Here is a 272,195-nt window from a genome sequence, read left to right on the forward strand (position 1 = left end):
TGCATGAAACAGTCTTTGCACATGCAAGACAGATCTCATAGGCAAAATCCACACTCACCAAAGTTGGCAGTTGATATGCATGCCCCTGTTCCACACATGCTCCACACATATAATTCAGAACTGAGGAGAAGTCTACAGAAATATGGATACGCATTTTAACTACAGTATCTGCCTGTGCTTTTTACCACACACAACGTCAGGAATGTGGGTCCAGGATTGAATCTGAAAGTGAGACAGAATGATAAATAGACTTGTTTCATGTTGTTCAACAACTGGTGATTCCAGGATGAAAATACTCTCTGAATTATTTCTTGGCATTCCTGAAAAAAAAGGAACTAAAAAACAAGACCTATCGTTGTACGATAACCCTATATGCTGTAAAATTATCCATTACTGTGGATCAGTTTTTTTCACAGGATCAGCTATGCATGACAGTGTGCACAGAAGCGTAATGTAACCCAGGCTATACGTGCAGAAGGTGGCAGTTATCTGTGGTCACAGCTACAAGCAAAAGTGAATCCTCTATCACAGAAATGGCTTCTAATTCCTTGCATGTACAACCCAGCCTGTCTGCACATAGTCACGTATCCACATACACAATCATCTGGACAAATTTAGCATTGTGTACTAGCCTTAATGTGGCTATTTTTAAAAGCTAGGCTTGCTTCAGTTTTATTGTGATGACAACCCCAGAAAAAAATTAAGAAAACTGGCTTTCTCAAATACATAAAGGAGTCTGAAATGTTTAGATTTATGCATAGCACTTCAGAAACACTTAACCAAAAGGAGGTGCAGCATATTATTAAAAAAAGAGGCCTTTCCCCTTATTTGCCTCAAGAACATTTCTGTGTCAATCAAGAAATAGTCCCTGAAGAATATTTTTTCTTCCTGAGGTACTTACTTCAAAATATAGTGTATTTTTATGTGAGAATAATATGAAAGCAACTGTTACCTTTAAAAGGAAACATTAAGGAGCTTTTGAGGTTGCAAAAGTTAAAAAGTGTGTAGAATCATTTTGGCAAAACTGGATTGTTGTTGTATTTTTTCCGTCAAGCATGTTAGACCAATAAAAATCTTTTAAAGCTACTAATTGTGTCATGTATGCCTTGATGGGAAGCAGAACATTTCATATTCAAATTACTGCAATTGTCCTCATTTTATATAAATATCTGATTTTCTGTGCATTATAAAAAGAACAGTTAATACTGTTCTCCCACACTAGAGGCCTTCAAGAGGCAGCTGGACAGCCATCTGCCAGGGATGCTTTAGGGTGGATTCCTGCATTGAGCAGGGGGTTGGACTCGATGGCCTTGTAGGCCCCTTCCAACTCTGCTATTCTATGATTCTATGATTCTACTCCTGGAAGAAACTGAAGGGTGGTCCAGATTCAAGTGGACAAGCACATCTCGCCCACGAGGTCCAGATCAGCATCATGGAAATCATCCAGTCACTACTGGAATGAGGCATATCCTGGGCCACAAGAAGTTAGATGTGACTGGAGCTGAGCTGAGGCCTGATCTTATAAGGCCTGATTTATAATCATGCCATCATGACTGCCACTGACAAACGGCTTCTGTTCTGCTGGGTTTACATACTCCGCTGGGTTTAGACAGCTCCATGTTGCCGAGAGCCCATGGCAGCTTTATTGCCCCTCTCTGTCAGTGAGGCTGCCTTCTCACCACCAGCGGCTTTTGCTCCTCATCCTTTCCCCTCACCATTGCTGCCACTTGCTTGATGAATAGGCAAAGAGCCAGTGAGCAAGTAGGCACTGTCATCTCCTCCTCCTCCTCCTCCTCCTCCTCCTCAGCACTGCCATTGTCTGGGCCAGAGTGAGGCGCAGGTGAACAAACAAGTTACAGTCATAGAATCATAGAATAGTAGAGCTGGAAGGGGCCTTCAAGGCCATCGAGTCCAACCCCCTGCTCAATGCAGGGATCCACCCTAAAGCATCCCTGACAGATGGTTGTCCAGCTGCCTCTTGAAGGCCTCTAGTGTGGGAGAGGCCACAACCTCCCTAGGTAACTGGTTCCATTGTTGTACTACTCTAACAGTCAGGAAGTTTTTCCTGATGTCCAGCCGGAATCTGACTTCCTGTAACTTGTGCCCATTATTCCAGGTCCTGCACTCTGCGATGATGGAGAAGAGATCCTGGCCCTCCTCTGTGTGACAACCTTTTAAGTATTTGAAGAGTGCTAGCACGTCTCCCCTCAATCTTCTCTTCTCCAGGCTAAACATGCCCAGTTCTTTCAGTCTCTCTTCAAGAGAGGAGAGGATGGAGAGGAGGAGGAAAGACAGGGGGCTCTTGTCAGTAGACCCCGCTGGAGCGTGGGCCCTCAGTTGTTGAACCACTATGCCTATTCTATGCCCTGGCCTGGTCCTATGACAATTAAGGGACCCACACTCTGGCCTCTGCCATTAGAAAAGGCCACTGGAAGGTTGCACACACAAACACCCGCACCTCCATGGAACAACATCAGAGTAAGGGGGAGGAGAGCCTGGCCCCCATGCTTCTGCCAAAGAAGCAACAGCTACACAAGGACCTTGCTTTCCTGTAACATCACAGTGGCTCCAAATGATTTCAGCTTAAAAGGAAATCAATAAAAGTAAATTAATCTGAGTACAGAGCAGCGGGAACCAACCCAGTTTGTATCGGTTTTATAGTTTGTATCAGTTTTATAGTTAAGTATTTTAACTATAGTTAACTATTTTAAAATAGTTAACTATATTAACTATTTTAAAGTCTTTATGGCTTTCTTAAATTCTTCCGGAATTTAAGAAAGCCACAAAGACTGATCTCTTCTGGCAGGCCTACCCAATTGAATTTTAAGATGCCTTTTAATAATGTGCTGCTTTTAATAATGTATTAGTTTTATATGTTTTAATCAATTATATGGATGTTATGGTGTTTGCATTTGTGTTGTACCCTGCCTCGATCCAGAGGGAGAGGGGGCTAACAAATAAATAGAGGAGGAGGAGGAGGAGGATTTAGATGAATGACCTAACAGATTTTCTTTTTTGGTATGATATATTCCAAGCTATAGTTTGAAGACTGCAAATTTGAGTAAGTAATCCAGAATGTTCATCAATTCATTGGGTTGAAGCCAACTCACCCACTCAATGGTGGGATGCCACTGGCTTCCAAGTCTGCCTAGGCTTACTCTGGCCATACATCACCTCCATACATTTGATGCACTAAATGGTGTGTAGAGTCCTGTGCATGTACCCAGTACACACAACACTATACCTCTGGTTTTGAGGGGTAAGTGTGAAGTACAGGTGTGGATGTTCCACTTCCCTTTCAAGAGTGGTGCAATCTTAAACATTCGGCAGGCTAAAACTTGTTTGTTCCAGCAGGCCTTTGGAGAATAATCTGGCCCTCCATCTATGTTAATGACTTATAATTTTGTTGTGTATTTTAAATGTTTATGTTTTAATATTGGGTGGTGGTTTTTTGTTTTGGGGTGGGTTTTTTTGTGTACATTTCTTTTCCTAGGTTTTACAATGTATGTTTTAAACTTTGTAAGGCCGCCTTGAGGCCTAGTATTGGGCAAAAGGCGGTATACAAATAAATATAAAAATAATAGTGAACCACCCAGAGAGCTTCAGCTATTGGGTGGTATAAAATGTAATAAATAAATAAATTAATAATAATAATAATTAAACAAAATTTCCTTATATCATAGTAGCTAAAATAACTAATATGAATATTATTATGTCTTGAATTCCAAAAGGTCCGAAACCATTTCCATCTCATTTCAAGCATATAAACATTTATCACACCAACTTTGCACATATATAGCTCATTTAATTGTACATAAATTGAAAAGTTTCATTAAACACAGACATATCACAGGAACTTTCCTCTATTTCCAGTATTAAACTAATATCATGGCCACTGTCACATGAAATAGATGTACTTTATTGTTACTTTTTTAAAAAAATGTTAGCAAACAATTTGGTATCAAGGGTTCTATTAATATATGGGATACTGTTAATTTTAAGCATTACTTTTGTTGAAAATACTTCATCTTTCGTTCAATAGTAACACATTTGTGTTACAATTTCCAGAAGGTAGCTGTGTTAGTCTATTGCAAAAAAAGAAAGAAAAAAAACCAGAAACAAAAACAAAAACTAACAATTCTGGTATAAGCTTTCCACTTCATCAGTATTTGTGATTATTCTCTTCGTATGTTGAATATATTTTGCATGGAGTTAGGTACCACTGAGTTAATATTTTATAACATTTTTTTCTAAGTGCTGAACATAGAGCTAAAAAATATTTCCAAATAAATACATCAGAAATGCACTGTTAGGATTTCCTCCACCCCCCCTCCATTTTAATATACAAGTCAGTTTTTGTTCTTCTTCGTGGTCTCTGTGCATCACACATATGGGCTCTGCGCCTGCGCGAAGCCCCGCTTCGGGAATCTTCTATAGCTAAGAGGCATTTTGGGCGGGAGCCCCTCCCCCTCCACTGCGCATATGCAGAGGGGTTCCCGCCCAGATTCCCTCAGTTCTTCTTCGCCCATCACCGCCACAGCCTCGTCGAGAACGCTTCCGTTAAAACAAACAAAAAATAGCTAAGACTTACCTTCGTTTTTTCTTCTCTGCTTCTCTTTCTTCATCGTTTCTTCGTTTATTCTACGTTCCTATAAAAAAAAAATTGTTATTTTCCAACTTTACCTCAGAGTCCAATCCTCTCATTAAGGGACTCCGCATGGGCCCCAAGGCCCCGTTTAAAAAGTGTGCCCGTTGCGGCACGAAACTCCCTCCTTCTGATGGACACAATTTTTGTGTAATCTGTTTGGGAGAAGGCCACAAAGTAGACGCTTGTCCTCATTGCCAAGCGTTCTCTAAATTCACCAGACGCCACAGAGCAGATAAACTAAGGGCTGAGCTGTGGGAAAAGGCACTCAGAGCAGTGGATAAACCTGCTATGGCACAGGAAGAGCCGTTTGTGCCTCCAGCTCCCGTCCAGCCGACAACAAGTCGAGCTGACTGGCCCCGACTGGATACCCCTGCCACGCCAGGGCGATCCTTAGCTACCTCGGTAGCCAAGAAACTATCGAAAAAGGCAAGAACGCCTAAAACTGCTGACAACAGAAAACATAAGAAAAAGTCTAAGACATCCCATAAACACGCTGAGAAAACAGCTTCGACGTTGATATCCGTACCGGGATCGGTACCACCACCGATAATTCCTCAAGGGTCGATATCGAGGCCTCAAGCCACTTCAATGATCGACCCAAGAACGACACCATCCTTGTCAGAGGGAGAAATAAGGGATGCGTCCTCTACCCGTAGCAGGGAGCAGTTACGGGCACCGACCGCCCAAGTATCTGCTTCACCACCAACCAATTTACCTGTCCAGGACCAACAAAGGATAGATTATAGACGTCCAATATCGACTCACCATCGATCTCCAGAGTCCCTGTGGTCATACGACAGTCGATATCATGAATCTGAATTATATTACTATCGCAGGCAGCATCGATCTAGGTCCCCTGCAAGAGATTGGGAAAGGGAGTCACAATGGTCACTTCCCCCAAGACATACTTATCAGTATGCAGACTGGCGAGAGCTAGACGATCGAAGATCACTTCCTCGACGTCGCTTGTATGATACCACATCAGCACTTGAGCCTAGACTAGAGGGTCGATATCGAAGATAGCCCGCTACATGTCCTCCATCTGAAATCTTGTTGGCTTTGGAGCACCAACCAGAGGATCGATATCAAACATCGCCCTCTCGACATCGCCCATCTGAAACAATATTGGCACCACAGCCAATTGTAAATACTCAAGCGCACTAAATAGCCAGACCGGCAGAAATAAGTCCCCATCAGTTACAACAGATGGAAATCCAAACCATACAAGTTCCTTCCTCACCACAATCGGTAGAAGACTACTGCTCTGACTCAATATCGATTACCTCAGCAGCAGCATTGCAACCGTCGCCCGACTCGATAGTCGAGGCACAAGGTGTTGTATCTCCATCAGAAGGATTGGGACATTTTGCAGACCTTATTCAAAGAATGGCGCAGTCCCTAGGAATTGAGACGAAGCAAACACTAGAAAGGTTGGCAGACCCCGTGTTTGAAGCCATTTATACAGATGCCACAACTCCAGTGGCGATTCCGTTTCTCCCAACTTTATCAAAGAATGTTAAGGAGCACTGGAAAGATCCTGCAACATTCCAACCTTCCTCTAAACGCCTCGATAACATGTACAGAGTATTTGAAAAAGACGCTGAATTTTTATTTACACACCCTCAACCCAACTCCATAATAGTTGAGTCAGCACAAGGTCGATCTCAGAGGGTGCATACTGCACCGGTTGACAAAGAAGGAAGGCAATTAGACTTAATGGGACGTAGAATCTATTCTACAGCATCCCTCAGTTTAAAGATAGCTAATTACCAAGCGATGATGTCGAGGTACCAGCTCTTTTTATGGGAAAAGATGATGTCGTTATGCGAAAATCTGGGAGACGACCAAAGGGAGCTGGCTAGAGTCTTTCATGCTGAAGCTACACGTATGGCGAGGCAACAAATAGCAACGGCCAAACACCAATCAGATTGTGGAGCTAAATCCATGGTAGCGTCAGTCGCACTCCGCAGACACGCCTGGCTGAGATCAGCAGGCCTTTCACAAGAAGCCAGATCACGTATAGAGAGTCTCCCTTTCGATGGGACGAGTCTATTCAACTCAACAACGGATGAAGCGATGGATATGGTCCAAAAGGCGAGAATAACAGCCAGAAAGATGGGAATTGGAGTGGTGCAGCAACAATACTTCAAACCCAGAAAATGGCATGGAACAGGGGCAAGTGTGCCACGCTATCAACCCGATAAACAACGTCTTAGACAGCTACCCCAACAACAGGGACGGAGGCAGTTCCCACCTTCGAAATCAAAGTTCCAATGCCGAAGACCGGATTTTCAACAAAACCGGCGTCTTTGACTTCACCAAACCTCACAACACCAATCCCCCCCTTTAGCAACCGCCTCGCTCCATCAATCGAGGCCTGGTCTCAAATAACATTGGACAAATGGGTGCTATCCATAATCGAGGGGGGTTACAAAATAGAGTTCGATACCCTACCCGCTATGGGGAATTTAAAAATAACAACACCAACCACACCCTTAAAGGAGGAAGTCTATTCCCTCTTAGAGAAGGGAGCAATACGTCCAGTATCAAAACAACAACTAGACCAAGGGTTTTACTCTCGATACTTCGCCGTCCCAAAGTCCGATGGAGGGATACGTCCCATTTTGGACCTAAGGGAGGTGAACATCTACATAACACCAAGAAAATTTCAGATGGTCTCCCTTCCCGCTATACTGCCATTGCTCACAAAACACTCTTGGTTCGCCTCCATCGATCTAAAAGATGCTTATTTTCACATAGCCACTCACCGAGACAGTCAACGTTACCTACGTTTTATAATCGGCAATCAAGCCTTCCAGTATCGAGTGTTGCCTTTCGGTCTCTCAACCGCACCCAGAGTCTTCACGAAGTGTGTGGCGGTAGTCTGTGCCCATCTCAGGAATCATGGCATACAGATAAATCCTTATTTAGATTACTGGCTATTGGTAGCAGACTTGGAACAAACCTTGCAACACGATATACACTTTGTCCAAGACCTCATGTGTCATTTAGGTCTCCTAATAAACACAGAGAAGTCAATCCTCTCTCCGACCAAAACGATAAAATACATAGGAGCAATCCTAAATTCGAACACTACCTGGGCATACTTGCCAGAGGACAGATCATCTGTCATAAGAACCCTGTCAGTCCAGGTAATAAGACAACGCACCATAACGGCCTATACAGTACAGAGACTGTTAGGACTAATGGCATCAACCACCATGGTGGTACCTTTAGTAAGACTAAAGATGAGAGTCTTACAGATGTGGTTCAACAAACTATTCAACCCTCTGCAGAATGCCAGGCGTACCATTCTAACTCTGACACCGGTAGTCACGAAATCATTAAGGTGGTGGACGAGCCGCCACAATCTAACAAGAGGAGTACCATTCCAACCCTCTGTACCTACAAAATCAGTCACAACAGACACGTCGCTCACCGGATGGGGAGCCCACCTCAGCTCCTTAAAGGTGCAAGGACTCTGGTCAACAAAAGAAAAGAGAAAACACATCAATTACCTCGAGCTATTAGCGGTCCAGAAAGCCCTCAAGGCGTTCGAAACAGAAATATCCAACCAACATATCCAAATCACTTCAGACAACACAACAGTTGTCTTCTACCTCAACAAACAGGGGGGAACAAAATCCCCACCATTGATAAAACTTACCATTCACATATGGGAGTGGTGCACTCGACGCCGAATATTCTTGACAGCAGTTCATATAGCAGGTCTAGACAACCGACTGGCAGACTCGCTCAGCAGGCACAAGTCGGTAGTCCACGAATGGAGCATACATCCCTTGATCATCGAGGAAATATTCAAAGCCTGGGGGAGACCACAAATAGATCTCTTCACAACAGAAGACAACACAGTATGCAACCTATTCTGCAGCAGGGCAGGACTGGGAAAAGGATCACTAGGAGATGCTTTTCTCTACAACTGGAAACACTCCTTCCTGTACATTTTCCCTCCATTTCCTCTAATAACGAGGATACTATCCAAGATTATCCAAGACAATGTAGATTGCATAATCTTGACACCCTGGTAGCCCAGGCAGAATTGGTTCGCGACACTGTTAAACAGGTCGAGGGGCTTCTACAGGAAGCTGCCAATGAGAAAGGACCTTCTCTACCAGCACCAAGGCCACATATACCATCCAGACCTAGACACACTCCACATGACCGCGTGGATGCTGATCCCTCAATAGTGGATGATAATGTGACAGCCAAAATTCAAGAAGTTTTATATGCAGCATTAAAACCTTCCACAAGGATAAACTATAATAGGAAGTGGTCTGCATTTAATTCTTTTGCATCTGAGAAAGGGTTTCCTCCCAAAACTTGTTCTGTTCATCAGATCCTGTCCTTTTTGTTGTTCTTAATTGACAAGGGCCTGAAAGTTTCTTCTTTAAAAGTATACTTAGCAGCAATCTTTTTTCCATGATTGCATTGATGGGTTTAAGGTATTTTCACACCCGACAGTTAAGCGTTTTTTAAAGGGCCTATTTAACTTAAACCCACCAGTAAGAATTTTTTCTCCTTCCTGGAGTTTGTCTGTAGTGTTACATGCACTGTCAAGGCCACCGTTTGAGCCTTTGGCAACCACTAATTTACGTCTTCTCACGTTAAAGATTGTTTTCTTAGTAGCCATCACACCTGCAAGGCGAGCAAGTGAACTATGCGCATTAAGAATAGATGAGCCATACCTTGTGTTTCACTATGACAAGGTCATACTCCGTCCTGACATTCAATTCTTACCAAAGGTGGTTTCTGCTTTTCATGTCAATCAGGACATTATATTACCAGCCTTTTTTCCCTCTCCATCAACAACCTTAGAGAGGACCTTACATTCACTTGACGTAAGAAGGGCCTTGGCTTTTTATAAAGAGCGCACTGCTCTTTTCCGCCAATCACAACGCCTATTCGTCTGTCATGGGGGAAATAGGAAAGACCATCCTGTATCATCTCAGAGACTCTCCTCATGGCTGGTTCAGTGTATTACTCTAGCCTACCAGCTGCAGAAATTGGAACCACCAACATCAGTTAAGGGTCATTCCACCAGAGCTGTTTCTACATCATCTGCCTTTCATCGTGGCATTACTGTTCCAGAGATATGCAAGGCAGCAACATGGGCTCGACCAATGACGTTCGTGTCACATTACAAACTGGACGTCAGGTCTAGATCTGACTGCTCCTTTGGCAGAGCAGTACTGTCATCTGTATTCACCTAAGGACACCATCCCTCCTCCAGGTGGGTAAAGGCTTGCTAATCGCCCATATGTGTGATGCACAGAGACCACGAAGAAGGACAGGTTGCTTAGCTGTAACTGTGGTTCTTTGAGTGGTCATCTGTGCAGTCACACAACCCACCCACCTTACTCCCCTCTTGGTGTCCATTAAGTATTACTAATGCTTATCAATTAGTTTTTTCAGATACACCTAAAAGTATCCAAATTCCTCAGACGAGGCCTACTGGTCTCAGAAGAACTGAGGGAATCTGGGTGGGAACCCCTCTGCATATGCTCAGTAGAGGGGGAGGGGCTCCCGCCCAAAATGCCTCTTAGCTATAGAAGATTCCCGAAGCGGGGCTTCGCGCAGGTGCAGAGCCCATATGTGTGACTGCACAGATGACCACTCGAAGAACCACAGTTACAGGTAAGCAACCTGTCCTTATCCATTTGCAATAACATTCCACATATCTGTGACAAACATTGGTACTGGGTGCACAATGTTGTCAGCTCCCCTCTTGGCATTGATGACACAGTCAGGACCCTGGAGAAGACATGTTTCAGTTCCCCCAAACACCATGGCCGACCAAGATGGGGAAATCCCCGGTACATCATCTCTGCCCACTGATCCAGCCGTTTGGTATGGATGTGAGTGAACTGGTCAGAGCAATAAGAAGGATCAATGTGGATATTATTAATGTATACTACAGTATTAAGAAAAAAGTAAGGCAGTTGGAAAGAAAACTTCTAAATTTCTGCAAGTGAAAGGGGAGGAGGGTGAGCCTAGAACAAAATAGCTTATGGGTAAAACTACAACCCTTGGGCTGGGCATCTCTTGACATAAAACCATCAATTTTGTATTACCATGTAAATATGTATTAGGGTCTTTTAAAACAACATTCTGAATTGGAGGATTTTAGGATTCATGTCTGCGAGCATTCCCTGAATTAACCGCTTTTTTGCTCCTGTTTATGAATGGCATTTTTTTCATCTTACATCTTTGCCTTTGAAAGCTGTGTTTCACAAGGAGAACAAGAGCTGCTCACGTTTGTTCAAGAACTTTGTTGTATAATTCACCATGCACGGAGACAGACAGACCATGATTAATAGATAACATCTGAAAAAAAGAATTCCAATACGACTTTGAAACTGGATGTGTTTATACACACTGGCCCTGATCCGTGCAATTAGTCATGCACAACAACATCTGCCACTGGATCCAGGGGATCATCTCAGTCTTCATCAAAAGTTGCATCCCACACATCCAGTGGGGCCCAGCACTGCATCCACCACAGCAGGGCACACAGAAGCCAACCCTCTTGCTAGATTGATGTAATGGCGCTTGCTGGACTGAGGTGATGGAGTTAGGGCAAAATAATGTAACATGGGAAATCTCCTGATATCTTTTTCTAAAGCTTAGAAACAGTCATAGAGAGGCACGGGGGCAGGCTCAGGACAGAGAAACTGGACATAGGGGGTGTTTAACCCTGTCTTCAGGCACAGTTTTCATGCTCTAGGTCAGCCCCTGCCCTGATGGTTGCCTCCTCCCCACCCAGCACCTTCATGGGCATAATAGCAGCTGGGGGGGGGGGGAGCAGTTTTGATGGGAGAAGCAGCATGGGGGAAATGGTTGAACACCCCCTCCTGAAATTGCCCCAGCTGCCTTTAAATTTTAGAGAAGAATTCAGGAGATCTGCTCATGGATCTCCCACATCACATATAGTTTGGTCTTCCGTGATGCACATGGGTAGGATATCACTTTATAAGGAACAGGACAGATACTCTCAAACAATTAAACACCACAAAGGCCCAACTGGGCTGAATATTACAATACATTTCAGTGCTAGAAGTTCACCTCGCAACATATTCTAAACTCACTGCCTATTTGCAAAGATCACCGACAAATGGCTTTGGATTCTCGCACTCCGCCTTACAAATTGAACCGAACACTGTTGTTTTTTGCAGCCCCAGATGCAGGAAGAATGGAATGGCATCTGCCTGATAGCAGTGCACCTTTCTAAAGACAGTTAAAACATGCATCAAGTTTGCTATAAAAAATATTCACAATATCTGTTGATATTCATGGCCCACCCACGCCACTACTTTATTTAAAATTCATACGCAAAGGATAAACTCTGCTAAAACTCGGTTAAAAATCAGAGATGCTCCAGAAACAGAGATGTGGTTGTCTTTTTTAAACAGTAATTTGAACAGCATGTTGTATCTGCTTATTTGAAGATGGCGATGTTTTGTATTGTTACAGAAAATTCATGCCAAGCTTACTTTGGAGGGAGATATAGTAAAGACATCAAATTAGCATATTTTAAGTATTAAAATAATATAACATTCTTTTTATGTCTTCTTGAGATAATAATATACCCTCCATGGGATGACAGCTTTTTTTGTGTAGAAAAGAATCATGAATGATGAGAGCTGCACATTATCTCCATCTTTTTCTATATCTAGATATCTAGTTATAATGAATGACACCATGTTCCGTATCCCTTTCAACTTGTGACCATCTGGCTATGACTCAGGAGGGAAAGCACGAATAATTTACATCTCCGTGTATCCTAAACAGATCCTTCGCAAGAGAGCTAAGGTGGTTCTCTGGTAAGAGTGTCGGATTTGGGCTGTGGAGATCTGAGTTTGCAGCTCTGCTCCGGTATGACCTCGGGCCAATCACCATCTCTCAGCCTAAGCTACCTCTTATGATCATTATTTTGATCATAAAGTGGCAGAACCAATGTCTGTGTCTACCATCCTGAATTCATTGGAGGAAGGGCGGCATGGAATAGCAAAGCATTCAGAAGGTAAATTGGTGAAGGTGATTTTTTTCACAATATGCAGAATGAAGTAATCGAATTCTGGACTGTGCTACTTCTGAATGCAGAGAGGGAGGCCATGTTTAAGTGCTTCCCTGTGTAGAACACTGGCACATCAAGGAAAGGACCATTTCTTCCTTATGTGTGCTAGTTTACTACATGAATATGACCCCCCACCTGCAATCTTAAGTAGTATAGACTAGAATTCTTCCACTTCATTCTGTGAAATGTGTAGAATAGTTCTAAGATACTGGGTTCACCAAACTTACCCACCCTTTACCTTTTCCCCAGTTTTCGCTCTTCCATTACTACTTTTCATTCCCACAGACTTCTTTTGGTTGTCAACTAGACAGTATTTTATTGGTCAGACTAGGAAAATCCATGTTCTGCCAAGTAACTAGCACTGAGGTCTGAAAGCCCAACGAACTCCTCCCCCATCCCCGGGTCCATGTGTAGCACTTTGCCTCCACCCCTGCAACACCCAATTCTGTCATGGGTCCAGCTCTTGCTAGCCAACCCTCCGTCTCGATCCACCAGGTTGTGAAATGGTTACGGCTGCTGCATGCCCCTGCTTAGAGTCTTTTTTTTTTTTTTTAACACTGGCAACCTTTCAGACATATTAGGCAGCAGATTTAACAGATGGAACCTGCAGTGTGTGGAAACCCTGTCAAAACCAACTGGAAAATCGTAGCATTGTAATGAAGGATCTGCAGGGCATTTCGGCCCAATTTTGTATTAACTGAAAAAAAAAAAGTACTTGCCATAATTCGGAAATAGGTCATCTTCATTCTATTGAGTTCAGTGTTCATATATTGAACTTGCCAAAAGCAGAAAGAAAGCATCAACTTCTTAAGCACAATCGCTATTGTTTTATGAAACATACGTCTGTAAACAGTAGGTGTTTTCTACATTATCCAGGATATTTCAAAATGTTACTTGACATTCAGTGAGATTCCCCCCCTCCAAGGCTGGATAAAAAACAGTTTGGCAATTGCCATCCGGCGCCATTAAAGAAGGGATTCATCGTCTTCTTTAAAAATAAAAAAAAACACAACTGCATGATTTGATTTGTTTTTACAGCAAAAAGATTGTTCTTTAATCCCTTTGGAGATGTTGAGTCAAGTCCGCCTGCCAGCAGCACTAATGAAAAATACGCTGGCACGATGTGTCAAGAAATCCTGAGATACCTGCCTTTCTTCCCCCACAGCGTTGTTTCTTCTTACGACAGCAGCTATCCTGAAGACAATTGGAAGAAAGGAACCGGCACTGCTGTCCTGACAACTGTGTATGAATTACAGTCGCTGCAAGACATGGCATAAATGGAGTGCAGAAACTGGGGAAGAGTGTGTGGGGACGTCTTGTTATCTTCCATCTGATCTAATTATTGCATCCCCCCTGGAAGAGTTGGTGGGTGCGGAATGACTATGTTATATTTCCCCTTATTAGTAAGGAGAAAAAGGGTTTTCATTTTCAACACAATGGCTATAAATATGGCATAGTAGTGGTTAAAAATGGATCCACCCTTGATTGCAAAGAATAATTGAGATTCGTATATTAATTATTTTATCACTGTTGTTTAATCCCAGAACACAGAACAAGTACGCTGCACTTAAAGGGCATTTCTCTGAGACCAAAGAATATTAGAAATGCTATTAAAAAAAGGGGGGGAACTTGAGAGCTGTTTTCAAATGAGGATTAAACATAAAAGGTTACAAGGATTTTAAAAGCTTTTATTAATGTTCAGAATTCTAATTCTAATCAGAAATCCTTGGTGGTTTTTCAGCACCTGATGAAAACCCATCTGTTTACTCAGGCATGTGATGATTTTCATACCTACCTTACTAGATTTTGTTTGTTTGTTTGTATCTCTGTATTTCATTTTAATTGTGGTTTTAATGAGTTTTGCATAGAGCCCTGTGATCTGATAATGATGAGCCATATATAAATATTTTAAATAAATACATACTAACACAATGTTACTTTATCTGATCTGTGGATCCTTGCAGACTTCTTCTCTGTTTCTAAAGAGGACGAGGCCTTTTTTTCTCCAGTGCTTTAGACTTTGTGCATTTCCAGATGGTGAGCTCCTAGCGCGACAACATCATTGCTTTTCCACTGAGAGTTACAAGTGGAATCGCAGTGGACTTTCCACACTTCTGAGGATTTAGTATTTCAGGTGTACATCCCGCTATGTTCCGTATACAGTAGTGGACATGGTGATAGGGTGCAACCTGGGGTCCTCTAGATGTTTTGGACTACAAGTCCCAGAATTCCTGACTGTAGGCACTGCTGACTGGGGCTGTTGGGAGTTGAAGTCCAAAATATCTGGAGGGTACCACATTGGGGGGAAACTGGCTTCGTCCCTGCTCGCATAGAAAACAAGTTCCTTTCAGAAGTTGGATGATCAGTGCTAAGGGCATCCACGCGTCTGGGGATCGTGCTGCTCTTTTACCCTTTTCAAAAGATGGGGCCTTTCTTGGGGGCTTCCAGATGAGGCTTTCATGGCAGCATCACCCTGTCCCCTGCCTCATTCACTGAAGCTTACAGGGGCCCAGATGCTGCCACCTTCTACCCGTGACCCTCCAGTGGCTTCCCTCTGTGTCTTCCACAATGCCTTCTCACCACTCGTGCCAGGAGCCCGCCATCCGGAGGCACCCTTGCAGCCTGATACAAAGGTGGTAGAATCACGGGGAATCCACAAGACAGCAATGACCTGAACACTATTGTCGCATGGATGATGCCCTGCAAAAGGTGCGTGAACAAAGCAGGACAATTCCACACACGAGTCACCTGGTGCGGAGGCAGTCCTAGGACAACGTATTACATTTGGCTGACCTGAATGTGACAGTTTAAGATAAAAAGAGCTCTCTGATTTTAAGAGACTTGCAAAGTTATTTTCAAAAAGAGTGATCAAGCAGTATATCGCATGAGATTAACAAAATGCCAAAGTCGGGCTCTTCAACCTACAAATAAAGAGTTCAGCATCCCTGAGAATTTGCTTCTCCCTCCCCCCCCCCCACCAAAGTCTTAGGCAGCCTTTCTGTCTTTCTGGAAGATGCTCAAACTAGACTGAATCTGTAATTGGACAGAATTTGAAAATAGCCATATACCCACAATGCAAAAATCCGTACGGACTGGGACAAAGATTAAAATATCCACAGCAACTCTGGCCAAAGCAAATTCTCTAGAGCAAAATGACCCCATATTATAGTGGTGAGCGTCACTTACCACACGTAGCATTTACTACCATTCCTTTGGCTGTGTTTGGACCTTCCTTCCCAGCTTCATCAACCATGGTTTATGAAACTGGGAATGAGCGTCCAGGTCACATGTTCCTTCTTTCCCCTGCTCTCGGTCCCTTGCATGCCAACTAAAGTGCTTCATTCCTGGCTTGCATCGAGCACAAGAGTTCTGAATTATGTCTAAACTCTTTTCGCATTAGAACTGGCACCCTGAGATTTCAGCTGGCTTAAGCACACCTAACTCTGTTGGATTGCAGCCATTAAATTCTGAGGTACCAATTTCTGAATAATAAGGACTAATGTATTAGATACAATCCATTTGGGAAATTTCAGCAAATAAAATGGAACAGCGTGCCTCTTTAAATGTAAATTAAAAGTTCCTTTTCTTAATAATACTTTAATTGAAAAAAATAAAGTTATTGCATTTTAAGATGCCAATTAAAAGCCTCAAAACCGTCACTGTAACCACTTTAATTATTTTCAGTTTTCCCAGCTAAATGGATTATGAGAAAATTAATAGCCCCAACTATTGAAGATTTACTTCACCAGACACCAGCACTATTTGCACTGTGTCAGCATTATAAGATTCCTGATGAACTGTTCACCAATAGGTTGAATTTATATAGTTTTATTAGTTCAAATGAGGAAATATATTTCAGTAATCACATCTCTCTTGCCTAATGATTCTTCAAGATTGGAGGTAGCTTTCATTTTTTTTCTACTGCAGGAATGCTCTGAGGAATTCATTGTAGGAGATTTTGGAAGTTAATGTTTTGTCATAATATTCCAAGATGTGAAAGAACTCCTCTTCAGACAGGTTGATGCCGTACTTTCGAAGCACCTGCAGAACACACAGAAAACTGTCACCTCGCTTATCTTTAATTAGGAACCATCCAGGAAAAGTTAGCAGCAGGCAACCAACATGGCACTGAAACTTTCACACAATTCATTTAAGCAAAACTGCCTCCTTCAGCCCGCAAAACTTCAGAATCTCTGAAGATATTTTCTCCACAATGTTCCCATGGCAACATGGCACACGGTTGCTGCGCCTGCATCCTTCCCATCAAGGACTTGGGGCTAATTTGTGAATTAGAGCTGCACAATACAAGAAGTTGAGCCGGCATATTGACTTATGGCACGTCTGCATTGCAGGCTCAAACAGGTCCAGCTGTTCTTTGAACTATAGTTCAGTCAGGAGGGTAGGGCTGGGGGTGTATAAGAGAGAATTTGTAGCACCACATACTGAGCCTTGTTCTAGAAGATAGCTGGTCAATTGAGGTCTGCCAAGTCAATAAAACCCAGACTCCACTCAGTTCCGCCCAGCTCCTGCCACCACTCAGTAGATGGTGCCCTGATTCTACCCGCAACCTGCAGCTAGATTCCTCTGGACTCTAATGAAGCCTGCCAGGTTATGCAGTTGCTAGGCCTGCCCGGCTGTGACCCCCTAGTTCCCTTGAGGAGGCCAGAATTTCTTAAATTAAAAGTTGGGACGCCTCCTCAGGAGTTACTGAAACTTTGATTTTGAAGATAAAGGACACAGAATTAGAGGCCTAGCTGGCTCACTTTTTTTGTCTTTAGGAGATGAGTTAAAAAGGTCTTTACTGATGCATGTTCTGGGTGAGTTCCATTGCTTCCCTTTTTATTGATTTTCAATATTTAAACAATTTTACAAACAATTTTAACACAACTTCATGGGTAAATATACCAAGCCATACTCTGGAGGGTGTTCAGAGGAGGGCAACCAGAATGATCAGGGGTCTGGAAACAAAGCCCTATGAAGAGAGACTGAAAGAACTGGGCGTGTTTAGCCTGGAGAAGAGAAGATTGAGGGGAGACATGATAGCACTCTTCAAATACTTGAAAGGTTGTCACACAGAGGAGGGCCAGGATCTCTTCTCGATCCTCCCAGAGTGCAGGACACGGAGTAACGGGCTCAAGTTACAGGAAGCCAGATTCCGTCTGGACATCAAGAAAAACTTCCTGACTGTTAGAGCAGTGCGACGGTGGAATCAGCTACCTAGGGAGGTTGTGGGCTCTCCCACACTAGAGGCCTTCAAGAGGCAGCTGGACAACCATCTGTCAGGGATGCTTTAGGGTGGTTTCTTGCATTGAGCAGGGGGTTGGACTTGATGGCCTTATAGGCCCCTTCCAACTCTGCTATTCTATGATTCTATGAATATGGCCCTTGATAGAAAAAGGTTGCTCACCCCTGAATTCAACAAATAAACCAAACAGAGCAAACATATCAAGCTAACAAACTGAAATCAGCTATGCCAAAGAAGGGGTTATGGAGTAAAAATATGTTTACATGCCTCCTAAAAAGCCAGAAATGAGGTAGCTTATTTGGCTTTCCTTGAAGAGACCACCACTGAAAAGGCCATGCTTTTTCTAGCCACTTCCTGGGACCCAGCAGTCTAAACCAGGGCTTCATCTGATTACCAAGGGTGTATGGGGAGGTTCATACATGAACAGGAGTTCTCTTACTTTCCCTAAACCCAATCTGCTTAGAGTTAAACTACGAATGCAGCTAAAGTTATTATTACCTGTCTGAAATCCTGAACGCTTAGGAGTCCGGTCCCACGTTCATCATAGCACTTAAATGTTCGTCTCATTGGCCTCCAGCAGTGCAGGATCTGGGGCTGAATCCTCATCATGGCATTGAAAAAGGTTGGCGATTGTGGCCCAGGTAGATGCTGTCAGGTATGAGGGAAAGATATTGCTCTTGATTAATATGCAATGAAGGCTGATTCAGGTGTTCTATGTGCGGTGCAGCGAGACTGATGCTGGCCTCAGCCCATCGTCATGGGTGTGCTGCTCAGCCTCGTGGACGTCTGCATGTTGGCTCACATGTAGCCTTTCCCAATGCAGGTATCTGTGCCAATGCCAAGGGGTGGCGCTAGTTCATTCATGACCTTAGGAAGGAAGTCCCACTGCCCCCTTCTCCATGAGTAGGAGCAATGGGTGGCGAGAAGCAGAATGCTGCTTCACAGAGGTAGCAGCTACCTGAAGCCCACCCTGCTCCTGGAGACAAAAGAGAAATCAATGGAAGCATAGCAAGTAGTAGACTTAGCCAAGATGACATGGATGGGAAAAGATATAACAGTTGTGCAAAATACATTTTCTGAGAACTGGTAAAAATGTGGCACATTAGAACAAAGGTTACGGATGGTAACTTCTGCTGATATTTTTAATATCTTATCCTTAGGACTGGTAGACATTTGTTTTTGTTACAACATGTTTACTTTATGTAATTGTGGAGAAACTTGCATAAGCATTTTTTTTTTAAAAAAAAATCTGGGGGCAAATACCACATTTCCCCATATATAAAATATGGGGAACATGATTTCCCCACAAAAGAGGTACAGCTGTAGGTGTTGTGAGAATTACACACCACAAATGAGGGGAAACGGCCAGTTATTGCACAATAAACTGGCACATATTAACACCACCTGTGGCCCATGGAATAGTCGATGAGAAGAAGGTGCAGGGCCATCTCAACTAGCAGGGTGAGCATCGCCCTGGACCCACACCTGCCCACCTTCCAAACAGCCTCCAGCTACAGACCCCTTGGGCACCTGCACCTCCCTCCTTCCCCCCCCCCCCAGGGTCCATCTACCTGCACTCGAGGATTTTGGATTACAACCCTCTGCAGAGGAGACACTTCCTGATGCTTAAACCGCAGCACACAGCTTTGAAGGAAGTTGCAGTATGCAAATTTGCCAACGCTCTTAAAATCATATTTTGTTACGAGTTGCTTAATTTCTTCTCTGGTCAAGTCCAAGTGAAATTTCTCTATTATAGCTGAAATAAACACAGGCGAACCGTGTAAAACACATGACAAATGAGCACACGCTTCGAAAGTGCATGTCAAAGTGACAATTAATTTTGGACAAGGTGGGAGGCCAGCGCTTCTGCTGAGTGACACGGCGGTCGCATCACTGTGGTTCACTACCCAAGTTTATCCTGTATATACCTGTCTACACAAACTTGAGATGTTAGTTATGCAACCAGATATAACTTGGGAGATTACTCGGTATTATATACTTTTTACTAAGAGTGAGTATGTTGTGGGAGTGTTGTTTCAATCTTTGCAAAAACTAAATAGGTGTTTTTATCCACCAGCCTCTTGAAGACAGGAGGGAATGCCTAGTCCCCCGTCTTTTTTGTCACATTCTTGAAGATCTATAGGAGCCAACTTTGCGTAAATAATTATTATTAGAGTAAACTCTTGGGCTCAAAAAAAAAAAAAAAAAAAGTGGGGGAAGAGCACCAATAGACATTTGGCAATCATTATTTCTTTTTTCTGCTTTTCAGGTCCTATAGGAACTTCCTATATCTGGGGCACAAAAAGTTGTTCTAAACATTTGTATATAATAAGTTTTAAAAATCCACATATCGTTTTCCCCCCACTGATGAAGACCTTTTATGGTTGAAACGTGTTTGAGATTTTTGTATGATGTTTGTTTTATGTGGACCCTTCTGTTTAAATTTTAAATTTATTGTAATAAGCATAGTTATACCTAAATTTGATATATTGTTTTTATCAGTTTCCTTAAACTTATTTTGTTTTCAGGGAAGTACTGATGGTGACATCACACTCTTTGCGAGACGGAGGCAAGGAATAAAGAGACGACACAAACTTTGGATTTAAACCGGGCCACATTTTATTCAAGATCTGCAGAGGGGGTGACCTATCGGGCATCCAGTCCGGCCTGCTTACAGACCTTTCTATGTAAGGAAGGGCAAGCCTTCTCAGCCAGTGGGTGGCGCTGTGACTTTCGCCCCCTCCTGGCCGTCCCCTTATGGGTTAGGGAGACCTTCCCTTGTCACCCCCAACCCATGCCCCCAGGCTCAAGGTGGGTGAGAGAGGTCGGCTTCAGAGGTGATCCTAATCCCTCAGCCCAGCCATAAGGCTCAACGCTAGGAGCCCTCGGGAATCACCTATCACTGGAACAGTGCCTATGAATGGTCACCATTCAAATCCCTCTGGATGCCCGTTCCTACCTGCCATGGGGGCGTCAGGCCACTTGCTTAGTCACTCCCCCCTAAGCCCAAAGATATTGCTGCTCCAGCGAAGCCCTGCTCACCGCCGACGCTGACCTGTCCTCCACGGAGCCGCGAAAGCAAGAGGGTCTGAGAGGGGTAAGTGGCCTGCTTTTGGCCAGACTGAAACCCCTCCCAGCCCAGTGGCGCGAAATCCTGCCCAATCTGCGATGGGAACATCTCATCCTTACCCCGCCTGCAAATCCCTCCCCACGCCCAGGCTATGCCGGGCGTGGCAGAATAGGCATTATAGTGTTAAAAACATGCTTGTTTCCATCAGTACTTTCTGCCCTGTTTACAATTCCCACCCACCCCACTCACACAAACTCTATACAAAATTTGAAACTCTCCATAATACTCAATGCATCTGATGTAATGGACAATGTCAACAGAAGCTTCTATCTTGTTGCATCTTAAAGTCGTTGATCTTTAAGGTGCCACAAGACCCTTTGGTTTTTTTTGCTGCAGCACCCCTCTGGAAAAACATCACTTGATTATTCTGCACAGCCGAAAGTCTGAACTGACTCCACTGAAAGTTTGAGGTAATAGGAGGAGACGCCAAGTGGTGCTTGATTTGCACCGGCTAAGTCACATCTGTGAGCCTCCCCCTGACACTGCAGTTACGTGGATGTAAATATATGTGTGAACCAGCATTAAGAAAACGACGTGCCATTTATTTGCTAGGCGAGGCCAAGAGGGATGCGAGCTAGTGTTTGCACCTCTCATGCTTATGTGCTTTCTATGTGGCATCCAGATTTGGCCTCAGTGAGGTTTGGGTTACGGAGGGTCAAGCCAGATGTAATGGTACACTTAAGAGCATGTCACACAAATCTTTTGAAAAGAGGAAGTAACCAAGGAAGGAAAACACGGGCGGAGAAGCAATGGTAGGGAGCATGTTAACCTCCAGTGTGATGAGGGCCGGTGCTACCATAGAGGCCACTCAGGCGGCCGCCTAGAGCGCCAAGCTAAGAGGGGCGCCGGGCGCAGTGCAACACTCATGCGCGTTGGCTGTGAGCCGGCCCGGCCCGAAGATTCAGCTGGGCCTGGGTGGGCGAGATGGCGCCCCGCACCCGCCCAGCTGAAGCGAAGCCAGGGACACTGGGGTGGGGGTGGGGCGGCTCCACGTTCGGACTTCCAGAATGCACCCAGAAGCCAAAACGTGGAGCTGCCGCCCCCACCCCTGCATCCCTGGCTTCACTTTGGCTGGGCGGGCGTGTGTTAGGCATGAGGACGACGCGAGGGCTCAGTTCGCTCGCTGTCGCAAGCAGCTGGGCCTCCAGCACCCCTCCTCAGCGCTGAAGAAGAGGGGGAAGAAGAAGAAGCAAGAAGAAGCAAGCAGCAAGCACCAGGAGGTGGAGAAGAAGAAAGAGAAGAAGCAAGTAAGGGAAGACTGATGTGTGTGTGTGTATGAGAGAGAGAATGTATGGGTGAATGGGGGTGCATGGGGTCTTTGAGTGAATGCATGTGTTCATGCGTGTGTTTGTTTGGAGTGAGTGATGCGGAGTGTGTGTGTGTGCGCGCGCGTGTGTGAGTTGGGGGGGATGATTTGGAGGTGATATTTCTATTAAATAATGCATTTTAGACCCATAGACGTTCCTTTCCAATTTGTTTGCTATAATTGACATGACGTATTTCTTGCACTTTAAAATAAATTCAGCAGTTTCAAGTTTTGTGCTTCTTATTTTTTCCAGGAAACATATGTTCTTCAAAATCAAAGTTGGCGTGTGTGTGTGTGTGTGTGTGTGTGTGTGTGTGTGTGTGTGTAAGCCCACCTTGCCTAGGGCGCAAAATAGTCTGGCACCGGCCCTGGGTGTGATGGAGCTTTGTAACATTTGTAGGACTAAAGTACTACCCTGTTTCCCCGAAAGTAAGACATCCCCCGAAAATAAGACCTACTTCCAGTTTTGCCTCTCGCTGTAATATAAGGCATCCCCCCGAAAATAAGACCTTTTTTTTTGTTCAACAATAAATGTGTATCGTATTCTTCTTCATGGAAAAATAAGACATCCCCTGAAAATAAGACCTAGCGCATCTTTGGGAGCAAAAATTAATATAAGACACTGTCTTATTTTCGGGGAAACACGGTAGCACCCCATGACAGCTGAGAATGTGCAATTTTACACAAGGGGCCCCAGACTCCCACAGACTCCCTGCTAAATCCTTGATGTGAGCCAGTCCTGATTGGCCCTTAGTAGGCATTTCTCTCTTGGCCATAGATCTATAAACAGGTTCACGTTTCTGCTTGTACATCCACGCAGGACTTTAATGTCTTATCTGGCAATGCACAAAATTTGGAATGGAACTAGTGGTGAAGGTCTGAAGAAGACAACAAGGGCACTAAAGGAAAAAAATACTACAGTAGGAAAGCTTCGTGACATGGCATGTCACAAACTTAAGCCCTTTTCCAACCTTTGTAACTGCCATAACACCCAATCAAGGAACCCTGGAGTCTGCAGTTCTGTGAAACTGCTAGGGTCTCTTCTATCTACGATGAGGACTTAAATAAGCAACCAACCGAACATATCTTCTACTGAGACTTCTCCCAGGCGGTCGACATCCTTCGCTCTGCATTCCTTCAAAATGTCTTTCCAACAGTGTTGAACGCTCTTTCGGATTTTACTTTCAATGGGCTTACAGTTCAGAAGAGGCGGGGTAGGAACCGCTGCGGTATTCGGCCTGCTGGCAGCTGGGGCCTAAAAACAAGGGACAGCAGTTTAACCAGTTTGTAAGCCAAATCAAAAGGGATGTTAATTTAGGGCACAATCTCACACCCGAGGGGTCCCCAATGCGGTGCCCACCAAGCACCCCACTCCCTCCTCTCTTCAAACCTGTACTGTTAATTAAAAATCATGAAAAACATTAGGGTACCGGGTTCTCCTTCCTGCTCCTGAACCTGCCGCGGTTCAGTTGTTCAGCGCACAAGAAGAGAAAGAAGTTGTTTCCTTGCCCTATCCAATCTTGTTCTGTTTGCACAAATCTCACCCACCCTTGTTCTCTCTCTAACTCCACTCCCAGCCTCTAGTCTTGCTATTTCTCTTCTTCTTACTCCTGTCTGCACTATTTTTCTGCCTCCCCTCTAGCCTTTTTCTTTCTCTCCCTTCCTTGTCCCTAGCCTTTTTGTTTATCTTTCCCTCCCATCCTAGCCTTGCTCTTTCTCTCCCATTCACCCCTTTATCTTACCCTTGCTCTCCCTCCTAGACTCTAGCCTCATAATTTCTCTCCCCCTCACCCCTCTTTAGACTAGCCATTATATGACTAGCCACATCCTCGAAGGGAGCCATTTTGTGATGGCATCTACAGCAGTTTCGCTCATTCCCCAATGTGTGCTCAGGTCCACTTTGGGGACACCTGCCTAAACATGTTAAGATAGAAAATAAGTCCTACAAATTCCTAGATTCTCCAGCCAACATGGCTTCCTGGGGAAAGCGTAAAACTGTACATTTTTTAATGTCTAAACATGCGTACGATTGCACCCTGAATCGCTTTCTAGATTTGTGGTGGCGCATACTTGATGAAGGATTCTCGTTTGACGATTCCTTTTGTTTTAAAATCAAAATACTAAATACTTTTACTCGTTGTTCGAAATTTAGAAGGATAATGAGCATGACCCCAACTGTATTAAACCCAACTCAGAGAAGAACCTTTGGCACCATAATACTCCTCTCATATCTGAGGTGAACTTTATAAGCAATATTATCAATTATAATTGAATGTTAGGATTAGACCTTGGCAGGATCTACACTACTGCTTTAAAGTGCTTTATAACAGTTTTGACAACTGTTGGGGCCCAGGACACACTCCATATATAGTTTTTCAAAATGTTTTCAAAGTGCTTTAAAGCAGTAGTGTAGATTATTATTATTATTTATTTATTTATTTATTTATTTATTTATATAGCACCATCAATGTACATGGTGCTGTACAGAGTAAAACAGTAAATAGCAAGACCCTGCCGCATAGGCTTACATTCTAATAAAACCATAATAAAACAATAAGGAGGGGAAGAGAATGCAAACAGGCAGAGGGTAGGGTAAACAGGCACTGGGTAGGGTAAAACTAACAGTACAACAGTATAACAATAGATCACCCCTTAACAGATGTAACACATCAGACAGCACTTTCTTATAGCCTCAGACATAATTATTTTCAGTGGAGTCAGTTCACACATTCATATGTCATCTACTGTAGAGAAATCAAGTGATGCAAATGTGTGTCTGAACCCATCCTTGGACCAATTTAATAACGGCTCTTTTCATGTCCTTAAAACAATGATGAATGCAGATGAAATATTCTGTGGTCCCTTCCATTGCTGCTCATGTTTCTGATCTCGATCAATGTATAGAATGCAGTTATAAATGAAACAGAGCAGGTTTTCCATGATTATCAAACAATAGCTATTTGTTTCCCTCCCTATCAAATATTGTCAACTGTTTTAATAGTTTTCTAGTCCACAAACTGTGTTAAATAATTTGTCCCTTTTATTCATGGGCTTCTATAAACACAGAGCTCAGGCAGCCTAGCACATACCCATATAAATGCTGCACTTGGTTGGGAAAATCAACATGTGGAATGCCTGCATTGCTTTACTACACTGTGTATTTTAATCTTAGGATCAATACATTGTAGTGGATAAAGCAGGCCTGCACAACTTGCATCACCTGCTAAGCCAAAGAAGCCAGCCAGCCACATAAAGTTGCTTCCCAGGCAGGCAACAAGAACAGGGAACTTTGTCAAGGCCTCTGGTGGGCTTCAAGTGGCTTGGTGAGTCATATGTTATGCAGGCCTGGGATAACGTGCTGGACTTTAAACAGGGAGACCAGGGTTCAAATCCCTCGCCAGCCACGAATTTCCCAGAGGAACCTTGGGCTAGTCGCTGTCTCTCACCTTAACCGACCTTGCAGGTTGCCAGGGCCGTCCCTTCCATTAGGCAGAGTGAGGCAGCTGCCTCGGTGGCAAATACTGTGGTATGGAAGGGTAATGGTAGCAGCTCCTCAGGCCATTCCCCTCTATGCTCCCTAAGCTAGCCTGCTGCCCTCAGGTGTGCTGGAGGGCAGCATCCCATCACCAGTGAACTGCCAATTTGGTTGGCGTCTACATGTGGAGGAGGGGTGCACCACCTTCGCATCAGGCAGCTAAATGTCTTGGCCCTGAGGTTTGTTGTGAAAACAAAATGGGAAGACTTTAAGTCCATCCCCCTGAGCACCTTGGAGGAAGGGTGAGATACAAATCCCATAAGTAAAACAAAGGAACTGCAGTTGGATTTCCCATACCACACCATGGTAGATGAAGGGCTTTGGCTACAAAGCACTTACTTTCTTTGGAGATGCTGGAGATGCTGTTTTAGGCCTTGAAGCTAGCCGTGATCCAGGCTCAGCAGGTGTAGCTGGTTTGCAGGGACCATCTGGGTAGTTCGCGCAAGGTGTATCTGGCATTTCTCCTCCTTCAGAGCTGAAATTCCTCAAAAACCCAGGGTATTTCAATTTCCCGTTTGGATCAAGAGGTACTGTGTTCCAGAGATTCTCAAACTATTCAAGCAAAGTTAGATAGTACTGATCCATTATCATAAAAAAAAATTATGTGTCTATCTAAATGGAGGACCACTTTTAGCATTTGTGAAATGAAGCAAAATACATTATTCATGAGCCAGTGCTTAATTTCTAGGAAAAGTACTCAAGCCGAGGCTGAAGCCTGTCTGTCTGGAAACATAACTCTATGATCTGGAAGCCTGGCCCCAAACCCCTGATGTGTGAGGACTCTCTGCCACTGAAAGAAATGTACTCTGAACCTATTCATGGACATGAAAAGCAGGACGATGGTGTTGCACTCAAGTCCGCCGACATGTGGGCTTCCCATGGGCAGCTGGTTGGCCCCTGTATGAAGGGAATACTGGACTAGATGGACCCCTGATTCAGCATGGCTCTTCTTATGTTCTTATGTCATATTCACCTAGTCTTACATCAGATATTCTAAAGTGAAGCCCTGGCACTGCACCTTTAGATTACCATAGATCAGGGGTACAGAACCTCAGGCACAAGGGCCAAATCCAGCCCTCCAAAGTCCCCCCCCGGGGGGTGTCATTCCCCTTTCCTTGGACCCTTTGTCTTTTTCCCAAGCACTGATTCCTAGCATTTGTGTAGTTCTCAAAGTTGAAATGCCTCTCTTAAGGCGTAGTTACTAGCAGTAAAAGCTTTTCTTTTTTTACATTTGATCTTTTGGGTTTGTTAGTCCTGCCCCCTTTTGCCCCACCCATCCATGGAACGTGGCCCCAGAAAACTGCTCCAAAACTGAATTTGGCCTTCGTGATGAAAGAGGTTCTGTACCATATAGACCAAGAATGGCAGGCATGATAGGGTCCTCCAAAACACTTTTCATGCTGTTAGAAGAATGGGAGGAAGGTGACTGCAGGGTATTTCCAAATGCAGCTAAACCCAGCGTGAGCCATTTTACGGCTTAAGACTTGCAAATAGCCATAGTGAATGCATGCATTGTGTTAGAATATATACTATAAATGTCCATTGCTATAAAAACAAAGGTAGGCTACGCCTATATTTTGTCCAGGTATGATTCAGGAGAAGTTCCTACAATAATCGTGAAGTTGCCTAAGGCATCTCAAAAGCCCAGGTAGATTTCCCAGGCAGAAAATTTGGATCAGTAATTTATTTCACTCATCAAGGCCAAAATAAGCCGTGAAGTACTTGACGCACGTTCCCATTGATTCTAATGGGATCGCAAGTGGGGCCAAGGAAACACCTTGTCACAAAATGGCTGCCACATCCAGGCCACTGTAAATTACCTGAGGTGGTGACTTTCTCTTTCTAGCAAGCTGAGCAAATCTGCATAATTTCTGATTTTGCATAATTTATGCTGATTTAACTATTTTGCATGATATATTCTATTTTTTTTCTAAACATGAGGAAGGGAAAGAAGCTATGCAAGGATTAAAACACCCTCCCCCACCCAACCCTGAAAACCTGAATAAGCCTTCTTTGTAGCTTCTGAGAGCGCAATGCGCACTTCCTATACACTTTCAATAGTTTGTATTCATAACGGCTAGAAGCTTGCTCTGAAATGAGAAGTAACACTCTAAGGGAGCTGAAGTTTGCACCTAGCAACACATTCTGTGCTTTGTCTGTGCTTCCATGTAATCACGGCATTCACCCAGCCCTGCCATAGAAGGAGCTGTGATTATCCATGAGGTAAAAGCACCTATGTAGGATTAAATGCCAAGTCTGCTGCTACTGCTTCATTTTACATAGAAAATTACCATTTTCCTAAACAATATTCTGGATGCATGACAGTTAGGATCTAGTTCTGGGGGCATTTAAGTCCCTCACATGATGGGGCTCTTATTTTTGTCCACAAATACACAGTATTTGAGAGCCAGTGTGGTGTAGTGGCTCAAGCGTTGGACTGGGAGCCGGGAGATCCGGGTTCTAGTCCCCACTCGGCCGTGGAAACCCACTGGGTGACTTTGGGCCAGTCACAGACTCTCAGCCCAACCTACCTCACAGGGTTGTTGCTGTGAGGATAACATGGGGAGGAGGATTATGGATGCCACCTTGGGTTCCTTGGAGGAAAAAAGGTGGGATATGAATGTAATAAATAATAATAATAATAATAATAATAATAATAATAAATAATACCACTATGCCATATATAGAGGTGATGTAGGGGAAAAGAAGCTGCTGCTGTATCAGCAGTAGAGCACAAGGTCATCTTGGCCTTTTGTGTTGACTCTGGGATCTTGCCATCTGAACACATGAGGTGCTGCATTAATACAAGTGCTCCCAAGACCAGAGTCGTAGGGTGTCCTAATTACTGGTATGAATTCATGGAAACGAAATGCCACTAGTAATGAGTCTTATTTATCATTGGGTTACTTGGGGACAGGCTATCTGAAGGAACGCCTCCTCCTGTATGTACCTGCCCGGACCCTAAGGTCATCCTCAGGGGTCCTTCTCCGTGAGCCCCTGCCAAAGGAACTGAGGCAGGTGGCTACCAGGAGGAGGGCCTTCTCTGCTGTGGCACCCCAGCTGTGGAATGAGCTCCCTAGAGAGGTTCACCAGGCACTTACATTATACTGGCTATTAGGCTGTATAGAAGTGTAATAAATAAATACATAAATAAATACTCTTTTAGACACCAGGTAAGGTTTCAATATTTTCTCAGTATTTTAATAATCTATAAATTAATTTTAACTTTGATTTTTTAAATTTGTATTTAAAATTTGTATTTCTGCACTGCTGCTGATTTTATCCTGGTTGTGCTTTTATATTGTATTTTATACCATTGTTCTGTACTTTTAATGGTTTTAATTTTTGTGAACCGCCCAGAGACCTTCGACTATTGGGCAGTATAAAAATGCATTCAATCAATCAATCAATCAAATTGCTCCAGATTTCAAATAGACAACCTGTAAACTTCCTTTTAGAAAAAAAACCTTCCCTGACAAAACGTAAAATTAGACCTTGAAGAAAGCTCAACACCTCTAAGGCTTTGATTTGCATGTGGCAAGTTGCAGTTAAACATCAAAGGACAGAACTACGTTTTGAATTTCCTTTCAACTTTCCCCCATTGGCCAAGCTGCTACCATATTATAAATTATACAAAACAAAACGCACTTTGCACTACATCAGAGGATCTCAAAATGTTTTACAAGCATCAATTAAATATTATAAGAGCTGTGTGCATTAGGTTAGCAGAGATTATTTTTAGCTACCAATTGAAGGCTGTCAGCTTGGGAAATGTGTATAATATCAACAGTTTAGTAGGGAAAGGTGAAGTGGAAAACTGTACCATGATCCAGCCCAAGGTAGCTGCAACTAAATCCTGCTGAAAGCAATGAATTAGACCCAGTTGTAATTAACAAGTTTTATTGAATCCTTGATGGCATGTAAGGCTTCAATACAGGCTGTACTCAAAAATAGCATCTTTAAGGTCTAGATGCAACATGTGATCTGTTTCTATTCGGCACAGTAATAATTTCCGAACTGTGAACGAGGGTTCTTTCGTTTGCCACAAGAGAACCACTAGTGTGCCACAGGGAACAAATGAATTAAATAACCCTGTACCCAAGCAGAGGGGGCTTCCTGCAGTCACTCTGCATGAGTTACTGCTCTGGCTTTATTATCTTCCAGTTAGCTTCCACAGCGGTGGGGTGGAGTTGTATTTGTACCACAACTCTGCAACAGGTGTCTGTGTCATTCATTCATCCCTGAGGCAGAGATGCACCATTATTATTATTACATTTATTTATATCCTGCCTTCTCCCCAGTACTGGGGCTCAAGGCGGTTTACAAGTGCAATTGCCTGCACTCAGAGAAGGAGGCTGTGCCTTGCATCTCAGCATCATTCCCGTCAGGAGGTAACAAGCCCACAGAGTGGCGGATGCAGACACACATCGGGTGGGTCCCTCTCAGGGCCAGCCCTACTTACACGTTTGGAAAACAAATATTTCTTGATATAAGGGTGAAGTGTATCTCCAGCTTTAATTAAGAGGGGGAAATGGGCCTCTACTATCAAAGTTTGGGAAACCATTCTTGAACATTTAAAAATAATATATACACCTCTGCTCTAACCCCCATTTGTTAGAGAACCCTACTCCTGCTTCTTGTGGGATAATATCCAGTCCGGCTTACTACAGCAAGCCCAGGAGAAAGAAGGTAAACAGGATGACCAGAGCAAGATCCATGAAAATATCGCCGTGGCATGGTTTCCTCCTGCAGTGTTAACCTTTAACATCAGGCTGCAACCTGACAACCTTATTGACATCCCTCCCATTGATGTTTTATCTTTCTATTATTATTATTTTTTAAATGCACCATTACAGCTTGGGAAACAAATCCCCCCCCCACACACACTTTGCTTTTCTTACCTGCTCATCAGTCAGAAGTAAAAAACGTCGGTTGCAGATATCTCTGAAGGCCTCTTTTGATACAACGTGTGCTTTTGTGCAGTCCGCGGTTTTGAACTCTTGTTCAATGGCTTGAAAGCGAGCATTCACTACTTCTTGTATACGAGCAAAGACTTCTTGATTGGACAGATCCCGACAAGCGAATTTACTGTGCTCTTTCTCAGTCTAGATGGAACATACACGCACACACAAAATCACAAAGGATTCCACTGATTATATATGGTGCCATTCAAGGAGTCATACCAAGAAGGTCTGTAGACAAGGACAGCTTTGATTTTCTACACCAGTGCAATCAATTTGAAGGATTATTAGCCAGTGCCAAAAGAAACGATAAGAAGCCAGATATGTCAGAAAAATAAAAGTCCTCTATTAAAATATGGTTGTAAACTTAAGGAAGAGATATTGTTTCACGGAGGACTTAAAGAAAATATTTCACCTAGTTCATAAAGGAGCAAGGTAAACACTGGAAAGTTTTTGTAAATAAAGTTTTGCAAATAAATTATTTTGGCCCTCTTCCCAGCTGGGTGATAATTAGATAGAAAAGACAAAATTGCCCCTGCCCACGTTGTTCCAGTAATACACACATGCCACAGTAAGTTGGGAACAAAAAATGGGGAAGCAGATCCCCTGTTGCTAGAGGTCTTTGTGAATGGGACCAGGGGCAGCATTCATCTCAACAACTTACAGAAATATGCATTATTTTAATACGGATCATTTTTATAATGCCATGAGTGTAACATGGGTGTTTTTAAAGTCACATCAGGTTCTTGCCCTAAATACCTTATAAACTTGATTTAGACTAGGACTGGAGATAAACAGCAAAAGGAGGTACCAAATGCAGGTATTTGTACTTAGGTTTTGTTTCAGTGCAGGATGCAGCCATCACTGAATCCCAGCAAAGTCCAAGAAGCAGTATTAAAGAAAAACTTGCTACTTGATCATACCAAAAGGCAGGCAGAGAATGAATAAATGTATCTGAATTCCTATGAGCCTATTCCCATATCTGATGTGTTTACCAGAATCTGGAAGTAAAGAACTTCCACTTTTGAGTTATTTTTCCTGGGAATTATACAGATTAAGCATGCAAGGCCCACTGGCCACAATAACCATGGACTATGTAATCCACATGATGGAAGTTACAATAATATCACATCCTAACACTGTTTCCAACAATACTGTCTTGGTGATTCAAATATGCACTGAAGTGCAAACCAAAAACATGGGAGAACTCTCTTTGTGGATGTTCCCTGATGAGCTGAGACTGCGGCCTTAGCTAGACCTAAGGTTTATCTCAGGATCGTTCCGGGGTCATCCCTGTTCATGTAAATGACACACAGGATATCCAGGGAGCAGGAAGGGATGACCCCGGGATAAACCTTAGGTCTAGCTAAGGCCTGGGATTCCTTACCAGTATTTTCTGTTATATACTCGCTTTGAAGTAGATGGCTTCAAAAAGGGTCCATGCAAATCTCCTTTCAGAAGACTCTTCTCCCAGCCAGCCACCCCACCCCTTTCCCTAAGGCCACACCCAGTGATCTCTCTTAATGTGGTAGGCGTGGCAGAGTCTGCAGTGTTGAGCACCCAATGGGACTTATTTTTGGGGGGTAGTCCTGTCTCTTCAAATCGGTCTTCTCTGAAACTGATCTTACCCACTGGCTAGACACTCTGACATTTACCAACCACCCAATTGTCTGGTTCAACTGCCCTGGAACCTTGAAGACTCAATATTCTGCCAGCAAGCTTTAAAGAGCTAGCAGCTTAAAATTAGTTTAGATTAGCCATGATATGCAGATCAAAGATTATGCAATTCAACTAAAATTGGTGGAACAAAGAGCCTATACAGATGACCCAACTGCCCTATGATGGAAGAGCTCACCCTCAGGTAACTTGAACATCTATATCAGATGGGATTTTTTTTTACCACTCATCAATTTGCTGTGGTAAATGGGTGGGAGAATGTGCAGTAAAATGGTGGTTTGTATGGACTTCATACGTTGACCTAAAACAGGGGGAGTGGAGCAGACTTCATGGCACCCTTCCAGGGAACACAGCCCTCTTGTCCCAGTTCCCCCCTTTGTGGCAGTAAGTGCACCATCCACAAGCAATACAAGGGTTTCCTTCCTGCAAGCCTGCCACTTTTATCGGAGGTTTACTGACTCTTTAAAAAATCATGAAATTTACTTATTTTTCAGTAAATGAAGTAATTAATTAGCAGGAGGTTCTGATTCTCACCTGAATGAATGGTATATTAGTATGGCACTGAAAGTGTTGACATTGATATGCAGGACCAGTGGCACTGTGGTTTTGGAGGGTAGATTTAGGGCAGTATAGTTAATACTCCAGTAGAATCATAGAATCATATAATAGCAGAGTTGGAAGGGGCCTACAAGGCCATCGAGTCCAACCCCCTGCTCAATGCAGGAATCCACCCTAAAGCATCCCTGACAGATGGTTGTCCAGCTGCCTCTTGAAGGCCTCTAGTGTGGGAAAGCCCACAAGGGTTTGAACATCGGGGCCTGCTCCTGCTGGACCCTTCCCCCCTCCCACAGGGCAAACTGCCATCTTGGCCCTGTGGGGAAGAAGAAGGACCGAGGGGACAGGAGCAGGCAGAAGTAACATCGGGGCCTGCTCCTGCTGGACTCTTCCCCCCCCCCCAGGGCAAACTGCCATCTTGGCCCTGTGGGGAAGAAGAAGGACCGAGGGGACAGGAGCAGGCAGAAGTAACATCGGGGCCTGCTCCTGCTGGACTCTTCCCCCCCCGCCACAGGGCAAACTGCCATCTTGGCCCTGTGGGGAAGAAGAAGGACCGAGGGGACAGGAGCAGGCAGAAGTAACATCGGGGCCTGCTCCTGCTGGACTCTTCCCCCCCCCCACAGGGCAAACTGCCATCTTGGCCCTGTGGGGAAGAAGAAGGACCGAGGGGACAGGAGCAGGCAGAAGTAACATCGGGGCCTGTTCCTGCTGGACTCTTCCCCCCCCCCCCACAGGGCAAACTGCCATCTTGGCCCTGTGGGGAAGAAGAAGGACCGAGGGGACAGGAGCAGGCAGATGTAACATCAGGGCCTGCTCCTGCTGGACTCTTCCCCCCCCCCCCCGCCACAGGGCAAACTGCCATCTTGGCCCTGTGGGGAAGAAGAAGGACCGAGGGGACAGGAGCAGGCAGAAGTAACATCGGGGCCTGCTCCTGCTGGACTCTTCCCCCCCCGCCACAGGGCAAACTGCCATCTTGGCCCTGTGGGGAAGAAGAAGGACTGAGGGGACAGGAGCAGGCAGAAGTAACATCGGGGCCTGCTCCTGCTGGACTCTTCCCCCCCCGCCACAGGGCAAACTGCCATCTTGGCCCTGTGGGGAAGAAGAAGGACCGAGGGGACAGGAGCAGGCAGAAGTAACATCGGGGCCTGCTCCTGCTGGACTCTTCCCCCCCCCCCACAGGGCAAACTGCCATCTTGGCCCTGTGGGGAAGAAGAAGGACCGAGGGGACAGGAGCAGGCAGAAGTAACATCGGGGCCTGTTCCTGCTGGACTCTTCCCCCCCCCCACAGGGCAAACTGCCATCTTGGCCCTGTGGGGAAGAAGAAGGACCGAGGGGACAGGAGCAGGCAGAAGTAACATCGGGGCCTGCTCCTGCTGGACTCTTCCCCCCCCCCCCGCCACAGGGCAAACTGCCATCTTGGCCCTGTGGGGAAGAAGAAGGACCGAGGGGACAGGAGCAGGCAGAAGTAACATCGGGGCCTGCTCCTGCTGGACTCTCTCTCTCTCTCTCTTTCTCTCTCCTCCCTCCCTCCCTCCTTGACTCCTTTTCCTTGTGTGTCATGTCTTTATTAGATTGTAAGCCTGAGGGCAGGGACTGTCTTTTTTGCTAAGTGTAAGCCGCTCCGAGAGCCTTTTTTGGCTGAGGAGCGGGGTATAAGTATGATAAATAAATAAATAAATAAATAAATAAATTGAATTAGGGGAGGGGGGATATCTAGTCTTTCAGATTACCATTACCAACTACTACCATTTTCCATAGGAAGTTGGAACAATGTTTTAGCAGTGAAATAATTGAAATATTGGTAAAACTAATCAAGTTCATTAAATATTGTTGTATTTTATTTACTAACTTGCTCATTTGTTTGCTTGTGATATTTATATGACGCTAAACATAAAAAACCCCAAGTGCTTTACATAAAAATATTAAAATCACATTTAAAATACAGCGTTAAAACAATTCCAATTATAATAAGAACAATACAATGAGCGGTAAGATGGAGCAGCATGATTAATTTAATTACCAGCCATTTGTAATTAAATTATTCATTTAATTAATTTAATTTAAATTAATTAAAAGCCTGGTTGAACAGGTGCGTTTTCAGGAGGCATTTGAAAGATGCCACAATTTCTGCCCCCCGAGCTGCACTGGGGAGTGATTTCCAGAAGGTGACCACCGCTACTGTATTGCTTGTGACATTGTGTTGAATTTCGGAATGACCCACAAGATTTCCTCTGACAACCTTAAAGGTTGGTTGGCTATATATACGGAAGACAATCTGCTAGGTATTTCCTTTAAATCACCAATGGCACCAAAACACAAATTAAACCAACAAATATTACATGTGCATCAATCAAGCCTGAGGGCAGGGACCGTCTTTTTTGCTAAGTGTAAGCCGCTCTGAGAGCCTTTTTTGGCTAAGGAGCGGGGTATAAGTATGATAAATAAATAAATAAATAAATCACACAGCAGGATGCTATTGGTGGGAAAGCTAATAAAACAGCCACAGTCTTGCATTCCCAACTTGGGTTTGTATGTCTATAAACTAACTTGCAACGTGACTTTCTGGGCTGGTTTATACATAGGTTCCTCATGCAATGGGGATACAAGAGTGCCCCCCCACCTCTTTTTGCAGTACAAGGAGCACACAACCGTATGTGCTCAGGCTTTGGTTAACGCTAAACATTCTACATCTTGTAGGGAAATGTGTGAGCGTGAAGCTCAGCAGTCCAGGGCCTGTCTGAGCATACAGGAGTGCTTGAGTGCTCACAGGGCCCAAAACAGAACAGGAGACTAAGGGATCATCTACCCCAAGCAGGCTATTGCACTATGAAAGCAGTATGAAAGTGGTATATAAAAGGCCGGAGCCACACCACTGCTTTCTAGCGGTATTGAAGAGCACTGACAACTATTGGGGCCCATTGACACATACCACATACCGCTTTCATAACACTTTCATAGCGTTATATCCTGCTTGGGGTAGATGTGTCATGGGCCCCAACAGTTGTCAGTGCACTTCAGTACCACTATAAAGCAGGAGTGTGGCTCCTGCCTTTTACATACCGCTTCCATAGTGGAATATCCTACTTGGTGTAGATGAGCCCCAAGACTATTGGAGAGAAAATGGAGAGATACGTTTATCCATTGGCAGGAGCTTTTGGAAGCACATGTTATGGAGCTGAATTTAGTGTGGGGTGTGTGCTAGCTGCTAAGCCAACCCCTTCCCACAAGTGGATACAACTAAACCTCCATATACAGGTTCGGTTGTATATGCAAACCTATACTTTTAAAATGTGGGCAAATCTTTAATTGAACAGCTAAGAAAACTATATGAAAATCAAAAATGTGTCTCTTATTTCTATCTAAGTCCTGGAGACTAGGACCTTAGCTAGACATACCTTATAGTCTGCGACGGAGGAGGGAAGATCTCGCGTTTTGATTAATACGAGATCCCTCCTCCGTTTAGATGTGAGGCGTGACAACCTCAGGAAGAGAGGTGTCGTGCCCGCCATTTATTTTATTTTTAAAGAAACAGGAGCGTACGAATGGTTGTGCACAAAGGTAGGTCCTTTTTTAAAAAACAAAAAAATTCCCTGCTCCCCCCACCCTCCCCCAGATGGGCGCAGCTCATGGCTCCGCACGAGGAATCGCGCAGAGACGGGTCAAGCCGCAGCAACGGGCCACACGTTCCGCAGTCTCGGGCTCAGCCCAGGACCACAGAAAAACCGGGCCCAAAGGGGAGGGTATGATCCCGGGGCAAGGGAGGGGTCTTCCCTCCCAGATCCCGGGATCCCCTATGCATCATGTGGACGCACAGGGACGATCCCAGATTTCACCCCGGGATTTTGCCCGGGCTAGCCAAAGCCTAAATCACAGCTCAGACAGAACACTGACAAAATCACCCAGAAGCCAATTTGGAAGATTCCAGGGAAATATGCGGTGCTTGAGCAAATGGGCCTCAGGTCACAGCTTGGGAAGCAGGGCCGGTGCTACCATAGAGGCCACTCAGGCAGCCGCCTAGAGCGCCAAGCTAAGAGGGGCGCCGGGCGCAGCACTCACACGTGTTGGCTGTGAGCCGGGCCGGCCTGAGATTTCAGCTGGGCCTGGGTGGGCGAGATGGTGCCCCACACACGCCCAGCCGAAGCTAAGCCAGGGACGCTGGGGTGGGGGTGGGGCAGCTCCACGTTCGGACTTCAGAACGTGCCCAGAAGAGAAAGAGAGAGAATGTATGGGTGAATGGGGTGCATGGGGTTTTGGAGTGAATGCATGTGTTCATGCGTGTGTTTGTTTGGAGTGAGTGATGCTGAGTGTGTGTGTGCGCGAGCGTGTGAGTTGGGGGGATGATTTGGAGGTGATATTCCTATTAAATAATGCATTTTAGACCCATAGACATTCCTTTCCAATTTGTTTGCTATAATTGACATGACGTATTTCTTGCACTTTAAAATAAATTTAGCAGTTTCAAGTTTTGTGCTTCTTATTTTTTCCAGGAAACATATGTTCTTAAAAATCAAAGTTGGCATTTTTTTCGGGGGGTGGGTGGGTGAAAGTAGCTCACCTTGCCTAGGGTGCAAAATAGTCTGGCACCAGCCCTGTTGGGAAGGTTCCTGTGCTCTGGAGTATAAAACACCCTAGAGAGAATGTAAAAAGGGGACCCTGCCTTAACCTTTCACAAAATTTGGGCAGAGAGCGCCCCTGAATTTAGTCAGTCGGAACAAAGTTCAACCCCTGCACGGTTTCCTGGGGCCTTAAAAAGCAGCCTTTGCAGGCTTGGACACACTCCCTCCTAGTGTGTCCAGGACTTGGATGAAAAAATAGGCAACATTTCAAGGTGGGGAAGAAGAAGGACCGAGGGGACAGGAGCAGGCAGAAGTAACATCGGGGCCTGCTCCTGCTGGACTCTCTCTCTCTCTCTCTCTCTCTCTCTTTCTTTCTCTCTCCTCCCTCCCTCCCTCCTTGACTCCTTTTCCTTGTGTGTCATGTCTTTATTAGATTGTAAGCCTGAGGGCAGGGACTGTCTGTTTTGCTAAGTGTAAGCCGCTCCGAGAGCCTTTTTTGGCTGAGGAGCGGGGTATAAGTATAATAAATAAAATAAATAAATAAATAAACATTAAGAGTAACAACAGTAACAAATGCAATTCTGAAATGAAAAAGACGGTTTCAGCACAGCTCAAATTTAGAGCCAGTCCCATCTTGAAGGCTTTGCACTGGTGGCATGAACAAAGCCGAGAAAATATACTACGTTGATTTGACTTTTTCACGCCGGCCTCCACCAACTTAATCCTCATTCAAATAGACGAAGAATTTTCAAACACTTAAAAAGGAAAAAAAATCCTACAGTTTTATTAATAATAGTAAGTGAACCTTAGAATTAAATGCTTTACACTAGAGCAGCCATGCGCCTTGATAAAGAACAACAAAAACGTGTGATCCAGCTGACAATTTGCTCATCTTATTTAGGTGAGAATTATTCAGAAGATCTCATTAGGATACTTCAGCATCTTCAAAAGTCCCCAGTGATGTAGAGGAGAACAGAAAACTTTTCCATTTTCTCAGTTTCAGTGAATTCAACTATTTCTAAGCATAAAATGGATTCTAAACTTACATGGTTCTAGGGTATGCTAATTACTCACCTTTTGCTGTTGAGAGTTGTAGTTTTATTTATGAGGTGCCATTTATTACCCATCTCCTCACAGGCTTCAACTTTACTAGTTCAGTAAATTTTCCATACTTCAATGACCAGAGCTGCATACTTTGCTACATATTTCCACATATACCTCAGCAATTGGACTTTGTTTAATGTATGATAATAAGGTTTTCATAAGGTGCTTGAATGAGCAGCATACTTCATTAATTTGGCAGTATATGTTAAATCTAAAAGTAGCTGAATATTTAGATGAAGTGAACACTTTGATCGTCAGCATTCTTTTGCTAACCGTATTCCAAGGGTAAATGTCAAGATCCAAATTTGGGTGAAGAAGGGAAAGAATTTCCTATAAGGCTATGTACATACAGTACATACAAGAATGAAGTGGCAAGCTAGACGTGAAAGCACATTCATCATTCTTGCGTCACTCATATCTTTATTTGAATCCAGACAAAACAGAGGTGCTTCCTGTCAAGGGCTCTGACCTAGGTTTGGAGGTGTGTCAACCAGTTCTGGATGGGGCTACACTCCCCCTGAAAGACTGTGTTCGAAGTTTGGGGGTGCTTCTGGATCGGTCGCTCCAAATGACAGCCCAGATGGATGCGACGGCCAGGAGTGCCTACTATCAGCTTTGGCTGATACGCCAGCAGCGCCCCTTCCTAGAGACGGAAGACCTAAAGATGGTAGTGCACGCGCTGGTAAAGTCAAGGCTTGACTTCTGCAATGCACTCTACATAGGGCTACCATTGCACCTAGTTCGGAAACTTCAACTAGTTCAAAATATGGCAGCCAGGTTGGTCACCAGTACATCTAGGGGTGAGCATATTACCCCAACATTAAAATCACTCCACTGGCTGCCAATTAGTTTCCGGGTGAAGTTTAAAGTGTTGGTTATTACCTTTACATGGTTTGGGTCCAGGCTACCTGCGGGATCGCCTTCTCCCATGCAGTCCGCCCCGCACACTCAGGTCCTCTGGGGTGAACTTACTTCAGTCAGCTAAAACTAGGCTGACATCAGTTTCCCAGAGGACCTTTTCTTCTGTCACCCCCAGATTGTGGAATGACTTGCCAGAGGAGATTCGTAAAATTAACTCTCTGTGTGATTTTAAGGCAGCTTTAAAGACTAGCCTTTTCTGGCAGGCCTATCCAGATTAATGTTAAATCAAGAATTTTTAAGATGTATTGATTCCTGTTCTAATGTTGTTCCCCGCCTCGATCCAAACGGAGAGGTGGGTAATAAATAAATAAATATATTATTATTATTTATTTATTTTCAACGTTTATATCCTGCCTTTCTAAAACTTTTTTTTTTTACCTAAGTTGGCAAAAAGAAACAAAAATGTGGAGCTTTTCATTGTGCTTGGTGAGATTCAGACTGTTTTCTGCCATTTATGCTCTGGCTGTTGTCCTAGCAAGTTTCACCCACCTCCCACTTCTCAGAAAACTGTGGGGATGGTCTGGCTGTATGGGACAGAAGGTGCTATTGTGTTCATAACCTGGGCAGGCTCTGCATTCCAGAAATTGATCAAGGCATCAACTGGCATATCAGTAGGAAAATTCCCAAGAGACATCAGGAAACTTTCTTGGGCAATAGGCCTCTGAGGGTGGACCATTCTAACAGAACCCCCATTGATAGCCTGCTTCCAGGTTTGGTCTCAGGGGGGACCTTCTTTTTTTTACTGTTTGACAAGAAGCCAGTTTTGCACAGGGCTGATTGGCTGGGCCTTGCAACAGTGAGAGCCACCTCCATTCCCCATGAATTTCACTCCCAAGTAGCAGCCTGCTTGAACTGTGTGGGGAAGGGCATGTGGGGAGGGGCTACAATCAGCTTCCATCCCGCAGCCAGGTACATGTATCAACACAGCAGCAAAGGCAGGGAAAAGCAGTTTGCCATGCCACCAATCCCTCCTACACCTGTTCCCCTTTCTATAGACATCTGTACAGAATCTTATTTAACCATAGGCTCATACTGGTTAAATACGATGGCCGACGAGGCCACATCACGCCAGTCTTTTTCCAGCTTCATTGGCTGCCAGTCCAGGTCCGGGCCCGATTCAAAGTGCTGGTATTAACGTTTAAAGCCCTAAACGGCTTGGAGCCAGGCTATCTGAAGGAACGCCTCCTCCCGTATGTACCTGCCCGGACCCTAAGGTCATCCTCAGGGGTCCTTCTCCGCAAGCCCCTGCCAAAGGAAGTGAGGCAGGTGGCTACCAGGAGGAGGGCCTTCTCTGCTGTGGCACCCCGGCTGTGGAATGAGCTCCCTAAGGAGGTTCGCTTGGCACCTACATTATATGCTTTTAGACACCAGGTGGAAACCTTTTTATTCTCCCAGCATTTTAACAGTCTATAAATAAATGTTAACTTGGTGTTTTAAAGTTGTAATTTTGCATTGCTGCTGTTTTTATCTGGTTGAGCTTTTATATTGTATTTTATACTATGGTTTTATACTGTTGTTTTATACTTTGAATGTTTTTCATTTTTGTGAACCACCCAGAGAGCTCCAGCTATTGGACGGTATAGAAATGTAATAAATAAATAAATAAATAAATAAAAAACTGCACTAAAGAAAATCAGACTCAAAGCTAATCTACACAAACCACACTATTCCTGTGCTGTTGCACTTCAGAATGCAGGTGAGGAATCCGATGACTGAATGCTTTCTCGTATTATTAAAAACAAACTGCATTTCCCTGCAAAGAAACCTAACTTGCCCAGGAGAAGTATTCTAGCGTAGCCTTTCCTTGATGTACTAATTTTCTACATGCATGGATTTCCCCCCGCCCCTCAGAGGGTAGCATTCAAAGATGCAACTCCCTGCAGTCCAAACTGATATATTTCAGTAACAGTTTCTGCAGTTTAAAGAAGTTGCCCTGTACTAAAAGCTCTGCTGGTATACAAAATGTATATTTCACCATTCACACAATCCAAACATATGGGGTTTTCACGAAGGGATGACTGGAAAAATCACTTTGCGATCAAAGGAAAATGGCTGCCTGAATCTATCTACAAAACCTTATACAAAGTTTGGAAAGATCCTCCACATTTAAATACGTATTCCTCATTGATATCAATCATAGTAGAAAAAGGACATTCAGTTTGGATCTGGAAGGTGGTTGGATAGTACCAATCAGATTCTTTTAAAAGAAAATCTCAGAAATTTAGGGCACATTTACAGAACAGATGAAAACTCTGCAGCCCATGTCTACACAACCAATTCCATAATAACTGTAAAGTTTTGTAAATACTTGTTATCTCTCATGGCACTGTCAAATGAGAATTTCCAGAACTCTTTGGAAAGCCAGGGCAGTTAAAAGTGGCATAAAATGAATATAAGTTTCTAGTGCAGACGAATAGCCTTTATAGCAGCCTTCTTGAACCTTTGCTCTCTCCAGATATTTTGGCTTTCAGTTCCAATTAGCCTTAGCCAGCATGGCCAATGGTCAGCATAATGGGAGTCCCAAATATCTGGAGACACCTATGTTGGAGGAAGAGGTTTTACAGAGTTGACTCTGATGCAGCATATAAAAAATTGTGACAGAAAGCTCTAATGTTATTGCCTGAGATAGCATATTTAGCAGATGAAACAACAGTTGATTGCTAAAAGTATAAGAGGCAATAGAAGTCTTTATTTGTTTTGCTTTAACCAGTACAGAAAGTGTTCTTGAGACTCCTGGTCAAATTTAGAAGTGGTATCCAAAGTTGGGAACCTTAGATTTCCCTTAGGTGAAGAATTCGGAAGGGATGTCTGAGTTTTAGCCTGCAAATAGTTAATTTTCATGTAATTAGGAATAAAATTGTGCTCAGACCTGCAATCAAAAAGCACGGTGTTAAAGGAGATGTTATAAGCTGTCTAGGCTTAACAGTATGTACTCCACCTGTTGTAAGCACTTACATCTTATTAATTTAGAAGGTGAACTCTTGGAAAACTATGCTCTTCATATAAATCTAAGTGGACGTGGGCTGGATCACATACGCACATTCGCTACTGCAATATCCATAGGCAAAACTTTTGTATTGCTTCCTATCACCCCAAACGCAGCAGGTTCCAATCGTCAGTACGCACATTCAGCTACCACTCATCAAGTGATGTAACAAGCATGTGTGAATCAAGCCAAGGTATTTTGAATAACAGCCCACATTGGAAAGACTTTTGTCTGGATCCAGTAAGGGAGGTGCAATGGATAGATTATATTGCTGGATCCAGAACTGAATACACAGACGGGATGCAGTTCAGGCATCCAGCAAAACCTTATAGATGCATTCACACACCTCCCATCCACTCTCTCATTTCTGAATACACATTCTTACATGCAACATTTTCCGCATTGGGGACAATGTGAATGATATTCCTTCAATTGTCTGTCACCTTCGGCAAGGTGTCATCGCTGTATGCTAATATGCCTGTTGTAAAGGGGCTGTGCTGTAATACTCTCATTTTTCTACAGCAGTAGCACATTAGGTTTAATTGTGAGAGGTCGCAGTACACTGGTCACCAGAAGTTATCCTACGATACTATATGTTTAGACCCAAGTTGAACTGGTGCTGCAAATCCTAAACTGGCTGTAAGCTATTAAAAACAAGAAAGAATGTAGTGCTCTTTCCCCCCTAATAGTTTCTGAACACCGGTTACATTTTCCTGGTTATTTCTGCAACCCGAAATGCCAGAAGACAAACAACTGCTAGTGCAGCCTGGCATTCACCTGGTAGCCATGGCGACCGGGAATTTCATGCAGGCAAGTGATCAGGTTGGTTGAGGAGGAAAGGATGACTCCAAGCTTCCTCTCCTGGCCTGCCAAGTTTCTGTGCTAGTCTTCTTCCATGACTAGCTTGGGAATGTAGCAAGCTGGTGGAGACGGGAATCTGCCAGTCAAGTTAGTAGAAGGATTTTTATTTTTAACTATCCTGCTAAGAGGCACTAGTGGTACCCTGCATTTCTATGCCGTCTGTGGAGGAGGGAACTTCCCCTCTGCCACAGCTACCATGGAAATGCAAACTACTAGCCTCTTCGTTTCCTAGTAAATTGTTTTGCACTACCGCTGCTACTACTGCTACTGCAACTCACTACTAACTTTTGTGGATTTATTTACAAGGCAATGCCAATATAGTGAAGCTAAGGCTGAAAACACATGAAGACTTCCTTGGCAATAAGTCCCACTAGACTCAGGGCCTTGCTAGACCTACCTCAGAATCCGTGTGGGAGGAGCAGCCAGCCCGCGCTAGAAGTAGCGCGGGCTGTCGCTCCTTTCTACATGTCAGATGCGACAGGGAAAGGAAAGCCCCGTCGCGTCCTCCATTTAAAAAATAAAGTTAAAGGGGCCATGTGCGCAGCAGCGCACCAACGAAAAGGTAAGTTGGTTTTTTTAAAAAATAAAGGGTTCCCCACTCCCCCTGCCCCTGATTTCCCCCCCACAATATCTGATGCCCCCCTGTTTGCCCCCCACTCGCCCGTCCGTCCGTCTGCTCGCCACCCCCGCTTGCCATGTTCGATGCCCCCTCCACCACCACCCCTGGCTCTGCTCCCCCCATCTCTCCTGCTGGGTCCACTCTTCCTCCCCTGGCCCCCATCTCTCCCCTCCCGATTCCCTCGCCCCCGGCCCGATGGGCACAGTGCTCCTACGGAGTGCTGTACCCAGTGCGCGGCTTCTCCCGGCTACTCGCGAGTAAGCGAGCAGCCGGGAAAAGCCAGGGAACCAGCTAGACTTTCCGCATCCACAAGTGGATCCGGTTATCCCGGGTCAAAGGAGGGTTTAGCCCAGCCTGACCCCGGGATCCCCTGTGCGTCATCTGCATGCACAGCAGGGAGCCCGGGCCTCGTACCGGGCTAAACCCTCGTCTAGGAAGGCCCTCAGTGGGATATACTACAGAGAAAACAGAGAGAGGTTCCCAAGACAGGTCCATCATTAATACTAATCAAGGGAAAGCACCTTTCCCACAAGAAAAGTCTAAAATGTTTGAAGTTTTTTAGTTTAGGAAAAAAGAGGACTAATCAGGGTCAAATATACATGGTTTATAAAATGTATTATGAACATTTAATACATGGAGAGGGAGAGAGGGACATTTTTATCCCTCTCTCATAATTCTAGAAAGTAGATTCGCAGAAAGAAGCTGATGTTGACAGGATGGCCAAAACTCAGTAGCACAACATCTAGTCATGGCGGCTAGCTTAGAATCAATATACAGTGATGGCGGCTAGCTTAGGATCAAACTAATCCTGGTAACATAGGGTAGTATCCAATATTAGTCCTATGTACAGCAGAACCATTGAAATGAATAGGACAACTTAGCTCTGACTAACTTAAGTCTCATTCATTTCAATGGCTCTCCTCTATGTAGGACTAATATTGGATACTACCCATATAGTTAAAGCAGATGTGTGATGCAATGTCACTGCACTGAGGGTGCTTCCAGACAGAGGGATCCCAGCACTAAGGGTCAGAAGGCATTATGCAGCTATTCCATCTTTTCTTATTATCTACAGGTTCCCAATTGGTGGTCCGTGGACCCCACCCAGGGGGTCCGTGGCACCATTCACATATTCACCATTCATTTCTGGAGTCCACTGACGACGAAGTCCTATCAGAAGAAAAATATAACATGCACCTGCGTGATTTAGCGACTAGCTTCAGAGATTACTTCCCTGCACCTAATCCTGAAAACTCATGGAGAAGGAATCCTTTTGAATGTGGTGATGTACAAACTAACAACTCTATCTGCGGAAGAGCAAGATGCACTTGTTGACGTGACTTCTGATGGTTCATTGAAATCATTTTTCAAAGAATATAGACTGGACCAATTCTGGGCGAAGGTTTTTCCTGATTATAAGATGTTAGGTGAAAAAGCTTTGAAACATCTAGTTCCCTTTTGTTCCACATATCTTTGTGAACAAACATTTTTGACATTTTGTTATATGAAGAACAAGCATAGAAATCGGCTCGATGTTGATCCAGATTTGAGATTAAAAGTAGGAAATATTGAACCGGATGTGGAAGGGATTGTTCGGGACAAAAAGAGGCATGATTTCTTTCATCACATTTAGGCTTAGTAGCTGCTAGACATGTCATAATTTGTTCAATTGTAAACTAGACGTTAGTAAAATTAAATTTGTCTTTATATTCCTAACTAAATCATTGTCATTTTTCTGTGGTAATATCACAAATATCACAAATGTTATGGTCTGTTTTTTAGTATACCTAAAATCCTTTGCTTATTAGGGGCTACCCCTTATTTTCTCCAAAAAAATTGCTTCGCACAGGTAACTACCATAGAGATAACAAATTTTTCAAAAGTAGGGGGTCCATGGCTTGGCATTTGAAAAGCAAGGGGTCGCAGTACTTAGCTAATTGGGAACCACTGATCTACAGTAAGCGCCTTGCTAGACCTGTGTGATAATCCAGAGGAGAGGAGGGGAGATCTCGCGTTAGGAATAATGTGAGATCTCACCCTTATTCAGATGGGAGCCGCGACGAGCTCTGGAGGAGAGCCGTCACGGCCGCCATTTTTTTTTAAAGCAGCAGGAGCCACAAAAGGTAAGTAGGGTTTTTTTGGTTTTTAATTCTCCACTTTTGTTTTTTTTAATTCTCCGTTCGCCGCTTTTCCCAGCTATTCGGGAGTAAATCTGGTAGCCGGGAAAAGCGGTGGACCTGGCTACACCCCCGCGGTCCCGGCCTCAGCCTGACCTGAGGCTGGGACCACGGGAAGAACCGCGCTACTAGCGGTTCCCGTTAGCGCGGTGCCAGGGCGGCGTGACCCCTGCGTGAGGCCGGGATCCCCTGTGCATCGTTTGGATGCACAGGGACGAGCACGATCCTCGCACTGGGCTAATGCCTGGTCTAGCAAGGCCTTAAGAGAAAAGACTGAAGAAGTGGTGGAAGAACGCAAGAAAGATACAACCCAAAGACAACACGTGGACGGACACGCTCAGCCCCTGTAAAATTTCATGAATGAGGCAGAGCGATGGTGCCATAGAAACCTTGTCTGGAAGCACCCTGAGTATTTCTCTGAGCCTGCAAGTAGCAGCCAATGAAGGTGAGAGAAATCTGATATTGTGCCATGCATATGTTTTAGTACAAGATTACCAGGAGATGCTGATCAGTGGTGGCAACACATTCATAATAATATGTAACTTTGGACTTGGAGGGCCTTAAGGAAGGACTAGATACATTTGTGAAGCACAGCCCTATAGCAGCTATGAACAATGACAGATAAATGAAACAGCCATGTGCATGGGCAGATAACCTCTGGGTACCAGATGCTAGAGTGTGACTAGCATGATAAACCCAGATAGGGAATACTGTGCTAGGCATAGTAAAAAGACACAAAAACTGCTCTAAAAAGGGATAAAGAGAGCATTATGCAAAGTATATCTAGGGAGAAAAGAGAAGGAAACATGAAAGTATTTTCAGGGGTATAGAAGTGGATGGATTTATATTAAGCACTAAAAGCTCAAAATTGATGAAACTAACGGCATCTTAATATTAAATTGCAGTGTCTTGGAATAGTAGCTGCCTACTGCGTTTCTCTTAAATACAAGGTATATTTTCTTGAGACTCAGGCTTTTATTGGATGATTTAGGGCTAACGTGGATAAGACAACAGAGACAACTGTCTCCAGGAAAGGAAGTTTCACAAAAGTTGGCTGTTTTTTCCTTCTTCCAGGCTTAAATAAATGTATATTTGGACAAGACAGGGGGCAGTAAAAAAAACATGAATATGGCCTTATTTGCACAGTTAATTGACTGCAGTTCCCAACTGCATCATCCTAGAATGCAAAACAGAGCAGGCAACTGGGGTGTTGTTATCATGCGAGCTCTAGCTTTAAGGTGAGGAATGGCGTACTCTACAGAGAATCTTGTCGTAATCACATGAAAATGCTCATTTGGGCTTGCAAAGAATGTGTGACGTATTTTGTTTGCCTCTCAAAAAGCATTCTGATCTGTGAAGGGATCAGGTGATCAAACAGCAAAGCGACTGGGAAAGACAGAGGGCCTTGCTAGACCAGGGGTTAGCGTGGTGCGAGGCCCGTGCTCGCCCTTGTGCATCCAAATGACGCACAGGGGATCCCGGCCTCAGCCAGGGCTTGAGCCGCCCTGGAACTGCGCTAACCAGAACCACTTGTAGCGCGGTTCTTCCTGCGGTCCCGGCCTCAGGTCGGGCTAAGGCCGGGACCATGCGTGTTTGGACTGGTCTGCCACTTTTCCTGGCTACCGCACTTAGGCGTGAGTAGCCAGGAAAAGCAGCGGATGGGCTGCAGCGCTCCCGCCGCCACCGAGTCCCCATCCTCCGTTTCCCGCCCTCCCATGTCCCCGACCTGTGTTGGCCTCTGCCGCCAAGTCCCTGGCCTGTGATGCCCGGAGTTGCCATATCTCCCGGCTGGGCATCACAGGCCAGGGACTCGGCAGCGGAGGCCATCACAGGCCGGGGACTCGGCAGCGGAGGCCATCACAGGCCGGGGACATGGGGGGAGGCGGGAAACGGAGGATGGGGACTCGGTGGCGGCGGGAGCGCTGCAGCCCGTCCGCTGCTTTTCCTTAACCCCATGGGGGGGAATCAGACATCGCGGGTGGGAGGTGGGCAGGAGACGGAGAACGGGGCTGGGGGACATCAGGTGGGGGATCGGACATCGCAGGTGGGGGCGGGTGGGAGAAGGAGAACGGGGCTGGGGGACATTGGGGGGAATCAGACATCGCGGGTGGGGGCGGGCGGGAGAAGGAGAATGGGGCTGGGGGACATTGGGGGGGAATCAGACATCGCGGGTGGGAGGTGGGCAGGAGAAGGAGAACGGGGCTGGGGGACATCAGGTGGGGGATCAGACATCGCAGGTGGGGGCGGGTGGGAGAAGGAGAACGGGGCTGGGGGACATTGGGGGGAATCAGACATCATGGGTGGGGGGCAGGTGGGAGAAGGAGAACGGGGCTGGGGGACATTGGGGGGAATCAGACATCGTGGGTGGGGGGCGGGCGGTAGAAGGAGAACGGGGCTGGGGGACATTGGGGGGAATCAGACATCGTGGGTGGGGGGCGGGTGGGAGAAGGAGAACGGGGCTGGGGGACATTGGGGGGAATCAGACATCGTGGGTGGGGGGCGGGCGGTAGAAGGAGAACGGGGCTGGGGGACATTGGGGGGAATCAGACATCGTGGGTGGGGGGCGGGTGGGAGAAGGAGAATGGGGCTGGGGGACATTGGGGGGGAATCAGACATCGTGGGGGGCAGGTGGGAGAAGGAGAACGGGGTTGGGGGACATTGGGGGGGAATCAGACATCGTGGGTGGGGGGCAGGCGGGAGAAGGAGAATGGGGCTGGGGGACATTGGGGGGAATCAGACATCGTGGGGGGCGGGTGGGAGAAGGAGAACGGGGCTGGGGGACATTGGGGGGAATCAGACATCGCGGGTGGGAGGTGGGCAGGAGAAGGAGAACGGGGCTGGGGGACATCAGGTGGGGGATCAGACATCGTGGGTGGGGGGCAGGCGGGGGAAGGAGAATGGGGCTGGGGGACATTGGGGGGAATCAGACATCGTGGGGGGCGGGTGGGAGAAGGAGAACGGGGCTGGGGGACATTGGGGGGAATCAGACATCATGGGTGGGGGGCGGGTGGGAGAAGGAGAACGGGGCTGGGGGACATTGGGGGGAATCAGACATCGTGGGTGGGGGGCGGGCGGTAGAAGGAGAACGGGGCTGGGGGACATTGGGGGGAATCAGACATCGTGGGTGGGAGGCGGGTGGGAGAAGGAGAATGGGGCTGGGGGACATTGGGGGGGAATCAGACATCGTGGGGGGCAGGTGGGAGAAGGAGAACGGGGTTGGGGGACATTGGGGGGGAATCAGACATCGTGGGTGGGGGGCAGGCGGGGGAAGGAGAATGGGGCTGGGGGACATTGGGGGGAATCAGACATCGTGGGGGCGGGTGGGAGAAGGAGAACGGGGTTGGGGGACATTGGGGGGAATCAGACATCGTGGGTGGGGGCGGGTGGGAGAAGGAGAATGGGGCTGGGGGACATTGGGGGGGAATCAGACATCGTGGGTGGGGGCGGGTGGGAGAAGGAGAACGGGGTCGGGGGGGAGAGAAGGAGACTTAAAAAAAACTACTTACCTTTCCTGGCTCCTGCTGCCTCTTTAAAAATAAAAAAATGGCGGCAACAACAGCTCTCCTCCAGAGCTTGTTGCCGCTCCCGTCTGAATAAGGGTGAGATCTCGCGTTATTCCTAATGCGAGATCTCCCCTCCTCTCCTCCGGATTATCAGGTAGGTCTAGCAAGGCCCAGAGATGGAAAACGGGCGGTTTGAAGAGTTCAACTTGACTTCCAAAGGCTTCCTATCCACCCCCCTACGTAACTCTGAGTCCAAGCCCTCTTACTATGCAGCTTAGCAACTTTCTCCCATGCGATTTAAGACACAACCCCAGGACTGTCAACCCCTCTGTAAATACTATCTTAGGCCACAGCTAGAGCTAAGGTTTATCCTGGGATCATCCAGGGATCAACCCTGCCTGAGCACTAGATCCCCTGTGTGTCACCTAGATGAACAGGTTTCACCCCTGGATGATCCAGGGATAAACCTGAGGTCTAGCTATGGCCTTATTCTCCATTTTGTATGTCAGTAGATCCCTCTTGTTTCCTTATGCCTGGAAGTTAGTAGCTGAACTGTATGAGAAGGGCTGTGCTGATGCTTCTGATGCTATTCACAGTAGTGAGGGTGGGTTTAAAGAGCCCTGTGCTGAGGAGAGCCAATGTGGTGAGGTGGAACTAGCCTAACCTATTTCGCAGCAAATACAAACAAAAACAAAATTGTCATCAACTTGGCTCTTGTGTGGGGTCAATGGACCAACGTTGCTTGGCTTTCTAGCTTTTCCAACTCAAACTCTGCCCCCGTTAAAAACACAAACAAACAAGCAAACCTGTTTCAGATTGTAGGATAGGAGAAGCCCCCTACCTCAATTCCATTTGAGGGAGTCTTATTGCCATTCTTACCTCTGAGAAGAAGTTGAATTTTTGCAGAAAATATTTCCAGTCTATGGAGTGCTCGCCACGAAGTCGCTGCAGTTTGAGGAGATGGTTGAACTGCTTTTCTGAGAGTGTAAAACAGAAGAGGTGAAGCACCTGTCGGAAATCCAGGGTTGAAATTGCCCCCGTACGCTCCTTGTCAAATGCAGAAAAGGCCTGCAAATAGTGGGGGGAAAGAAATCTATCTCTAAATAGCTGGTATTTGAGAATGTGATTTCTCTCTAGCAAGGTTATTACTGAACGACAGAGATAAACGTATAGGCAATGCAATTCCTTTGCTGCCTCAAATATTCTACATATGAAATGGTGGCAAGAATTTCCCAGTGAATTCTTGTTCAAGCATTTTGTTAGCTGAACTGTTCCAAGAGCTGCTTCTCCTCTAGCAGGAGTGTCAGGTGGGAAGGCTGTTTACAATAGGCCTCCATAGCAACCAAAGGCAACCAGAGAGCCCTGGGCGGTTAACAATGGTTTGAGAGCCTAGCCAGGATGAGAGAAGATATCAGAAGCTGATTTCTATCAAGCAGTGGAACCGACCCTTTCTAAACAATATGGAATGGCAAATCAAGGTTGACAAGAAACTGCAGCCAATCCTGGATCTCTGATAAATATTTGCAAGCATGTGTTAGGCCGTAGCTAGACCTAAGGTTTATCCCAGGATTGTCCTGGGGTCAAACCTGTTCATCTAAGTGCCACACAGGGCATTCAGCACTCAGGCAGGGGCGAACCCTGGATGATCCCAGGATAAACCTTAGGTCTAGCTACAGCCTTAGTCTCATTCGCATCTCTGTCTCTGTCTGTCTGTCTGTCTCTCTCTCACACACACACTTGCAAACAAAAATATGTAGGTTAGGGAAAGTAGCACATATTAGGGAAAGTTGTATGTAAATTTTATTGAAAACAACAAACACGGACTGATGGAAGAAATTGACCAGAAAGGATTTATGATTGAATACTTGCAAAATTGACACAGGCTGATTCATCCCAGACTGTACACTTGATCCTTCAAAGGTAATGCCGTGCAACCCTATCCAATACAAGATGGATACTACCTCATCTGCCAATAGTACCACTGTTTTGTCTGGACTGAGCTTCGGTATTTTGGGGCCTTATCTAGTCCAGTACCACTCCTAGGGTGCAAGGCGAGTGAGCATCCAAAATGTACACAAGAAGGGAGGGAAGGTCTCAGGATGCTATAGAAAAGATTATTATGCAATAGCATCCTGAGACTTCTCTCCCTTTTTGTACGCAGTACCACTCTCAGACACCGATTTAGCATCTCCGCTAGCTCACCTGAGTCAAATGTAAAAGGGAAATGCAATTGGGTATCGCCCACAACCAAATTCTTAGATGACCTCACTTAGTGGTTTCATATAGAATTTTAAAAAGTTGGGGGGCAAGATGGAAACCTCTTTTGTTCCATTTCTTTGAAAACAGACACATTTCATTTTCTCTCCGCAGTGACAGCTGAAGACCAATTTAAGAATCACTGCTTTAGGGAAGCAAAAGTTTGTGTGGGGTGGGTGGGAGGAATCTATGGCTCCACTGGTCTTCTGAGAGCTTACCATGACAAGGCACAGAACTTCCTTTATTGTACTGATTGAGAGGAACGGTTCTGACCCATCAGCTTGCTTCTTTTGTCTCAACGCAAACATCAGTAGATGTACGAAGCATGCTCTTTCTCTGACAGCTGTTTGTGCTGCCCTTGGAAGTCCTACACAACCTGGGAATCCATTGCGTTGGATCTGCCTTCATCAGTGGATCTACATACAAGTCAGTTTCTGGGTTCCATCACACTCTTGACTCAATCATGACAAAGAAACAGAACCCTGAAGAAGACTAACGCATGACGCATAAGGGATCCCGGGATCAGGGAGGGATGATTCCTCCCTTGCTCTGGGATCTCACCCTCCCTTTTGGGCCTGCTTTTTCCACTGTCCTGGGCTGAGCCCGAGACAGCAGAATGTGTGGCCCGTTGCCACGGTTTGACCTGGTTCCACGCAATTCCTCGCCGGGAACTGCACACCATCGGGGGTAGGGTGGGGGGAGTGCGAAAAGTAATTAAAATTTAAAAAACCCTTACTTTTAGCACATGAGCATTCGTGCGCTCCTTCCTCTTTAAAAAAAATGGCGGGCACGACGCCTGTCCTCCTGAGGTCGTCACGCCTGACGTGTAAATGGAGGAGGGATCTCGCGTTAATCACAACGTGAGATCTTCCCTCCTCCGTCATGGACTATGAGGTAGGTCTGGCTAAGGCCTAAGAAGATGAAAATATTGGCCTTAGCAGATAGGGCCATTTCTTAAAGGCTCTGCAGTCAGAGACAGAAATGAGTGGGAAAAAGAGTTCTACCCCAGACATTGGAAAACCCAATGGTGTCTATAAGTGCACTTTCATTCTCTTCTGTAAGAAAAACTACAGGGTTTCTCTTTGGGGCACTGTTTGAAGCGTACCTGGTCACCACCACTCTGAAACTGGGTGTCTTAGCTTCCACTAGGAGCAACCCCATTGCAGGGTACAACAATCTCTTTGTCCTTCCCTATTCTATTTCAAGCCAGGGCTCCACAGAGGTATTTGTGGGACTTGAAAAGAGGACGGGGTTGATCAAGAACAGGGGATCAAGACCCTGGTCAGCTCCTCGCAGACTGCCACCTCCCAGTGCTAACCATCAAGAAAGAGTGGTAAGAAAAAAAACATGGAACAAACCCTGGGAAAACACCAAAGGGTTACAAATGGAAGAAGAAATAATTGTCTAGATCCCATGTAATATTCTGTAAATGAGCAGGGCAATTGCACAATAAAATCCCAATCTGGAAGTACCCCAATTATCAGAGACATGGAGACAAGCCAGGGATGTTGTTCCCGCAATTGTCTGGAAGCAACTGTGGTTTCCATAATTGTCTCCAGCTCTGCTTCCCTTCCCCTGGAAAGCTAATGCAACTTAAAGGGGCCATGCCCTATTCTCCAGGCATTGGCTTCAGTGTGATTAGGGCAGGATCTACACTACTGCTTATAACGGTTTATAATGGTTATGGCAACTGTTCAGGCCCAGGACACATGACATATACAGTTTTCATACTGTTTTAAAAGTGTTATATCCTGCTTGGTGTAGATCAGCCCTAGGTAGCACTGAGAGGCTCTTTCCACATTGTGGAGGGTTTTGAGAAGGAGTCATCCTCAGAGACAGAAGAGGGCAGGGCTGCTTTCTCAGGCAAAGCAGATCACAGCAATGCAGGCTCCTGGAGCTACCCTCTTGTTGGAATTCCTGGTGCATGACTCTTACAGTCTTTCCCATTGCCTATGCCCTCAGGGTCCAATGGAGGGCCATGAAATTACCCTCCCTCTCGTCATATTGACAGGCATTTGCTCTTAAATTATGACGATGGCATGATACCTACCTTGTATAACAAATCCGACGAAGCGGTAACTATCTGTTTTATTTTTGCCATGGCTTCCTCTATGCTGAGTTGCACAAAGCTAATGGGAGGTACGGGTGGCATTGTACTCCTTTTCCATCGTTTGAAGGCTCCACCATCATCAATAGCTCTTAGAAAATCAAAATATGAAATCTTGTTGTCCTGTGTGCTAATTCCTAAGCTAAGGAAAAAAGAAAAAGACTGAAGATGTATTTCTCATTTCCAAAGTCTTGCTGCTAAAGCTGCCACTACTAATCAATCCATTATAGGTCTTTGTATAGTCCTAGGATTGCTACACGGCTAGTTTAAAATTGATGAGAGTATTCTTGTGCCAGCCAGCTGAGGGTTCTCTTTTTTGTTTTTGTTTTTAAAGCTTTAGCTCAGCTACAAGAGGCAAGAAGCAATTTTCCATTTGGATATATTTAAACTGATTATTCAGTTATTTGGATTTCTATCTTGCATGTCCTGAAAGATGTTGTTGGAAAATAATCCCCAAACCCATTGAGTTTAAAACGAAAACCACTAGAATATACCAGCAAAAATTAAAGGATCCAGGAAAGAACGAGGTAGAGTTATCCCTCCTTCTCCTGCCCTTCAGTATATATGCTGCTTAGCCACAGCCACTAAAAGTTGGGCACAAAAGGAAGCTCTTTCAGGAGCGTGTTCAGAGGAGGGCAACGAGGGGGATCAGGGGTCTGGAAACAAAGCCCTGTGAAGAGAGACTGAAAGAACTGGGCATGTTTAGCCTGGGAACATGGGTGTTGCACCATGTCCTGCTTGTTCACCGCTGGCCAATGGCTGGTTGGCCACTGTGTGAACAGAGTGCTGGACTACATGGCCCCTTGTTCTGATCCAGCAGAACACTAATTATGTTCTTATGTTCTTACTCACTTGCTTACTTCAGCAGGTAAAACATCAGCACCGGCAACAAGGAGCGACCTGCCACTAATGATCCTCTGCCCATGTGTGGTGGAGAGTGAAGAGATGTTACCACCAGAAATAATGGCTCAGTGCCAAGGAAGACTCTTGAGAGGGGACCCTCATTGCCGTAAGGGGGAGGGGAGCAGGCAACAGGTGCTTCACAACGGCATGTCTATGCAACCTTCAGGGATGCTAATCCCATAGTGGTTACCTGAGGATGCCAAACCCTGCTAGCTCTGGACCCTTGTCACAGAAGCCAAGAAGTGCATTTTTACATTCTTACTTTAGGACTTTAGGATCTTTAAGCCCAGAAATGTTGGTGCCTGAGCCCTGAGCTGGAAAACCCAAATGGTGCTGTGGCGTTACACCCCACAAGTCAGTTCCCTAATGTATGTCTAAGATTTGTAAGTCTATTGTGTTTAGAATGTTGACCTGAGTGGGTGGAGACTGAATATCTTAGGAGGGGGGAGGAGGATATATAAGGGAATGACTCAGGTGATAAGGGGGTGTGTGTTTTTAAAGTACTTTGATTTGAATGAGAGGATCAGGGTAAAGAGGGTTGTCTTTTGAGTGTAGTGTACAGATAGTCAGTGGGTGTAGATTAAACAATCCTGATAATAAAGAAAGTTCAAGAGTGAAGGTGTGAGAGAAAGGAATGTGTGTATGAGAAGAGAGAAAGGATTGGATGAGAGGTTTTAACAACTTTCTGAAAAGTTTTATTATGAAACAGTTTGTGAACATTGAAATAAATTTTTATTCAGTTTGTTTTACTACCACAAAAATCCCACGTCTCCTTGGCATTTATCATCTGCAGTTATATACATATAACCCCCGTTCTGACATTAATTCACCATCAGCACATATAATTCACAGCACCTTATTTCATTCCTGAAATCATTCCTGTTTAACCCCTTTCTCCACATAGTTTGTAGAAAGGTGGCGTTTGTCCCTCACCTCAGGCTCATCAAGTGGTGGCGCTTAGCTTGAGCAGGGAGTGTCCACGGTCAGGCCCGTTGTGAAGAGCCTGTGTCGTGGCACATAAAGGCCTTACTTTATGGAGGCCTTACTCTGCCTAATGGTAGGGTTGACCCTGCTTTCGTCCTCATACACAGTTCTCACAGGATATTGTTCAAAGTGGAAGCGACTCTTAAATTTCAGCCAAGCCCAATAGCGCAGATCTGAAGCAGCAAGTCCTATTTCTGGCATTAAACGATTACACTGAAGTACCTCTTGTGGTCTGTTTTCCCTGTAAATCACTCAGTGATGACTCTTTCCAAAATGACCCATTGCCAGAATATGTACTGGCGACAATAACTAATTAAGTGGGTAAGAAGCTGTTTTAACAAAAAAAGGAGCCTTGATAGGGGCTGGAAAAAGAAACATAATGCACGGACCCAAATATCTGCTACTAACCCCCCTCTCTCCCCACCCCACCCCCCAAAAGCCCATTCAAGAGCTTTGCTTTTGCATCTTGCAGCTGCAGAGAACTCCAATCCATGCATTAGCCTGTGTCAAGCTGGCTCAGATGTTAGAGACTCAGTGGAAAAAGAAATAATCAACGCACTTCAGCAGAGGAATAAATTGCCAAGTTGATATTAAAATTTTAGTAATAAAACCAAATGCATATGCTAATCTACTCTATTATTTAAGGCGGGGGGGGGGGGGGAGGCTCTTTCCGATCTGGAAAGGACTAGTCTGCAGAAAATTACAATGAATGGAAGTGTTTATCATCAAAAAGTCTTTGAGGAAAGAAGCATGCAGCAAAAATTCTTATTAGAGGCTTAATTCAAGGGAGCTTAATCACTCAATTTATAGGTGGAGTGAAAAGATTTTGTTTAGGTTTCTCTTCTCCCTCTACTTTTTCCTAAAGAAAAGGGTGGGGGAGTCTTCTTTGGAGTGTAATGCTACTGAATCCTACTGTCTAATCAATGGCATTTTAAGATTTCTTTTGCATAGAAAGGTAGGGTTTTTTTACCTTTAACTGGTCCCTTGTGTTTTCTGCTCCGATTAGTTATTGCCTACTCCTTGGGCTTACACAAAAAACCCTGATGTTATCTCGCTATACAAAATTCATATATTTGCACAGTAGTTTAAGTATACATTATTATTACTGTGCGGTCTCAGAAAATGAAAAATAAAATGAGCCATATTTCTTAATGGACCAACCACAGTTAGCAAAAGCATTATGTTTAAAATTGATACAGAGTAATGATATTGTTGGCCTGTCTCCTTCTTCTCAGCTTTTGCAAGGGAGATATATGTATCAGCCATAAAATTAAATCAAATAGATATCTTACTAATTTCTTGAACTGTTTAATTTAAAGAAATTAGTAAAATAGGTTTTGCTGCTAGGTTTTATTCTGGTTGTAATTCTATATTGTGGGTTTTAAGCTTCCATCTTTTATATTATGCTGTACCTTGTGGTTTTATGTTTCAGGTTTTGGGTGGTATAGAAACGAAATATATAAATAAAAATGAAATAAATACAGTTGTTAAAGGCATACCAAATGAACAGCACAAGTCAGGATTTGCAGAAATTACAGGTATGCCACTTGTGTGTATGTGTGGGGTGCGAGGTCTTTGGGGCTATCGATGCTTTGAAAACTAAAACTATCTTAAATTGAAATACATTGGTGGAATCTGCTATGTAATAGGGTGACCATATGAAAAGGAGGACAGGGTTCCTGTATTTAACAGTTGCATAGAAAAGGGAATTTCAGCAGGTGTCATTTGTAGGCATGTCACACCTGGTGAAATTTCCTCTTCATCACAACAGTTAAAGCTGCAGGAGCTATATTGCAGCTATACTGTGACCAGATTTAAAAGAGGGCAGGGCACCTGCAGCTTTAACTGTTGTGATGAAGAGGGAATTTCACCAGGTTCTCCATATATACAAATGACACCTGCTGAAATTCCCTTTTCTATGCAACTGTTAAAGATACAGGAGCCCTGTACTCCTTTTCATATGGTCACACTATGTAACAGTTTTGAGGAAAGAGAAGTTCAGATCCTACTCATCCAAAATGACCAAGTGAATAAGCTGATCATTCAGTGAAAAGCAAACCGAAATGCATTTAAATCAATTTATCATATGTTATGATAAGGATGTTAAAGATCAGACTGCTAGAACATTGACTGCAGATACACTTAGTAAATGTTCTAAACTCGGAAATATGCATTAAAGGTGTGACAGTCATAATAACCTGTACAGAAGTTCAGTAAACTGTTCATAGCCAAGGCAACAGTGCAAGTCTTCCAACATCTTACGTAGGCTGACCACCGATATGTAGCCTTCTTTGTTTTTATCCTGTTGCAAAAAGGCCTTGTGGAAGTCTTGGGAGCATTCATGGTACTTCTCTCTAAAAGAAAGTCAATTTCCAGTTTAACTTTCTTGTTACAGAAAGATTCTGATTTCTTGGCTGGTAAAATCCCTATAAGGCCTGTACAACAGGCGACCCACCAAGGGCAACGCAGCCTACCAGCCACGTATTTTGGCTCACCGGGAGATCAAGAAACCTCCTGTTTTTGCCGACTGCTTCAGACTACAGAAGCTGCGGGGTTTCAATCAGCTAACTGTCACAATATATGGCTGAATGGGCCGCAAGCAGCTTGGTGGGTCACAAGTTGTGAAGCCGTGATTTATTAACAGAGTGGGGCAAGTATGGGCAGAAGTGATGGACATTCTGCCTCCACCATATTCAGCTTGAGATGTCAAAACACAGAGCCCTCACCATGGACCGTGTTGCGCTGTGCGAATAGCCCCAATGTGTGTGAAACACTACAAACACTTAAGATGTGCTATATACATGTTACACATGTTACAGCATCATCGGTATTACTTGGTTCTTGATCCTTGACAGCAACTTTAGATTCTGAGTACCGTATAAAACTGCAATAGAATAATGTCAACAGCAACAATCTGGAATCCCTTTCAGATGCATGTTACACGCCTAAGCAGCTGAAATGATAGCTTTGCATCGTTGCTGCTACGTTCCACGTATACCTTCTAGATCAAAAAAATAAAAAATAAAAAATTGGGCAATCAAAACCTTTCTTTCTATCCTTATTTTTAGAAAACGGAGACATTAGGCTGTTTCTTCGACTGAGTAAATGGTTGCGAAGCAGTAATTATTCCAATCGTGGCAGAAAAATTGAGCACCAAGTATATGTTTTAAACTATGGATCAAGTCAGGCTGCCAACTGCCACCCCCCCACACACCCCACCCCACCCCAAAACAAAAAATCCACTACCCAATCTTCACTTGCAAATGTTTTGTATTTCCCTTGAAGTGCTGGAGAATCACTGTTCAAATGTTTCTAATTTGGGGTATTTGTTCCTCTTGAGTTAAAACAAAAGGAAAAAATTATACACCCAGATTTCCCCTCTTCTTGAATATTAAGTTTCTCAGAGCCCTTTGTCAGTTGAACTGTGTCTAAACTGTAAGCTAATGAACACGTTTTACAAAACATTTAGGGTGATATTGAAAGAGCAGCATATAAAAGCATTTAGGCTCTGCACTATGAATAGCTAGGGCTTTAGCTTGAGTAATCCAGGTGGCGTTTTGTAACTGGAGAACAAAGAATAAACTAGTACCATTATAGACAGAGGTTTCCTTCTGTTATTGCCTTTCCCATTAAAATAGATAAATGTTGATGAAGAGTCTGGGGCAAATATCTTTTCCACTTTCCCTTGGATATATAACAAAGATTTTAATTGGTTCGCCAGGGGGAGGGGAAGACTCAACAAGGTCCAAATGTTAATTTGCAAAAAAGAAAAGAAAAAAAAGCATGGAAGTAGCAGTGGCATTCCCCACTTTGTGGCCATACTGTGAAGCAGAACATACTGAATGACTAGAAGCCATCATGCAGTGGGTTTCCCCAATGGTGGCCACCATTCATGTGGATTATTTTGTGAGAAAATTCATTGTGATGGCACCAACTCATGCAGTGAGTTCCACAGCAGAAATGGCCACAGGATGAAAAACGACCAACAAAATACAAATTCCATGTGGTGGAAATTAGCATCATGAGCTCAGAGAAAATGTCATTATTGCCTCTCCTTTCCTTTCCACCACTTCTGAAATGCAAATTGTTTGCTCCTTGGGTAAGGCCCTGTCTTTTTTTTCTTACTTATGAACAGTTCTGTATTATTTATTTATTGATTTATTTATAATATTTATATCCCACCCTATATCACTAAGATCTCAGGGCGGTGTACAGATAAAAACATACAGTATAAAACAATACATATACACAGTTAAAAACAAATTATAATCCAAGTTAAAACAATATATAATTTAAAACCAATAGATGCAGTTAAAACAGTTAAAACCATGTGCCAGTGAGTTTATCCATCAATGGCTTTGTTAAAAAGCCGTATTTTTTACTTAGCGTCGAAATTAAATCAATGTTGGCGCCAATTGGGCCTCCAAGGGGAGGGCATTCCACAGTCGGGGTGCCACCACAGAGAAAGCCCTCTCCCTTGTCCCATCATGACGTATATGTTGCATTGGTGGGATGCGGAGAACCAGATAATAACATTCCCAGGTATGCAGAATTTGAAATATCTATCCTCTGCCCACCATTTGATGAGAATGGTCACATCTTCATAAACACAAAACCATACTAACAAATGTTGGTCTTTTCTACATGAGGCTTTTAACCCATCACTTTACCATGGTTTCTGCTTTTAGATGTTAACAGATGTTTTTTCCGGCATTTTTCTTTCTCTGCCTTTCTATATGTTCCATTACACAACCATTAGGTGGTGCTGTGGTAAAACAGAATTGCGCAAATACGCCAGGTTTTCATGCCATCATTCATGGAAACAGGGCCGGTGCCAGGCTTTTTTGCGCCCTAGGCAAGGTGAGCTGCTTTCACACACACCCCACCGTATCCCCCCACACACACACACGCTCCACGCGGCCCGCTCACCCCGGGGCCAGGGACGGGGCTTCCGTTGGCAGGCGGGCGGCTGCCGGTGCCCCGATCCGGCCCGAGGCGAGCGAGCTGGGCAGCAGGAGCACTACACGCAGCGCCCAACTCCTCTGGCCGCCCGGACGCGGCGGCGGAGTTTCATTGAGGGGCGTCGAGGCGGGCTGCTGCCCTTCGCCTCCGTCCTCCGGGTTGGAGTGGCAAGCGGGAGGCTGGCCACATGGCCGGGCGGAGAGAAGGGAGGGAAGGGCGGGCGGCCGGGGGGAGGGGAAGGAGGGGAGGAGGAGGAGGCAATCACGCCAGGCGAAGGAGCCGCCGGCGCCGAGCAGGTAAGCGGCGCGCTGCGGGCTGTCACACCTCTCTGCCAGGCGGCTCCACGTTCTGTTGTTCGGCACGCACTGGAAGTCAGAACGTAGAGCTGTTCCTTCCCCCCTCGCAGCGTCCAGGCTTGGGTTTGGCTGGGAGCCCCCAGCTGAAGCCAAGCCGGGAAGCTGGGGGAGGGCGGTCAGACAGCTCCATGTTCTGATGTCCGGCACGCACCGGATGTCAGAACGTGGAGCCGCCCGCCCCCTCCCCCCCCCCAGTGTCCCAGGTTGGCTTTGGCTGCTGGGCGGGCGCCCAGCTGAAGCCAAGCCAGGGACGCTGGGGAGCAGGGCGAACGGCACTCTGGGAGTGGGAGGGCGACTTCCGGGGGCGCCGAACTTGGCACTCTAGGCAGCCGCCTAACTGGCCTTTATGGAAGCGCCGGCCCTGCGTGGAAATACCAGATTTTCCTTGTTAGAAAGAAAGGCCCACTATAATGGTTGCAAAGAATAGGAGTGCCCTTGGAAGATGACACCATTGTGTAAAGCACCTGAAAACTACCATGAGTTAGGAATCACAAGCACACAATAAATGCCTCATGTAGAAAGGCTAATTATCTTATAAGCAAAATAGTAATGATCAAGCAATTTACTTACCTGATCTTACTTATAATTTCATTGATGTCAATGTGCTTCCTTTCCTCTCTTTTGTAATGATCCATAAAGCGTACATAGTTCTCAGCCATAATCCGCTTGTTGAGGCCAGTGTCAGGAGGTATGTTCTCCACACCCATTTTTTGCAGGAATTCTTGATGGGTAAGGTATCCTTTTGCATTAATATCATACCTTTAAAAATACCAGGAAAGACATATTTCCTTTTATGAAATACTACGCTTTAGAGGCCCAATATAGTATACTACTGACTCTTGAGCATTCTAAGCCTGATTCTATGGAGGAATTTGCAAGGAACCACAGCAGGAAATAAGTATTCCACTGAAATGTTCCACATGCAACTGGATTTTGCAGGAGAGATCTGTCAACAGCTGAGGTAGATGCCTAATCTCCTGTTAATGGATATTTACTGTAAAAATCTATGTGAACATGAAGAACTTAAGAACTGCCTTTCTGTATAAAATCAAGATCCTTTTAACTGAGCATTCTTTTTCCAACACTGACCAGCTGTCTCTGGAACATCACAGAGCATGGAGGTGATGCCCATGACTTATAGCCATTGACAGATCTGTTCTCCATGAATTTGCGCACACATTTTTAAAGCCATTCTGATGTGATTTTTTTTCATTTCTGCTCCCTCAAAATTATCCAGCTGCCCTGGATACAGCACATGAGTTGGAATTGGGCTCTAGTCCGATACAGAGAAATGTTTAAATATGTTTCTAACTTCCCATGTCAGCTTGTTGAATCTACTCACAATCCATTTGATTACACCCACACCTATGGGCCAGAGTATTCACCAATAATGGGTTATGTGTCTCAAAGTGATTTGAAAGTCATGGACTACACACCACCCTACTAGGTTTGTTAAATTTCTGAGCTCCGATTAAATTTTTAGAACATCCTTATAATTTATTTTATTTACTTATTAAATTTCTATACAGCCCAATAGCCAAAGCTCACTGTAGGTTCCTGATCACAGCTTTATAAGCATGTTTAGCCCTACTTGTGCTGCAGGTGACTGCCCGCATAGGGCACTTGTCTCTTGACCAGCCCCCCAGCACTCATACCTCCTTGCCCATTATAGCATACAGCCCCTATCCTGGAACATTCTGGAATTTCCTCAGGGGGCCCTGTGGTGTTACACCCCACAAGTCAGTTCCCTAATGTATGTCTAGGATTTGTAAGTCTGTTGTGTTTAGAACGTTGACCTGAGTGGGTGGAGAATGAATATCTTAGGAGGGGGGGAGGAGGATATATATAAGGGAATGACTGAACTGATAAGGTGTGTGTGTGTTTTTAAAGTACTTTGGTTCGAGGGAGAATTAGAGGATCAGAGCAAAGAGGGTTGTCTTTTGAGTATAGTGTGCAGTTAGTCAGTGGGTGTATATTAAACAATCCTGATAACAAGGAAAGTTCAAGAGTGAAGGTGTGAGAGAAAGGAAAGCATGTATGAGAAGAGAGAAAAGATTGGATGAGAGGTTTTAACAAGGGTCTGAAAAGTTTTATTATGAAACAAAGTTAGTGAACATTGAAATATAATTTTATTCAGTTTGTTTTACTACCATAAAAATCCCACGTGTCTCCTTGGCATTTATCATCTGCAGTTATATACATATAACCCCCGTTCTGACATCAATTCACCATAAGCACATATAATTCACAGCACCTTATTTCATTCCTGAAACCATTCCTGTTTAACCCCTTTCTCCACATAGTTTGTAGAAAGGTGATGTTTGTCCCTCACCTCAGGCTCATCAAGTGATGGCGCTTAGCTTGAGCAGGGAGTGTCTGTTGTAAAGAGCCTGTGTTGTGGCACAGGCCTCTCTCTGATTGGCGTCCTCTTCCTATAGTGTGCTATCTCCTCTTCACTTTTCCTTAGCCCTCATTCTCCACCTAGCCTTCCTTCAGGTGCCTCTTTTTCAATCCAACTGCTCTGAACCCCTTCCTTCAGCCTCTTCGCTATGTATTGCTTAGTTTCCCTGTCTTCTGTGACTTCTTCACAGTGTTCCGCATACTGCGTGTGAAGTTTTAATGCCAGCCAACCTGATAGATTTCTTTTCCCTCACGTAAGTAAGACTGAAAACTGTTCAGAGTCTTATTCGGACGTTCACCACACGCAGAAGGGTGTGGTGAAGGGTGCACAGGCCCCACGCTGTTAGCCCTGCCCCAATGTCCTACGTAGCAGTGGCCACATCACTTTGACTTCTGCACATTGTTGCAGAAATCCAGGGCAGCTGGTCAATGTCACACAGGACGTTGGGGCAGGTTCAACAGTGCAATTCTGCTGCCTCCTTTATCGCACATAGAATAATAGAATAGTAGAGTTGGAAGGGACCTACAAGGCCATCAAGTCTAACCCCCTGCTCAATGCAGGAATCCACCCTAAAGCAACCCTGACAGATGGTTGTCCAGCTGCCTCTTGAATGCCTCTAGTGTGGGAGAGCCCACAACCTCCCTAGGTAACTGATTCCATTGTCGTACTGCTCTAACAGTCAGGATGTTTTTCCTGATGTCCAGCTGGAATCTGGCTTCCATTAACTTGACCCCATTATTCCGTGTCCTGCACTCTGGGAGGATCAAGAAGAGATCCTGGTCCTCCTCTGTGGGACAACCTTTTAAGTATTTGAAGAGTGCTATCATGTCTCCCCTCAATCTTCTCTTCTCCAGGCTAAACATGCCCAGTTCTTTCAGTCTCTCTTCATGGGGCTTTGTTTCCAGACCCCTGATCATCCTGGTTGCCCTCCTCTGAACACGCTCCAGCTTGTCTGCATCCTTCTTGAATTGTGGAGTCCAGAACTGGACGCAATACTCTAGCTGAGGCCTAACCAGGGCCCAATAGAGAGGAATCACTACCTCACACAATTTGAAAGTTATACTTCTATTAATGCAGCCCAAAATAGCATTTGCCTTTCTTGCAGCCCTATAACTCTGTTGGCTCATATTCAGCTTGTGATCTACAACAATTCCAAGATCCTTCTCGCTTGTAGCATTGCTGAGCCAAGTATCCCCCATATTGTAACTGTGCATTTGGTTTCTATTTCCTAGACGTAGAACTTGGCATTTATCCCTAGACAGGGCTCATTTCTCTGAGCAACGGAACATTCTTAGCCATCAGCTCAACTAATTAGTATCAGAGGCTTTACCTCCACAATATAACTAGCAGCATTGTCAATATGACCCCTAAGCATGTTTACTCATAAGTAAATCCCACTGGGTTCAATGGAGCTTACTTCCTCGTAAAATGGGTTTAGGATTGTGGCCTATGCCTTCAGATGTCTCTTCAAGTTTTACTTGTTCAATGGAAGGCAAACAGTAACTTCATTCTAGAACTTGGCATTTATCCCTAGACAGGGCTCATTTCTCTGAGCAACGGAACATTCTTAGCCATCAGCTCAACTAATTAGTATCAGAGGCTTTACCTCCACAATATAACTAGCAGCATTGTCAATATGACCCCTAAGCATGTTTACTCATAAGTAAATCCCACTGGGTTCAATGGAGCTTACTTCCTCGTAAAATGGGTTTAGGATTGTGGCCTATGCCTTCAGATGTCTCTTCAAGTTTTACTTGTTCAATGGAAGGCAAACAGTAACTTCATTCTAGTATAGTGAGTTTAGAAATGAAGTCCTGGAAATGCTGGAGTTCCTGGAAGCTTATTCAGGGGTTTCTTAATGACATCGCTAATCGAAGACAATCTTTGACAGCCTTAGGGTGTGTGTGTTGGGTTTATTAATGCTGTAAGCAACCTTGATTATAATCAACAAAGAATAGCAGGTTAAAAATGGTTGCTATCGATAAATATTCTAGACCTGACAGCTTGCCTGTCATAAACTAAAAACGCAGCCCAGAACACATCCAAGAATCCGTCTTGCAAACTGCAAGGGTTGATTGGAAAACAAATCAGTGTGGAAAAAGCTCCCTGAGGAAAGGTCATTTAGAAGAACCCTGCTTTTTGGGTTTATATATGACATAATGAGGTCCGTTACAATTTCTGAATATTTAAAATTCAGAGTCTACTACTTAAATATTTGGCTAAGACTGTATATATAATGTAATGTATGCCTTCTCAGATAACAATGTTCTGTGGGCTGCATTCCAATTTTCAGAAATAACAATGCAGTCTTGTACTTTAATATTCTATTACTCTATTCTATAGTTTATATCCTAATTTCCTATAGATAAATAATTTCCACTATTTTCCACTTCAAAATGATTCTATGTTGACTGCAATTACTTTATTTAATCGCATGGGAAGCTGGATTTTGTTTTCAAGTTATCTAAAGTAGAGCATGTGTAGCAGATGGCTTAATGCTACAGACATGCTGTCGCAAGACATCCTTAAGGAATAAGAAAAGAAACTGAAAAGCAATGGGGTAGAAAATAATTTAGTGATGAATCACTGCTAGGAAATAAACCATACAGTCAAGACATTTTGAATCCAAGGCATATACACCTGTGTCTTAAATCACATATAAAAATTCCCTCTTCATCACAACAGTTAAAGCTGCAGGAGCTATACTAGAGTGACCAGATTTAAAAGAGGGCAGGGCACCTGCAGCTTTTACTGTTGTGATGAAGAGGAAATTCCACCAGGTTCTCCATACATACAAAGGACACCTGCTGAAATTCCCTTTTCAATACAGCTGTTAAAGATACAGGAGCCCTGTCCTCCTTTTCATATGGTCACCCTAGCCTATGACACTGATGCAGATTCCAAGATACTAATTCAATATTGCTTTTGTTCCATTGAGATGCACTCTCAGATCTCTTTTGAACCTCCCCCTACAGTTCATCGGTTGGTGGTAGTTGGACACCTCGCCCTCCCTAGTAATCATAGAATCATAGAACAGTAGAGTTGGAAGGGGCCTACAAGGCCATTGAGTCCAACCCCCTGCTCAATGCAGGAATCCACCCTAAAGCATCCCTGAGAGATCGACAAGGGGCATTCCTGATCTTGCACTGCTTTTTCCTAGGAAGTGGCTTCTCTTGTTATCGAACTCACTGCGGGAAAACTTTGGGCCTTGCTAGACCAGGCCTTAGCGCGCCTTCCAACCCGGTTTCCCTGCTGTGCGTCCAGATGACGCACAGGGGAATCCGGCGGCAGGCCGCAGTGAGGCCTGGTCTAGCGCTCCATAAATGAATGCGCTTATGGCGCACTTTTCCCCCAGCTCCGGCCTCAGGCCGGGGCTGGGGGAAGTGTGGAGACTTCCGCGGCTTTTCGCGGCTCCTCGCTTACTCGGAGGAGCCGCGAAAAGCCGCGGACCTGGCACAGCGCTCATAGGAGCGCTGTGCCCATCGGCGGGGGGGGGAAGAGAGGGGAGGGCGAAGGATGGGAGGGTGGGTGGCACGGGGGAAGGACGGGTGCGATCGCGCCGCTCGCCGCCCGAGCAAGCAGCCAAGCGGCACTTGCCCGGGCAATGCCGCCCCATCCCGGGCATTGCCCGGGCAAGCGCCGCTCGGCTGCTTGCTCGGGCAGCGGCGCGATCGCACCCGCCTTCCCCCCGTGCCACCCTCCCTCCCATCCTTCGCCCCCCCCGTTTTTTTAAAAAAAGTAAAAAAGCCACTTACCTTCCCGGAGTCTTCGGGCCACCCGCGGCCCCTTTAAACAACAACAAAAAAAATGGCGGACGCCGCAGGGCTTGCGTCCTCCCTGCGGCTCCGCCGTCTGGAAGCCTGGGCGAGGCGCGCTAACATTAGCGCGCCTTGGCCCCGCCTCCCTGCCAGCGTAAGCCGGCAGGTCTAGCAAAGCCCTTTGTCTCTCTCCTATGTACTTTCGTGGTTATTCCCTGTTGCCTAGGCTATCCCCATTCCCCTCAGTCTGCCTGGAGGCCTTGGAGCATGAACTGGAGAGGGTTGCAGGGTTGTGTAAATCCCACTGATTTCAAATGCATTTACATACAATTCATACTAAAATCCATTTTTGAAATGGTCGGAAGACTTATTCAATAAAGCTTCATTCATTCATACTAAAATCCCATGCATTTTAAAAAATCCTAAAAAATCAAGGGATAAACTGAGATCATTCAAACTTGGCATGCTGAAAACTCTACTTGAGCTATCACTGTGCCAATTTTGATCTCTTATCTTTAAAAATGAGGGAGCTGTTTAGTATTTTATGTATTCTGGAACTACCTTAACCATTTTGGCGCATATATTGTGTCCTGTGTTTCTAAGAGAAATACAAATGTCTCTCGTTCTGTCCTTTATTATTTTGTCTTGGGCTACACATGAAGCCAATTCCAGCTTCTTGGCTAGTGTGGAAGTTGCTTACCCATTTTCAGGTACACCTTGCATTCCTATTATTGAAAAGTAGAAATGTTCCAATTTCAGATTGTTCTGGTAATTGGGATAGTTTGGATTATTTTAATTTATTAGTATTTTATTGTTAATTGGCTTTAGCTGTTTTAAATTGTTTTAAATTTTTGCATGTTAAAGGTTTTATATTCCATTTTTATTATGTTACTTTCTGAAAAGTTAATTTTTCGGAACTGTCCAGACAGCTTTGGTTAGTGAGCAGTGTAGGAATGAAATAACATTATGTGTGTATCAATTTCATAGACTCTAACTCATGAGGAAGCATTGTAACAATTCTGATACCTCATCAATGAGTCTGTGAAGCCTGGATATATTCATATATATTATTTGCTACTTAACTCTTATGTTTCAGACACACTTTATGACAGAACAGAGCTTGGCTGAGAGAAGTAAAAAAAAACACCATTCAAAAATAATAATTAAAAGTGCCTATCTGTTAAAAAACCTGTCAGGTTTTTGCTTGTGATATTCATAAAGCGAGGAACAACCTTACAGTATCTCGTCCATTTACCTACCTTATACACCACTTCTCTGTTTCTTGATTGAATACTTTTTAAGATATTGTTGATTTCATGTAAATAACCAGTGAACAGTATTCATGACACTGTCCTACAGTTGAGAAAAGCTGTCTGAAATTGTATTTTAAAAGTTGATTGGCTTTTTTTAAGAACTGTTTTTTCGTTGTTGTTGTTGTTGTTTTAATGTGATGCTAAGCATGCTTGTTGGTCTTTTTTGGGTCTCAAAGCCAGGGTATGAATGCAAGAAATACACAGATAAAATCTGTCTTCAAAACTCTGCATCTCAACCTAGAGGTCTATGCTTTGGTATGGGTACAGGCCTCCCTCTTATTCACTTTCCCTCAATGAGGAGACATGACAGCACTCTTCAAATAGTTAAAAGGTTGTCACACAGAGGAGGGCCAGGATCTCTTCTTGATCCTCCCAGAGTGCAGGACACGGAATAACAGGCTCAAGTTAAAGGAAGCCCAGATTCCAGCTGGACATCAGGAAAAACTTCCTGACTGTTAGAGCAGTACGACAATGGAATCAGTTACCTAGGGAGGTTGTGGGCTCTCCCACACTAGAGGCCTTCAAGAGGCAGCTGGACAACCCTCTGTCAGGGATGCTTTAGGGTGGATTCCTGCATTGAGCAGGGGGTTGGACTCGATGGCCTTGTAGGCCCCTTCCAATTCTGCTATTGTATGATTCTATTTCTGTAGGAATGCTGTGGTTTGAAAAGCAGGAACTGAAGAAACGAGGAGTAATAGAAATATAGAATTGGAGAAAGAAGGACGAAGGCAAAAACATACAGGGCCTAAAAGTCAGGCAGGTAAGAAGGTTTGGAAGGCTAGACACTGTGGGCCAAAGTTCCACAGCCTGATAGGAGAAGTCTGTCTGTTGTGACTTCTACTTTAACTGCAGCAGCCTTGGAAATTAATTTATTGACTTAACATACACCTAGGCTAGCATGCCTGCAACACACACGTACATAATCAAGGAGGAGAGGACACCAACTATCACCAAGCTTCTCTACCTAGTTGTCTGGAGTTAATTCTTTCTCACCAAAGGTGACTAGGTAAGCAGCTATTTACAAGTGTCTCATATGTATGTGCTTACATGGAAATAAGTGTGAATGTATTGGTCCACAAGTGCCACATTGTGCAGACCTACCACCGGCGTAATGTGCTTGCACAGCTATGTATGTTAATGGAAACGGAACATCCTGGACAAATTGGAAGCAAACTGCTTCTTGCAACAGAACAGTGTTCTTTGAGAAGAAAAATCTAATTCTTTTATAGGTGCGGCTATATTGCCCACCATCTGATGACAATTTGTTTGTCTTAAAGTGGAATATTCTAGAGGATTTCTAAACTAAATTTTATTTATATATAAAAAAAAGCACTTTGGGCCTGCCTTGCCCAAAAGTTCAAACTGGCTTACAATGAGCAGACTTTTCCCTAAATATGAGGTCTAGAAACATGGCTTTTTATAAATTAGAAGGGAATTAGAAGGCTGTTATAACTATTTCTTTCTATTAGCTCCTTTTCTTGTGGCAATCGGCTTGTAGATGCTTCATGTACCACTCCCTATCCTATAATCCATTTATTTATTTATTACATTTATATTCCACCCCATAGCCGAAGCTCTCTGGGCGGTTTACAAAAGTTAAAAACAGTAAACATTAAAAAAGTATACAAAATTTAAAAACCATCAGAAACATAAAAAACAACATTAGCTATTTAAACACAACAGTTCTGGGGTCTGTTAAAAACAAACTTAGCGTGGTTAAATGCTGTTAAATGCCTGGGAGAAGAGAAAAGTCTTGACCTGGCGCCTGAAAGATAACAGTGTTGGCGCCAGGCGAGCCTCATCAGGGAGATCATTCCATAGTCGGGGGGCCACCACCGAAAAGGCCCTCTCCCTTTTGAATATTATGCAATAGACAAGGGCCAAATCTACACCTGGTGTCAAATCATTATAATCCCATCATGGTAACGCTACGGCCCTCTTGAGCATTTGAACCTCGTAGGACACACAATGGCATTTGTTGCCGTATTTTGGATAAGGTGGAATAAAGAGCAGGAAATAACACTATAAAGCGGCACATGGATTGTGTCTTCTGGCCCAAAAGTTAGCAGTGCACTTCATTACCGCTATAAAACAGTAGTGTCGATCTAGCTCAAATCTTGCACACCTGGTGACCCACAAAGCTGAATGTAGCCCACTAACCATGTATTTTGACCCACGAAAGGCTCAGTTAACTTCCTTTCTATTGCTTACTCCCTGGGACTGCAAAAACATTATAATACCACCGTAAGTGAGTCTGTGAAGCCTGAATATCTTTATATATGAGTTGCTAAGCATCTGACAAGTTGCAATACATGGCATTCAAGAGGCAGCTGGACTACCATCTGTCAGGTATGCTTTAGGGTGGATTCCTGCATTGAGCAGGGGGTTGGACTTGATGGCCTTCTAGGCCCCTTCCAACTCTGCTATTCTATGATTCTGTGATGGACCATGATCTGTACAGGCCTGAATAACACCAGTAGGTGATTAAAGACACTAATTTCTGAGTCAGTTGTTGACCTGTCATTGCCAATTCCTCTGTACCAATAAAATACATACAAGGAAGCATGGGAAATCTCTGGGAAGTAGAAGTGGTGAGACTGAGAACCTAGATAAGAAAATAATTATGTAAACATGGCCATTTTCACTCTCATATTGCTCTTGTCAAACAGGCTTTTTTTGTCTGAAATCAGCAATTAAACATTAAAGTGAGCAAGTTTCAGGAAAATGAAACATCAGTTTTTAACCTCAGGCATTAAAGTCCATAGGTAAAACTAAGGAGGGTTGGAAAGGGATGCTGTTAGAACAATCTTACCTTGCCCAGAGTTTTTCAAATTCTTTTGGGTTCAGGGGGATGCCACATCGATACAGGACATCCTTCAGATCCTTTTTCAGAATTATACTATTTCCGTCAATATCATATTCATGGAAATGCTAAAATACGAGATTTTAATAGCAAGGTGAGTGCAGTAAAAACCAAAAAAACCAAACACTTATTCTATGAACCCCAGCAATGATAGGAACTGGAAATAAAAAAGAAGCAGTTTGTCTGGGGATGTGTAAGCTGCCATCCTGAGCAGTGACTGAAGAGGACAGTGGACCAGGCACTTTCTACTAGATTAGAAGGAAGAAGGAAGCTTGGCCTGGTTTGCACCGACCAGGTGTTGTGATGAACAGAATCCAACATCATAAGCTGTATATATTGTACAGGTTCACAATACATAAGACTCAACTTGGGCCTTAATGCAATACTTTCCAAATTGAGCCTTGGGACACAAGACTATGCCATAAGAAAACTGTTAGCTAGTGTGCCATGAAATAAATTGATTAACTATTGAAAGGCACCTGTGTAGCCAAAGTGCCCACCCATGGATAATTCTGCCCACTATGCCTCTCTTCCTTTTAATAATCCATTGCTGGTACAAGTAATTCTACTGAGTCTCTACACTGGGTAAGATTAGATCACACAATCACTCCTCGAAGCAGAGACTCGGCAGAATCCCCCACCATCCCCTCAGCAGCGGCTGCCTGCAGGCCTAGCAACAGCTGACCCTTTTATCTAGTTTAGGTGGTGATTGCACTGTGAAGTGAAGCTCTGGCCAAAGCTGCAGCTGCCCACCATCTTCCTATCTCCAGAATGCCTTTGGGTCCCACTACATCAGCACCCAGAGGTGTTCTGGGGAAAAGAAAATGGTGGTTAGCTGCAGCCTTGGCTCATGCTTTACAACACACACACTTCCTAAACTGAAGGGAGCAGGGGGGAGGGCACTCTTGTTCAAGACCACTTGGTAAAGTTACTGGAGGACACCAGAGTGGTGTGTGTGGACCCTGAGGGCACCTTGGGACGAGTTCCCTCAAACCTAGCGCTGGTTCTAGCTTCCTGGTGTATCTTTGCATGAGTCACTGCTGGTGAATGGCAAGCTCTCTGGGGGTTCGCTGAGTGTTGCCTGGCTGGCCCTCTTCTGGCCGAGCTGGCCCGGCGAGCACTCGATGTTGCATGCATCTGAGGCCTCTGGAAAGTGCACAATTCCCACGGCATGCCTTTAGCAACCTGGGGGAACTGCGCAGTTTCCGGGGCCCAATTTCCCTCCCTTCTCCTGCGCCCATCCTTTTGGCCCCAATGGGCGAGGAAGGAGGGAGAGGCATGGGATGGTGCGCTTTCCAGGCCTCCGGAAAGTGCGCTGATATTGCCAGCCACCGTAATAGTATGGCTGGGGGAATCAAGTGTATGGGCCCTTTCAGGTCCCAATGGGTGCGGGGGGGAAGCCTTAGGACCTTTAAGACCCCCATCAGCGGGGCAGGGAGACCATCAGCGCAGAGGGGAGGACTACTGTAATTTCCCCAAGGCTGCGGAAATTGCACGTTTTCCCCTGTGCCCAACAGGACCGGCACTCCCATTGTTCACAAGGGAACTATGGGGCTAGAATCCATCGGGCGTTTTTGCCAGGGCTCAAGAGGGCTGAGTGTGGAACGTCCTGTGAGCTCGCAGGTCCCAGCGGATTTTTGACCCACCCCTAATCACTGCTCTGGGCTTACCTTCTTCCAACCAAGGGACATGTCCAGAACAGTAAGGCAGAAATATCATGATGTGGGCTCCAATTAGAGTGGTTAATTCCTATACCTTTTGAGGTATAAGAGATTGAAGTGCACGCTCCAGGGTTATTTCAGCTATCAGAAGTTTTGAAATACTGCCTTAGATAACTCCAAACATTGCCCCGTTGCTGCAGAAGCAGCACCAAGCCCCAATTTGCATACATATCTATAGTGGGAGGGGGGGATCTTCTACTAGATATTTAATGGGTGAGCTCGGCAGATTCAAATCAGATACTGCAATACATTATTTAAAAATGTATCACTTGTTTTGATCGGTAATGAGCTATTTGTTTATTGTAGTTAAACCCTTGTGTGTGTGTGCTTCTTAAAAAAAAATTATACTGTCAAAGTAAAACATTGTCTGAAGCTCTTAAATCTGTTTTAGCCAAACATGTTTAAAGGCTACATGAAGCTTACCATGGCTAGGTCATTCCATCTGCTTTGTGCTTTGATAGTAAGACAGTAATGAGCTTGTTCACAAGCTAGATCTGCATCAGCTGCTATCTGTTTGGGTCTCAGAAAGAAAGAATTTTTATGATAACTAACTGTGGTCTTCTTTTAATGGGTTCATTAATATCCCACAAGGTTTGTTTGTTTCCTTTTTATATTTTGTACAGATAGCTTTAAAGACTCATCTCAGACATCTGCATACAAATGAATTCCTTCTAAATATTGCCAATCCTTCTGCAGCTGCAAGTTAGGAACATTCCCTTTAAAATTTCCGTTAATCCCTGCTATCATTTGAGATGCAGATTGGTCAAACTGCTTAGTTGCAGCAGAGATATGAGGGGGACGTATTTGTAAATCAAAGCAATAACATAAAAGACAATGTGCCTATGAGATCTGAAGCACCTCGGGCAAATTATTACTAATTTTCTTTGGAAAGTGAGATTAGCACTAACTTTTTTTTTTAATGGGCAACACCAAAGTGTTCTATTGTGAGCACAAGTTAAAACCACTCTGCACGATCCAGCAAAAGTAAAGGTCCTTTTAGGTGACTGCGCTTAGAGTGGGGAACAAGATCCCTTTTCCAGGATTCTGAATTGGGTAGACAGAGTCTGTGTGCACACAGCTTATAACACACTGGCTCTTTCACCAGGCCAGCTAAACACTCAGGGGGGTCAGGGGCAGGAGTGAGGGCAGCGGGTATGACTCTATCACCCACCCCCATGTGTTCATCTTATGTGAGATGACGGCTTTAATTGTGACTTGAAGTCCTGTTCCTGGAAGGTCATGGGGCAAAGAGTTAAACTAGATACAGTAGTGGCCAAAATTGTGGACACTTTTTGAAATTTTCATGTTTTGCAACTTTGCATGCTTATAGAAAATGTTCTGTTTCACGACATTCAAATGTTTATATATCAATTGAAAGAGAATTTAATGCTGCATTCAATACAGAAAAGCAGAATGCAAATATCTGCAGTACAAAAAAAGTTATTAGTCTAAAAACAAAGAGGTGTGGTTGAGTGAAGAAGCGGATTGGAATTGCAAACCCTACTGGCCAATCACAGTCCTTGTTCTGGGGACCAATCACATGGCAGCTGTTGCGATGCATCATGTTTCAAGTTGGGGAAAATCTGTTTTGCTGTTTGTTCCGTAACTGAAGCGCAACTGGAGATTGTGTGAATATTTGAAGTATTTCTCAAATTAAAAGTGTACATAAGTACATCATAAATAGAGCAGTGGCACCAAAGAAAAGCGTTGATTGGACACCCAGGAAAAGAAGCAGGATTGTTGTATTACGTGAATCAGGTCTTTCAATTGATATATAAACATTTGAATTTCGTGAAACAGAAGATTTTCTGTAAGCATGCAAAGTTGCAAAACAGGAAAATGTCAAAAAGTGTCCACAATGTTGGCCACCACTGGAGAAAGACAGCAAGGAGAGGTATTTTGAGTGGCCAGAGAAGAAAAGGTAGGTCAGCTCATCTCCATCCCTTCACTTCAACTCTTTTGTCTCTGATCACAGCCTCCCAAGGCTGATTTTCAATAAACATTAAGGATTTTTAAAAAAAATTCTAGGAGGAACAGCTACATGACTGCATGTCACATCTAGTTTTTCATTTGCTCCCAAGTAAACTAGGATAAAATTGCATTGGAAGCATTGGAATGGTGTATAGGTGTGACTGACATAAGTCCTATTGCTTCTAATGAAACCAATAGCCATTCTGCATATTATGCAGACTGAGAAGAAATCAGGGGTTTACCACTTCAGGTGGTGGGGTGGGGATATCATATTTGTATTGCTACCCCCCACCCCACCCCCGGGGCTGGGGAATGCTGAGAGTTATGAGACTTTTTCTGTATAAACATGTATAGGATTGTACCCTAAATGATTTTATATTATTTATCTAAGATGTGCAACCCATTCTCTGCCATGGGCTCAGAAGAAAACAGGTTTTTCTTGGCATATATTCCCTTCCCAAACTTAAAGGAACTTTTGCTGGGTGGTGCCCAATGAACCCCACAACATTCAAAACGCAAAATTACAGTTTAAAATTTTACAAACAGGTTGAAAGGCTAACTAGATCATTTCAAGAGAGCTTCCAAGCTTCTGCAAGAAACCTTAACAAGTCCTAGGTGCATGTACAGTATGTTTACCACAACAATTCTAAAACGTGAAATATTTCAAGTTGCTTTTCATCTAAGCAACTCTCTGCAACACCTTTCAAACTACATCTAGTCCACTTCTATGGTAAAATGAAATAACCAATGAAATTATGAGTTCTCCTACTGCAAGATACTCAGACTGACCATGACTTTTAATTTCTGGGATACTGTATTTCTAAATTTATTGGTTTTTTTTACTATTCTCAACAATAAAAAGATTTTTAAAAAACACAGCAGAACACGTGGGAGAGTCTATCTATCTATCTATCTATCTATCTATCTATGTGTGTGTGTGTGTGTAAGTGTGTGCATACAAAAGAAAGCAAGTGTGTGTGTTTATTTATATTAATTTTTCTGTGCTGCTGTTCAGACAGAAAGGCTCCCAAAGCAGCTTGCAAACATAAAACTAAAAACACAGGCAGCATCAACTGTGAACTATCTGGTGGAGCAATCATACAACATTAAATGCCCACCAAAAGGCAGTTTTCATTTGCTTTCTGAAAGCCAAGAGAGAAGGGGCCAGACAGGTCTCTGGGATTTGGGGGAGTTTCACTACCGGTACAGTCCACTAGTTCAGCATAACAGGGGGTTCCCAGTTGGTCTCCCAGTCAGGTGCTAACAAAATCCAGACTTTCTTAGCTTCAGCAAGGCTGCTACATCACACACATTGGAAGCTGTATCTGCTAAAATTCTCTCTAGGGCTAAAAAAAAAAAAAAATTCAGAGAAGCCTTATCACTGGATGCTGGACAACCATCTGTCAGGGATGCGTTAAGATGGATCTCTGCATTGAGCAGGGAGTTGGACTTGATGGCCTTATGGGCCCCTTCCAACTCTACTATTCTATGATTCTACGGATCTGCCACCTCAAAATGGAAGCAACCACCCAGCATAATAATGGGTGAACATCCTTTATAACTAGAGCTTATTATTATTTATTTATTTATTTATTTATATAGTACCATCAGTGTATATTATTATTATTTATTTATATAGCACCATCAGTGTGCAGTGTACAGAGCTGTACCAAGGATGTTCAAATTCGTGATCATATGTGTTCATATATCAAATATATGATAAAACTACATCATAGTTCATACAGTAGCTTAGTTTGCAAAATTCTGATATAAAGATTTTGAATAACTTGTTTGGCAAGATGAAATGGCAAGGGGTGGTGGGCCCTGTTGAGTTACAGAGCCAGCAACATCAGGTATAGTAGCCATACTAGAGAGTTAAGCTAATCACTTACCAACTTTACTCTTTCACCTTAAAATGATATCAGGGATCAAACCTAGGCAAGGGACACATGTCGAGGCTAAGTTACTTTTAAATTCAAATTAGGTGAATTTTAACTGAACTGCGCCCATAATTTCTGTAAGTTGAAAGGTTAAATTGAGTATTTACATAGGCAGGTAAAATAAATCTAGGAGAAAGGCTTCAGCATGAAAGCAGAAAAGCAGCCCTGTGCATTTTAACACGAGGGCTAGAAATTCTGTGTTTGTAATACAGAGGAGATTCTCAGTGTACTGAATCCTTCAGCAGGCAGAAATCAGCTTCTGCACTGACATGATGGACATAGGGATTACATTTAGCCCAGCCCAAAGTCCTTCTGAATGAAACCATATACATTCAACATTCTCACGTTAATCTTGGGTATACGTATGAATAATATAGCCCAGTTACTTTAACGACAGCAGAGTAAATATTCAAGAGCTCCAGTCGCTCTTTGTTTCCACTAATATTTTTCATAATTGATATAATAAAAAAAAACTATATCATTCTCACTCCAGATACTGTTCAGAACTATCACTAAAGATTGAAAGGCTGGCAAGACTGGCCCAAGACAGTTTGATGCCTGAGTTAGAACCGCAAATTCCTCACACCCCAAGTCAAGGTGCATAGTACCCAAGGCTGGAAGTTATGATGTCACCCAAGGCAGAAAATTTATGGTCTCTTCCACCCTAGCCGTAAAAAATGCAACAATAATAGATTTATATCACTAATAATTTGCTGCCCGTTCATGATGTCCAAAACCAGTTTATTGAGATTGCAGAGCTGGCCCTGAATGCTAGTTATTAATACAGAGAAAACCACAATCTTAAACTCACAACTTAAAATGCATGTGATGTTTAGCATGAATTTCAGCAGTAAACAGGTTAGAACAGGTTCGTAGTTTGGGGGCACTCTTAGACCCATTTCTGTCATTGGAGGCTCAAGTAGCTGCCACGGCTCGGAGTGCCTTTTACCATCTTCGGTTGGTTCGCCAACTACCAGGCCCGGTGCTGCCATAGAGGCAACTCAGGCGGCCGCCTAGAGCGCCAAGCAAACGAGGGCGCCGAACAGCATACCCGGAAGCTGCTCTCCTAGAGCGGCTTCCGGGTATGCTGTTCCAAAGCCGCCGCCCCAGCCTCCGCCCAACCCCAGCATCCTGGCTCCTTCGAAGCTAGGATGCTGGGGTTGGAGGCGGAGGGAGCAGCAGCAGCAGGGGTAGCCAGGCGGGGGGCAGCCTCGGTGGCCCCTCAGCAGCAGCGGCGGCGGCGGCGGCGGCAGCAGCTCCTCATGTTCTGGAGGCGGAGGCGGCGGCTGTGAGGGATTCGGTGGGCCAGCCCGCGCCGCCGCCGCCGCCGCCACGCCTCGCCCTGGCTCTCGCCCGAGACGCACTCCAGCTCTGCGACCCAGGCGCGCCGCTTCAAAGCCTCTGCCCCACCCCCCGACCCCAGCTTCCTGGCTTCAAAGCCGGGAGCGGGAGGGAGTGGGCAGGCGAGCGGGCGGGGGGGGAGCAGTGAGCGAGTGAGCAGGGGGGCGGCTTCAGAACGCGCCTGCCTAGGGCGCAATATAGTCTGGCTCCGGCCCTGCCAACTACAGCCTCTCCTGGACAGGGATAGCTTGACCACGGTGGTACAGGCATTGGTAACCTCAAGATTGGATTACTGCAATGCGCTGTATGTGGGGCTGCCCTTGAAGCTGCTCCAGAAGCTGGAGCTAGTGCAGAATGCTGCAGCTCGGCTGTTGTCTGGAGCTGCCCCTTTTCAGCATGTAACTCTTCTGCTGAGGGAACTGCACTGGCTGCCTATTCGCTACCGGGCCAAGTTTTAAGGTTCTTGTACTTATTTATTTATTTAGAATATTTATATACCACTCCCCATTGAAAAATTTCGGAGCGGTGTACAAGGTAAAATGAAAATAAAAACAGAATAAAACAGTTAAAACAAAATTTAAAAAGAAGCAAAAATCAGAAATCCAAGGCTGCATGTTAAAGAAAGGCTTCTTGGAATAAAGATGTTTTCAGATGTAAAGATGTACAAAGCCCTAAACAACTTGGGACCAGGATACCTGAGAGAGCGCCTTCTCCCTTACCAACCGAGGGCCTGCTCCTGGTGGTCCCACATAGATCCATCCTCCGATTGGAATCCACCAGGGGAAGAGCCTTCAGCGTGGTGGCCCCCCTCCTGTGGAATTCCCTGCCTCTGGAGGTCAGGCAGGCGCCAACCTTGTACTCCTTTCGGTGCCTCCTGAAAACATCTTTATTCCAAGAAGCCTTTCTTTAACATGCAGCCTTGAATCTCTGTTTTTGCTTCTTTTTAAATTTTGTTTTAACTGTTTTATTCTGTTTTTATTTTCATTTTACCTTGTACACCGCTCCAAAATTTTTCAATGGGGAGCGGTATATAAATATCCTAAATAAATAAATAATAAATAAAGAGGGAAGTTTTTTGGTTTTTTTTACAATTCCGAACATGCAAGAGATCTGCTTCACCTCACCTACCGCACTGCTATGTTTTCAGCAACTTCAGATGTAACAAAAAGCAAGAGGGGACAAGTTTCATAATTAACTTGTAATTCTCATTCCCCGATCTTCTGCATCACATCTGAAATTGTTGTTGCACATCTCTCTTGGTGGGAGGCATGTAAGCTGCCGCTATGGTGATAACTTGAGCATCTCTCCACTGGGGGAAATGCACAAGATCAATTTTGGATGAGACTGAGGCCATAGCTAGACCTAAGGTTTATCCCTGGATCGTCCAGGGGTCAAACCTGTTCATCTAGGTGACACACAGTGGATCCAGTGCTCAGGCAGGGGCGAACCCTGGATGATCCCAGGATAAACCTTAGGTCTAGCTGTGGCCTAAGACATAGCGGAAACAGCAAATGCAAGTCAATTGTATTTCCCATTAAGCTGCTTATCATCACATCTGAAATTACTTTGAATCTGTTGAAGTATAGTAGGTCTTATTCTTAGCGAAACACTCTCTGTGCTATGAATCTAGAGTAGATTCATTTCCAGAAGTGAATTGTTCTAATGTCTCTGTACTGAGAACAAGTGCGCATTCATTTTAATACATGGGCACATACGATGTTGCAATTTAACTAGTTTGGACTTTTTGTCAAGTAGTTTCCCAGTAAATTGTGCCCAAAGAATTTCGAAACCACAAAATTGATTCAAAACTCTTTTAAAATTTGTGTCCCTTAGAAGATACAGCTCAGTTTGGTCACCAAAAGCATTGGTTCAATAGACTGGATTTAGCATGGTTTCTTACTTATTTAAAATATGTATATTCTGTCTACAAGGCAGCTTACAATCATAGCTATGGAAAGTCTTGATTTTTAAACCTATCAATGAAGAAACCGAAACATGTTGATTCACTGCCAAATGTGCTTAGATTCTTAGAATGACCAAATTGGCCAGGGGCATGATATTTTTTTCAAATGCTATCCAATAATAGCTTGTATCTTAAATTATCTTATTTCCTTGCATTCTGAAATATGCTATACAATATAGTATGCATCCTATATTAGCTTATATCTGGCTAATGTAACAATAAGGTAAATCTAAGTAAATCTATGAGATTGCTGCCCTTCTTACTTGTAAGATGGGATCAGCCAAGGGCGTGTCTCTTTAGTTGCATGTGCTTGGAACAACTGAAGGAATTCCGGATAGTTTAATGTAGAAGTCTCATTCATTCCCAAGATACCAAGCAGACGTACATATTCGTCGTCTACCATGCTGATCATAAAGCTATCCAGGAGGCGTCGGAAATCGAGCATGGTGATTACACCATCATTATTCTGATCTATTTTACGGAAGGCAATGTATGGATCCTAACAGAGAATATTCAATTTAATATCAACACTTGATGTTTTTTCTTTTCTTTTTAAACAAATTACAGACTGTAGCACCACACTAACTGTACAACTAAGAGTGCATGTTTAGATGGGGGGAAAGTTCTACAACTCCCATCATTCCCCTGTCACCTGGCTGTATAGAGAATCCTGGGGGATATAGGACTTTTTTCCTGTCTAAACATGCATAGGTTTGTGCCCTAAAAGTATTTTAAATGAATCTTTATTCCAAATTATTCACAAAAGACATACATTTAAGACTTCTATACAGAACGTTACATAGAGAAGATCTGGAGATTCCTTTGACAGTCTCCAAAGCCAGGTTGGACAACCATCTAGATGGGATGCTTGAGGGCAGCCTTCCCCAACCAGGTGCCCTCCAGTTAATTTTGACTACAGATCCCACAAATCCCTGATCATTAGCTAGGTTGATTGGTGAAGATGGGAGTTGAAATCCAAAACATCTGAAGAAGGGTGCACCAAATTGGGGGAAGCTGCTTTAGGAGCTATTCGGCCCAAGGTTGCATTCAATGGCCCATTAGATTTCTTCTAATTTTCTTGACTTGAACACACCATGAACGTTATCCCCTTACAAAAGTTAGCCAAAATGTTCGCTGAACCCCATATGCCTTGCCAACATAACTTTAAAGAGAACATTTTTTGGAGTCTCAAATTCCTCCAAAACTGTTCCTTGGAACACACTTAACTGGTAGATCCACAGCTTTATCCCTTAAGGGGCTACTCAGAATCACTGTCAGATTGTTAAGAAGCTGGCTACATATGAAACTGTGCATGCGGTAAGCAGCTTGGCTCCACTCGCACAGAACACTAAATGCCTCCCTCCCGCAGTTGTGGTGAGCTGAAGGAGTGTGAAGTGCTGGCTTGCCCATCAACTTTCCTTGCATTCCCAGAAAGGAGGGAGCTCCAATATATCAAATCCACAGCAGTTGCATCCATCTCATTGCTGCAAGCCAAGTTTTTGTTATCTTCTGATGTTTATCTCAAGTTGCTAATTGCTCCTCTTCTCCGATAAAGCCCAGAGACAGGTCCACTCCCTCTGATAAGGAATTACTGCTGTGCCTTTGATAACCTGGGGCTCTCTCCTCCCTGGAAGAGCAGGGAAAGGCGATGGGTAACTTAGCACTGCAAGCCTCTGCAGTCCCCCTGCCTGTAGGGATAGCTTGTGGAGGGGACCCTCAGGATCCTACGCAAGCAGAGCCATGCTGTAACAACATGAGCAGCGTGCTGTGCAAACCAGCTCCAAAATGGGGCATGCCGGAATCTTTGTGTCTATAGTGAAGGGAAAGTGCTTATAAGGAAGCATCCATAGGCCTTGAGGTGCACATCGGTACCATCCTTTTCCTTACAATAATTGCACATAAAACAAATGTGCAAAGAAATGCAAATACCGTATTTCTTCGATTGTAAGACGCCATCGATTGTAAGACGCACACTAATTTCACTACCACCAACAGAAAAAAAAACCTAAGACACACCCGCGATTCTAAGACGCACCTCATTTTTAGAGATGTTTATATGGGGGGAAAAGTGTGTCTTTGAATCGAAGAAATAGGGTACATATCACATAACAATGTTATGATGTGGATCGATAATAACGAAGAGCTGAATGCAATTACCCCATATTCTTCCACAAGTTTATCGCTGTACTGGCCGAGGCACTCTTCAGCAGACAAGAAGTGACACTTGTTGGCGTTGGCTCGGCGATTTGGGGAGTGTCCACTCAGCCTGGAATCTGAAATAGTTGCATCAGGGTAAAGCCACCAATGCTTCACATGATGTTTTGCAGGAAACACTGACATTGGAACCAGCATGGTACAGTGGTCGGAATGTCAGACTAGGACCGAAAAGACCCAGATTCAAATCCCTACTCAGCTTCACTGGGTGACAAATTGTTAGGGTAAAACCCCCAACCAGAAGGGAGGGAACAGGAAAACCAGACAAGTCCAAATTCAGTGACCACCTCCTTATTGAACTACATGTGTAGGAGGAAACTCACCTTCGATGGATCGAAGATGAGCTTCTCTCTCCCCATCATCCACAACCAACATCTTTCATAACATTCCCTGCCCCTCCTGAGGAGCTCATGGCACATCCCTCCTCCAATCCTTTATTGATGGCAGAGTTATACATTTTCCATAAATGAAACTATTTCTAACAGCTAACAATACATCATATTGTGACAACTATGCCCTGTTTATGTAACTTACTGTACCAAATAAGCCCCCCATGAAAGGGCGGGCGAAGCTAACTTTGCTGCCCAATGGGGTGGGTTTTGTGATAACAAGGAGCGGTGCACCGAAATGTCTGAGATAATGGCAGCTTGGATCCGGGATCCAAGCCTTAGCAGCTGTGTTTTTGGAAATGGCTACATTTGCCGAGCAGACTAAACCCTGCTCTGGGGGTGGTGAGTGCAGGGCAACCTTGAGCAACCGGCCAACTGCATTCTGATGACTCTTTATTAAAGAACAGAGGGAAAGGAGGGGGGTGGGGTCTGGTGGCAGAGTCTTGAGTGCTTGGTGTACACTTCTCCCCCTCCCCCAGGAAGGGGGTCTTTTGGTGGGGGGTCTTTTGACCACCTTAACTCTCTGAACCCAACCTACATTGCAGGGCTGTTCTGAGGATAAAATGGTTGGGGGGGGGAGAATCATGTACACTTCCATGACTCCCCTGGAGAAAAGATGGAATATAAATGTATAATATAGACATGTATAAATCATTTGATCAGTAAAAATGTTTTTTTATACACTTCATACGCTTAAACCCCATATGTCACACACCTCTTCACAAGTTTGATCTTGAAGTGTTTAGGCAAGAAAGACATTTGGTTGTTCCTAACATAGGGCTGCATCCAACATTAGTCCTCCTTAGAGTAGATTCATTGAAATGAATGGGACTTAAGGTATGACTAACTTAAGTCGCATTCATTTCAATGGCTCTACTCTAAGGATGGCTAACATTGGACGCAGCCCATATAACTCCTGAACAGGCAAAGAGGAAAGCAGAGAAGCATACGGACATGCCTCCCACCCTAGAGGCATTCAAGAGGCAGCTGGACAGCCATCTGTCAGGGATGCTTTAGGGTGGATTCCTGCATTGAGCAGGGGGTTGGACTCGATGGCCTTGTAGGACCCTTCCAACTCTGCTATTCTATGATTCTATGTTCCATTCCTTAATTACCAGCATACAGGTATTCGGCAAAAAGCTCTCTCTGTTTGTTAGCCAACTAAGAGGTAGAGAGGAAGTTGTTACGTGTGACTATCAAAGCATTTATTTATTGCATTTCTATACTGCCCGATAGCTGAAGCTCTCTGGGTGGTTCACAAAAATTAAAACCATCAAATACAATTCAATATATAAAACAAACCACAATATAAAAAGCACAGTATAGAAGTACAATATAAAAGCACACCCAGGATAAAACCAAGCAGCAATGCAGAGTTATACAGATTTAACATACAGATTCAAAACAACAAAGTTAAAAGACTAAGATGATAAACCATTAAAATACTGGGGAAAGCATGTTGCATGAATCATGGTATTATCTAGGGCTGTGCAGGCCTCAGATTCGGAAATCTGAATCACTGAGGCCATTTTATGACGGATCCACCATTTTTGCAGACTTCCTTCCTGGGAATGTATTTCGGATTGCAGCTCTATTTGGAAGTAAGCCTCAATTGACTCCATGGGGCTTATTCCCTGAGTAAACATATGGCAAATTGTGTGTGTGTGTGTGTTATTTATTTATAAATATTCCTTTTATTATGTTCTTTCTTTTAAAAGTTTATCTCCCACCTATTTCCCTTAGAGACAACTCAAGGTGGAAAATAGACAAAATCAGCAATATTTAAAGCAATCTTAAAAATCCAAATTAAGGAACACCAACAACAATAACAGTCTGTAAAAACAGCAATTAAACCTAAGATAATTCCCCTCCCCAGTAAGAACCATCCAGCTTGTCTCCAGTGGCCCCCAGCCCCCAGGGCATCTCAGCTTTTTCTCCTCGTTAAGCCAGTGAATTGCTGTGCGGACCGGGCAGTCCAATTGTTAAACACCAGGATGTCTTGGCATTTACTTTAAAGTGCTTCCCATCAGACAGTATTGGCTACATCTTGGTAGAACTGTCAGTAACTAATCTGAGACTTATTTGTACAAAATCCCAATGGTTCGGTGTGGAGCCAAGCCATGGGAGCTCAGTCTATAAAACTCTTCTGTATCAAAATAGATAGACCCCCTTTCTTGCACTCCCCAGGGGAGTTGCCTGTACTGCCTGCCTTGATTTTTGCAAAATCCCCACATATAGCATGCCAAATTGGAGAAGTCTGCTCTCCTTCATATATCGCACCCATGTTTCGAAACTCCTAATGAAAGGAGTCAATTAGCACTCACATTCTGGCTTTCTGTTCACCTCAGATTTGGAGAGGCAAGGGGCTTGCCCACACGGGCGCTTTGCCCCTGGATCCCTTCGGAGTGGCAGCAGGTGATCCACATGATGCAGCCGCCACTCCAAAGGGATCCAGGGGCAAAGCTCCAAAGCGCCACTCTAAAAAAGTCGGGGACTTACCTCGACTTTTTAAGCTTGGAGCAAGGCCTCTGTGGAGTTTTGTTAAGAAAAAAAGAAAAGAAATAAAGTGTGGTGGTGGAAATCACAGTAGGGAGGGGGCACCCCGTTCCTATCCCCTTATTCCTCCCCCTTAGCTGTAAATACGATTCTTCGCATTTACAGCTTTTTAAAAAAACAAAACACCCAGTCCGACTTTTTAAAAAACAACTCTACCCTTCATAGAGGGGGTACCGATGCTCCCAGGTGACCCTGGACTGGCGGTGTTAGTGCTTGCGTGAGCGGGCGCAGCAGCGGTGGCGAGAAAGCCCGCAACTGCGCTCCTTCTGACGTAGATGGTCGGAAGGAGCGTCAATGCAGCTGCCGCCGGGCGCAGCATTCACGACATCATGAAGATGGGAGCAGGGACCCAGAAACCACCAGGTGGCTTCAGTGTGAGGTGATGGGGTTTCCAAGCTTCAACCTAAAAGGGTGGCGGTGGCAGCATCACTTCTCCCTCTCATCACGCCGAGAAGGAAAGGTCCAGAGAAGGAGCAGAGGTCCGAGCAGGAGACAGTGTGCTTCTCCTCGAATCTAGCCCTGCTCAGGTTTGAATGCGACAGTTCAATGATGTTCTTTCTGCTTCATTGCTGGGCTTTGGAGCCTCTGAGAGGTCATAACTAAGAGGGAGAAGGAGGAAGCAGTGAAGCAGCAGGGAGAGGAAGGTGTGGGAGGCCTCTGGTTCACTTTTCCTTCTTCTCTCCACCTTGTCCCCCTCACCCGTCTAGGATGCAGCTTCGCTTCAGGAAGGAAGAACCACTGGGCTGGCTTTTCCTTTTGGACGGAAGCACAAAGAGAAAGAAAGTCGCTCCTGCTGCTGTCTGTGGCAGACCTGGGCCAGCAAAGCTACTTTTCTCTTCACATTTCAATCCAGAAAAGAAAGCCAGCTGCACTAGGGGCTGTTCCACACTGGGTGGCAGAGGCAAATATTTATTTATTTATTTATTTTTATTATTGCATTTATATCTCGCCTTTTTTTCCTCCAAGGAACCCAAGGTGGCATACATAATCCTCTTCCTCTCCATTTTATCCTCACAACAACAACTCTGTGAGGTAGGTTGGGCTGAGAGTCTGTGACTGGCCCAAAGTCACCCAGTGGGCTTCCATGGCTGAGGGGGGACTAGAACCCGGATCTCCCAACTCCCAGACCAACACTTTAGCCACTACACCACACTGGCTTTCCCTTTTGCCTTGTACAGAAATGGACCAGTGGTAGTGGCGTGCCTACTTGTGGGTGGACAGCTGACAGCAGTGGGAGGAGCTATGAGCACATCTGCTATCGTTCCAACACCCAACACCCAACACATGATGGTCTCGGCTGAGTCATGAGGCTCACCTTGCTTCATGGCGAGGCTGGCCCTGAGGAATAGTAACTAAACCCTAACATAAATTAACTGGCCGTTAGATAAAAATGCTGGCTCTTTCCGTCACTGCTATGGTATTTGATAAATGACGTTTTATAAAGTATGTTTGTACCTGTCTCACATTTTTGTAGGATTATAATGAACCTCCAGTGTTGCACAAATTCAATCTTCAAAGAAGATTAAAGCCTACCTTTTGGAACCAAGGATGGGGGAAAGTTTCAGTTCTTTCAGAAGGAATATGTTATGGTAGCAGTGGGTATCCAGTTACCTTCAAATAGTGCCACAAAATCAAGGTAACACAGCCCTCCAAATGGGAATCCTATTTTCTCAATAAGTAGATTAAACTGTTCATCACTCATTGGCATCCCAATATCATCCAACAGCTATCAGAGAAAGAAAAGGAAAAACAAAATGTTTATTAAACATTAGACACAGGCATAGCTCATTCCCACTGAAATCAAATGGTACTTTAGTGCTTAACATTGCCTGGATCCATTCCCAGTGAAATCAAATGGGATTTTTCATCAAATCTTGTTTAGTGATCTCCAAAATTATGCATATCAGTCAACGGAGCTTACTTTTGTATAGACTTGTATAGATTGCATTGTAACACTTCTTTAACTGGCCGATGTCCTAGTTGCAAGTAGTTCATTAAGCTTCCAGCCTCAGCAAATACTCCTAGAGTCATCGTCAGAAGCACAGCTTCTGCTTTAAGTCCTGGAGAGTCCCATTAAAATCAGTAGAACTACCTATAAGTAAGTGGTTTCGAGCTTGTGGTCTTGTCTAGTGATATTCCCTCCAATTTAATAATCACACATTATTCCTGTAGTTCTAATTTGGGCATATTCTTTTGTACTTCTGCTCTATTTTTTTGTCCTTTTGTAAGAGCTTCAATGGTAATTATTCTTACTATTCTATTCTATTTTACTTACTTAGCTCTGGAGATTAAAAGAGAGAGAAAAGAAGCATCGTACGGCTGAATGGCGTAAAAATGTAAAAAAAAAAGTGAGAATGCTCTAATTAGCAAATTATCACTCTTTTCAGTAGATTTTTAAATGCTTTTGAAAAGAGATTAGCAGCTTTGTGCTTTAGTTCAGGCTTTTGCTATCAGATTGAATTCTTAATTCTAGAGCCACGGGAGTATGGCATATGAAGGAAGCCATCATTGCACAAATACAATGAAGAATAAAATCTGTCTTGCTACAGTATTATTTGGAGTTAATGGCTCTGATGCAAAGCTCCGTGTGCAATGTGTAAAGCCCCATACAAGCGGGTTTCCTCAGTGTCAGAGTCACCAATGGAACTGAATGCATGAGGCTGCTCCTAGCAATGAAATGGGGGAAGGTTTCCGTATACACTTGCTCTGTGCATAGAAGTAGCTCCAATCAAGCTAGAAGTGTGCAATAATCATCTATTAGAATTAATGCTGTGCTCTACAAATACAGATCCAATGCGCCTGAAGTGGGATTTCTACTGAGCCTACGCAAAGACTGGATGTGAACATAGAAATTGTGGCAGAGCTTCCACTTCTTACTTGAAATGCAAAAGTGCAACTGCAGTGGAGTTTAAACAGTCTGAAAATGCATAGAAGTGTAGGCAAGGTAAGGTTGTTCAAGCTTCGTTTCATTGTACAGATAAGGGTCATAGAGCATATCAGGCAAGAATTTTTATTGGGCCAACTAGTTTATACAATACTGGGAAGTCCACACAACCTACGTACAATATCCTGTAAGTAGAAAGTATTAATAACCTAGCTGAGTTCAACTGCTCTTTAGAATAAAGAAAAGATTTGCGCCTCGCCTTACTGGTCAAATCAAGTTGCGGAACCCCATTTCAGCCCCCATCTCTTATTTGTTCTGAAGTTCTCTGAACTCAACCAACTCACCATCAGCACCTTTCTATACATGGGCCAGGAGCCAGAGTGCCACGTGACGGATTCCCTGTGCCCTAGGAGTCTTTGCGCTTGTGTTTCTCAAAGAACAAAGCCACCATCCTATACAGAAACCTGCTTCTGAAAATCAGGAAGTCGCGATGTGGCGCACTGGCTGATTCGCAAATGGGCAGAAGGGAAATGGTCAAAATTTAGATTTTGTTTTTAATCTGGATTTTATTGTTATCATAGAATCATAGAATAGCACAGTTGGAAGGGGCCTACAAGGCCATCGAGTCCAACCCCCTGCTCAATGCAGGAATCCACCCTAAAGCATCCCTGACAGGTGGTTGTCCAGCTGCCTCTTGAAGGCCTCTAGTGTGGGAGAGGCCACAACCTCCCTAGGTAGTTATCTTGAGGGCCATTTCTTTTTTGGCAAAAAGGTAGGATACTAATTAATTAATTAATTAATTCAAGGTAGGATACTGCTACGACACAGGCTCTGAACACGAGACTTCACGTCTGCCACCACTTATTATGGCGCGACACAGGCTCTGAAATCGAGACTTAGCCGAGGCTACTCCCTGCTCAAGCCAAGCACCACCACTTGGTATGTCTGAGGCAAGGGATAAAGCCCACCTTCCTCCAAACTATGTGGAGAAAGGGGTTTAAAATGGAGAATGGATTTTAATATATATAATAATGCGCTGTGAGCTATATCTGCTTAGGTGAATGATTGTCAGAGTGGGTGCTGAATGATGTAAACTTAAGATGATAAATGCCAAACAGACACGTGGGACTTTTGTGGTAGTTTAAAAACAAAACAATCAAAATTTATTTTTAAAAGTTCATAAGCTTTGTTTCAAATAACAACATTTAAAAACCTTTTTGAAACCTTTCATACCATCCGGTCACTCATTCACATTCGCGCTTTCCTTTTTCTCACACAATCACTCTTGAACTTTCTTTATTCTCAGTATTGATTAATATACTTCCACTACGTGCACACCACACTCTAAAGACACCACTCACTACACTGACTCTCAAATGTCCCAAAACCTAAGTACCATAAATACAGAGAGCACCACAGACTCTAAGAGTCCCTAACAAGTCTCCCTGGAAAGAACTCACAATGCCCTCAGTCCTTCCCTTATATATCACTCCTCCCCCCTCCCAAGACATTCTAACTCCGCCCACTCAGGCCAACATTCTACAAACCACAGACTTACGAACTGCAGGCATACCTTTGGGAATTGACTTGTGGGGTGTAACGCCACAGATACTAATTAATTAATTGATTAATTAATTAAATCAAGGTAGGATATCAATTAATTAAAACTCCACTGGATGTGTGCAAGGCCTTGAGCATGCCCAAAGTGATTTTCTGGAACTTGGTCATGGTGCTACCTGTAGCAAGCCTGCCCCTATCTAAGTGCCACTAAGTGAAACACAGTCCATCTGTCATACATGGTGAAGCAACGCATAATAAACCACATGGGTTGTTGGTTTTTTTGCCTCCTTGCCTTTGGACTGTAAGAACAGGGAGTTGTCAAGCACACCCCTGGTATGCTATATTGCAGAGCTCCTGGATTTATTTATTTATTTATTTACTTATTTATTTATTTATTTATTTTACATTTCTAAACCGCCCAATAGCCAGGGCTGTCTGGGGTGGTTCATCTTGGTGGATCACAAGTTGTGCAGGTCTGAGCTACCACATGCGCTAGATGACTCTTTGGTGGTCAACGCAACAAATATGTTTTTCTATGTCAACATAATAGTGGCAAAATAGGGAGCACTGAAAAACAGAAGGTTTTTTCTTTTCTTTTCACTCCATTTCGAAAGGGTTTCACATGGATAGATGCAACTATGTATGTGAAACAAGGCCAGTACAAGCTCACCGGCAGATAGTTAAGCTGGAGAGATCTCAGGAGATCTCAGTACAAAACAACCTGCATATGTCTGTATGACCAAACAATAAAAGCAAACACAATTTAATTTACCTTTTTGAAATCGGTTTTACTCAACTTCCCACTTGCTTGCTTGTTGTAGGCGAGAAAGGCTTCTCTGAGGCTGGCTTCCTGTTGCAAGATGCCACCCCTCAGCCTCTCAATGACTTCATCAACACTTCTATTCTTGGAGTATTTGTAGGCATGGTCTTCAATCTGTTTCATTCTAAAATTGGAAGATTGGCAATGAAGAGAAGCATCTAAAATACGGTTCTATAAAATATTTGATTAAAACATTAATGATCTGTATTGTTGCAGTTATAGAGAACAAACACCCACTACAAGTTTTGCAGGAAGCGAAAGTTGTTTATAAAGCTATCATCAACAGCTCTTCAGAATTCAAGGGCCACATGGTCAATCTGAATAGAGGACAAGTGTAGAGACGACTATTAAACTGACTGTATGACAGGGGGTTCTAGTGTTTCATGGGACGCTATTAGGAGTCATGTAGGTTGAACAGTAGGTTATTGTAACTTGATCTAGACTTCCATATGCACACCGCTGTGCAATCAAAAGTTTTGTGCAACAAGGCACATGTTCCCCACATACACCTTTTTCACCACTGAATTGTGATTGTGGTGGGTGGGTGCAGCCCACAGAGGGTTCTGGGGGGCAGAAATTGGCCCCTGGAACCCCTAAAGTTGCTCACTTCAGAAGTAAGGAAGCATCCTTTCTCTTTTATTTATTGATCCCCAATGTTACCAGCTGGGAAAAATCAATAGGCTCATTCACTTGATTACCCAACCCTTGGTAACTCACAACTGACAGTGGGACCTGAGTCCACTTTAAAAGCAATGTACTGGAGCTGGTGACACACACAATACAAAAATTCTCTGGTATTTGACCTGTGATGGCTCATTCACAGTTCCAAGTCAGCGCACTCCATGCTGCAGTTTTCAATTGATGATGATGATGATGAATGTTTGCATCATCCATAACATATTGGGAAAAGCCCTTACTCACGGAGTCAATGGGCTACAAGTAATGAACTGTATATTTACTGTTGTTCCCCGCCTCGATCAAAATGGAGAGGAGGGTAATAAATAAATAAATTATTATTATTATTATTATTATTATTATATTATTATTATTATTATTATTATTATTATTATTATTATTATATAAAACGCTTAGGTATGTTTCCATAAAGGCTTCAGCTGATACAGGTTGCTAAGCAACAGTAACAATGTGTAACGTCAGCTGATACAGTTTGCTAAGCCCCTCGCCCAACTCCTCGGGCCTTTCCAAGGTAATCCTACCCCCCTTCCTGCCTCTTCGCTCATCCCCCATGAAGGGGGCAGTACCATGGTCTGGAGCATGAGCGAGGCATGGGCGGGGCCCTTGGTGGCCAGGTGGGAGGCCGCTTGCCTGCTGCAAGCCCAGGCCCCGGCCTAATCTCATGCGAGCTAGGCGGGCGGCCCAAGGCTGACAGGAACCCCGGGGGGAGGGTCCGAATCATGAGCGAGGCACGGGCAGGGCCCTTGGTGGCCAGGTGGGAGGCCGCTTGCCTGCTGCAAGCCCAGGCCCTGGCCTAATCTCATGCGAGCTAGGCAGGCGGCCCAAGGCTGACAGGAACCCCGGGGAGAGGGTCCGAATCATGAGTGAGGCACGGGCGGGGCCCTTGGTGGCCAGGTGAGAGGCCGCTCACCTGCTGTGAGCCCAGGCCCCGGACTAATCTCATGCGAGCAGGGTGGGTGGCCCAAGGCTGACAAGAACCCCGGGGAGAGGGGGACACCTGCTTCCCCTCCCTGCCCCCCAGGTCTGCCAGACGGCGCTGTATCGGCGGCCTCCAAGCAGCCTGCGCCCCTGTGATGATATTTAATTAATAAACTTTAAGATATGCTACAATCGTGTATGTTACACCGGGTACAGCTTGTTGTTGTTGTTGTTGTTGTTGTTGTTGTTGTTGTTGTTATTATTATTATTATTATTATTATTATATGTGCTCCCTAAGGCGAAGTAGCCTAACACTGTGCATTTAATGATTGTACAGTACCGCATGATTTGAGGCTTTTTGTAACACACACACACACACAGAGTTCCTAAAACTTGTCATACTGTACAAATGAATAAAAAAACAACGCCGGATGAGTGGCATGCAGAGAGTGGCAGGCTTAACTCCCAATTACTGAGGACAGCAGGAATTAGGAGGATGCTTAGCCCTCAACAGGTGGATACCCCCAAGTTCAGCTCTTTACTTTCTCCCATGAAAGTGAATAGATTGCAAACACTTCTATGGAGAAAAGTGAAGCACTGGGGGACAATGTTGTGACTGGGCAAAACCTGCCCCAGAAAGAGGATGGCCCAGTCCATACTGACAGTGATACTACAAGCTGATGTAAAGTTCACCTACTAGCATCCTTGTAAATTCAAATCATTCCTTCACATGCAACTCACCAGCCGTAAACACATGAAATTGATTGGCTGTAGACGCAGGAGAGCCTCGTGTGGCGCAGAGTGGTAAAGCAGCAGTTTCTGCAGCTGAAACTCTCCCCACAGCCTGAGTTCGACCCCAGTGGAAGCTGGTTTTAGGCATCTGGCTCGGGTCAACTCAGCCTTCCATCCTCCCAAGGTCGGTAAAATGAGTACCCAGTTAGCTGGGGGAAAGGTAATAACGGCCGGGGAAGGCAACGGCAAACCACCCCGCTATAAGGCCTGCCAAGAAAACGTCAGCGAAAGCTGGCATCCCTCCAAGAGTCAGTAATGATTCAGTGCTTGCGCGAGAGGTTCCTTTCCTTTTTCAGACGCAGGATAGAGAAAGGAAACTAAATCTGCACACAACGTATCGTTAACTTATGGAGTTCATTGCCATGGGATATAGGACCTTTCCCAACCTGGTGCCTTCCAGTTGTGTTGGACTGCAACACTTATCATCCCCAGCCAACATGGCCAATGGAAATAATGGGAGCTACAGTCCAATACATTTGGAGGGCATCAGGTTGGGGAAGACTGAGCTATGATGATGGCCATGGGCTTAGATCATTTTAAAAGAGAATTAGACGAGGACAAGTCTATTAATAGCTATTAGCCATGACAACTACGGCCTCTGAAAACCAAACACTGCAGATAAGAAGAGGAGAATGTGGTCACCATTGGCAGTGGTGGTTGGGGGAGGTTCTATGCAACCCTGGGATGCCACTGGATTTCACCAAGAGTGAATTTGGAGGTTCTTTTTCAAGCAACAGAGGAATGTCAAGGGAATCCAAAGGAGTTTTGTTAAGATTAAAAAAAAATCTCTGGAGAGTTTTTCACACTTCTAACCATTTCTAGATCTTTAGCAAGGAACTGTGTACATTAGCAATCACTTGTACAATACCTCTCTAAAAGGTACACCTGCTTTTTATCTTCTTTCTGTTGATTTCCTTGGGTTGAAGGGGTGCTGGTGAAAGCAGTTAATTCTTTTGGTAAATCGGCGACTCCTAAACTATGTAAGAGCATCCTGTATAGGACCCCTTCTGTAGTATCATCTTGGTATTTCTGGTATAACCTGGAGAGGAGACATTTAAAATAATTATGATTTTCCAGATTAATAATATATGTTATAGGGGGAAACAAAGTCTCACTTTGTGTGTTATATGCATGCAAACATGTGTGTCTCCTAGGTTTCCTTGGGTTCAGGGTCCAAGAACTGTTAATTCACCCCTACCTGAACTGGAATGGCTAGGTAAACACCAGCAGTTCAGACTGATATTACTCAAGAGAATAGAAGAGCAGAAGAGAGATGACTGTGCTACGAACCAGTTGCCATTTGTCGTGTACTGTAGCTGCTCCAGCTTCCTCTGGGAGACAAATGAGGCAAAGTGCTAGGCAATTTACAAAGCTTTATTGCAAGCAGTAAAGACTTCTGTAACACAAACTAGGCACCTTCTGTGAAACTCCCCCTAAGGCAAAAACTGTAAACTAAGCAAGACAATTGTCCGTTCAAAGAAAAGGCTTTTCAAATGTTCATAACTTCAAGGTGGTTGATGCGTGGACGATTTCTCATGCAATCTGTCCGACTGTCTCTTTGCCGCTAACCTCACTGAACGTTTTGGTTTCTGGCGATTCCTAGCATCAAGTAAGGTTTCTGAATGCTAACCCCCGGAAGTTGACTCCCTGTCCCCTGAAAGCATAGAATTTGGCCTTGAAGAGATAGACTCTGGAGGGGGCAGATTTCAAGCTGAAGCCTCTCCCGTGTGAACCTCCTCCCCCACTGGCTCTAACTGCCTGGTGTCTGGCTCGGCGTCTTCTGAGTCTGAAACAGTTTCTGATTGATTACTTGCATCACCTGCTTCCAATACAGGAGCAGTAAGGCTATACATGACACCACTCGCCCTTCCTTCAGCTTTGAGGGAACTCTGCCAAGGGATACTTCTTCGGTTGCACTTTTTATATAGCTCCAGCTTTTGGGCAATATCAAAATATAATAAATAATTAATTAAATAAATAAATGGAATAGTTTTCTGAGTCTGTGTTAATTGGTTAACAAGTTGGATAAATACCAGGTTTAAACTTCAAGAATAGTTTATAAACTTCCTTTTTATGGTGGACTAATTCTTGGATCAAATACATTTAACAGAATTTTTCTAAACACAGAATTTAAGATTGCTATAATTGTTGTATTTCACTTAAGGGGAAAAAATCACCCTAAGTTACCTAACTCAAAAACAAAAATAAAGTTGAGAAGGGAATTGAACCACTATTTTGCAATACTGACCATCCTTAGTATTGTACTCAGTATTGTACTCAGTATTTGCATCCAAGTTGATGCAAATACATTACATCAAATAGAAAAATTAGATATGTACAGAACTGCATCAAATGAAAAATTCTTCAGCCTGAAAGTCACCAGCTGCAGAGCCATCTGTAAGAAACAGGTCAGTCATTCAGCATTGTCATAAGCACTGAAGTCCAACCCCAAGCAAAGTGATATTCAAAGTTAATATTGCATCAAGACATATGAAAAGTCCCCCCCCTCCGCAAAAAAGTGATTTGTTTTAGCAAGGCTGGAAATCTTTTGAGGGAGCACTCCATAAATGAATGAGTTGAACGCCCCTGCACGTATTTAACAGTTTTACATCCAATCTGAGTGTACTTGAAGGAGTCATGTTGACTTGACTTATGTGAAAATGCTGCAGCTTGGATTTGGAATCCCTTGTCAGTTCAGTGTTTGCGAATAAACACTGCCATCCACTGTTCCTTGGAGTAATCTGATTAATCTTGACAAAGACACACAAATTAAAATCCAGATAGAAAGATGCATATAGATCGACAAAAGGACCTGTATGAGGAGGTGTGTGTCAGCCACATCTCTTACTCTTCCATCTTTTAGATTGGTTACTTCCAAACAGCATTAAGAGATGGTTCTGAATTGAGAGGCAGCCAGGGCAATAAGGCACACTGCTTAATCATCTCTCTCTCTCTCTCTCTCTCTCTCTCTCTCTCTCTCTCTCTCTCTGTATATCTATTATAGACCTATTTGTATTTATATAAAAAAAATTCTTATCAGATCATAGAATCATAGAATAGCAGAGTTGGAAGGGGTCTACAAGGCCATCGAGTCCAACCCCCTGCTCTATGCAGGAATCCACCCTAAAGCATACCGGACAGATGGTTGTTCTGCTGCCTCTTGAATGCCTCTAGTGTGGGAGAGCCCACAATCTCCCTAGGTAACTGGTTCCGTTGTTGTACCGCTCTAACAGTCAGGAGGTTTTTTCTGATGTCCAGCTGGAATCTGACTTCCTTTAACTTGAGCCCGTTATTCCGTGTCCTGCACTCTGGGAGGATCGAGAAGAGATCCTGGCCCTCCTCTGTGTGACAAGGATCTCTTCTCGATCCTCCCAGAGTGCAGGACATGGAATAACGGATATAACAACAAGCTCAAACTGGAGGAAAAGACAAGCCACCCCACATACTCAGGACCTCTGGGAAGAATCTACTTCAGTCAGCAAAGACTAGGCTGACAACCATTACCCAGGGGACCTTCTCTTCTGCTGCTCCCAAACTGTGGAATAGTCTGCCGGAGGAGACTCATCAGCTTGACAGTTTTTTAGCGTTCAAGAAAGCTATCAAGACTGATCTCTTCCGGCAGGCCTATCCAGTAGAATTTTAGGGTACTTTCAATATGCTTTTAGGATGTTTTTAACAGCGTATGCTGTTTTTAATCAGTATTTTGTGTATTTTATGCTTGTTGTTCCCCACCTTGATCCAATCGGAGAGGCAGGTAAGAAATAAATTATTATTATTATTATTTCTCTGCAACAAGATAGACACATATATACAGTGAGCATATCTGGATCATCACTGTCTCTGTTTTAGTAATATCATTCTGGGCAGTATCCAATGAGACACTACCACTAACGTAAATTACATTGTGCTAGTGTAAAAAACTTCTAGTGCAACACCAATTGCTCTTGCTAGTGCAATGAGTTTCTCCAGAAAACTTGTGCTAGCAAGAACAATTGATGTTGCAATAGAGGCTATTTACACTAGTGCAATGGAATTTATTTTAGGGTGGATATTTCCCATCATCCTGTCTTTGTTCTTGTTGGCATAATCAGTCAAACAAAACCAAGTTTCATAAATGCCATGTATGTTTGCCAGACTCTTATCTATCACTGAAGGACATAATGCAGACCTTGCAAAACAATAAAAAGTTAAATTATGAACCATCTATGGGAAATTGGAGAAAAAGAATATGGGGAATACCCTTGATGGAGAAACTAACCAAACACACGTGAGCAGCAAAGAAACAGGCAAACATAGATGGCATTTATGAAACTTGGTTTTGTTTGACTGATTATGCCAACAAGAACTTATTTATTTATTTATTTATTTATTACATTTTTATACCGCCCAATAGCTGAAGCTCTCTGGGCAGTTCACAAAAATTAAAACCATAATAAAACAACCAACAGGTTAAAAGCACAAATACAAAATACAGTATAAAAAGCACAACCAGGATAAGACCACGCAGCAAAATTGATATAAGATTAAAATACAGAGTTAGAACAGTAAAATTTAAATTTAAGTTAAAATTAAGTGTTAAAATACTGAGAGAATAAAAAGGTCTTCAGTTGGCGACAAAAAGAGTACAGTGTAGGTGCCAGGCGGACCTCTTTGGGGAGCTCATTCCACAACCGGGGTGCTACAGCGGAGAAAGACAGGATGATGGGAAATATCCAACATGACACTACCACTAAAATAAATTCCACTGCGCTAGCGTAAACAGCCTCTATTGCAACACCAATAGTTCTTGCTAGAACAACAGGTTTTCTGGAGAAACCCATTTCTTTCAAAAATGTTATATTTTCCTCTAAAGTTTGCCTTATTCTGTTGATTACTTTTTCCGATTTCACTTATTTCTTTTATACACTCCCAGGACTGTTTTCAATACATCTTATATCAATTGACAGGTAGATCTAGTGCGTTATTGATCTCAAAATATTGTATGATTTCTTCTTTCAATGTGTCTCTTGTCGATTGTCTTTGTAATGGAATATGATTCAGTCACCACATAAAAGAAGTGTTGCCTCCCCCAGACCAATTAATTATAGTAATTATGGGAGCATGATCAGAAGCTGCCGTAGAGCCTATTTTTGATGTTTTAATTATCAATTTGTAAAGTTACGAAACCAAGATGGAATCAACTCTGCTGTATATGTTATGTCTATTTGAAAAATGGACGAAATCCCTCTCTCTTGGACGGGCCAATCTCCATGTGTCTATTAGTCTGTTTTCTGATATGACTTGTAGCAGTCCATGCCCTTTATTTTATTTATATCTCCTTTGTGTCCAGTTGTCTCATTTATTGCCCCTAATTAAGTTTAAATCTCCTCCTATAATTACTCTCCCTTCTTTGAATTTGTATAGTGTTTGAAATGTTTCTCTCAGCATTCAAGCTGTATATAGAACCTACTGTGATTATTTCTTCTCTTAGGTGTCCCTTTATGAAAATATAGCTCCGCTTTGAGTCCTTTAGAATTTCTTTGGTAACACAACAGAAGTATTTAATTAAAGTTACTGCTACACCCCTTTACAATTTCACGGGGCAGAGGAGATTTCACCCTAATCCCTTGTAATAAATTAATTTATCTGATGTTTTCCTGTGATTACTTCCTTGTACTAAAATAATATCAGGATCCTCCATTTTAATTATGTCCTGGATTCATAGTCACGCCAGTTGTATCCCTAAGCTTTGGAAACTGAACAAGTATATCTTAATTTCAGTCATTTTCTAATAGAAATATATTTTTCAAAGTGTTACTTGTGCAATTATTTATTTTTAAGCAAGTATCACTGTACTGTGTCTTATTTGATAGTATTTCCTTATCCGGTCTATAAAATACCAAAATTTAACTTTCAAATGTAGTAAAATTTAATAGAATTTGTCCATGTCCAGGGATCTAATAGTAACTTGGGCTCTAATAGCAACTTGCTACAGTGGAAACTGTAAACTGGGAGTAAATTAACAATTTAGGGCCACCACCCAACCCAGTACTAGAGTTATTTCCAACTTTTAAAAGTACTTTATCTGTTAATGGAAACAATAATTTTTAAGTTGCACTGAGAAAATTTTAACATATTGATATAGTAAGTTTCTTCTTACTTGACAAACCCAGTTTCTTTAAATTCAAGTTATTTTGCATGAGTCTTTGTTGAAATGTGGTTTTCTAAATCTTCCTAGCTTGCATGGCCATTATTGTTTTTCTTCTTGCAGATATTCTTCATCTGCTATGGGGCGGTATATAAATATATAAATAAATAGATAAATGTGTTCCTTTCCCTGGGTCAAGGTTTAGGAGCACAAATCGTTTATTTGCTTCTCTGTGAGTGTTTAACTCACTGCACTTTATTTTGAAGAGATATTCCCACTAATATTTTATTCTTTCCTCTCCAAGTTGGTTGGTGAGGTCTCTGTGCTTAAATGTTGAGATTTGTTCATTGTTATGGTACAGCCGGCCAATATTGTGTCTTTTGTTGAGATTCACACAAAGCAGACAATGTCTCTAGGTTTAGTGCCATCCAGTGGTTTCGCAAATAAGGTCCTGAGTGCTCTTTCAATATCCTCCAGACTAATTTTTAATCCTAGGGTGTTCTCTGTGAACTGTGTTGCTAAGAAAGAGAACATTTTTGTCCTTCAGCTGACTCCTTGATTGCTCTTATATGGAGATAAAGGTGTCTGCAGTGGTTTTCCAGGGTCTCTGTGCATTGCTGAAGTTCTTTATTTAGTTCAGTTTGATTCCAAGAGGTTTTGGCTATTTGCTGTTGGGTCAAGACTTCAGCTTATTTGTCATTTCTGAAGACTTTGTTTTGAGAGGTTTTATTACCCCGGCTCATTCTTGCCGTTGTTTCATCTGGACCTGGATCTTAACTTTTGTTTCTGTTTCTTCTTTCACATTCCCTTGTGCTTTCCATTATGCTACTGCGCCTTCCCTGTTCTCCACCAAGCTCATGTTGCACATCCAAAATACGGTTTCAGTTTCTGGTCTCTGGACACAGTTATGCCCTAGTATAGCCCCTCTTTCTCCATCTGTTTTATTTTCTGCAGAATTATTATTTTGCTGCTGTTTTTAATAAATGTGGCACATCAGGGGGTGGAAGACTGGGTCAGTCTGCCAAGTGTTGTTAGCAATGTTACCACCACCACTCTATCAATCTGTACAAATATTGTATATATTTTTGTACCTAAAGTCTCCCAGTAGCTGGCACTAGGCCTGAATTCCACATGTAGAGTGCAATCCAGAAAACCACAGCCATCGTCAGCGACGGAATAGAAAGAATCACAATGTCAAGTTATTCCATAACCAAAATTGGCAGTTAGGCCATTTGCCAAAAAGTAACCTGGTAGAAAATAGAAACTAGGTCCAGAATTTAATGCTGAATACATGACCAGCAGACTTGTGCCATGCGTCTAGTGCTGGACTCTACCAATTCTGATTTCAGGTGAGGTGGGGAGAGTCACATTTTGAATCCTTCCTCTTTTCTTTTTTTAAAATCAAAACTTTATTGTAAATACCAAAGTAGCATATCTGTGAAAAAAAGTGTCGGCTACCCTTTCCCTGACATCACAGCATTCTTTATGCAGAACTTTTTGTATAAGCAGAAGCAAATACAAGGAAGCCCCTGCCAAAGGAAGTGAGGCAGGTGGCTACCAGGAGGAGGGCCTTCTCTGCTGTGGCACCCCGGCTGTGGAATGAGTTCCCTAAGGAGGTTCACTTGGCATCTACACTATATTCTGTCAGATGCCAGGTGAAGACCTTTTTATTCTCTCGGCATTTTAACAGTCTATCAAATTTAATTTTAACTTTGCTCTTTTAAATTTGTATTTCTGCACTGCTGCTGGTTTTATCTTGGTTGTGCTTTTATATTGTATTTTATATCATGAGGGGATCTACACTAGTACATGAAACGTTGTTTTGACAGTCATTGAACGTTTTGTTTTTGAACGATTTAAAACGTAGCAGTTTTTAAAACGTTTACTTACTTTTCTCTTTCTGTGGGAATGCATTCCTTTTGGCCACACTAAGAAAACAAATCTGTTTGTTCTTTTTTTCCCCCGTCTGCCAATTTCCCCTCCCACTTCCTCTTCTCTCCACTGGCAAACAAACCAGGAAGCAGCCTCTCAAAACTGAAACTTAAAAAAGTCTGCAAAAAAGAGGCTTGGGGAAAAAGCGGCTCCAACTTTGGGCACGGAAATGACATAAACATGCCCCCAGGAATGTGATTGGCTGATTAAGAATTACAGGAAACCCATTTAATACGATGAAATCGGCCACATCATACCAAATAGAATGACTTATTTCAGAGAAGTTCAAAATAAAAAATGGTGAACAAACAATAAAACGTCTCAAACTGATCATCATGTGACAAAATACTACCAAATTCACACTTAAAAATGGTAAGACATGTTCTAACTTGACTAGTGTACATCCCTTCCATGTTTTTATACTGTTTGTTCTATATTATGAATGGTTTTAATTTTTTGTGAACCGCCCAGGGAGCTTCAGTTATTGGGCGGTACAGAAACGCAATAAATAAAAAAGCAGTGAAAACATACGGAAACTTGAACCTGCAGCCTGAAACAGTGCAGTCCTGTACATATACTTCAGATGTATCATGCTCTTAGCATGTAGCATGTTTCACTCTTAGCTTCCGAAAAATCTCAGCCATAATTTTTAAAAAGCCACCATATGATTGTGGAGAGAAAACGTTTGTAATGGTGTTAATGTGCATTGAAGGCTCACACACCAGATTGTTTTTGTACTTCATCTGGTGCTTTGTGTCCCCACAATATCCCAAATCCTCTGATCTGCCTGCATCATCTTTCCTTCTTTTGCATACCAAAAATATTCACAATTCAGTAAAAGTCTGGACATCGCATTTACAGGCATAGCACCATTTGTAATCCGTCAAGCCAAACACAGCCGACCAGTCTTAGACAGGCTGCAAAGACAAGAGGTTTATGGACTCCTGATAGCATCCTTTCCATAGCTGGTGGTTGATGTCTGGGAGGAAGGCTGTCAAAGTTCTCCTGATCCAGGTTTGGAAAATCTTCAGGGGCTCTCAAAAGCCTGACTCAAACCAGAGGCATGAGGTGAGCTTTTTCACTCCAAGCCAGAGAGGAATTACCGTATTTCTTCGATTCTAAGACGCCATCGATTGTAAGACGCACACTAATTACAGTACCATCAACAGAAAAAAAGCTTTGATTCTAAGAAATAATAAACACACCCGCGATTCTAAGACGCACCCTGTTTTTAGAGATGTTTATACGGGAAAAAAGTGTGTCTTAGAATCAAAGAAATATGGTACCTTCTTTCCTCCCCCTGGATTTACATGAGGTGCACAACGTCAAGGGAGGAAGCAGGACATTGGGGCCACCATTTTGGGGCTGGAAGCAGCAGAGGCAGTCACACAAGAGCAAGGCCCCGCTCCAATGAAAAGTAAGAGAGAGAGAAACTTTACCTCAAAATTCGCCCCCAAACCCCCTCCCTGCCATCTCAGGGGTGGTAAAATTGCTACCACCCCCTCCCCGATGGGCACAGAGCTGCACCATGTGGCTCCATGCCCATTTCTAGTGCTGCACTTACTCGCAAGTAAGCGGGCACTAGGCAGGACGGGCGCCCACACCTCCCACAGTCTCAGGACAATCGTGGGACCACGGGAAAAATCAAGATAACTGGGGAACCAGTTATCCCTGGAAAATTGAGGGGTTGTCCCTGGTTGCCCTCGGGATCCCCTGGGTGTCATGTGGACGTACAGGGACAATCCTGGGACTTTCCTGGGATACAGGGCTGGTGCAGACATGCCCTATGATGAAGCGGACTCTAGACCACGAAAGCTTATGCCATACTAAATTTGGCTCTTTGTTGCATATGACAATGAGCAGTCAAGGAATGCAACTGATTAAGATGAAGTCTTGGACAAAGAGAGCTAAGAATAAAATGCAAAAAGAAAAGCAAACACATTTGAAGGGATCAATGTCTGCTACACTAGTTACTTACGCGATAAAATGGTCGTCAGTTAATGAGGGACAATAGAGCTGAAGAACTTTTCGGAAATTATTTCTGCTAATAATACCATTATTTCGAGGATCGCATGCCTGCAAAGCTTTGGTAAATTCATTCCAGTATCCTTTGATTTGCTCAGCTAGGACATCTTCTGCCTAATGTGTGACCGTTTTGACAAGGAAATTCAAACATTTACAAAGAGTTGTAGTATATTATATAGCAAAATTATACTTTCAAATCAGTAAAAAAATCTTGCTTTAATTTTTAAAAAAGCAAAGCTTTTGTTACTTACAATATTCCAAGCTTCAAGAACAGAAGTTGGCTTTTTAGCCTTCTGTGAACCATTAATCCATTTGGCATCTGGCTGAAAGGATAAAAAAATAATACTTGTATTAAAACTCTTCCAATGTACTGTTTCCTACAAGATCAAAGGTAACTGATTTTTGTGTTTTACAAATGACTCAAAGGTGATACTTTTTTTAAATGAAGAAGAATCCAGTGCACAAAAACCCAGAATCTCTCTTCACCTCTCTCTCCCTCCCTTTCTTGCTTTTCGAATAAAAAGGCACAGAAAAACCTCTTGGTCAGCCGTTCTAGGCTGTCCTGAACTCTGTGCCTAGGCACTGGCCCCCTATCTACCACAGCCAAATGCGGCTTTTTCCTAAAACACACCTGCCTTGTGTTTAGGAACCAGGCTCTGTAACACAGACATGAAGGCGCATCGTTTCTCTGTTTATCACCTAAGCCCCCACCCCACCCCACCCCACCCCCGACTGGGCATTGAAAGGAGCCCAGAGCGGGCTCGAGAAACTTTCCATTGCTCTTGGGAAGGGGAGCTTATCAAAGAACAGAATGCAACATTTGTACTGGTCATAGGCTGCCAAAATATGGCATTGTTTACGTAAGAATGGTTTTGTTTATGGAACATGTATGGGACTTGTGATCAGTCACGGGAGGGAGGAGGAGCGAAAAGTATGATTTCGTCAGAGCAACTTTGAAAGCATAAAAGTATGCTGTATGTGGGTGATGGGCAGAGAGTTCAGCCTTCGGCTTGCTGGAGGTGAGCTTTCTCCTACATGCGTAGTTCATGAATAAAGTCTTTGAACCTGGACATGCCTAGATTCCTGTCCCCTCCTTACAGGATAAGGGAATTTCTTTGACATATGGTTGCATAGAAGTCATCAGGGTCAATAATACCCACAATGTAACTTATAAAAGCCCCCACAAATAATATGTGGAGTCTACCTGACACCAGAGTTTTTGAAATATAGAACAATATACTGTGGCATTACCATCACATAACGTAATTATAGCAGTTGCCCAAGTATAACAATGCAACTATTGTGAGTTGTGAATAACCCGCAAACCAGAAATCTCACAGACCTTGAAACCACAGCACAAGCTACCTGTGCAGCCTATGCACAAACACATTGCAGAACTGCATGAGGACAGATAACAACAGTTACATTAAACCCAACACAGGTGTGCTTTTCTGTCACTGCATGACTGCAGTGGTAACCACTACCCCTTCTCTCGGCATTAGCAGTGGCAGCATCTATAGTTTCTGAGGCTGCCTCTCTTGACAACTGGGGCTGAGTCCCTAGACTCAGCCCAGGATTTGATCAACTGTAGACCCAAGTCTACTAGAAAGCGATGTCCTTTGCAATGTTCAGGCCAGTGTGGGTTGTTTAGCTTCCAAGAAGTATAGGTATTTGAACAGACAATGCTCACTGTATTTGAAGAAAACACCATTGGTCACTGTTTGTTATGTAAGCAGCTCAAAGAATTTTCTGTTACTGGGCAGCATACAAATATGATTAATTCATAAGTAATAGATTAATAAATGCATTTATAAATATATGTGGAGTCACTTGGACTCCTACTAGCTTAGGTTCCTGGTTTTTCAGTTGTCCCATCATTCCAATGGGGTAGAATTGACCCCAAATGCCGTAAGAATAAAAACATGTTTTTCACTAAATGTCCCCCTGAAACATCATGTTACCTAACACCACACCTCATCATGGTTGAGGACCACTTGACACACACACGCACACCTCTCATGGACAGAGCATTTATATGGGGGGGGGGGGACCAGGGGGATTTGATGAATGTATGAAACTGAATTGAAACATTTCATGAAATAGTGAGAAGGGGAACAGAGATGGTGGCAAATCCCAGAAATATCCAGGGTTTGTTCTTTTTTTGATTTTGTTCTGTAGTAGTAGAATCTCTGAATCCAGTGAGAACTGGACTTTCTTTACACACTGGGTTGGACTAATTGGGATATCTAAAATGGGGCAGGATTTAGCCTGCTCAGAGGCCTGTTCGCCCTGATAGGAGGCCACACTACCATCAACACTTACCAAGACCCAGAGACCTCAGACCTTTACGGCATTCTTAACAAGAACCAAGACCTCCTCATATTACTTTACCAGAGATGTAAAGCGACAGGTGGAGCCCAATTCTTAATAATAATAATAATAATAATAATAATAATAATAATATATTTATTTATTTGTTACCCGCCTCTCCCTCTGGATCGAGGTGGGGTACAACACAAATAAAAACACCATAAAATACATACAACTAATTCAAACGTTTAAAACCAGTGCATCATTAAAAGCAGCACACCATTAAAAAAGGCATCTTAAAATTCAACTGGGTAGACCTGTCGGAAGAGATCAGTCTTTATGGCTTTCTTAAATTCTGGAAGACTGTTACGTTGACGAATCTCTCCCGGCAAGCCATTCCACAAACTGGGAGCGGCAGAGGAAAAGGTCCTCTGGGTAATAGTTGTCAGCCTTGTTTTTGTTGGCTGAAGTAAATTCTTCCCGGAGGACCTGAGTGTGCGTGGCGGACTGTACAGGAGAAGGCCATCCCGCAGGTAGCCTGGACCCAAACCATGTAGGGCTTTAAAGGTAATAATCAACACTTTATACTTTGCTCGGAAACTAATTGGCAGCCAGTGAAAAGATTATAAGGCTGGTGTAATGTGGTCCCCCCTAGGTGTTCAGAGCGCCTCAAACATCAGATGCCTCTGATGCTTCTTCACACTTGCAGTGCATACATGGAGTTAATGGGAGCCAGAGTTTCCACAAAGAAAACATCCAGGATCACGTGCCACAGAGTCCCAATTGATTGGCGCTCCTCATGCAGCTGCATATCCATGTTTAAGAATGTGTGTCTTTACACACGATGGGTTTTACCGAAGCAAAGGTTGGTGGAACAATGGTGGAATATGACTGACTTGTAAAGTGTCAAGAGACTCTCAGCAAAACCACGATGCAGCTCAAGAATTGAGGAAAGGCTCCAGGGCAAATGAATCAAATTGTATTCTTTTCCAAAAAATGATTAAAATGGAATGTGGGTTGTTCTAAGTTTGTTCCTTCAGCAGTTTCCAGAGCTATTCATACCATCCATTTTTCAACAGGAACCTTAAATTTTGTATACTAGGTACTCATTTTAAAATCCTGCTGGTTATATTTGCCTATGCAAAAGGATAAATCAATGTTTATTTGACTGATGCATTGAGACCCTAAAAATAATCTAATAAACATGAAATATCATGAAAGGTTCTGATGAAGCTATAAAACCTTTGGTTGAGGTGTTGTTTATCTTACTAAAATGCAGTAATAACAATACTGATAGTATAGTCTCCCTCCAAAGAAGATAACATACTGAACAAAAAGTTGTGGTTAGAAGCTACACCACAAGATCTCTGTTTTAAAAGTGTTAATATTGTAGTGTGTTTAATTTTTTTTTTTAAAAAAAAAGTTGTATATCTTTATCTATTTTAACTGTACATGTTTTAATCTGTAAAGCCGCCCTAAATCCCAGTATTAGGGAAAAGACAGGATATAAACAACAACAACAGCGTATCACAGTTCCAGGCAAATCTCTGTGTGGTGTGTGTGTTTTAAAGAACTATAAAACTTTGGCCACTTCAAAGGCATATCCACGAGAAGCTTAAAATTATCCAGACTAAGTTAGTTGCATTTAGTTTCCACTGAAATCAACGAGACCTATGCTATGACTAACTAGCCCCATTGATTTCAATGGGATCCAAGTTCAACTAAGCCCCTGAACTAACCCCTGGTTATGAAAAGTGTCAAAATCAAGGAGGTTGTGGGTTTTTTTTAGCATTGTAGACAAATGACACCAAAAAATCCCATTAAAACTTGAGATGCCACATATACCGATTGCCCATATTCAATTTGGAAAAGGTCCTATTCAAATGAATCAAATTTGGAGGACATGCGTCAGATATCCAAAATTAATCTGATTTTAAAATGGGACTTAGTTTGCATCGTCTCAATGTTTTCAAGACTGTAATTGGTCCTCTTTTGTAAACTACGTTAAAGATTCTACATAACTAATTTCTCCTTCACCATTGCTACTATCCAATGAGGTTGAAACTGGATCAGGAAAGATAGATATATAAAATGGATAAGATAATGCTTTACTGTTAAAACCTTTTAGTATTTTTAAAGACTGTAATCATTTTTTGTAGAAACAACTGTAAATATATTTTTATCTTGTAATAAAATATTTTTTAAAAAAAGACTGTAATTGAGCCTGAAAATCTCCCTCAATTGATTCATATAAAATCAAGACTGTGGTCATTAAAGTATGAATTAGTGTGGATTCCTGCATCGAGCCGGGGTGTGTGTGTGTTGGACTCGATGGCCTTATAGGCCTCTTCCAACTCTACTATTTTATGATTCTATGTATACAAGCTTTGATCTGTAAAACAAAACAAAAAAAGTTTATTAAGAGATCTGCCAAACACCTCAGCAATTTCCAAGTGGTTCACAAAAGGTGAGTTTGAGAACCGCTGTTCTAAATCGGAGATAAGGAACATGTGGTCCTCCAGGTGTTAGACTGCAATGCTCATTATCCCCCAACACTGGCTAAGCTGGCTAGGGCAGAAGAAAGCTGCAGTCCAACAACATCTGGAGAGCCTGTTCTAAACCCTTTATCTTAAGTTGGTGGATCATGGGTCATGTTATGGGTCACATCAATGACAACAGTACTATTTCTTTTTAGTTTGTTTGTTTAGACTGTTTTTAGGGAAGGAAACAGGAGACAAAAAGCGAAAAAGGGAGAAAAAAGGAAAATGTAGACCATAAAAAGTCTAAACTGGTTACCTGTTTCAGCTTGAGGTTCAAGTTGGGTCTCAAGCTGAATACTACTGGAAATAATATTGTTCTAAAGTACACAACAATATAGCTGACAGAGGCTACGCAGTAAGCATTGTAGAGTCAGCCAATAGAACTGGGCATGTTTAGCCTGGAGAAGAGAAGACTGAGGGCCTTCCTAGACGGGGCTTTAACCCCGTGCGAGCCCCAGGCTCACCCCTGTGCATCCAGATGACGCACAGGGTATCCTGGGCTCAGGCAGGGGTGAACCCTCCCTGGGCCCAGGGTAACCGGCACCACTTAAGGCCCGGTTTTTCCTGCTGAGCCCGAGACCACAGGCGTGTAGCCAGGTCCACCGCTTTTCCTGGCTACCGGATTTACTCCCGAGTAGCCGGGGAAAGTGGCAGACGGGCCACAGCGCTCCATAGTAGAACTGTGGCCATCAGGGCTATGGTGGGAACATGGGGGGGCAGGAAACGGAGGCCAGTGAGATCAAGGGGAAATCGCGGGCCAAGGAACATAGGGGGGAATTGTGGGTGGGGGACATCGGGCGGGGGATTGGACATCACGGGTGGGCGGGGGATTGAACATCGCGGGTGGGGGGACATCGGGCAGATGATCGGACATTGCAGGCCGGGGAAGGAGAATGGGGCCGGTGGGCGGGTGGGGAATCGGACATCGTGGGCGGGGGGGGAAGGAGAACGGGGCCGGGGGGGGGAAACCTTTCCTGGCCCCTGCACTGCTGCTGCTGCTTTAAGAATAAAAAAAATAGCAGCCACAACGACTCTCCTCCAGAGCACGTCACGGCTTGCATGTGAATAAGGGCGAGATCTCACGTTATTCGTAATGCGAGGTCTCCCCTCCTCTCCCCCAGATTTACCACCAGGTCTAGCAAGGCCCTGAGGGGAGACATGATAGCACTCTTCAAGTACCTGAAAGGTTGTCACACAGAGGAGGACCAGGATCTCTTCTTGATCACTGCAAAGTGCAGGATATGGAATAATGGGCTCATGTTATAGGAAGCCAGATTCAGGCTGGACATCAGAAAAAGCTTCCTGACTGAAAGAGCAGTATGACAATGGAACCAATTACATAGGGTGGTTGTGGGCTCTCCCACACTGGAGGCATTCAAGAAGTTGCTGGACTACCATCTGTCAGGGATGCTTTAAGGCGGATTCCTGCATTGAGCAGGGGGTTGGACTCGATGGCCTTATAGGTTCCTTCCAACTCTACTATTCTATGATTCTATGAATACTAGAGCTCTGCAACTGATTCAAGATGGTTATTTAATGCCAACAGAAAATCTATAACAACAGAGTGATCTGCAGATTCCAAGCATCACTTGGAAGAAAAGTATTAATCAACATTAGCATTTTTTGGAAGATATACTTGCTTGTGAGGAGAAACCATTAATTACTTACAGAAGAACTAAGAAGCTAACTACTGCTTTCTTGATTGCAATAAGTATTTTAAATCTCAGGAATTGCAATCCTGCCAAGGAAAACAGTCCTGCGGGGAGATTTCCAGTGTGGAAATAATGTGCGTAGGAAACACTTCAGAGAAACACTTTTTTTTTTTTTTTTACGATCCAGTAGATAGTAAAAAAACATTTCCTTAGGTGTTTCACAAGACTTAAAAGTGTTAATGTAATTTGTGCCATTGAATATCCCTGTACAAAGTTATATATAGGAAAAACCACAGACATGGAATTGTAGAAAATGCACTGGGGCACATAGATGTAATTCACAATAATAGAATTGGGGACCTATGGGTTGAACATTTCTTAAATCTGACCAGTGATTTGTTTGTTTGACATTGGAGTGGATTTTTTTTTAGAACAATATTACGTAGAAAAGAGGCACAATGAGCTTTAAATCGAGTATTTCTGAACCCAAAAGTTTAAATGAGGCCATTGAGTTTTTACCAGTTGAAAATAATTCTCTTCCTGAAACCCATCCTCTTTTTTCAATCCAGTTATTGGTTTTATATTACTTAAGGCTAAACTAGATGTCATGTAGAAGAGTTTAAATTATTAAACTCCATAGAATTAAAATCATTTCTTTCACTAGCCGTGGACTATCAATGCCCCCACAGGGCATTAACTGTTCCCCAGGCGCCATCACATACACAACACACCCCATGGCAAAACATGCAAGCGCCTGTACAGTACCTGTTTGTTTGCCCCTGCATGGTAAACAGTGGCTTGTGGGGCAGGAGGTGCAGCATAGGGCATATAGCATGGAGGGATAGGGTTAACCTACTTCCTGTATTGCCAGGGTCCTAACTCAAATTAGGGCACCAGCCCTATAACCTATGGTGAAAATTGAAGCCCACACAATGCTCGAAGTAAGCCTTGATTCACTGTATAGGTTATTGGAGTGTGTGTGTGTGTGTGCGCGTGTGCGCAAGCCATAGACTTGCCCTTGCATCCTACCATGAGTCCCCACAATTTTTGTTTGTTTTAAAAAGGAGAGAATATGCTGGCAGTTACCGACTGAAGATAACACTTGGTGCATCGGATGAAGTGAGCTCCTGCCCATGAAAGCATACACCATAATATATCTGTCGGCCGTTAAGGTGCCACAAGCATTTATGTTGCTTTTTCGGCAACAGACCAACAGAGCTATCACTCTGGAATGATAAAGAATGATATTGTAGCATTCTGGAAAATATATATGCAGATTAAGAGAGATAATCTGGGCAAAACAGAAGCCATAGTATCTGTAACAGTCCAGATACTATGTAACTCTCTTACTGAGTAACTCTCTTACTCAGTAACTCTCTTACTGAGAGTAAGGGCCTTGCTCGACCTACCTTAAAATCAGGGTGTGTGGAGGGGCCAGCCCGCGCTAGAAGTAACGTGGGCTGTCGCTCCTATCCACACATCGACGTGACGGGGTAAAAACAAAAGCCCCGTCGTGTCAGCCATTTTGTTTCTTCCTTAAAGGGGCCATGTGCACAGGAGCACACCAACAATAAAGGTAGGTTTTTAAAAATAATAATAATAATAAAGGGTTCCCTGCTTCCCCCTGCCAATTTCCCCCCTTGGCCGCGATCCCCTGCCTGCCCACCTGCGATCTCCGATCCCCCCATCCCCCGTGATCTCCGATCCCCCCGCCCGCCCGCAATCTCTGATTCCCCCCCTTCTCCACGATCTCCCATTCCCCCCCATCCCCCCTGGCTCCGGGTTCCCCCCATCTCCCCACCCTGCCCTGATGGCTGCAGCGCTCCTGCGGAGTGCTGCACACCACTTTTCACAGCTACTCACGAGTAAATGCCATAGCAGGGAAACGTGCCAGAACGGGCTACAAGCCCGCGGTCTCGGGCTCAGCCCGAGACCACAGGGAATACCGGGCCACAAACAGTGCCGGTTATCCCGGGCCCAGGGAACATTACCCCTGCCTGAGCCCAGGATCCCCTGTGCATCATCTGGACACACAGGGGCCAGCCCGGGGCTCTCACTGGGCTACTCCGTCATCTAGCAAGGCCCCAACTCTGTATTGTTGAGAGCAGTCAGTCCCCTGCAGCCAGACTCCCTACTATTAAAGCCATATTTAGATACAGCATAAACCAACCCTGATTAGCATGTCTAATTGCTGACATGTCAGGTCTACACACATGAATGACATAACATGGAGATGAATACTCATGGAAGACATAGCAGAAACTTCAATAAGCAAGGCTCCCCATATTCGCCCAGGGTCCCCTGCTCATGGGTTTCCACTGTGGTTTCTTACATGCTTTTCATACACCACAGACTGCTCGCACAAGTAGAACATTAACAAAAACTGTTCTTCACCCAAATCAAGGCCAATTCATAATATCCTAAGGTGACATGACTCTAACGTAATATAGAAGTGTAGCTAAAATAACCTCAAGCCACTAAATTCTGAACCCACTAAAATAGCTATGGCCCTGGCACACCTCGGAAGTAGCAGAGCAACCAATGAGAAGGCTTCGCTACACGTCTCATCAGTGGAACTGAAAACACAACAGGCGTTCTGAAAAAAGTGTTCTCATCCAACCACAAAGATCTCAATAGGCCACAGGGAAAAGTACACCCTCAGTCTAAACTTTAGGCTCTAAAAGATATTTAGAACTTTGGAGGTCAAAACTGTCATGTTGATATGCCACTGTAGAACTTGGGAGTTAAAAGTGAAATATGTTGGAGACAGTGTTCAGGGTTGAAGTTGCTGTTCAGGAGGTGGACCACCACCCTTTCAGCCTTCAAGAGCAGATATTTTCAAGGGAAAAGAAAGTGATGGTCCAGACATCCTCAGAAGTCCCCTTAACCTGAAAGTTATGGGACATAAACCTTTAGGATTCTCTTGTGCTTCATCTGATCTCGAGTGCTCTGTGCAAAGCAAAAATGGTGGAGCTGTTGTACACAGACAGGATCCTTTGCCAGACTTAGGGCCCTGTCAAATGTCCACCTTTGCTGTCCTCTGGAGCTGGGAAAAGATGTCCCATTGCTCCTTAGCCAACTATCAAGGCACAATACAAAAACTAGTATCTTTTATGAGTTTATCTAGTTCAAGCTTAAACGGGCTAAACTGACTTGGTCTTAAAGTGTTACCTACTAAGGGCCTTGCTAGACCTACCTGATAATCCGGTGGGGAGTAGGGGCAATGCCATGCTACAGCTAGCATGCGCCGTCGCCCTTTTCTAGTTGTAACACGTGACGGAGTAAGGGGAAGCCCCGTCGTGTCAGCCATTTTCTTTGGGATCTTAAAGGGCCATGTGCGCAGGAGTGCACCAACGGAAAGGTAAGTCCTTTTTTTAAAAAAAATAAAGGGTTCCCCGCTCCCCCTGCCCCTGATTTCCCCCCCACAATGCCTGATTCCCCCCCTGCCCGCTCGCCATGCCCGCCCCCTGCCCGCTCGTCATGTCCCCACTCGCCATGCCCACCCAATCACCCGCTCGTCCTCCCACCGCTCGCCATGCCCGCCCCTGCCCGCTCGTTGTGTCCCCGCTCGCCATGCCCATCCCCGCTCATCGTGTCCGTCCCGCCATGCCCATCCGCCATGCCCTGTCCCCGTTCTTCTCCCCATCCGCCATGCCTGTCCCCGTTCTTCTCCTCCCATCCGACATGCCCTGTCCCCGTCCGCCATGCCTGTCCCCGTTCTTTCCCCCCCGTCTGCCATGCCCTGTCCCCGTCCGCCATGCCTGTCCCCGTTCTTCTTCCCCCCACGTCCGCCATGCCCTGTCCTTGTTCTTCTTCCCTCCCCCTCTCTCCTGCCGGGTCCACTCTTTCCCCCGGCCCCCATCTCCCCCCCCCTGTGATTTCCCCCCCCCGCCCAATGGGCACAGCGCTCCTATGGAATGCTGTACCCAGTGTGTGGCTTCTCCAGGCTACTCGTGAGTAAGCGAGCAGCCAGGAAAAGCCACGGACCCTGCTAGACCTTCCGCAGCCCCAGCCTCAGCCCGGGGCTGTGGAAAAGCCGGGCCATAAGCGAATCCGCTTATCCCAGGTCAAGGGAGGACTTAGCCCGGCCTGACCCCGGGATCCCCTGTGCATCATCTGGATGCACAGCAGGGAGACCGGGCCTCACACCGCGCTAACGCCTCGTCTAGCAACAGCCTGAGAGTATGTTAATAATTACTTTAAAAACATAAAGAACTTCAGAAGTGAGCATTATGAACTTTTACTTCCTTTGAAGCTATGTTTCTTTTCAATAATTTCACTATATTCAAAGCACAAGACTATATTGCCCTGTACTTTGTTCCAGGTATGTAGGTGCTGTGGAACACTTACTATTGAATCCTTGTCTTCAAACAGATTTAAAAATTTATTGTAGCTGAGATGTCCAGTGTGTTCTGGATCTATTATCTTGATTAATTCTTGGAAGTCATCATCACTTATTCGGAACATGATACAATCTAAAATACGACGGAGCTCATTTCTTGTAATCTTTCCATCTTGATTCTAAAAAAAAGGGGGGGGATAAAGAGCATTCAGTGCCATTCTACAATTACTTTATTTTGTGACATTACCCTCCCAAAGTACCCTCTACTTGAAGATTTTTAATTCTCTTGTACTGAGTAGTTATTTATTGTTTTGAATTATTGTTTTATGTTTGTTTGAATTGCACACCGTTCTATGATTTTCCTCACTTTAGGAATTTGTAATGATTGAAAAGTTGGTCATAAATCTCTAAGTTCTCTCAGTAGAGAAAAGGATATATAACAATGGCACCTTTCTTTGGGATGGTTCAGATATGAAGCCTTGCACATCCTCATGGAAGCCGTGGATTTATGTGCACTGAAAATAATATACTGGGATGGCATTACAAACTATATCCAGGTACTTGTTTAGACATGATTCCCCCCATCATAACTTTCTCCATTCTTTATTTTTCATCTATGCTTGTTTCAGAAAAGAAGTGGGCTGGCTGAAACATCCAATCAATAGGGTAGGGCTTAAGGCAGTAGCTTGCCAGGCTGTGGAGCAACCTAACCACAGATATAATTCCTCTCGTTGGGCCCCTTCAGAAGACACCTAACCATGGCTTTAACCATGGTGGTTAAGCCAGAAAGCCAGGCTGTGGTCAGAAGACACCTTAAACCATGGCTTTAACCACGGTGAATAAGGCCTTTTGCTTTATTCAGTATGGTTAAAGCCATGGTTTAAGGTGTCTTCTGAACACAGCCAGCTTTCTGGCTTAACCACCATGGTTAAAGCCATGGTTTAAGGTGTCTTCTGAACACAGCCGGCTTTCTGGCTTAACCACCATGATTAAAGCCATGGTTTAAGGTGACTTCTGAATGAGGCCTCTCTCTTCTTCCCTGTGAAAGCAGAAATGGGCTGCTCTTGCCAGCTCATTTACATTCTCTGCCCAGCATTGGGGTGAGAGATGAGAAATGTTATGATGTGGCCAAGAATGGAGAGATTTGCAGACCAGTATGCTCCAGCACTGCTGCTGTAGTAGGACGGAAACAGGAAAAGCTGGAGGAAATGGCTCTACCCTCCTCTGATGGTGATGCTAAGTAGAAATCAGGGAGGGATTTCTCTGTCCACTTATGGCTCCAATGTGGCTCTCACCACTATTATGCCCCATTCCCATGCTTGGGTCAATGCAAGTACATGCTAAAGCTCTTCTTGCTTGCTTTTGCTTTCCTACAGAGAGTCTACACGGCTGCAATATTACAGCAAACAATGTACTTCAAAGTTAGTTTTAAGAAACTTTTATTCTAACAAAGGGATAATGGTTTGGCAAAACTATTACTGCTTCGTAACATTTTCCCATGGAGAGTTATGTTATTGCATTAAATCATCTGGAGAAGAAAAATGAAAATAGTAAACAAGTTAAGAGTACACAATGGCCTTACTGTAACACACAGAAGCAGGAAGGTTTGCTTTAGTATAGTCACAGCAAAGATTTTGTTTGTTTTTCACTTTATTACGGGCGCAACCCTACGGACTGCACCCTTGCTGTTTGGAAGCCCCCGAACCCAGAGATTTCTGATAGGCCTGAGCCAGTCTCTCATTGCCCTACCCAGATGTCTGCTGCACTCAGCAGCGGATCTGTTAGTTCACTCAGACAATGCAGTTCTCTTTAAAACTTCTCTCTCACACTTGTTACTCTAACTAGCTGTTCCCCAGAACCAGACTCCCTCAATTTCCCCCAGGTATCAAAGAATTTGTTCATTGACTGACTTTCTATCAGATATGGCTGAGATTCTACCTTTGTACCAGCTACTGCAAGGCTAACTCACCATTAGCCTTTCCCACCCTTGTGCCCTCCAGATGTGTTGGACTACAACTCTCACAATCCCCAGCCAGTACGGCTAACATCTAGAGGGCGCCACTTCTAGAGGGCGCCAGGTTGAGGGAGGCTGGCTTAACTCAACAGGAAGCCAAATTCAGCTGAGCTGTTAGGCAAAAACTAAGGCATTTCTGTTCATCATGACAACTCAGTTTTGCGTGGCAGGGCACACAAAACCATTCTGTTTCTGAAGTCATAAAACAGCATCACTTATCTGGAGCCAATATAAAAATCCTCATTCATACAGAATCTGAGACTGGGGCTCAATATTACAATGCTACTTGGCCACCACATGTTGGAGCAGATCTGGCAAACGTAAGTTTATTCTTTGCAACTAATGGCATTGCACCAGTAAATCACCTCCTCTGAACTCCTTTCCTTCATAGAATCATAGAATAGCAGAGTTGGAAGGGGTCTATAAGGCCATCGAGTCCAACCCCCTGCTCAATGCAGGAATCCGCCCTAAAGCATCCCTGACAGATGGTTGTCCAGCTGCCTCTTGAAGGCCTCTAGTGGGGGAGAGCCCACAACCTCCCTAGGTAACTGGTTCCATTGTCGTACTGCACTTACAGTCAGGAAGTTTTTCCTGATGTCCAGCCAGAATCTGGCTTCCTGTAACTTGAGCCCGTTATTCTGTGACCTGCCCTCTGGGATGATCAAGAAGAGATCCTGGCCCTCCTCTGTGTGACAACCTTTTAAGTATTTGAAGAGTGCTGTCATGTCTCCCCTCAATCTTCTCTTCTCCAGGCTAAACATGCCCAGTTCTTTCAGTCTCTCTTCATAGGGCTTTGTTTCCAGACCTGTGATCATCCTGGTTGCCCGCCTCTGAACACGCTCCAGCTTGTCTGCATCCTTCTTGAAGTGTGGTGCCCAGAACTGGACACAATACTCTAGATGAGGCCTAACCGGGGCGCATATAGGGCCTTGCTAGACCTACCGGGTGTTCCGTGCTTGAGGAGGGGTGAAAGCGGGTTTTCCTGTATAGGTGTGACGCCTCATGGTCCACACGTTGTGTGGGTTATCCCGGTATTGGAGGGGGGTGGTTGAGGGAGTTTGCTCCGGTTGTGGTGCTGCCGGGTCGAGCACAGGATGCGCAGCCACACCGGCCTGATTTTTGGGGGGGGGGTTTTTCGTCCGCGGCACGATTTGCACAAGTGCGAAAGAGCGCAATCCGCTGTGGTTGGCAGCAGCGGCGGTGGCGGCTGAAGTGCCACTGCTGCTTTTGTTGCATTCCCCCCCCCCCGCCCGGGCTGGGCACAGGGGAGCCAGTTGGCATTGGGGGATGACCCACAGGGGGCGTGGCCAGCGGTGGCAGGAGGATGGGAATTGTTGAGCGGCAACATTGACAAGGCAGAGATGCTGTCATTTGCTTTCGGGGGTGATGACAGATGTATTGTGATCCGAGGACAGTCGTCTGCATGTGCACTCTACGCCTACATCTCCCATGTGGCCTCTGAGTTTTTCCAGTGAAGACCGGCCCTGCGCCCTTCACCCCCATCCCACAGAGCCAACCCACATTAAGGTTCCTCACACGCCGGTACTCTGTCCGCATGCCCTTGGTTTTAGTGCGACATTCTTCTGTGGTTCGTTCATGACCTCTCTTGCCCATCTCCCGTGCCACTTGTTGGAACACATTAAAGTTGCGGTGGCTAGCCCTCAGCTGCTCCTGTATCCTGTGTTCTCCCCAAATGTCCAACAGATCTAGAATCTCCTGGTGCCGCCAAGTGACCCCCCTCCCCTTCGGAGCCATTCCTGATACCTACACATGGGCCAAGCAGAAAGAAGGGGGGCTCGTCAGTTTCCGCACTAGCGGAGGTGCGAAACAGGCATCAGCAGCCTGCCACCGTCACTCCGCCCCCCCCCCCCGGCAAATGCAGTCGGAAGGATAGGGGAGTGTATTGACACAGTGCAAAGGGGCCGTAGGGCACATGCCCACCCCCTGGGCTGATGCTTCCCTGACCTTCCGCCGGCTGCTGCGTGGCCGATGGAAGATGGCCGCCCACCCTCGCCTGTTGCCCCCTTTCACCCAGCTGCCGCGTACCCACACCAATAGGCACACAGCCCTGCCTGCCTCTACTGTGCCTGTCATTCCCCGCTCACCTTTACATCATCCGCACAGCCTAAACCACCGGCATTAGGACGGGACCTGCGACTGCCCACTGCAACAGGCCACCAACCTCCCATTACAGTTGGATGCCTGCCTTCCCGAAAAGTTACCCACACAGAGGTAACAAGCTCCACATATCCCACACATCCACAACACACACACCCCAACATCTCACCAGACAGTTTTTCGGTCGTCCATTCGTGCGCAAAGCAGACCTGTTTAGTAAAAAAAAAAAGCCACCGCGCCGCTGCCACAGCTGCACACGGGGCACAAATGGAGGATGAGGTTTGGCTGAAACCGCTGGCCAGTGCTCTTCCTGACCAGTGCTGACCTCATTTTGTCCCACACCTCCACCGCCCGTATCCAAATTAAGTGTGTGCCGACAGGAAAAAGCGGGCTTAAAGCCGTTTCACAAAACACAGCACAACAGAGGTTTCACCACAGGATGAACACGGATCCTGGTGAACGTCATGTGGACCTGTAAGGACGCCGCCAATATGTAACACGCGCTACAGCCCCATCTAGCAACGGCCATAGTTTGCTTCAAAACTATTACCTGTTCAGCCTAGATCACTTCCTGAGAATTGTAAAATAACCTCACAAAATGCATCATTGATCTGACTCACATGAACTAGGAACGGTCTCACATTGGTCGAGGGCAACCTGCCCCCACTCACACCCCACATGAGTGTTTAGGGAGCAGGAGGAGTCACTGGGCTTATGGACAGGCAGCACTCATGCAGTTACAATTTATGAGAACTGATGCCTTCATGTTGGTTTTGTCTACACAGCTGCTGCAATTTGCGGTGCAGAGTGCCTCCGTGTGGAAATGCCAGTGCGCACAAATGGCAGCTCTGCATAAATGCTGTCCCACCACAAACTTGACAACAGCCCCACAACCTTCTGAGGCACTCACGTGGAGGCCACCAAGAAGCATGAGCCAGCCCTAAATTTCCTGCAGCTAAAGCTTTTTTTTTTCCATCTCAAATATCTCGTCTCCAAATAATTTTCTTCATTAAAGCCTTTAGCACTCTGCAATTTCAGTGGGACTTAAATCTCTTGCTTGAATGAGGGACTTAATCTGCTATGTGCTGCCATTACCCACTGTGGTGTGTGAAACTGAGAGCTCTACTTTGTAAATTGTTAGGAGAATTCTCTCTTTTGTGAGGGATTTACTGCACCATTTATGCCGTCGGTGCTGGTAAGATAGAGACAGCAATTGTTATGTAAGTGTATAAGACAAGAATTACAATCTAGCATTTATATAAAAATCCATAATAAACATGCCAGTAGGAATTCGGAAGATATGCCCGCAGCTCATTTTGCTGGTGCCATCCAGGCTATGAAAGCTTTAATTTTCTCCCCCAGTTTATTATTTGCTCAGCTAATCCAAAGATATAAACCATACAATTTTAAGAACTGTTGGTAGCAAATTGAAATCATCATAATAAAAAAAGTTATATCAGCCCACCAAACGGAGGGAAAATAGCACTGTCAAGTTCACAGTTCATATCATAAAGCTATATCCTGAATGATAACCCCTTTTATAAATGATGGTTCACCACATCACTTACTCAAACACGCACATAGACCTATCAAACTGGTAATCATTCAGCCAGCAATTGTGACCGACTTTGGATCATGGACATGAGATGAGAAGATGGGTGACAAGAGCCTATGCCCAATCTCATTTTTTTTAAAAAAAAAAACTTAACCGAAGAAAATATAAAATAAGTTGCAATAGGAGCAATAAGTTCCTTTTGCAAAATAAACTGCAATAGGTTGCATGTTGCTCTTCCTTTGGAATCTATTCTAGCACCTCTGGGATAGGTAAGCAGCAGCCATTCCACCTGGATTGGGTCACATAATCACACCATCTAAAACTTTCCTCTGGTTGCTGAAATCTCTAATGACCGGCTGAGTTATCACTCGCTGTTCTTCCTCAAAAACAGAAGCCACTATAGACAAGGCCATTTACTCCTTGCGTTGACCAGACTTGGCATAGCTTGCATTATCAAATACCGTACTGTACCCATGCCTTGCCACTGAATATGTAGTACAAAACATTAAGGCTGCAATTCTACTTCTAGTTCAATACACATGTCCTATTGAACTCCACGGTTCTTACTTGCACATACCTGAAGGCAGGCTTGAACCCTACCTCTGTGTATACCCCAATTCAGAGTGAGGACAATGCTTCCTGGATTAGTCACATGAATGATCCTAGCCAATCAGGGATCATATGGTGAATGTGAAGGTGTCCCAGTGCTATCAAATTTGGCTATATGTAGACACTACTGAGGACAAAGTCAAAGGCAAGACAACGTTTTCTGAACAGACAAGTGCTTTTAAACAATTACTGAAAAATTAAACTGATGAAAATGTTCATAAACACAGAGAGTACTTAGTTTTGCATTGTTCTGTAAAATAATTTTCAAATATTTCAGATTTTTAACACACTGATCTATGTAAGCCAGATCAAAACAAATCAAAAGAAGAGGAAGTTGAAAAAAATACCGATTCACATATTTAAAAACCTGCCATGAAGGGAAATGGGGAGCAAGTCTAATCCAATACAACTCAGGACAGCAAGATCTTTGAGTTACCTCTTTATCAAGTCTGCCCCCCACTTAATGGCCCTCCATTCTAGGCCTCCTTGAATGAATTTTCAACTCATTTAAACCAGTACGTCTCCAGCTTTTTTATTTACAGACACAAAAGCAAAATCACACGGACCGAATTTTCAATTCCACAAAAAACTGTTCCTAACTTCCAGTGCTCTGACCAATGAGTACAAAGGCACTGTGATGACTGTAGTAAGTTAAGTTCTATGTGATTAAAATTATTTAATATATCAGATAATTTTAATTTAAGCGTTATCAAACTAGTTGTGTTTTTGTTTTTCCCATTTCACTCTGACTTACAAGGACTCCTCCCACTGTACCCTTGGGGTCCCCATCATAACATTTCTGGCTAGGAGCCAACTGTTTAGCAAGTTATTACATATAATAATTCATTATCTTAAGGCAAACCCAATGCAGCTAAAATCTTTAGCGGAAAATTAAACAGATGCGAAGGGTCTCGAAGGGACTTGAAGGCTCTGCTGACTAGGAGAATGTGGCAGGAGGGGGAGGAACAGTATAAGTAATGGTTATAAATAATTGCTCTCACTCTGTCAAGCATAAGGAAGGCCTTCTTCAGGGAGGAATAAGCATCTTGGATATGTCCATGCAGCTTTAGGAGAATTCGGTCACTCGACAACGCTTCATCCAACTTTCTGCTTCTGTAAGGAGAAAAATACTGACTGAGGTGTGCTTTTATACCGACACTTTCAAGCAGCAGTATTTTAATGAAACACTAATTAAGGTATTTCTGTACTGCGCATTCACGGTGCCACTTCAACGGAGAATAAACCACTGCAGTAACTCTTTGCTTTGTGCAAGGCTGAGGAGAAAAGCAGTGGTCACCCTCCAAATCCCTTGCCTTAAGTAAGGGAATATGGACATCACTGTTTTGGGAAATGACAACCTAACCAAGTCTTTTCTGCTCAGGAGGAAGGAACCAGTTAACACTGTTTCTATATTGTTGTTAAAATTAATGGATTTCCCCAAAAAATAATTTAACACTGAATTACTGCTGGATGAGTGTAAACTATACCTAGGTAAGAGCACCGGCCCCCTTAGCAGTAGCTCCAGAAGCCAACCAATAGGACTGCACCGTTTGCTTCTCATCCACGGCATGAAAAAATACGCTGGAAATTCCCCAGTGGTGAATCAGAAGTTACCAGCAGATGGGCAGGATGTCAAATCAGTGGTTATGAGGGACACAGTGGGAGTACAGAAGAAAAGGGGTTTGCATTACCAACATGAATACCACAAAGACTTATTACTTTGGCAGTTCTGTTTTGAAAAATGGAGGGGCAGAGATCTGAAGACCAGGAAGAAAAACAGGGAAACCCAGAAAAGTTAGCCGATGAAACCCATTTTCCCTGTTATTGTTTTTCCAAGGAAGCAAAGGAAAGGAACCTCTCGTGCAAGCACTGAGTCATTACTGACTCTTGGAGGGACGCCAGCTTTCGCTGACGTTTTCTTGGCAGGCCTTATAGCGGGGTGGTTTGCCGTTGCCTTCCTTGGCCATTATTCCCTTTCCCCCAGCTCACTGGGTACTCATTTGACCGACCTCGGGAGGATGGAAGGCTGAGTCGACCCGAGCCGGCTGCCTGGAATCAGCTTCCGCTGGGATCGAACTCCGGCCGTGGGGAGAGTTTTGGCTGCAGAAACTGCTGCTTTACCGCTCTGCGCCACACGAGGTTTTCCAAGGACAACCCCCAAATTATGTTTTTTTTCCCCCAGGCTTTTTTAGGGGGGGAACCTTCTCATCTCTAGAGAGGGGGTGCTGTGACAAAGGTTGCGACCATAGCACAAATAGATTCAAACCACTAACTTAAATCAGGCACTAGCCCATCAGTCTTCTCAGTGGGCCTGTGAGCAAGGGGGACACACACATTTCATTTGGAATAATTCAACCAAAGCAGAATTGATTGGGAGATGCTTTGAATCTTTATAGAAATCCAAGGACTTTTCCAAAACATAAAGTGAGGCAATTTCTCTGACAGAACTGAAATAGAAAACAAGGGGACATTGTCCAGAAAATTCTGCCAATAAGGATCTTCTTGAAAAGTAGGGGAATCAGTTTCAGAAAAGAAAGGCTTTTTGAAGATGTTCCAGATCTTGGTACAATCAGTATGTGGAGCGGGGAGCGGGATCTCTGCGGCAGATCTTCAACCCAACCTCCACACATTGATTGGATCTTGTGTACAGAGCCTATACGCATACAGTGAGAAGTGCTTCGGCTCCTGTATATGCGATTCAGGACACTTCGTTTTCCAAATTTCTGGAATGCGCAAAGGAAAGTAGGGCCAGTAGTCACAATCCCGATAACGACGACCCCTCCGTAGATGGATTGTGCCTACATTATTTATTTTATTTATTTATTACATTGCTATCCCGCCTTTCTTCCTCCAAGGAACCCAAGGTGGCGTACATAATCCTCCTCCTCTCCATGTTATCCTCACAAAAACAACCCTGTGGGGTACGTTGGGCTGAGAGTCTGTGATTGGCCCAAAGTCACCCAGTGGGTTTCCATGGCCGAGTGGGGACTAGAATCCGGATCTCCCGACTCCTAGTCCAACACCTTAGCCACTCCACCACACATTCAGATGTCTGCAGAAAGCTTACAGAACTGCACAAAAGCAGGGCAGGGGATCATCCAATCCCAGCTTCATGGTATCAGCCTCAGTGGCTTTCAAACTGTGTTCAACTCCTCAGAAGCTTATTAGGAGTCCCTCAAGGAGTAGATGAACTCCAGTGAAAAACGTGATTAACATCCATCCTTACTGCAATGAGCAGTTGCAAGAGAGGGTTGGGTGTACTCTGGAGCACACCCTCTGTTCACATGGCTGACAGAGAGACCCTGAAGCCCTGTCTAGTGCTCTGTGAAAACTGAGTATGCGTCCCAAAAGATACCACCAATGCTTTGCAATGTAGAGGGGTTCCATGATGGAATGTGTGGATGTTCCTTGGCCGATAAGTTCCTAACGATAGAAACTTTGAAACCCACTGCAGCAAAAGTTTCTAGGGATGGAAAATGTGAAGGGAAGGCCTGTTCCACACTATTTATTAGACCTCTTCAGACGTTTTTTAGGTGAACAGCTAAGAGGTCTAAGGAATACACCTAAAAATGTAAAATATGAATGTGACAAATAAGTCTTTCTAAGGTCATGTATCATACAGGTACACTTGTTACCAAGCTGGGATTGGCTCTGGCCTCCTTTCAAGTAGCAACTCAATGGCAAACCCAGGTTTTCTGCCATGTAATGTGTGAAACAGCCCTATGTGATGGGGTGAAGTTTGATGGAAGAGTTCTTTAACAAATCATGGCCAAGATCAACAAATGTAACCTCTGGCTTACCTGTGGTGCTTTCTTGCAGGAGATGTGCAGCTCATGTCGAATATCAAGGGGTCTTGAAACTTATCTAAAAATCTCTCCCAAGCCATATTTTTGGAAAGTTTTATTCCAAATCTGATCAAACACAAGCATTAAAAAAAAGAAAAAGATCAGCCCAAAATAAAACCAAGATAAACATAGCAGCAAATAATTAAACCTTCTCAGCGTGTAAAACGAAATCAAAAACCATCAACAGAATAAATTACTAAAAGCTCTAAAATCAGTTCTTAAAATGCCTGGGAGAATAAAAAGGTCTTCGCAAGTCCCTCATGGGGAGAGCATTCCACAAATGTGGTGCCACCACTGAAAAGGCCCTCTGTCTTGTAGCCATCTGCTTCACCTCATATGGTAGGGGCATTAGGAGGAGGGCCTCAAAATATCCATGTAGGTTAATACGAGAGGAGACATTCCTCCAGCAATCTGGCCCCAGGCCATTTAGGGCTTCAAAGGTTAAAACCAGCACTCTGGATTGGGTCCGGAAACAGACTGGCAGTCAGTAGAAGTGCTGAAATACTAGCTGCCATATTTTGGACAAGTTGAAGTTTTTGGACCACTTTCAATGGCAACCTCATGTATAACACGTTGCAAACGTCTTGAAAAATACACATGAAAATAAGCAAGGATTTTCACGCAAAAAGAATAAAACAAAGCTTGCAATCAGATACGGATGCAAGTTGGAATGAGCTTCAAGATAGGATTTGAGAATGTTGGCGAGATCGAGTTTTGCTGATTCGCACATCCCTAGTAAAGAGAACCCTAGAGATGGAAAAGGAAGTATGAAAAGGCCTGTGGCATTGTCAGTCTTGCTTCATAAAGGCAGGGCTGTCTATCAAGCAATCTGTACACTCCATACCCAAGCAGAGTCTTGGGGCCTTGCTAGACCTACCAGTTAATCCAGAGAGAAGAAGGAGCAAGGCCATGCTGCAGCTAGCGCGGGCTGTCGCCCTTTTCTACACGTGAGAAGCGACAGGGTAAGGGAAAGCCATCTCGCCCACCCAGGCCCAGCTGAATCCTTGGGCCTGGCTGGCTCACAGCCAACACGCGTGAGTGCTGCGCTGCGCCCAGTGCCCCTCTTAGCTTGGCGCTTTAGGCGGCTGCCTGAGTGGCCTCTATGGTAGCACCAGCCCTGCCAGAATATAGCCACAGTACATTTAAAAACAGATCCTATATTTAAGCTGTTTCCCCTCATAGCTAGGGGAAAGGTTTTATTTAACCCTCCGTCAGGTTTTCAAGTGGTGATGCTTGGCCTGAGAAGGGTTTATGCAGCAGGCCTAGTACAGGTGTAACGTCACAGACACGTCAGTGTACACTCGTATTTATCATTACTCTCTCTGGGTCCTCTTCTTCGTTCCTGTTTCTGTAGTGAGGGTTCCTCTCTTTTGTGCTATACTGTCTTGTGTTCAGTGGCACAAAACTAGAGAAAACTTAGGCATAGGTTTTGAGGGGGTGCCAAATTTCGGAATTCGTAGCTAACAAAGCTGGCAGCAGGCGAATCATACAACAGAATTCATATTCTTCTAGCATGTGTACCTGCAAACAGGTACAAAACACTCTAGACCTGAGCTATATTTGGTGAAGGATTTGTCACTATCTTAGCAATGACCAACTTTAGTTGTGAATGGAAAAAAGTTTTTTTGCTTTAGTGTCAGCATTTTCATGGTTGTAGTTAGTTTGTTTTTAAATAATAATAATGGATAAACAGTTTTCAGCCATGGAAGCAAGGACACACAATGGACAAGGGAGAACCTTACATGATAATCAATACCAGTCTTAGAAATATGCATGTAATATCAGGCCTTCCTCTAGTGGAACATACACTGAATTGATCATATACCATTCAAGATCTTATCCATAAAAATGTCTAGAACGAGATAGCAATAAAATGTTCATGCATAAATATTGCATTCATATAATAAATACTAGAAATACTTCCCCACTATATCATGTAAAATGTGAGAAATATTTAAAAGCAGGGTCCCAATACACAGAACACTCTCAGAGCAGAGGGCAACCCTCACTTTAAATCTTTCTCAACAGAAATTAACTTTTAAACTTGAAAGTTGTTTGTGTGGGTTTCATTTCTGTATCGCATCACTGAAGATGGTCTTTGTCACTGAATTCACAGTGAAGCAACTTTGGAATTACATTATCTCAGGAATATCATTCTAGCAGTTGTAGGCTAGGACATCTCTGTTTATAGCATCATTAAAATGACACTGTACTTTCCCATGCTTAGAAGAAGGGAAAATCCCCCTGGAAAATTGCAGGCACAGATCATCACAATTATGTGTTTGCATTTAAGAGCAAATAAATGAAGTGGCAGAACTGTAGCAGCAATATTTTCTGCAAAGCAGTAATTGATCATCACTACAGCTGGTTGTGAATGACTCAAAGCTGTTTATGATTTATTTGGTGAATACATGATGTAATGAGGTCATGGCAGATTCAGACTCTCCTGCAACAAACACACTAGTATAAAATGTTTATTATCAGTGAGGCATTTCAATTTCAAATACGCACAGCATGAGTTGTGCACTGATTTTCACAGCTCATTCTTTTGCTTTAACTTCTACAATCCTGTCCAAAATGACACATTCTGTCTTATTATTAATTTCATCTCTTGATTGTACCCCACTTTTCCTTCTAACAGGAAGCCCAACGTGGTTAATATTTTATTAATTTTTACTATTATATATTTAATTAAATGTCTAAAGTTTTCTTGTCCCAGCAAAGCCCTCAAAGTGGTTTATAAAATTCCATTAAATGTCATTAAGGTCTCTCAATTCCTTGTTCACGAATCCCTTCTTCAGTAGTCCCAACACTGAATGACTTAAAATAGCCAAAACATCAAAGTGTGGCAACCAAACCTATTATAAATGTAGAAACAAATGTTTCAAGATAGTTCTGTGCAAAATATTTAAAGAGCTATCTGCGACGTAACAGACCCTTACGCTGGGCCCGCCACATAAACCCTTCTCAGGCCAAGCACCATCACCTGAAAACCTGAGGGAAGGTTAAATAAAACCTTTCCTCTAGCTATGAGGGAAACAGGTTTAATATAGGATCTCTCAAAATATACTGTGTGAATACTCTGGTGTGAGTGTTTAATAACTGTAAGGCAGGTAAATAATGCCAAGCTGACACGTGGTATTTGATAGCTAACAATATAATAATAAGTTTATTGTTCTTCAAAAGCTTTAAATCAAAATATAATACTTTAAATGACGGGCTCAAGTTAAAGGAAGCCAGATTCCAGCTGGACATCAGGAAAAACTTCCTGACTGTTAAAGAAGTACGACAATGAAACCAGTTACCTAGGGAGGTTGTGGGCTCTCCCACACTAGAGGCCTTCAAGAGGCAGCTGGACAACCATCTGTCAGGGATGCTTTAGGGGGGATTCCTGCATTGAGCAGGGGGTTGGACTCGATGGCCTTGTAGGCCCCTTCCAACTCTGCTATTCTATGATTCTATAAATACTGCCTGATCTAAACTCTCCACACACCAACCACCTCACTCTTCTCACACCAATCCTAAATCCCTAGAATCCAAACTCTTCTTGCTCTCCTCACACACACTCAAACTCCACACCTCACAAACTCCCAACTCTTCTTATATACTCCTTCCCCCCCCACACACCTATTACATCATAAACCACAGCCACTCAGTTCTAACATTCCATACTTACTAGACATACTAATCTAGAGATATACAAGATGTGGGGTAACGCCACACTATCTTATGGCCCCTAGACAGTGTCGGGGGGGGGGGCATAGGATTGTTTCGTTTATTGGCTCCAACCTTGAAGCAACTAAGCTGTGCTTCCCTCCCCTTCACAACTTGCATGGAGACAACCATGCTGGTTACCTCTCTGTGCTCAGAAGCCTGAGCACAGAGATGGGGGAAAGGGGGAGGTCTGGTAGTGGGGAAAGGAGGAAACCAGGGATACTGCCTTATGCAGGTTCCTATACTTGTTCCAGCCTCCTTCCCTCCTGCTCTGTACCACTGCAGCTCAACGGGCAAAATTGCCCATCTAACAAAAATGCAGGGGTGGCCAGAGCACGGAGGTGCAGATTGCACCCTTAATGCACCATAGGATTGCACCCTTAATGTCTCCCCCACCCCCTGCCTGAAAGGGTAAATTATCAAAGTGTAAATTATGCTTTAAAAGAGTAAACTACACTGTAATAACTGTATGTTCCCTCTTAGGGAAATGACTTCTCTAACAATGCCATCCTATACATGTCTACTTAGAAGTAAGCACCAATTCATACAAAGGGACTAAAGGATATAGGAGAAATCCTATACACACTTACTCCTGTGGTGTTGCTCCAATCTGTAGCCTGGTTGCCATTTTCCCATTCATGGCTTCCCATTTTCCTTGTAACATGTACAAGATCACATGGTAACTTCCCATGGTAGTATCACAGCTGATTCTGGTTTGGAGGGAGCTACCTGATAATTAACTCCTACATTATTTTTGAAGCAGCAGGGGAATCAAAGCAAAGGAAGAGCAGTAACCGCATCATGGGCCTTAGATTCTAAACACCAAAACATATGACTTACATCACCAAGACAATGTATTTTGGATATAACTTCCCCCAAAATAATAAATATGACATAGTGTTGCACTGGTAGAATATGTTGAAAGAAAAATAGCATAGTACTTACATATTCATTAGCTCTTGAAAGACGTCACTTCGTATAGGAAATACAAAGGTGTTAAGGACTGATTTTAAATATTCCAAAGAAACAAATCCACTCCGACCAACATCAAATGCTCTGAAAGCTTTTACAATGTTTTCATAGGCTGAACGCAGCTGTAAAGAATACAAATTAAAGTGTTTTCTTCCTACGATATCAGGCTTATGAAGCTTTTTGAGACCATAAAAAAGTTTTTATCAGAATTTCCCCTCTGCTAAGATATGCTCAAAAAGGTGGATCTGTATGCTTTGACCAGAAAATGCTGAATTGATATCTTCGCTAGACTGCAGTCTTCCCCAATATGCAGGCTCAAAGGACAAGGCAGTTGAGCTTCTGAAGAAGAAGAATCTCTCATCATATTTTGTTCAACTTCCATGAAGCAAATCATATAGAGAACCTCCAGCTAGGTTCATCAGGACAATGATTCAGATTATTAAAGAAGGCCATTAGAACAATAAAATGGAATGGAAAGTGTTGAAGTATCCAGAGATTAAGATGGCACATTGTATAAGCTACTCAAGACACTATGGGTGATGTCAAACATTCAAACATATGGGAAAAGTCATTTGAACATATATGTGCCACATTTTAATATTTTGTCAGGGTGGAGAGCGTTCAGTCCCCTTTCATGGCTCTTAAACATTTCATTTGTATTCACTGTATGTGTATTAAACCCCTTTCAAATATATTTCATAAACGCGTAAAGTCTACAACTAAGAAGACCTCTGAAATAGAATAGAAAGGACATTTAACTGTTATCTATGGCCGTTGCTAGATGAAGCGTTAGCGCGGTGTGAGGCCCGGTTTCCCTCCTGTGCATCCAGATGACGCACAGGGAAATCTGGGGTCAGGCCGCGCTAAAACCTGCCTTACATAAGCGGATTCGCTTATGGCCCGGCTTTTCCTGCGGAATGTCTAGCAGGGTCCATGGCTTTTTCCGGCTGCTTGCTTACTCGCGAGTAGCCGGGAGAAGCCACGGACTGGCTTCTCCCAGCTTCATACGAGCGCTGTGCCCATCGGGCCGGGGGGGAATCCCGGGGGGGAAGATAGGGGCCGCGGGGCAAGGCCGGACCCGGCAGTAGAGAGGGGGGGAGAAGAGCGGGCATCGGGAATGGCAAGGGGGCAGGAGGAGAAGAGCGGGGGACAGGGCATTGGGGATGGCAAGGGGGCGGGAGGAGAAGAGCGGGGGACAGGGTATCGGGGATGGCAAGGGGGCGGGAGGAGAAGAGCGGGAGACAGGGCATCGGGATGGCAAGGGGGCGGGAGAAGAAGAGCGGGGATAGGGCATCGGGGATGGCAAGGGGGCGGGAGGAGAAGAACAGGGGACAGAGCATCGGGATGGCAAGGGGGCGAGAGGAGAAGAGCGGGGGACAGGGCATCGGGCATGGGGGGAGGACGTCTAGCAGGGTCCGTGGCTTTTTCCGGTTGCTTGCTTACTCGCGAGTAGCCGGGAGAAGCCACGGACTGGCTTCTCCCAGCTTCATACGAGCGCTGTGCCCATCGAGCCGGGGGGGAACCCCGGGGGGGGAGATAGGGGCCGCGGGGCAAGGCCGGACCCGGCAGGAGAGGGGGGGAGAAGAGCGGGCATCAGGGATGGCAAGGGGGCGGGAGGAGAAGAGCGGGAGACAGGGCATCGGGGATGGCAAGGGGGCGGGAGGAGAAGAGCGGGGGACAGGGCATCGGGGATGGCAGGGGGGAGGGAGGAGAAGAGCGGGGGACAGGGCATCGGGGATGGCAAGGGGGCGAGAAGAGAAGAGCGGGGGACAGGGCATCGGGGATGGCAAGGGGGCGGGAGGAGAAAAGTGGGGGACAGGGCATCGGGGATGGCAAGGGGGTGGGAGGAGAAGAGCGGGGGGCAGGGCATGGGGGGAGGACGGCCGTGTGAGTTGGCAGGGGGGGCATCAGGAATTGTGGGGGGATCAGGGGCAGGGGGAGTGGGGGGGCTTTATTTTTTTTAAAAAAAAACCCACTTACCTTCTCCGGCGGCTCTCCAGCGCACATGGCCCCTTTAACTAAAAACAAAAATGGCCGACGCCACAGGGCTTCCCGTTGCCCCTTCGTGTCTCACGTCTAGAAGCTGGCGACGGCGCGCGCTAGCTCTAGCGCGCCGTCGCCCCTCCTCCCTGCCGGCTTATCCGGCAGGTCTAGCAAGGCCCTACATACATAGTATTGAATGCATATAATTCATTCATATGAACTTCACCCCTTAAAATTGTGGAAGAGGGGGCGGGGAGATCACACTGGCTGAGCCTACAAATGTGTAAATGTCAGTTAGACATTATATACAAGATGTGGACACAAGCTGGAGCCCATAGGTAGTCAGCTACATGCCTCACATAGAATCTATGGGAGGAAGGGAGATGTTGGCCTCACACTGGCTTTCCAGGTGGGCAGGCAGGGGAAGCAACCCACCCCTACCCCAAATCGGCCCAAGACCCCCAAGGCCTTTGGAACCCATCCGCTTCCCCTCGGGCAGACTCAGTACCGCCTCGTATTCAGGCCGAGGCAGGCCAAGTCAGGCTGCCTCAACTCGGATTCGGGGCTTCGGCCCAAGGCAGTGCACAGCCCTATTAATAAAAATGGTCTTCTTTCAATTAGCTTTAAAGTATGTTTCTTTTTGAATTTCAACTTTGATGTCATTTAAAGGTAAAAATCAGTGGAACAGTTTACTCTGAGGCAACATTACCGAGCACTTAGAACCTGAAATACTGCAAACGCTATAAGCTTTCTCTAAATAATAATAAAATAAAGCTGTAAGAGGTCAGCTTTTTATTTATAATTTTTCTTTATTATTTTTACAGATAAAAATGATGGGTATTCCAAAATAAAGAATGCTTACCGGAAGATAGGGATTGCTACAAAACAAAACATACTATAAGTAAAAACCTGTGATAGTTCTGCTGTGTCGTATAGTGCACTGTCACTGCTCAGAATGTGGTTCCCCACCCCCACCCCCACCCCGAACTTTGGCTGGTGCAAACTGAAGCACAGCGGCTGATAGATCAAGGTTTTGAGCAATGTTATTTTCGATGGATATCACATCTGCACCCCATAAATCAGGGTGGCCCTGCAAAAGCTGACCACAGGGCACCAAAGGCATCCCAGGAAGCTATTCATCCTGGGGCCAACCCTGCATGTAGGCTTTTTATAGGCCTCTGATTGGTCACTGTGGGAGCAGAATGCTAGACTAGATAAGCTTTTGGTCTGATCCAGCATGGCTCTTTTTATGTTCTTAAGAAGGGAGCAGAAAACACACACAACTCAGTCAGCCTGCTCTGAGAGCCTCCCTAACATGGGGGCAAAACAGACATCGGGGCAAAACAATAAGTGGGCCAAACAAATTTAAAGATGTGGCCAGATGGCTTGGTTGGGAGCACATTACACAATGTTGATGAGTTGAAAATGTGCTGCCATTTAATGGTTTCCCACCTAATGGTAGGGCCAGCAGTAAACCTATGTGTCGTGTTTCTCAGAAAACTCCTGCTTTCGATGGGAGGCAAATGACGAGGCTTGCTTTAATTAAGCAACAAACATCTCTTCTACCTGAAGAGAGTCTAACCTTTTTGGAAACTTCCCCCTAGGCAAAACTATGCAAACTAAGCAAGACAATTGTCCACTCAAGGAGAATAGGAAGCCCCTTCCTAAACGCCGACAACTTCAGAACATCTGGTGCGGAGGCAGGTTCTGGCGTAATCGAACTGACTTTCTCACACCTTCCTTCTGCCCCATACATTTGAGCTTCTGGCGGACCCTAGCATCAGCTAGTTTGTTGGGACGCTCACCTCTGGAAAAAACATCACTTCCCACTGAGTGTGTAGGATTTGGCCTTGAGGAGAGAAGCTCTGGAGAGGGCTGACTCCCAGCTGGGGAATCGCCCGTGAGAGCTTCCTCCCCCACTGGTACAGGAAGGCTGGTGTCCGGCGCTGCGTCTTCTAGTTCCGAATCTGATTCTGATTGATTACCTGAAACCCCTTCTCCTAAAACAGGGGCAGTAGGGTTAGACATGACACTATGAATGTTTTAAAAATAAAGGAAAAAGTAATAACAAATCACACATCAATGACCAAGAGGAGAGTGGTTAATAACGCAATGAAGAAATTTCCCAGCACTCAAACATGGCAGCAATTTGCCTTTTCTTGGTGACCAAAAAACGTAGTGATGTATAAATCTTCCTTGTATTTGTCAAAGAGCTCACCTTTTCCCTAAAATTCTTCGCAGTGGTATCCATATGGATTTTTGTCAAATTATATCCAGGAGTAGTAGGTGGGAGTAGCTTTATTTCACTTCTGTTTTCTGGTGACTCATTTTGGTTCTGCACTGTTAAGAAAAGCTATAGTTTAGCAAAATTGCTATTAGCGTCCTTTTAAACAATAATATGAATAACAGCACTGAACATTTATATACTGTTTTTGAACATTGTAAACACTCTGCATACATTATCTAGGTAACTTATACAACAACCCTGCAAGGTAGCCGGTATAACTATTCCCATATTGCAGATGTGAGGGAAAGAACCATTCAAACATAATTGCTACTGCAATTATGTTTGCCTTCTCTGCACTGGTATCAAAAGAGGGGTCGAAACGCCTCCCTTCTTTCACATTTTGGTTTTTTGTCATATGGGATGAAAATTACTGGATTTCATCTACAAAACCCTGTCTTGTTGACAGCTACTATTTTAGATTTCCCAGAATTCCCTTTTCTAAGGAGCATTTTAAACAAAAAAAATGACAGCTGCCAGTGGGGTCCCCCCCCCACATTTTTCTGGTGAATTTTCTTCCCAAAACGGCGCTTGGATCAAAGCATTCTGGGAAATCTAAAATGGTGGCGGCCACTCAGATAAACCTTCAAAAAGCTCTCATACGTTCTCCCCACAAAATTGCCCCATATTTAAAAATCATGAATCGTTTCCAATTTTGCACCTCACGGGGCTGTAAAATGGTAGGAGAGGGATTGTGCCCAACCCTTGAAGTGTGTACTAACATATGCATTTAGAGTTCCATGCCACATATTTAACATAACATTACACACAAGGCTGTGGAAGTCTCTGGCCTTAGCTAGACAGGGCAAAATCCCGGGGCAATCCCTGGGATCGTCCTTGTGCATTCACATGACGTACAGGGGATCCCGGGATCAGGGAGGGATGATCCCTCCCTTGCCCCGGGATTGAGCCCGGTTTTTCCACGTTCCCAGGCTGAGCCCGAGACCGCAGAATGTGTGGCTGGGTGTCGTGGTTTGTCCTGGTTCTTTGCGGTTACTTGCAAGGAGCACTGCGCCCATCGGGGGGGGGGTGAGCAGGGGATTTTTTTTTAAAAAAAAACACAACATTTTGCACACAAGAGCTCGTGTGCATGTCCCCCTTTAAGAAAAAACAAACAAAATGGCGGGCGCAACACTTCTCCCTCTGAGGTTGTCACGCACCGCGTGTGAACAGAGGGAGAGACCTCGCGATAAAAATATTGCAAGATCTTCACGCCTCCATCCCGCTAGACCGGCAGGTCTAGCTAAGGCCTCTCACGCAAGAATCAAGCCTGAGGCAAAAGATAACACAATGGCCAGGCCAGATCACCAGGTCTTTCTGGATAGACAAGCTACTGTACATCTTGCCATTATCAGCAGGAATCTATCTAGAGGTTTCCTGCCACAGTACTGAGCCCACTGGTGCCTTACATCTTCATACGCTGCCACCTCATAAGCCCTAAACCACACCTCCGTGCTGCTTCCTAAGGAAGACCTCCGCAGCAGTCCATTCCACAAGGGTCTTGGAGCCAACAATACCAATGCTGCCTACTGAAGGCTCCAACCACAGCACATTCCAGAATTGCTGCCATTCTCCACGTACATTTCGGTGAAAAAAGGGAAAGGGGTGATTGCAGTAGCGAGGAAGGCCAATGGTGGTCTGATGCCGAGCTAATATGACTAGAGACCATATTTCAGAAATATTTGGCATCAGGTTATCATTAGTCCGGAAGGTTTAAAGCACAGACTCCCCAGTTTTGAATTTTAGCAGCATCTCTGCTTCAAAGCTGAGCATTCAACCATCATTTTGCATTCCGTAACATGAAAACATTGTTGAAGGTTTATGCATTCTTGTATACCACTGAAGTTAAACTCCTGATCAAAAGGAGTTTATATCAGTTGCCAAATCCAAAGACACCAGTAAATTTAAGATCATTACCTAGCCTGGTTTTTTTTCATTTCAATGTTTTATTATTTTCTAATACACAAACACATAAACATTACAGAACATAAAACCAAACAACAACATAGCGAACATAAAGAACATGCACAATTAATATGGACTTCCAATTCCCTCCACAGCAAAAAATATGTAACAATATTTTCTCTTACTCGATAATTAAAAAGGATCTCTCTTTCTTTCATTTTAACATTTTCTTCTCATTCATTGAATCCACAGATAAACAAGTTACTTTTTTCTAGTCCCTGCAAAAAGCCTATAAAAGGTTTCCGTTCAGTTATAAACCTAGATGTTAACTTTTCGCTGATAAAATATTCCTTCTTGCTCTTCACTTTTCCAGCAGGTTCCCCGTGCATTTTTATACATTTTAAACAATTTAGCATGAAAAGAGAAAGGGAAAGAAGATACAACTTTATTGGATCTAACACAAGCTTAGGTAGTCTGGAGGGGCCAGAACTGATTTTCAGTTTTCACTTTTGTTATTGATGAAAAGTATTTTTTACTTTGTGTGCTTTTAACTGCCCCCTGAAAATTTCATCTTTGTTTTTTTTTTGTTTTTTTGTTTGTCCTTCCTGGTCACAAACCGAAATGAGAGAAAGCATCCAGAGGCAAATTTTCAAGCTGTAGAGTCCCTGAAAGAGCACAGCTCAGGGGACTTCCAAAGCCTTGGGATACAGTTGTTGTGTATTCGTTCAGTCGCTTCCGACTCTTCGTGACTTCATGGACCAGCCCACGCCAGAGCTTTCTGTCGGCCCGTCGCCACCCCTAGCTCCCCCAAGGTCAAGTCCGTCACCTCCAGAATATCATCCCTCCATCTTGCCCTTGGTCGGCCCCTCTTCCTTTTGCCTTCCACTTTCCCTAGCATCAGCCTCTTCTCCAGGGTATCCTGTCTTCTCATTATGTGGCCAAAGGACTTCAGTTTTGCCTTTAATACCATTCCCTCAAGTGAGCAGTCTGGCTTTATTTCCTGGAGTATGGACTGGTTTGATCTTCTTGCAGTCCAAGGCACTCTCTGAATTTTCCTCCAACACCACAGTTCAAAAGCATCTATCTTCCTTCGCTCAGCTTTCCTTATGGTCCAGCTCTCGCAGCCATAGGTTACTACGGGGAATACCATTGCTTTAGCTATGTGGAAGCTATGCAATCCCTGAACTTGTCTCATCACCTTTGGGGAAGCTTGCTCATCCAAACGTATATAAAGGGACACTGTCATTCAGAATCTTAGGATACGTTCACTACATGTGAACATAAGATTCCTAGACCACACAACCTCTGCAGCCCAAAGTTGAGTAAGATTTGTCTATCTTTGCTATTTTGGATGGCGGTAAAAATCATTTTTGCAACACGTTGAGCGGTATCTCTGTGCATTTAGCTGATGTGGCACCCAGACTAAATGTAAAGAAGCATTTTCTATTTTCATGTGAAAATATTCCTCCTTCTCAAATATGTAAGTTGAGTTACGAAAATCAAAAGTCACAAACGTTCAGCTTAGCTGCAGTAGAGACTTCGTAAACTTTGGAAACTGTCTTTTTCCTTCTTATATTTTTACGAAATTCTCCCAGGTATATGAGTATTTAGAGAAATTAGTTTATGTTACCTTTATACTAATCTAAGCCTCGAGGCTACCAGCAACTACAAGGGTCAGAAGGGCGTACTGATTTTACCATTGACAAGCCCAACAGAAGAATAACACCCAAACTATTTTTTTTTAAAAAAATCCAGTTTACCAAAACCTTGACTACATTTAACAATTCTTATGTTTACCTGGGTTGTAGCAGTAAAGCCTAAAGTTTAACTTTAGGACATTTTATGATGCAACACACACACACCACCCACCCACACACCAATGTTGCATTTATCTCACTAATACAGCATCAGCATGGATAAATGCTGTTACTGTCATCAGCATTCAAATCTTCATTGAGAATAATCAAATATTTAATACTCTCCTGCAAATCAAAGAATAAGCAGTTAAGTAGTTTGAGATCTCATCTTTTGAAACTGAAATGCTTTTTTACAGTATTTTTAGTGAATTACATGGAAGTTTCACATAAGTACTTGCGAAAGATTAAATAATAACAGAAGGTAAAATGAGGGTGCTCCCCTAACCCCCTGCCATGCACACACACATTCTTTTTTCTTCCTAAGTCATGATTTTCTATTTCGGACTGACAAGATTGGAGTATGGCATTTGATTCTACAGCCTCTAGAGAACTTTGCACAAGGTATTTTGTGTGCTCAACTGCTTCAACGGGAGTTAAATGAAAGCACTCGTTTCCTTGAGGATCTGGCCCATTTCTGCAAGCTACCTTAAAGCATCAGCCATACTCAGCTCAGCCCCTGCTATATCCTTCCAACTTTATTCCTTCTCCTTGACTCTCCACTCAGGAGATTTTGTGCCGTAACAATAATTTTACTACTACAGTGTTGAAAACTGAGACTGCCCAATACTTAATTTCTTAAAAAAAAGAGAGAAGCGTTGGAGCTGAAATATACTCCTCTTGACTCTAAAAGGTAAAGTGGCAGCTCAGAGTGTGAGCTGTCACCTCAGGAAATGACATGAAGAGGAAATCTCAAAGGCGCACAGGAACTAGATGGTTTATGCAGGCCCGTTGCATTTTGAGACAAGAGACCCTTCCTCAAGGGAAACATAAAATAGTTTCTTCAGAGAAACTGCTGAAGCAGCCTTACATATCGCCTCAGTCACTAAGATGACTTCGGAGAAACTATGATCTCTCAGCTTCAGTCCCTCCCATTTGCTATATGGAATAATAAAAACTGTTCCTTAAGATCTTCTTCAGAGCCCTAGTCTGAGTGGGCATTCAAATGAAGTCAGGCAGGTACCAGGGAAAAGGGGCTTCTCGGTGGTGGCACCCCAGCTACGGAATAGCCTCTCCAGAGAGATTTGCCTGGCACCTTCTTTATGGTCATTTCTTCCCTGGGTGAAAACCTTTTATTTACCCAGGCTTTTAAAATAATTTATAATTTTAATATCTGGGCTTCCAATGCCTGATTCATGTTTTATTATACGTATACTTACGCTGTTAAACTGATTTTTCCCCTATCTCGAGGGGAAAATGCTGCTTTAATTGAGTTATATTTTATTACTTTATTTCTGTGAGCTGTTCAGAGAACACGTTATTGAAAGTGATTATATGAATACTGTTACTGCTGCTATTGAAACATACTCCCACCACCACAACCCCAAGGAAGTAAGGTTGGTCATGGTCACTCAGTAGTGTATATGTTCAGAGTCACTCTATTTTATTATTATTTCGCATACCCAAGAACTAGGCCTATTTATTTACCGCCTGTCACTGAGTTGGTAAACCTGCTTCTCGGTTATACCATTTCAGACTGCAGATATAGAGGAGACTTGTATGACTGAATGCTCCCTAAAACAAAAAAAAATCTTTCCACATAGGACACTAGTGTCAGGGAGAAACATTCAAACAGATGAGCCCCAACCTGTAAGCTGAAGTGATACAAGCCAGATATAGGTTTACTACCATGGTAAGAATTGGGCCTTAGTTTGCGGGTGATAGCAAGCTAGACCCTGCAGGACTGTCCATAATGCTGTGAAAACAGAAAATTGAGCCTGACAATACACATCAAGGAATTCCTATATGTTGTAAACAATTCAGATTTCTTGACAGACAAACCAATGTCTGTCATGAAGTTAGAATACTTGAACTCCACTTATTTAAAGGATAGCTCCTCTTTTCAGAACTTTTAAAATACAGAGAGTATGTTGGCTGTCACTTCTTTCAAATACCATGTTGCCCGATATATTAATTTGGGAAACCAAATTTTATTTGATCTTGGTGAAAACATGATTTACTGCTCTTCCATCCAATCTCCTTACAAATACCTACCTGAATCTGGACTTTCTGACATTCTTTTCTTTTTTTTGTCCAAATGTATGCCAAGATACTGCAAAAACTCTTTATAATTCAGTGTGTTGGTTCGACAAATACAGTATCGATTCCACAGCCTAAAAATAAAATCAAACAAACCTAAATTTAATATATCTAAAGTAAAATACTGGAGAATAATATTTACACCTCTATAAATAATGTAAGAATTAAAGTAAGACGTGAGTGACATTTTCTCTTTAGTTTATATATTAAGTTTTCCCTCTGGGATTATTTGTTTAGCTGTTTAGCCTGCTTGACCATTCGGTAGTTGAAGATACCTTACAGTGTAATATACTTGTTTTACTTAAAAACAAACACCCAATCTAAATTCGTATTCCCCACCCAATCTCCAAATAGCTTAGGGCAAAGCATCATGGTAATCATCCCAATTTTCACAGCAACCCTGGTAGATCAGCCTAAAAGCATGTCTAGACGAGGGCTTATCCCAGGGATCACCCAGGGATCATCGCTGTGCATCCACATGACGCACAGGGGATCCTGGGGGCAGGGAGGGATGTTCCCTCCATTTCCCTGGGATAACTGGGACGGCTTTTACCTTGTTTTTCCCCGCAGTCTCAGGATCATGTGGACGTGTGGGCAGCCATCCCAGTTTCATCCCAGCTCCTTGCAAGGAAATGCAAGGAGCCGGAAACCAGACACAGGGCACGGAGCTCTTCAAGCACTCTGTGACTATTGGGGTGGGGAGGGGAGCAGGGGAGGGGCTTTTTTTAAAAAAAACCACTTACCTTTGCGCTGGTGCAATCCAGGTCCTGTTCTTAAAAAAAATGGCGGCCATGACATCCTCCTTCCTCCCGGGACGTCGCGTACCGAGTGATTGGACTGAGGGGGAGGATCTCGTGATCAGCATATCGTGAGATCCTCCCTCTCCATCCACTCCCCTGGTGTAGACATGCTCTAAGTGATATTAACTGGCCTGAGTATTTTTTCTTATGAGACACAACTCACAAAAACAAGGACAGTCACTCGCTCTTAATAAATGCCCTAGTTATTGTGGACATATATTGCCAAACATAACCAAGACATAAACATTCTGAATGGGCGGCAACCCTGACAATGTTAAGAGCCTGTCTGGATCAGACTGAATCAAGTCCCACGTTCTATTGCAGTGGTCAGCCAGAGGCCCTCAAGTGCTACTTCTATGAACTTCCCAGAGGCAACAACCCTCTCCTCTTGCTTATCCCCAATCCCTGGGGGCTAAACGAGATATTAAATGGGAGAAGTATATTATTATTTAATAGCCTCCTGATTTCTTTTTAAAGTAGCCACAGATGCTGGCAGTTTAACTGAAGGAGGAGCAGAGGCTGTTTAAGTTTTTCAGCATCATCTTTTTGCTCAGAATTGTATTTGTTTCCTTTTCCATCTGTGGGGGGGATGATACGGATACCCTTAACCTTGGGCGGATCCACACGTCGTTCCGAAATCGCTTAAGTTCGCCTTTTTAAAGAACGTTCCTAAATGAAGCGGCTCTTTCTTATTGCTTGATGCGGCTTTTCTTTCGTTTCGTTTCGTCTGTGCGGTTCACACTTCTGTCCCTTCCGTCCCAAATGGGCGTTTCTTAGGGGCTGGCTTTGGGGGATGCTTGTGACGTTCTCTCTTGACTAATTATCTTTTTAAAATAATTCCTCCAAACCCAGAATTCCCTGTTTGGTCATTCGTTGTGATCTTTGTGGAGAAGATGGCTAGCCAAATGGAGTTAGTCAGCATCATGGCTGTTTCCATCAATTTACTCCTATGTGCTCTTCGAGCACTGTCTGTGCTCGAGGATGATTACCACCGTCGCCGCTCGCAACTCCTTAAAATCATGAACATGCACCAGAGACGGAGGATGCTGTTCCTGCAGCAGCTGGAGCAGGAGAGGAACTTTGTTGTGTTAGGCACAGAGTTCATTCGTCTCCCTGCTTTTTTCAGACGCTACTGGGTCCGTCCCAGTAGCAAGGATTGGTGGGAGAATTTAGTTCTGAAAGTATGGAACGACGAAAGGTGGATCGAGAGCTTCAGTTTGAAATCGTTGCTGAGCTGACTCCTGCACTCCAGAGGAACCAGACGGCCAGGAGGCAGCCGCTTTCAGTGGCTAAGCGTGTGGCAATTGCTATTTGGAAGCTGGCTAACCCGGGGTTCTATAAAAATGCAGCAGAGCAGTTTGGGGTTGGCCGCTCAACAGTTGGCGAGGTCTTTGTTGAAGTGTGCTTGGCAATGGAGCTAGTTCTCCTTCGTCGCACAGTCTATCTTGGCGATCATCGAAAGGTATTTTTTATTTCTCCTAAGTAAAATTGGATGCACAAGTGAAAATGACGTTCAATTTTGCTCAGTGTTTCGGCATTCCCATTTTGTAATTTTTTTTTCAATTGTTCTCATCTATGCGCATAAGTGCATATACATTTAATAGTCTCCTTACAGAGCGCAGCGGAGTGCATGTATAGTGTTTAGCCGCAGAGCGCTGGCAAGTGTGCTTTGAACTCTATAGGCAAGGCTCAATTCTGGCGCGAAAAGCAGCCGCCATTTTTCCGCTTCACCTTTACAGCCAGGTATCCATTCTCCTCGCCATTCCCAGTTGTAATTCTTTTTTTCAAGTGTTATGACCCATGCGCATAAGTGCATATTCGTTTAATAACATTATCTATGTTAACATTACTGGTGGTTTAAAAATTGACTATCATTTTTAAATACAGGTAATGGACGGCTTTGCAGCGTTGGGATTTCGGGGAGCCTGCGGAGCCACCGATAGATGCCATATTGAAATAGTTTGTCCCATAAGACAAGGCAACGATTTCATCAATCACAAAAACTATTATTCCATGATTCTGCAGGGGACTACGGACCACACTGGCCGCTTCACCCATATTGACATGGGGTGGAGTGGAAGGAACCACGATGCCCATGTATTCAGAAATTCATCCCTCTTTGAGGCAATGGATGCAGGACTTTTTTGCCCCTCAAATGAGGTCTGGAGAATTGGGGACGTCGAAGTGCCGCCTTTCATTGTTGCTGATGGGGCTTATCCGTTGCAGAAATGGCTTATGAAGCCCTACGGTGGTAATCTTGAGCCACCGCAAGCTCACTTCAACTACTGCCTCAGCCGTGCCCGGAACGTGGTCGAACGTGCCTTTGGGAGGCTGAAGAGCAGATGGAGGTGCCTCAGTTCTCAGTTGGAAGTTGCGGAGGAAAATGTTCCCTCAGTTATTACCGCTTGCGTAATTATGCACAACATCTGTGAAGCCAGAGATTACGCAATCATTAACAGAGACGGACCTCTAGACCGTATTACACTGGCGACCCTAGGACAACCCTATGTTAATGATGCAAACGAGCGTCTAGCTGAGGGAACAGAGGTTAGGGATGCAATTTGCACATACTTGTGGTGCCAGAGGGAGTTGCGTCGGTAAAATTAAACTGAACTATAATTGCAATGTTGTTGCTGTATTCTCTCTCCGCGACTTTATGTTTTGTGTAACGTTCTTTCATATTGAATAAAATCATGGTTTTGGCAGCTGTAGTTTCGTTTTACATTATTATTCCTGCGCATGTCCGATTATCTGCAATTACTTCACCGGGTTTGTAGGGGGCGTAATTCAGGAAGCAAAGCACTTCCTGTACTATACCTCATGTATAGTAGAAAATGGCCCCCAGGAGAGTTGCTTTTTGGCAATTCCATGAAATAGAGTTGCTGCTGGAGGAACTGCAAAAATCAGGCCATGCAGAGCGCCTAATGCGCAGCTCTAATTTAAAAATGATTCATATTTTTAAAAAAGCAGCCCAAACTCTGACCGGCGAGGGATACCCATGAAGTGCCATCCAAGCCCGCACAAAATTCAAAAATATAAAGGCAAAATTCTTTGAGGCCATGGAAAAACACGAAGGGCAACCCCCAAACCGTAATAGACCCATCTTTAATCATCAACTTTTCTGCGAGCGAGGACAGGTGAGGTCGGTTCCATTTACCTCAGTCGTTTCCGCTTTTGGCTTTCTCATTTCTAATTTTTTTTTTATTTGTTCTGATCTATGCGCATCAATGCATATTCGTTTAAAAGGCTCTTTACAGAGCGCCGGCTAGTATAGGCAAAGCCCCAAATCCGGCGCGAAAAGCACCCTCCATTTTTCCGCTTCACCTTTCCAGCCGGGGATGGGGGATGGGGCAGGTATTACAACTGGGAATTACAACTGGGAATGGCGAAAGAGAGAAGGCTGAGGAGAATGGATACCTGCCCCATCCCTCCTGCCTGGCTGGAAAGGTGAAGGGGGAAAATGGCTGCTTTTCGCGCCAGAATTGAGGGTTGCCTAGAGTTCAAAGCACACTAGCCTGCGCTCTGCGCCTATACACTATACAGAGACAACGCTGCGCTCTGTAAAGCGCCTATTAAACGACTATGCACGTATGCGCATAGTTCATAACCATTGACAAAAAGAATTACAACTGGAAATGGCGAAAGAGGGAAGGCTGAGGAGAATGGATACCTGCCCCCTCCCCCTGCCTGGCTGGAAAGGTGAAGGGGAAAAATGGAGGCTGCTTTTCGCGCCAGAATTGAGCTTTGCCTATAGAGTTCAAGGCACACTTTCCAGCGCTCTGCGGCTATACACTATACACGCACTCCGCTGCGCTCTGTAAGGAGAATATTAAACGTATATGCACCTATGCGCATAGGTCAGAACACTGAAAAAAAGAATTACAACTGGGAATGGCGAAAGAGGAAAGAGTGTACAGCCGCAGAGCGCAGGCAAGTGGGGTTTGAACTCTATAGGCAAAGCTCAATTCTGGCGCGAAAAGCAGCCGCCATTTTTCCGCTTCACCTTTCCAGCCAGGAATGGGGGATGGGGCAGGTATCCATTCTCCTCAGCCTTCTCTCTTTCGCCATTCCCAGTTGTAATTCCCAGTTGTAATACCTGCCCCATCCCCCATCCCCGGCTGGAAAGGTGAAGCGGAAAAATGGAGGCTGCTTTTCGCGCCGGATTTGGGGCTTTGCCTATACTAGCCGGCGCTCTGTAAAGAGCCTTTTAAACGAATATGCATTGATGCGCATAGATCAGAACAAATAAAAAAAAATTAGAAATGAGAAAGCCAAAAGCGGAAACGACTGAGGTAAATGGAACCGACCTCACCTGTCCTCGCTCGCGGAAAAGTTGATGATTAAAGATGGATGGTGTTGTTCGGACAGGAAATGTTATCGGAAGAGGAGAGGAAGTCAAAAGGCCACAAACAAAGTAAGTCTGGGGGGCGGGGCGGGGAGGAAAGAGCGACTAATTGTTTCACACCTTGGAAGAAGGGACGCCTTAAACTGACCTAAGACGGACTAAATAACAGCGCCCCAAAGCCGGGAAAAGGCGCTTTGAAAGTACGCCTGTGTGTCCCGATGAGCTTTGGGGCGCACTCCAGACACAAGCAAGCGATTTCGGAACGACGTGTGGATCCGCCCCTTTTCTCCTTAGGTGGAAGGACAGCAGGGTGTGTGTGTGCAATTTTAAAAGGGGGGGGGGGAAGCAGCCAGAAAAGAAAGGCTTAAACAGCACCAACACCCCATTCTGACACTCAGGTTCCTGAGGCAGGTTCCATTAAAACTAAATTGAAAGCCTGTTAACACATGTCTTCCATGTAACCTTTGGGCTGCTCCTGATATGCCAAGGTATATCATCTCTCTGAACATGGAGGTCCCAGTTAGCTATGATTGGAACCTGCAACAAAATGTTGCAGTGTATCCCAGGACTTAAGAGGAGGGTTCATGCTCAGGGCTCCAGCCAGCTTGGAACAAGAGCCTTGTACTGCTGGCCAGACTTCTTGGGATGGAAGGAGTTTCAGGAGTGCTGAATAAAAGGCACTTTTACTACCCCCACACACACACACCAGTCTACACCCCCAAGACCATTCTCTCCTGGGCTAGAGGGCTGCAAGCCTCAAACCTGAGCATTTAATGGTCACACAGAGAGGTTCTAGAGGATGGAGAAGGGAGAAGGTGGTCTTTTTCTTTCCTCTCTGTCTGAAACAGAGGGAGTGTTTTTAACTTCATAACAACCCTCCAGGAAACTTACAAGAAGCTATCAGGGGCTTGAGTATATCAATTCCCTTTCTTCTCCTCCCTTCCATTTTCCATCTTTGCGGGAAGGGCAGGTTGTTATCAGTTTACCACACACATTCCACGTCTCAGCCACAGACTTTGTGCCTAAACATAAGCCCCTGACATCGAATGGCATCCCCTGCCTCACGTCCACATGTTAGCTGTGCATGTTTGCAGGGGAAAAGCCTACATGGAGAGGTTGAGAGGTTCCAGCTCCCAGGGAAGAATACACATGCAGAGGTTCATAAGAGTAAGAACGTTTGAGAGACTCAACAGGGGGTGGAACAACACAGCACTAAGTTGTAGATGAAACTGATTACCCCAAACTAAAACACATCCAGCAGCCTATTTGCCAAGCCAACATAGACAACAAATATAAAAACCAAATAGAATATACCTATGTTAAGCACCAAGTGTCCTGGTAGAAAGGAAAGCCTTTTAACTTTGCTATTTTAAATTTGTATTTCTGCACTGCTGCTGATTTTATCCTGGTTGTGCTTTTATATTGTATTTTATATCATGTTTTTATACTGTTTTATACTTTGAATGGTTTTAATTTTTGTGAACTGCCCAGAGAGCTCCGGCTATTGGGCGGTATAGAAATGCAATAAATAAATAAATAAATTTCCCTGAAGACATCCATACTCAACACATGGACATCAAGGTCGGCGCCAGAGGCACCCCACACAACATCAGGGTTGGGGGGAAAGCCACGTGGCCCCACTCCCCAGTGAGCACACAAAGACCCCTTAACCTTTACAATGACGGAAGGGAGCTACAGTCTGCCTAACTTCAGGTTGCTTTAGACCATGCTCTCTCGTTCTCAGCTCAACTGCCTGTAAACTCACACATTCTTCTCAGGTAGTTTAAATATATATATTTCTTTTAATTCACAAATTTATATACTCCGGTGTACCAAAGTAATTCCTAGAATATGTAGAAACCACTCCTTTCGTTTTGGGTGGCCCCATTCCACTTTTAATGCTCCATCACACTGGGGGTTAACATGTTCCCTACCTTCGTGTTTTCATTCCTCAGTTACTTCCTCTTTCAAAAGAGGAAGTACCCAAATAGCACGAGGCCCATTGAGTCCACTGTTCTAATGGCGCTGCTTCTCCTGCACACAGCAGAAGAGAGCAGCAATTCCGAGTTTAAAAAACTTAATGAGTTTTTAAAGTTTTAAGACCCCTCGGACTTAATGAGGGTTTTTTTTGTCACGCAATGAAGGTCAGAAGGGGAGGAAGGCAGACGACATCATGTGAGGGACCTGAGCAAACTCCGTGAGTGCCCAGTAACGAGCGTACAACAAAACGCACATCGGATGGAGCTTACAAACTGGCAAACTGGGGATACTTGGCTCAGCAATACTACAAATGAGAAGGATCTTGGAATTGTTGTAGATCAGAAGCTGAATATGAGTCAACAGTGAGATATGGCTGCAAGAAAGGCAAATGCTATTTTGGGCTGCATTAATAGAAGTATAGCTTCCAAATCACGTGAGGTACTGGTTCCTCTCTATTCGGCCCTGGTTAGGCCTCATCTTGAGTATTGCGTCCAGTTCTGGGCTCCACAATTCAAGAAGGACGCAGACAAGCTGGAGCGTGTTCAGAGGAGTGCAACCAGGATGATCAGGGGCCTGGAAACAAAGCCTTATTTAGAGAGACTGAAAGAACTGGGCATGTTTAGCCTGGAGAAGAGAAGATGGAGGGGAGACATGATAGCACTCTTCAAAGACTTAAAAAGTTGTCACACAGAGGAGGGCCAGGATCTCTTCTCGATCCTCCCAGAGTGCAGGACACAGAATAACAGGCTCAAGTTAAAGGAAGCCAGATTCCAGCTGGACATCAGGAAAAACTTCCGACTGTTAGAGCAGTATGACAAAGGAACCAGTTACCTAGGGAGGTTGTGGGCTCTCCCACACTAGAGGCGTTCAAGAGGCAGCTGGACAACCATCTGTCAGGGATGCTTTAGGGGGGATTCCTGCATTGAGCAGGGGGTTGGACTCGATGGCCTTGTAGGCCCCTTCCAACTCTGCTATTCTGTGATTTTATGATTCTAAGTGCTATACCATCCAAAGGCGGTATTAGGTGGGGATGATAATCCTACATGGACCCAATCCTCTCTACACATTTTTTAAAATTCCTTCCCTACTGTAAATCCACATTGCTGGTACCTTCAGGAAAGGCCTGAATACAAACGTCGTAAACAAACAAGGTATTGTCCGGAGCCCCTTTAATCAAAGCTGTGGCATGAAGAGGGAGGGCTAGAATGCACAGAAGAAGCTAGAACATCTCGCCCACCCGCCCTGCCCTTTTGCAAGTTCCATGAGAGCAATGTTAAGTGAACTAACATTTAATTCCACTAAAGATGAATCCAGTTTGTTGTCTCATACATAAAAGTTACAAATCTCTGGAGTATAAATTTCATCATTTTTATTCAGCCTTAAATGCTCCAAATAAAAATTTGTGATCTTTTTTATGATGCTACTCACTACCATCAAAGTAATAACATCCATACAGATTTATCACATTCCAGTCTTCAATGCCAAGTACAAGATTTATTGTCAAATAAAGCCACATTTTGTTGTTTTTCATTGCCCTGCTTTAGAAAAGCACTACTTCTGTTCTGTAATTGCATGCACCAAATTATATAAAGGGTTTTTTTTCTTTTGTGATCTAATTCTGGAGAACATCCTGAGCACACACACACAAAGAGGAACACCAAACAGCGACGCCAGCTAGTAAAGATGGACTAAAATTGGTTTTGAGGTTGCTGGTAATGAGAGATATAAAATATTTAGAGAAAAGCAAAACAAATAAATAGTCTGTCCTAATTTCTTTCATTTTTTCCTGTAGGCTTCTGTCCAACTCAATGTTTCTGCAACTGCAGCTTATTAAAGCACCATGGACCTCCCAAATGGAAGTCATTCCAAACTCCAGGAGAATACATCCTCCTCAGATAGAACCGCTTACTGAAAGCACAACCAGCATATACATTTATCTTTCATTCTAGAAACATAGAGACAAGAGCCTGGCTCCTACCAGAAATCCACCCACACTCAATCCAGGCTTGATGTTGGGTCCACCTCTACAACAGAAATGAGGTGGGCATTAAACTTCCCTCTAACCCTTCCCCCTTCTCCCAATTCTACTCTCTTCCCTTTTTTTGTTTTGTTCTAAATAACAAACCTCCATCGACTCCAATGAAAACTTTTCTTCTTTTTTTAACCCCCACCCCAATGTGTGGTATTTCAGTGATGGGAGGTTTGATCCTCTCCCAGTGTACACTGGTCCTCATCCAAATTGGATCTGCATGCAATTACACTAAGTAAAGAAAACTATCAGCCTCCGCTACACAATACATAACGTAATGTGCAGTTATACCGTAAGGTGATAAAATAAACTCAACTACTTCATGCTGTATGCAGGGGATATTTTCTTAATGTTCTGCATGTGAAAAAAAGAAGAAGAACCCTCTTGTTCCAGACAGAAAAGTAGCACACGAGGAGGAAGATTAATAACCACCTCTTTGCCTCTATTTTTCTATTTACAGAGAAGGTTTTCCCCCCACCCCACATACAGGGCCAGCGCTGCCACAGAGGCAGCTCAGGCAGCGGCCTAGAGCGCCAAGGTAAGAGGGGGTGCCGAACGTCACGCCCGGAAGCCGCTCTCCCACAGCAGCTCTGAGAGGGCGGGTTCTGGGCACGCCATTCCAAAGCCGCCCGCCTGCCCCACCACCCCAGTGTCATGGCTTCAAAGCCAGGAGCGGCTTCCGGCTGGGTGCTGGCTTTGAAGCCAGGACACTGAGGTGGGGGAGTGGGTGGGCGGCTTCGGAACGGCGCACCCAGCCAGAAGCCGCTCTGGGAGAGCGGCTTCCGGGTATGCCTTTTTGAAGCCGGCCGTCTGGCCGGCCCCTCTCCCCAGCGTCCTGGCTTCGCTTCGGCTGGGCAGGTGAGATGGCACCCCACGCCCAGGTACGCTGAGGTGGGGATGGGGTGGTGACGCTGGGGGTGGGTAAGTGAAAGCAGCTCACCTGCCTAGGGCGCAAAATAGTCTGGCACCAGCCCTGCCCACATAGGAGAGTTTAAAAGGCCATCCTCCCCCTGCCATTTCAGGACTCTACCACTTCATTTTGCTTCACGTGTAGCCTTGTTCACTCATTTTTTCATGCCTATGGAAAGGGTGCCCTTGGTTTGCTCATCATGCAAACTGAGGACACCCTTGAGCTGTTTAACTATCCACACATCCAACAGATCCCAAACCTGTTCCTGACTGGTCCTCAGTGTAAAACACCCTCCTTCACCAATTATGCAGAGGCTACACCTCCAATAACACCACGATAGCATTCAAACTTCCCTACTTATCCGTGAGTGCCAATCAGAGTGCTGCTAAGTAAAAGCAAGCCAATTTCACATACAACCAATCTAACCATCTCTAAGCTCACATATCTACTTAGGCGAGACAGTATGTATACCACAGTGCCAAAGCAGTGAAAGAAAAAACCCAGCTTTAACTCACTAAAAAGGACATTTAAATAGGGTGACCATATGGAAAGGAGGACAAGGCTCCTGTATCTTTAACAGGGAATTTTAAAGGGCATTTCAGCAGGTGTCATCTGTATGCATGCAGCATCTGGTGAAATTCCCTCTTCATCACAACAGTTAAAGCTGCATGCATACAAATGACACCTGCTGAAATGCCCTTTTCTATGCAACTGTTAAAGATACAGGAGCCCTGTCCTCCTTTTCATATGGTCACCCTAATTTAAAGAGAAGCAGCAAAAGTCCAGCCATTCTAGCTCAGAGAATATGCCTGAAGGTATGTAAGCAACAACTGCTGAAATAGCAGAAGCCACAAGAGATGTATGAATAAGATTTCTAATGGATGGGGGTTAACTCTTCAGTTGCCTGTAAAGGTTTAGTGCAGTGGTTCCCAAAGTGGGCAGTACTGCCCCCTTGGGGTGGGCGGGATTGCATAGGGAGGCATTAAGAAGCAAGGGGGTGGCAGCGGGGTGCTAAGAGGCAAAGGAGCGGCAGGTGGGCGCTCGAGCTGGTCTTTTCCGAGAAGCGCCTCTCCAGAAGGTCTTAAAACCCCGGGACATTTTTATGAGAGAAGGTAGTTTGGTCCCAAGCCATATAGGGGAAGAATCCACACATGTATTAATACCATTTAAAAAGAGTCCTTTTAACGGTAAATTGAAATTTTTCAAAAGCACCAAAACACTAATGATGCAAAACAGAGGTGTTCACTCTTTTCCCTCCCTCCCTCGGCAAGCCTGCGGCGGGTGCTTCCCATTTAAAGGCGCCGCGTGCAGGGGGCACTGGGCATGAGTTTGTAGAACCAAGGGGGCAGTTACCTGAATTTTTTTGGGAACCACTGGTTTAGTGCATCAAGTGTGATCTTTCCCGAAGTAGTCTTATTTAGCAACAGTTATCCATGACCTAGTTATATCATGCTTAGACTACTGCAACACACTCTACATAGGGCTACCCTTGAAGGGTGTCTGGAAGCTTCAATTGATGTAAAATTGGCAACTAGACTGCTAACCATTGTATGATATTGAGATCATATTATAGTAATATTGAAAGATCTGCCCAGGTTGTGAACTGTTTTCAGGGCTCAATTCAAAGATTAGTTTTAATCTAGGGTGACCATATGAAAAGGAGAACATGGCTCCTGTATCTTTAACAGTGGTAATGAAAATGAAATTTCAGCAGGTGTCATTTGTAGATATGGGGAATCTTGGGAAATTTCCTCTTCATCACAACAGTTAAAGCTGCAGGAGCTATACTAGAGTGACCAGATTTAAAAGAGGGCAGGGCACCTGCAGCTTTAACTGTTGTGATGAAGAGGAAATTCCCCCAAGTTCCCCATATCTACAAATGACACTTGCTGAAATTTCCTTTTCAATACCACTGTTAAAGATACAGGAGAACTGTCCTCCTTTTCATATGGTAACCCTTTTTAATCTCTAAATGGCTTAGGCCCTGACTATCTAAGGGACTATCTGTCTCATTATGAACCTGTTCAGTTACTAAAACCTGCAGGATCACAGAATCATAGAACAGTAGAGTTGGAAGGGGCCTATAAGGCCATCGAGTCCAACCCCCTGCTCAATGCAGGAATCCACCCTAAACCATCCCTGACAGATGGTTGTCCAGCTGCCTCTTGAAGGCCTCTAGTGTGGGAGAGCCCACAACCTCCCTAGGTAACTGATTCCATTGTCGTACTGCTCTAACAGTCAGGAAGTTTTTCCTGATGTCCAGGAGAGGCTCTCCAGAGGACACTGCTGCCTGCAAGAGGTTCATTTAGCCCCTAAACCACCCAGCGCTCCGGGTTCACATATCACAAGAGCAGCCTATGATCGGGGAGATCATGGGTTGTAAAATTAAAGTGAAAGTTAGGAGTGTTCTGGAGGCAGCCCACTCACTCCTGCTCATGTGTGACAAATCGTGGGTTAATTAATTCAACAACACATGCAAATTGCGTCACTGTTAAATCTTAGATTGATGATCCTAAATGCAAGCAGCTGTGGCAAGGAAAATTGTTGAGTATCATAGACATAACATGAATGCAAAGCGTGTCACTCCACAATGGCTTTACAAGCATCCTTAACTTGTTCTTTACTTACTTATCATACTCACAGTCCGTCATCCTGAAGCAGTTGACCTCAAGGATCCTTCTCAGCTCATGCCGCTGAATCTGTCCATTTTGATTGTAATCAAAAAGTCTACAGGTCTTGATAAAGCGTTTCATCTTTTTGGAAATCTATAGAGTGTTTTCAAAAGGTGCATGATAAAATAAGCAAGTGGTTGATAATAAAAGCTGAGTTTAAGGTATTAAACAAGTGTGCTGATATCAACTTTTTCCTCTCTTTCACAACACGCTTCATAAAAGCACAGCCCACCAAAACACACCCCAGTCTTTCAGATTTCTCTCTTGAGCATGAGAAAAGCACACTTTTCATTTACCAAATGCTGTGAAAGTAATCTTCCCCATACATCATACTTGGGAAAGTCAAAATTCTCTTTCCAGAAGTAGAAATGAGTTTCAACTACTATTCATTTCTACTGAACAAATGAGCAGTACGTATACAATACCTTTGTTCAGCTACTGAAACCTACAGATTGATTGAAAACAAAAAGTTCCTAGGCTTAACAAAACGTGTTAAGATAGGGGAAGGGATTGTAAGCCTATCTTAAATAAGAGTTTAGGTGGAATGTACTAAATAGTTGTGATATTAGATGTACTAATTATTTGCATTCTGCATACAGGAGAGTGAAAAGCTTTTTCTCTGGAACAGGGGAAGAGGGATGTTAGAGTTCTTTCCAAATTGTTCCAAAGATAAAACCTGCGACATTTGCATTCCCTTATTTCAAGGGTGGGCAGAAAGAAGCTCCAGATGTTTGGACTTCAACTCCCAGCATTCCTGACCATTGGCCCTGATGTCAAGCACCTCTGGTCATTGAAGTCCATCTGGAGATCTACCTCCTGCCCAGCCCTGCCTTATTTCTTCCTTCCTCAGCATATAGCAACATACTGAGACGAGCCTGTCAAAAAAATGCCTGTGAGGTAGCTCTACGCTTATCTTTACACACAATTTCCATTTCCATCTCCTTATGTTTGCAAGTAAAATCCTTTGTTAAATGTGGCATGCCATCCAACATTTCACAGATACGTTCAGGGATCGGTTGCTTGGAAGGCAAGGATCTGCACTGTCACGAAATGAAGTGTTAGAGGTGGATATGTGTCTGTTACAGAGATAAATGAAACCTTTCTGGAAGCCATGTCACACTCCCATATCTTCATGAGCGCCCATTAGGGGAAAGTAGAGGGAGGGAAAGAGGTTCATGCATGAGAGTGTGCAAACGATACCGTCAAGTCACCAGTGATGATCCAATAGGAGCACCTATATATCCCTAGGTAGGTTCCAAATTTTGAGTGATTATTGTTCTACAGGTAATGGTAGTACATCAAAAGGGCATTATATGGCAAAGCAGAACCTAGTGCTCCAAGGAGATCCATTTCTGCCAGTGGTGTCCAATTCTTTTCTTATGAGTTAAAGAATGTTTTGTGCATCCAATGGAGTTCCTCACTTAAGCTAGGTTGGCCCCTATGTTATTGGCCTTTATGTGGCTAGTAAAAACTATACAGTTGCATCAAACCTTCAATGATTCATGCTGTTCCTTGATTTTAGAGGGCTCTCCTGTTTTATTGTAATGTAGGTATTTCATTTGGTTTCTTTATAGCTTTTTGGAAAGTGTTGTATCTTTTATTGGCCTTGTTGTAAATTGCCCCTGGCAGTCTTGGAGTGGAGGGGTGATTCAAAAAAACATTAAATAAATAAATAAAATTCTATGTGCAAGGAGTTGGGCAACTGAACTTTAACCTAAAATGCTCTTAGCCTAATCCAAAGGGTTTCCTAATGGGATTTTTCACTGTGCCCAGGGAGCGTTTCCTAAAATAGCAGGCGGCTGCTCCAAAACATACATGGAGCCTTTCCCCACCCCAAGGCTCTTCCATTTCCCTTTGCTGTGAACCCAGGAACATGCAGTGCTTACAGTACAATTCCTCACTGTGCACAGGGAGCACTGGCACAAAGAACGGGGCAGCTCCTACTATGCGAACAGGCTGTGTGGCGTATTCTCCAACCTAAAAGTGCTTTCCAAATCCATGTAAAGGGTTTGAGGCTTTAAAAAAAATTTAAATTAGTGAAAAAGACAGATAAACGTTCCTAAACAAATATACCTGTGTCTCATCCCTTATGTTATATGTCTGGGCTATTTTCTACAAAATCTTTAATTAAAGTTTTTCTTTGGAATTGTCCCCATGAAGGCTAAAAGGATGATATTATTATTATTTTTTAAAAAATGCACGTACACAAACCCAAACTAGGGAAGGGGCACAGCTGTGCATATATGAAGTGCTATTCAGCACCAAATGAATTGGAACAAAATAAGTACCGAGACTGTTATTCTCTTAGTTTTGGCTCCATATTCTCAATAGCACCGTCTAACTTGTCACTTTATATTGATTCCATCTGTTTACACTCTGCAGAGGGTTGGCTTCCTACGGCGAACGTTTCCTATTTACCAGCTGGTAAAGATGGGCCAAACCAGATAGGAAAGAATTAGATTATTTTCAGATCCTCATAAACATAAAATGGGGGGGGGAGGGGCAGTGGGGAGAAGAGGAATTAACAGGAGAAGCAGGGGATGGGGGATGGAGACCCAGGAGTGATGACGGTGTGATAGCCAAGTGCTCTTTCTCTCTCTCATTCTCTCTCTCGTTCTACTTTTTTTAAAAAAAAAAAACCCTCTAAGTCTGCTTTATGTTTCTCTGGCAATTTAAAAGGGCCTTATGTTGGTTGAAAGATATTTTCTCTTTAACATATGGTTGATTATTGCATTTGTGACACTCCTGTTGGTGAAACGGCAGTCTGATCCCTGATGCCGGTCTTCTTAAAAGATTTTTTTTAAAAAAAATCAGGCCTGCAAAACTAGTGACCCAGAAAGATGGATAGAGTCCACTAGTTACATATGGTGGTCCCCCAAATTCACTTAGGGATGTACAGATTTTGTTAAATCCAATCCGTTTGTGTTTCATGTGTTGTCAGATGACTTTCGTTCCCTTGCCTGCTCATTGAAAGAAATTGATTTTTTTAAGGATGTACAAGAATTTTGTTCCTGTCAGAAAATGTGCATTGGGGCTAATGCGTACTTGCGCAAATCCCCCCTCCCCCCCAAAAGAAAAAAGCTGGTCCGTAAGTCTGCAGAATCAGCATGACTCTGAAAAATCCGATCCTCTGCGGAATCCTCAGGCTGGATTCATAGAAATGCGAAATTCATTTACACTTGTTGGAGATGGCCCCAACATCCTTAGTCTCACTAAATTTCCTGGTTTTCCAGTATCCCTAGGACTGCAAAAACGGGGTGTGGGAGAGAGTGTCATGCAATTGGTTGATGGATAAATTTGGTTCAGGAGAGAAACACAAGTTCTGCAAGCCTGAAAAACATGAGGGAATTCCAAAAAACTGAAGGACGTGATCCAGACAGTGTTACATGTGTCCGGCGATGCTCCTCTTTGCATGCGGAGGAGTGGATTTCAAATTTTCTGCCTTTGGGGAACTGTTTCCTCATCAACGATGAAGAAAGAGCGTTAGTATGCGCACACATGCATTAGACTTTTTTTTAGGACTGAGCCCTCTTCCCAGGGTCTCTAGAAATAACATCCCTTGGAGGGATGAGGTGTTGATGATGCATCTCCATGACTGTAGTGCACATGCTTGCAAATGCACAAAAATTCCTAGAAAATGCCGGTTCACTTTACATTGCGCGCACACACACTTATCTGGATGGTAAATATTTCTGAATTAGGGCTCATCAACACCAAGCAGATATTCCACTATGAAAGCGGTATGAAAGCAGTATACAAAATGCAGGAGTCACACTACTGCTTTATATTGGTAATGAAGTGCACTGACAACTGTTGGGGCCCATGACACATACCATATACCGCTTTCATAGTGCTATATCCTGCTTGGTGTAGATGCATCATGGGCCCCAACAGTTGCCAGTGCACTTCAGTCCCATGAAAAAGCAGTGGTGTAGATCCTGCAGTGCACTTCAATACCGCTATAAAGCAGTAGTGTGGCTCCTGCCTTTTATATACCGCTTTCATACTGCTTTCATAGTAGAATATCCTGCTTGGTGTAGAGGAGCCCCTAGTCTGAACTGCAACTAATCTGTGGTAAATACAAGCAATTCCATAGTGAGATTAGACATTCCATTAAACATTCTTCTTGGTTTGTTTTTTTAAAGAAACTGTTAGATCAGTTTACTAAGACCCCCTGTTTCAGAAGGCAGAGCGCAACAAGTTGTTGTGAAGTAAAATAATACAGGCTTGGACATGATGCTGAACCATTGTTTCATATTATGAGAACAAGCTTGCTCAAGCCTCGGTCTCATGCACTTCCTCCCCTCAATGCATTTCAAGAATTTGAAGGGACCAAATTCTTTTGTGGGGCGAAAATAGGGCTGCTCTCCCATCACGAAATTAGCTGAACGTTCCACACTGACACCAGACCACTTAAAAGTCCCACTTACATATTATCTCTCTCCCATTTCCACCTATGATTCACGTAAGCAGGGCTCCTTGTGACCGGGCATCAATGTAGCGCATCTGGCATATAAATGACATTATTTGCAAGATGAAGGAGAAGGGTGCCTGCCTGCTCCCCCACTTGCAAGTTTGCCGCTACCAAGTAGGCCTGGACAGCAACACACACTTCATACTCAAAAGAACATTGAGGATGCTATCCGGTAATTGTTGCGACATACCAAATAGCGTGGTGATTACACTACTAGAGTGGGACTCGGGAATCCGGGTCCTAGTCTCCACTCGGCCATGAAGCTCAGTGGGTCACTTTGGGCCAGTCACTAACTCTCAGCCTAACCTACTTCACAAGATTATTGTGAGGATAAAATAGAGAGGAGGAGAACTACGAGAGCCGCCCAAGTTTTATTGCAAGAGGGGAAAAGGCTGAATATACATGTAGTAATGTAATATATGCATGGTTATTGTCAGTGTTAATTTCTTTAATACTTCTGCAGTGGTGCTATCAGGATTCCTCTGATATAAAGGGCAAACAGATTAAAGTTGCTTCTCAGGCCTAGTTCTTACTTAGATGGTAATTGTGGCAATACCCACCTTTCTGTCCCTCAGGTATGTCTGAGTTTGTATGTCTAGTGAGTGCGGAACATTTGACTGAGTGGGTGTGGCTAGTGATGCGGTGAGAGAGGGGGAGGGAGAAGTATAAATAGGTTGGCTGAGGGGATTGTGAGTTAGTTTTAGGTGTTTGGTTTGAGTGGGAGTTTTAGTCTGGGAGTTTTAGTCTAGCTTGTGCTTCGTGAGAGTGTTTGGTGTGAGGAGAGAGAATTTTAAGGGACTTGGGATTGTTGTTTTGAATATAAAAATTGAACTACATTGAAATACTAAAGATTTGTTAAATTTCAATAAACTTTACTTTGTGTTCTGCTACCACAAACCACGTGTCAGCTCGGAGTTATTGCTTGCTATATTACACAGTGTAAAAACATCTAAGAATATACCTGCTATTCAGTACCTCAGTAATAGAACCCATTTGCCAAAACCCTTTACCTTGTTCCCTCACATATAGGGGAGAGGTTGTGTTGTTTTTACCCTTTCCTCAGGCTTTTTAAGAGGTAGCGCTTGGCTTGAGAAGGGTGTGCTAGGCAAGGCCTTCTGTATAAGGTCAGTGCCGTCGCAGTAACCTTGAACTGGACTGTACCATGTCAGACTACAGGTGGCCACTTGCGTGATTTAATGCTCTGCACACAGAAAACTAGTGAATCAGGAAGAAACATAAGCAATAACCCTTCTCTTTAACATCTGACTTTCTATGTGGACTGAGTGTTTTTGACATGGGGGGCACCCTCCTTGAGAATTAGGCTGTAATTGCTATATATGGCACTGACAGTGATGGCTAGCTTGAGGCCTGCAGTCCTGATGAGGCCCACAAAGCAGAGAGTGGGTGAACAAGCTGGAACTTAATCCAGACAAGATGGAGGGACCCCATCCATCCATCCAGTTCCAAAGCGGAGTTGAAAATTCCTGGAGAAAAATTAAGCACAAAACATACAAACTCCCCCCCTTACCTCTTCACTGCACAATTTCACCCCAATCTCACTGACTGACATAAATGTTTGATGGCTGATGTGCATTTGTATGTCAACAATGCAAATATATTTCAGAATAATCAATCTGATGTTTTGTTGCAGGATCATCTAAATCCTGACTCTTCTCCCTTCCCTCTTCCTTTCCTTTCCTTTAAGCACTGTTTTGACAAAAATGAGAAAGCTAAAAAAAATTAATAGACTCTACATTAATCCATGTAGGAGCTTTATTTTAGATTGCCCTTAATCAAATAAATAAATAAACACATGCCCTTATAAATTAAATCTTCTGGAAGCCTAATTGGGACCATGGGGGATATTTTCGATTCATAAATGTTGCAACAGAAAGATAGCTTGGCTGTTTCATTTATGATGGGAAAATGGAAATGTTACTCCCCTGTTAACTGCATATATATAGCCAAGTTGAAAAGAAGCGATGGCAGCAGTAAGAACTATATTTGAGTGATGACTGATAGGCTTTACTGCAGTGACTGTCTTCGATGCAATCTGCCCTGACAGCTCTGTGATATGTGAATGTCTCACGCAGTCTAGAATGACGGATGCAGACACCCTTCGTGAGAGAAACAGGCTGGCACCTGGATCCGATAGAGATGCATGTGGGTGCGATGGCGCCCACAGCGCGTGTGCCAGAGTAGCTGAAGCTTGGCAACCAGGACAACTCCATCCTGCTATGTTGCAGCTGTACTTGCCATTCCTCTGTCAAAGCTTCCTACCTAATATCAGGCCTGGAGGGTTATGCCAACAGATTTCGCTTTGGGTGAACGATGTGCATTTAAGCCAGGGATAGGCAACGCAGTGCCTGCGGGCACCAATGCGCCCCTGGACACTCTGCCCCATACCTCCCACTTTTTAAAGTAATAATAATAACAACAACAACAACAACAACAACAACAACAACAACACAGCTGGGATTGCTGTGAAATAGGTTTCTGTCAGTGCTGAAAGCTGTGAGTTTAAAGGAGCTGCTCAGTGAGTTGAGTTTCAGATTCCACCCCTGCCTTGTATGTAGTCACTTGCCCTTTGCCCTGCCAACTATGGCAGCCATTTTGTGGTGAGAGTCAGGACAGTTTCTCAAATTACCAAAAATTCTAATAGCCCCCAAAGGTTGCCTACCCCGATTTAAGGCATTTCTTTGATTGATTGATTGATTGATTGATTACATTTATATACCACCCCACAGCTGAAGCTCTCTGGGCGGTTTACAACAGTTAAAAACAGTAAACATTTAAAAAGTATACAATTTTTTTAAAAAAACCCATCAGAAACCTATAGACAACAATATAACAATATTATCCATTTAAAAACAACAGTTCTGGGGTCCGTTAAAAACAAACTTAGCGTTGTTAAATGCTATTAAATGCCTGGGAGAAGAGAAAAGTCTTGACCTGGCGCCAGAAAGATAACAGTGTTGGCGCCAGGTGAGCCTCATCAGGGAGATCATTCCACAGTCGGGGGGCCACCACCAAAAAGGCCCTCTCCCTTGTTGCCACCCTCTGAGCAATGCCCAGTATCAGAAGTCCATAAATCTTTCCCTAGAGTCTGCTTGTCCAAGGCAACAAACCTCTTCTCTCAATTTTCAATGCATCAAGGACAACTTGGAAAGGGGATCTCACTTCATGCTAGGGCCAGGAGAAGGAAAGAGAGAAAAGACCCCTCCAGGCTTCCGAGTTCTGACACTGAATCTACAACTCAAAGACACTTGTAAGCAGCAAGAATCTCTCTCACTGCTTCCAAGTGTTTCTAAAGCTGGCAGAAAGATCTGAGAGGCAAAGTCAATCCCTGACTTTGTCCTAGACACTGGGGCAGGTCAGAAGCAGTAAGAAAGACCTTCAGTGGTTCTCATTGTCTCCAAAGCCCAGCACAGAGACTGACCTCTCCTCTCCTCTCCTGTGATTTCTCTGCGTATGTCAAAAACCTTGGGAGAGATTGGTAGTAACCACAAATCATGGCTGGTTACCAAGGCCAGCAAAATGTGTGGAGTCCTCCCTCTCCACTGTGAGAGAGAGTTACTTGCTGTACAGTACCTTCTCCCTTAAGAGGCATTCCAGCTGAGTTATTGTCCTTGTCTGGTTATCTCCAATATTACTCCACCTGAAAGAATAGTTCAATAAAATAACCACAAACTATGTCGCAGACCAAAACTCACCCTACTATCAAAATTAGCAAGATACTCAATTTGCAGGTGGAGATCAAGGAGGAGGTAGCAGTGGAGCTAGGCCAGTGGGAAAGAGAAGGGCTTTGGCTAGCATTTGAGTTGGTGGTGCATCTAAGGACAAATTAGGTGAGACACTGGGAGATTTTTGTGTGTTCCTTTTTATTTTTTAGTTTAACCAGAAATGGGGTAGTGATAGGGAATTCCACCAGGCAGCCTGAGCTGGGGAGTTTACCCCTCTCCACCCACATTATTTTCCTGATCTAAATCACCCCCTCACCCTCAAAGCAGTTATTAGCCACACATAAGAAAACAAATACATCAAGCACCTGATGTGCGGGCAGGAGTTTAAACACTCCTTCTTCAGCACCCCAGTCCAATTTGGGGGTCTTCCTCCCCGCACAGCTGCTTTGGACTAAGGAGAGATGGAGGTACCATACATGCCTCATTCAGTTCACCCCTGGCCATTCAGGTTTTTAGGTGGGTTCAAAGAACTGCAAATATGTTCGGATAGCACTCAATAATGGGATTCCCCACCTGAAATTTGTAGAAGTACAATCCAAATTTCCTTACCATCCCATTCTCTAGCATATAGACCAGGCCATAGATAGTTTTAAAGCTGGGTTATACAAACTGATAAAAGACAGGTCTATTGGTGGTTATTAATCCGGACAGCTTAAATGAAATTTTAATGGTCAAAAGCAGTATGACTCTTGATTACCAGCTGCTAGGACCAAACAATGGGGAACAGGGATCCTCCTCATGCCCTACTTGTGAAATCTGTGATGGTGAAACTGTTGAAAACGCCAGCCTCTTCCCACTGCGTTCTGTCCAGTTCTACTTACCACATGTCTTCCTGGTAAAGCTCACATCCCCAAAGCTTAGGCAAGCATTTACAGCCTTACGTTGTCAAACTATCCCTACAGCTCTGACTGATGGCAGATATCATCATATCCCATTGGCCCTCCGCTTGTGTATTTGTGGGGCCCCAGAAACTGAAGATTTGCCTCATTATTTGCTTTTTTGTTCTTTATATTCTGAACCAAGAACCAAATTCTTGGAATCTGTCTTATATCAATTACATCCCAATACCATTTCAGAAAAGATTTTCTATCTCCTGACTGACATGGACTCTAGGGTAACCCACAAGGTATCTCTTTTTGCCCTGGCAGAAATGAAAGTTCAGGCAAGACTTATTTCTGAGATCGCAGTTGACTGTTCTGGAGATGCTCATCACATCTCCTGTAATTGCTGCTTACAGTTTTTTTTTAATTGTAATCTATGTTTTTAATTCTACTGAATTTTATCCTTTTATTATGTAAGACCTATATGTGACTATATGTAGTATTTTAATATTGCTGTCCCTTCATACTGTATTTATTTGGTATGCGAATGGCCTATGGCCTAAGCATTAATAAATTACTACTCTCTCTCTCTCTCTCTCTCTCTCTCTCTCTCTCTCTCTCTCTATATATATATATATATATATATATATATATACACACACTATATATATACCACGTGTCTTGATGGCATTATGATGTGCATTCCCCCTGCCCTGCTCCATGTAACTGGCTGCTACTGGTGAATATGAGGGAATGTACATCCTGATGACATTGGGAAACTTGAACTAGAAAACATGGGGTGTAAGGGCATTCAGTATTAGAGAAACTGACCACCAGCCTGCCATTTTGAATTTCAGAGGCAACCATGTGTCCTTGGTGCTGCATAGTTCTACCTTAACTTCACCCTTACTAGCTCTACTTATATCAGAACATTACACTTTAACGCTATCTAAGTAATACAAAAGCTCTTACTTTATGAAGGGATCGTTGACTGGCCTAGCGAACCTGGACAAGAACTCAACATAAGGAACAGTAACTTTGGTACTGCCTGGAATCTGTTTCAGTGGAAAGAGAACATGAATAACATTCAAAGCCGTGCATTATGCTCTTTCATCATATTTCCGCTTACCCACTCTTTAATTACATAGTTAATCTCCTGTATTTAGATTTCTTTTAATTCCTAACAAATACAATATAAGCTTTCAGGGCTGCACATGCTCAAAGTAGATGGCGAAAAAGTCAAGCCTCTGCTACATATTATACAATTAGTGTAACGTGTAGTTTAGCTCCTAGTTTTCGTGCTGCTTTGGGTGCAGCAGGCGCTAGACGCACTGGAGTTCAGGCTACAACAGAGGTGTTTTAAGTTCAGACAGTGGTCAGACACGGTAAATTAGTACGGTACATTCCACAGTCCAGAAGTAGAGTCCTTAGGCACTCCAAAAGGTCAGGAAATAGGGCATCAGGCATGGTTCAGGAGACAAGGTACAAGTCAGTATGGACCAAGTTGTTTGAACACTGGCTGGTTTCTACTGAAAGCTTTTAAGCTCAAATCCTGCTGGAGCCCACCCAGAGCTCAGCTGCAGTAATCAGAGCTTTCTTGTCAGAGCCCTACCCCTGAAGTGTCACTTTCTCCTGAGGAGACCTTTTCTGCAGGCAAGCACTCCGTCGCACAGGAGTCCTGCTAGCCTGTCGCTTGAGTTGATGATGCTCCCAGGGGTCAGGGGGTTGCTCAGACTCTTCCTCAGAGGCGCAGTCCCTTTCTCCTGATAGGGATGGCCCACCACCTCCCCTGAGGGCTCTAGCTCCTGTGAGTCTGATGGTGGTCCCTGGTCTGGGGCACCCTGGGCTTCTGGGGGCTCTAGTTCCTCCTCTGAGGAGGACTCCTCAAGTAGAGGCATGACAGTTTTAAACCATCTTCAGAAACAAAAAAAGTGTACGCAACCCATGAGAATACACACCTTTGCTAGCACAGCATCAAATTGTTCTTGCGTCAGGGGTAAAAGGAATGTTTCGATCACTCTTCTAAATTCGCCTTTTGTGACTTTCAGGGTCTGATCAATGTCAATGGTCTGAAATGCTTTTTTAAGTTCATCTTCTTTTGCAATCGTCTTCTGAAGCAAAATCTGCTCGATATCCACTGAGGACAGTGTGGGATCGGGGACAGAACAGACAGATGCAGCTATATAAAATATATTATACGGTTAGACTGCCTTCTTAAGCCTGGTACAAATACAATTTTATTAAGAGTATCGAGCACAAACCGTGACAGCTTCTACAATATCCCACCCAGAGTTTAACATTTCTGCAGTAGGAATCCTAAATTGGCTTGAGGAGCTGGTGTAACTACTGTCCAGCATATTCTTCTTAAGGAGATACAGGTCTCCACATCCCTCTTCACAGCCTTTAGCACAGTAAACAGCATAGCTCCCTAATCCTGCATGGTACAGCATCTACTCAGGAAGATGAAAGGTTCCTTTCACCAGGCATCAATGACCAGAAAGTATTTTTATTTGATTTTTTATTCCTTTGGACATTTATATCCCGCTTTTCTATGATAAAATCAGACTCAAGCTGTCTTGAAGTCTGACGTTCTCATTCCTCTTTTCCTTCCACTCTGGAGACGGTTTGAACACCTCCCTGCCAGAGAGAGATGCACAAAACTGTTTTAGATGAGCCAGGCCACAGCTAGACCTAAGGTTTATCCTGGGATCATCCAGGGTTCACCCCTGCCTGAGCAGTGGATCCCCTGTGTGTCACCTAGATGAACAGGTTTAACCCCTGGACAATCCAGGGATAAACCTTAGGTCTAGCTATGGCCCAAGTGCATCCAGCACTCAGGCCGGGACGAACCCGGGATGATCCTGGGATAAACCTTAAGTCTAGCTACGGCCCCACAGGGCTTCCTTCTGCATGTGAGGCAGGTGTACAGCTCCGATCAAACGCACAATTTGCCTATACTACCGTGCCACCGAGAGCTTTTCTGCACAAGGCTGTCAATCCACTGTGTCTACTTTCAGTTTCATGGCAGAGCTGAGATCCCAGCACTGCACAATGAATGTTTCCTTTGCTGCTTTTCTGTTCCATAAGTTCTAGGTGGCCTATAGTAGAGTGGAATAATGCAATTTTACAGTGGAAGAAATGGTTTCTTTCACTTTCATTAATAACAACGCATTTCCCCTGCTCTAAAAACCCCCCTCCCAAAATGCTGTTTAAAAACAGCAGCGAAACTAGAGGGTCATGACCTGGGCCACAGCTAGACCTAAGGTTTATCCTGGGATCATCCAGGGTTCGCCCCTGCCTGAGCATTGGATCCCCTGTGTGTCACCTAGATGAACAGGTTTGACCCCTGGACAATCCAGGGATAAACCTTAGGTCTAGCTATGGCCCCAGAAAGATGTAAAGAACAGCCCTCGGAACCCTGCCTTACAATCTAAAGCAGCCTTTCCCAATATGACACCCTCCAGAGATGCTGGACTTCAACTCCCAGAATCCTCCAGTTGGTCATGGCTGGCTGGAGGATGCTGGGAGTTGCAGTCCAACGGCTCTAGAGGAAGCCAGGTTGGGAGGAGGCTGATCTAAAGTGCTTTGCCGTGCTGCTTTTTGAAGCCTGTAATGTGAACTTTAATGCATGTGCTTACTTGAAACGGATGTGATAGAACTTTGTCCGCTGCTGCGTGTTGACGATCTGCTTGAGAGTGTAGATGGCTGTCTTGGATTGAACACAATTCCATGGGACTGAGGGCGTAAACAACTGTAATCAGTTGCACTAACCACTCTGGACATGATTCCTATGGGAAGTAAAGGAGTAACCCCGCCTATGAGGATGCGGAAACAAATTGAAGCAAAACCAATCCCGCAGCACAAGGACCTCAAGCAACTGCTTGGAGGTTGACATTATTATTTTTTCATAGATGCCAATGAAGGCAACAGGATCCCATGTAGAGCGGATTGGGGTATAACTCTTCAAATTCACAGCTGTGCTTTGGGATGGCAAAATATGATAGGCAATTCTCCCCAATTCATGGCTGGGCTCTTAAACTCAAACCACGTATTATGTAAAGCTCTGTGTTTTCTTTTAATTCCAAAGCAGCCTCTGAGCAAGACAGAGGGATGATGGTGAGGAAAAGGTGGCATAGGCCTTCCTAGATGAGGGTTTAGCCCGGTGCGAGGCCCGGGCTCCCTGCTGTGCGTGCAGACGACACACAGGGGATCCCGGGGTCAGGCCGGGCTAAACCCTCCCTTGACCCGGGATAACCGGATCCGCTTGTTGCCCGGTTTTTCCGCAGCCCCGGGCTCAGCCCGGGGCTGCGGAAGGTCTAGCTACTTCCATGGCTTTTCCCGGCTGCTTGCTTACTCACAAGTAGCTGGGAGAAACCGTGCACTGGGCACAGCACTCCATAGGAGCGCTGTGCCCATTGGGCCGGGGGGGGGAATCACGGGGGGGGGCGGAGGGGGCATCGGACATGGCGAGTGGGCGAGCGAGCGGGGGGGGTGGACATGGCGAGCAGGAGTTGGACATGGCAAGCGGGGGGGTGGACATGGCGAACGGGGGGTGGACATGGCAAGTGGGGGGGTGGACATGGTGACCAGGGGGGTGGACGGGCGAGCAAGGGGGCGAGGGGGTGAGTGGACAGATGGGTGAGCGGGGAGAGCGAGCGAGGGGGTGAGTGGGGGGGGGTGAGCGGACAGACGGGCGAGCGAGGGGGCAAGCAGGAGGGATCATACATTGGGGGGAAATCGGGGCAGGGGGAGCGGGGAACCCTTTTTTTTAAAAAAAAAAGACTTACCTTATCGTTGGTGCGCTCCTGCGCATATGGCCCCTTTAAGTTTTTTTAAAAATGGAGGACGCGACGGGGCTTTCCCTTTCCCCATCGCACCTTACGTGTAGAAAAGGGCGACGGCCCACGCTAGCTGCAGCGCGGCCTCGCTCCTTCTCCTCTCCGGATTAACAGGTAGGTCTAGCAAGGCCCTTAGTTTTTCGACTACCATTTTCCAGCTCAAAACTACCCTCCCCAAATGGTTTTTCCATATTTAGGACAATGATACAAGAAAACCATAGGTGCACTGTAACATTCCCGTGAGTGAAAAAGCAGCTTGGAAGGGGCGATTTCATGTGAAAAACAACAGGAGGTGATAGGGTCCCACTGCCTCTCCCCTTTCTCCCCTTTGTCTTGCTGCCTGCCTAGGCTGCCGTATGTTTGAAAAACAAACAAACATGGAGGTAAGGATAATGAAACTCCATGGGGATTATCCAATGCTGCCACAGCACAAGTACTAATGACGTTGCACTAGCATAAACCAATACTAGTGCAACGTCTTTTGCCCTTACTAAGCAAAGAGAAAAGGCAATGAATTGTTGTCAAATTTCAGCAGCATGGTTTGCTGTCAAAATTTGGTAGCAAATGGCCACTGTTTCCCTTTGCCTGACAAGTGCTAATGATGTTGCTCTATCTATCTATCACCTTTGTGCTTGCAGCTGTATCTGCAACGCTCAGCAAGAGGAAAGCGAGTAAGATTTGAAGCACCCTACACGAACTAAACTTTCCTGTTACAGAGTGACTGATGAAGTAATGAAACCTGAATACAATCCGGAATAGTCGTTCTCTGTATAGTGTTTTTATAACAGCAATATGTGCTTGACAAGAACATGTCTCACTTTCTGCAGTTTTTTTACAGCAAACATGTTGCTTGACAATTATATATCATCTGTGCATTATATTCATAGCAAATTATATTGATTTTTCATGTATTAAAAATTCTACAACAATTTATGGTCATACATATAAGTGTTGTGACAAAAAAAAAGTTTAGCTAATTCATTATTATTATTTATTTATTTATTTATTTATTTATTTATATAGCACCATCAATGTACATGGTGCTGTACAGATAACACAGTAAATAGCAAGACCCAGTTGCACAGTCTATATTCATATTATCAGTGTAATGGTCTCCTGTTTTGTGGTTGCTCTAGCGTTGGCTTACGCTAGCACAACATCATTAGCTCTAGAGTGGTGAAAGCAATGGATACTACCTCCAGGTGATATTTACTTTGAGCATAAGATGACAGAGAGAAGCATTCAGCTAAGAAGGGGCAGAATAATGTTAGATTACCTACTCTGCATTTCGTCCTTCACTGGGTAACAGTGGTGGCCCCAACTGAATGGAATTATTAAGCACTGAGCAGGGGGTTGGACTCGACGGCCTTGTAGGCCCCTTCCAACTCTGCTATTCTATGATTCTATGTTCAGGATTGCATCTTAAATACATTTTATATTTATAAATATAATACCAGAGTAGAACAAAGTACAAAAGCAAAGTGTTACATGCATTTGCAGTGTGAGGCTACGCAGGTAAACTCATGAGGAAGCTTCACGAGGTTAATGGAGCTTGCTCCTAGGCAATCTCATGAACACTTACTAGGGCATCAGTCAACTTGAACTTAAAGGTACTTCTTTCTTTTTAGTAAACCTGAGCATCCAACTGAGACAAAAAGCTTACTCTTTATCTTCTTAGCTACATTTTTGTTTGCAGAAATCAGCAAATAAGCTTTCCACAATATGGAGACAAAGAGCCTGATGCTAGGCACGTTCACTCAGATGAAAGCACCACTGGGACTGTATTTCTAGTATGGCTGCACCCCTAAACACATTTATTATGAAGTAACTCACATTGAACTCAATGAGATTTACAGGTAAAAGTGCAGGAGCTATACTAGAGTGACCAGATTTAAAAGAGGGCAGGGCACCTGCAGCTTTAACTGCTGTGATGAAGAGGAAATTCCCCCAGATTCCCCATATTTACAAATGACACCTGCTGAAATTCCCTTTTCAATATAACTGTTAAATGTACAGGAGCCCTGTCCTCCTTTTCATAGGGTCACCCTAATTTAAAGAACACATGATGGCATTTCTTTACCTGCAGCCTTTTCCGCAGGTACTGAACAAACAAGCTAACTAACGAACCTACAGTGATTCTCGTCCTCAACAAGAAAACTATCCCAGGACCAAGATTACCTGGTTAATTCTGTGCAGCCTTCCCTCCGGCTAGAACTGACAGGGGTGGGGGGTCCTTCACCCCCGCTTTCCAGGCAGTGTGTGCATGCGGGAGGAGGGCAGGGTGATGGAGACGACCTAGCCAGGTCTCCACTTACCTGCGGGGAGTTCCACTTGCCCGGGATTCTACACACTCTTCCTGAAAGGTGCGTTTCTAGGACGCGGTTGCCCCAGCAACGGAGAGCAGCTTCTGATTGGCTGGAAGGTACTGCGGCTACCTAGCAACTGTAAGACCAGCGACAATTGGATCTCACTGTTAAAACACACTCTCTCTCCCGTCCCAAACCATGCGCATTTACTATGGAGGAAGCTCTACTGAAGTCAGCTGAGTTTGCTCCTAAGTAAATATGCAACAGAAGGCCCACCCAAGTTGAATTTTAAGATGCCTTTTTAATAATGTGCTGCTTTTAATGATGTATTAGAAATGTTTTAATCAGTTATATGTATTTTGTGGTGTTTGCATTTGTGTTGTACCCCGCCTCAATCCAGAGGGAAAGGCGGGTAACAAATAAAGATTTATTTACTTATTGCATTTATATACTGCTCCATATGAGAAGCTCTCTGGACGGTTTACAAAAGTAAACAATAAATTTACATCATCATTATTATTATTATTATTCCCTACCTCTAAGTAAACATGCAATAGAATCGGTCTTTCTATTTCTCTGCACTGCAGTCCTACATGTGCTTACCTGTCCCACTTAGCTAAATTAGATCCCCTAACAACGTCTAGGGTGACCATATGAAAAGGAGGACAGGGCTCCTGTATCTTTAACAGTTGTATTGAAAAGGGAATTTCAGCAAGTGTCATTTGTATATAAAGAGAACCTGGTGAAATTTCCTCTTCATCACCACAGTTAAAGCTGCAGGAGCTATACTAGAGTGACCAGATTTAAAAGAGGGCAGGGCTCCTGCAGCTTTAACTGTTGTTATGAAGAGGACATTTCACCAGGTTCTTCATATATACAAATGACCCCTGCTGAAATTCCCTTTTCTATGCAAGTGTTAAAGATACAGGAGCCCTGTCCTCCTTTTCATATGGTCACCCTAGTTAGTATGCTCGAAGAGCGAGGGGAGGCGGAAGACTGCAGAGCAGTCTTTGCTGCCCCCCCCCCACAGATGAAGGATGCGATCTTGTGCATGCTTACACAGGAGTAAGTCCTATTGGAGCTTTATCACACCAGCGTTATACTGTGCAACCACTGCGAATTGCATGCAAAGGACTCCGAAGTTTTCCACCTTATAATCTGGTTTGATTGTGAAGTACTCCCATGTATCCTGCTTTAATTGTGCTTCAAAGGCAAAAGATTCACTGTATTTAGCCCCTACTTTTTGAGCGTATCTTCCGAGCCGCCGCTGGGGCGCAGGAGCAGGATTTTAAAGAAATGCTTACATCTGCATAAGCTTTAAAGATAAAGACACCAAAATTGGCACAGTAATAGATATTAGGGAGAGCTTTAAGCATACCAAATTTGAATTGAATTGATTTTTCATGATTTTTTTACATTTCCCCCCTTCAACTCACTTCCTGGTATGCAAAGGATCGTTGTCGCCTGGTAACAAAAACAACAACAACCGCGAATGCTTAGCGCTACAGGGATAATCCGAGGGAAGCAGGTACATGGGATGAAGCTCTTGCACTCCACAGGACAACTTCTGAGTCATCATGCACAGGATAGGGTTGCAAGTTCAACACACACTTTGTGAATAATCTCAAGTGAGACATGCAAACAAATGTCTTCGCGTGTAGGTTAGCCACCCCACCTCCAGGGCTGAGGAAAGCTGGTAGTAGGTAGGCCCCATTTCAAACTGCTCATTAAGTATTTTTTAATCAGTTCTAAATACATATGAACTAGAACGATTTATACAAAAAGGTAATGGCAAGCACTTTTATTCAAGATGTATATAAGACGTCACTTCTTCACATTCAGAAATGCTTTACGTGCTTTTCTTTGGGCAAATTCATCATCAACAACAGAAAAATCAAGCAACTTTGCCCAGGCGGACTCGGAGTAGCCCCCTCAAAATCATAGGCCCATGCCAACTGCCCCCACTGCCCCCCCTCTTCCCAGGCCTGGCCACCTCCTCTCCCCTAACCCGCACCCCCAAACATCAGGGCATTTTACCAGAAGGACCGCATGCAGAAAATCAACCGGTGAGGCTTTCCCCACCATTACACCCCCACTCACATCAGTAAAGGCTTACACCGGATGATTTCTTGTCTTTATTATTATTATTATTATTATTATTATTATTATTATTATTATATTTATTTGTATCCTGCCTTTTGCCCAATAAGAACCTCGTGTGGCGCAGAATGGTAAAGCAGCAGTTTCTGCAGCTGAAACTCTCCCCATGGCCTGAGTTCGATCCCAGCAGAAGCTGGTTTCAAGCAGCCGGCTCGGGTCGACTCAGCCTTCCATCCTCCCGAGGTTGGTAAAATGAGTACCCAGTTAGTTGGGAGAAAGGTAATAACGGCCAGGGAAGGGAACGACAAACCACCCGGCTATAAGGCCTGCCAAGAAAACGTCAGCAAAAGCTGGCGTCCCTCCAAGAGTCAGTAATGACTCAGTGTTTGCATGAGAGGTTCCTTTCCTTTCCTTCCTTTCCTTTTGCCCAATACTGGGCCTCAAGGCGGTCTTACAAAGTTTAAAACATACATTTTAAAACCTAGGAAAAGAAATGTAAATTTTTAATAAATAAATAAATACACAACAATATTATATGTCATTAACACAGATGGAGGACCAAATTACTCTCCAAAGGTCTGATGGAACAAAAATTTTTTAGCCTGCTTCCGAAAGTCCATCAAGGAGGGAGCCAGCCTAGCTTCCCAGAGAAGAGAAGTCCAGACCACTGGGGCAGCCACCGAGAAGGCCCTCTCCCATTTTCCCACCAAGCACGCCCATGAAGATGGTGGGACTGAAAGAAAGGCTTCTCCAGAAGATCTCAAAGCATGGGCAGGCTCATAAGGGAGAATACAGTTTTTCAAATAACCTGGACCCGAGCCATATGTCACGCAGCTCTAAAAAGCACACATGCCTGTCGGGGTTGCAACTGTGTTTGCAGAGCAAAGGGATGTTCACTGTACAGGAAACCAAAGGCACAAGTTGAACAGATACGGGAACAAGAGGTGGAAAAATGTACAATGAAAAATGAATTGTGCAAAGAAGCCTGACATTCTTTTTAGACCGTTTTCACATATGGTACTAGAATCGGCTTTTGCATTTCGTATATCCATCATTTCCTTGCAATGTACACCTTGATTAGAACATGCATCTGGTTTTTAATTTAAATATCTCTCTTTACATTTCTATCATGTCTTAACCACATTTGTACAAAAGCGCAAGAGTGTACATTGTCAGACTGCAGCCAAAGATGATTTTACAGCACAGGACAATATTTTTAATTGCAGTAATACAATTCTAATTACTCAGCTGAGACTGCTAGCGAAATTGGAGTGTGAAGGTAAGTGTGAAGATGTAGTCTTTGGCTGCAATCTTATATGCACACTTAGAAGTAAGTCCTACTGAATTCAATAGGCTTACTTCTGAGTAGATATATAAAGGATTGTACAATTAAGTGTTGTGTGAGAAAACACTAAAAAGAAGTGCTAAGAGGGGTAAATGTTTTTCTTATTTGATATTGTATTAATATTAATATATAAAACACTGAACTTAAGATACTGTTGATATTGCAAAAATAGATTCCACTGGTAACATAAACGCAACCATACAGTGGCCTGCCTTGTTCTATGCTCCCCTCGTCTACAAAACTATTAAAAGTGCAAAAGTCCTGTCCGTTTTTGCATCTGGTCACCCTAAACAAACCTCTCTCTCTCTCTCTCTCTCTCTCTCTCTCACACACACACACACACACACACACACGCACACACACACACACACTCACCATCACAGATAGAAGACAGGGCTTCTGCACCTTTAACAGCTGTGCAGAAGAAGGTATTTCAGCTGTAATTCTCTCTTCTACACAAATTATTAGAGATGGAGGAGCCCTGTCCTCTTTTTCACCTGGCCACCCTGTGAGAGAGCTTCTCATATATAAATAGCCAAACTTGGGGCGTTGCTAGACGTACCGGGTGTTCCGTCGTTGAGGAGCGGTGAAAGCGGCTATTCCCGTTCAGCCGTGACGCCTCATCATCCACACCTGCCTTCGATTTGTGGCGGAAGTTTGCGCCGGTTGTGCTGCTGCCGCCGCGAGAACGGTTGCGCAGCCACACCGGCCTGATTGCCGCGGCTTTTTTTTTCGCTCGCTGCACGGTTTGCGCACGTCCGAAAGACCGCAAACTTGCGCAGCCGTCAGCGATGCCGCCGCCGGCCCTGGCGGCGGCAGCGGCGGCAGTGCCAGTGCCAGCCGAAGTGCTGCTGGTGCTGTTGAGGGTCAACATTGATGCGCTCACTTCCTGATGGGGGTCGTGGCGGGTGTCATATGACCCGAGGTCAATCGTCTGCATGGCCACTCTGTGCCTACATCTCCCATCATGCCTCTGAGGTGTCGGCGGCGATGACCGCCTCTGTGCCCTGTGCCCCATCCCAAGGAGCCAACCCACATCTGGCCGTAGCCATGGCAGCAGCCCACAAACAGCTCTGCCCTCTGCCAGCCTGGTACCCACACTAACAGGCAGCGTACAGCACCGCCATTATGCGGCCACGGTAGCTGCCCACCGCAAGGAGTCACCAGCCACTTTTCCGGTCCTCCGTTCCTGCGCAAACTGTCACTGGGGAAATAAAAAAAAAAAGCCGCTCCGCCGCGCTGCCCCAGCTGCCGGACTGCGCGCAAATGGCGGAGGCGGCTTGACCGAAGCCGCTGACCACTCCCCCTTAGCACGCCTTTTCCTGCCCAGTGCGGACCGCAGTGACCTCACATCCTCCCACACGTACTCCGAATTACCGCGGGACAGCAGGAAAAGGCGTCCTAAAACTCACTTTTTTAAAGTCGGGAGAAAGAGGCTTCACCGCGGGATAACGGCGGATCCTCGTGAACGTCATCTGGAAGCCTCGACGTGACTGCGGAAGGTAACGCGCGCTAGAGCCTCGTCTAGTAACGCCCTTGGTGACATTATAAGACAACATTTATTTCTTTAAAATATTTGTATATTGCCCTTCATCAGAAAGGGCAGTTCACATACCACAATTATGGCTGCAATCCTATTCTCACTTACCTGAGAATGTCCTATTGCTCAGTGGCATCACCCCTCTTAGATATGATGTCTGACATCTATATAAATAAAAATGTAAATGTTCGTTCAAAACAGACGTTATATCTCCGAAAGTGCTTCACCGATTGCTTTGAAATTTTGACACAACGTTGCATTCGAATACGCGAGCGTTGTTATGTAACTATGTTCTATATGGGGTCAAACGTTTGTCTTAAAATCAAAGAAATAGGCCTCCTCAAAACCAGTCTTGCTGATCATTGTGACATTGCCAACCAGTAGGCCAATCCACTGCCACTGCCTCTGCCTCCTCTCCTATTTGCATGTTCTCTCCTATTTGCTCTTATAGGTCATTGTGACATCGCCAACCAGTAGGCCAATCCACTGCCTCTGCCTCCTCTCCTATTTGCATGTTCTCTCACAATTGGCTGAGTGAATATAGATGTCACACCTGTGACAGTTACACGTTCTGAAGAAAGGTAACTGCCAGGAGTTTCCGCTAACCACCTCACCGTAAAAACATCCTTTTTTAAAAACCAAACAATTTGCTTTACTTCATCCAAATAATGCCTCACAGAAGATCACACTTAGGTCGTCGTACTCGCGGAGCGGAAGCACTGCGACGAGAAATTGCAAATCAGACTGAGGAAGAACGGGAATCAGCAAACGAGAAAAAAAGAAAAAGAATGCCTCAAATACGTGCCAAGGACCCAGCCAAGCAACGTTCAGCCAGACTTGAGGATGCACGATTGCGAGCACGGCAATCGCGTTCTACAGCTTCAGATCTGCTTTGTTCTCAACACAATGAACGCGACAGGCTGAGAGTGGCTGAAAGACGTCAACGAGAAACAGCACATCAGCGTCAAACACAACTCCGTGGTAAACAATCACACGATTACAATCGCCTTGCATTCCGGTACAACCCAGCTGATGATTACAGTTTGAGGCGTCATGTTCTCATCGGCACTATGACTGAAGTGTGTCCTTATTGCAAGGCTCTTAAATTTAATGGAGAAACAAAAGGAATGTGTTGTGCTGCTGGAAAAATTAAACTGCCTCAACTTGGAGAACCACCAGAGCCGTTACAAACTTTGCTTGCCGGATATACCGCAGAATCAAAGCATTTCCTATCTAACATCAGGAAATACAACTCATGCTTGCTTTTGGGTGGAACCGGGCGCTCAACTGAAACCTTCGGAGACAGGCCCGGGTTTCAATCAATTGAGCGCCCGGTTCCACCCGAAAGCAAGGCCGCAATTGCGGCCTTGCTTTCGGGTGGAACCGAGCGCTCAATTGAAACCCGGGGCCAGCCGCCGACGCACAAGGTGAAGCCGGGAGGGGGCAACTTCCCCCCTCCCGGTTTCACTCCCACTATGCCTGGTCCCAGGGAAGCCCCCTAACCCCACTTACCTGACCCGTCGGGGATGAGCGCCGACCGCGCTCTCCCTGCTCTCCGTTTCCCTCTGGGGATTCTGAAGCTCACGCGCATGCGTGAGCTTATCAGATTCCCCATTGAGAAACATGGGGATTTTTAAAAATTAATTAAAAATTGATGGAATAGTCTTTTAAAAAAAGAAAGGCCATTCCATCAATGGGGAGAATAGGGGAATGCAACCCTGTTAATGGATTGCTCCGGGAGGCTTCCAATTGAGCGCTATAAGTGCGCAAAAAAAAAGTCGCCACCCGGAAATGAAAGTAAGCAGATCGGGACTGACAAACGTTTGCCCCCTTTTCTGCTTTAAATTGCCATCCAGGCCTCAATATTTCAGGAATCTCCCTGAAACGCGCAGGGAATGTAAAGCCAGCATTTCTTTCTGGCAGTACCGCGTTTCAGAAAGATTCCAGAAATATTTTTTCATTTTAGGGTGCTAGGTTCCCCCTCCCCCCCGCTAAATAAATTAACATGGCAGAATGCTCAGATTACTGATGGGCCTTAACACAGGAGACACTACCGTGTCTCCTGTAATAAATAAAAATGAAAAAGACCGTTCGTTACTGTCATTATATCTCCGAAAGTTCTTCACCGATTGCTTTGAAATTTTGACACAGCGTTGCATTCGAATACGCGAGCGTTGTTATGTAACTATGTTCTATATGGGGTCAAACGTTTGTCTTAAAATCAAAGAAATAGGCCTCCTCAAAACCAGTCCTGCTGATCATTGTGACATCGCCAACCAGTAGGCGCTGCCTCTGCCTCCTCTCCTATTTGCATGTACTCTCGCAATTGGCTGAGTGAATATAGATGTCACACCTGTGACAGTTACACGTTCTGAAGAAAGGTAACTGCCAGGAGTTTCCACTAACCTCCTCACCGTAAAAACATCCTTTTTTAAAAACCGAACAGTAGGCCAATCCACTGCCTCTGCCTCCTCTCCTATTTGCATGTTCTCTCCTATTTGCTCTAATAGGTCATTGTGACATCGCCAACCAGAAGGCCAATCCACTGCCTCTGCCTTCTCTCCTATTTGCATGTTCTCTCCTATTTGCTCTTATAGGTCATAGAAGCAACAATCTTGACAGGACCTTTCAAAGGTGAAGATGTCCTCATTCCTATGATTCCAACAGATATGCCATTTCAATTTAAGAGATTGCAATTCCCAATTTGATTGGCGTTTGCAATCACCGTCAACAAAGCTCAGGGCCAATCTTTAGAATTGTGCGGTTTAGATCTAGACACAGATTGCTTCTCACATGGACAATTATATATTGAGTGTTCTAGAGTCGGCAAACCAGACAATCTCTATATCTACACAGACAATGGAACAACTAAAAATATTGTATATACACAAGCATTGTGAAATTAAACATATTAGAAACATCCGCTTTGTCTTTTCTTTCTTTTCAATTTAACCAGACTGAGCCACAGCAACGCGTGGCAGGGTACAGCTAGTATATATTATAAAACAGAGAAACTGGAGATGGCTCTTGCAGGAATCAATCCCCATAATTGTTCAGAATAAAGTTTGTGCTTTTTTAAAAAAAACAAACATTTTAGCACTGTCTTTTAAAATAAATAAATGAATTGCACTTTTTGGAAAAGAAGCAAATGGAAGTCAGTGAGGGACAGTTAACCCATATCTTAATTAATTGGCATTTTTAGCTTCACAGACACATGGTGGCAATTCTTGGCTGCCAGACATATCACAGCTGAGCTTTTCCTTCTGCTGCCATTTAATGCTGACCAGACAGCAGGCTCAGTCTTACTATTAAGTATGATGGTACCCATGTGCCTCTGTCATAACAAGGCAGGCTCTCAGTTACAGCCTTTGAAGATAGTCTGACCCAAAGCTGATTTAAGAGTGCAACCCTATACGCATCTACACAGAAGTAAGTTCAATGAGACTTGCTTCTAGGTAAATGTGTATAGGATGGCAACCTCAATGAGGCGGGTTGTCCAGCACTAGCAACCCTCCCCTGCAATACACAGCTGCAGGACAGTCCTAGGTGTATTAGGGTATACTCTCAAATCTAGGGTGACCCTATGAAAAGGAGGACAGGACTCCTGTATCTTTAACAGTTGTATTGAAAAGGGATTTTCAGCAGGGGTCATTTGTATATATGGGGAACCTGGTGAAATTCCCTCTTCATCACAACAATTAAAGCTGCAGGAGCCCTGCCCTCTTTTAAATCTGGTCACTCTAGTATAGCTCCTGCAGCTTTAACTGTTGTGATGAAGAGGGAATTTCACCAGGTTCTCCATATACAAATGACAACTGCTGAAATTCCCTTTTCTATGCAACTGTTAAAAACACAGGAGCCCTGTCCTCCTTTTCATATGGTCACCCTACTTAAATCACATTTGGTTGGCCAAATGTGATCTGACAGTATACCCTAATATATTAGACAGAATGAGGAGGCTGCCTCTGCTAGGGGTGGCAGGCGCCCCCAAGTGAGTACCACCACCACCACCACGGCCATTCACATATTCCTGTGCCAATGCCCCCGATGACAGTTATGCTTGCTTGTTATTAGGGTGGTTGGCTGGCTAGCTGGCTGGTTTAGTTGCCCTCTCCCAACATGTCATAGACAGTGCCATTGGGAAAGGCCCCTGACTGAGCGAGCAGACAGAAAGGCAGAGCGCTGAAGCCATGTACTCCAACAGACATGGCTTGTGCACATACATTGCTCTGTTCATGTGACGGTCACTGGTGCTGCTGCATTGCAGTATTTTTTTGAGTGGGCGGCGAGCAGGCGCCCAGGCAGAGCAGTGAGTGAGTGGTGATGAGGTGGTGAAGAACAGAACTGTGTGTGCCACTGCTGTGGTCCCCCTAAGCTAGTTTGTTGCCCATAGTAAGATTCAACTACCACTTCAGACAGTTCTGTACACAGAAGGTGGGATGGCATCGTATTGTCCTTTCGCCCCAGACAGCCAGATAGGTTGAGCTGGCCAGCCACAGTGAAGCCTGGTGGGACTCTCCAGCACCCTCCGTGAACTGAGTGTGCACCCTAGAACACTCCCTCTCCGAATCCTCTCCAACGCACAAGAGGCCCAGAGCAGAACAGTGGGAAGCGCTGCCCATAAGCAGGAGGCTAAGTGCCCAGGCTGAGTGAATTTGTGAATGGCTGCTAGAGAAAGGGCCTTCTGGGCAGTGAAACCCCAGGTGTGGAATAGCCTCCCCTGAGAGGCTCTCTCGGTGCCTTCTTTACCATCTTTATGAAGACAAGTCAAGGCCTTTCTAGGCATCCAGGCTTTTAAAACAACTTCAGTTTGTTGTTTTTAAAGCTTTTAAAGCTTTCAAGGACTGAGCTCCTAATGGGTTTGATTTTTCCAATGCTAAAAAAAGAGACATGTTTAGGTTGGATTTGTTGTTGTTTTTAAAAATTAAATCCTGTAATATAGCTTAATATTGTATTTTATCTCCCCAACGAGGCTCGCCTGGCGCCAACATTGTTTTCTTTTCGGCAGCAGGTCAAGACTTTTCTCTTCTCCCAGGCAGTTAGCAACATAGGCTGAGTTTTTTTAACTGACCCCAGAATAGTTGTTTTAAATGATATCGCTGTTTTTATGCTTTTAAGTTTTTGTATATTTGTTTTTAATGGTCACTGTTCTTAACTTTTGTAAACCACCCAGAGAGCTTTGGCTATGGGGCGGTATATAAATGTAATAAATAACTAAATAACTAAATAAATAAATAAATAATTTTTTTTAGTTTTGTATGCCACCCAGACAGATAACCTATATTGATGGGCGGCCATATACATTCAGTAAATAAATTTGTCACAATATATTTAAAGACAGAGGCATTCCAAGAATCTTCTGAACTAGTTTAAAATCTCAACTAACTGCAGTTCTCAAAGCCAACTACTGAACTCCTGTTCGACAATGCCTGCTGATCAGATACACTTTATACATTATGTGATGTATGATGTATGTATCCTCAGGCTGGGCCGGCCCAGCTCACAGCCAACAACGCGCATGAGTGCTGCGCGGCACCCCTCTTAGCTTGGCGCTTTAGGCGGCCGCCTGAGTGACCTCTATGGTGGCACCGGCCCTGGCTCCGTGGAAAGGACTGTCTCCTCTCTATTGAGTTGACATCTCTCCCCACCTCCTCGCACCTGTACTCTCTCTCTCCACTGAACGGTGGTGCTGGTTAGTGCTTACCTTACTGGTGCTGCCATTACGGGAGGAGGCCAAAAAACAAAGGGAGGAGCCCTCAAGGAAGTAGCGAAATGTCTTTACTCTATCCAATCCACAATCACCAATTGGTGTAATTGGAGGACTTTGTTAATGCTAACACAGTCACAGAACATTACATACAAGTGGACACCATGGTCTCAAGAAGCAAAACATGTCCTCTAAATACAATAAGAGTCACATTATATGTATAAATACAAGTGGAACAAAGAATGCCTAATGGCCAGAAGATAGGACAAATATGTACAAAGAAGATTACAAATGCATACGAAAAAGATTAGACGGTTTTCTCGAGTAATGTACTGTTTCCTCCATCAGTAATAATAATGTATTAATAAGATATATGCAGTTTTGAGGAGTTCTTTATACAGACTCCTGTGGTTGACGCAAGACTTGCTTGTATTAATAGCTGAGTTACTGAGTTTTATCACAAAGTTTTGTGATTGTGGATTGGATAAAGACATTGAACATTACTACATAAGATACCGTTTTATTTTACTATTTCGCATATTATTGACAAACAATATATCTATTTGGTGGATCCACATTTGTTTTCATTATGGGAGGAGGAACAAGGAGCGCAGGAGAAACAAGGCTCCCAGCGGTGGAATAATTCCATCTCCTGTCAACAGGAGACAGGATTGCCAGAAGAAGTTCCACCGGAGCTTTGTCGCCTGTTGAGAGGAAATGGAATTACTCCACCAAGGGGCCGGTACCAGACTATTTTGCACCCTAGGCAAAGGTGAGCTACTTTCACACACACACACAAAATGCCAACTTTGATTTTTAAGAACAGATGTTTCCTGGAAAAAATAAGAAGCACAAAACTTGAAACTGCTAAATTTATTTTAAAGTGCAAGAAATATGTCATGCCAGTTATAGCAAACAAATTGGAAAGGAATGTCTATGGGTCTAAAATGCATTATTTAATAGGAATATCACCTCCAAATCATCCCCCCAACTCACACGCGCGCACACACACACTCCGCATCACTCACTCCAAACAAACACACGCATGAACACATGCATTCACTCAAAGACCCCATGCACCCCCATTCACCCATACATTCTCTCTCTCTCTTCCGGGCACGTTCCGGAAGTCTGAACGTGGAGCCGCCCCACCCCCACCCCAGCATCCCTGGCTTCGCTTCAGCTGGGTAGGCACGGGGCACCATCTCGCCCGCCCAGGCCCAGCTGAATCCTTGGGCCAGGCCGGCTCACAGCCCATGCGCATGAGTGCTGCGCTGTGCCCAGCGCGCCTCTTAGCTTGGCACTCTAGGCGGCCGCCTGAGTGGCCTCTATGGTAGCACTGGCCCTGACTCCACTGGTGTCACCAAGCAACCAGGACGCTCTGCCTCCCCTGTCAGGTTGCCTAGTGGTGGAGCCTTCGGCAGAACCAGAATTGTGGCTCCTGACACGCAAAGCCAATCCCAAGCCTCCCCACTGCAGAAGCAGGAGGCTTGGGCCCGGTCCCTTTGCATGTCAGGGGCCGCGATTCCAGCTCTGCAGAAGAATGCCTCAGCACAGTGATGACTTTTAAAAAGAAGTGAACCTCCTTAGGGAGCTCATTCCACAGCCGGGGTGCCACAGCAGAGAAGGCCCTCCTCCTGGCAGCCACCTGCCTCACTTCCTTTGGCAGGGGCTCGCGGAGAAGGACCCCCTGAAGATGACCTTTGGGTCCGGGCAGGTACATACGGGAAGAGGTGTTCCTTCAGATAGTCTGGCCCCAAGCCATTTAGAGCTTTAAATGTTAATACCAGCACTTTGAATCGGGCCCGGACCTGGACTGGCAGCCAATGAAGTTGTAAAAGGACTGGCGTGATGTGGTCTCGTCGGCCAGTCCCTGTTAGTAACCGTGCTGCCCTGTTTTGTACCAGTTGAAGTTTCCGGACCATTTTCAAAGGCAGCCCCACGTATAACACATTGCAGTAATCCAAACGAGAGGTTATCAGAGCATGGATAACTGTAGTTAGACTATCTCTGTCCAGATAAGGGCACAGTTGGTATATCAGCCTAAGCTGATGTTCAAAGTCATATATGAGAACTGGTAGTAGTGTATGGGCTAAGAAAATAAGCTGCAAGTTCCATACCTGTCTGAAAACAGAACAATTTTTCAAACAACTTTTCAAAATAATCTATATTATTTCATGCTTTGTTTCTAGCTCTGTTACTACTGTTTGGCTTTTGCATATATTTTGCTTGTATTATACTCCCATCTGCTGGAGATTTCTTAAAATTTCTCCTCATTAAACTCAGATTTAGATTGCCATGTTAATCCCTTAGCACAGAATTAATCATCAGTAAAATGAACGTTGGTGTATTTGTGTAGAGCAGTAACTGTTTTCTGTTGGAATCATGCAGGTGAGGCCAACTGGGTGGAATGACTGACACGTTGGATCCACTGATATGTTGTTCCGTATCTAGACAGTTACTGCAGTGGTGTGAGAGTAACTGCCAGACCTTTGAAATAATGTGAGAAAAGGACTGTAAAGAGAGCACAAACCAAAACGTTGCATATGTACGTTCAAGGAAGAGTGGAAGAGCTCACCTCTCCCTCCTGAATCTGTGTACGTTTCTATCTCTCTTCCTTTAGCTCTGTTCACTCATGCCCACCTCTGAATGCAGAGGGATTAGGGGAGGGTCATGCCTGCTGAACCTGTCCCCAACTTCTTCTAGATGTTCAGCTCTATGGGGCTACTAGCTGTCCATGCATAGATCCTTCCAGGTGATTGCATCTAGAGCATTGCATCTAGAGTATTGCATCTAGAGTATTGCGTCCAGTTCTGGGCTCCACAATTCAAGAAGGATGCAGACAAGCTGGAGCGTGTTCAGAAGAGGGCAACCAGGATGATCAGAGGTCTAGAAACAAAGCCCTATGAAGAGAGACTGAAAGAACTGGGCATGTTTAGCCTGGAGAAGAGAAGATGGAGGGGAGACATGATAGCACTCTTCAAATACTTAAAAGGTTGTCACACAGAGGAGGGCCAGGATCTCTTCTTGATCCTCCCAGAGTGCAGGACACGGAATAATGGGCTCAAGTTAAAGGAAGCCAGATTCCGGCTGGACATCAGGAAAAACTTCCTGACTGTTAGAGCAGTGCGACAATGGAATCAGCTACCTAGGGAGGTTGTGGGCTCTCCCACACTAGAGGCCTTCAAGAGGCAGCTGGACAACCATCTGTCAGGGATGCTTTAGGGTGGATTCCTGCATTGAGCAGGGGGTTGGACTCGATGGCCTTGTAGGCCCCTTCCAACTCTGCTATTCTATGATTCTATGATTCTATGATTGGGAATCCTATCCAAGCAGGGGTCCCAATTATTTTAAGGAGTCTATACATTAGGGGTGCACAACCTTTTTGACCCTGAGGGACGCAATGTTGGGGGGGGGGAGGCTACACATGCATGACCATGCGCACGCACATACACGGAATGGGATGCTTTTGGGACGAAGCATGCCCCAGTGACCCCAACTGCGACTGCTGCTTTACAACCACCATTACTGGCAATCCCAGCTGCTTCAGCATCACTTGGGTAGTCAACAGGGCTTCTGTCTGTTTGTCTATATAGCTAGAATAAAGTTTATCATTCTGCTAAGACCTTGATCTGTCTGCCTTATTACTGACTTTAAGGACAGAGTTGCTGGGAACTGGATTTTGTTTATTAAAAACGTATCCTGCCCCTCAGCCTTCATTTTAAAGGCAACATATATCATAATTGAAATCAATTCAAATAATTAAATAAAACAAGCAAATGAAGCAAGAGTAAAAAAGAAAGAAAGAAAGAAAGAAAGACGCCTGAAGTAAAACACACACATACATACGACCAATAAAGATTGCAGAAGCAATAAAGGCAGCAGACGGCAAAGCAATATTAACAAAATACAAGCAAAACTTCAAATATGCCTTAACACCAGTAATATACATTTAAAAGGTGATACGCACATCGAAAGCTTGCAAACATAGCAACATTTCCAACTGATGTTTAAAAAATGTTAAAGAGGGTGTTAAGCAAAGAGGGTATTCAATCATTTGAGGTGGCACACCTGAAAAGACCTTGTCTTCTATGGACCACCACCTCATATCTGAAGGTGACTGGAAGGGTTCATGTGGGACAAGGCGGCGCAAGCTATTTAAGACGCTATAGGTCAAAGTCAGCACCTTAAATTGAATCTGTAAACAAACTGGTGGGGAAGGGGAGTTCTTTGTACACTGGAAAGATTTGATAGGTTGCAAGACCAGTTGAGAACCAACTTTAAGAATAGTGGGTCAAGGAGAACCTTAGTATCTTCTAGCTGGTTGTCATACCGTAATAAACTTATTCAATTCAATTCAATTCTAGCTGGTTTGACAGAGGCCATAGCTAGACCTAAGGTTTATCCCTGGATCGTCCAGGGGTCAAACCTGTTCATCTAGGTGACACACAGGGGATCCAGTGCTCAGGCAGGGGTGAACCCTGGATGATCCCAGGATAAACCTTAGGTCTAGCTGTGGCCAGAGAATGCAAAAGTCAGCTGAAGAGAGTTTATTGTAAATATAGGAACTTTAATTCAGGCCTTTTGACAATTGAGTATGTTTCCATTAGGCAAAAGTATAAACTTCTGATAAGGATGGTGGAAAACAGCAAGCTGAAAAACAGGCCTAGCAAATTTTAATTAAGGCCTCCCATGACCGGGACATTTGCCTCTTCTGGCACACAATATCAGGTCTACTAGAGAATGCTTGTACAGCTCCAGTGTGCACTATTGGACCTATTGAATGGATGCGATATTATCATTCACTATACTTTGACTATGATGATGATGATGATGTCAAATAACGGAAACATTAGAAAATTTACCAGAGTGACCACCAGTATCTTTAACTGAGGTTAAGAATCTGAGGGCCTTGCTAGACCTACCAGATAATCCGGTGGGGAGTCGGGGCGAGGCCGCACTGCAGCTAGCGCAGGCCATCGCCCCTAGCTAGACGTAAACACGCGACGGGGTAAAGGAAAGCCCCGTCGCATGCTCCAGTTCTTTTCCTCTTAAAGGTCCATGTGCGCAGGAGACTACTTTAGAAAGTAGCCTTTTAAAAAAAAATAAAGGGTTCCCCACTCCCCCTGCCCCTGATTTCCCCCACACACAATGTCTGATGCCCCCCTGCCCGCTCGCTCGCCCAGCCTCTCCCCACTCACCATGCCCTGTCCCCGTCCGCCATGCCTGTCCCCGTTCTTCCCCCCCGTCCGCCATGCCTGTCCCTGTTCTTCTCCCCCCGTCCGCCATGCCCTGTCCCCGTCCGCCATGCCTGTCCCTGTTCTTCTTCCCCCCCGACCGCCATGCCCTGTCCCCGTCCGCCATGCCTGTCCCTGTTCTTCTTCCCCCCCATCTCTCCTGCCGGGTCCGCTCTTTCCCCCGGCCCCCATCTCCCCCCCCCCCGTGATTTCCCCCTCCGGCCTGATGGGCACAGTGCTCCTATGGAATGCTGTGCCCAGTGTGTGGCTTCTCCCGGCTACTCGGGGGCTGCGGAAAAGCCGGGCCATAAGCGGATCCGCTTATCCCGGGTCAAGGGAGGACTTAGCCCGGCCTGACCCCGGGATCCCCTGTGCGTCATCTGGAGACCGGGCCTCACACCGGGCTAAGTCCTCGTCTAGCAACGGCCTTATTCTTCAGCTGAAAAGTAACAAAGCACCATGCATAGACTTTTTATCCCCAGAATTTCTGAAATCTAACACTGACTGGTGGGCTTCCCTTCTGGAGGTAGTATTTTCATTTATTGATTCGACAGGGCTAGAGCCCGAAATTTGGGGCACAGCGGTAGATGTCCCTATATTCCAAAAGGGCCTCACATCTGATCCAGCAACTTATCGCCCAATTAGTTTATGTGTACTTAGCAAACTATATGCAAAGCTATATAGTTTTAAACTATATTTAAAATCTTTAAAACAAGGAACTGAGGAAGCTATTCTGGCTGATGAGCAAGCAGGGTTCAGATAAGGTAAAGCCACCATAGACCATTACTTTGTACTAGCCCATTTAATTGATAAATATGCTAAGAAACCAGCTGCTGTGATATATGCAGCTTTTGTTGATTTGAAAGCAGCATTTGACTCAGGCCATTTCTACACCTAAGAGTTATCCGAGGAAAATGGAGGAATCGTCCCTGCCTGCTCCCGGGATCCCCTGCATGCACTGGGATGATCCCAGGATGATCCCTGGAAAAAAGGCAGGAGTAGAAACGGCCTCAATCTCTCACACAAGACTCTGGGGCAAATTAAATTCCTCAACTATAGGTAAAATACTTTTTAAATTATTAAATGTTTATATAATAATACCAGGCTGAAGGTGCAATGCTCTACAGATGGACAACTTATGGGGTCTGTGCTACCCACAAAGGGAGTTAAGCAAGGCTGCATTTTGGCCCCTGTACTGTAATTTGTACATAAATGATATTGTCAAGAACTTAACAACTCCAGTGTTTCACACCCCTAAATTGGCTAACAAAGCCATTTCCATCTTATTGAACACAGACGATGCTGTACTTCTCAAACAAAAGTGGGCTTAAAATGAGTAATGAGGGCATTTTCTGAATATTGCCAAACAGACCACCTAGTTGTTAATTAAAACAAAACTAAAGTTAGAGTGTTCTAAAAAAAAATACAGGGCCCATAGATGGTATATGGATAAACAGTTATTCGAACAAGTCAAAGTCTTTACCTTGGTGTGGTCTTTCAATCAACAGGGTCATGGTCAACCCATCAGAAATATGTGGTGGAAAAAGCATCTAAGTGCGCTAAAATTGTGACACGTTTCTTTTACACAAAAGGTGGCAACCATATACCCTCAGCACTTGAAGTTTTTAAAGCCAAACCTTTAGCACAGTTACTATATAGGGCTCAGATTTGGGTGGATGCTTATTCTAGACCTGTGGAAGTTGTTCAATCTAAGTTTTTAAGACTTTTTTTTTTCTGTCTCATGCTGTGTTCCAAATGCCTCCTTGCGTTTGGAGGCTAATCTTGCCTCTATTAGTTTAGGGGCCCGATACACATAATTATTGGCTTTGGCTGACCTTAATTCCACCGGTCTACTCCCCTTGGTTCTGCAGGATCCCCATGAGAGCATTTGGAGGAAGACCACCACTTTAAAATTTTACTCCTCTGGTTTATCACCACAACATTTATTACCTCTGGGGTTAAGCAAAGCAAAAGATCTAATTAGGCAGCACCTACATGATATTGAACGACAGAACAATTTGGCCACTATAAGAACATTTTGTCCATGCTACGACTACTTCCCATCTGTTCTTTTTGACACATTGTCATCTTACTTGCAAAACTTAACAGTTTTAAAATACAGACGAGCTTTCACTTACGCAAGACTGAATATACTGCCATCAGCTGTACTCAAAGGCCGATTTAAAAGAATCCCATTGGAAAACCATCTATCCCCATGTGGAGATGGCGGTATCAAAACAGTAGCTCATGTACTTTTTTCAGAGACTCGAGGAAAGAGGTGATCACGCCTCTACTGTTATCTATTCCAGGGCGGTCAGTTATTGCTTCTGTCTCTTTTGGCTGGAATTCCAGCTTAAGCTGGTAAAAGGTGCTATGTGCTACAGAGGAAACCTGAACATCCATCCAGAATATTAGATCTTTTTTTTATTATTTATTTATTTTCTACCTATATAAACATACATAAACATTACCATAATAATAATGATAACAGAAAAAGAAACAGAAAAACATCAAACAACTGCTGCATACATATTGAATAAATGTTGAGTACATATGTTAAATAACTATTACATATACCTTACTACATACTACAACATCATCATTCTTAACATAAAAGTGCACCCCCCACCTCGGGATCATTCCTGAGTCCAAAATCTGATCGTTTCTTCTGCTGGCGGTTTCCCACTTCCCTTAATAAACACAAATATTAGGAACTGTTTCCAGATTCCTTCAAACTCGTTTATTTTAGTTACGCCTTTTCTCCACTTTATATTACATGTCAATTTATCATTCATGGCTATATCCCATACTTCTTTGTATCATTCTTCAATAGAATATTCCCCTTGAACCTTCCAGTTCCTAGCTACCATCAATCGCGCTGCAACCAGCAAACTCGATATCAGCTCTATAGTTCCTTTTCCACACTTTATATCTTCAAATAGTGACAGCAATGCAATCTTTGGTGTTTGTTCTATTTTCATTCCCACTATTTCTTCAATTTCTGAAAACACCATCGTCCATAATCTTTGTACATATTTGCATTGCCACCACATATGTAAATACGTTCCTTTTTCCCCACAACCTCTCCAACAATTTGCTGAATGCTGATCGTTTATCTTATTCAATCTAACCGGGGTTAGGTACCACCTCCACAAAATTTTAAAATAATTCTCCTTTATTCTCACTGATAAACTTCTCAACACTCTTTGTTTCCATAGTCCCTCCCAGCTCTGTCGCCCTATTTGTATCTTCAAATCTGATTCCCAAACCATTTTCTCTGTATTTTCTCTAAACTCCTTCTCTAACAATAATTTATATAATTCACTCATCACGCCTCTACTGTTATCTATTCCAGGGCGGTCAGTTATTGCTTCTGTCTCTTTCCTTCTTGCAGACCAAAATAAGCAGGTGGCAGCAAAAACTGCAAAATGTTTAGCAGGTGCTATCAAAATAAGTTCTACCATTTTATCAGAGTCTTAATTTCTCACAGTTCTTTCGACTGAACAGAAGTTTATTTGTTTTATTTACTCATCTTTATGTTATGTATAAAGACTTGTATTAATTTTGGAATTTGTATTTAATGTAACTTTTTAGAATGCAACTTTGGTAATTTTGGTCAAGTATAATCTTGCTTATATTTTTTGTACATTTCATTTCAAATTCTAAGGCTTGTGGCTGATGCAAATAAAGGAACTTAGTACACTGGCAAGACGTGTCCCTTATTACCAATACAAATTGCTGATCTGTTCTAAACCAACTTAAGTTTTTGAATTGCTTTCAAAGGCAGCACCACACTGCAGCAATCCAATATGTGCGTATCTTAGCAGGGCATGGATAGCCATGGCTAGATCCCATTTTTCAAAGGATGGCTGTGGCTGGAATTCCAGCTTTTAAGCTGGTAAAAGGTGCTATGTGCTACAGAGGAAACCTGAACATCCATCCAGAATATTAGATCTAACCATAGCTGCAAGGTGTAGATCTGTTTTTTTATGGAGTGTCAAACCAGATTCAGGCCAGATTCCCTGTTTCGTCAACTACCTCACCAACCAACAGCATCTTGGTCTTATTTTGCTTGAGTTTATTGATATTCATTCAGCCTATTACTGATTCCAGACATCTGTTCAGAACATTCACAATCTCATCTGGACAAGATGGGAATGAAAGAGAGAAAGAGAGAGAGAGAGCGCTTTGTGGACTGGTGTCATTTCATTCCAAACTTCTGAATAATCCACATATTAACATTATTGTGTGAAAGGTGCATGAAGGGAAGCAATCTGTGGAATAGTAACAAAAAACTGAAACCTAGGGCTTCAGCCATTTTGAGATCGCTCATAGTAAGAGTTGCAGAGCGTTAAATTTCACATGTCAATTTCTTGTGACATTATCTTACACCATTTGCAGTGGCATATAGCACAGGTCCTTTGGAAGTTATGAACTAGGCATCAAGCTTCCTACATTTATTTATTTATTTATTACACTTATATACCGCCCCCATAGCCAGAGCTCTCTGGGCAGTTTACAGAAATTCTAAAATTAAGATAAAAACAAGTATACAAAATTTAAAATTTTAAAACACAGAACATACACACATAAAGCATTAAAAACCGTTAAAAAAACCTGAACATGTGGGTGATTAAGATGTGCTGCCATATGCCTGGGCAAAGAGGAAAGTCTTAACCTGGCACCGGAAAGATAGCAGCATTGGCACTAGGCGAATCTCGTCAGGGAGATAGTCTGGGAGCCACCACCGAAAAGGCCCTGTCCCTTGTTGCCACACTCCTTGGAGTAGGCACCCGGAGGAGGACCTTGGATGTTGAACGTAGTGACCGGGTATATTCACGTCCAGAGAGGTGTTCCATCAGGTATTGTGGTCTCAAGCCGTGTAAGGCTTTATAGGTCAAAACCAGCACCTTGAATTGGGCTTGGAAACATACAGGCAGCCAGTGCAAGCGGACCAGAGCAGGTGTTATATGGTTGAACCTTCTGGTTCCCAAAATCAATCTGGCCGCTGCATTTTGCACGAGCTGCAGCTTCTGAACCATCTTCAAAGGCAGCCCTACGTAGAGTGCATTGCAGTAATCTAACTTGGACGTTACCAGAGCATGGACAACTGAAGCCAGGTTGTCCCTGTCCAGATAGGGGTGTAGCTGGGCCACCAACCGGAGTTTGTAAAAGGCACTCCATGCCACCGAGGTCACCTAAGCTTCAAGTGACAATGATGGATCTAAAAGAACCCCCAAGCTATGAACCTGCTCCTTCAGGGTGAGTGCAATCCCACCCAGAACCGGTAGAACACCCCCCCCCATCCTGTCGACGGAATCACCTACTAACAGCATCTCAGTCTTGTCTGGATTGAGTTTCAGTTTATTAACCCTCATCCAGTCCACTGTCGCAGCCAGGCACCGGTTCAACGCATCCACAGCCTCTCCTGCTGAAGATGAAAAGGAGAAATAGAGCTGCAGCATACTGATGACCGCACACTCCAAAGTTCCGGATGACCGCCCCCAGCGGCTTCATGTAAATGTTAAACAACATGGGGGACAAAACCGACCCCTGTGGGACCCCATACTTGAGAGTCCACGGGGCCGAGTAATGTTCCCCAAGCACCATCTTTAATGGTTAATTTGGTTACATCACTAACAGATTGTGGAACCATTGTAGAGACAGATGCCGGACTTCTGTCCAACTTTTTAATCCCTCCCGCTCAACTGCTTTTGCCTTCCTTAGGGTAGCCCTGAAATAAAAAAAGTAGACAACCACCATACATGGAACATGTCTTTATTAAATAAGCAAGCAAGCACAGAAGTATAACATGTAGTGCTTAAGTATTCTTAACAGTACTACAAAATATAAAAATAAAGTTTACTGAAAGCAGTTTCACTCACAAATATACAAGGAGAAGAGCTGTCAATCCACAAAATTCAACACCATTTACCAACATCTGTACCAACGGACAACTGCCTCCCTCTATACTGTGGAAATGTTAATTGTTGTTCGTCCTCCCTTCTGGATTTCTTTGAGCGATAATGAATTAGGGTCGCCAGGTTACAACCCAGAGAACCATATTCGCTCTCTTTAAGAACCCCAAAGCTGCAAGAGGATGCAGGTGGCCTTCTTTGTCCAGCCGTTCCTCCAGCCCTGTCACCCACGAGAATTGCCAAGTTAGTAATTGAAACTTGAGAGATTCATGCCATATGTTTAAAGTCACTGAAGTGGAGTCCACCTTCTGTAAGAAACAAAAATCCAGCTTTGGGGCACAGCACATGGCCAGGCCCTGCCTGTGTGCGCGATGGACAAATGCTTGGGAAAGAGATAACGGCAGAAGCAAGTACTGAATTTCTCACTTCATCAGTGAGCTTAAAAGTACTATTTGGTTCTCCAGATTGTAATTGGGGAACCCCTACTTTTTCCTCCAGCCTGTTGGAGCAAGCCTCCTAGGATGTGAGAGAGGATTAGGGTAGGCAGAGATTACAGAACAAACGTACAGGAGAAATTTAGGACTGTAAATAGTATCTGTAGGACTCATCTACACCAAGCCGGATTTTCCACTATGAAAGCAGTCTAAAAAGGCAGGAGCCACACCAAGCAGGATGTAGAAGTATGAAAGCGGTATACGGTATATGTCAAAGGCCCCCAGTAGTGGTCAGTGCACTTTAATACCACTATAAAGCAGTCATGTGGCTCCTGCCTTTTATATACCGCTTTCATAGTGGAATATCCGGCTTGGTGTAGATGAGGCCAGAGTATTGGGGAGGGGGTGTAACCTGCTATTTGTTTTATTTTTAGTATGGTTAAAGCTGTGTTTTAAAATAACCACTTTCCATGTTTTCGCTGCGTTGATAATTATCCCTCAATTTAAAAACTATTTTAGGTTACTGTTTCTGCTTTTCAATTCTTTTAATGGGTTTTATCACTGGTTCGATTGTATTTGTTTTATTATGTATGTTGCCCTGAGAGCTTCAACCATAGGATGATTCATAAATTTAACAAATAATTTAGAAAGAGAGAGACAACTCTCCAATAGAGTGGAAAAGGCAAGAGAGGTCTAGAATCAAGACAGTTAAGGTGGGAGCAGGCGCTAAAGCCTATCTATTAGGGTGGAATTACACATTAACCTTCCCCCACCCCTAGGGTGACCATATGGAAAGGAGGACCGGGCTCCTGTATCTTTAACAGTTGTATTGAAAAGGAAATTTCAGCAGGTGTCATTTGTATATATGGAAAACCTGATGAAATTCCCTCTTCATCACCACAGTTAAAGCTGCAGGAGCCCTGCCCTATTTTAAATCTGGTCATTCTAGTATAGCTCCTATCTCTTAATAGCCACACCCAAAACTTCAACCCCTGCTGCCACAAATGCCATTTCTCCACACTCTTCTTTTGGTAGCTGGACGAAGGCTAGATTTAGCATAGAAGTCTCCAGCTACTGCTCCCTAGGTTAATAATCTGGATTTTTGAGCCATATCAACACCACCTCTTGAAAAAAAATCCCAGTGAATATTGTTCTCTCAGGAGTCATGCAAGTAATACAGGTTTAATTTTTGTGAACCGCCCAGGGAGCTTCAGCTATTGGGCGGTATAAAAAAGGAATAAATAAATAAATAAATCTGAGAAACTGGAAGGAACTCCCTTCATTTATCCAATAAAATCACTGTGTCCTTGTTTTCTAAGTGATAAAAGTGATAATGACAGGTAACCCCCTGAGATAAGTTATAGCACATCAGTTCAGCTTGTTACTCATGCCCCTCTGAAATGAACTTGTGTCTGGTGCACAGAAATATGTTTAGATTTCCACTGAAAAGCTTCTGTAAAGCATTTAAAATAAATAAAGTGGCTCTGGAAAGGCATTTATCCCTAACTGCATATTTAATACATACTTTACAAGTATATAATGCATTCCATAGCAGCGAAAGACTCTTAATATATATGTTAGCATGTTTTTGTTCACAGAGGAAGGACAGGGTCAAGGATAGTTATATTTTCTATGGTTTGCTTAGATTCTGGTTTGGGCACAACACATTGGGAAGTTCTACTGCATATGCCCCATTGAAATGAATGGGAGCTGTGCAATTGTACAGCAAATAAGGGCTGGAGCACCTTCCCTATGAGGAAAGGCTACAGGGTTTGGGGCTTTTGAGTTTCGGGAGAAAATGACTAAGGCTGAACACTCACTAGTGCATTTGCCCCATTCAGCTCAGCAGAACATACTTCTGAATAAGCACCCACAGGATTGTGCTTCACACCTGCAATCTTATGCCCACCTACCTGGGAGGAAGTCCCATTGAATCGATTGGGACTTCCCTCTGGGTAAACCCGCATAGGATCAGTCTTAAGAAGGGATAGGAGAGAGGTTTATATGAATTATAAATGGGAATAGACTGAAAGAATCTCTCTCTCTCTCTCTCTCTCATAACTCTAGAATTCACAGTCACCCAATGAAACGGAATGGCATTATGTTCACAAGGGGAACGGGGGGGGGGGGGGAAAAGTACTTCTGCATAACTAACCTATGATGTGTGATAGCCACTAGGTTTAGATGGCTTTTCTAAGGGATTAGACTAGCCTTCCCTAACCTGATGCTGTCTAGGCTGGAAATGATGGGCATTGCACTCCAAAACACCTAGAGGGTCCCAGGTTGGGGAAGGCTGGATTAGACAAATTCATGGAATATAAGTCTATCAGTACCTATCAACCAGGATAGTGAAATGCAGCCTCCATAAATACCGCTGGAGGCCATCAGAGAAACTCCGTTCCTTTTTTTAAACTTCCTTGTCAGCTTTCCAAAGGCATCTGGCTGACCATCCTTGCAAGGAGAATGCTGAACTAGGTGGACCTCTGGTCCAAACCAGCAGGACTCTTCTTACGTTCACTTCCCAATGCATGGTGCCCTTTCTTTTCAGTTTTTTAAAAAATATTGATACATGTGATAGGTACTGTGTTGTGTCCAGCAAGTAATAAATGAATGCAGAAAGCACTTCTAGCTAGGATCTTGATATTGTAGACATGCATTTTTTTGCTTTTCTTTATAAATAAAAGTCAAACGTGAGGTCACACTTTCCCATCTTCTGTTTGTAAACTAAATCAAATTTCTCATTCATGGAGACAGTGAAGATGTCTTTCCATAGCCCAACTCGTCCTGAAATAGAGAAAGGGAAAGAGGAAAACAAACCTACAATTTAGGCTGATAATTGTTGACATGATCTAACAGGATCTGTTAAGTAAAAATGACATGTCTCAACCTGTAAAGTACTGCAGAATCCCCCACAAATTGCTGGTCTATCCCTCAGCCACTGTAATCTTGATAGAGTAATATAATTGCAAACTGCCTAACGGAGGAGTCAGTAATCTTTTGGGGCCCATGGGAACATTGGGCAATTAAACTGTCCCGGGCACCACCACACAACGGGCGCACTGCAGATGAAAGCATTGCCTGCAGTCACCTCTCATCTTCATTTCCTAAGAATGTCTCTGAGCCCCACATATGGCCCAGGTGCATCATGGGAAAAGAAGATCGGAACAGCTAGGGGCCCTCACTTTTCTCTGAAGCGATCCCAGCTGCCAATAAGAAATGCTGTTATTTAATATAAAGAGGAAAAAAAAAGTAGGACTGGTAGGACATCTCGATGAATGCTAAGAAAGGTGTCCAAAGGTGCACTAGTGCCAACAGGTGCCATGTTGCCTGTCCCTGGCCTAATGTTCTATGAGGCAAAATGGATCTGCAGAGAAGGCCTGCATTGCCGGTAGCCCTGGGAATGCAGTATGTCTCTGGCACTCTGCACAAAGAGACACATTGTGCTCTCTCCAGGGGACCCAAGTCAGTGGAGGCTGTTGGAGGTAGCAGGTGGTTTTGGCCCAGACTGCAATGCTGTCCCCAACTGCTTTATTAAGTAAGAGAAAATAAGGGGGTACATTAAGGGCTACCACTAAAATTTGCGCCTCGGTGTTTAGGAAGAGGGACAATTTGCCTCCACCCCACAACTGTGTTCCAGGTTGAAAATCTCTTTACTTGGAGCCCAGTGGGAACTGTGGGGACCGAACCAACCCCTGTCTATTTATGCCCTACACTCCCTTTCATTCTGAGATGCTAGAGTGAATGAATATATACCAAGAAATTACATTCTAGTCCTCAATGAAAAATCATTTGTTATCAGACAACTGTTGCAAGACTTAAACTCAAAAGACTGGTTGGCTGCATCAAGCCCTTGAAGAAAGCACACAGGAGCTTTCTAATGTGTGGCCTTTGTCTGAAAAATATATATGAGTGAGTCTGTTATTTCCAGTCCTCTCTAGTAATCTCTTAGCAGCACATTATCTGACCTTATGAATTAACAGTACTCTCACTGATGAAGAGGTGGCATAGCTCTGTGGCTAAGAGCATGAGTCAGGAAGTCCCTGATTCAAATCTCAACTCAACCTTCAAATCTTTGTGGCCCCAGGCAAGCCACCATTGCTACGTTTTCCCCATCTGCACTATGGAGATAATAAAGCTGGACTATTATTTTTGTAAAAATAATAATAATAATGTTGAGATTAGGGTAGCCTCCTTCTCAGGGTATCCATGGGAAGGAGTGGACAAGAATCAAGGGGGGGGGTTATTTTCTGCTTGGCTTGAGAGATTTTCCCATTCACTCTGCCTCACCATGTCCATCAGGGTCGACACCTGCAGGAAAATCCATGAATCTGAGAATAGAAGACCTGTTGAAAGCATCTGGGTAAGGATAGAAGGAGAGAGAAACAAATGTGATATTGTTGTGGCAGTATACTACAGACTGCCTAGCCAACTGGCAGACCTGGATGATGCTTTCCCAAAACAGACAACAAAACGTTCACAGAGGTGAGCAATAGTAGCCAAAACCTACACAGAGGCAAGCCATTCAAATACCCTAACATCTGCTGGAAGTCTAACTCTGCTATGAATGAATGAATGTCCAATACTTTCTTGCCTTGTCTTGCTGGCAGTTTCATCTCTTAGAAGGTGGAAGAAAAAAGAAACAGGACCCTGGACTTAATCCTGACCGACAGGGAAAAACTGGATGCTGAAATCAAAGTGGCCGGAATCCTTGGGGAAAAGTGATTGTGCCATAGTGGAATTCAGGACAGCAAAGGTTGTGAAACTATGCATAGTTGGACACGTGCCACGGACTGCGGGTGCTGTTTGAAACAGCTCAGAGAACACTGTGTAGTATCCCATGCTGGAAATTCTGAAGGAGAAAAGAGACCATGAGAGATGAAAAATTCTGATAAGTGAAATACTGAAGACACAATTATGAAGTGTTCCCATGAGAAGGACAGCAGGAAACATCTAAAGAGGCCAAAGTGGCTGAACAGGGAGCACTCTAATGAGCTGAGACTTCAGAAGGACATGTAGAGGAAACTGAAGGAGGGGTGTATAACCAAGAATGAGTACAACAGAATTGCCCAAACCTGTGAGGAAAGCTAAACCCCAGAATGAACCGAGGCTCACAGATGCAAAAAACCACTAAAGGGGTTTCTCTGGTTATGCTTGGAGCAAGAAGAACAAAAAGCGTAGGTCCACTGCTTGGGAAAGATGGAAGTGGTGTCAGAGAAAAGGTAGAACTATTTTGCCCCTGTCTTCTCCCACAAAGGGAATCATGTTCAATCTGAGAGTAGTAGAACAAATGATAGGTAAGGAGATGGTGAGGAAACTATTTGGAATGAGTTCAAGTCTCTGGGGCCTGAAGAATTACATCCCAGAGCACTAAAGTAGCTTGCAAACATTTCGGATTCGCTATCTACATTCCTTGAAAATTCTTGAAGAACAGACGAAATGCTGGAAGACTTTAGGCAAACGTTATCCCTTTCTTCAAACAGAGGGAAAGGGTGGAGAGCTGCAGCCCGATACCAGGGAAACGCTACAACAAAGCATTAAGCAGTCTGTCTGTGAGGATCTAGAAAAGAAAGCACTGATCACTAAGAGCCAGGAATAAGTCGTGCCAGACCCACCGTGTTTCCCTTTTTGATAGTGTTACTAGCTTAGTAGATCATGGGAACACCAAGGACATAGTATGTAGGTCTCTTAGCAGATCACAAGCTGGAAACGAGCTAGCAGTGCAACGCGGCTGCTAAAAATAACTGAAGCAACCTGAGGTTGCATTAACAGAAGCATAGTGTCCGGATTATGAGAAGTAATAGTCCCATTCTGTTCTGCACTGGAGTATTGTGTCCAATGTTCTGAGCATTGTGTTTTTAAAAGGTCATTGGCAAAGGTCATTGTCCAGAGAAGAAGGACCAGGACGGTGAAGGGTCTGGAAACTAAGCCACACGAACAATAGTTGGGGAAATTGTTATGCTATGTAGAAGATAGAACAGAATTGTTCTCTTTTGCTCCTGAGGGCAGGACCAGAATGAATGAGTAGAAATCGCAAGAAGAGGTTTTAGCTAAACATTAAGAAAAGCTTCCTGATAGTAAGGGACGTTCCACAATGGAACAAACTTCTCTGGAGGTGGTGGGCTCTCTTTCACTGGAAGCACAGACTTGACATGCACTTGTCAGGGGTGTTGTAGATCCTGCACTGAGCAGGTGGCTGAACTGGACGACCTCCAATATCCCTTCATGTTCTAAAATTCTATGGTCACACGGCAGCAGGCACAGCTCCCTATGCCCAAGCCAAGTGCCATCCTCACCTGCCCACCAGGCTCCACGCCTGATCTTCCAGGCACCATTACTCCTAGGCTCCACCCTCTACCCCCGTCTAAGGGTCTGAGCCTCTGGAAATCTGGCAACCATAATTGAGATAACATTATGGTTGCCAGGTTTTGGAGCATTTCAAATGCATTAAGCCATGCATGCCACAAATGGACAAAAGCTCTGGAGGGTTCATGGGTCTGGTTATAGCTGGTGTCAGGCCTGCATTCTCACCTTGTTTTCTGGTGCAACTCCATTACCTGCTTCCCAGCTTGGTAAACTAAAAGCAAAACCACTCCAAGCCTCAGCGGGCTACATATGTACACATTAGAGAGGCGCGATCTCCTCATTTGGATTTGACTTGCATCACACATGCTCTATAAATGCTAAGTACTGTTCTATTTTGCAGGCACCCATTTTCTAGCCATGTTCATGGATAGCTGGTCAAAGAGTCACCCACCTGGGTCCATGATTTGATTCATGAAACTGTGATTTGTGATGGGACATGGAGCGAATGTTAAGGAACATGAGCTAACCAATGGCCTGTTTTCACAGCAACAGAGGGTTATCTTCCGCGTAAAGATCAATGAGCTAAAAGGGGGAAAAAATTAAAAACAACCAACATAAAGCAAAATAATAAACAAAAAGGAACCGATGATAAATTAAACATAGCTATGAACTACTATAATTAAATTATTACATTGGCTACAGAATTTTATATCACAGAACTAAATTTTTTAAAAAGCAGGAAGAAAAAACATCTTGACATTCGGGTAGCAATTGGTGGGGGGGGGGAGAAAATGTTTACAAATACCAGAAAGCAAAACAAACAAATGATAACAAGGAAGAAAATGTGTAGATAGAAAGCAGGCAGTGAACAAGCGCAGCACGTTTGATCAAATACTGCAGGAGAAAATGTCTGGGCCGCACGTCTGGGATTCGTTTTGGATGTTTCAGGGTTAGTAAAGAGAGCCCAGCATGAATGGGGAATGAGCCACGGGAACAACAAGAACAATTGGGACTGGACAGAAGGAAGAAGAAGCGTTTCAGTTAACTTAGGCTGGAAACAGATGAAGAAGGTGGGACAGACAGAGCCATTATTACTTGTGCCATGCACAGTCATAACATAATCATTTCGGAGAAACAGCTTTCGCACGCGTTTGTGGGGCAAAACTAATAAACATACCCATGGTGGCCAAACTAGATAGAATAGTGGCAGTTCAGTTGTTTAAACATGGAACTGGCTCGTGGGGTTTATAATCCCTCTCTTCAGCTTTTACAAATATTTGCAATGCGCGTCACATACATACCCCTGCCAACGGGAAGGGCTTCTGCATTGCAGCACTGGTCAATGAGCTGGTGACAATGTTCAATCATGGCTTCCAACTGTGCTTTGTCGTAAGAGATGCCCAAGAACCTTGCCAGTTTTTCGACCATCGTTGCAAGGTCCTGTGAGGAAAGATTAGATGCATATGCAGACAAAGTGACAGGCAGAAAGAGGGAAAGGTATAAATAACAAGCTACATCTGCAAGGAACAATGAAAGCTTTTGTTAAGAGTAGCAGCTTCAAATCAATGTTACAGAATTATTTTTTTGTGTCCTAATTCAGAGGATTGAGTAGCAGGAGACATCAGATTTAAGGTCTCTTGCCATAGTGCCATGAACATTTTAGAATATCTGCTTACTAACAATATAAGAAAATAATGTAACTCTAACTAGATATAAAAGTTCCAATCCATAGAATCATAGAATAGTAGAGTTGGAAGGGGCCTATAAGGCCATCGAGTCCAACCCCCTGCTCAATGCAGGAATCCACCTCAAAGCATCCCTGACAGATGGTTGTCCAGCTGCCTCTCGAAAGCCTCTAGTGTGGGAGAGCCCACAACCTCCCTAGGTAACTGGTTCCATTGTCATACTGCTCTAACAGTCAGGACGTTTTTCCTGATGTCCAGCTGGAATCTGGCTTCTTGTAACTTGAGCCCATGATTCCATGTCCTGCACTCTGGGAGGATTGAGAAGAGATCCTGGCCCTCTTCTGTATGAAAACCTTTTAAGTAATTGAAGAGTACTATCATGTCTCCCCTCAATCTTCTCTTCTCCAGGCTAAACATGCCCAGTTCTTTCAGTCTCTCTTCATGGGGCTTTGTTTCCAGACCCCTGATCATCCTGGTTGCCCTCCTCTGAACACGCTCCAGCTTGTCTGCGTCCTTATTGAATTGTAGAGCCCAGAACTGGACGCAATACTCTAGATGAGGCCTAACCAGGGCCGAATAGAGAGGAACCAGTACCTCACGTGATTTGGAAGCTATACTTCTATTAATGCAGCCCAAAATAACATTAGCTTTTTTTGCAGCCACATCACACTGTTGGCTCATATTCAGCTTGTGATCTATAATAATTTCAAGATCCTTCTCCTTTGTAGTATGTGCATTCGGTTTCTTTTTACTAGGTGTAGACCTTGGCATTTATCCCTATTAAATTTCATTCTGTTGTTTTCATCTAGGCGCCCTTAGCTGCAAGAGGAACCACATGAATATCCACAAATTGGCACTACATGTGTGGATCCTACCAATGAAAAGCCCCATTAAGTTGGCCATGCCCCATGCACAGACACATCACTGACAATAACAATGACCCTCTGCTTGCAAGGGAGGAGGAGGAGCAAAGAACTGAAAGTAATACTCCACCTGAAACAAATAATAGATGACATTGCCAATATTCTGAGACAGGCCCTGTACACACAGCTCAACCTGCTGGATGGGGCCCTTTTTGTGTTGGCAGCTGCATGCACAACAGCCCATTTGCACAGTGTGAGCGAGTTAGAGCAAACAGTATTTGTAAAATGTGCTTTTTTTACTCTTTTGCTTTACTGCCAACTGTGTCTTAAAGTGAAGCACTGTACATCAAGTTCATTTTATTTATTGCACATTTGTTTTTATAAACCAATCCTAAGGCAAATCCATAAGTGCAATATTAAAAACCAATAAAATGACTATGAAACAAATAAAATAATCATTACACCAGAGGATAGAAATTGAACCGAAGCAGAAGCAGCAAGAGTAGCAAGACAAACTCAGCAGATAAAAGCAAAATTAAATATAAAGGAGTGCAGCCTAAAAGTACAGTTAAAAGCAAGGAAAAACTAGAACATCTTTACGTGGTATCTAAAACTTAACAAAGTTACTCTGGAGAGGGAATTCCACACATGTTGCCACCACTGAAAAGATATTGTTTCGATCATTTATTTTCTTTTGTTCATTTGATTATTATTTTTCCTTACAATTTAATACCGTGCTCCATTTCAGAAACTGATAGTTTACAAATATAAATAAATATCACTGCAAGACATAAAGCTTCATCAAATGATATCTGGTGTAGTTAACCAAAGAAGCAGCTCCTGAGGTCATGTCTGCTTCACAGGAAATAGGGGGGGGGAATCCATAGGCAATTGGGTTGGGTGGGCAGGATAAACTCTCTGATCTTACCTTGTGCATATCTTCATACTTGAGAAAGAGTACATTGGAGTCCATATGATGTTGCCAAAATTCCTGCACGTGCTCAAACCAGGAACCATACCCTACTGTGGAGACAGGAAATACACAAGGGAAATTATCACGGTTGTTCAGAGTTCCTCTGGAATAATTCAAAATAAGTGTATTGAATTTTGTTGCCCTTCTTTCTAACTATCGTTGAGTTGTTCCAAACACACTAAAACTGGAGAAAGCCACATGTACAGTCTTTAAATATAAGCATAATCAGAATGGTTCTTGCTTTGGAGAAGAAGAAGAAGAAGAAGAAGAAGAAGAAGAAGAAGAAGAAGAAGAAGAAGAAGAAGAAGAAGAAGAAGAAGAAGAAGTAGAAGAAGAAGAAGAAGAAGAAGAAAAAGAAGAAGAAGAAGAAAAAGAAGAAGAAGAAGAAGAATTCTTCCACATATACTAATCAGCCTTTCTTCTCCCTCCCTCCTTTTTTTGTGAGGGGAAAGAAACACAGTTCATTGGCCAGGCTGGCTGAGAATGATGGAATGGTGTAGTCAAAAACATCTGAAGGACGCTGTCATGACACAGGCCTCACACACCAGGCCTTGTCACACACAAACCCTCCTCAAGCCAAGCGCCACCACTTGAACAACCTGAGGGTAGGGTAAAACACAACCTTTCCCTCATATGAGAGGGTAAAGGCTAGAATCTGAAAAGGTTTACTGTGTATGTAATAAGCTGAAGGTTATATATATAAGGTGTTTATGATAGTAACTGTAGAGCAGGTGATAAAGCCAAGCAGACACGTGGTTTGAGGTGACGAAACAAAATAAAATGTTTATTTTTGTTTAACAGATCTTAGTTACTTCAAATTCAAGTTAACCTGCTTAATCTACTGGTTTTAATAAAAACAGTCATCTTAAGTCTCTTAAAATCTTATCTCCTTTCACTCTCCACACCACTGACAATCCTAACGGACACTCCCAACTCCCAACCAACTAACCAACCACCACCCGCTCTAGACTCCCCCATTTATACTCCTCCCCTCCTTTCACAGCATCATCAGCCCCACCCACTCAGTCCAACATTCTGCACTCACTAGACATACAAATCCAGACAAACCTAAGGGAAGAGAACTGTGGGGTAATGCCACAACGGGGAAGGTTGATACAGAGCATCTCAAGATCCCAGCTCTGCTTCTCCACTAGGTGAAGACTAATGCCTATAGACCAGCGGTCCCCAACCTTTTTGGCACCAGGGACTGGTTTTGTGGAAGACAATTTTTCCACGGACCGGGGGTGGTGGTGGTTGAGGGATGGTTTTGGGAAGACCCCCCGCCCTCCAGCATCCCGGCTTCGCTTCGGCTGGGTGGGCGAAGCCAAAGCGAAGCCAGGACGCTGGGGCGGGCTGGCGGCTTCAGAACGGTGCGCCCGGAAGTCGCTCTCCCAGAGCGGCTTCCAGGCAGGCGGGCCGTTCCGAAGCCGCCCCCACCTCCACTCCCAGCGTCCTGGCTTTGCTTCAGCTGGGCAGGTGAGATGGCGCCCTGCGCCCAGGTACACTGGGGTGGGGGGTGAAAGCAGCTCACCTGCGCAGCCCAGTTCCTAACAGGCCACGGACCGGTCCCAGTCCATGGCCCAGGGGTTGGGGACCCCTGCCTATAGATACATATCTGAACTTTGGCTTTAAAAGCATCACCAGCAACACAATTTTATACTCTGTTGCTAATAAGAGATGGAAAAGAGATTTAAAAACTTATATATAAGCTTAACATTTCTTACACTTATCATTCATAAACCTCCGACAGAACTCTTGAAAGGTTCCTCTGTAGCTCATGGTCCGTAGGGAACGGTGAAACTGGTAATAAGACACTACCAGGTCTTTGGGGTTGCGAGCCATGTATATTACCTAAGAACGTGAAAACAATTAATCTTGCTGAGTGGTTCTTTTCCTCCCACACTCTATTTCACAAAACATACAAATCTTGCAAAGCTCGTTTAACTGTTACCTTGGAATCACCACTGTGCAGGTCTGAAGGCAAAAAACGGTACGGGAGGTGGCTTTTGATGAGGCGAGGAGATGTAAGTTCCTATAAAATGAATGAAAGAAACATAAATACTTAAAATCATTTGCTTTTTCCTAAGTGACCCAGATCCCTCTATTTTCTTTACTTCCAATCCCATATTTCAGATTTCCAGCTGAAATCTTTGGTGCTCCAGACACCCAGTTACTACTGTGGCCACTTCTGTGCTTCTGATTCCTTGCCATGCACCCCTCTCTGCTGTCTGGCAATCTGCAGATGGAAAGGACCATGTGCCTCCTCTTTGCAGTTGCTATTTGTTCATGCGCGAGCAGATCCCATGTAGCTTCAGACCATAGTTTCATTGTAGATAGAGACCATGTGCCAATGAAATTCAATAGAGCATGCAACTTGAGAATATACACAAGGGAGCAGATTTTTTTTAGAACTGCAGTGAGAGATGTTTATGCTCTGTGGTTATAGCCACGGTGTGCACACATTTTGGAGTTTCAGTAGATTTAGAACATCTTGGAAGGGAAGGGTACATTATTTATTGAACATGTGTGCCAGTTTTGGTTCTGGTGTGATGTTTCTGCACATCTCTTTTGATGGGGAAACACCTGTTTGGATACACCTTGATATATTAAATATCTATTAAATTGACCCCCAAGTGCCTTGAGAGGAAGGTGATGTGATCACATTCCAGGAATCAACAAAAGATATCCCAAGGATACTGTCTTGTACTTCTACTCCTTCAACACCTGTTTACTTCACAATCAAGGATATATATACAGTAGAACAAGAAAAAAATTAAGATTAACAATAGTATTGCATTAAAAGTGCAATAGCATATTTCACAAAAAACAAATGCCTAGCAAAAACAACATAGAATATTCTACATTGTTTTTGCTAGACATTTGTTAATGCGCTTGGCCTTTTTATTCTACGTTGTTTTTGCTAGACATTTGTTTTTGTGCAATATGCTATTGCACTTTTAATGCAATACTATTGTTAATCTTAACTTTTTTCATGTACATTAAATACTATTGTTCTACTGTATATATATCTTTGACTTTTTGTTTAGTATTACATGGTAGTTTAAGAACTTCACCTTTCCTTGCTCTTGATACTTCTTCACAAGCAACAGAAAACTAAGGGCTTTTCTACACAAGGCATTTATTATGCACTTGTCATTCCCTACTCACGGTTGTTTACGGGTTCTTTAGACAATGTCTTGACCCTCCAGTTTGGCTTCTGTGTCTAATGAGGTTTTTTAGAGCAGGGAAAATGCGGCATTGAATTGTGAAATGGAAAAAAAGCACAATTTCCTTCCGTGTCTTTGTGCTTTTCCACAGTACCACAGTGCCATCTGGAGGTTATGTGGCAGAAAAACAGTTAAGAAAATATTCCTTTTGTAGCGCTTGAATCTCAATCCTGTGACGAAACCAAAAGTAGATACAACGGATTAACATCCAATTAACAGCCCCGTGTAGAAAAATTCTAACTGGTCAATAAATGGTGATAATTAAGCACTATTCCCTCTGGATAGGTGTCCTTACCTCATCTGCTTCCACAAATTAGACTATAGTCCTAAATTGCACACTTACCTGGGAGTAAATATCTTTGAATACAGTCAGGGCCAGGCAAAGCTGGTAATAGGCCCAGGTCAGATGGGAAATGTAGGCCCCATTTCAAACTGCTCATTAAGTATTTTTAATCAGTTCTAAATACATATGAACTAGAATGATTTATTAAAAAGGTAATGGCAAGCACTTTTATTCAAGAGTATATAAGACATCACTTCTTCACATTCAGAAATGCTTTACATGCTTTTGACTCATCTCTGCTGGAGATGGGGTGGGGGTGAAGACACCTTGGCTTTTTGGCTGTCTCAAAATGGAGTCAGTACTGCTCACTCACAGGAGAGCTACTTTGTAACAAATCTTTACCAAAGGGACCCCCTTTGCCTCTACCAGGAGGACTCAGAGTAGCCCCCCTCAAAATCATAGGCCCATGCCAACTGGCCCCACCCTCTGCCCAGCCCTGAACACAATTGGGTTCACTTCTAAGCATGCATAGGATTGCATTATAAGGCACGCACACTTGGAAGGCGAACTTCAGAGCGCTCTTATTCACCTACCCACCCCTCAGGCTTGAATGGTCAGAGAAAATATTCCCCTATAAATAGTGTCATTTTGAAAAGAGAGGGTTTTTTTGTCCATTTCGGGTTTTGTTTTTTTGTACATAAAATCATATACATCCATAAAGCGGTCTAAGTGCTTTGTGTATTTGGTAAGATCTGATTCATATGTTGACCAGCTACCTGATCACTATCCCAACCCTGCCTTAGCATTTCTTCCAGTAAATGTGTTACATTGAGCAGGGGGTTGGACTTGATGGCCTTGTAGGCCCCTTCCAACTCTGCTATTCTATGATTCTACATTGCACCTATATACCTATTAACCCACCTATGTTGATATCCAGATGTTAAACACCTGGATATTTTCTGAAACCATCGTTGGCTACTTCACATTTCTAGAAACCAGCTATCTTATGTGGTTTAAATACTCTAGACTGATATTAAACTGCAGCACAAATTCCTCCCCCCCCCCAAAAAAAAACCCCTTCCTGACTGTTAGAGCAGTACGACAATGGAACCAGTTACCTAGAGAGGTTGTGGGCTCTCCCACACTAGAGTCATTCAAGAGGCAGCTGGACAACCATCTGTCAGGGATGCTTTAGGGTGGATTCCTGCATTGAGCAGGGGGTTGGACTCGATGGCCTTATAGACCCCTTCCAACTCTGCTATTCTATGATTCTATGATATACCAGAAACTGTCCAATGTACAAATCTGAACAGGGGTAGGTACTAAGGACCTTGCCCAGAATTGCCCCCTTTCTTCCGTAATTTCTCAAAAAGGGATCTCCTTACCTTGAGTCAAGAGCGGTGGAGGCAATGTCTCACCTCTGATAATGAGCCCAGAGGAAGAATTGACTGCAAATCCCTGCATCATAGTACATGCCTAAACTTACTCAGTTGAGTGGTTTATGACATGCCTGAACTCTAATCATTCTAACCACACAGGAATAAGTGTTGCAGAGCATAGCACAACTGATTCCTGTAAGATAATGCAAGACAACATCTATAAAGGGATGATTGTCTCATTAGTATGCATTAGATACAGGCTTTATTTTGCAACATCGATGAGTAATTGAATAATATTATTTGCAAGCAAGTCAGCACTGCTACATAAAATAACGGAGTATCATTTGAATTGGATGCAAATCTTTCTGACCAAATGCCAAAAAGATATCTGGGACTTTTGTCTTTTACTTGTTGCTGTGTCCGTAATAAATTTATTGTGCTACCTTCGACAAGTAACGATGGAGACATGGAAACTATCAAATCACCCTAACCTTCAAATGACTTTGCCTGTTATCAGGAAAAGCCAAAGAAGACATGTGAGCAAGTGGCATTTTCTCATTTTATTCTTCTGGAATAAAGCGTGAAAGGGAACACATGCGCTGCCTCAAGGAGAGGTGCATGAGTTCTTGCAAAGAGGCACACACATTTTATCATCATAAAATGTTTATAACAAGCATCTCCACTGTTCTTGGCAAGAAACAGTTGTGAACTTGTCCCTGCCCCATAGGCTTACAGTCTAATAATGCATGAAATACAGAGACGGGAAATGATACATTTGCGAAGAAAGAAATTAGAGAGGAAAGAGCCTGTGAGAGAACCAAAATCAATGTTTATACTACTTTCCTTAAAAGGAGACTAAGTAGCAGCCTGATGAATTTCTAAGTTCTTACTGGAGAGATACACGAGTTCCACCTTCACTCATTACCACGAAGCTCCAAAAGAAAAGAAAAGCAACGACAACAACAATGGATGTGCCGTTCAACCACTCACATGTCCTCTTTTGGCACTTCCTGGTGCCATCAAAACTGGTCATGTGGTTCAAAGTTCCTTTTGCAGGAACATTTAGGTAATTGCAGAATAATAAATCTTACAACATGTCTTAGTAAATTGTTAAGGCAAACAGATAAATTACGAATCACTCTAATATACTCAACTGGCTCACTCACAAAGGTGCTGGTTTTAACCGATAAAGCCTTACACGTCTTGGGACCACAATACCTGACGGAACGCCTCTCCCTACATGAACCTACCGTACACTGCGCTCAACATCTAAAGTCATCCTCCGAGTGCCTACTCCAAGGGAAGCTTGGAGGATGGCAACAAGGGAGAGGGCCTTTTCGGTGGTGGCCCCCAGACTGTGGAATGATCTCCCTGATGAGTCTCGACTGGTGCCAACATTGTTATCTTTTTGGCGCCAAGTCAAGACTTTTCTCTTCTCCCAGGCAGTTAACATATGCTGAGTTTTTAACTGACTCCAGAATAGTTGTTTTAAATGGATATTGTTGTTTTTATGCTTTTGTTGGTTTAAAATTTTTGTATATTTGTTTTTAATGCTCACTGTTTTTAAGCTTTGTAAACCACCCAGAGAGCTTCAGCTATGGGGCGGTATATAAATGTAATAAATAAATAAATGGGAAATAAATGCAGCTTTGAAATGAAAGCTAAATAAGCAGAGTTAAAATAAAATAAAACATTTCAAAGGGACAACACATTTTCAGATATTAAGCTGTACCTTGATAATGTCCAGGCCGGGTTGAGGATACTCTAGGACTGGAAGCTGTTCATCAATATTCATTAATCCAATTTCATCAGGGTCGGCTCCTTGGCTGACTAGATATACCACTTCCTGCAATAAACTGGTGCCTGGAAATTAAATAAATATGTGATGAAAGACCTCAATCCAGTCTCCAAAGAAAAAGGACGAAGGATGTTTTACAATATCAGAAGATTGGTAACACATCTCTGGGTTTTGCTAAGCAGTAATGTTTTGGAAAAGCATAACAAACATGGGGTAGATGAACTGGCACAAACTGGAGACATTTTGGGCCACAATGTAGTTTTACTTTGAATAGATTGCAAGAAAATTGTCTCTGGACATGGACCTATCTAATCCCTTTTCCAAGTCATCTCAAGCTATCACCACCTCTTGGGGTAAGCTTGTCTCTGCATCCATTCTGATCGAAGTTCATATCATATCTGACAAAATAAGCAAAGCACTCTGGACAATATCTATGGGTTAAAAAAACACCTCGCATCACTAGTGTGCTTTCTAGATTGGATTTCTCAGTGCAGTTTTTGCTAACTATCGTTTCAAAATAGTCATATACTCACATTGAGTCAATTGCTGCTACTATCTCCTGGTAAGACTCCATTTTCCCCCTCTATATCATTTCCTTCATACACAGTATATTCAAGGAATCCATTAGCTTAGGTTTGAATGTGATTTTTTTGTAAAGTAATTGCAAATGTAGGATTCTAGAGTGCTTTCAGGAAAATATACTGAGATTTCCTATTCTAATTCGTGCATTCTAATCCCTTATCTGCTGGAATGTGGATTATTGGCCCTGTATCTGCTCATGACGGCAGGGCTCCTGCAGCTTTAACTGTTGTGATGAAGAGGGAATTTCACCAGGTGCTGCATGCATACAAATGATACCTGATGAAATTCCCTTTTCTATACAGCTTTTAAAGATATAGGAGCCCTGTCCTCCTTTCCATATGGCCACCCTAATGTGTATATTAAGTGTGTTAATATTGATGATGGGTCTGAATTATTCAACTCCAGGGTTGACAATTGTCCATATACCAACGCTATTACTTAATTTGTTTGCTTTGTATCGCCAGGAACCCTTTATGACTTGTATGGTTACTTTCAAGAAATTGGCAAGGCACAGGTGTTGTTGGTGATGTCAGATGTAGTAGTCACTAGCAGGATCAGGAATCTCAAGCAATTACAATTATATAACCAAGGTAATGCATAGTGGGTGAAATAAAAAATCCATTTATACAAATGTTTGCCAAAGATGGTCATAGATTCTAGCTCTAGGCAGAAGCCAGAATCATAAAGTTCAGTTGAAGGAAGGAAGTCTGAGCCAATGTCATGGATATAGTGTCCTACTGGGATCAGGAGACAGGAAGGTCGGGATAACCTTGAGACACCCAATGCCACCCTCCCTCTCTTTTCCTCTCTCGCTTACCTACCATCAAACTTTGAAAATAAAATAGGATACCCAAATGTTGGCTGCACAAGGTTCTCAGAGGAAGTGCAGGATAAAGATGTCATAATAATAGAAAAATAAGCATTATGTGAAGAAAGAGCTTAATATATAAATAGGCAATGGTCTGTGTATGGGCAGAAAGGAAAGGAACCTCTCGTGCAAGCACTGAGTCATTACTGACTCTTGGAGGGATGCCAGCTTTCACTGACATTTTCTTGGCAGGCCTTCTAGCGGGGTGGTTTGCCATTGCCTTCCCCAGCCGTTATTACCTTTCCCCCAGCTCACTGGGTACTCATTTTACCGACCTTGGGAGGATGGAAGGCTGAGTCGACCCGAGCCGGCTGCCCAAAACCAGCTTCCGCTGGGATCGAACTCAGGCCGTGGGGAAGAATTTCAGCTGCAGAAACTGCTGCTTTACCGCTTTGCGCCACACAAGGCTCCTGTGTATGGGCGGGGGGAGTGCAAATCCAAACACCAGAAGCTTGCCACCTGACCTCAGCAGAATCCCAAGGATTTCCCCTCTAGTACATACCTCACTACTTTCTCCTAAGCCAGTCTTTCACATTCTGGTGCCCTCCAGAAATATTGGGCCACAACTCCCATAATCCCACAGCGAGCAAATTGGGAAAGGCGAGGAGTGGGTAACGCCACCTCCTGACTGCTTCAGTGAGTGCTCCTTTAGATACTGCCAGCTTCAGCCATGCCTCACTTTCTCTGATCAGGGAAGGTGAGAGCAGGTAAAGCTCACTGAGCCATGACCTCAAGGTGTGCTTCTCAAGACCACAACTCAATTGGGAGCTGCTCTCCCACCGTGTCTCCTTCCTCTGAGATGGTGGGGCTTCAGGTTGGGGCAGAGGATGAGGAGGCCCAGATGTGGAGTCCTGGCAAGCTGAATTCAGCACATGGGCCAGTGTTCCCAATCCATCTGAAAAAAACTATTATCATGAAAGAAGCAAGTTAACTTCCCTCCAGATTCACACACTCCCCCATACATCCTTTTAGCACAGCTGCAAGACGTTCAGAGGTTTTGGCTTCCATTTTACATTAAGCACAGCTTGTTGTGACATCCAAACCTGACAACTCAAAAGTAACAAACCTGTGGTTAATCGTTACTACAGTTTTCTTTGAAACAAGCCAACTTTAAGCTGTGGTTTATGATGCTGGCTTGTTTCAACAAAGCATAGTTAACATAAACTACAGTTTAGGGGTTGGATGTTATGACAAGCTGAATTCAAAAGATGGGGGAGCAGGCAAGGGCCTGTGGCTTCAGAACACCTGGCTTGCATGCAGAAGGTTTGAGGTTTAATCCTCAGTCTCTCCTAATATCGCTAGGAAAGAATCCTGCCTGAAATCCTGGAGAACCAGCGCCACTCAGAATCAACAATACTGAGCTAGCTGAACAAAGGTCTGATTCAGAATAGGGCAGCCTCTTATGTTCCTATGAGCCCGGGGGTGGGTAGGGTGACCCTATGAAAAGGAGGATGGGGCTCCTGTATCTTTAACAGTTGCATAGAAAAGGGAATTTCAGCAGGCGTCATTTGTATATATGGAGAACCTGGTGAAATTCCCTCTTCATCTCAGCAGTTAAAGGTGCAGGAGCTATACTAGAGTGACCAGATTTAAAAAAGGGCAGGGCACCTGCAGCTTTAACTGTTGTGATGAAGAGGGAATTTCACCAGGTTCCCCATATATACAAAGGACACCTGCTGAACTTCCCTTTTCAATACAACTGTTAAAGATACAGGAGCCTTGTCCTCCTTTTCATATGGTCACCCTAGTGTAATTCCACCCTAATAGATAGGCTTTAGCTCCTGCTCCCACCCTAACTGCCTTGATTCTAGATCTCTCTTGCCTCCAATGTCCCTTAATTCTTGTTGTTGTTTTGTATTTTGACCCACAATATGATGCGTTTATAGGCCTAGTAATTGTGTAGTCAATATGGCATGGTGTGCATTCCCACCGCCTTGCGGTCAGGAGCACATTCAATGTACTCACTGGGAATCTTCCTGGCAGCTTGCTTCAGCACTTTTAACTGGCTGATATCTTCTTCTCAGGGTTTCTGTCAGTGCTGATCAGAAGCCCCCAAACAAAGCTGAACTGATTAGATGGTGTTTATGATGGACTGACTTAAATGTGCTTTGGATCTATACCAGGCTTTCTGAACAGTATGTATGCTACTCATTCCCAGGGTGTCCAAAAAATATTTCAAACGAGCAAATAACATTCTTGTTAAGGCTTATGATAATTTCACAATGCACCAGGTGCATTCTTTTCTACATGATGTGAACACAAAGGCTCTCCAAAATACTTTTCCAGAGGTCCGTCCCAGAGCTGCTACTGCTATCCTTGAAGCGGAGATGCCAGAAATAAAACTTTAGACCGCGTACATGGAAAGCACATTTGCTACAGTTAACTATGGCTATTCCCTACACCTGTACCCAGTCAGAAATCAAGGAAAAAATAGCAAGATTCTCTCCGCTTCAATTTAGAGCACAATGCTATGGCACCTAGATGGGAGGCCCACAGGATAATTTGGATTTCTGGATCCAAGGTCAGAGGACCCAAGCTCCCCACCCCACCCCACCCCCCTCACAGTCAGTACGGAGAAACCCCCTTGGAGGAAAGGCAGGGATATAAATGTAATAGGAACCGCCCAGAGAGCTCCGGCTATTGGGCGGTATAGAAATGCAATAAATAAATAAATAAATAAATATAAATGTATGGCATGGTGAAATTATTTTTTGCATGCAAAAGTCCCAAAGGTTTAATCCCTGGCATCTCCAGGTAGGGCTGGAAAGGCTCCTGTCTGAAAACCCGGAGAGCCACAGCCAGACAGGTAGTAGAACAGGGGTGGACAGAAAGTACATCTCCAGATGTTTTGGTCTTCAGCTTCCAGCATTCCTGACCATTGGCCAGGCTGGCAGGGGCTTTGTTTTCCAAAACGTCTGGAGATGTACCTACTGCCCACCCTTGCAGTAGGTAATACTAAGCCAGATGGACCAGTAGTCTGACAAAGCAGCTTTATGTCCTTAAGCAGTTTCCTTTCTGCGTGACAGGATGATACGGGTTACCCCAAGTAACCCTGCGTGAGAATAGTTCAGTTATCTGTATTGGCTTAAACCACTGGCTTAGAGGTTACATGCAAATTGTGGCAAGTCACCCCTTAATAAATTGTTATCTTGTATTGTTTGCAATAGCCTATGGCTGTAAGCAATAAAGATTTTGTCGTTGTAAGAAATTGCTATTTTTATCCTTACAGAACACTCTGTGATACAATATTCTACAACTCTCTGTTGTGGACCTCAGGAGTACTTTAATGTTACTTTGTCTTTTAAAAAACAGAAGGTCGGAGCCAACGTTTTAGACCTAAGGAATGAATGAGTGTGTTCAGTGCCACAGGCTCAATCTGTAATGCAGCTCAAGCACTTCATGGAGTATTTCATGGTGACAGCAGCCAAAGCCCCAGCTCTCAACAAAAGGAGAACAGCACACCAACAGCAGTTTACAGCAGCTACTCAGGCGTTTGCCTGATGCTGAAATCTGCCTGATGCTGTCATTTCCACACACCCCTCACCAGACCACTCTCTAGGAAGTAACATGTGCAGCACAGCCTAGGCAAGATGATAGCTTCATTACTCATTTTGAATAGCTCTGTTGTGTCGAGCAGTTTTGCAAGATGCAAAAACAGCACCGTAATTTACAGGCTGTGGCCCAGGAATAAAACAAACATTGATCTGTCTTCGGCAGGGATTGCAACAACAGCCCTAAAAGCAGTCCTATGGAACTGCAGGAAAATACAGTGCAAACCTACGCGTATTCATTCAGATGCCCGCTGTGTTCAATGGGGTTTATTCCCCTATGGGGATTTAGGATTGCAGCCATAAAGAGACACACTTAGGGCCTTGCTAGACCAGGCGTTAGCCCGGTGCAAGGACTGTGCTCGTCCCTGTGCGTCCAAACAGGGGTCAGGCAGGAGTCACGCCGCCCTGGCACCGCGCTAATGGGAACCACTGGTAGCGCGGTTCTTCCCATGGTCCTGGCCTCAGGTCGGGCTGAGGCTGGGACCGAGGGCGTGTAGCCAGGTCCCCAGCTACTGGATTTACTCCCGAGTAGCTGGGAAAAGCGGCGGACAGGCCACTGTGCTCCACAGGAGCGCTGCGGCCATCAGGGCTACGGTGGGGACATCGGGGGGATTGGACTTTGCGGGTGGGGGGGGCGGACGGGGACGGAGAACGGGGCCTGGGGGGGGCGGGTGGTGATCGGACTTTGCGGGGGGCGGACGGGGATGGAGAACAGGGTCTGGGGGAGTGGGGGATCGGACTTTGTGGGGGGCGGATGGGGACAGAGACTTAAAAAAACAAAAAAAAACTACTTACCTTTTGTGGCTCCTGCCGCTTTAAAAATAAATAAATGGCGGCCGCGACAGCTCTCCTCCAGAGCTCATCGCGGCTCCCGTCTGAATAAGGGCGAGATGTCGCGTTATTCCTAATGCGAGATCTCCCCTCCTCTCCTCTGGATTATTACACAGGTCTAGCAAGGCCCTGTGTTTCAGTAGACTTAAACATTCCTAACTCGGCACTGAAATGCAGTCAGCGTCTGTTTAACTGAGGCCAAAATGAGATATTTAGCAGTAAACTTAAAATTCTGAATCCTACACTTGCCTACAATTTGCAAAGCAGGGGGTGGGGGTATTTGTAGGGGGGAAGTGATGGGCTAGCAAGAAGCAGACATTTTACCCTTTTGTATTCACCTTTCTGCACTTGGTTGGGAATCCCGTGGTTGCCGCCCAACTTCCAGTTCCACCCTGAGCTCCTGCTCTTAAATTATTATTATTATTATTATTTATTTATTTATTTATTTATTTATTTATATAGCACCATCAATGTACATGGTGCTGTACAGAGTAAAACAGTAAATAGCAAGACCCTGCCGCATAGGCTTACAATCTAATAAAATCATAGTAAAACAATAAGGAGGGGAAGAGAATGCCAACAGGTACAGGGTAGGGTAAGCAGGCACAGGGTAGGGTAAAACTAACAGTAGAAAGTAACTAGGCTTTAGAATCTACCTCCATCAAGTGTGCAGAATGAGCTCACACAAGCCATGTCCTGCAAGTCCCTTTGCAAATGTTACACCAGCAGCGTGAAAATAGGAAGGTTAACCCACACGCACTTCCTGTTCCTGGCTTAATTCCCCAAAGAGTGATGTTTCTAACATGTGCCTAGATGCAGCGAATTAGAAGACTTTCCTAGGGAAAAGTCCCATTGTAATTGTGCACATAAAAGTTAGATCTTGTCTAACTTGTTGTAAACTGCCCAGAGAGCTTCGGCTATGGGGCGGTATATAAATGTAATTAAATAAATAAATAAATAAATAATAGATCGAAAAGCTTAGAACATTTCCAGTGGGTTGCAGTAGCACTGCTATTTCATATTACATGAAGCCATTTTAGGAGAAGAAATAGACAAAACAGAGAAAAACAGCACGGCGTACACACACACACACACACACACTCATGGAACGGTGCAAAATCTGTAACTACAGCTGTGTTTATATGGCTTAAATCAATTCTAAACAAACCCAGTTTGGGACAGTCCTGGAGTAAGATGTGATCTACACATGCCACACAATCACAAATGTGATAGACTATACCTAGACAAAAGTAACCCATGTTTAAATGTTCCCCCAGGTTAAAAAAAAAAATCAGCTTGCATCTAATTACGAAGGTGTTAATAGTTCTAAGAACGCCTGGTAAAAATGTTAAGCACAACAGCACGCAATCAAGACTCAACTAAGTAACAATTAAACAAGTAAAGTCTATAATAGATATAGACGGAGTGCAGACTTTATAAACTGAACATTTTTGAAGGCTTGGGGGAGGGGATCAAATAGAGCTTTTAGTGCTTCCTCCATGTCATAAATATTTCAGATGTGCAGCTTAAGAAAGCAATAAAGATGTAGCCAGCCGTTTCTAATCTGGCATTCACATGCTGCTACTGCTTCTTGCAGTCTACCACATTCAATTAAGTTATTGTCCAGGGCCTGGCAGAATCCTTAAAAGCAAAAAATGATGGCTGGATACTGGAATAAGCAGATGTAAATTAATATTTAATACAGATGTGGAACCTTGAACCTCCCATCCTTCATTGTTGTTCTCTTGTGTGGTGTGGTAAAGAACCCAGGAGGTCATCTGCAATAGAGGTCTCATGCAGCCTGAGCCCACCTGAAATGGGAGAGTTCCCATTGGCCTCTCTGGAGAGAAGGAAGACAAGTTACCAGGTGCCAAATGTGGAAATGGCAGCTGATCATCTTGGCCCTCCTGCCATTGAAAGCCTTTTTGTGCTCAAAGATTCCCACTGAAGAAGGAAGAGGGCACCATCAGCAACCATTCAGTGATGCCGCCGTCAGAGAGACAAGAAGAGTCCACAGAGTTATACACACATCGGTGCCCCTTCAATGCTGTGGACTCTTTACCAATTGAACTCAGACAAGATGTGTATGTGTGTGTGTTGCGGACAGAGAAAGAATACAGGGAAATGGAGAAGTAAACCATACCCAATAGAGGGCAACGGCGCTTCTCCTAACCTGCGTTATGTCCCTGCCCCACCAAATGGAGACTTTCAGTCAGGAGCTGGAGGTGCAGGGACTGCGGAATTCCAACTTTTTCCTGCATCGACCATAACCCTGTTTGGCTCCTGCTCTCCCTGAGAGCATTTCCAGGTCCTGCTACACTGGGAACTGATCAGCTGCCTCAGCTCTCCGTATTAAAGAGCTGCTCACTGATGCTTGCCACTGCAACCCACTACTGACCCAGCTCTGGTCAAATTTGGTTCCCCAGTTGTTGCAGCCCCTTGCACTCCCTGAAAAAGCTGTTCCTGAGATTGGAGGGAACCCTCCGAAATGGCCTAGAATGTAGGATTCAAGAGCTGCAACAGGAATTGTTAAAAGTAAGGGACAAACACACACCCGCATGAGCAGAAGATCCACTTCTACCTGCAAAAAGGCCAGGGATGCGGAACCTCCAGATTACAATTCCCATCATCTCTGGCTATTGGCTGGGGCTGATAGGAGTTGGAGTCCAACATCTGGACAGCCACAGGTTCCCCACCTTTGCTATAGACCCTATTGGCTTCCGGCGTTTCTCAGATCCTACTCATTATCTCTGTGGTCCGTGTCAGAGCCCTTATGACAGCCAAAAGACTTATGTTATCACATTGGAAGGACAAATTGACACCTCCTATAATGCAATGGACCGAGGTCCTAATAACATTATCAAATTTTGAATGAGTGTTATATAGACACAACTTGCAAGAGGATAAATATACGGATATTTGGTCTGCTTTTCTCTCCCTTTCCCCCCCAGTTTATATGATGGAAATGATGATAATTCTATATACACAATCTATGGGTCTCCCACCCCCTGTTTTCACGACATATTTTCTGTTTTGTTTGTTGATATTCACAATAAAATAAAATAAAATGTCAACCATGGGTAAGGCTTCTAAAGAACATTGGCAGAGCCTCACTCTAGGGAACCCCCCCCCCCAAAATAAGGTGTCTGGAGGAATCTGCCTTGGTGGATCCCGAGGCACCTAAACTAACCATGTTACAGAAATGAAACTTACTGCACATATAGCCCACTTTAATAGTTGGCAAACGATTTACACCAAGAGGTATAAATTGTTTGAAGTAGAGAAGCAGCCGCATGTTCTCAGTCCAAACTATTTCCAATTTAGAAAAGTTTCCCCGGAGATCAAGTTTTTAGGGTGTTGTCACATAACCTCTTCTGGCCCCTTCACCTCACCTCCCTTTCTGTGGAGTAAAAGAAGGGAGATGGAAAAATGGGACAATGGGTAGAAATGGGGGCCTTGAAGAGACAGGCAGGCATGATCTCCAGGTTGCAGCCCGATAACTTTACCTGACATTCAAAGCAGTTTTGGGGGCTAAAATCCTAGATCATATTATTTATTATTTATTGATTTATTAATTACATTTCTATACCGCCCAATAGCCGGAGCTCTCTGGGCGGTTCACAAAAATTAAGCACTTTGTAGATATTACAGGGAAACACGGGAGTATTTCCCTGTGTTAAGGATGAAGAGTACATACAGCATTCCACCATGTTAAAGGCCGTTATTGGGGGGTGGGTCATTCTAGCATATTTATATACTTCCATGCATCTCTTTATTTTGTATACATGAAAAACTCTGCTTACTGTTCCACAAGGCAGCACTAGTTTCCCTCTGTGCTAGTAGATGTTCCCACTTGCGCAGTGACAGCATTAGGTACTGCTCAATATACCCCAATAAGAGATCCAAGAACTAAACTGCACACATATGATGTTGGAATAGGAGACAACACACACACACACACATTTTGATACTTTAACATTGTTTAAAGGACAATACACACCTGTGAAATTATCGTAGGGGGGATCAGGGAATAGAAAAAGATTTCAATCAATTTTGGTCTGAACTTTAAGCAATGAAAATAAGGACATTTCCCAGAAATTAACGGGATTATGCATATCCATGGATAGAATTAAGGGGGGGGGGAAGTATCTCTTGGCATGATCCTTCTAATGTTCCCTACAGACACTGATCTTAACAACACAGGAGATGCATCTACTGGTAATTCAGGAGATGTGTTTCAGTAGACTTTGAGGACATCACCTCTACTTGAGAGGATTTTTCTATGATTCGCTCATATCACAGAAGATGCAACAGGATTAATTTATCATCTCATTATTTATCCAAGTAGAGTTAAGCCTTATGCCCATCCCTAGACACAATGCACTTTGTAGTAAAGTGGATAAATTTAGTCTTATCTGTCAATTAAAACTGAGAGATTTTTTAGTAGTAATAATTACAATTGTCAGTCCTCCTTTTGATCTAGATCCCAATTTATACAAGCTGTATCAAATCCACATATTTAGGTCTATGAACATCTGGCACTTATTTATTTCATTTACATCCCACCTTTTTTCATCCAAGGAGCCCAAGGTGGCGTACATAATCCTCCTCCTCTCCATTTCATCCTCACAACAACCCTGTGAGGTAGGCTGGGCTGAGAGTTTGTGACTGACCCAAAGTCACCCAGTCGGTTTCCATGCTGAGTGGGAATTAGAACCTGGATCTCCCGACTCCCAGTCCAACCCTTTAGCCACTACACCACACTTAGGGATATAGATTTGGAACAAACATTGACCATGAAGTGGAACAACTTGTCAAAGGAAGAACAGACATTATTGGATAATTTGGCCAGTGATCAATCCTTGGTCAACAAGGAGGCTGATAAGAGCGAGATACTTGTGATATTAAATACAGAAGACTATGAATAGATTATAGATTATAGTTATAGGAGGAGGCCTGTTGTATTCCAATTCATAGAGATCCTACCAAAGTATTGCTTGTGTCATTATTACTACTTTAGTTAAGGTTTTACTTTTAGGATGTATTGAAGATTCTCCATACAGGTTTTTGTAAAAATTACATCTTCGTATAATGGTGAGGGATATGCTCCCTAAGAATAACAAACTGGATTTTTCCACCACCAATTTGTTATATTGTTTGTGATTCAAGTTCCTTTTTAGGGAACTATCTCAATATGATGATTCCGTTCAATGTCATTTTGTCCCTGAGACTAAATCATATGTAAGGGATATTTACATATGTAAGACTTTATTTATATGGTTCAGGGAATGAAGATCCCGGAACAAGCTGTCCTTGTCACTATGGATCTAAACTTCTTATATGCAAGCATTCTCCACAATGAAGCACGCACATTTATAGATTCTTAATGCATGCCAGGATATTACACATCCTACTTAGTTTCTTTTAGAACTAATAGACAATCCGAAAAAGAATTATTTTATATTTTCTGATCAGCATTGCTTTCATATTAGAGGAGTTACTGTGGGCAAGCCCATTTGCTCCCAGTGTTGCCTATTTATTCATGGCTTCTTTGGAAGATTTGTGAACCGCCCAGAGAGCTTCGGCTATTGGGCGGTATAAAAATGTAATAAATATAAAAATGTAATAAATAAATAAATAAATAAATAAGATAACACTATATCCAGCATGCAATTCTTTTCATAATGAGATCTTTTCTTTTCTTTTTTAGTTTTCCAAATGACAGATTATATTTTTGTTGTTTTCTCATACATGATTTCCGCCCCCCCCCCCCCCACGAATCAATTATATTCATACTACTATGAACTTTTCATGTCATTTTGATAAAAACAGTTTCCTTTTTTGGATATTGAAATTAACAGAGAACACAAATGTTTATTTGTACAAGTCTTGTACAAGGCCAAACTGATAAAAACAACAACAACACACCACTCTTTTCCACTCTTCTTCATTTCACCTTCATTTCACATCACGGGCAATATCTTAAAGAGGGATTCATCTCATGCAAAGCATTACACCATTCAAAAATCTAGGTATAAACAACAGCTGCATAAGAGAGGTTATGCTGTTAGTAACACATGCACAGTACCGTGCTGATTTGGTCCCAAGACAATGCTTGCTAATGGATGGAACTGTGTGTTCTCCTAGTAATATTACTTGCTCTGTTGCATACTCCCATTTATCTCTTTCAATTGTGAAAATCTTACATCAGCATTGGCATGTAGAAAGATACGTTTCTAGTTGGAGTGTCCTGCCTTGGGTAGGACACTCCAAAAGAATAAGAACTTCAGAGCTATTTGATGGATTCTAACATTGAGCCCCAGTTCAGACGATCACAGTGGAGGGGGGTTGCGGAACTATGGAGCAGGGATGGGGAGGGAAACCACGATACCCACACCTGCAGGGTGCTGTGGTTCACTTACCTATCCCCGCTCTGTAGATAAGTCACCAGTTATCCCAGTGGTCAGAAGCAGCAGGGAAAGGTGCACAGTGGGCACACCAGCCATCGCTTTGCAATGGCGATCATTGAGAGAGATTGCACTGGGTAGAGCATCACCAGAGGTGGCGGACACTCTAGGTGGCCATTTCTATGGTTGCAGGAATTTCCTATTGGAACATCCATAGCAAATGATGATGGTGCTGCCACACGCTCCAGGAACCATCCCCGGGGCACATTACCCCCCACTGCACAGGGTAGGTACTTCACCCACATGACACGCTAACCCACTGTGGATTACTCAAAACCACAATCCACAGTGGGTTAGTGTGGTATCTGAACAGGCCCTGATTCTTCTAGAAGTTGTAGGATACTGATAGAGGGACATTTTAAATGTAGCAACCTTTAGTGCATCATTTTGTTAATTGTTCCCACAGATAAACAGATTTTACAATTTCTGGTTCCTAATAGAATATATTCTCATAAACAGATTTTAGATTTCTGGTTACTAATAGAATATATTCTCATACACAATTGGCTGTATAATAATAAGTTAATATGAAAGGAAGCAGAATGGATGTTTTAATTGGGTACAGTAAGTTAAATTTTAATCTTGATTTTTCCTCTTCTTTGAATAATATAAGACTGCATGTTTGCTGATTCAGCTGTCTCCTCTTGCCCCCTTTTGAGACCTACAGTTTTATTCAATAAATGTTTCTGTAGATTACTGAATCAGTGCTTAACTGTCTATTGTTCATATTTAATAACTGATATATTTCATCGTATAGAAGGTGATACCCACCTGATAATGTTTGGTATTAATGAATTCTGTGTTGACAGGGGCAGGAATGTCAAAGGAACACAAAATCAACCCACCTCAATTCATGAAGAATAAAATGAAAAGAGACTTATTCCATCCAAAATTTTGCTTTACTTGAGCTTTAAGAGAATGATACAGGATTTCCGATCAAGAAGGCCCACTATAGTACCTTCACTATTTCAAGGCAGAAAGTCTCTTACCACCAGGCAAACAGGGTTTTCTCTGCCATACAAGCTATTTTTTTTTTCTTTAGGCAGGCAAATACACAGGATCAGAACCCTCTTTGACAGTAGACAGGTAAGTCTTCACAGAGGAACCACATCTCAAATGCCTGTTCGCCCAGCCCTACCTGCTTATGCTCTCCAGACTCTTCTTCCTCCCAAGGAAAAAAAAGGGGGTGAAATGGCTCTCTCAGAGGCTTCGCAGCACCTGGTAACTTTTTTCATGAAAGAACTAAAAGAATGGTGGTGAGGTTTGGGGTTTTCTTTGTTTGTTGCTAAATACACATGGAAACATTCCTTACATTTGTTGTTTATAACAAACTAGCTGACGAAGTTTCAGTCTTGAACACAAACCTTAACAGCACATTACTTTTTTTGAAATTGTTGTCTCTTTGTGAAAATAAACTGCACCCTTACATAGGTTTCCTTGTCTATACGTTAGCGTGTGTGTGTGTGTGATTTTTTTTTGCCAACTTATTTGGGGATATGTTTTTAGTGTTTTTGAGGTATATGGAAGAAGAACTTTGATCACTTATTTGCAGCTCTTGGTAGTCCAACAAAATGGGATATTATTGGATGTTGTAGAATTCAAATTCAATGTCTTCTTTTCCAACATCATATTTGTGCAATTTAGTTCTTGGGTGTACCAGCAGGGTATATTGTCTATGGATCTTTAAGCATTGTATATTTGGGTTCCATGTAAGATACACATGAATTCAGTGCCTCTTAATCCATTTTCAGGTGCATGCAATTTAGCTATGTGATCTTTTGTGCTGTTGGTCTTTAAGTATCATTTCACCACATTCCCTGCTCTAATTCATTGGCCTCATTCACACAACATGACAGCCCAGGGTGGGTTAATTTACCAGCAGGGGCTGTTTTGTTGGGCTGGGCACCCATGGGTGCCATTTTTGCATGGTGCAACCCCAGGCAGCAGGGGTTGTTTGAGGGGTAAGACAACTCTCATATTTATTCATTTGATTGCACCCCACCCTTCTATCAACAAATGGTACCCAAGGTGGCCCAATTACAGGGCATAAGCCTTCTTGAATAAAGTAGTCTTTGTCCTGCTGGTGATAAGATAGCAGAAGGGGGGGCAAACCTACCCTCCCTTAGGAGGAAGTTCCACAGCATCGGAGCGGCTCAAGCAACCAAAGAAAACGAAAAAAACTCATGGGTTGTAGGTTGTCTAACCCTCAAATAACCCGTGCCACCTGGGTTTACACAAGTCATAGCAAGTTGTGGGAACATGTGCTCCATGCAAATTAGTGCACACCGGCACAATGTGACACCCTTGTGGGTAAATTCAGCCATGGTGGGCCTAGGGTGTCCATATGAAAAGGAGGACAGGGCTCCTGCATCTTTAACAGTTGCATAGAAAAGAGAATTTCAGCAGGTGTCATTTGTATATATGGGGAACCTGGTGAAATTCCCTCTTCATCACAACAGTTAAAGCTGCAGGTGCTATACTAGAGTGACCAGATTTAAAAGAGGGCAGGGCACCTGCAGCTTTAACTGCTGTGATGAAGAGGGAATTTCACCAGGTTCTCCTCATATACAAATGACACCTGCTGAAATTCCCTTTTCAATACAACTGTTAAAGATACAGGAGCCCTGTGCTCCTTTCCATATGGTCACCCTAATGGTGGGCTGTCGTATTGTCTGAATTAGGTAATTGTCTAGAGTAGGGATAGGCAACCTGATATCTTCCAGATGCTTTTGACTACCACAATCCCTTAGCACTGGCTGTGCTGGCTGGCTGGGGCTGATGTGAGCTGTAGTCTAAAATATCTGGAGGGTGCCAGGTTGCCTACCTCTGGTCTACAACTTGTATGGTGGGTTGAGAAGAGCTACATAAATGAGGGCAGATTTCTTTTAGTAATTGTTACTAGACAAATGTAGGTTGATTGGATCCATGCATTATCATGACATCCAATTAGGGCTTCATTTTAGGGAAATTATGCTGGGTCGCACAAAAGTGGGGAACATCCAAAATGACCCAATGGAATGAAGAAACAATATCTCAGAATGTTGAAAAAATATAGTTTTATTCCTTGAAGGAGCCCAACATGGTTTGGCCCTGTATATGGACCCCCTTCAAGGATCAATATGTCTAAAAATGTCTGCAGAGATCTCTGAAAAAGGTATGTCTCCATGTCCATGGAAGCATAAGACAACACGTAAGGAAGTAGGTGGACAAAATCCACCTCCTACAAACAATATGTATAGCATAACCACAACTGATTAATATTATAGATTTCTAGTAATTACGATCAATGCCCAATTTGGGACTCTAAACATGTACATTATAAAAAAACACATTCAGACTAATGCCCCGATTCAGAAAGGGCTAGGTGACCGTATGAAAAGGAGGACTGGGCTCCTGTATCTTTAACAGTTGCATAGAAAAGGGAATTTCAGTAGATGTTATTTGTATGCATGCACAGCACCTGGTAGAATTTCCTCTTCATCCCAACAGTTAAAGCTGCAGGAGCTCTGCCCTCTTTTGTATCTGGTCACTCTACAAAAAAGGGCAGGGCTCTTGCAGCTTTAACTGTTGTGATGAAGAGGTAATTACACCATGTACTGCATGCATACAAATGATACCTACTGAAATTCCCTTTTCTATGCGACTGTTAAAGGTTCAGGAGCACTGTCCTCCTTTCCAAATGGTCACCCTAGCTAGGGAGACCTCCACACTGAAGCACCTTTCTGAATGTGTACACCCCAACCTTCCACATTGTGATGGGGCCCATTAAACTGACTGGGCTCTCCCACACTAGAGGCCTTCAACAGGCAGCTGGACACCCATCTGCCAGGGATGCTTTAGGGTGGATTCCTGCAATGAGCAGGGGGTTGGGCTCGATGGCCTTATAGGCCCCTTCCAACTCTACTATTCTGTGATTCCATTATTATGTACAGGAATATGCATCCTTATCCAGGGGTCACTAATGCAAGATTAGTGCATGAAGCTATAAAGCTGGATTGGAGCCTAAAACATCAAACAGATGAAGGAAATAGCCAACCATAAAACACATTTAGGGCACAACCCTATGCTTGTTTAGACAGAAAAGGGTCAACTCCCAGAATTCCCCAGCCAGAAATGGGAATGACTGAGGAATGCTGGGAGTTGTAGGACCCATCATTCTGCCTATCCTGAGCAGATTTTCCCTAGAAAGAAAGGTACTAGCCCATTTCCACCCACCTACTGTATGAGTGATAGTGATAGGGATTAGATAATGATAAGGCAGTATCTCCCCTTAAAATGCACATGTGGACAAATCCTCATTTATAATAAGCAGACTCAGAACTCCATCAGGCGAGCATTTTATTGCACACTCATTACTGGGCACTCACGGATTTTTGCAGGTCCCTCTCACAACATTGTCTGCCTCCCGCGTGCCTCCTGCCCCTTCTAGCCTTCTTCCCATGACAAAAAAACACCCCAGTAAGTCCGACTTATTTTTAAAGACATGTGCAGAAGAAGCAGCGCGATCAAAATGGCCCACGTGCATGCTGTTTACTTCCTCTTTCAAAAGAGGAAGTAATGAGGGACAAACACGTGGGCGGAGAAGCGAGGGTAAACAAACACGATTTCCCCCTGTGTGATGACGCTCTCAGTGAAGCCAGTGAATGTAAGAATATACATTCTTGCTAGATCTATCGTGTCCAACCCTGTTTCCAAAAGCAGCCAACAGATTCTTCTTGGTGCTCATAAGCAGGGGATGACCTAACCCATTTATGTGGGTACCCCCTCGTAAGTGATATTCAGTAGTTCCATTTAGCTATTACATCTAATCCTTTTTTTAATGCCATCTTCAGGTTGTGGGGGTCACCACAGCTTGTGGTAGTGGGTCCTATAACTTAATTATGCATGGAGCCATTTATTTCATGAAGACCCTGTTCAATAAAAGCAACAAACTGATCTTTAATCTCTTCCATAATCAGTCAATACATCATAGGAAACTAGCAACTCTAGCCACCGCTTCTTCCACCAAATTAAATTAGCTCAGGCCTTAGAAGCTTCTAGGCTGACACTGCTTTCAGATTTCTCTACAACTCTGAGAATCTGTTAGCCTGAGGCTATGTTTGTTTACTCAGAAGTAAGTCCCACTGAGATCAATGGAGCTTTCTCTCAAGTAAGAGTGCATAGGATTCTACCCCTAAGTGCCCTAAATATTAAAAGATCCAATTTTCTAAGTCTCTGATCCAGGCACCAAAACATAACCACTCTGCAGGGCGAGATGGTTTGCCTAGAGCAGCAGATTTTGTAAAACTGTCAAATGTTTAGTTTTTTATTGTATTTTTCTTTTCTCCGTCATGGGCGGGGGCCATTTAGATTTTCTGCTTCAGGCCATCAAACGCCTTGGCCCATCTCTGCTAGGAAGCAAACCTCATTGCACAGGTAGGATTTTTATGTCTCCGTATGCATGCTTAGGTTGGCATAATACATAAACAGGAGACTATGCATCCATGATTACTCTCTATATTGCGGGCAATTCCCTTAAAAGGCATGTGCAAAAATTAACCCAAGGAACGAATCTCTGCACGCCCGAGTGTGTGTTTGTGTTCTGCATTCGTGTCCAGCACTGAACCTCTCTCTCAACGTAAGAGACAGGTATGAATCAATTACTGATCTTGCACACCTCCGCGTTAGGCAAGTCGTTTAGCTACAATCACTACCTGGCAGGTGACAGTTGTCCCTTATGATGGTTATTAGAATAAACCAGAAAACAACGACAATTAATTTAACTTGTTTTTAAGGGGGGGAGGGGGGGAAACTGGAAGGGGAAACAGCCCAACCCTTCAATGCATGGAAAATAAGAGACACCCCACCCTCTCCCAAGCTTGCCACGTCTGGTACCTGATTTGGGGTAGGTAACGATCCAGACATCATTGTCTCTCACTGGGAAATTGGCGATTTCTTCCATCTTCCCCCTGCAGAAAGGGGGCAGGCGCACCCCATTGTATTCGAAGTATTTGCTCTCAAACTCCCCCGGAGTGCTGGGGGTCTCGCACTCGCTTTCCGCCATCCTCCTTCGCTCCTCTTGGCCGACCAGGAGGGGCCGAGGCGCACCAAAGACCCTGGAGAGGCCGGAGGGAAGGAACCGGCCCCGATGCCGCCCCTTTCGCTTTGCACTCGCCCCCCTCCCGCCCCAGAAATGACGGGCAGGCGCGGCCGCGTGGGGAATAGAAAGCGGCTGCTTGCAGGCTGGGGTCGCTGCTGCTGTCCTCTTATTAGATGGGGAAGGGGGGGGGGGGAAAGAGACCGGCCTTCGGCGAATGGGCTCTGAAGATGGTGATGTAATGCGGAGCCGCTCAATAGTCGAGCAGGAATGGATGCAGCGGCGGCAGCCAGATAAGCAAACCGGCTCGAGGATTAACCCTCTGCTTGCCCCCCCTCCTCAAACTCTGTAGACTTGTATTTCCTCAAACTTTCAAGCGTACACACGCAAAAAAAGTACACTCCTTCTCCCAGATTCTGCTGGTACATGTATCCCTGCCTGAGCTGATGGAGATGGTCCATCAAGCGACAGGGCTTTCTCTGTGGTGGCACCCCGACTGTGGAATGCCCTCCCCTTGGAGGCCCGACTGGCGCCAACATTGATTTCATTTTGACGCCAAGTAAAAACATGGATTTTTATTTATTTATTTTATTTTATTTATTACACTTATATACCGCCCACCGCCCCCCATAGCCAGGGTTCTCTGGACAGTTTACAGAAATTCTAAAATTGAGATTAAAAACAAGTATACAAAATTTAAAAGTCTAAAACACAGAACATACACACATAAAGCATTAAAAACCGTTAAAAAAATAAACGTGGGTAATTAAGATGTGCTGCTATATGCCCGGGCAAAGAGGATAGTCTTAACCTGGCGCCGGAAAGATAGCAGTGTTGGCGCCAGGCAAGCCTCGTCAGGGAGATCGGTCCGTAGTCTGGGGGCCACCACCGAAAAGGCCCTGTCCCTCGTTGCCAAACTCTGAGCCTCTCTCGGAGTAGGCACCCGGAGGAGGACCTTAGATGTTGAACGTCGTGACCGGGTATATTCACGTCGGGAGAGGCGTTCCGTCAGGTATTGTGGTCCCAAGCCATGTAAGGCTTTATAGGTCAAAACCAGCATCTTGAATTGGGCTCGGAAACATACAGGCAGCCAGTGCAAGAGCAGGTGTTATATGGTAGAACCTTCTGGTTCCCGAAATCAATCTGGCCACTGCATTTTAACAAAGCCTTTGATGGTTAAACTCACTGACACATTGTTTTAACTGTTTTAACTGCTTTTATTGCTTTTAAATTATATATTGTTTTAACTTGGATCATGGTTTAATTTGTTTTTAACTGTGTATATTTATTTATTTATTTATTACATTTTTATACCGCCCAATAGCCGAAGCTCTCTGGGCGGTTCACAAAAATTAAAACTATGAAGAGCATAAAAACAACCAACAAATTTAAAACACAAATACAAAATACAATATAAAAAGCACAACCAGAATAAAACCACACAGCAAAAATTAATATAGGTTAAAATATGAGATTAAAACAACAAAGTTTCAATTTAAGTTAAATTAGGTGTTAAAATACTAAGAAAATAAAAAGGTTTTCAGCTGGTGACGAAAAGAAAACAATGTAGGTGCCAAGCGAACAGCTCTGGGGAGCTCGTTCCACAGCCGGGGTGCCACAGCAGAGAAGGCCCTCCTCCTAGTAGCCACCTGCCTCACTTCCTTCGGCAGGGGCTCACGGAGAAGGACCCCTGTGGATGATCTTAAGGTCTGGGCAGGCACATATGGGAGGAGGCGTTCCTTCAAATAACCTGGCCCCAAACTGTTTAGGGCTTTAAATGTTAATACCAGCACTTTGAATTGGGCCCGGACCTGGACTGGCAACCAATGAAGTTGTAGAAGGACTGGCATGATATGTTGTTTTATACTGTATGTTTAAAACAACTGTATTGTTTTATACTGTATGTTTTTATCTGTATGCCACTCTGAGATCTTGATGATATAGGGAGGGATAACAATGTTTTAAATAAATAAATAATTTGGTGTTGAGAACCATTAGGATGATGGTTCTGGGGTATCTTTCACTTCCATGTCAAGGCTGCCAGATCAAGGGCAGCTCAGGACTTCATGGGGTTGTCCCAACATCTCATCAGCCCAACACATAAGAGGACAGATTTGGTTTTCTTGACTGGGCAGGTGGTTGATCATCTGAAAGTGGGGAAATTAACATCTATCCCTGTGTCACGGTCACATCCCTGTGTCACTTCCTGTTGAGGTTAGACTTTCTGTGGCCTTTCTCCTCCACAAAGCTGGGGAGCCCATTAAAATGGCTCACCCATGAAGGCTGCTAGATGGATTCCAGAGAGCTCTGGGGGATTTCCCTACTGATATGGCTGGTGCTCGCATCGAAGCCTTGGTCACTCTGTGGAATGCAGAAATGACTCAGGCAGCTGACATAATCGAACCCAAGTGTCTTCTCCCTCTGAGCAGAGCCCAGGACCATGGTATACACATGAGCTGAGGACAATGAAGCAACAGAAAAGACAGCTAGGATGCAGGTGTAAGACTTGTGTTTAGTCTGATTGAACAGATTGGAGCTCCCAACTGAGCATATTCTGTGATGACAATAGTGGCAAAGAGGAAGTTCTTTTCCACCACTGCTGCATCTTCTCGATGCCATTCAGCAGAGCTTTTTCAAATGGTTCATAACCTGTTGCAATCTGGACCAGAGATAGAGATGGTGGAACCCTCAATAGCCCACAGTGACTTGTTTGCACAACACTTTGAAGATAGAGTTGCTCAAATCCATTACAACCTGGGACACCATAGTTAATGCCATAGTTCTATTAGTAGAGGTGTCCAGAGCACCTGCTGGTTTAGTTTTATTAGGTGTGTTTCAGTTGTTGAGGCACAAAGGTGTGGACAAGTCTGGTCAACTACCTGTGTGCTTGAACCTTGACCTTCAAGCCTTATTGCATCTAATAAGAAAGTGAGATGTTCAGCTGGGTCTAAGAAGTTGTAAATTTCTCATTGAGATAAGGGCATGGCAATGGCCTCTTTAAAAGAGGTGGTAATTAGGCCATTCCTGAAGAAGCCTAAACTGGCCTGTGGAGATATAATCAATGATAGGTTGGTAGCTAACATCCCCTCTAGAGGAAGAGCTTGAGTGGGTGGTTACCTCTCAACTCCAGAGGTTCTTGAATGAAACTGGTTATCTGGATCCATTTCCATCAAGTTTCAGGTCTGGTTTTGGAGTGGAACTGCGTTGGTTGCTGTGTAGGATGACCCTTGCCAAGAGAGGAACTGGGGAAGTGGAACCCTGTTGATTCTTTTGGCTTTCAGTACCATAGTATCCTTTTGAATAAGCTGTCTGGGATGGGAGATGGAGTGCGTTGCAGTGGAAGTTCTTTCTAGGGACAACTAATAAATGCATGACAACAAGGCCGGATCAGTTGCCAACAGATTCATATACTAAACTAAATCAGTTACAAATATATAACCTGGGGGCAACATAACAAATAACACAATGTCCAGTTGGGGCAGAACATTGTCTTATTTAAAAATGGCCACAGTGGAATCTAAGTAGACCCCCAATTCAAGAATTGATTAATGCCTCAACATGTTTTCAGTGCCAAATCTGATCCTTGAATTAATTGAAATAGAAAGGACTACTGAGAATGTGCCATGTTCTTTCCTGTCACCAATGAGTAACCAGAACAAATTCCCACAACTTTGAAATATCAGCAATTTCAGCAAGTGTAACTGTTTAATGAGTCTCAGTCCCAGCATCTCATTTTTCAAAAAATTAAGGGAGCCCTAATATTATAGCTTCGAGTCAGTTTTCTATCTTGTGAGAAACTGAAAATGGTGCCCCTCATGTAATGGGCTACCGTGGAGTTGAGTAAAATCCATCACAATGTTTGAGTGACAGTTCCTCCACCCTCTCTCCTGTTTCGGTCCTCCCAATGGCATCCCATCAGCCATTTATGCAAAAAACCAATCCCAGTGTCTCTCCTAGAGTGTCACTCGCTCCTTTCACCGCTCTTGCCAGGGAACTCTGTACCCAGTAGGAAAACTCCACGGAGCCCTCCACACGACATGCAACAAAACGGTTGCGCAGGAACTCTCCTCTGCACAGCGTGGATATTCTGTGTGGAGTGTTCTCAACAACAACAACAACAACAACACTCTACCGTTGCATGGAGTTTTCCCACCAAACAACACATTTCTCAATGGTGATGTAAAAACTCCACCATGGAGTTCTAAAACCACCACTGAGAAACGTGTTATCTGAACTGAGGCAATATGTTCTACAACAATCAGTTCTTTCTTTTCTTTAAGGTCCTTTCCTTTCTTCTTGAAAGCCATGGTTCAGTTTAGTTCAAAGATGCTCTGTTGTCATGACAACTTTGAATATGACTGCTTTCCTTTATTACACTCAGTATTCTATAGCTTGTTTTTCAGTGTTCAAAGCACCTTGTAGTGTATCTCAGTAATACTTTCACCAACTCTGTAAGCAAGGTCAGTACTCTTAACCCTGATTGTAGAAAGGGCAGATACTTGAAGCTAATAACAGCTCACCCTAAGACCATCTAGTGTATTTGTGGACTTCCTGCCTCACAGCTCATCCTTATAGCCAATAAGTTACACTCGGAATATACTATCCACACTAAGTTTTCTGCCAAAGAACCTAATAATTCCCCATAGCATACCTGTGCACTGCAGAGGATTCTGAGACATATTTTTAATACACCCTCTATGTACAAGAGACACTGTCCGTGTTTTACTGGCCAAGATGTTACTGTTAATGAATGTTAATTTCTGATACATTTAATATTTCAGTGATTTTAATATAAACATATTATTTAGAACAGTTTTGTTTTAATTGTAAGGTGTAGAATTAGACATGTGACCAAGGCCATGCCCCCTTGGGGACGTGTCAAGATGGCCCCGCCTTGGGGGTGGGCATGTTTGGGGTGGACACGCCTCCTTAAGGGCAGCCATATTGTCCTCCTTTTTGGTTTCCAAAATACGGTCAGCCTAGATATAAGAGAAACATTTGATGCCAAAGGGTCATCAAACCCCACACAAAGGGATGTGTCAATAGTCCTGGATAAGAATTTTGATTATACAGCAGGAGGAATGTTGTGAGATGACAGTGGCAGATACATGTTTGTAAAGTGTAAGCAAGGCACAGAAAAGCTGACACTAAGATCTATGTACTATCCTAACAAAAATCAGAATACTTTTTCTCAGAAAGGCCCTTACTCATTTGGAAGAGCTTAAAGAAGGAAGAGTGACTTTAATATCATTAGTAATCCAGCACTAGATAAAAACAAATGGTCACCCACAGCAGGTAGAGTCACAGTCCACTCAAATGGAAAGAAGTGTGTGTGGGGGGGGGGGGGGAGCTTGAACAAACTTTACTTGAATTTAATTTAGTGGATACCTGGAGGAACTAGTATCCCAAATAGAAGAACTTCTCCTACTGTTTGGGGCATACATTAATGCTATACAAGAATAGATTACATTTCAATATTAAATACAGTAGCTCCAGGAGGAAAATATACGTAGGTAACATCACTCTCTTGAATCATACACCTATCTCAGCCAATCTTCAAACTAGAAAACCAAATTATAATGGCATATGTATGGAAATTAAATCTCCCGTCCTGCAAAGGTAAAAGGTGAAGGGATATTTTAAAGAATAAACTAGAAAAAATAAAGACAATGCCACTCTGGGCATGTCATCAAACATCCTATGGAATCCTATGAAAGCGGTCACCTGGGGACATTGTATAACATATGTGAGCTCCATTAAAAAAACACCTTACACGTAACATAGCAATTAGAATTAGAAATTATATTATTATTATTTATTTATTTATTACATTTATATATTGCCCCATAGCCGAAGCTCTCTGGGCGGTTTATATAACTGGAAAATCAATATAAGTATATGGGTAATAAGATTTTTTTATTAGAATGAGACAAAAAGAGGACTGAATTTAATTTTTTAAAAAGAAATTGACAGGATAACAACTGAGTTACAGTATGTAAACCAGAAATAGGTGTTTGTGGAAAACTCTAACAAGTAAAATGTCTCTTATGAAGAATAGTAGGGAAAGATTTTATGACTATTAGAAAATTAATATATTGTTTGCCACTTTTTTCAGATTTATATTCCTTATAGCATCCCAACATCTGTCAAATCAGACAAATACTTAAAATGTCTGAAAATACTGAGAATTGAACAAATTTCCCCTGGAACAGCATCAATCTCTACCAATAAAGTGGAAAGTATGTGTGTGTCATGTATGTCCGGAAATGTTTACCCACTTCCAGATGAATTAGAAACTTGAAATTTGAAACAGTGATAGGTCTGGCTGTACAATGTAACAGAAAAATCTAAAAACATGAATTTTGGGTTATTAAGTATTTTTTAAAGAATTCAATAAAAACCTAGGTTTACACCTACAACTCCCAGCATGCCTTGGGGGGAGGCCAGACATACCAACTTTTGGTGGCCAGTGTGAGTGCATGGGCGGGTTTGCAGTGTGTGTCTTTCACAACCCCAACACCTAAGGTTGGTCTTGAACAGTCAACCCATTTCCATGTAAAAGGAAACAACCCACAGAAATGGGCTGTGTCCATTTGTGCTGCCTTCTCCCACCCTCTGCATGGTTTTAAAATTGTAACTAGATACAACAGCATGACTTTGTGGGGCCAAACATGCTCAAAGGCACTCTGTCCTGATTTTGCTGTTTTCTCGGAATCTGGGGGAAGCAAGCTCACAGCCTTTGCCCTTAAGAGGGAGGGAGGGGAGGCACTCTGTGCATGCCCAGAAGTAGACCTGATGAAGGGGGGAAGTGCCTGGCCCCGCCCAGCCCTGGCCCTTCAGTACAGGCTCCTGATGGAGCACTTGGTGGGTGAAAAGCACAGGCCGAGGCAGTCACAGCAGGATTGGGTGTTGCTGGGTGTGTCCACTGACAGCCACTTCCCTCCCCTCATTGGCGATGTTACACCTGGATGCTCTATCGAGGGATGGCATTGGCAACAAGAGGATGTCTCAGAGGACGTGGGCAGGCTGCCAAAAGTATGATGAGAGGTGTAGTACTGACATGTAGAGTAGCTGATTTTAAATAAAGTATGGGTTAGGTCACTATCTTTCAATCCTGACTCAGCTCCCACTTCCCTGACCAATCACTAACTGTCTTTGTTCTCCTTCTACCTGACTTTTTCCAGCTGTCACTAACCCCGCCCACCATTCCTTTCTAGCCTCAGCTATCAGTCATTCCTCCACTCACTCTTCTGTTTCAATGGTATAGTTAGGCTTTTACATCATATTCATAATCTTTATTCAATAATTCCTGCATCTGTCTTGGAATGTTGTGGTTTATAACAGGCAAAAGAATGCAGCCATCTCAACCAGTGAAAAGGCCTTGGAAAATAAAAATAATTTTAAAAATTCACTTGGCACTGGAAAGCCATTAATGCTGTCAGTAGGCAAGCCTGCCTGGGAAAAAGAAGTCCATAAGCAGGGTGCCACAACTAAGAAGGCCCGCTCTCCAGTTGCCTCCCACCACACATCAGATTGTGTTCAAAGATTAATGGGTTATTCAGGGACCTAGGCTTATGCCTACAAGTCCCAGCATGCCTTGGGCGGAAGAGAAGACTTAATGGGCTTTGTGTCATAAATCACCAGCATTAAACTCGATAAGCAGGAGGGAAAAGTCAACAGTCTGTGGTCAAAAGCTGAAGTATCTATCCGAAGCCGGGTCAACAATATCGGAATCAGGAAAGCAACAAAGTGTAGTCAGGGTCCGGTCCAAGGTCAGAATAAGTCCTGGCAAAATCAAGGAGCTGGTATGCAAGCAACAAAGACGAGGTATCAAGAACAATAGTTGCTTCCAGTGTCGCTTCTGCGTTTTGGCAAGTCTTTTATGGGGAGTGTGGCGATTGGGAATTGTTGTCAGCTGCATGGGACTTCAGCTAGCTTCCACCTGTTCCTATGAAAGGCCACTCCCCAAACAGTCCCAGGCTCAGCTGTTCCTCGTTTCTGTTTGATCCTTCAAAGTGAAGCACCACACATTGGTGGCCGTCATCTGGAAGTGGCTCACCATCCTGGGCCTGAAGGGAGAGTGCCTGGAGCCAGCTGTCTCGGTCACTAAGCACCATCAGGAGCAGGCTCTGGGCACATCACTGAAGGCAACGACTAAGCTAACTATCAGTCAGTCAGTCAGCTGACTCCCTCACAGCCTACCTACAGGTACCACTTGCACAGTGCAGCATGGACCAGCTTGGCCAGAGTACACTTCCTATGAGCCTCAGCGGCAAGACTCCCATTGGGCAAGTTGGGCACCACAGTGAAAGGCATGCCAGGAGTTGCAGTTTTCATTTTATATGGGGACATGGAAAATCATAGCAGCGGCTTCTTCCTCAGGCCTGAGTAGGCCCAACGAAGGGGGCAAGTGCCCAGGCCGGCCCTGGTGCTCCAGTATAGACTCTTGCTGGAGCACCTGGTGGATAGGAAGTGCAGGCTAAGGCAGGCATAGGGCTTCAACCCAGCTGCCCTTGGAGGCTTCCCAGCTCCTGCCAAGAGCCCCGAGCAGAAGATGGTCAAGCCGGCCATGGAGAGCTGCAGCTACAAGGCAGCCCTGGCCTGCATCAGAGAGAGAGAGAGAGAGAGATTTAATTTGTTTAAAGGTTAACTCACAGGCCTAGCAGAGAACTACTACTTTAAAATGATTACCTCACAGACATATTGGGGGGGGGGAGCAACACCGGGTATATCAGCTAGTTTTTTAATAAAGCAATCAAAGAGGAGGAGATTAGTTAGAAAATTAAGAATCACAAGTCTCTGGTGGTTGATGGATTTACTGCTTCTTTTATGAAGCATTTGCAAAACAATTGGTTCCACAAGTTACTACCCTGTTTAAGGTATAATGTGTAAAAGTCCTGCTTCAGAGATGTGGCATCACATTGAGCATATTGGTACTCCCTCTGCCATCGATAATTCCAACCATCCCAATCATTAAAAAAAAGCCTTGGAGGGAGAGACCACTTGGACTCCCTGTCCCAGTCAGAAAGTGCGGACCTAGATCTATCCCAGAACTGTCTGGATCGAGGATCCGGCACAACTGCCTCACAACAGGATTGGTAAGACAAGTCCGACTGCAGTGAAAAACCCCTCCTGTCACGTCCCTCCATCGGATGTGTCACTTCACAGTCTCGAGACTCCGACACCGTAGTTATCGGTACCAAGGTCAATGACGGGATTGAAGCTTTGACAATAATTGGGACTGGTGCGTCTAAGAGCAGTGTGAAGGTAGCTAGGTAACCTCACACACAAGGCTTTGACGCGCACACCTCCCTCAGGCTAAGCACCACCACTTAAATACCTGAGGAAGGGTAAAAAGAAAAGTATAACCTTTCCCTTATAGCAGAGGGAAAAGGTAAGATTTGGAAAAAGGCTTTTCTGTGAATATAACAGGCGGAAGATTTAATGTAAAGTGTTTATTTATGAACCAATAGAGCAGGAGACACAGCCAAACTGACTTTATGGTAGCAAAATAAAGAAAATGTTTATTGTTGTTTACAGTTCTTAGTTCCTTCGAATTATGTTCCAATCCTGCCTATTCTTAAGAATATTGGTAGTAACCAATCTAATAATAACAATCCTTAGTCCTTATGATCTTATTTTCACTCACTCCTCACACAACTCCTGACAAGAAATCTCTCAGCTAAACACATCTACCCTCCAAACCCAATCACCAACCGAACACCCTCAAACCACTCAGCCCCCCCCCCGATATATATAGACTCCTCCCCCCTTTCCACAGCATCATCAGCCCCACCCACTCAGTCCAACATTCCATACTCTCTAGACATACTCAAACAGACATACCTAAGGGAATAGAAATGTGGGTAACGCCACAGTAGCCGTCTTTGAACTTTTGGCAGGGAGCCACTATCATTCCTAGACTCTTTTGTTTGCTTTTTCTTCTGTTGCATGTCAGAAGACTTTGGTGTTTGGCTTTTTTTAGAGATCTTGTTGGCCAAGGCGACTGTCAGAGATCGGCCAGGGGTGGAAGGATCAGAGTGGCCCATGGTTAGAGTTGGAGCTGATGCCAGTGATGAATCTATCAGTAACCCTTTATCCTTACCCAGGGTAATCATATTTTTTGTCTTAAATGACGCTTCTTGGTCTGGTGTAATCGATCTTTAGGGAACCATTTTCTTCCAGATCCTTAAATATTCTGAACTATTTCCGTTAATATTTAACTAGGCTAAGTCAATTTAGGGTGCAGTGCTATGCATGTTTTGACAGAAACAAGTCCTAAAACTCCCAGCATTCCCCAGTTTCTGTTTAAATATGCATAGGCTTGTGTTCTTAAGCAACTTCTTCCCCATTTAAGAATATATTTCCCAGAAGCACTTGCTGAAGGAGTCATTCAGTAATAGTGTGACATAGTTCAACAACAAAAAATACAAATATTTTACTAAGATCACATGAATACAGCATCCAATCAGGGGCAGGCCAGAATGCATACGAGCTAACAAAATAAAAACACAAAAGATATGGCAGCACCTGAAGATGACAGATAATAACCTCAGAGCTACATTAATCACTTTACTCTATTTCAGGAGCTACTGATCACTCTTCTGTTCATAATTCTCTAATGCTTATGCAACAATTTCCTTTCCTCCAAACAAGATTTTGTGCTTTCACTTGCACAATTTCAATTGGCTAGAGTTCATGCATTTGTCTATGAGCTGCAAAATTGCATTGATTACCAGTACATCTTCTTTGTGTCTAATTTTCCTCATACAGTATCTGGATTTTTATTTATTATTATTTTATTTATTATTATTGTATACCACCCTGTAGCCGAAGCTCTCTGGGCAGTTTACATAAGATTAAACCACTTAAAAACAATATACAAAATATACTATCTGATACCTGTAGTGGACACCCAGTAGGCCCTTTTGTAAGGGGCGGGGAATAGTCCCAGGCCTTAAAAATGGAGGCATCAAGCGTGACAAACATAACACACCAACTGAGAAAAGAAGAGGGCTTGAAATGGCTATTCAACACCCTTAAAAAGCTCCTGATGACAGCCAGATATATTTTTATTTCAACTGTGGCGCAGAGCGGTAAAGCAACAGTTTCTGCAGCCGAAACTCTCCCAACGGCCTGAGTTCGATCCCAGCGGAAGCTGGTTTCAGGCAGCCGGCTCGGGTCAACTCAGCCTTCCATCCTCCCAAGGTCGGTAAAATAAGTACCCAGTTAGCTGGGGGAAAGGTAATAATGGCCGGGGAAGGCAACGGCAAACCACCCCGCTATAAGGCCTGCCAAGAAAAGGTCAGCGAAAGCTGGCGTCCCTCCAAGAGTCAGTAATGACTCAGTGCTTGCATGAGAGGTTCCTTTCCTTTCCTTTAATATTTAGTATTTCATAGTTGACAAGCAATAAAAACTCTATACCCCCATTCTAAGCAAATATCCTTGTAGGCACATAATACAATGTTCAGATTCTGAATATTGAGTACTTGATCTGGGCATATTTCAGATTGACGGAACAGTCATTTCTGAAGTAGTTTACCCTTGAACCTCTTAGTTATTAATGATAATGGCATTTTATAGGTCAGTACTTCGTAATGACTAAACTATGTTTGAATGTTTGCATATACTCCTGATGGTGTTGAATCAATTGTAGAGGAAGAAAAGATGGGCAGAGAAAAAGCGGGATTTAGAAACACCTGAAAGTGAAAGTGGTCTTTGAAAAGCTGTTGAGAGTAGAAGCATAAATTATGGAATGGTGAAAATAGTGCATGAGTACCAAGTTTTAGGTGGGTCTCCCCCAAATGCACTCTAGACTTCTCCCAGGGGCAGCCTAAGACACTTTGCTGCCTGGGGCAAAGAACAAGATGGCACCCCTCTCATACCATGTAGCTGATAAGACAGGCATCTTTTGCTTCAACTGGACAGTGTCATGACAAATCCAAAACCCAACCCCACCCCACCACGCTTTCTGGAAATGTGTCTAAACAAAGAACATGCTCAGACATGCTTAGGCATCTTTAGGTACTAAAATCTGCATTATTCCACATTTGAGGCCCTCCACTCACACTGAAGTATTGATTTGAACTTCCAGTCCCTTTCTAAGAGTTGCCCAGGGGAGTCTTTGAGTGGCTGGAAGAATTAAGACAAGACTAAGCCACACTGTGGAATCCCAGGTACCCCACACTTGCAAATTGTTTTGGTGAATTAATGTTAGGATCTTGATAAGTAAGTTTTAGTTAGCTATTTTTATGTTTCATTTTTATTTGAAAAGCACCTGACCATTTCTGAACTTTTCTCTACTTGGTTCTGGAATAAATCTACTCAACTGGAAATTATAGATGATTTAGTTCTTTTGCCTAAGCTAAGGTTGGCCATACATTTTTATGCAGGTTCTTAAAGAGTTAGAATCATAGAATAGTAGAGGTGGAAGGGGCCTATAAGGCCATCAAGTCCAACCCCCTGCTCAATGCAGAAATCCACCCTAAAGCATCCCTGACAGATGGTTGTCCAGTTAAAGAAAGCTGTGGAAAAGGGTTCTATACTTCTCCATGAATAAAGCCATAAGCCTGTATTCTTGTATGTGTAGACTATTATTTAGTCACATAATTAGTAGCTGTCCAACCTTGCAGAGTTGACGTGTAGACTTCCATGTGTCAATGCTCTACTTCACCTGAGGGCATCTTAAGATTATGTGGCACAGGTCTGTCTTCCAACCAGGGTGGATAAAAAGTATTTATTTATTTCAATTGGATTTTTTTTAATTTTAAATTTATTTTTTAAAGAAATCAAATACTGAATTTCTTTCTCATTTTTTAAAAATAACATAATTACAATCAAATCTCAATATAAATATGCCAAACCCAGACTTACAATAGCATAAAAATGAATTAATGGGTCTGTCAAACTCACACATTGAATTGCCTACCAATAAAACCTGGGAATTCCTTTCAGTTTTTCATCTCACAAAAATGCCTTTGTCCAGCTTAACTACCAGCTCTCACTTAAAAGTTCTGGACTTTCAGTTTCAGTTTCTTTGACTAACGTCTGCAAAGACACAGACTGCTAGGATTGTTGTTGATCTGTGCTTACGTGGTGGTGGAGCTGGGCCAAGCAAGGCAGAGGAGATAGTTAAGAGACAGAAAGACTATGGAGTGGGGTGTTCTTCATCAAGGAAGGAAAGGAACCTCTTGTACAAGCACTGAGTCATTACTGACTCTTGGAGGGACGCCAGCTTTCACTGACGTTTTCTTGGCAGGCCTTATAGCGGGGTGGTTTGCTGTTGCCTTCCCCAGCCGTTATTACCTTTCCCCCAGCTAACTGGGTACTCATTTTACCGACCTCGGAAGGATGGAAGGCTGAGTCAACCCGAGCCGGCTGCCTGAAACCAGCTTCCGCTGGGATCGAACTCAGGCCGTGGGGAGAGTTTCAGCTGCAGAAACTGCTGCTTTACCGCTCTGCGCCACACGAGGCTCTTGTTCTTCATCAACAGAGGCTTTTTCTTTTGCTAATCCCTCCATGGATGGTGGGAGTGGAAGTTTAATCCTCGCCTCCTGGAGCTTCGTGGTCCTGATCCAAATCACAATGTGCATGTTTACACTAAAGTCAAAACAAAAGACAAGCATCAGCTACATAGCTCTCAGGCTAAAATGAAATTTATTTATTTATTTATTTATTGTTATTATTTATTTATTGCATTTATATACCGCCCCATAGCCGAAGCTCTCTGGGCGGTTTGCAAAAGTTAAAAACAGTAAACATTAAAAACAAATACACAAAGTTTAAAAACATGAAAAGCATAAAAACAACAATATCCTTATAAAAACAGCTATTCTGGGGTCCATTAAAAACAAACAAACTCAGCACATGTTGTTAAATGCTGTTAAATGCCTGGGAGAAGAGAAAGGTCTTAACCTGGCACTGAAAAGTTAACAATGTTGGCACCAGGCGAGCCTCATCAGGGAGGACACCACTGAAAAGTAGGCATGTGCTCCGCTCCGATTAGAACCGGAGAATCAGAAGCGAATTGGCCTGCTCCGCCTTGCCCAGAGGCAGAGTAGAAGCGGACAGCAGACCCCTAGAAGCAAGGCGAAGAGAAGCGCCCATTTTCGGAGCGATCCTCTTTCCGCGGACTGATCTGATCGCCATTTTGAAACATTTCGCCCATAGGATTGCATTGCGGAAAAGAAAAGGGGATAACTGTGTTGTTTTTGAAGCTATCTTTCTGAAACTTCTTGTGCTTAGAGAGTCATGGCTGGGGGTCATTTTGAGCCTACTCTCAGCTCTCTGCATGGTGCGATTCGCTTGCTAGAATTTTTTAAATAGTAGGGTAAAGGCGGGAAAAAGATTACCTTTTCGATTGCTGAGGGGCAGAGTCAACTCCCGGTCATGATCACATGATCCCAAAGTTGGAGGAGGCGATAGGCAAAACGGGTAACTTGGGATTCTGGGAACTTCTCTTTCTTAGTCTGAACGGACTTTTCCCAGTGTTTTTTAAAACAGTAGCCCCACCAAATGCACAAACACAACCTGAAATCATATACTAAGCCAATAATAAGAGATAGAAAAAACACAGCACTGCTACCCACCCTAACTTTGGGGAACAACTGAATAGATGTGGTGCAAGGGGATGAGCTCCCCTAGGGCATGTGGACGTGCCCTCACTCTCCTGTACTTGAAGGGCCATCAGAGCCCTCCAAAGAGTAACCCAGTGAAGCAATGCCTATCATGAGTTGAAGTGAGCGTTTGCTTCTTAAAGACTTGTACCTAGACAGGATCAGTCAAATTGGCAGATGCTTCCCCCTTTGGGCACGTCCACCCCCCCTCTTACTGGTAAAAGACAGATATAGCCTTTTTAAAAAAGTTCTTCTTGTTGTTTATTCAGCAACACTGCTGCTTTTAATTCCACCCCTCCTTTGTTTATTTATTTATTTATTTATTCCATTTTATATGCATTACTGGCTTATCCTTGGCTCACTTCCTTATGCCCCAAGAAATGTCTGCTGCCTGCCTGCCTTCCCTCCCTCCTCCCCTGCCCGCCTCGCAGGGATGGTTTGTGTCTGGCTTTGACTCAGAGGAGAAGTCCTTCCTGCACTCAATTAGACTTTTGGAAGTTCCAAATCCATTTTTCAAGTGTGGAAGAAGATTCATATTTAGGTTGATCTCTACTCCCCAATTCATGGCATCTTGGGATTTCCTTTGAAATGGCCCCATTGAGCTGTCTGCAGGTTTAAGCTCCACCAAAAATCAGGGGATGATGGGATTGCCTTGTACCTTGGCATGATTGTGGGTCTAGATGGCATCTGTGAGTGTGCCCACTTCCCTTTTTTTTATCTGTCCAAATGTCAGAGAACAGTCCACGTCTGCAAATGGGGTGCCCGATTTTCATAAATTCCCCCAAAATCAGGGGATGATGGGACTGCCTTGGGTCTTGGCGTGCATGTGTATCCCTGGATAAGCTATCATGGTGGTGAGTTTGAGGTTTCTAACATGCAAATTGATGGAGCTATTGAAAGGGTGTGAATGGGGTGCCCGATTTTCATAAATTCCCCCAAAATCAGGGGATGATGGGACTGCCTTGAGTCTTGGCATGCATGTGTATCCATGGATAAGCTATCATGGTGGTGAGTTTGAGGTTTCTAATGTGCAAATTGACGGAGCTATCGAAAGGGGTGTGAATGGGGTGCCCGATTTTCATAAATTCCCCAAAAATCAGGGGATGATGGGATTGCCTTGAGTCTTGGCATGCGTGTGTATACATCCATGAGGTGTCATGGTGCCAAACTTGAGGTTTCTAACTTTAACAGAAAAAAGTTGTATACTTTTTTAGCTTAATGCAAGCCTATGGGGGGGGGGAAACGGAGCTCTGATCTGGATCTGGAGCTCTGCAGCGGAGCGGAGCGGACATAGGCGGAGCGGGGGCGGAGCGAAGCGGCCCGATCCGCAAATCGCGGATCTGGAAGAGAAGCGGAGCGGGGGGTCCGTGCACACCCCTACTGAAAAGACCCTCTCCCTTGTTGCCATCCCCCGAACTTCCCTTGAAGGAGGCACTAGGAGGAGGACCTTAGATGTTGAGCGCAGTGTACGGGTAGGTTCATGTCGGGAGAGGCGTTCCGTCAGGTATTGTGGTCCCAAGCCATGTAAGGCTTCATAGGTCAAAACCAGCACCTTGAATTGGGCTCGGAAACTTATAGGCAGCCAATGCAAGCGGGCCAGAATTGGTGTTATATGTTCAAATCTTCTGGTTCCAGTTATCAATCTGAAATTGGTTCCAAAAGAAGAGTGCATTAAATGGGAAAAGTAGATGAGATTCTGGAGCAGGGGAGAGCAGAAGGTGGTTGCTAGGCAACTGATCCACTAGGTTTTAGGTCTCCCTTTCCCCTTTCCCTTGGGTACAAGCTCCATATTGGGCGAGGGCTGTGAAGTATAGACCATTTGAGGACCTCATTGGTGGAGAGGCTATTTATTTATTTATTTATTTATTTATTGCATTTCTATACCGCCCAATAGCCGAAGCTCTCTGGGCAGTTCACAAAGGTTACAGAGGGAAGAGATAGCTGTTTGGCATGACTGTCTTCCACTGACAGGCCTAGTAGTGAGGAGATAAAGTGAAGTTTATTTTAGTTATGATTAGGGTGACCAAATGTTATGGGAGGCAGGGCACCTGTACTCAGGGCCGGCGCTGCCATAGAGGCAGCTCAGGCAGCGGCCTAGAGCGCCAAGCAAAGGAGGGCGCTGAATTGTGCACCCGGAAGCCGCTCTCCTAGCGCGCTGTTCCAAAGTCGCTGCTCCGGTCGCCCCCCAAACCCAGCATCCTGGCTTCGAAGCCAGCGCCTGGCAACAAGCCGCTCCTAGCTTCGAAGCCAGGCCGCTGGGGTTGGGGGGGATGGCTTCAGAATGGCGCGCCCAGAAGCCACTTCCGGGCACGCTGCTTCGAAGCCTCTGTCCTGCCCCCCAACCCCAGCGTCATGGCTTCGAAGCCAGGAGCGGGTGCGGGGCGGAGGCTTGCCTGCCTAGGGCGCGCCTGCTTAGGGCGCAAAATAGTCTGGCGCCGGCCCTGCCTGTACCTTTCATAGTAGAACAGAAGAGGGAATTTCAGCAGAATCAGCTTGTCATGAAGGGGGTGACAACAACTTCACTTGCTGAAATTATCTTTTTAAAAGTGTATTTGTTTAAGTCTAAGTTTATCTATTACGTTTATAAATAAATATGTTTATGAGGCTTCCTTGCTATAAGGAACATGGTGTACATTTAGCATTTTTATCCAAGGAGCTTAGAATGGCTCTTCCTTCTCCCCACCATTTTATCCTTATAAAACCCCTGTGACGGTGAGGCTGAGGCAGTGAGTGAACCAAGGTCATCCGTAAAGCTGTGTAACTGAAGAGGGACTTAAACCTGAGCCCCCTCATTCACCGTTGTGTGGAGTCATATTATTTAGTCGCTAGGTGGCACGGTCATGCGAGGCTGTATTGAAGATGCTGAGATTCTCCAGAGTGACGTTGTGGCTAGAGAACTCCTGACTTGACTCAGATACAACTCTCTCTCTCTCTCTCTCTCTCTCTCTCTCTCTCTCTCTCTCTCTAATAATTCATTTGGTGCTCATGCTTGTGTGGAATCATATTATTTAGTCGCTAGGTGGCACGGTCATGCAAGGCTGTATTGAAGATGCTGAGATTCTCCAGAGTGACATTGTGGCTAGAGAACTCCTGACTTGACTCAGATACAACTCTCTCTCTCTCTCTCTCTCTCTCTCTCTCTCTCTCTCTCTAATAATTCATTTGGTGCTCATGCTTGTGTGGAATCATATTATTTAGTCGCTAGGTGGCCACTGGATTCTGTTGCATCAACAGAACCCATAGCAAGCAGCTATGAATGAATCAGACACGCATTCAACGATCTATGGGCTCACCTACACCAAGCAAGATATTCCACTATGAAAGCAATATATAAAAGGCAGGAGCCACACGACAGCTTTATAGTGGTACTGAAGTGCACTGACAACTGTTGGGGCCCATTGACACATGCCATATAACGTTTTCATACCACTACATCCTGCTTGCTGTGGCTTCTGCCTTTTATATACCGCTTTCATAGTGGAATATCCTGCTTGGTGTAGATGAGCCCTATGTGGTAGCACTTGTCATTGAACATCTTCCCCTGAAATATCCAATTAGAGCGCTGTGAGGAGATCCCAATTCTTGTTTTTCTCTCCCAAATCTCCAAAAGAGAAGAGTGCACCTGTGTGCCTTCAGGGTAAATGTAATTCATTGCCCTTGTAAAAATGCATTTGATTTTCATGGGTACATTTCTAGCCCCAAAATTTCTTCACACTCATCTGCCTCTACAAAGTAATCTGCACTATTTCTACTTTACTTGAGAGACCACCAAGACTGCCCGTTTTTAAAAAATAAAGCCATCTTATCAAAAATTATTTTGATAATTGTTATAATAGTTATAACAATTATTAAAATACTAGAACTCACTAAGGATTTGCGAAATTACTAACACGCTCGTCTTCTGGAAAGAGGAACACCAGCGTGAAGGTACATGCTCAAGCTTCCTGCGGGACATTGTTTTCACACTGAAGACTTCTCTCTAAAGTTTGAGTGATCCTTTTTATTGGTTTTAGGATTTATTTTTTAAAAGCAAGCTTTGTACATTTGTCAATGTGCTTTGTGTTTCTAAATAAAAACACCTTGGATGTGAATATGTGATGATCTTTCTCACAGTTCAATATATGTTTGCCCACAAAAATGGAGTGTGTGTGATGTGACACAGGAAAAAGAAGTATTGATACCCAAGGAGAGATCATGATTAATGGGAGCTGGATCGCTTTCTATAATTTCCTTTCTCAAATAGTTGGTGAGCGACCCATCTACAGTGTGGGGTCTAAAAAAAGACCCAGTTCATGTATACAGCCCATTTGAACAGTGATTGTGAAAACAATAGGGTCTCTACTCATTTGCTGAATGCCTCTCCAGCCAGCTTGGCTCAGCTGCACAGACCCAGAGTTCATGCAGGCCCTCTTCTTCACACTGAGAGGTTCCCACATCACCAAACATTGTCATTGAAGCACTGGTGTTAGGTCCACCACAATTTCAAATAGGGTTCCTTGAGTCATTCTGAAATGCTCAATCCAGCGCGCATCGTTCCACATCTTTAAGATGAATTTCTCCAGTTTTGCCAGTCTTTATTACTGGGATGGACCCAGCAGTGGCGGAAGACGGAAGAAAATCTCATGAACCAAGTACACCATGCCATGAAGTTCATGCTATGTTGAATTCTGCCCCTGAAGTACACCCTCTGTTGCCTAAACCAGTTCAGCATGCTGCCCTCAGCTGCTCTTGCTTACTCTCCAGAAAAGTCAGTGCCTGAAGGGCACAAAGCAAAACATTTTCAGAGAAGGCAATGCCAGTGATTTGCTGGTTGAAATCCCCCTTAGCCACAGAGGAATCCATCTTTACTGCTGGAAACAGTAATGAATGCAGTTATCGCTATGATAACAAAGGGGGCCCTTCCACACATTAAGAACCTAGCTGTACGTTACACTGTCTACAGGAAAGCAACCTCACCATTTAAAAGGTTTGTACCAAGAAGCAGAAAAATTTGGAGGACACAGAAATCACACAAACACACACACTATCTTTTCCTGCCTATGATTTATCTCTCTTTCCTCTACCACGTTCCTAGGAAATTACCACAGGTGACCATGGTAATCACTATTTGGACAGAATAATCTTTTCATCCTGACCGTTGCTAGCCCGGGGCTGAGCCCGGGGCTGTGGACGATCTAGCTAATTCCGTGGCTTTTCCAGGCTGCTGCTTACTCATGAGTAGCCGGGAGAAGTCACACACTGGGCACAGCACTCAATAGAAGCGCTGTGCCCATCGGGCCAGGGTGGGTGGGTAAAATCACGGGGGAGAGATGGGGGCCAGGGGGGAATCACAGAATCACAGAATAGCAGAGTTGGAAAGGGCCTACAAGGCCATCGAGTCCAACCCCCTGCTCAATGCAGGAATCCACCCTAAAGCATCCCTGACAGGTGGTTGTCCAGCTGCCTCTTGAAGGCCTCTAGTGTGGGAAGAGCAGACCCGGCAGGAGAGATGGGGGGGAAGAACGGAGCCAGGGTGGGGAGATCATGGATGGGGGGGCGCGGAGGGCATCAGACATGGTGGGCGGGTGATTGGGCGGGCATGGCGGGCAGGCTGGCAGGGGGGCATCAGACATAGCGGACGGGGGGGAAGAAGAACGGGGCCAGGGCAAGGAGATTGGGGGGAGGATGGGTGAGCGAGCGGGGGGCAGACATGGCGAGCGGGGGGAGGACGAGCGAGCAGGCGGGGGGATCAGACATTGTGGAGGGGGAATCGGGGGCTGGGGGAGCGGGGAACCCTTATTTATTTATTTTTAAAAAAAGCTTTACCTTTCCGTTGGTGCGCTCCTGCGCACATGGCCCCTTTAATTTTAAAAAATGGCCAACACGACAGGGCTTTCCCTTACCCCGTCACGTGTTACGTCTAGCTAGGGGCGATGGCCCGCGCTAGCTGCAGCGCGGCCTTGCCCCGACTCCCCACCGGATTATCAGGTAGGTCTAGCAAGGCCCCCTGAGCAACTGTAAACAAATTGTGGTGCGAAGGTCGATAAATAAGGAGACAAGACAACAACAGCTGGATTTAAACAGGGCCACATTTTATTAAATGATCTGCAAAAGGGGGGTGAAATCTACCGGGCATCCAGTATGGCCTGTTGCCAGGCCCCTTAAATTGGGCGAGCCATTCGTGGCCCAAGGGTAGGCGCTGCGTCTTTTGCCTTCCCCCGGGCCTGCCCCTTGAGGGGTCGGGGGACCTTCTTTTGTCACACCCTATCTCAGGCCGTCCAGCTCTGAATGGGTGAGTAGGGTCGGCCCCAAAGGTACGTTGTATCTCCCAGGTAGGCCATGGGGCTCAAAGCTGGGAGCCTCGGACTTACCAGTCACTGTGAACAGTGCGATGTGAATGCTCACCATTCCCACTCCCACTCTGGATGCCCGTGCAAAATGTGACCAAATTAGATAATGTTAACCTAATTCCAGTGTGGAGTAGGCGAAAAAACTCCTGCACAATTCAGTACAGGAGTAAAAAATTCCTACTCGGCTCTAAACGGCAACCAGTAAGCCTACACTGCCTACAGGGAGAGAGCCACTCAGCAAAGAGAGTGAAGGGAGGGAGAGCCCGTAGTTTCTGGGCTCCTTAACCCCTCCCCCCATGTGGCACCATACCAGCACCCAGCCAATGGTGGCTGGGCGCGTCTCCTATCTCCCCCACCCACAAACACCTCCCCATGCCCAGGCTATGTCGGGCGTGGCCAAATGGCCATTGTGCATAGAATGAAATCAAAGGCAAACATGGAAGTTCCTGCTGAGGTGAAATCTCAATTGGGAATTTCAGTGGGAGTTCAAAAATATCAATAACGAAATTTCTAGTGGGGAGAAAAAGCAGGCGGCATCTCCCAGACCAAAAAGTCTGGGCCCCCCCACAAAAAAAAGGAACACGGAGAAATTCTTAAGAGATTAAAATTAAGCATTGTTAGCAAGTTTATGTTCCCAGGGCCGGTGCCAGACTATTTTGCACCCTAGGCCCCCAAAAATGCCAACTTTGATTTTTAAGAACATATGTTTCCTGGAAAAAATAAGAAGCACAAAACTTGAAACTGCTAAATTTATTTTAAAGTGCAAGAAATACGTCACGCCAATTATAGCAAACAAATTGGAAAGGAACGTCTATGGGTCTAAAATGCATTATTTAATAGGAATTAAATAATAATCACCTCCAAATCACCCCCCCAACTTGCACGCGCACACACACACTCAGCATCACTCACTCCAAACAAACACACTCGTGAACACATGCATTCACTCAAAGACCCCATGCACCCCATTCACCCATACATTCTCTCTCTCTCTCTCTCTCTTCCGGGCGCATTCCGGAAGTCTGAACGTGGAGCCGCCCCACCCCCACCCCAGCATCCCTGGCTTCACTTCAGTGGGGTGGGCACGGGGTGCCATCTCGCCACCCAGGCCCAGCTGAATCCTCGGGCCGGCTCTCTGCCAATGCGCGTGAGTGCTCCGCTGCGCCTGGCGCCCCTCTTAGCTTGGTGCTCTAGGCGGCCGCCTGAGTGGCCTCTATGGTAGCACCGGCCCTGTACGTTCCCTCAGCAAGTGTATGTGCAATGATTTTAAAGCTCAGTTGGAAGGGGGAAAGTTTAAATGTCTAGGAGGCATTTGCAAGGGAGAGTCCCCAAGTGTGGAAAGATTCATACACTGCATTAGCATTAAGACAGAAAACAGGATTGGAAACGCCCATGTTTCTTGTGTAACGTCCCCTTAAGCTTCAAATTGTGATTGTTGTTTATATATGCGGAGAGGGACAGTTACTCTGCCCTATTAATTCTAAATAGCTTACTTGTAAGAAAGGGTTAAGCAGTCTTTGCTGGCATAGATCCACGATTATAATTATCACTTACGCAGGTGTGAAATTACAGGATGGGGTGGATTTGTTCTTATAGTGTTCGTGTTTTTGTTTTTGTAAAAATGCCTTCAGTCACTTGGTCTATGTTTAAGAGAGAATGGAGTTTGGCAACTTACTTCAAGAATAGCAGGAACAGGAAGGTGTTCATAATAAACGAGAGCAGCATTGTGCAAACAACAGCAAGTAGACCTGTATGTTCAGAATATTTCTGCAGGTTCAGCAAGTTATACAAGATTTCAATGAAAGATGGACGTATGGATGGGTAACAGTTTTTAGCACCATTGCTTTTATTATTTTCTACAGAAAAAGACGAAACAAAACTTTACAAACTTAACGAACAATACAATACAACTTATAAAAGCACACATACAAAACATATAAGGCCATATTCCATTTAAGGCATTCTTCACAACAGATATATGGGATATCTGTTCTAACTAATTAGTTCCCTAAATACCATAATTCTATATCATTCTTACTTCACTTTAGCCAGCACAGTATTGTGTATTAAAACCACAGATTATATGTGAAATCCACAAACATATGATTCATTTCCCCCCAACTCTTGCAAACATTCTATCAGAGGTTTCCAGTCCAATACAAACAAGGTTGTTGATTTTTCTCTTACTAGCGCTGTAAGTTTAGCCATCTCTGCCAACTTCAAAACCTTCAGCAGCCATTCCTCTGTTGATGGTACTTGTGTTTTTTTCTAGTATTGAGTAGGGCTGTGCTCTGCTTCGCTTCAGATGGGAGAAGCGATAGCGAGGCGGCCTGATTCGCCTCTGACAAAGGCAGAGACGGATCTGGTCGGGGGAGCTGCAGATTGGGACGAAGAGGATCGAGACCAAGCGGATCCTTCACCTCGATCCGGAGCTCCAAAAAAAAAGGTAAGTGGGGGCTTGCCTGGCACTGCCACAGTCTGTGTGGCGATGGCAGCAGAGCCAGGTAAGGGGCGGGGGGGAGGGCGGCTTCCCTGGCTCCATTGCGGTCCGCCGGCGTCTTCAACTGAGGCTGAGGATTCAAACTAGCGCAGCTTGGTCTTCCTGTTTGAGTCCTTGGCCTCAGTTGAAGCCGCCACTGGACCACGACGGAGCCAGGCAAGGGGGGAGGGGGCCTTACCTGGCGCTGGCGCCGCAATCAGTGTAGTGACGGCGGTGGAGCCAGGTAAGGGGCAGGGCGGCTTACCTGGCTCCATTGCGGTCCAGCAGCAGCTTCAACTGAGGCCTGGTCTTCCTGTTTGAGTCCTCGGCCTCAGTTGAAGCTGCCACCGGACCACAATGGAGGCAGGTAAGTTGTGAGGGGTAGGGGGGCCTTACGTGGCGGCGGTGGCGTGGAGCTCCGATTCTGATTTGGAGCTCCGCAGCGGAACGGAACAGACCATGGGCGGATCAATGCGGGGTGGAGTGGACCCGATCCGGAAGTTGCAGATCGGGAACTGGAACGGATTGGGCGGGGGGTCCGTGCACAGCCCTAGTATTGAGCATAGAGAAGCCTAGCAGCTGTTGTCATGTACAAAAACAGCGTTCCTCCTTTTTCTTTAAGTTGATCGTCCATAAGAATGGACAACAAGAATGATTTGTTGTCAACAAGAATGATTCTGGTTTCATTTGTAGATTTGCCTTTAATATTCTTTGCATTAACAAATGGATCTGGGTCCAGAAAGATTTTGCTTTTTTTTACAGGACCACCACATATGGTAGAAGGTTCCTTCTTGTTCTTCACATTTCCAACAGTCTCCCTAGGCACCCCTACACATTGTAGCTAACAAGCTTTTGTGAATCTGTCCAAACAGCTGCATATATCATTAACTCATTAAGTGGCCAAAGCCTGTAGAATGTGTATTAATTGGCCTAAACTTTAGTGGGTTATGAATTGGGAATGTGATCCTGCACATCAGTCCAAAACTTCTCTCCTTCCTGGTAAAAGTTAATATAGCTCCCAAATAACCTTTTCCTCACCTGCCAGGAAGACCCATCTTAACTGTATTCAGACTCAGTCCAACTGATAGGTGTGTCTCACTCAGATAAGACTTGAAGCATATCTAGATTGTGACATCAGCCATGACATCAGAATGCCATATTTGCATTCATCCTAGGATATTACTATGCCAACAGCAGTGAGCAATAAACCTCTGCAACTAGGTAACCATCAAGTGTGATGTTTATTTTCAAACTCATAACCTATGCCAGAGGAAGAATTTAGTGTCACTTGAAAGTCTGCATCCAGTATTAAGAAAAAAAGCTCCAATAAAAGATGTAATCTCACTTGCTATGTATGTATTCATGCTCAAGGGTTAGTCTAGTTTACAAAGAGGCTCAAACAGTGTGATAGCACGGTTACTAACAGGGACTGGCCGATGAGACCACATCACGTCAGTCCTTTTCCAGCTTCATTGGCTGCCAGTCCAGGTCCGGGCCCAATTCAAAGTGCTGGTATTAACATTTAAAGCCCTAAATGGCTTGGGGCCAGGCTATCTGAAGGAACGCCTCCCGTATATACCTGCCCGTACCCTAAGGTCATCTTCAGGGGTCTTTCTCTGCAAGCCCCTGCCAAAGGAAGTGAGGCAGGTGGCTACTAGGAGGAGGGCCTTCTCTGCTGTGGCAACCCGGCTGTGGAATGAGCTCCCTAAGGAGGTTCTCTTGGCACCTACATTATATGCTTTTAGACGCCAGGTGAAGACCTTTTTATTCTCCCAGCATTTTAACAGTCTATAAATAAATTTTAACTCGGTGTTTTAAATTTGTAATTTTGCATTGCTGCTGTTTTTATCTGGTTGAGCTTTTATATTGTATTTTATATTATGGTTTTATACTGTTGTTTTATACTTTGAATTGTTTAATTTTTTGTGAACCGCCCAGAGAGCTCCGGCTATTGGGCGGTATAGAAATGCAATAAATAAATAAATAAATAAATAAATAAAATGTCTGGAGCAAATGGCAGATACACCCCCCCCAACAGGAAGTCCTAATTAATACAGATCCTATTGGAAAGAAGCAAGCATTGGTACTCATGTCAGGGGTCCATCACACCTAAACATTTGCCCTGGTTTGCCCTCATATTATCCACCTCCATTTACGTAGCATTTAAAAGTCTTACATTTCATCTTTAGACCTCTCTTGCGCACCGGCAAATCACTGTTCCCCCCCCCTCACACACAGATCTCCTTTGTACCTCCCCTTATAGTGTATTGGTTGGTCACAGTTGGACACCTCACCCTCCCCAGTGATCGACATGGCATGCTGGAGAAAAGGCATGCCCTCTCCCTTTCATCAGCAATACCGCCCCTTTAACACACGCCCTCAGAACATCGGATTGAGTACAGTCGGATAAAAATATATGTTGAGGGTCGAACATATTGCTGGAAAAACCATTCTTTCCACGCACCAAGAAACCTCGCAAAGAGTGGGGGAAGAGGAGAGATCACGCTGGACATGGATGACGTTACATGTGAGCCCTCAGGAAACAATGCACAGCGAGAGTGGGCTATAACGCTGGTGTGATGGAGTTTTCAGCGGCAGGTTTTGCTGCCACTTCCACGTACCCCCAACAGCAGCCTTTTACATTATTTCATAGAAGTGAACAACTTCCATTGATTTTAATGGGCGTAAGTACATATATACCACTATAGTGATTACTACTTTGGTAGTAACTGAGTTTTTCTGGATTGGCTCCATAAAATGTACCCATCCTAGATATGTATGCAGACTTGTTTTGCAGAGATTTTTAATTTTCAGCTTTCAGAAATGTATGTTTTCTATATTTGGGCTAGCTTTTGGTGGTTAGGATGGTGAAACGGGGGCAGGAAAGAGTCTGTGTGTCTATCACATTTACACCACATCATATTTACATCATGTCACCCACATTGGATAAACACCCTCTGTCCAGTTTAGGTTTTTAAAAAGTGTCAGGAAAACTATTTCTGTTCATTCTTCTGCAGAGAACACATGGCTTGGCTAGATCTGTACTAGAGACTATGCGGCTGAAGCCATCTTGAAGATTTTGAAAGGGCTTGGAGAAGGACTTTTAGAGAAGTGGGTAACTAATGGTGTAATTCTATGGAATTGCCACCTAAACAAGATAAGCCTCCAATCTCAGAGGCTTCTGAGAAGCCAGTGTCCTGCCAGGCACTTGCTAGCAGGGTAGTTGGAGTAATAGATGCTCTTTTTTTTAGCTAGACGGGCCTTTGAGCCCATCTAGCTGAGTCACACGCCTCTCCACAGCCCCTCCTCTGTCCTCTCTTCCCTACAACATGCCCCCCTCCATCCCTGTCCTCATCCTGAGGTTGGAGCTCAGACGTAGGGAGAGGAGGTGTCACAAAGCTTTCTCCATGGCGGCTGGGGGTGTGGAGGGAAGTAATTCCTAGCAGGGATTTCCACTTTCTTGCTTCGTCTATGGCCTTGGAGGGAAAATCTCCACTATCCTATGGCCCCCCAGACACTGCCTAAGAGCCATGGGATTACTCTCTAAAGCATGTTTGTGTCTTGTAAACTTTCATGGGATAAATAAATCTACTTTCTAGCCAGATTTAGGGTGCATACAGATAATGACCAACTTACCAAATGGTTAGTGTAGTAAAAGCCTTATCACTTGATAAGCTCCCTAAACTTTACTACACATTAAAATACATTGCAGAAACACACACACTGCTTTCATTAATAGACAACTGAGCAAACCTGTGGTAGAAAACCTTACAACTTGGTAAATTAATCATCTGTATTGGCCCATTGTACTACAGTCATTATTGTTATGAATGACAAGTAGTCTGGATTGTTAATAAATATATTTTTAAACTCAGTAAGTTGCATTTGGATTTAAATCCTCTACATCCATTTACACTTAATTGTTCTCTTGCAATGAATGCTACTGAAAGTGGCTATTCTGATTTGAAATGAGAAATTGAAATCTTCAGCTGACTAGAGGGCAGAAAGTTCTTATTTAAAGTGGTAATAGCTGGTTTACAGTTTAAGTTATTTAAAATAAATATCAACCTGGAAAGTGGCCGAGTATTCTCTAGGAAACTGATATAAATTTTTGCTCAGTCCTGGAGGATTCCATACCTTTACCCCTCCAGACAACCTTTGTCAAGGCCTATACCTGCAGGGATGCAGTGGGGAACTACATGGAGAGGCAATGAGTGGGGTACCGCAGGGCTCAGTCCTGGGCCCAGTACTCTTCCACATTTTTATTAATGATTTGGACGAGGAGGTGCAGGGAACGCTTATCAGATTTGCAGATGACACAAAATTGGGTGGGATAGCTAATACCTTGTGTAAAGGAAACCACACTCAGCCCAACTGGCTGATCACTGGATTTTGCACAGATCTAGGAATAATGCACACAGCTCTCAAGTTTGAAAGGGTTAAGCCAACCTTTTATTGATACAGGTAGGTTACGAGGCAAGCATTACATCAGATTAACTACTAAAAATTGATACATAAACCCTGAACCCCAAGCCAGCAACTAAAACATGGTTACAGAATATACCTCACCGCAGCCAGGTGCCTGTCAGCTCAGCCCACCGTCTGACTTTTAGAAGATACTTTTAAGGCCTCTGACTAGCTCCCTCCTCCCCCCTCCCTCCAGAAGGCCAGTTCCTCTTTCAAAGTTGCAAATTGCCCCAAGGTCACTGCTCTCGCCTCCATGGAGCCAGATGATGGCTTTCCGCCTACAAACAGGTGGGGAGATAAGCAGCCGATCTGCAATTCTATAACAGACAATGGACAAGACTACATTTTAAAAACAGTAATTCTGAGTACGCTTTAACCCCTTCCTTACACCTTGGAAGACAGAAACAAACTTCAAAGTGATCTTGATAGGCTGGAGTGCTGGGCTGAAAACAACAGAATGAAATTTAATAGGGATAAATGCCAAGTTCTACATTTAGGAAATAGAAACCAAATGCACAGTTACAAGATGGGGGATACTTGGGTCAGCAATACTACAAATGAGAAGGATCTTGGAATTGTTGTAGATCGCAAGCTGAACATGAGCCAACAGTGTGACATGGCTGCAAGAAAGGCAAATGCTATTTTGGGCTGCATTAATAGAAGTATAGCTTCCACATCACGTGAGGTATTGGTTCCTCTCTATTGGGCCCTGGTTAGGCCTCATCTAGAGTGTTGCATCCAGTTCTGGGCTCCACAATTCAAGAAGGACGCAGACAAGCTGGAGTGTGTTCAGAGGAGGGCAACCAGGATGATCAGGGGTCTGGAAACAAAGCCCTATGAAGAGACACTGAAAGAACTGGGCATGTTTAGCCTGGAGAAGAGAAGATTGAGGGGAGACATGATAGCACTCTTCAAATACTTAAAAGGTTGTCACACAGAGGAGGGCCAGGATCTCTTCTCAATCCTCCCAGAGTGCAGGACACGGAATAACGGGCTCAATTTAAAGGAAGCCAGATTCCAGCTGGACATCAGGAAAAACTTCCTGACTGTTAGAGCAGTACGACAATGGAATCAGTTACCTAGGGAGGTTGTGGGCTCTCCCACACTAGAGGCGTTCAAGAGGCAGCTGGACAAGCATCTGTCAGGTATGCTTTAGGGTGGATTCCTGCATTGAGCAGGGGGCTGGACTCGATGGCCTTGTAGGCCCCTTCCAACTCTGCTATTCTATGATTCTATGTACTTTAGGTATGTATCACTCTCCAACCCAACACTTAGCTGCAATATATAAGCCCCCCTTTTCTTCACACAGACCACCAAACATAATCACGGGCATATTGCTGGTAAAAAAATACACACACATTAATTATCACTGTCACTTTTGAATGTTGACCTTTGGAAAGTTGCCCAACTTTCGAAAGTGACAATTATAAATTCATGTGCAACTATTATGAATTCTGCAACACAATTAGCAAGTGGGAACAGATTAGAGCCACAGTTTGGGGTTGGCTCAGCTAACTGCAAAAGGCTTATTCCAGAACTGAGTACACACTTAAAGCAAATATAGGTTTGTGAGAGCAGCGCTTATTGAGTCCAGTTGACAAAGGGCAAGAACAAATTAGACACACAGGCATAGCTGGATAATAAATTGGCCACAACTTTATTGACTCACTTGAATAGGCTTGGCAGAGGCATAGGGCGGAACAAAAATCTCCCACTACTTTCTGGAACTGATCCTGCCGGTATGAGTCTAATCATTGTATCAGCGTGGATTGAGAGACTAGCTCTGGTGCCGATAAAAGTGATTAAAATCTTTAATAATTCTTGTGTGTGTCCAGAATGCTTGATGTTTCAGATTAAAAATAATCCTTCTTCAGGAGCTACAATCAATCAGATTAACACAGTGCTAAAACTTATTTACAAAACCAAACTTACATGGGATACAACACCTATGGTATTCTTAACATTACAATAGCAGTTTATTGCCTAAACAATCAAATTTTGAGGGTATACATATATCAATCATGTAATTTGAGTCATAGTTTTATAAGACTTTTTTTTAAAAAAAATTAAAACATTTTTAAAACATTCTCACAAAATGCAGCAAATAGTTTTTACTGGAGCATTAAACATGAAGCACAGTTATTATCACACTAAAATTCTTGCAAAGCCTGTGTTGTAAAACCTTTGAATTTCAAAACTTTTTACAGGTTTAAAGTTTTACAGTTTTAAATGTCCTGGGCTGGCAATAGTATAGTAAACTATATGCATAACACATATTGTACAATTCTTAAACACTGACCTGACCTTGAAAACCTTATTGTTAATATTCTGGAGCCTTTTTCCTTTTTGAGTGTTCTGCTGAACTGCCTCTAATCAAAGAATTCTGGCTCATAGCTGCAAGTCTGGAGCGCATGCTCTCAGATAAGGGTGATTAAATGGAATTCCTTAACTCTAATGGAGTGTTTTTAAAAGATCCTGCACCTACTTAGCCCGGACATAGGGCATGGGGTGGAACAAAAATCTCCCACTACTTTCTGGAATTGATCCTGCAGGTATGAGTCTAATCATTGTATCACCATATCTCCTAACCCAAACCCACAGAGCTTGTCCACTAAGATCCCATGGATAATGGTATTAAAGGCTGCGAAGAGATCCAGAAGAACCACAGGGTTGTACTCCCACTATCTTTCCCTTGGTAGAGGGAAATGGATCTATCAATCCATTCAGCTGGATGACCAAGGCTGTTTCAATGCCAAAACCCCAGCCTAAAGTCAGATTGAAATGGATCCAGATATTCCATTTCATCCAAGATCACCTGGACTTGAACTGCTTCCACCTTCTCAAGTACCTTGCCCCCAAAGGGGATGATCATTGCTAGGTGATAATTGTTACCACCTTCAGTGTCCAGCAAGATTTTAATCACCATTTATTTCAAGGAGGATGGGGCTTCACATGTATAGAAAACCACAGGTGCAGGCATCTTAAGCAAAACAGGCAGAACTTAATGTCACTTTCCATGTTTATATTATATTTAAAAAGTAATAAAGGCATATGAAAGTTTATTACGAAGTTCCCATCCTTTCCATATTCATTTGCTTGCATGTTTGCTAAATGGATGTGGCAATCCCAGCATATTTGTCAAATGAGTGTTTGTGGGCACGAGAAAGGATTCTGTGGGACGTCCTAAGGTGCACTCTCAGGCCTGACATGCCAGACTTTGCTGCTGCCCCGTGCAAGCTGAGAATGCCCCCTAAATGTACTCAGTAACCTTTGATTGCAACTGTGCAAGGTGAACAAGTTGTTTGTTCAGGAAGATAGTTCTGCATGTATCGTTCTCACTCAGGAACCCTGATAAACTTTGAAGGAATCCCAGAGTTCCTAGGAATACATTTTGTTGAAACCCACCAGCATATGATACAGGATCTGTACGGGGTGGTGGTGGGAATAGTGTTGTTGTTTTTAATTCAATGTAGTGGTAGGGCTCCATCACACCCACTTTTTAAATCCAGTTTTCATCCAGGTTTCCCCCTCCGTTTCCTTAGAGAATGGAGCACTGGGCACTTCCATGTCTCTGTGTTGTTGCTTTCAGCTCATGTATCTTTTCACCTGCAGTGCTGCCATGCTGGTGAAATCTCTCTCCCCACCCCTTGGGAAAGGTTTGTTTTGCTCCTTTCAAATGGTGGGCAGATGAACAATCATTTTAAGTAATTTCTTTTTGTAAAGGTGGTCAGGTCCCCTCTTTTGCTCCAAGGTAACCAAAATGCTTACACCTGCATAAGTTTTAAAGATAAAGGGATCAAAATTGGAACAATGATAGCTCTTAAGGAGGGCTTTAGCAACCCCAAGTTTGAATCAGATGGGTTCAACCCTTTATTTTAAGGATGTTTAAAATGAAATTAACAAAAATGCTTACATCTGTGTAAATTTTAAAGATAGAGGTCAAAACTGGCACAGTGAAAGCTCTTGAGTAGAGCTTTTAGCATGCCAAGTTTGAATGAGATTGGTCCATCCCTTGATTTTTAAAGGATTTTTTAAATCCCTCCCTTAAATGCTTTTCCTGGAAGTTCACAAGTGCGAAGGATCGCTTTTCCTCTCCTTTGATTATGTGAAGCTGTGCATCTCCAAGTTTATAAAAATAGAGATCTGCTGGTTGCCTTCCTCAAGAGTACATCCCATTGCTTTCAACTGCATTTACATCCAAGTCATACTAAAATTCCATGCATGGTTATGTTTGAGTAAACCTCTTTTTAGTAAGCCTGTCTCTGTTCAATGGAGTTTACTCAAAGGTAAGCATGCATAGGATTTTAGTATGACTTGGATGTAAATGCAGTTGAAACCAATGGGATTTTGCACATTTTATGTACTTCAGTTGCATTTCAGATGTACTCAATAGATCCATTCAAACAGAGAAGTCAATGGGACTTCTTGTAAATCTGTGCCAATATTGGCAGCATCAGGAGCTTAGATAATTCACCATGTGATACAGTATCTACAAAAACTCCCATTGTGAAATCATTTACAAAAGAGAATTCTAACTGATGAAAGTGTTGCATCAGTAGATTATATTTTGGGGAGTCGTGCCAAATACTCATGGTTTCTGTGTTCCCAGAAACCTATGGAGGATTAAAATTTTCTCAGGGTATACAAGGTGAGCACTGAAACAAAAGGCTAATGTTTCTCAGCACACAGCAGTATACAGACTCCCAAGATAACAAGAGTTGTTCAGTCTTTAACCAATCAGGCGGCATAAGTGGTGCTTTTCAGATTTTTTAAAAAAATACATGTGGAGCATCATCAAATGGGGGGGGGATCCAGTTTCCTTACCTTCCTAACTTCTTCCCCCATGCAGGGCTCCTGTATGGTTCCTCCTGTAGGTTCCTTTCCTTGTATTGAAAAGAGAATTTCAGCAGGTGTCATTTGTATATATGGGGAACCTGGTGAAATTCCCTCTTCATCACAACAGTTAAAGCTGCAGGTGCCCTGCCCTCTTTTAAATCTGGTCACTCTGGTATAGCTCCTGCACTTTAACTGTTGTGATGAAAAGTGTGGCGCAGAGCGGTAAAGCAGCAGTTTCTGCAGCCGAAACTCTCCCCACGGCCTGAGTTCGATCCTAGCGGAAGCTGGTTTCAGGCAGCTGGCTCGGGTCGACTCAGCCTTCCATCCTCTTGAGGTCGGTAAAATGAGTACTCAGCTAGCTGGGGGAAAGAGAATAAGGGCTGGGGAAGGCAACGGCAAACCACCCCGCTATAAGGCCTGCCAAGAAAACGTCAGCGAAAGCTGGCGTCCCTCCAAGAGTCAGTAATGATTCAGTGCTTGCACGAGAGGTTCCTTTCCTTTTCCTTCTCCATATATACAAATGACACTTGCTGAAATTCTCTTTTCTATGCAACTGTTAAAGATACAGGAGCCCTGTCCTCCTTTTCATAGGGTCACCCTAAAATAATACGCACGTAGCCCATTCAGTGGGCCGCTTTGATTGCGCTGCTTCTCCTGCACACAGCAGGAGAGAGCGGCAAGTTCTATCTCAAAAATAATTTGGATTTACCGAGGGCTTTTTTTGTCGTGGGCAGAAGGCAGACGACGACATGAACAGGACCTGAGAAAATCATGACTGCCCAGTAACGAGTGTGCAATAAAACATTCGTCTGATGACTCGCACGGTCCATGTAGAAAGTAACATATGCGCAGCCAGATCAGAGATCAATACTGAAGGCTCTTCTTCCGCTGCAGTAAAAGTTGCCATTAAAAAAATAATGAATGAAAGGAAGGACGTGGCTTTTCAGTAGTATTGTAGGGCTGAAAGTTATAACTGTCTGTTGGTCAATTAATTACAGCTTGAACCTATTCATCCTTACTCTAAAGTAAGAGCCACTGAGTTTGATGGAGCTTAAAGCAAATATGAATAGGATTGCCATACAACTAGTACAGGGTTAATTCTTTAATATTTTCATTTCATAAATACCAACCCCATTTAAATGCACGTGACTGTGCATCCCCTCATATTATAGCCTCAGTAGTAAGGACTCTGTTCTTTCTCTGTGTCAGTCACGTGTTGTTGTTTTTAATAGCCACACTGATCACCTGGTGCCCTGTCTAATAAGAAAAGGGTGAGAGAAAGGGATGTTTATTCCCTTGCTCAACAGCAAGGAAGCGCGCTCTGGAGCAATGCCAGCTTTTGAAGGAGCAATCAACAGGTTGTCTTTGGCCGAAAGCCATCGCCTCCCCCCCTCCTCCTTCTGTGCGCTCACTGTTAAAAACAACCACCACGCAACACACACACACACAGAGTATTTGTTGGGGGAACATTCTGAGCATGTGCAGATGCGACAAGAATCTTGGAGGGAACGAAAGGGGCAGTCAGTGCGCTGCGCTGCTGTGACACGTTGGACAGCTCTGTTGCTGGCTCTGGGGTGACTGGGGGCGGTGGGAAGCCGTAGGCAGCTTGGTGCCCACCCAACCTTATGCAACGGCCACGGCATAAGGAGGAGCATCAACAACTGTCATTGTTGCATGATGCAGTTTGAGTGATATTTTTGTAAGGAGATCCATGTGAGCAGTGCAAAATGAATGCCACAGCAGAGCTGGGCGCAAATGTCACCGAACTGGAAAGACAAGTTGTGCCACTTATTCTCTAGGCACATGTTTTGTTGATAGAGAAGGATGTTTGATGCTTTAGCATATAGAGAACAGGTTGTTACTCAGGATTCAGTATTATATTCCCTCATGGTTGAAATTCTCCTTTTTATCTTCAGGGTGGGGAAGAGAGAAGCATCAGTTCATCTGGCTCACGTAGGGGAGTGGTTTTATTTACATCCATGGGCGTAAGGCCTGATTTAGGTTGGGATCATAGTGAACTAGGAGGGGCGGTTTTCACTTCTCTCCCCCATTTCCATCCAGAATGCACACACCCGCCAGAGATTAAAGAAAGAAAAGTTTTCACTGGAAGCTTTTTTCCCCTTTTTTAACCACCCCTGGGTGGGGGGCCAGAAGGTATAATCCTTCCTCTCAGCATGTTCTCAACTGAGGCTGCATGTGTTTATATAGGAGTAAGGGCCAAACTTATTTATTTCAGTGTAAGTGTGCATGACCCCAATTTGGATTGGGGCCATGGCGCTCCAGGATTAGAGGGGTTAAATCTCCCCCTCCCCATTTCATACATATTATCATTTATTTATTTATTTATTTATTATGAATTTTATTTATTACATTTCTATACCGCCCAATAGCCGGAGCTCTCTGGGCGGTTCACAAAAATTAAAAACATTCAAAGTATAAAACAACAGTATGAAACCATAATATAAAACACAATATAAAAGCTCAATCAGATAAAAACAGCAGCAATGCAAAATTACAAATTTAAAACACCGAGTTAAAATTTATTTATAGACTGTTAAAATGCTGGGAGAATAAAAAGGTCTTCACCTGGCGTCTAAAAGCATATAATGTAGGTGCCAAGAGAACCTCCTTAGGGAGCTCATTCCATAGCCGGGTTGCCACAGCAGAGAAGGCCCTCCTCCTAGTAGCCACCTACCTCACTTCCTTTGGCAGGGGCTTGCAGAGAAAGACCCCTGAAGATGACCTTAGGGTCTGGGCAGGTATATACGGGAGGCGTTCCTTCAGATAGCCTGGCCCCAAGCCATTTAGGGCTTTAAATGTTAATACCAGCACTTTGAATCGGGGCCGGACCTGGACTGGCAGCCAATGAAGCTGGAAAAGGACTGGCGTGATGTGGTCTCATCGGCCAGTCCCTGTTAGTAACCGTGCTATCACACTGTTTGAGCCTCTTTGTAAACTAGACTAACCCTTGAGCATGAATACATACAGACACTAAATTCTTCCTCTGGCATAGGTTAAGAGTTTGAAAATAAACATCACACTTGATGGTTACCTAGTTGCAGAGGTTTATTGCTCACTGCTGTTGGCATAGCAATATCCTAGGATGAATGCAAATATGGCATTCTGATGTCATGGTTGATGTCACAATCTAGATATGCTTCAAGTCTTATCTGAGTGAGACACACCTATCAGTTGGACTGAGTCTGAATACAGTTAAGATGGGTCTTCCTGGCAGGTGAGGAAAAGGTTATTTGGGAGCTATATTAACTTTTACCAGGAAGGAGAGAAGTTTTGGACTGATGTGCAGGATCACATTCCCAATTCATAACCCACTAAAGTTTAGGCCAATTAATACACATTCTACAGGCTTTGGCCACTTAATGAGTTAATGATATATGCAGCTGTTTGGACAGATTCACAAAACCTTGTTAGCTAAAATGTGTAGGGGTGCCTAGGGAGACTGTTGGAAATGTGAAGAACAAGAAGGAACCTTCTACCATATGTGGTAGTCCTGTAAAAAAAAGCAAAATCTTTCTGGACCCAGATCCATTTGTTAATGCAAAGAATATTAAAGACAAATCTACAAATGAAACCAGAATCATTCTTGTTGACAACAAATCATTCTTGTTGTCCATTCTTATGGACGATCAACTTATATCAATATATAATTAATATATTGTTCAGTGTGGAAGACGGTGCAAAGTGACCTGTCCGCTTGCTCATCCAGGTGCTTAACTGTTGATGGCAACAGTTCTTATCAGGGCTGTGGAGTCGGAGTCGGAAGCAATTCTTGGGTCACTGGAGTCCAAGTCGGTAAAAATGTACCTACTCGGACTCCTAATAAATTTAAATTGTATATAGAGTTTTATTTATTTATTTATTTATTACATTTCTATACCGCCCAATAGCCAGAGCTCTCTGGGCGGTTCACAAAAATTAAAAACATTCAAAGTATAAAACAACAGTATAAAACCATACTATAAAACACAATATAAAAGCTCAACCAGATAAAAACAGCAGCAATGCAAAATTACAACTTTAAAACACCAAGTTAAAATTTATTTATAGACTGTTAAAATGCTGGGAGAATAAAAAGGTCTTCACCTGGCATCTAAAAGCATATAATGTAGGTGCCAAGAGAACCTCCTTAGGGAGCTCATTCCACAGCTGGGGTGCCACAGCAGAGAAGGCCCTCCTCCTGGTAGCCACCTGTCTCACTTCCTTTGGCAGGGGCTCGCAGAGAAGGACCCCTGAGGATGACCTTAGGGTCCGGGCAGGTACATATGGGAGGAAGCGCCCAAGCTGTTTAGGGCTTTAAATGTTAATACCAGCACTTTGAATCGGACCTGGACTGGCGTGATGTGGTCTCGTCAGCCAGTCCCTGTTAGTAACCATGCTGCCCTGTTTTGTACCAGTTGAAGTTTCTGGACCGTTTTCAAAGGCAGCCCCACGTATAATGCGGGGCCTCCAATATGACTAATCCATAAAAGGGTGCTTCCAATAATATTTACTTTTCCTAAGGAAGAAGAAAAAACCAGCAATCACTGTTATGGTTAAAGGTGATTATGTAATCCTGTTATCCAAGAAACTATTGTGAGCAGTTAATTTATTTAAAACATTTGTATCCCGCCCTAAAAATGTTTTAAATAAACTGCTCACAATAGTTTCTTGGATAACAGGATTACATAATCACCTTTAATCATAACAGTGATTGCTGGTTTTCTCTTCTTCCTTAGGAAAAGTAAATATTATTGGAGGCACCCGTATCCCGCCCTACTCCAGCAAAGGAGATCGTTACCTTGTCGTGGTGCTGGAGCTTGAGCACCTCTAGGATGCCATGAGCTAAACCATGAAGGGACACCCAAGATGGGAAGGTCATGGTAGAGAGGTCAGACTAAATACGATCCCTGGGGAAGGTAATGGCAACCCACCCCAGTATTCTTGCTGTGAAAACTAAATGGATCAGTACAACCAAAGATATGTCGGTATACCATCGGAAGATGGGACCCCCAGGTCAGAAGATGGTCAAAATGCTACTGGGGAGGAACAGAGGATAAGCTCAACTAGCCCCAGATGTGATGACGCAGCTAGCTCAAAGCCGAAAGGACAGCTAGCGGCCGACAGTGCTGGTGGTGAACGACGAATCCGATGTTCTAAAGATCAACACACCATAGGAACCTGGAATGTAAGATCTATGAGCCAGGGCAAATTGGATGTGGTTATTGGTGAGATGTCAAGATTAAATATAGATATATTGGGTGTCAGTGAACTGAAATGGACTGGAATGGGCCACTTCACATCAGATCACCACCAGATCTACTACTGTGGACAAGACGATCACAGAAGAAATGGAGTAGCCTTCATAATTAATAATAAAGTGGTTAAAGCAGTGCTTGGATACAATCCAAAAAATGATAGAATGATCTCAATTCGAATTCAGGGTAAGCCATTTAACATCACAGTGATTCTGGCAGCAGCCATTCCACCAGGCTGCAGGAGACAGAGAAGGGGAGCTCTGCTGAGGAGACACCTGATCAGCCATCCCTCCTGCTCCCTTCCAGCAACGGTCACCTGGCAGCAGCCATTCCACCAGGCTGCAGGAGACAGAGAAGGGGAGCTCTGCTGAGGAGACACCTGATCAGCCATCCCTCCTGCTCCCTTCCAGCAACGGTCACCTGGCAGCAGCCATTCCACCAGGCTGCAGGAGACAGAGAAGGGGAGCTCTGCTAAGGAGACACCTGATCAGCCATCCCTCCTGCTCCCTTCCAGCAACGGTCACCTGTCAGCAGCCATTCCACCAGGCTGCAGGAGACAGAGAAGGGGAGCTCTGCTAAGGAGACACCTGATCAGCCATCCCTCCTGCTCCCTTCCAGCAACGGTCACCTGGCAGCAGCCATTCCACCAGGCTGCAGGAGACAGAGAAGGGGAGCTCTGCTGAGGAGACACCTGATCAGCCATCCCTCCTGCTCCCTTCCAGCAACGGTCACCTGGCAGCAGCCATTCCACCAGGCTGCAGGAGACAGAGAAGGGGAGCTCTGCTGAGGAGACACCTGATCAGCCATCCCTCCTGCTCCCTTCCAGCAACGGTCACCTGGCAGCAGCCATTCCACCAGGCTGCAGGAGACAGAGAAGGGGAGCTCTGCTAAGGAGACACCTGATCAGCCATCCCTCCTGCTCCCTTCCAGCAACAGTCACCTGTCAGCAGCCATTCCACCAGGCTGCAGGAGACAGAGAAGAGGAGCTCTGCTGAGGAGACACCTGATCAGCCATCCCTCCTGCTCCCTTCCAGCAACTGTCATCTGGCAGCAGCCATTCAATTCCCCCTCAAATTGAGCTAATTAACTGTTAATTTCCCCTGTTAATTGTGTATTGTTGTTAATTTGCTATTGTGAAGTTATTGTAGATGTATAATGTGTAATGGAAAGGAGGCGACAATTCAAGTTGTGCAGGGCAGAGGGAGATATGGTGATGGCAGGGCGAAGCGCCATTACAGGGGAAGGAGAGATAGATATTTAACACCCATCTTTCCTTCCGGTCGCCCTGCCACCCTGGGGAACTTGGAGAACGAACCAAGCCAACCACGGACCCTCTCCTTGCTCCTTTGCAATGCCAGGTTGGTTAAAAACAAAACAAATATAATTTATGATCTCCTCACAGATGAGGAGGCCGACCTGGCATGTTTCACAGAGACCTGGCTGGGAGATGACAGTGGCCCAACATGGGCCCAGGCCCTCCCAGCTGGGTACTGTGTTATCGAGCAGGTGAGGAAAAGTGGACGGGGGAGGGGGCGGAGTAGCTATGGTCTATAAGGATAATCTCAACCTGACCAGACTTCCTGTCCGGGAATTGAATCACATCGAGTGTGTGTACCTGAGTCTAAAGACCAGAGATAGACTGGGGATTCTGTTAGTGTACCGGCCAGCCCGCTGCCTATCAGACTCCCTGGCTGAGCTCACAGAACTGGTGTCGGAGTTGGAGTCGCCCAGGCTTTTGGTCCTGGGCGACTTCAACATCCCTTTCGGGAGTGGTTTGTCAGGTGCAGCTCGGGAGTTCATGGCATCCATGACAAACATGGGCCTATCCCAATTGGTCTCTGGACCCACACATTCAGCAGGTCGCACCCTCGATGCTGTTTTCAGTTCCGAACAGACAGATCTGTGGGCGGAGGTGATAAATACCTCTGCGTTGTCATGGACAGACCATTTTCTGGTCAGGGTTAATATCGTGGCTACCATCCGCCCCTGCAAGGATGGTGGACCTATTAAGATGGTCCGCCCTCGAAGGCTGATGGATCCTCTTGGATTCCAGAAAGCCTTAGAGGGTGCTATGGCTGGTATTGTCGATGATCCTGTTGAAGCCCTGGTCAATAGATGGAATCAAGACCTAACTAGGGCTATCGACACGATTGCCCCCAAACGTCCTCTCCGACCTGCTTCCAATCAGACACCTTGGTACACAGAAGATCTCAGGAAGTTGAAGCGGGAAGGTCGACGACTGGAGCACCGATGGAGGAAAACTCGTCTCATATCCGACAAGGCACGTCATAGAGAACATCTTCGTTCCTATGGGGTGGCAATACGTGCAGCGAAGAAAGCTTTCTTCTCTGACCGCATTGCATCTGCGAATTCACGTCCAGCAGAACTGTTTAGAGTGGTGAGGGGTCTAACTCAGGCACCTACTCCCCTGAACCCAGTTTTAGAGCCTTCGGTAGTTCGCTGTGATGCATTTAATGATCATTTCACAGATAAAATCTCTCGGATAAGAGCCAATTTAGATGCCGTCGTTATAACAGAAGCTGAAGCTGAAGTGTCCAGCAACTCCGTGAGTAGGATTACACTGGATCAGTTTCAGTGGGTGAGTACTGATGATGTGGACAAGCTGCTTGGACAAGTAAGGAAGACAACTTGTCCTCTCGATCCCTGTCCTTCTTGGCTGGTCGCCCAGGGAGGAGATGCAGTTAGACTACAACTACAACATATTGTTAATGCATCTCTCAGGGAGGGGAGTTTTCCACCATGTTTAAAAGAAGCAGTGGTACAGCCGCTTCTCAAAAAGCCCTCCCTGGATCCCCTGGACCTTAATAATTATAGACCAGTATCAAATCTTCCATTTTTGGGCAAGGTGATTGAGAGGGCAGTTGCCTTCCAACTCCAAGCAGTCTTGGATGATACAGATTTTCTAGACCCATTTCAAACTGGCTTTAGGGCAGGATACGGAGTTGAGACAGCTATGGTCGCCTTAGTGGACGATCTCCGCATGAGCATTGACAGGGGGAGCGTGTCCCTGCTGGTACTTTTGGACCTTTCAGCGGCTTTCGATACCATCGACCATGGTATCCTTCTGGAACGCCTGAGAGGTTTGGGAATCCGGGGCACTGTGCTCCAGTGGTTCCGGTCCTACCTCTCAGGTAGATTCCAGATGGTGATGCTTGGGGATAGTTGCTCCTCAAAAAAGGAGCTGTTGTATGGCGTACCACAAGGTGCCATCCTATCCCCAATGCTGTTTAATATCTACATGAAACCGCTGGGAGAGATCAACCGGAGGCATGGGGCGGGGTGCTATCAGTATGCTGATGACACCCAAATATATTTCTCTATGCCTTCAATAACAGCATCAGCTAAGGATATTACTGCCTCCAAGCACTCTGAATGAATGCTTGGAGGCAGTAATGGGCTGGATGAGGAAAAACAAACTGAAGCGGGGGGCGGAGCTTGACGGCCATGGTGCTGGTAAAGTTTTTTTAATTCTCTAACCGGCTTTGCCGGGAAAATCAATTATCTCTTTTTAAAAGGGCATAAATCTCAAAGCAACATGATGGAAAAGGACTATGAATATTAAGTGTTGAAGTTGCTGATATGGTGTAAAGTTTAAAGGACGTCTAAAGTGAGATTTTTAAAGTGACTGGAGGAACGTCTCTGTTTATGCTCAGCTATCTCGTCTCTGTGGAAAACGAAACTAGCTGCCTCACGGCAGTTAATGATCTGTTTTTGTTAGAGACGTGGACTTGATTTATGGCGAATCTCACTTTTTACTGGAAAGCGAAGAGCTGTGAAACACTGGCTATTTAGAGTGAAAGTAATACAGAAACAGTTTGACTGAAGGACGGTGTGCTAATTGAATCAGGGGGGAGGTGCTTCAGCAGCGTTTGGAGGGGAGACGGATGTCTGCTGATTCGGGACTTTGTTTATGTTTGTTTCGGTCTCCCCCAGTGAATGCTGATTTGATGTGTGGAGGAATCCCCCCCCCCAAAGAAGAAAGAGTGATTAAGTATTGGAGCACAGAGAGATAAAAATAGACTGCTAAGAAGGGGAGATTTATGCCCCATGTCTGATATCAAAAGAAGGATTAAAAAAGAAATAGCAAAAGTTAAGTGGTCAAAAAAAAAACGACCCAGTAATCATAATCTCCCCCATCTGGAAGAATCAGTCTCAGAAGAAGAACAGGAAAGCACAGACCCAGCTATAGAAGAAAACATGGCCGAAGGTGGAAAAGCAGCTGGCAGTCAGCCAGCCACTTTAGCTGAAATCAAAGCTGTTATTGCAGAAAACAACACAATCATTTTTTAAAAAATGGATCAGCAAACGGAAAGCTTTAAACAACAGATGCGTGTGTTAGCTGATAAAATTTCGCAGCACGATAAAGCTATAAAGGATTTGGAGGCGGGAGCAGACCTGATCCAGAAGAAACAAGAGGCTTTTGAAAATTCGACTAATGTGCGGTTCCAAGACCACGAATTAAGGCTGATAGCGGCAGAAGATCAAAATCGCCGTTCAACGGTTCGAATAAAACATTTAATTCAAACGCAAGGAGAAAATTTGAGAGAAATCATTCTGAATTGGTTTAAAGAGTTGATGCCTGATTTGCAAATGGAAGAAAGTGAAATTGATCGAGTTCATAGAGTGGGGGGGCAAAATTACAAAGGGGCTACTAGAGATATTTTGGTGAAATTTGGTAATTATTATAAAAAAGAGCAAATCATGAAGAAACTGAGATCTATGGCCCAGCTACAGTATAAAGGCAAATCAGTGCAAATATATAATGATCTTTGTCAACACACATTGAATTGGAGGCGCAGCGTCAAGCCAATAACTGAAATATTAGTGAAGAAAAAAAATTACATATTCGTGGGGTTATCCTGTCTTTTTAAGATTTACATATGGATGGGGGGAGCACAAAGTAACCTCTCTGGATCAGGGTAAGTTGTTGAAGAGTTTGGGTCTGTATGAGGATGCAAGTGTGATTGGAACAGGTGGGGGGGGGAAATGAGGCTGGGACATCTGGGGTGTAATAGAAATGTTAACTGAATTATGAGATAATTGTAGATAGAAATATTAAGCACAGAAACCTTGCCGGCCAGGCGCAGCACTGCCTCCCCCCCTCCCCCTAGAGTAGATGGCTGGAGTATTAGACTTATGGGGATTTGGGGGGGGAAGAGGTGGGGAGAAGGGAGGGGGGATGGTAGGGGTTAGAGTAAGGGATTTGAGGGTTATATTATGGTGTTTGTGTTTTTATGTATGTGAATTTGAGTTTCAGAGCACAAGGGATCGAAAGAGAATCCAAAAGGGTGAATATGGATAAAAGAATAAAAGTATCAACACTCAATGTTAAAGGTTTGGGGGCAGTCGTGAAAAGGAGGAGAATAGAACAAATGTTTAATAAGGAAGGATCTGACATAATAATGATGCAAGAAACACATCAGGGCTTCGATAATGTAAATATGATAAAATTAAAGTGGCTAGTTTATTATGAAAAGTCATTGGGGACCATAAAAAAGGATGATAGTGGTAGATATGATAAAATTGAAGGAAAGGTATATACATTAATTAATGTTTATGCCCCAAATGAGAGACATAGAGAGTTTTTTACAAAATTATTTAAAGAAATCGAAGAATTTAAGGAGGGGTATGTTATCTTAGCTGGGGATTTTAATATGGTGATGGATAACAGATGGGACAGGTCGAACCCCACTAATGTTGAAAAGAGGAATAATATCACTATATTGAATAAGTTAGTAAAAGAAAATGATTATGTGGATTCTTGGCATTTACTTATTGGGGTTAAGCCTGGGTTTTCTTATTACTCCCCAGTTCATCATACATACTCCAGGATAGATCATATATTTGTCTCAAAAGATTTTGCAACTAAGATTTGTAAAATGGAAATGGGGGTAATAAAGGTAACTGATCACACATTGCTAAGTCTAGAATTTGCAATTAAGAAGAATTACAAGGAGGTGTATAGATGGAAATTGAATACAAAAATATTGAAATATAATAAAGTGGTAGAAAAAATTCAGACGGAATTGTCAGAGTCATGGGAAATTAATGAAAAGGGAGGAACAGTTGGGTCAGTCGTTTGGGACACCATGAAGGCTGTAGTAAGAGGAATTTGTATTAGAGAAATGTGCAGTTTAAAAAGACAACAATATGCAGAGCAGGAGAAGCTAGAGACAGAAATTAGAAGTTTGGAGGAAGAATATTGGCAGGGTAAAAATAAATATAAATTAGTAGAAATACAAGCTAAGAAGAAACAATTAGAAAATTTAAATTTAGAGGAGGTCCAAAAAATTTTAATATATATGAAAAGGGAGTATTTTGAAAATAGCAATAGGAATTCCAGATTGCTTGCCAGGCTCACACAAAAGGAAAAAGGGAGAAATGGGATAGAAGCATTGAAGGATAATCAATGGAATTATTGTTATACAATGAGGGACAAAATAAAAAAAATTCAGAAATTTTATCAGGAATTATATAAGGGTAAAGAAATTCAGAAAGAGAAGTTGGAGGAATATATTGGAAGGTATATAAAGAAGGGAATAAAAACAGTACATAAAGAGCAAATGGAGAAGGTAATAACTCAAAGAGAAGTTGAAGATGTAATTGATAATTTGAAAGTGGGTAAATCACCGGGAGCAGATGGTTTAGGATCAGAATATTATAAAGTTTTTAAAGAGTTTTTAGTTCCGAAATTAGTGAAACTTTATAACGCTATATTATTAGGAGAGAAGATACCAGAATCATGGGAACATTCATTGATAATATTAATTCCAAAACCAGATAAAGATTTGACTATTCCCGATTCATATAGACCTATCTCATTAATAAATCAGGATGCTAAAAAATTTTCATCTATTTTAGCTAAACGGCTAAATAAATTTATAGCAGAATATATAGGAGAAGATCAATGTGGATTTGTGGCAGGAAGGCAGATGCATAGTTTAGTGGGAAGAGTTTTAAACGCAATACATGCAATAAAGAAATAAAATATTAAGGCAGGAATTTTGGCATTGGATATTTTTAAGGCTTTTGATTGTGTGAGCTGGCAGGCATTAAAGATTATTTTAGATAAAATGGGATTTGGAAACAAATTTAAAACTATAATAGAACAGTTATATTCCCAAAATACAGCTGTAGTGGTGGTAAACGATGGACTCACTGAAAAGATACGACTAGCCAGAGGTACAAGACAAGGATGTCCGCTCTCGCCGGTCCTGTTTGTAATGGTTATGGAAGTATTGGCGAATGCATTAAGGGATGACAGAGGGATAGAAGGAATTGGAGAGGTAAGGGAAATAAAATTGAATATGTTTGCAGATGATACCTTACTGACTATTAAGAACCCAATAAGAAAAATAGATAGAATTAAATCTCAATTGAGAGAATTTGAAGAAGCTACAGGGTTAAGAATAAATTGGTCCAACTCAGAGATAATTTTGTTTAATTATACTAAGAAGGAAGAAAAGGAATGGGAACATAAGGGAATAGAAATGAGAGTTAAGGAGGAGATTAAATATTTGGGAATTAAAATTACAAAAAACCTAGATAATTTAGAAAAGGAGAATTTAACGAGATTAAAGAAAGAGGTAATAGAAAAATTGGAAAAATATAAAAGATTAAATCTATCTTGGTTTGGAAGAATAGCACTAATAAAAATGAAGATTTTAGCTAAAATTAATTTTGTGTTTAGGATGTTACCAATAAAAATTTCAGAAATTGAGATAAAAAGTTGGCAAAATATTATTAATAAATATTGTAACGGAGGAAAGAAAGCGAGGGTAAATAAGAATAAATGGTATTTAAGCCAAAAAAGGGAGGATTGGGTCTCCCAAATATAAAATTATACTATGTAGCAAATAGATTAAGACATATTGTAGAAGCAATTATAGGAGTAGGAGATCTATATTGGATGGAGGATAAAACTACAAGTAATGTGGAGATGAGCTTGGAAAATGTCTTTTTCAAAGAAGGAGGGAGAAAATGGGTTGAAAGTATAGATAATCCACTCCTGAGGTCTCAATGGGAAATTTGGAGTAAATTTAAAGGGAAGCTGCTTCCGAGCAACTCTCCCTTATCACCGGTAATAATGTTAAAGAATTTCCCAGAGGAACTGAAAGGTAGATTAAGTAAAATATTAAAAGAGAAAAACAAATTGAAATTAAAGGATTGGTTAAGAGATATAAATACAAGAGAAGATATGGAAGATTTGTTAAAGGAGAAAAAATTATCTTGGTTAGAGTATGGGCAATTAGAACAATGGAATAAAAAGTGGATTAAAGATAATAGAGTTTGTAGAGAAATGACGAAGTTTGAAGAGTTAATAGTAAATAAGGAAAAAGGTAAAGGAGGAAGTATAGTTTTAAAAGGGTTAATGAGCGAAATATATAAAATATTGTTAGAAAAGGAGTCAGGGGATAGTTCAGGGAAAATGGTATGGGAGACAGATTTGAAGGTACAAATAGGGCGACAGAGCTGGGAGGGACTATGGAAACAAAGAGTGTTGAGAAGTATGTCAGTGAGAATAAAAGAGAATTATTTCAAAATTTTGTGGAGGTGGTACCTAACCCCGATTAGATTGAATAAGATAAATAATCAGCAGTCAGCAAATTGTTGGAGAGGTTGTGGGGAAAAAGGAACGTATTTACATATGTGGTGGGAATGCAAATATGTACAAAGATTAT

At 43.9% G+C, this 272,195-nt stretch overlaps 2 protein-coding genes across 3 annotated transcripts; both read right to left on the reverse strand.

The window, feature by feature from the left end:
• Nucleotides 1–16,579: 16,579 nt before the first annotated feature.
• On the reverse strand, nucleotides 16,580–164,984 carry EFCAB6 (EF-hand calcium binding domain 6). The gene is made up of 30 exons (XM_063134330.1): nucleotides 164,840–164,984; nucleotides 163,160–163,380; nucleotides 162,174–162,256; nucleotides 160,229–160,295; nucleotides 152,120–152,256; nucleotides 139,383–139,501; nucleotides 133,504–133,625; nucleotides 129,276–129,424; nucleotides 124,572–124,682; nucleotides 121,773–121,884; nucleotides 114,484–114,654; nucleotides 103,883–103,954; nucleotides 103,585–103,745; nucleotides 94,416–94,586; nucleotides 91,094–91,265; nucleotides 87,489–87,603; nucleotides 82,876–82,991; nucleotides 80,982–81,217; nucleotides 73,927–74,023; nucleotides 71,732–71,850; nucleotides 62,018–62,206; nucleotides 58,328–58,483; nucleotides 54,186–54,384; nucleotides 50,759–50,947; nucleotides 30,861–31,064; nucleotides 26,299–26,511; nucleotides 23,502–23,679; nucleotides 19,560–19,744; nucleotides 18,487–18,636; nucleotides 16,580–16,784 (listed from the first exon to the last, which is right to left on the reverse strand). The coding sequence occupies exons 1-30, from the start codon at nucleotides 164,982–164,984 to the stop codon at nucleotides 16,662–16,664; spliced, it is 4,482 nt and encodes a 1,493-aa protein (XP_062990400.1). The 3' UTR covers nucleotides 16,580–16,661.
• Nucleotides 164,985–193,184: 28,200 nt separating this feature from the next.
• SULT4A1 (sulfotransferase family 4A member 1) lies at nucleotides 193,185–225,480 on the reverse strand. Of its 2 annotated transcripts, none has more exons than XM_063133333.1 (8): nucleotides 225,311–225,480; nucleotides 207,072–207,202; nucleotides 202,402–202,482; nucleotides 202,175–202,301; nucleotides 200,406–200,500; nucleotides 198,231–198,369; nucleotides 194,914–194,982; nucleotides 193,185–193,410 (listed from the first exon to the last, which is right to left on the reverse strand). In XM_063133333.1, the coding sequence occupies exons 1-8, from the start codon at nucleotides 225,477–225,479 to the stop codon at nucleotides 193,298–193,300; spliced, it is 924 nt and encodes a 307-aa protein (XP_062989403.1). In that variant the 5' UTR covers nucleotide 225,480; the 3' UTR covers nucleotides 193,185–193,297. The 2 variants fall into 2 exon arrangements, 1 of the variants encoding a protein (XP_062989403.1); XR_010025796.1 differs by lacking the exon at nucleotides 194,914–194,982 and adding an exon at nucleotides 197,381–197,511 and having other exon boundaries at nucleotides 193,332–193,410.
• Nucleotides 225,481–272,195: the final 46,715 nt, after the last annotated feature.

Source organism: Elgaria multicarinata, chromosome 9 (genome assembly GCF_023053635.1).
Source record: "Elgaria multicarinata webbii isolate HBS135686 ecotype San Diego chromosome 9, rElgMul1.1.pri, whole genome shotgun sequence".
Classification (NCBI taxonomy): Eukaryota; Metazoa; Chordata; class Lepidosauria; order Squamata; family Anguidae; genus Elgaria; species Elgaria multicarinata.

What these genes read in the sequence shown, in the direction of transcription:
- EFCAB6 (XM_063134330.1), bottom strand. Translation starts at nt 164,984, where the DNA reads ATGTCCAGAGTGGTTAGTGCAACTGATTACAGTTGTTTACGCCCTCAG. An exon ending in TTCTTGAAGCTTGGAATATT is followed by an intron (nt 103,746 to 103,882) that starts GTAAGTAACAAA and finishes GTCACACATTAG; the next exon opens with GCAGAAGATGTCCTAGCTGA. An exon ending in CAGGTGTACCTTTTAGAGAG is followed by an intron (nt 91,266 to 94,415) that starts GTATTGTACAAG and finishes TTCCAATTTTAG; the next exon opens with AATGAAACAGATTGAAGACC.
- SULT4A1 (XM_063133333.1), bottom strand. Translation starts at nt 225,479, where the DNA reads ATGGCGGAAAGCGAGTGCGAGACCCCCAGCACTCCGGGGGAGTTTGAG. An exon ending in CCGGCCTGGACATTATCAAG is followed by an intron (nt 202,483 to 207,071) that starts GTACAGCTTAAT and finishes TTCATTTTATAG; the next exon opens with GAACTTACATCTCCTCGCCT. An exon ending in AGTATGAAGATATGCACAAG is followed by an intron (nt 198,370 to 200,405) that starts GTAAGATCAGAG and finishes CTTTCCTCACAG; the next exon opens with GACCTTGCAACGATGGTCGA.